The following is a 258,252-nucleotide window of genomic DNA, read 5'->3' on the forward strand; positions in this document are numbered from 1 at the left end:
ACACTTGGCTCTTTCCATTTCAGGACAGAAAAGCCATGCCAGGCTCCCAGGCCCATTCAACTGGCAAAAGCACACACGTGGCTGTGTGAAGCATGAGGTACACAAAGTGCTGCAGTTTGGGCACAGATGATAAGAACAGAGCTGGTCATTGGTAAAAATAAAGCCAAGTTTTAGTGAGGAGCCCTAGCCTTCCCTTTCTGGTATTATTTGGGTTCAAAGCTCAGGCTCTGGAATCAAGACAGCCTTCTCGGAAAATCTGTGCTTCACTCGTCTTAGCTCTGTTATCTTGGGCAGGTCATTTTATCTCCCTGATGCTCAGTTTCCTCATCTGTCACCGGGCAGCTAAAGGATTAAATGAGATATGTACATACAAGAGGTTAGCACAGCCTGTCACAGAGTAGACTACCAGTGAGCGCTGGCTTCCTGCTCTTCGCGTCTCAGCGGCTTCTTCACTGCCCCTGCCTCTTTTGAACTTTGTGAGCCTAGGATCCCTCTGCTCTCTGGCACCTTCCCAGTAGTTTTCAACTACCAGAAAAAGAAAAAGAAAGAAAAAGGCAGAAACACCACACCTTTGCCTTCTAGTGGTGAAAGAAGCCCATTGTAGGTACATAACATAAATTACAGTTTCATCCTTTATTGGTTGATGAATCAGAGGTCAGCTCTAATTTACAAATACATACCTGAGTCATCAGCAATATATCAATGTAACTAGAGTTTACTGCGTACTATTATGTATGATTAAATACTATCCAGCAGAATAATTACAGCATCATTAAATATATCCTATAATTCCTAGGCCCCATCCAAGACCTAGGAGCAGGGACTAAGAATCTAGCCTTTCAGGCTCCTCCCGGATGTGATGCTATTCCTAAGGCTAATTGCCTCTCGCTTGACCAGCAGCAGGGGGACCCAGGTGCTCGGGCCAGGCCAAGTGGCTGTCGCTCTGGGATAAAAGGCTGGCGGAGCAGGAAGTCCCTACACTACCCACTCCACAACCTCAGGCAGAAACGCCAGCTGCAGCCTTGCTGGTCCCGGGGCCCAACGAATTTTACCCAGAGCTGATGGGTGGGCTCTGGCTTTGGGACCCTGAGAGGCCACCCTTTGATTCATGTAGTACAAAAGAACGACACTTGCCTTACATTTTTTTCTTCACTTAAGTTTTCTGTCTTTTTTAAAGGTAAAGGATGAGTCATGCATAGGACCAGGGTTAGTGTCAGACCAAGTAGGTGAGTGGTTTGTTTTTGGCATCACATTCCAACCCCATCCCTCAGGTACCCATTGCCCTCACGTGGCAGTGGACCCCAGAACCCCTCTCTGTGGCACCCTTCCCTGGGAAGTACTGCATTCTCTGGCACCTCTTCCAAGACTTCTGCAAAAACCTAAATATGCAACAAGCAAGGCATTAGGTGTTGATAAAATTATCATAAAGACTGAATAGGAATTTAGGAACTACTTATATAAGAATATGAAATAATATGTATTATTAAGTGTAGAAACTATCAACATTATTAGAGCTATACAAATATGAAAAACAAAACAATATGCAAAAAATAAAACTTGCACCCTGGCCTGTTTCGCTCAGCGGTTAGAGTGTCAGCCATGGACCAACGAGTCGCCCGCTCTATTCTGGTCAAGGGCACTTAACTCCGTTGCAGTTCCTTCCCGGCCTGGTCGGGGTCGTGCAGGGGACAACCAATAGATGTGTCCCTCTCACATCGATGTCTCTCTCTCTCTCTCTCTCTCTCTCTCTCTCTCTCTCTCTCTCCCCCTCAGTCCCTCCCTCCCTCTCACTCTATCTGAAGATAAACAGAAAAATATTCTCGGGTGAGTGTTAAAAAAAGAAGAAACTTGCAAGAGTGGTGACCACCTTTGTTTCCTTAGGACTTTTTAGACTGTGTTGTAGTATTACAATTATTAAAAACCACCTTTCTACTGCCCCTCTTCCTCTCGGAATTACAAGATGATGAGCCATGGTTAGGACTGAGACCTTCAATAACAGCTGAGAAGTCACCAACCTTGAAAGGTCAAAACACATCCCCAGTGAAGTCAGCAATCGATGGGCTGGCAGCTCTGAGAGCAGCCCGTTCTCAGCAACCAGAGCCCCAGCGGCCTGGCTGAGCAGCCTGCTGATGGCCTGAAGCAGAGGCCAGTGAAGATGAGCTGCCCCTAAGCAGCTGCTTGAGAGGCAGGCTGGGTGAACTCTGTGCTACATGGTGTGAAGGGCTCAGAATCTTATATATCAAATAAAATAGAATTTTATTTCTGGTTGAGCTACACTGAGTCAATTCATGCCTCATCTCACGCTCCACTCCACCTCCAGCCTCTGCTGTACGCGGATGGAGGGACAAGTAAGCTGGAAAGTCGTCTTCCTTTCACAGCCTGGGAGGTGAGGGGAGCTGTCTGTGCTAACTGCCTATAAATATATCCCATGGAAATGCCGGGGGTACCCCCTCCGGGTGGAACTGCAGAAACAAGTGGTGGGGTTATGCAAGGAAACACAGTCAGAGAAATAGTCTTCTGAATGTTAAGTTTTCACAGTGAACTCAGTGATTACATCATCTTTCCTTGTGGGGGAGAGAGCAATAGAAGAGAATGCTGGCTCCTGAGATGTTAAAGGGAGATTTGGAGAACATTGTTGGAAAGAGGAAGCCAATGTGGAGTAATGGGGGGAGGGGGGATGGACGCTTGTGAACTGGAAGAGCCTTAGTACCATAGTGATGTTGGGTGTTGTGGGGAAGAGAGTGGAAGAAGATGAAGAAAGCATCTTTGTCAGAGAAAAACAATAGGAGGTACAGTCTCTTTGTGATGATTCCCTTTCAGCCTTTAGCTCTTTCAATTCCCAGGAATCCAAAGAATATAAGTACTTTGTCATTGAGTTAATTTCAGCCATGGGTCTCAAGGATGGTTCTGTAAAATGGAGGCAATTAACTAAACAAAAAGTTGCTGGCTCACAGATAAAACTTGAAACAGCGATGCACTGAAATAAAAAATGCAAATTTCACATGGAGTCTCAAGACTGTAAGGTCTGTTCAAGCTTCTTCCTCCTATGCACAGCATCTGTAATCTGACAGGAGGTATGCCACGGGATCAAGCTTTGGCCCTCTTAGCACCGTGGTAAGACATATCCTGGGCACGAATAGAAAAGAGAGGACTATCTTTACACTTTCTCTATAAACACTATAATTCTTAATTCATGGCTACTGGTTTATTATTCAGTAAATTACCCTTACTCATTTAAAGGCAAGGAACCTATTTTGTACATATTTATCTTCAGAATTTAAGTTACTAATACCTACATAACAAATTCAAGTGAAGCCTTAACATAAAATAGTTTCTAAAGAAAATATAGCACAATATACCAAAACTTATTGGATGCAGCTAATGCAGCGCATAGAGAGCAACTTATAGCTATAAATGCATGGAGGTTCTAGCCAGAAAATTAGACAAGAAAATGAAAGAAAGGGCACCCAGATTGGAAAGGAAAAAGTAAATAAAAATTAATACTGCAAGTATAAGTGTTACGAGTTAAATTGTGTCCCCCAAAAAGTTATGTTGAAGTCTAACCCTCAGACCTAAGAATGTCACCTTATTTGAAATAGGACAATTGTAGATGTAATTAGTTAAGATGAGGTCATACTGGATTAAGATAGGTCCTTAGTTCGATATGGCTATATCCTTAGAAGAAGATAAAACAAAGAAACACAGGGAGAAGGTCATGCGGTAACAGAGGCTGGGAATGGCCTTCTAGGCCAGGCAAGGAATGCCAAGGATTATTAGTGACGGCAGAAACTAAGGGAAAGGCCTGGCATATTTTCCCCTAGAGCCTTGGGAGAGCACGCCCTGCTAAACCTTGATTTCAGACTTCCCTCCTCTAGACCTGTGAAAGAATACATTTCTGTTAAGCTACCCAAATCTGTGGTAATTTGTTACAGTAGCCCTAGGAGACTAATACAATAAGTAAATATCTTCTCCCATTGACCTGAAATAAGGAAACTGCAAGAAAGGTAGGATTCTCCTGATAGGCAGAAAGACATCCGTGTTAGCGGCCACATCCCTACCTGCTTTGGTCAGGAGTAGACCTCTGCTCCTTTGTCTATGGCCAAGGTCTCTAGGCTCAGGGCCGCCCACACTACGCAGCTCAGAAAAGTAACTGGACTCTCACTGACTCTCTGACGTACAACATCATGGCAGACTCTGTTTGGGTGTTTACCCAATGTCTTTCCCCCATTTCTTCCTCAACAAACAGAGCCTCAGTACTGCAGGGGCCTACCTGTTAGAGAAGACAGCCCTGTCTCCGCCTCAGAGATAAGCCCGCTCCGTCTAAGTCAGTCCAGGCACCCCTTCCTCGTGCCAATGACCGCTTCAAGGATGGGCAAGTGAGGGCAACTCTGCTGGAGATCTTTCTGCAAACGGTTTTCTTACACTTAGTAAGAGGTTCCTTCTTCTTCCACTGCACATTGTTATATCTCACCCTGAAGTTGGGACTATACCAGGCTTCGTATGCTCAGGAGGAAGGCCAAGGTCCAAGCTGAAATGCTGAAGATGAACAAGGGTACAAGTAGGAAACCAGTTAGAAGGATTTGTAGGTGAGAGATGATTGTGTCTTGGCCAGAGTGGTGACTGTGGAGGTGGAGAGAAGTCACTGAGTTATGGATATATTTTGAAGAGAGTGTCCAAAGGATATGGAGGCTGGATGTGGAGTTTGAGAGAAAAAGATGAGTTGAGGAAGAGCCAAAAGATTTTAGCTCGAGCACCTGGAAGGATGGTGTTGCCATCTGCTGAGATGGGAAAGACAATAGGAGGAGCAGCCTTTGGGTGGGGGGAGCAGGAATTCAGCTTTGAGATGCGACACCCAAGTGGAGATGCCAAAGAGGCAGTTAGATATGCTTGGAATATGGGACAGAGGTCGAGGCTGGAGAAAGGAATGTGAGTCGCCAGCATACAGAGTATTAAAGACATGGGCCCTGGCGGGTTTGGCTCAGTGGTTGGAGCGTCGGCCTATGGTCCAGAGAGACCCGGGTTTGGTTCCCACTAAGGGCATGGACCTCGGTTGCAGTTTGTCCCCAGCCCTGGTTGGGTCATGCAGGTGGCAGTCACTCAGTGTATCCCTATCGATGTTTCTCTCTCTCTCTCTCTCCCTCCCACTCTATCTGAACAAAACATGGAAAAATGTCCTCGGGTGAGGATTAAAAAAAAAAAGACATAAGACTGAATAAAATCACTAAGCTGAAAAAGCAAGTGGAGAAAAGAGACGAGGCCTGAGGCCTGAGGAAGCATGCAGGCTGAGCAGGGACTACCACGTGGATCAAAGGAGAAACAACTACCAACACAAACACATAAGAAAAAACACAAACACGCAAGGTCAATATTTCATTAACTCAATCACTGTTAATAATAATGATAACTTACTACATGTCAGGCTCTGTACCATGGCCTGTATTATCTAACTTAATCCTAATAAAATTGCATTAGCAATTTAAAAATACCAGTGAAACAACTCCAAGGTGCCATCACACAAACCAAAATAACTAAAAGTGGCTGCTCAGTGGGGCTGTGGGGACATAAATGCCTGAACTGTGGCATTTCAGCAGGAGGAGAATCTGTCAGCAACATGACAAGGACTCCAGACCAGCACCTTCTTACCTGACATGCGGAGGAAACGGAACTTTGTCAATACCTTCCTGGAAATGACCCGAGTCGTCGTGAAACAAGCTGCAACACGTTATGCGAAGGAATGGCCATTGCAGCATTAAAAATGACAAGTATGTGGGATGTGTTGATACAGGTAGAGTGATTTGTCTTAGTGATTGCTTCCTTTTGAGGACAGAATTCCAACTAATTAGCTTAAATAAAGGAAATTTTATTATAAGTTTACAGATGTATTTTCAGGCTACTAAGAGCAACAAATATACCCAGGTCTCTCTCTCTTTTTTCAATCCTCACCTGGGGATATGTTTTCATTGATCTGAGAGAAAAGGGAAGAGAAACACTGATGTGAGAGAGAAACATCTATTGGTTACTTCCCATATGCGCTCCAACCCAAGATCGAAACTGCAACCTGGGTATGTGCCCTAATTGGGAATTGAACCTGCCACTTTTGGTGTACAGGACAACACTCAACCCAACTGAACCACCCAGCCAGGGCTAGACACAGGTCTCTTGAAAGACTAGGACAGAAACCTGGAAAGTCATCAGGGACAAGGCAACGTAGCTGAATGATGACAATTCTTACCAAACTCTAGTCAGGCTCCTCCGAGCTCTTCCTCAACTAGACCTCAACCTTGGCCTAGAAAGACTTGAACAAGTACTGCCCTGACTGGTTTGGCTCAGTGGTTAGAGCGTCAGCCTTCGGACCAAAGGGTCTCGGGTTTAATTCCTGGTCAAGGGCACGTACCTGGGTTGCAGGCTCAATCTCCAGCCTTGGTTGGGGTCGTGTGGGAGGCAACCAATTGATGTGTCTCTCACATCATTGTTTCCCTCTTTCTCTCTCTCTCTCCCTCCCTTCTACTCTATAAAAATCAATGGAAGAATAGTCTCAGGTAACGATATTGTCCTTTATCACACATTGCCAACTTCTGGTTTCCATGGTCCTTTGTGTATGACTCCTATCCACACTATGTCCATGAAGCTCAGTGTGTTATTTTGTTAATGGAGGCACAGGAGGGGCTGGGCATCTGTGAGGTATGGGAGATGCAGGACGGCAGGCTGCTAAGCACTGCATTTTCACATCTTTTCTCTTCTGCCTGGAACATGTGTTCCTTCTTCTCTGTGAAATTCCTGTACATCCTTCACAGCCCAGATCAGATGATATTTCCTGTGTAGAGCCACCTCTAATCTGTTAGTCAGAACTAATCCCTGCCTTGGGTTCCTATGGCACATTTTGAATTTATCTATTGTTTTAATAATTACTAGTGCACACATCTGTCTTTCCTCAAGGTCAGGGAACATGCATAATTATCTTTGGCTCTCTAGTATCAATACAGTGCATGGCAAATACATTGTAGGTGTTCAATAAATGCTTGATGACTAATTCAATGTGTGCATTCATTCATTCATTCATTTATTCCTTACAGATTTAACTGGCCGCTAGGGAATAAATATCAGGACTAGTTCAGTGTAGCCTTCCAGCCCAGTGCAGCCTGTGTCAAATGGGAGCACGGAGAGAGGCAGAGGGCTCCCCTCTGTTTCCTGAGGAGAGACTTAAAAATAAGGCAGGAGGCAGAGCATATGTTAGCAGCTAGAGACAAAAAAGACAGATTCCTGCTCTCTGTGACTTTCCTTCTCTAGGCAACTCTATCATTCTTTCTTGCTTCCCAAATTGAATTCTGCTCTGCAACCAGATAGAAGAGATAGAACCAGAGGGAGAGGGAGTCACACATTTTTCTAGTGTTGGTTCCCTATCGCTGCTGTAACAAACCGCCAAAACTTGGCTTTAAACAGCACAATATTATTTTCTTACAGTTCTAGAGGTCAGATGTCCAAACTGAGTTTTACATCGGGGCTAAGTTCAAGGTCTGCTGGACTCTACCCTCTGGAGGCTCTAGGGGAGAATTCCTTGCCTTTCCAGCTTCTAGAGGCCATTCCATTCCTGGGCCTGGGGCCCACACCACCTTGCCTTTTTTCCTCTGCTTCCATCATTCCATCACCTTCGGTCCATTCCAAGCCCCTGCCTCCCTCTCAGAAAGACTTATGATCACATCGGACCTACCCAGATAAACCCAGTGTCATTTCCCCAGCTCAAGATCCTTAACGTAATCTCACCTGCAAAGTCCCCTTTCCCTTTTGTCATTTAGGTACAATTCACAGGTTCCAAGGATGAGGATTTGACCATCTTGGGGTTGGGAGGGCATTATTTGACCTGTTAAAACATGGTAAAGGTGAGAGTCTCCAGCCACAACAAAAAAACCTGCCTCTCCCAAAAGCTCTTACTCGGTATGTCTAGCTTCTTTAACAATTGCAGCAAATTGATGATACAATTGACTCATTGATTATGTATGTAATTTAACCTTGCTGGGAAAAAATAATATGACCCAAACCAGTGCATCGAAACATAATAGCTTAGCTGAAAAGAGAAATATGTGCATTTAGGGTTTACACTCTACCAGGGAAGAATATCATTTATAATGAGCTTCAGAATATAGAACAATAAATGTAATAGTTCAGGAAATTCTAATGCATTGGGGTAATTTTAGAGATAGGATTAACCCTGTCTGGAATGATCTTATTTGTTTACATGTATGTTTCTTTCCCATCATACCCCCCCCCCCAGGAATGTCACTGCCACAAGAACAGGAACCTTAAGTGTCTTATGTCCCTAGGGTCTGGAACAAAGCTTAGAAAATTAATAAAAATATGAATACATTTTTATTATTTATTTGTGTGTGTGTTAATCTTCATCTGAGGATATTTTTCCATTGATTTTTAGATAGAGTGGAAGAGAGGGAGGGAAAGAGAGAAAGAGGGAGAGAGAAACACCAATGTGAGAGAGACACATCGATCAGTTGCCTCCCACATGACCCTAACAAGGGCTGGGGATCAAACCTGCAACCCAGGTAGATGCCCTTGATTGAGAATTGAACCCTGACCCTACAGTGAGAGGGCTGATGCTCTAACTTCTGAGCCAAACCAGTCAGGACAAAATGTGAATACATTTAAAAAATATATACTAATAGCTTTGCATGCATTAAAAAATAAATGACAGCCCTGGCCAGTGTGGCTCAGTTGGTTGGGCGTCGTCCCATGCACCGAAAGGTTGCCAATTGATTCCCGGTCCGGGCACATGCCTGGGTTTCAGGCTCAATCCCCAGTAGGGGGCATTCAGGAGGCAGCTGATCGATGTCTCTCTCTCACATCAACGTTTCTTTTTCTCTTTCTCTCTCAAGTCAATAAAGACATATTTTAAATAAATAAATAAATGGCAAATTGTAATTTAAAAATTAAAAAATTTTAAATAAATGATAATGAAAGACCTAGCATTTGAGTTCCTCTGTATTGACAGAATTTATTTAATGAAATAAAAAAAAATTTTAATATGTAATGTACAACATGAGCTCACATTATGAAGGGAAGGGATGTAATAGGCACAATAGTTTGTATATCGTATCCCTGCAAAATAGAGAGCAGCTTGGAGTGCAGGTCAATGAGTACAAAGGACGACGTCCTGTCAGGCTGGTGTATCTCCATGGCATTAAACAGCAGCTCTGCCTATGTGGACGGGGAGGTAACATGCCATTGCCCTGCCTGCCACCCTGACCTCTGCACATCAAGTAGGCCTGTTCCTTGACCAGGCAGAAACCAGCACCTTGGTCATGCCTGGGGAGGGGTGAGAGCTGCCCATTTGGACTGTGTTTCTGTTCTACATCCTTTGGTATCTCCCATCTCCCAAAGCAGACCTGGCTCCCTCCCTGCAGTGGGATTCCCAGTCAAGGAAGGTGGAGTCACTGCCCCATGGCTCCTCCCTGAATTAAAGCATTTGGCTTCAACCATCTCTGCTAGAAATAGTCACGTGTTCAGCTTCTCTAACCAGATGGACTCCTGGTCTGTATTGTCTGGCGCCACTCACTGACTCACATCAACAGCCAGACTGGTAATCATACAACTGCCCAAAGGGTAACATTTTTTTTTCAAGAATAAGAGAGCTCTTGGCCTGGCCAGTTTTGCTCAGTGGTTAGAGCATCAGCCTGTGGACCAAAGAGTCTCGGGTTCGATTCCAGTCAAGGGCGCCTACCTCTGTTGCAGTTCGTCCCCAGCCCTGGTAGGGGTTGTGTGGGAGGTAACTAATCGATGTGAGCAATGTGTCTCTCTCACATCGATGTTTCTCTCTCTCTCTCCCTAATCCCCAACTCTAACTGAAAATCAATGGAAAAAGATCCTCGGGTGAGGATTAAAAAAAAAATTAAAACAAAAAAATACATATGTATAAAAACCACTGGCTTACCCCTGTACCCAGCTAGCTTTCTTCCTGGCAAACATTTGTGTACACATGTAATTTAATACTCATGCTCCCCAGCATGGCCGGCTGCCAAACCTCCTGGCTGATCTGATACCAGGCATCCCGCTCAGGCCTCCTCAGGAGGCAATGATCTGCTCATGGTCCCGTCTCCCGCAGGAATGGTGAGCGAGTTCCTGATCTGGGTTCTGCCTCACCTTGTTCAACTCCGAGATAGATGCTGCGTTTTTGCCTCTTCCTGTTCTTCCCAGGCCAGTCCAGTCCTGCCTGCTCTTCACTTGGCATACCTGCTGCACTCCAGCTTGGCATAGCTTAGAGGCTGTTGGCTCCAAACCAGGTGCTGTTCATCTGCCCCTCCCAAGCCTACACAAGAGAGACTATAACACCCGCCCCTGCACGAGCCATTCAGGGAATTGTAACACATGGAACCCAGGAATGGCCAGCCCCAGCTCTCTCTGGAAGAGAAGGTGTGTACTGGTCTGCACTGTCCGTCTGAGTACGGAGACAGCCCAACCTTGCACGGTTCAAATCTTGAGTTACCACAACACAGCTCTGTGACTTCAACAAGTCATGCCACCTCTAAGGGCCTCAGTTTTCTCATTTGTACCATAGAGATGATACAATAAAACTGCAACATAAGGTGATGAATAGGGCAAAAAGAGGTCAGTCTTGTCAAATGCTAGGGCCCCTGTTTGAAAAGTTAATGAAATGACTTGATCTCCAGGGTTCTGGTAATGGGAGCCAAATTCTTTCCAGTCTCAGCTGTGGTTTGCTGCCACCTGGGTATTGTTGACTCTGGTTTAAATATTGACAGGCACAAGTACAAATCCTGGCTATGTGCCTGGCTACGGTTCCCAGGGCAGCAGCAATAATTCCAGGACTCTGCTAGTTACTTGAAACCCATTGTGTCATTTAGATTCAGGGAAACTTGGCTGGGAGAATTCTGAGGACACAAGGACACACTCTGCTCCCCCACTTTCCCAGGGGACCTGCAGCCCTCCCCACTCAGCTCGGTCAGAACTTGAGCTCATCTTTGAGAGCAGCAGCTGGGGAAGGGCAAGAACTAGGAAGCAAATGACAATGATGTGATATCTGAATCTGTGTAATTGATGGCTTTTACTTTAAAGCCTATCCTTAGTGTGGTTGTGAGGATTAGCGTTAATATATGAATATGTTATAGTAGTGCTTGCCATGTAGTATTTGCTCATTAAATGAGGTGCTCATTCCAGTTTATTAAACACCTACTATGTCCTGGGCACTATATTGGGTCCTAAGACTATAACAGTAAATAAAATACATGTTGTTTCTGCCCTGCTTACGATTTAGCAGAAATAACAGCTTGGAACAGTGCCTTGGAAGCTATGAAGGTTAAGCTACATCCTATTTTTCTAAAATACCATCTTTCCTTAAACACTTTAAAACACTTAAGATCTTATATGCATATTTTGGAAAAGAATATTTTATCCTCTTCTCTAAAGAAATGGTTCTCAAAAAAAGTCAGTTTTGCTGCCCTGGGGACGGGGGAGCGTGCTACTGGGACCTAGTGGGTGGAGGTCAGGGATGCTACTAACCATCCTACAACGGCACCGGACAGCCCCATGACACAGACTCTCCTGGCCCAACATTTCAATATGCTAAGGGAGGAAACCATGGTCCAGTGGGGACCTGCTTTGTCCGCAGTCCGTTATTTTGGGCAGCAAAGGGAGAGAAACGTACTTCACCCTTATATGTCTTAGGAAAGCTGGCCCCTCTGTGCTGTGCTCCCCAACACTCACCTGTATTGTAGGAGGGAGAGCTGAGGACACTCTTGGGGCACAGAATTGACCTGGGCATCTATTTTCAGAGTATTGAGCACCATAACTGTGTTTTGTGAGTGTTATATTTGGTCCTCTTACAGAAATGAGTTTTCAAACAAAAGCTCCTGGGAAAGACCGTGTGTATTTTTACCCTTTGAAAACCCTACCAAGATATGTCAAGGCCACCAAAGCCAAGTTTTCAGGACATTTGGTGCTCTTTCTTCCTGTTTAAAGTGTTTTAAAAGTGGCCTGGGCAGCCCAGCCGGTGTGGCTCAGTGGTTGAGCATTGACCCATGCACCAAGGGGTCACTGGTTTGATTTCTGGTCAGGGCACATGCCCAATGGGCTGCATCCCCAGTGGGGAGCATGCAGGAGGCAGCCAATCGATGTTCTCTTTCATTGATGTTTCTGTCTCTCTCTCTCCCTCTCCCTTCCTCTCTCTCTAAAATCAGTAAAGAAAAAAAAAGTGTCTGGGCATAATTAATTCAATTTGTCTTTATGGCAGCCCAGACTTCCACTGCGACTGGTTTTGATCTGATGGTTTTTCTCACACATGTGCTGCAAAGCAATGGCATTTTGGAGAAACCAGAGGATGAAGGAGAGTGGGGCAAAGTAAAATGAAGCCAGAAGGAAACAGAGGCAGGAAGGGAGGGAGAGAGGAAGTGTGTGTGTGTGGTGGTGGTGGGGGGAGTGACAGAGAAAACCAAAGGAAAAGGGGGAGGCTAATAAACACAGAAAGAATGGAAATGGCCAGTTTTAACTTTCTCGGTTTCAGGAGTCCAGGTTCCCAGCCCGAGCTTACCTCCTTGTTGTCCATACCACTTCCCCAAAGCAGCACTGGAATCTAGCCTACTTCTCTCTCCTCCAGCTTCTGGGCAGCTCCTGCCTCCTGGCTGGGCTCTGCACACCTCTCTGAAGGGAAGCTAGGGTGTGTGTGAAATTCAAGACTATTTTTCCATTCCCGTTCACCTTGTCATAGTGGATTATCAGTAAATATGCACTGTTGTTGATAAAGCTTGAATATCCATTAGTTAGTACCAGGCACAGGATGTATGAATCATGTTCCCACTCATGTGAGTTGGATGATGATTCAAGCTATGATGTAAATCCTTTGAACTCTGTATTTCACGTCCCATTGGTTGAACAAGCTACATACCTTTTCTCAGAAATTAGATTTGGTTTTAAAATGTGCAAACATCTGATCAGAAATGTGCAAACCACTTCTTCCAAAGCAGTATTTTACTTGGAACTTGTTGCAGGTGTTAAATGTGCTACTACAGATTCTTTGACATAATGATTTGTCTGAGCCCACCTGTATAAGTTACTCCTCTCTCATAAAGTCATCCTCAACAGAAAAGAACAAATTAATCAGAATCACCTGTGATACTTGTGGTTAACAGAATTTTGTGTTCGCTTAAGCATCATTCTTCATGCTTTTAAAAAATTTGCTACTGGCTGAAGCCAACTGTCCTATGGCACTTCCCTAATGTAAACAAGAATTTCATAAAAGCTTCCTGAGATGATATTTCATTGCTTAAACTTGCCTCTGACATAGTAGCCTTCAATAATGAAACGTCTTTACCCTCAAGGTACCTTTCATTCTCTTGAATTTCTCTGTGTTTTTTCTTTCTGTTTTTAAAAATTGTTGACACTATTACCAATATCCCCCATTTCCCTCACTTTGTCCCCCTCCACCCAGCTCCTGCCCCCCTCTAACTTTGGTTTTGAACTCCTTAGAAGTACAGGGAGAGTTTCTTCTGGTTTCCTTATAGCATATTTAATAATCTCCCCATCGCCATGCACACGGCATGTGCTCAGTGTGTTAGACAAGAGAACAAGCAGGGCTTTGCAGAATGGCTTATCAATCCATTTTGCAACTGTCAGGCTGCAGTATCCACGGAGGACCTCTCCTGTTCTCTCTCATCTGGACATTTCCAGGTCTGAGCGCTCTCTCGCCACATCAGTTTCCCTCCAGGTCTAAACGGGGTCATTGTGCTGGAGATTGAAGCAGTGTCCTCCTCACAGGGGCTTCCTGGGCGGCCCAGCGATTCCTCGGTCAGCCAGCACGTCTGCTCGCTCAGCATTCCCCTCCAAGCCCGCTGGTCAGGCCGATTACACGAAGTCCAATCTAGTGAGAGGAATGGAAATGCTGGGGCCTGAAAATTCTTCACTCTTTGTTCTTCTGATGGGTGACAGGATAATTAATCCAAATGAGATGCCGCCTCACCCAGACTATATTTAGTCTAATTGTAGAGCTTTCTTACCCTGAAGGGGGCTGGGATTCCTCCCGAGTAGATAACACGTGCCAGAGGGGAACAGAGGCCGGCCACAGCCACGCCAGAGCGTGCTCTCCCCTTCTCAGAACCGAGGCAGGGGAGCAGCTTGTGTCCAGGATCCAGGATAATTTCTTAATTATCTACTGTCACCATATATTCGGCCCCCTTTATCCTTTACTACCTCCCCCAACCCCTTTCCTCTGGTAACCACCATACTGTTGTCTGTGACTATGAATTTCAATCTTATATTTCACATATGCATGAAATCATATGGTTCTTAACTTTTTCTGATTTATTTCACTTAGCATGATATTCTCAAGATTCATCCATGTTGTTGCAAATGTCAGTTTCATCTTTTCTTATGACTGAATAGCATTCCTTTGTATATGTACCACATCTTTTTTTTTCTTTACTGATTTTAGAGAGAGAGGGAGAGGGAGAGAGGTAAAAACATTGGTGAGAGAGAACATTGATTGGCTGCCTCCTGCATGCCTCGCACTGGGGATTTGGCCCATAACCTGGACAAGTGCCCTGACCAGGAAACAAAGTGGCGACCTCTTGGTGCATGGGTCAAGGCTCAACCACTGAGCCACATCGGCTGGGTTATACCACATCTTCTGGATCCAGTCATCTATTGAAGGACACTTTGGTTGTTTCCATGTCTTGGCCACTGTAAATAATGCTGCCGTGAACACAGGGGTGCGTATATCTTTGTGAATAAATGTTTTCAATTTTGGGGGATAGATACCCAGGAGAGGGATTTCTGGGTCATATGGTAACTCTATTCTTAAATTTTGAGGAACCTCCATACTGTTTTCCATAGTGGCTGTATTAAGTTTGTATTCCCACCAGAAGTGAATGAGGGTTCATTTTTCTCTCCAACCTTTATAACACTTATTACTTTTCTTGTTGATAATAAACATTCTAACAGGTATGAGGTGGTATCACATTATAGCTTTTTTTTTTTATCCTCACCCAAGGACATTTTTCGATATTTTGTTCAGATAGAGTGGGAGGGAGAGAGAGAGAGAGAGAAACATCCACGTGAAAAGGACACATCGAGTGGTCGCCACCCACACAACCCCACCAGGGCTGGGAACAAAGTGTAATCGAGGTCTCTCCAGACCGCCGGCCGACGCTCTAACAGCTGAGCCAAACCGGCCAGGGCTCACATTGTAGTTTTGATTTACATTCCCCTAATGGCTATTGAAGCAGAGCATCTTTTTTTTTTTATCCTCACCTGAGGACATTTTTCCATTTTTTGTTCAGGTAGAGTGGGAGGGAGAGAGAGGAACAGAGAGAGAGAGAGAAACATCGATGTGAAAGGGACACATTGAGTGGCTGCCACCCGCACGACTGACCAGAGCCGGGGACAAACTGCAACCGAGGTAGCGCCCTTAGCGGGAACCGAACCCAGGCCTCTCAGGACCGCAGGCCGACGCTTTAACCGCTGAGCCAAACCGGCCAGGGCGAAGCAGAGCATCTTTTGCATCTTTTCATACATCTGTTGGCCATTTGTATGTCTTTATGGGAGAAGTGTCTGTTCAGGCCCTCTGCCCATTTTTTAATTGGATTGTTTGTTTGCTTGGTGTTAAATTTTATGAGTTCTTTTTTTTTTTTTTTTTTTTTTTTTAATCCTCACCCGAGGACATTTTTCCATTTTTTGTTCAGGTAGAGTGGGAGGGAGAGAGAGGAACAGAGAGAGAGAGAAACATCGATGTGAAAGGGACACATCGAGTGGCTGCCACCCGCACAACCGACCAGGGCCGGGGACAAACTGCAACCGAGGTACATGCCCTTAGCGGGAACCGAACCCGGGTCTCTCAGGACCACAGGCCGATGCTCTAACCGCTGAGCCAAACTGGCCAGGGCTATGAGTTCTTTATATATTTTGTATATTAACCTCTTGTTGGAGCTGTTTGCAAATATCTCTCCCATTTGGTTGGTTGCCTTTTTGTTTTGTTGGTGGTTTCTTTTGCTGTGCAGAAACTTTTTAGTTTAATATAGTCCCATTCATTTATTTTGGCCTTTGTTTTGCTTGCCTTTGGAATTGAATTAATAAAATCTTCTCTAAGACCAAGTTCCATAGGTTTAGTATTTATGTTTTCTTCTATGTAATTTATTGTTTCAGATCTTATATTTAGGTATTTGATCCATTTTGAATTAATTTTTGTACATGGGAACAAACTGTAGTCTAGTTTCATTCTTTTGCATGTGGCTTTCCAATTGTCCCAGCACCATTTATTGAAGAGGCTCTCTTTTCTCCATTGTATGTTTTTGGCTCCTTTGTCAAAAGTTATTTGCTCATATACATGTAGTTTTATTTCTGGGCTCTCAATTCTGTTCCATTGGTCTGTGTGTGTGTTTTTTCTTCCAATACCATGCTGTTTTGATTATTGTTGCTCTGTAGTATAATTTGAAGCCAGGTAGTATGACACCTCTGGCTTTGTTCTTTTTTCTGAGGATTGCTTTGGTTCTTTGGGGTCTTTTGTGGTTCCATACTAATATAATTTTCTTGTTCTATTTCTTTAAAAAAGTCATTGGGATTTTGATGGGGATGGCATTCAATCTGTATATTGCTTTAGATATATGGACATTTTAACTATATTCATTTTTCCAGTCTATGAACATGAAATATATTTCCGTTTCATTGTGTCCTTTTTAATCTCTCTATAAAAATTTTTTCTCTATTGATTTAAGAGAGAAAGGGAGAAGGTGAGATAGAAACATCAATGAGAGAGAACATTGATTGGCTGCCTCCTGCATGCCCCCCACTGAGGATTTGGCCTACAACCTGGGCATGTGCCCTGAATGGGAATCAAACTGGTGACCTCTTGGTGCTTGGGTTGATGCTCAACCATTGAGCCACAATGGCCAGGCATCTTTTAATAAGGCTTTGTAGTTTTCAGTATATTGAGTCCATCACATCCTTTGTTAAGTTTATTCACAGGTATTTTATTCTTTTTGTTGCAACTGCAAAACAAATTGTGTTGGTTTTTTTTTTCCATTTCTTTTCCTGAAATTTCATTGTTAGTATATAGGAATACCGTGGATATTTGTACATTGATTTTGCATCCTACATCTTTACTGTATTTATTGTTTCTAATAGTGTTCCAGTGCCTTTTAGAGGACTTACCATGGACTAAGCCATAGAATAAGCAGAGATTCCTGCCACACTTGGAGGAGAAACCCTTTCACCAGAGTGGGAAAAAGCTGGAGACAAGAGAGGGCAGGATTTAGACGCAGGTCTCTTGCTTCACCAGAGTGCCAAAACTCTGCAGTAGGGAAACAATGATTTCCCGATTTCCCAGACTGAGTGTGAGAACATTGATTATATCTCTCAAATTTTGGATTTGGATTGGTAGAGTAGCAATGGCTAAGGGAGGTGCCGCCTGGCATCAGCCTCATAAAATACCATATGATCGACAGTGATATAGAACAGGGTTCTCAAACTTTTTGGTCTCTAGAATGCAGACCGAGTAGCTACTAAGCCTATTTCTCTAGGGTGTGTTTTTCAAATTCTTTGGTCTCGAGATTTCTTGAAAACCTATAAAGTATTGAGGACTCCAAAGAGCATAAGTATATATAGCTATAGATATTTACTATATTAGAAATTAAAATCGAGAAATGTTTGATATTTTTAATCACTGATTTTAACAAATATTTTTATGAGAATAACTATTTTCAAAAAGATTTTAAATATACTAAGAATGACATTGCTCTATATATATATTGGCAAATCTCTTTAATGTCAAGCTTAATAGAAAACTGAATTCTTATATTTGATCCTGCATTAAATCTGTTATGAAATATTGTTGTAGTTGAAGAATGTGAAGAAATCCACCCAGAAAGATATGTAGTTGGAAAAGAGAAATGTTTTAATAGACCTCAGATAACTGGATAGCTTTCTTTAATACTAGACCAAAATTCCACAAGTGGTAGTTTTGTAAAGGTTAGTTGCAATGTAAACTTTTTGTTCTCTGTTATACTAAAATCCATTGATATATTTTTCACTTTGAATGAATCTTTTACCCATTTGTCATTTCTGTAACATCATCGTCACTTGGTAAATATTGGTTCACTGAAACAGATCTTCTAAATGTTGATACATTCATTATACAATATCAAATATATCTATGTATCTCTATCTCTATCTTAGTATTTTTTATTTTTCAGAAGTCCTTAAAAATTATGAAGCTCATGATGGCAGATATACCTTTTCCAAAATTCTTCCACTTGAAAGCTCAAGTTTTAATATTGTTAATAAATACTGTCAACTTTTTTTTCTCTGTTCATTTTCAAGATTTCTAAATCTGCTAATTGTACTCTTAAATGATTTTTCTCTTTTATTTAAACTTTTGACCACCTTCATCCATTTGTTAAACATGAAAAAAGCAGCTAGTTCATTCAGTTCATCACTCAAGTAACTGCACAAATGCTTTTCCTCAAAATAACTACTATACTTCTGTATGTAGAAGTATTTTATGTGTAAACTCCCCATTCAGTCATACATACTACAATGACAAGTACTCAAGGGTTAAGATTTAAAGTAAATCATAGGCCTAAATGTAAACACAAAACTATAAAATGCCTATAAAATCACATAGGAGAAAATCTCGATAACTTTGGGTAAGGCAATGAGTTTTTAGAGACAAGACCAAAGGCAAAATCCATGAAAAAAAAATTGACTAGCTGAACTTCATTACAATTAAAAAATAAAATCTGTTCTGCAAAAGAGAGTCAAGAAAATGAGGAGACAAGCCACAAACTGGAGAAAATATTTACAAAAGACATTATCTGATAAAGGATTGTTATCCAAAATATACAAAGAACTCTTAATTCAACATAAGAAAATGAACACCCAATTTTTAAGAAATGGGCAAAGAACTTAATAGGCACCTTATTAAAGAAGATACACAGCCCTGGCTGGTTTGGCTCAGTGGTTAGAGCGTCGGCCTGCGGACCAGAGAGGCCCTGGTTCGGTTCCCGCTAAGAGCACGTACCTCGGTTGTGGTTTGTCCCCAGCCCTGGTTGGGTCGTGTGGGTGGCAACCACTTGATGTGTCTCTGTCACATCGATGTTTCTCTCTCTCTCTTCCTCCCTCTCTCCCTCCCGCTCTATCACAAATGCAGGAATGTCCTCGAGTGAGAACTAAAAAAAAAAAGAAGATACAGTGATACCTCGGTTCTCGAACATAATTCGTTCCAGGAGGACGGTCGAGAACCGAATTGTTCGAGAACCGAAGCAATGAAACCCAATAGGAAAGCGGACTCCACAAAGCGTGACTCTCTCTCTGCACTCACACTGATGACGCAAGCAAGGCGCGCTGGGCCGAATGAACGCCATATTTGGAAGTTCGAGTTCCAAATATTTGTTCGGATTCCGAGACAAAAGTTTCTCGAATCCTGATTTGGTCGAAAACCGAGGCGTTCGAGAACCGAGGTATCACTATACAGATGGCAAATAGAATATAAAAAGATGTTCAACATTATTCATCATTAGGGGAATGCATGAATAATGTTATCATTAAATTCCGATTAGAATGGCCAAAATCCAAAAACACTACCACCACCAAATGCTAGCAAGGATATGGAGCAACCGGAACTCTCATTCATTGCTGGTGGGAATGAAAAGGGTACAGCCACTTTGAAAGACAGTTTAAAAGTTTCTACAAAACTAAACATACCATATAATCCAGCAATCACACTCCTTGCTGTCTACTCAAATGAATTGAAAATTTACGTCTACACAAAAACCTGCACACTGAAGTTCATAGCAGTGTTATTCAGTTTCCAACACTTGGAAGCAACCAAGATATCCTTGCGTATGTGGATGGATAAAATAAATTGTGGTATATTCAGAGGAACATTGTTCAGTGTTAAAAGAAATGAGTTATCAAGCCTTAAAAAGTCACCTAAATGGCCCTGGCTGGTTTGGCTCAGCGGTTAGAGCGTCAGCCTGTGGTCCAGAGAGACCCAGGTTCGGTTCCCACTAAGGGCACGTACTTCGGTTGCAGTTTGTCCCCGGCCCTGGTTGGTTGTGCGGGTGGCAGCCACTCGATGTGTCCCTTTCACGTTGATGTTTCTCTCTCTCTCTCTCTTCCTCTCTCTCCCTCCCACTCTATCTGTACAAAAATTGGAAAAATGTCCTCGGGTGAGGATAAAAAAAAAAAAAAAGTCACCTAAATAAAGGCTACATACTGTATGATTCCAACAACTAGCAGGCACTCTGGAAAAGGCAAAACTATGGAGACAATAAAAAGATCAGTGTTTGCCAGGGGTAAGGGTGGAAAGAGAGGGATGAATACGTGGAGCACAGAGGATTTGTTTTTGTTTTTGTTTTTAGAACAAATCCATTTTATTTCCTTTTCAATAAATTTAAATCCTTGAGGGGTACAGCATTATACGAATTCTGTGTCCAATGGCCTTAGCGGGAAGGTTGTTTCGGAATTTAGCACGAACCATGCCACTATTTCCATGAACACAAGTTACCTTTCCCCAGATTACTCTGGTTTTGTTTGGTTTGCTACCAGGAGTCACTGTGTAGTTCTTTGCTTTGTACACATAAGCACATCTCTTGCCCAGATAGAATTCAGTTTCATCTTGAGCATAAATACCTTCAATTTTAAGAAGAGCTGTGTGCTCCCTCTGGTTCCGGAGACTCCGCTTATAACCGGCAAAAATGGCCTTGGACCACAGCCTTCCAGACATATTTGTCCTTATAGAAGTCCTGTTCCCAGCAGGCCCCCAAAGTTCAGCAGCAGGACTTCCACTTCAAGCACAGAGGATTTTTACAGCAGTGAAACCACCTGTATGATACTATGATGGTGAATACATGTCATTATACATTTATCAAAACTCAAAGAAGGTACAACACTAACGTAAACTATGAACTTTGGGTGATAATGATGTGTCAATGTAGACTCACTGATTTTAACAAATACACTGCTCTGGTATGGGATGTTGAGAGGGGGGAAGGTTGTGAATATGTGGGGGCAGTGGGTTTATGTTAACTCTCTGTACTTTCCCTTCAATTTTGCTGCAAACCTAAAATTGCTCCCAAAAGTCTATTAAAAAAATATACAGCCCTGGCCGGTTTGGCTCAGCGGTTAGAGCGTCGGCCTGCGGTCTGGAGAGACCCGGGTTCGGTTCCCGCTAAGGGCACGTACTTCGGTTGCAGTTTGTCCCCGGCCCTGGTTGGTCGTGCGGGTGGCAGCCACTCGATGTGTCCCTTCACGTCGATGTTTCTCACTCTCTCTCCCTTCCTCTCTCTCCCTCCCACTCTATCTGTACAAAAAAAATGGAAAAATATCCTCGGGTGAGGATACAAAAAAAAAAAATATATATACAAATCATCACATCCTCCCACAACCACATCAAAGTTACAACTAAACTACAGAACAACCATCATTCAAAGCCGTCTGAAATCGACCTGAATGGAAGTCCTACAACTACGGAATTAAAGCAGCAGCCACATCCAGACTGGTAGGAGGAGCAGAGGCGGACGGGCTGGTCCCACACCCACGTGTGGTGGAAAAAAATTAGAAGGACTCTTTGGCTGGGAAGGTCCTCCCTGAGGACTAAGAGGTCCCTGCCCCACACCAGGCATCCAGCTCAGGGTTCCAGTGCCAGGAAAAGAATTCCCATCACTTCTGGCTGGAAAAACCAATGGGAACTGAGGCTGAGGGAGACTGAGGCAGCTTGAGCCCCAGGCAGCTCCTCTTTAAAGGGCCCGTGCACGGGTCAACTCGGATTCTCACCGTCCAGGCTCCAACATGGGGGAGGCAGCTTAAAAGGCACCAGAGACATATGGGGAAGAACTGAGTTGTTTGGCATTGGAGCGAGGGCTGGAGAGGTGGCTTTCTTCTGGACAAACACGCTATCAGAGGCCTTTGTTCCTTTGGTGAGCCCTTCCCTGGGGCAGCAGACAGCCACCATATATGGGACTCCAGCAACCTGGTTCACACTGTTTGCCCTGCCCTGGTGTTCCCTGAGGCCCCGCCCCACCCAACTTTCAGGCCCACCCAAGCTGTTGCCAGTTGCTTGACCATAGGATTGGCCAGGCTTGGATCCTGCTTCAGGTTTTCCTAATTTCTTTCAAACAAGCAGCATCTGGTCTCAGCTAGCCCCATACCTCTCATTAAGTAATACATAGAAACAAACACAGGGAGGCAGCCAAAATGAGGAGACAAAGAAACAGGTCCCAAATGAAAGAACAGAACAAATCTCCAGGAAAAGAACTAAGCAAAATGGAGATAAGCAACCTAACAGATGCAGAGTTCAAAACACTGCTTATAAGGATGCTCAATGAACTTAATGAGAACCTCAATGAACTTAGTGAGGGCCTCAACAGCATAAAAAGGCACCAGTCAGAAATGAAGGAGGCACTAACTGAAATAAAAAATAATTTACATAGACTCAATTGTAGAGTAGGTAAAGCCAAGAAGCAAACCATCGATTTGGAATATAAGGAAGCAAAAAAAACACACAATCAGAACAGAAAAATAAATAAATAAAAAAAGAGGATAGTGTAAGGAGCCCCTGGGACAACTAAAAGAATGAGGATAGTGTAAGGAGCCCCTGGGACAACTTCAAGTGTACCAACATTCGCATCTTGGGGGTACCAGAAGGAGAAGAGAGAGAACAAGAAATCGAAAACCTATTTGAAACAACAATGGCAGAAAAATTCCCTAACTTGGTGAAGAAAACAGACATACAAGTCCAGGAAGCACAGAGTCCCAAACAAGATGAACCCTAAGAGGCTCACACCAAGACACATCATCATCAAAATGCAAAAGGTTCAAGACAAAGAGAGAATCTTAAAAGCAGCAAGAGAAAAGCAGTTAGTTACCTACAAGGGAGTTCCCATAAGACTGTTAGCTGATTTCTCAAAAGAAACTTTGCAAGCCAGAAGGGAGTGGCAAGAGATATTCAAGGTGATGAAAAGCAATGACATACAACCAAGATTATTCTATCCTGCAAAGCTGTCATTTAGAATTGATGGCCATATAAAGAGTTTCTCAGACAAGAAAAAGTTAAAGGAGTTCATTACCACCAAACCATTATTATATGAAATGATGAAGGGTCTTCTTAAAGAAAAAGATAAAAAATATGAACAAACAAAATGGCAATGAATACATATCTATCGACAATTGAATCTACAAACAAAATGAACACTCAGAACAGAAGCATTCTCATAGATACAGAGAACATTTTGTTGGTTGCCAGATGGGAGGGGGGTTGGAGGAATGAGTGAAAAAGGTGAAGGAATTAAGAAGTGCAAATTGGTTGTTAGACTGACAAACCTCAAAGGGAAGGGGGGGGTGGGAAGTGGGAAGAGATAAACCAAAGAACTTATATGCATATGTGCATAACCAATGGACACAGACAACAGTGTGGGAAAAGGCGGGGGGTGGGGGGGGAGTAGGGAGGAGGGGGTCAATGGGGGGAAAATGAGGAGCATCTGTAATACATTCAACAGTAAAGATAAATTAAATATAAGTAAATACACACACACACACAAATCAAAAACAGAATTGCAGGGAAAGAAAAATCTACCATTGTAGTTAAAGATTTCAATATTCCTCTCTCAATAATTAATAGAGCAAGTAGACAAAAAAAAAAAAAATCAGTAAAAATATGGAAGTCACGAACAACTTTATAAACCAACCTGACCTAATTGGTATTTATGGTACACTACCCCAGCAGCTGCAGAATACACATTTTTCTTTTCAGAAGCACAGATTATGGGCCATTAAACAAAGCTGAATATATTTAAAGGGATTCAGTCACACAAAGTTATGTTCTCTGACTACAATGGAATTAAAATAAAATCTATAAGAGAAAGATATCTAAAAAGTCTAAATGTTTGGAAACTAGATAACACACCTCTAAATTACATGACTCAAAGAAAAAAATCAAAATTGAAATTAGAAAGTATTTTGAACGGAAGAGAAATTAGTATCAGAATTGTTAGAATGCTAATAAAGCAGAACTTAAGGGGAAATATATAGTACTAAACTTTTATTAGAAAAGAATAAAGTTATCAAATTAATGGCATCAGCCTCTATATTAAGACATTAGACAAAGAACAACAAATTAAACAAAAGTGAAATAAGCACAATAAGCGAAACATAATAAGCATCAGAGTGGAAATCAATGAAATCGAAAACAGAAATCCAAGAGAGAAAAATCAGTGACTCCAAGGCTGGGTTATACTCTGAAGTCAATCAATGTAATTCATCATATTAACAAACTGAAAAAGAAAACGTATCTAATAGATGCAGAAAAAACATTTGACAAAATCCAACACCCACTCCTCTCAGTGAGTACTTAACCCAATGAAGGGCATCTAGGAAAAACCTTTAGCTCATATCATACTTAATGTGAAATACTAAATGCTTCCTCTACAAGATCAAGATGAAAATGTCCATTCTCACCACTTTTATTCAACGTCGTATTAGAGTTCCAACCAGTGCACGTGAGAAAAAGTTATGCATAATAAAACTTTCTACTTTTAGAGTTAACACTGTCATCTACATAGAAAATCCAACAGAATTGTACAAAGAGGCCACTAAAACTAATAAGTGAGCTTAGCAAAATCAGTATAAAAATATAAATTAAGCCCTGGCCAGTTAGAACATCATCCCAATATGACAGGTTGCGGGTTTGATCCCTGGTCACAGCACATTCAAGAATCAACCAATGAATGCATAATTAGAACAACAAATCAATGTCTCTCTCTCTAAAATCAATAACATAAAAAATTAAAAATATATAAATTGAATGTTTATATCTATCAATTAACACTCAGAAGCAAAGTGAATTTTAATATTTTAAAAAATTGTCACAGTGCCCTGGCCAGTTTGGCTCAGCGGTAGAGCGTCGGCCTGCGGTCCAGAGAGACCTGGGTTCGGTTCCCGCTAAGGGCATGTACCTCGGTTGCAGTTTGTCCCCGGCCCTGGTTGGGTTGTGCGGGTGGCAGCCACTCGATGTGTCCCTTTCACGTCGATGTTTCTCTCTCTCTCTCTCTCCCTCCCCACTCTATCTGAACAAAAAATGGAAAAATGTCCTCGAGTGAGGATAAAAAAAAAAAAAAATTGTCACAGTATTTTTTTAAAAGTTAAATTTTGGTTAAATCTGACAAAAAATGTGAAAGATCTATTCACTGAAACCTACAAGACAATGTTGAAAATTAAAGAATATGTAAATAAATGGAAAGATGGGTCAATGGCAAATACTAAGATCTCAAGTGTCTTCAAATTGATATGTACCTTAAATAATTCCAACATCCTGTTTTCGTAGACTGACCCCTGATGCTATAATCCATATGCAAATCAAAGAATCTAAAATACCCTACTTTTGAAAATAAAAAATAAAATTGGAGAACTACCTTGTTTTAAACATTTATAAATCCACAGTAATTAAGATAATGTGGTATTGATGCAAATATATACAAATATGTACATTTCAATCAGTAATGCACAAGAGTACCAATTTCTCTACATCTTTGCCAACACTTCTATTTTCTTGTGTGGTTTTTTTTTTTTTTTTTATAACATCTATCCTAATGGGTGTGAAGTTGTATCTCATTGTGGTTTTTATTTGAATTTCCCTAGTGATTAGGAATGTTGAACATCTTTTCCTTTGCTTATTGGCCATCTATCTTCTTGTGAGAAATGTCTATTCAAGTTCTTTACTCATTTTTTAATTGGTTTTTCTTTTTGTGGAATTGTAAGGATTCCTCATACATTCTAAATACTGATTTTTTTTGTGTGTGTGTGTGTCTTTTTTTGAGAACAAGGAAGGGAAAGGGGGAGATAGAAACATCAATGAGAGAGAACATCAATTGGCTGCCTCCTGCATGCGCCACACTGGAAATTTGGCCCACAACCTGGGCATGTGCATTGACCAGGAATCAAACCGGTGACCTCTTGGTCCGTGGGTTGATGCTCAACCACTGAGCCACACCAGCCGGGCTAAATATTGATTTATTAAATATATGATCTGGGAACATTTTCCCCCAGTTTGTTTAAGTGTAGATTGCCTTTTCACTGTTGATAATGTCCTTTGATGCACAAGTTTTTAATTTTTAATAAAATCCAATTCATTTTTTCTTCTGTTGCCTTCGCTTTTGGCACCATCTCCAAGAAATCATTGTCAAGTCACACTATGAAGGTCTCCCCCTTTTGTTGAGAGTTTTTATATCTTTAGCTCTTAATGTTAATTTTTGTATATAGTGTAGGGTAAGGGTTCAATTTCATTCTCTTGCATGAGAATATCAAGTTTTCCCAATTCGGTTTATTGAAAAGAAAGACTGTCCTTTCCTCACTGGCTGGTCTTGGCACCCTTGTCAAAAATCATTTCACCATATGCCCGAGGGTTTATTTATGGGCTCTCTATTCTATTCCATTGGTCTGTTTTTCTGTTTATACCATTACCACACTGTTTTGATTTCTTTAGCTTTGCAGTATGGACTTCCTTTCTATTTTTGAAATACACACACTCTCTTTCTGGCTCATGTTGTGCTCTTTTAATCCTCGAGTGTTGACTTGCACTCTCTATGGCATCCAAATTTAGCCAGAACCCAGGGACAATTGTGCCATCAGAAGCAGGGGAAGGTGCAACAAGCAGGTCATTTAGTATGATGTCTGGTTTCTTTGGAAAAGAAATGGCACAATCTCTAGAGTAAAACTGTATGCCTTTATTCAACATAAAATGAGTCATTAAGATAAAATACAGTTTGTCCATGTGCAGAAAAATTATACATTCAATTCTGAAGAAGGTAGTTTTATACAACCAATGAAAGGAACAGTCTAAAAATGGGGGGAGGGAATAAAAACGACAACGAGGAGCTAAAAGGCAGAGTTTTATCTGTCAAAGTGCTAAGGCCTATGTGCACAAAGATTCTAAAGTGAACAAGACCAACATAAGGTCAGTTCTTCCATTCTGATTTTTCTTGGTGCTGGTGAAAGTCTTAAGGTGTGATGCAGTGAGTCACAGAATTAAGATGGGTTTTTAAAAAATAGGTCATAGCACTTATGGCTAAGAAAAAAGGTTTTTAGTTCTAGTTTCATTTGTCATGTGCTCTAGATCTTTCATGGATTCTATTTCACAAAATCTCTTAGAACAAAGTTGCCCTTCGACCAGTAGTTTATCATCAGAGATCAAATGATCCGTTTCTTCCCAGCCCAGAATCTATCTCCTTATGCAACAAAAGAAAAACCAAATTGGAGACTCAGGAAGAGTTCCATTAATTTAAAGCTTGTGCAGTGATTACATAAAGGTTCGGTTGGGGTCACTACTTAAGTCTTCAAATTGCCACTGCCTGAAAATCTAAAATAAAAAGAATGGCTGAATCAGGGTCTAAGTTCAACTCCATCATTTCCAAGCTCTGGGTATCTTAAAAAATTAGACACTGGTTTTTGGGAAAAAAAAAAAAAGACCCAAGAAACATAAAATTGTATGTACCACACTTTCCATAGGAACATAAGCCAGGTGTAAAATGATAGCTCTAAAGTATCTTCAAATCTTTTGATAACATTTAATGCATTGTTTCTTATTGGGCTAATATGAATTTTAAATATTTAAAAAGAGGGCCCATGATTAAAATTAATAAAATTAAGTGTTGACAGAAGTTGGTTTAATAGTATTTATGAGCCAACATCTGTGTCACCTAACAGATACAAGTGTACAACCCTAAATCGTGACCAGTGGCTAAAGCTGCCATTGCAATTCAATAGAAAACCATTACTTAGCCCACAAAATGCCTCCAATCAAATTCCATGTTCCACTCATGGCAATTCAACATTACTGGAACCCCAAACTTTCAAAACAAGAATAATTCAAGGTTAAATCTAGCTTAAATCCAACCTTGGGTTCACCTTTCTTCTTTCCTAGGCATTCTCAAGGTTCACAGTTAGGGTGAAAATCAGATGTTCTTATGTACCCTATAGCGTCTTTTGAGTTTCAAAAACTTAAAAACAAAATAAAGCAAAACAAAAAAACCGAGTTTAAAGTTACTCTTCAGGAGAACCCACTATCTATGCACAGCCCATCTCCACAGCTGATCATCTCTGGCTGTCTTCCACATTCAGTCTGTTCTTTCTGTTAAAAGGAAATCTTTCCAGGAGATTCCCCTCTTAGGTTGAGACTGAAAGCTACATGGAGGTACAGAGATTCCTTAGTTTATAATCTCTATGAAAGAAACCCAATCTTCTGGCTAAGATCACTTAATACTAGGAAAATATTGGGTATCCACCCCTCCTACTTCCTGGACAGAGATGAGACTACATTACATCTAATACCTCTTGAAAAGGTAAATATAGATATTTTTGGCATACAGAATTCAAGTTGCAAATCCAATAACCCAGATTAAAGATAAATGGTAAAGAAAATTAAAGACTAAGCACTGATAAAATACAATGATTTATCCTTTTAAAACTTTCTACCAGAAAGTCCTAAAAATTAGGATCTAGGTCACTAAAATGGGCTAGAGTTCTGCTGACACCTTTTAAACTCAAGTTTTACAACTTAGAGACAGAAGCGGGGGAAAGCCAATTCTACAATATTGGAATAAAGAACACTAACTCTATACATTGACAAAAAAACAGGGATGCAACATCTCTTCAGAGATACAGTTTTTTCTCACCGGACTAACAGATGAAGATCAAGTTATGTTATTTTATTTCCTTTAGCTTCTTTTGGGTTATGTACCCACTTGTTACTTGAAAGAGTTCACTGAACATAAGATAAAGTATCTTTACTGACATACTGATGAGAATCAATTGAAAGGGATTGCTTCCAGCCTGATTCTCTCATCAATTTAGATACTACTAAGAGACTTCTTATAATTTCTATCAACAACTCTAACTCTTCCTATGAAAGTTCTGAAAAAAAGGTAAAATTTTATTAATGTGGTTCCTAACTTCCACATTGTTGTCTCATCTAGGGACAACACCTTTCTCTTCTTCATGGTTTGCCACTGCTATGCCCAGTGTCTCAAACGCTTCTATTTTGTAATTCATTTAAACTTTCAAATGTCTCAGGAAATACATAGCATTTATTACTCCTCGAGCTCTACATTAGACACATGCTGTATGGTTACTATGCTAGCAAAACCTTTCACAATTTACATGGCGGCTTTTGTTTACCCATGCATAACCAGAACCTCAGAAGTGCTTAGCACAAGTAGGTGTTCAATAAATATTTGAATTAGTAAATAACATGAAACGTAATGCAAAATCTTATTTCTGAAGACCACTTGTGGTCAAGTAGTGTCAAAAGCAATGAACACAGGTTTTAAGACTGTGGTATCAATCAAGTTGGGGATTCAAGTTGAAGCTTTGTTCTGGTATATTGCTCTTTCTCTCAATGGCAGACCAACTATACCTTTAGGCTCCTATGTCATTACCTGAATGAAAGTTTTACTTTCAGTGAGGTAGGAGGCCCGTTTAAATAATGATAAATATGTACTAGAAATGGGGTGGGGGAAGTGTCTTTGTAAATGGTCATCATAGACTGGTTCACACACATTTAAATATTTCACGTTCTTCCCTATTATATATGGAAATTATAGGGATGCAGATGTTCCCTGAGACTTAAGAAATTTTCTTTTTAAACAGTATATTTTAGGTAAAGATTCAGAGCTCTTTTTGGATGGCTAAAATATCTTCAATGTCTTTGGGTAACCCCAGTTTAAAATTTCAATGTTTGAAAAATAGTAAAAGGCTATTTTTTAAAAAGCATTCTATGTATCCTTATTAATTTCCAAAATATGCTATTTTTATCAGTAAAAATAACCACAGCTGAGCAATTTGGGGGTAACTAGTGAACTACAATAAAGTCAGTTTCATGGGTCATTAAGATACATTCGTGAAATGATGACCTTATTTTCTTTCAGGTCATCAAATAAATCTATATATTATTCATTTTAAAAGAATGGGCTGCATACCTTTATTTCCAAAGACTATCTAGGTATCACTTTGTTTCATCAAGCATATACTAAAACTAAGTATTTACAACCACAAAATTACTTCTCTTGGACATTAGGATTCCAGATTACCACTAAGTATGGGATTATGGACAACTAATGTCTTCCAACATCTGGCTCAGTCCTTATTTTTATAAATGCCCTTCCTGACACTAGGGAGATCAAAATCCAAGTTCTCCTAGCTCTTCTACTTCTCCAGATCAATCAGGGACATAAAACTGGCTATGAAACTCATTTCTCAGAGAAAAACTGGGAAACAGAAAAAGAGTTCTATTATCTCCATGAGATTGTTTCTTCACACACCCCTAGGCCTGAAAGGTGTTGGCAGTGAATATTAATGAAATATTAACCAGTGTAGAGAAAGGAAAACCTATTTTCCCCTGAGATATTTTCTTACCAATTCTTTGTTTTAGAAGCAAACAATGGGCATATTTTTTAAAATGCACCTGGGGTGTTTTATTATTATTATTGTGGTTGTTTTCCTTTCCCAGTGACATTAGGTGGTAAGGAGACAGATGAGTTTAAGGGTGAAAATAGAAGGACAGGTTAAGATAATTTAATATTTTTACTATAGTTCTGAAATATGTTACCCTGATTTGTTTATCACCAAATTACTCATTTTACTCCCTTCTATACAATCTGGGGTAATCTCCCCATAGCAAGAGAAGGCAACAACTGAGGCCTTTGCCCACACCCCTTTCAGATGTATGTCAGATCTCAAGACTCACCAAAAACTCCAAAGTTTTAATTTTCACTTTAATTATCTTTTACTTAATAAAATGAAAAATAAGAATATATGAATACACACAGTCTATATACATATATTTATTGCAAATACTTAAAATTCTTATGTAAAATGATTTTTCTATATTTGTGAAAAAATATGACTTTTTAAATGGTGTTGACACCAACTTCTCTGTACATACCCTCAATTCCAATGTTAACAATTCCTTTAAAAAGGCAAAAAGACACAAAAGTTTAGCATTTACCAAACCAGTCTGTAAAAACATTATAGCCAGAAGGAAAAAAAAAATAGCTTGTGGCAAATAAGTCATTTTTTCCTTTAAAATAAAAAATAAACTCCAAAACTATCCCCGTTATTGCATTTTTTTGAAATAATCCGAGTGTCTTTAGAGTAACTTCCTTTGAAATCATTTGTGCCTTAACAGTGAGGTTCTACATTAAACATACCATATATGAGAAATTCAAAGTCTTCCACTGTCACTTTTTACATAGATATTAAAATATATATTACTTAAAATATATTACTGGAAAGCTATTTTTAAAATTGATCTTTAATAGTTGTATCAAATGTAAAGCATTAATAAAAATAAAGTAACCAATAATCTATGAAGCTCTTACTTCAACTTTAGGAAATGTTTTACCTATTGTTTTCTCTCAATAGGTATGTAGGTATTGAAACATGGTAGGAAAGATCCCTATCACCATGTTTCTCAGTCTCTTTGGACTATTTTATAAATTGAGCTGAAAACTACCCTTGGCCAAGTTTTTTACTTAGCACATTGCTGTAATGCAACAGAGAGACTTTTCCCTCCTTGTCATGAAGTCAAACCTCTAGATTACAGAGAAAAACAACCCTGGCACTGCTCACTGACAGTGAGTTCTAGAAATAAATAGCAGTGTAATGATCAGAGAAAACCCCCTCATTACAACAAATCATTTCACCCCAAGAGTTTTTATTTAAGGACTCTAAGGCAGAAAATGGCAATTATAAGCAATTAGAATGATGACTATCAGGTCATTAATATGTATGAATTTACACCTTCACCTGGAAGGCAATGAGGTCTTCCTTTGGCTATTTAAATCTGAGATAATTTCCTAAAACAGCTACATCTGTGCACCTTCCCAGCCCATGCAAGTATACTTTCCCTACCCCAAGAAAATTTACACATTTTTCAGACCTTATTCTTTAAAATGCTACATGGGATACCACAGATAGCTTCAGTATCTTGAGCACAGGAGTTAAGCAATAAAAGCAGAGCAAACAACTCCAGGTTATTTGGCTTTATTTTCTATTTAGAAGGATGGAGAATTTTAGTCAAAATTCTTTAAGATTTCAGGGAGCCTTCTTTACTAGATGACTCATAACATTCACAAGAGAGACTGAGATGATACACTGTTAATGCTCCTTTCCCAAGGTGACCTGCCGTGGGAGGGATCTGAAGCACACCCAGAGGCGTAAGCATCAGGCAAAATGCCTGACTAGTCACTCAAAGCAGTGCAACTTAATATCAGAAAATAAATTTAGCACTTACCAGATTGAATTGGATGATAAATTCTGAAAACCTAAACTAAACATTGCTTTAAAGGTACCGGAGTACTTTAATAATTTAATGATTTTCTTGTTCCTTCTGCCTTAGTTTCAAGAGCCAGATCATAATTTTTTCTTCCTGTTCAGCTCATGACTTTCAATCTGAAACCACTGTTTTGAAACAAACTGATAAATGGACTGTATTCAATTTACTACCAACCTAAGAGAACCTAACTATTCTTTAATTTGGTCAATATTGAGGCAGCATACCTAGTTGACAATTTCTGTTTTAGGGGCATTAATAAACGCAGATATTTTATTAGCTGCATATTATAGTACTTCTTAAGAAAATCTGGTGAACAGTAAATCTTAAGACCATTTGCAAGAGCCTGCGTCAAGATGAAGAGGCACAATATGGTTTGCTCTCTAAATGAACTTAAAAATCCCTGATGTCTTTCCTCCTTTCCTGATTAGTCCATCCATCCTCAGATAAAGGAACTATGGAGGAGAAACTTTCTATTTCAGGAATTGTGCAAAGAAGAAAAGCCACTTTAATCAACCCAAACTGGTGTTTAGCATGTGGTCAATTTTAACTCAACTTCCAGCACGCAGACCAACCCTCAGTCTGCCACTAAAGTGGGGAGTGCAGAAGCTGCGCATAGGAAGTTTTAACACCCCTCTCCCAAATTACCCAGGGTACTGAGAATTTGGGAACAGAACCATGGTTTCTGTTTCTTACTGGTTTTTGGCTGGAGAACTTAAACCTTATCCTTGGATCCTTGCAGCTTTCATTTCTCTTAGCTACGTGTGTGCTAGAAGAAAAAGGGAAGTTAGAAGGACACACTGTCTTGGCTGAAACAAGAACGTAGATATGTATTAGTCCTCTACTTGCCTTGGGCCACAAAAAAAAAAAAAAAAAAAGAACAAACAAAAACCCACAGAAAAATAGTGAAGTAATGAGTTTCTTACTAGAAAAAAAAAATTGGGGGGGGGGGGAGGGGTATGTGCCCCTAGTGGAAACCCAACCTGGGACTCTCTGGTCCACAGGCCAACACTCCAATGAGTGAGCCAAGCTGGCCAGGGCAAGTTTGAACATATTTAAAGAGTGTATAACGTTGAGGGGAGGAAAGGGTAGCAAAATGGTGACAAAGCAAAGATTATTACTGCTACTTTCTCCTAATCTGGAATGTGACTTAACAAGTTTACATTGTTCTGCATGTTGCAAATATCACATCCTGAATATTAAGTACAACTACAACTGTAGGTTACAGTAGTATTTTACTTTATACACTTGAAATGAGAAAACTTGAAATCAATATGCAAATGATGCACATTGACAATACCCGATTTTAAAATATGAAATTCTGGTAAATTGCAGGCTTATTTTAATGTTTTTTAACCATGAGCTAAATATATGTACTAGAAAATTGTTTAGTCACTTGATACAGGCTTAAAAACACAAAAAGAATATTAAAAAAAAAACAAGCAAACAACAAAGCTTTGGAGGTAATTTCTTTCCTTTCTAGATGTTCCCTTAGCCACTCACTGAAGCCCCTTTACATTAGAAATTTCTAGTGCATAGACAGCAGTAATCCAAAACAAGGGACATATTTTCTAAAACAGGAAAAGTGTCTGACTTTTATTGTATGTGTGTGTGCATACCTGTCTTCAAAGTAACATAAGCTTACTCCATACTCCTCTGATGACTGGGAGGTCAAATATTGCATTCATGAGCTTTACTACTGCAGCAACAGCTGACTACAGAACATTAGGTAATGAATTGGGAGAGAAGAGGCTACCTTGTTTCTAATTGTAAAATCCTTTCCCCAAGTTCTTTATGTTCAGTTTCCTAATCTTTACTCCCTGTGCCCAACAAAACACATAGTTCAAATCACCCGTCACTAACACTTTACTGTTAATTTTATACTAGTATTTCAAACGTATTTGTAAACTCCTATGACTAAGTTCTTGGATTATTGCTGGAACTGTTGCCTTGCCCAGGCTATGGCAACATAAGGGGCCAGAGAGGCATCCTCATCATGGACCGCAATCACTATTTTAGGGCAGGGGAGTGGGAATAGGGAACAGCAGAGACTCACAAAATGCATGCAAAATGCTTGGCAATATGTGAGCCAAGAATCAAGTCAGACCTTTCAGAGTCTGAAGCACTAGGTGTGAAATTAATACCTTATAAAAAAAAAATCGAACTTAAGAAGGTTCCATCTAAGGTAAAGGAACTGAATAAACCCTGAATCCATATTCTGGAAAGGCTGAATAATCCACATAAAACGTACAGGCAGATGGTCAAGACATAAGCAGTATGAATGGTCATTACTCCAGACCATTTGTTCACTCCTTCCTCTTCTTCCCCTTTTAGGATAGGACAGAAGGGAGACAAGCTTTCTTTCACCATGCATGGTATTAAACTTTTCTCAGAGTCACATAAAGTAGAACATAAATTTGAATTAAAAGTAATACATTATTACCTAAACACTTGGAAAAATAATGTTAAAACAAAATGTGACATATTTACATGATTTTGTAAGTGCAAACTTGTCACAAATTCACGAAGTCTTGCTTGACTTAGACTTACTATACAAGGTGCTCTTTCTCTAAAATGTAAGATCTATACTGTTTTCCTGATTAACATCTGTCTCTTGACAACTAAAATCTACTTATTTCTGTGATTCTAAAAGGACGCAAAAAACACATCTTGTCAACCCTTCCCTTCCTGCCTCCTTTATAGTGTTCTCTTTCTAGTCTTGTTACCGAACAACAAGGCAGGAGACACACAGTTTAGAGGGGCCAATGCAGTCATCGTGGCAGAAAGCTCCACACCCCTTGCACATGATCATGGCTTTCAATCGGCAGTAACATTTCGAAGGTGTGTCCTCTATGCTGTTCTCTTCAGGAAATGCCTGAACAGGAATGGTCTGGCCATGGCTGCTGGGATTCATAGCTTGGCTAGCAGGGATGGTAGTGACAGTCACTGAAAAGGACATGACATCACCTACGTTGCTAGATACCTGGCCACAGTCAGGCAGCATCCCAGGTATAGCAGAGTTATGGTCCATGTCAGATGAGGTGGAGACATTGATCATGCCCCTATAGCTTGGCCCAATCTGTGTGGGGCTTCCATACAGCTTTGGGGTTTGCAGTGGTGGAAGGAGGAGAGGCTGATGGGTGGGACTTTCTGCAGGTGGAGGAAGAGCAGTGGAGTTGAAAATCTCAGGGCTGCTATGCACTGTCTTACCTCTCACTGCATGAGCCATTTGCTTTTGTGCTGCCTGAATAAAATCTCTGGCTAGGGTCTTTTCATCAAATGTTTGGCCTCTAGTGAACAGATAATTCTCCTTACTTAAAGTGGTTTGCTCATGCACTGGTGTCTCTGCCTTCACATTCTTTTTAGCTAAACAATCAGTGGATAGGGTTTCTCTACTGTGGGGTCCTGAACTTGCTTCACACTTGCCAGAACTCTGGGAAGCCTGGGGCTCCTCCTTCACCATGACAGACTCTTGCTCATCACCAGTACTTTCCTCTTCAGTATCTTCTTTGCCGCTATTATCTCCTGTTTCATTTTTACAGTCTGTATATCCCATTTTCAAGGCCTCAGTGGGGCTACTTAGACAAAAACGGTCTTCAGGGTTTACAGAATGGGTCCTCCTAAAGCTCTCTGAACCCCGGCCATAGGTGGAAATGTTAAGTAAGTAGTGACCTGCCATTGCAGGCTTTGAAGTTCTTCTGCCAGCAAAACCCAGCATAAACCGCTGGCTTGTGGAGATATCTTCTAACTGGAAACCTGAGTGAGTAAAATTAAATTGGGAGGGCTGCACAAATGAGAGAACATTATGCCTCTGAATATGAACCCTTTGGATGAGAGTCTGAAGGATCTGATCTTGGGTTGCTTTACTTAATCCTTCTTGGTGTGTGTCAATGCTAGAGTCCCTCAGATCCTTACCTGAAAAGAGCTGAAGGGGTCTGGGAATCTGGTGGAGATGCTTACTTTGCAAGGTTTTACCCAGTTGTGGGATAGCTGAATGAGAAGGCCTCTCATGAACTTCCTCTCTGGTGCTGTTTTCTGTTATGTTGGTGCCTGTGGGTGCTCCTATCCCTATTTCTTCTTTTGCAGTCAGTGGAACAGTTTTCATTTCAACTTTGGTGAGTGGTTTAGGCAGAATTTGCTCCATGGGAACATCTTTGCCCTGGAGCAGCTGAGTGACCAAAGGATTATTAGCAGGGATACTAGAGCTTGGCCGTGAAATGGGTCCATTCATATTTGAAGAAGTTCCTGGAGTTTTAAGGCTAGAAATTGCTGGCAACGTGCTTGAGGATGAAGCTGATATGGTAGATGCTAGAGTTACACTGACCTGGGGTATAGAACGCTTTTCTAAAGTGGCTGCTTTTAATAAAGATGTTAAAGGGGAAGAAGTCATATCCACTGAAACCCTAGAAGTTGTCTCTGCTGAGGCTGAAGCATTTGGTGTATTCTTACTAGAACTCACTTTGGGTTCAACTGTGCCATCACCTGCAAAATGAACAGGTGAGGCACCTGAGATTAGAGCAGGACCTGTTGGAGTAGGAGGTACTTTCTCCTGCCTGCAATGACTGGGCCCTTGCGGATGGCTAAGAGAGGCCACTGTGGCTGTTGTCCTGGTGGCATTCAGTTTCTCAATATTCAATTTCCCGAAAGCTGGTGGGGGTGTGTTAGTGTGAGCTGGTGATGGGACACTTGTGCGTGCTCCACTGATGGCGGGTGTTGGAGGCACTGAGGGGGTTTGCTGTAGTTGTGCTCCAGAAACACTATGAGGCTGTGCCTGGCGTGGGGTCTTGGTCTCAGACTGGGGCTGAATCTCTGAACCACAGGGTAAAAGCTCTCTCGTACCTCCCCTGCTTCCAGTTCCTGCCAGTTCCAGTGTGGGACCCTTTCCAGTTTCTCTGATTCTGCCTGAGTCTGGACTCCCTCCTCTAGCAGTTTTCCTTTCACCATCCTCTCCTGGACCTTGTCCACCCCCTGGGCCAGGTCCTGGAATGGTCCCTCCAACTGAGGCGGCTGCAGCAGCTGCGGCGGCAGCGGCGGCTGCTGCCCTCTGTGCTTTAACCAGCTGGGCTTTTGCTTTGATGTCTGCAAGAGTTCTGGCTCCTGTTCTGTTAGGACTAGTGATGGAGATTGGAAAACGAGCCCTGGGAGAGACCTGCGATGTAGGAAACAGCATGGGGGAGATTCTGGAGACCGGGATCTGAAAGAAGTAGGGGGGAAAAAACCAACAGAGCTTAGTTTTCATTTACAAGAATAATAAAACTTCATTAACACTTACATTTTCAGAGTATGATAAACACTATAACACTTGTGACCAAGATGGGAAGCCTCTGATGAGAGACCAAATCACGCACACAGCAACACAATTTTGCTTCTAGGGTCCTTCCACCTCCTCTCCTGGTGCCAAAGACTCTCCTCCCCCTCAACATCCACTCCTTCAAATCCCAATAGCTCTTTTCAACTCTCTTCTAATGTCACAACTACTAATCATTTTTTTTTAATCCTCACCTGAGGACATCTTTGCATCTATCTTTAGATAGAGCAAGAGGGAGAGAGGGAAGAAGAGAGAGAGAGAGAGAAAAACTGATGTGAGAGAGACACATCGAGTGGTTGCCACTTGCACGACCCCAACTGGGGTCGGGGACAAACCGCAACCGAGGTATCTGCCCTTAGTGGGAACCGAACCTGGGTCTCTCTGGTCCGCGAGCCGACGCTCTAACTGCTGAGGTGAATCGGCCAGGGCATTGGTATCTCCATTTTAAAAAGTGTACATGAGAGGAGAGAGAAACAGAAAGAGAAAAGTAGCATAACACAACTGTCTTGTACTACTTCTTAGCTTTACTACCGAGGTCCAGGAGAAAAGTCTTGCTTCTTCTGTTCTATGTGCATGCATGTGCGTGAACGCATGCATGCACAGTTAATTATTATTATTTTTAAATCTTCACCTGAGGTTATTTTTCCATTTATCTTCAGATATAGTGAGACGAAGGGAGAGGAAAGGAGGGGGGAGAGAGAGTGAGGGGAAGAGGGAGAGAAGTGAAGGGAGGGGGAGAGGAAGAGAAGTAAAGGGAAAGGGAGAGGGAGATAGAGAGAGAGAGAGAGAGAGAGACACAGAGACAGAGACAGAGACAGAGAGAGACAGACATTGACATGAGAGAGACCCATCGATTGGTTGTCTCCTGCACGACCCTGACCAGGGTCGGGGACCAGACGGCAACCAAGGTACGTGCTCTTGACCAGAATTGAACCCGCTACTCTTTGATCTGCAGGCTGACACTAATTGCTGAGCCAAACTGGCCAGGGCTGCATGCATGCACAGTTAAGCATACAGGGTGAATTATTTAAAATTACAGCAGTTTCTAAATTGCACTAGAAGGAAGCGCACCCCACTATGTCCATCCGCATAAGGGAATATATATGTAAGAAATACAATGTTTACCAGTCATTATACTTGTCTGGCATTATACTTAACCGGTGGAGCTTTTGAAAAATATGTATGTTCTGAGCCCTATCCCAAAATTTACAAATAGAACCCCTAGCGGGGAAAAAACTTTTTAAAAAAGCTTCTTGTGAGATTCTGATGCATCATCAAATTTGAAACCAGTGATTTTCATATCATAAAATAGCCTATCTGGGAGGAGAGTGGGGAGACTAAGTGAAAGGGTGAAGGGACTGACAAGTACAGTTTGGTAGTTACAAAATAGTCATGGGGATATAAAGTACAGTATAGGAAACATAGTCAATACTGTAATAACTATGTATGGTGCCAGTCAGGTACTGGAAATATCAGGAAGAAAACTATAAAGTATATGATTGTCTAATTACTATGCTGTACACCTGCAACTAATACAAAATAATACTGAAAGTAAGCTGTAATGGAAAACATTAAAGATTTTTTAAAGAATAAAAAAAGGAAAATACATCTTAAAAACTAAACCTCATAACCCTACAATTGAAATATAATCATTATACAAATAAACTAATTAAAAATTCATTAAGACATAAAAAAATGCTATTATCTGAAAGAAATCTGACTCCTGTTTGAATAATACTTTGAGAGCTATTGGAATTAATTAGAATGTATGAAGATTCAGACCCTACTAGTAGTTAATAGAGTTTAAAGGAGCAAAAAACTCTTACAGATATTATGGGATATTTAACTTAAAAAAAAAAAAAAATTAAGCCCTAGCCAGTGTGACTCAGTTGGCTGGAGCATCATCCCATACACTGAAAGGTCGAAAGTGTGACTCCTGGACAGGGTACATACCCAGGTTGCGGGTTTGATCCCTAGTTGGTGTACACACGAGAGGCAACTGATTGATATTTTCTCTCTCTCTTTCTCTCCTTCAAACTTCTTTCTAAAATCAATAAAAACATATCCTTGGGTGAGGATTAAAAAAAATTAGGCCAGTAAGTTCTAAGAAAATGCATGTCATCTTTCTGGAACTCCTTTAATTAAGAATAAAGTTACTAAAGATTGTTCATTATTTGCAGTACCCATTTCTCAAAAGGTCAGCAGTCCTGAAGAACTGATTTTCTCTGTCATTCAGATGTTAGAGCTGTGAGCTTGTGTAACAGTTGTCAGAAAGTCCATATATTTTACATCATGAGATATACCTAATCTCTCTTAAAGCTGAATCCATTTTACATCTAATTGTCCACATTATTTTAGAAGTTGGCCACAGTAAGAAAAAAGCAACTGGATCACTAATACAGGGGGGAAAAATAGATGAAACTAAAAAATTAAATACAAGAAAGTAAAAGCACAGCTATTTAGGGGAATTGTATACAGGGACAAATAACCTTGCAGTAGAATAATCTTGAGAGTAACAACTTATCTAGCACAATATATGATATCTATCATAATGACTGAAAATCATTAATAGCATGTTGAATAAATAAGGGCAGTCATTAAAAGTGATTAAATAAAAAGTTTCAATACTTATTTTCAGTTATCATGTAAATAATCCTATTACCTGTTTATGTGTAATAAATGAGATATTATACTTTTTTTTAAAAGTACAAAACTATTCCAAGTTGTTAGGTACACTAATTTAACTTTTACAGAGAAGCCCTACCCACCATGGTATAAAACAGGAATTAAGATTTTTTTCTTTTGAAATGTATACTGAATGGGAAAAGAAAAAAAAAAAAAAGTGTGTTGGAGTTCTCTCTCTCTCTATGTGTGTGTTATATATGCACATACACACTTAAAAAAATTTTTTTTCTTTATTGATTTTAGAGAGAGGAAGGGAGAGGGAAAGAGATAGAGACATTGATTGGCTGCCTCCTGCACAGCCCCCCAACGGGATCTGGCCCACAACCTGGGCATGTGCCTTGACCTGGAATTCAACTGGCGAACTCTTGGTACATGGGTTGATGCTCAACCAATGAGCCACACCAGATGGGCATGTTTGTTTGTTTGTTTGTTTGTTTATTTTTCTTTATTGATTTTAGAGAGAGAGGAAGTGAGAGGGAGAGAGAGAGAGAAACATTGACGAGAAAGAACATTGACTGGCCGCCCCCTGCATGCCTCCTACTGGGGACCATGCCCACAACCTGGGCATGTGCCCTGATCTGGAATTGAATGGGCAACCTCTTGGTGCATGGGTCGATGCTCAACCACTGAGCCACACGGTCTGGGTCAAATGGGCATGTTATAAATTAATTTAAGCTTTGTCTAAGAAAGTGGGATTTAAGATACAGTCTAAGGTAAAATTACAGTTACTATGCCCTGGTAGAAAGTCTTTTGGGGGCAGATGAGGAAGAAAAAGAAAGTAAAAGGAAAAAAGTTAAATAGTTTTAACTTGTTCACAGTGTATTTAAGTTTTTTGCATTGAGTCTCTTTCGATTAGCAGACTATAACGTAACTCAGCCTCTTTATAGATGAGGAAATAGAAACAATGGACCTTACCAAGTGTCATTTATATAAAGTAAAATCTAAACTGTAACTCAGCTCTCAGGTCTGGAGATTAGTTCTGCTTGACATTCATTAAAGAAAGGCTTTTAATATTTTTATAAGAATAGTAAAAATAATGATCATATATAAAAATATCTGGCAAAGCATGACAGAATGTTAATGGTAGAAAATTATCAAAAACTAAGGAGAGCTTCCTAACTACTGAAATCATAAATCTTAAAAATAAGAAGCAATGAGGTATGTCATACTATTAGTAATAAGAAGCAAAATCAGAGTAAGGAGTCACATAGAACAAGAAATGAGTCGATTAGTAGCAAAAGAATGTTTCCATAGGTTATTTCCTGACAGAACTAACTTTGATTCACCTAAGTTAAATAAAAAAGGGTGGGTAGCATTAGCCAGTTTGGCTCAGCGGTAACAGCGTTGGGCCGCAGACCAAAGAGTTGCAGGTTCGATTCCATTCAAGGGTGCATACCTGTTTCAGTTCAGTCCTTGGCCTTGGTTGGGTCATGCAGGAGGCAACAAGTCACTGTGGCTCTATCACATCAATGTTTCTCTCTGTCTCTCTCTCCCTTCCTCCCACTCTATCTGATAATAAGTGGAAAAATATCCTCAGGTGAGGAATAAAAATAAATAAGTGATTGAATGAAAGGACTGCAAACTAATATTAAGCACAAACCCGAGTATTAATAAACCTTTAGATCAAAATTAAAATTGTGCTTGTGTTTTCAAAGGTACACTACTGATTGGATGCAGTCTTTATATACTGCGAGATATTACTATAGGAATTTGACAGATCTGACACATAGCAATATAAGGTTAAAATGGAAATTAATGATACATCCTAAGCAGTAGAGCTTAGCAAAACTAGTCCATCTTACCAAAGTCCTTCAAGTAACACCAGTGTTGACTCATGGTAGCTACACACATTTCCTTTAAAAGGATGGAACTAAACTTTGCTTTCCAGACCCACACATAAATCAGTTATGGCAATAAGAAAAAGGCCAAGGTACACTTTAATATCATGGCTCTTGGTACAAATATATTATCTTTTGATCACACCAATGGCCTCATGTTTATCGTACTTCTTATTTTGCCATATGAGACAATAATTTTCTCAATACAATACAAGAGTAGCCAGCAGAGAGATGGGTGGAAGTGATTTACATCAGATATCCAGGTACCTTACTTCGTCAATCAACAGTTACATGTGGTCTTATATGAATATGTACAACTGCTTCTGCATTAAAAAATACCACAAATTACTTGAAATTTGGTAGGTATAACCAAAAACCCCGTGTTCAGGCCACCTCTTGCTTTCAGTTCTTCCCATTCGCTTACCTTGAGAGGTGGTACTTTTCGCACTTGGATCCTGTCCCCTCTATTGAGAAAGGGCTGTGGAGAGACATGAAATGGCTGCTGGTGCTGGCGATTCTCAGTGACACGTGGCCTTTTCTCCCAGCTTGTAGGGGACTCTTCTTGGGTGAGAGAAGATTTCCTCTTGAGGCTTTCTGGGCTGTGATCAACCAAAGCTGATGAAAGCTCTTTCACAGTGGTCTCCTGTGGACCTGTTTCTATTATGGGCTTCATTATTGGTTTCTCCACTCCAGGACTCTTGGGTTTGTTTGGAGACTTAACTAAAACTTCTTGGCTTTCATTTTTATTATAATTAGAAGCTGTAGTGAGATGATTTTCTTTCTCAGACTCCTGTTCAGCAGAGGCAATTGGCTTTTGCCCCAAGACATCTTCATCCTTTGGGCACTTGATGGGAAGAATGCTGCTAAGCTCATTTGTATCTCTAGCGGAGGAAAGCAGAGGCTCTGTAGATTTAGAGTTTGGCTGCACCTTATCTTGGCTTTCATGCTCTTCTTTTCTGACTGGTGATGTTATATGCATTATTTCTTCTTTAGACTCTACCTGGGGAATTATAGGGACTATACTGACAGGAGAGGTGTCTGAAGGAAGCATGGATTTTGGTTGCTCAGCTGGGGTTTTCTTTACTTTGGGATCGCTGGGTGAAACTGTCAATTTCTTTGAATCCTCAAGGCTCAGGCCAGAACTAGATGGTGAAAGAAACAAATATTCTAGTTGAGAAATGGCCCATGTTATTGAAAGCATTATGAAATAATGGCATAACGCAATGACTAGAAGAACCAGACACATAATAGGTATTCTTCATATAATGTCATTACTATTCTTATTATTGAAGGTTCTGGAGCGAGTGACTGGATTTGAATCCTGGCTCTGATACTGACTACGCATGTGATATTAAGTAACTGAGTAGCCTCCTATACCTCATTTTTTCAACTGTGCACTGAGGTTAATCATTTCATAGTGTTGCTATGATCACTGACTAAGTTAATACATGTAAAGTACTTAGAATAGTACCTAGTCCATAATGAAAGTTCAAATAATGTTAATTATTATGATTACTTTTTGTTATAAAGGGGCCATACTGTTTAGAGACATGCATCACAGACTATCCACAAGGGAACTGAAAAGCCAAGACCCATGTACCCTGAGATTGTGGGTTAGACTGTGATAAATTCTGCTCCGCAGTACCCGTAGAATGACTAGCCCAAAAAACCTGAGAAACCCTAAGGAGATACTAGGAGAGTTGGCTATCAATGTTCTCCAGAGGATGAGAATTATAACTCTGAGTTTTTGAAAAGCCTATTTAAATTTTACTTGCTACAGCTGTATACTCCTGATATCCAGTGCCTCTGAACTATCCTGGGAGTGAAGGCCAATGGGGACTTCCATAGTGTGGCCTAAGAGCTAGGCTACTCTGTAGGGGTCACTAGAGAGTCCTTCTAATGTTTTAGAATACTGTTTAATGGGAAGCATTGGTGGTTCAGTGTTAGAATTCTTCCTTCTACTTGGGAGACCTGGGTTCCATTCCCAGCCCACTGGTTCAATTTCTGGTCTATGCATTCTAGAATATTGTTTAACAGGCAAAAAAAAAAAAAAAGGCAGCCCTCTTTGGTGACTTCAAATAATCATTATTGGGCCTCTGAGATGAAATGGCTAAGGACAAAACTTGACAGTAATGAAAAACAGTTCTATAAAAGCTGGCAGAAAGTAAGAGCTAAAAACTGAAGGATCCAAGAATTGCTGTAATGCTCTATCTGGCTAATGAGGAGAGAATGAACAACATTTACTCAATAGCTGATATCTGTAAAAATGGTCTAAACTGTATACAAACCATCACTTTTACAAAAGAACTCAAAGCTCATACCAAGAATATAGAAAAATCAGTACATAAGACTCAATCTCAAAAGGAATCATTTCCTAAATGACCATGAAGGGGGTCAAAAAACACTACTTGGAGATAAGAAAGAAAGCCAATAGTTTTTAAGCTGTGGTTTTGGAGGCTCCTTAAGGGCTGCCATTAGGTATGCAGAAGGAAGGAAGGGAGAGAGATAAACAAATAAGACTCAGGGTGTTCACAATCCTATTTCAAACAATACTGCCCCATTGTCACCTATTTATTTACTTATTTAATTTTTTGTTGTTGATGTTATTAATCCTCACACAAGGATATTTTTCCATTGATATTTTTTTTGAGAGAGAGTGGAAGGGAGAAAGAGAGAAACATCAATGTGTGAAAGACACATCAATTAGCTGCCTCTCACATGACCATGACCAGGGCCAGGGCTGGAACTTGCTACTGAGGTATATGCCCTTGACTGGGAATCAAACCCATGAACCTTTCTGGTCTGTGGGCTGACGCTCTAACCACTGAGCGAAACCAGCCATGGCCATGGTCACCTATTGGATTTTTTTTGTTAGAAAAAAACTGATTAGGACTACAGCCTCTTCAGAAGAAGACATATCTTGCTTCAGCTACATACATCTCCCAGAGTGACTTCAACAGAGGAGAGGCTATTTAATTAAACAATGGATATAACAGTCCTTATTACACAATTCCTAAGTGATTCTGGATAAGTTATCATGTTGTAGGATTTTTAAAAAATCTTTATTGTTAAAAGTGTTACAGATATTATAGGATTTTCTCCCAAATATTGTAGGATTAAAATTAATTACTATAAGAAATATACAGAACTTCAGTATTCTTGTATTTTATAAAACTACTGGAAGAAAAGCCAATCTAGTCAAAGAAAGAGACTCTAATTCCAGATAATTAAAATATTTTTTTTTTTTTTAAAGAAACCATTCTACCCACAATGGTAACATTTTAAGAGTTAAAGATTATGACTAATCCAACTCTGTGCACTTGAGATTCATAAAGAGAAAAAATTTTCTTAGTAAAGAATTGTGAAAAAATAGAAGGAAATTGAGGAGTAGATTTTCTGGGACAGTAATAAAATGAAGTACCACATGACATGTAGGAATGAACAAAATCTATCTTGATATTACCTTTGACCATAGTAGCTTTCAAAGAACTGTTCTTTCCATGGCTCTACTTTTTTCTCCTTCTCAATCTCTTGTCGAATTCTCACTTGCATCTCAGGTGTAAACTCACCTATAATGTTAAAAAAAAAAAAAAAATCAATTGAAAAATGCTGTTTGCCACTTTTAATTATTTGTAAATCATGGAGTCAGAATACCGTTCTGTAAAAGCAAAAAAAAATTTGCCCAAATTCCTCACTGTAAGAGTACCTAAGTGCCACTAGGTGAAATAAAAATACTTACATACCACTCCATGTAGTTTTTAGTATGCACCTCTTCTCTGGTCTTTCCTTGTAGTACTTCTCTCCTGCCCAAACATATTACTCCCTACAGATCTCTTTGAGCACTAATCTTAAATTTGTAATTGCTTTCCACTGGAAAAATACTCATGAGCATTCAGTAAATAATGCCACTGTACATTTTATTATTTTAAAGTTCTGTTTCTCTAAAGCAACTTGTCCTTTTAGGCTTTCTCTAACTGCATAATGAATACCTATGGTCCTGATTAGAGGCATTTGAAGTTACAGTAAAAGGGTAGGAGGTTACTTTGGAGTTGTCAGTTTTCTAACTGTACCAAGGCATGCAAGATGCCAAAGACCAGTGCTCTGAATATGCCACTTATTTGCATACACTACCAACCACCTAAATCTTTCAGCAGAAAACAGTCAATATGCTTGGCAGGCAACCTTCAAACTTGTGGCTGAGAAAGGCTGCTCCCTTTTATATTCTAATACCCAGGACACTAGGAAATAATAGGTAGAAATGGCAGATGACGTTTAAAACCTCCTGGGAATAAGAGGAAAAGAAAATGTTTTAGAGAACACTGAAATTCACAGTCCTGAGCATGTGAGTAGGAAAAGAAGAATTTGGCTGTCAAAATGCAACCCAGACCATGTGCTCTTTTGCTGAGTCTACTGTGCATAACAGAAAAAGGAATAAGAGTATTGAATGTATTGAACTCTGTTCACATGTGTACAGTGTTTAGTTTTTGCTGCTCAAAAAATATAATCACAAGACTGTAGGTATAGCAGTGACTGCTCAGATGAAAAAAAAAAAGTTACACTGATAGTGGTCAAGGTATCATTGTTAACAATACAGTCAGTCGTCCCTCGCCACTTTGCACTTTGACTTTCAAGGCTTCACTCTATCGCGGTTTTTTCAAATATATTCATTAAAAAGTTGATCAAGACAGTGAAAATGATACAGTGTGTACTCGGCTGTCTGAGTCCATTATACACCCCTTATATAACTTTAATTATACAATTAAAATTAAAATTACTTTACATATGGACTGTAGGCCTATGTATTCGAGCACCCCAGGAATCCTTCAACGCCAGGTGCAACTACTAGAGTCTGGAACAAATTAACCATGATAAGCGAGGGATGACTGTACCTACTTTAAAAAAATGGGGGATTGGAACTCACAGATCCTTTACCAAATTACTCTTCAAGAAAGGTACTGGTAATGGGTATGTTTTAAAGTGCTTGTGTGATTTCAATTCTTTCAGAAAAGAAGGGGCCTATGCTTATGGAAATCTTTAAGAATGAGAAAGGACCCAAGTAATCAGCAAGGGATCCCTTCTACACAGAATTTGTTCTAGAAAGAAAAACAGGAAAGGAAAAGTCAACAATTGCAGTGAACAAAATGCAGATGTTAATTAGCTGGTCAATTAATTCTGTCAATGGTCTGACAAAAAGTATACAATAAATAGCATTCCTAATGCTCTCCTGAATACATGTATTTACTTTAAACCTTTTCACACAAGTTTTAACACAATCAGTGTTGTTTTTTTTTTTTATCCTCACCCGAGGACATTTTCCCATTTTTTTGTTCAGGTAGAGTGGGAGGGAGAGAGAGGAACAGAGAGAGAGAGAGAGAAACATCGATGTGAAAGGAACACATCGAGTGGCTGCCACCCACACGACCGACCAGGGCTGGGGACAAACTGCAACCGAGGTTCGTGCCCTTAGCGGGAACCGAACCCGGTCTCTTAGGACCGCAGGTCGACGCTCTAACAGCTGAGCCAAACCGGCCAGGGCCATAATCAGTGGTTTTAATAATGGCTGCATATTAGAATCACTTTGGGTAACTTCAAAAGAGGCAGATGCAAGATGGTGACAGATTAGGTGGAAACTACACTCACCTCTTCCTAGGACCAAACTGGAATTACAACTAAAATATAGAGCAATCAACCTGAATAACCAACTAAAGACTAGCTGAAGGATTTACAGAAGTCACATTGCGAAGGACATAAAGGGCAAAGACACACAAAAAAATGGCCCCATTCCCATGGGCAGTGGATGAGATTCCAGAGGGCTATGTTCAGCTGCAAAGGTTCCCTCTAAGAAGTGTGGGCTCTCAACCCCAAGCCAGGCTCCCCAGTCCAGAGAACCAGAGCCAGGAAGAGGCGCTCACATAACATCTGGCTGTGAAAATCAAGAGGAGATTCTGTCCACAGGAGAGAGACGGTGTCTTCTAGAGACACAGGCGTACTCTTACAGAGTCAAAATCTCATTTGCAGCCAAAACCTTGGGCTCTGAAAGAGGGAGGGTGGAACAGACTAGAGTCGCATGAGGAGAGACTGGGGTTTGTGGCTCTGGGAAGAGAGCTAAAGAGACAGCCACCACAATACCTGTGCTGAGACATAAAGATACTCTATTCAATAAATGGTTATTCGGAAAATTGGACAGATATGTGCAAAAAAACAAAAACGAAACGATACCACCTTCTTACACCATACACATACACAAGAATAAACTCAAAATGGGTTAAAGACTTAAATGTAATAAGACTCAAAACCATAAAAATTCTAGAAAAAAAACATAGGCAGTAAAATTTCAGACATTTTGTATAGCAATATTTTTTCTGATATATCTCCCTGAGCAAGGAAAACAAAAGAAAAAATAAACAAATAGAACTACATCAAACTAAAAAGTTTTTGCACAGCAAAGAAAACCACCAACAAAATGAAAAAAAAAACCCCACTGAACGGAGAACCTATTTGTCAATGACACATCTGATAAATGGTTAATATGCAAAATTTATAAAGAACTTATAGAACTCACACTAAAAAACAAACAATCCAATTTAAAAATAGGCAAATTAGTTTGTGTAGTGAGACAAAGTAGGTGGTGGGATCTCAGTGGGTATCTGACTAGTCCTTTCTGTGCCTTGCTTGTCTGAGTTTCAGCAGAATTCAAAATGGCTGGTGGTGTGGCTTGAAAAGACACCGGAAAGGCCAAGACAAAGATCGTTTCCAGCTCACAGATAGCCAGCTTGCAGTTTCTGGTGATCCAGTATTCCTTGACACCTGAACTCTAGGGCAATCAGTCATGGATCTATGGACAAGACTGCTGCTTTGTACAGTGCAGACATTTTGGAGCACCTCACTGCAGAGGTACCTGAATTGGCACGAAATGCATCAAAAGATTTAAAAGTAAAATGTGCTACCCCTCATCATTTGCAACTTGCTATTCGTAGAGATGAAGAATTGGAATCTCTCATCAAGGCTACAAATTGCTAGTGGTGGTGTCATTCCACACATCCACAAATCTCTGATTGGAAAGAAAGGATAAGAGAAGACTGTCCTAAAGGATGCTGGGACTTCTTATTATCTCAGGACTCTAAATACTCTAACAGCCGTCCAGTGTTGGTGATTTCAGTGAACTGTATCTCTGTGAAAAACACAATTTTGCCTTTTTGTAATTCTATTTGAGCAAGTAGGAAGTTTAATTAGCTTTCCAAGCAACCAAATCTCTGCATTCAAATTTTAACTCTATTTGTTACTGTGGCTTCAAAGAAGGTATTGATTCTGAAGTAGTGGGTTTTGACTGAGTTGACTAGTTTTTAAAATGGTTTGAATATCATTTTTTTTCTTTTTGATCCTCACAAGGACACGTTTTTATTGATTTTAGAGAGAGGGGAAGGGGAAGAAGAGTAATAACATAGACGTGACAAAGAAACATCAAAGGATTGCCTCCCATATGCACTGGACCAGGGATTGAACCCTCAACCTAGGTACGTGCCCTGACCGGGAACTGAACCCAAAACCTTTTGGTGTACCGGACGATGCTCCCACCAAGCCACCTTGCCAGGGTAAACACTGTTTGGATTTTTTTTTTTTCTCTTTATTGATTTTTAGAGAGAGAGGAAAGGAGAGGAAGAGAGAGATAGAAACATTGATGAGAGAGAACATCAACTGGCCGCCTCCTGCATGCCCCCCGGGAATTGGGCTCACAACCTGGGCATGTGCCCTGACCGGGAATTGAACCAGAGGCCTCTTGGTGCATGGGTCGATGTTCAACCACTGAGCCAAACCAGCTGGGCAACACTGTTTGGATTTTAACAGTGATGCAAAAGATATAGTAACAAACATTTGGTTTTTGTACAGACATCATTTCCACTCTGGTGGATAAGCTCAATAAATGCCATAACCCACACACACACGTTAAAAAAAGGGGGCAAATGACCTGAATAGACATTTCTCCAAAGAGGACAAATAGACACCCCAATAAATTCAATAAAAAAATTTTTAAAGCCCTGACTGAGTGGCTCAGTTGGTTGGAGCATCATCCCGTACATCAAAAGGTTGCAGGTTTCATTAACGGTCAGGGCACATATGGGAGGCAACCAACAGATCTATGTTTTATTTCTCTCTCTCTATCCCTTCCTCTGTAAAATTCAAAAAACAAAACAAAAAAACAGCCTGGCTAGTATAGCTCAGTGGATTGAGCATCGTCCCATGGACTGAGAGGTCCCAGTTCCATTCCCGGTCAGGGCACATCCCCAGGTTATGGGCTCGATTCTCAATGGGGGACGTGCAGCTGATTGATGTTTCTATCTCACATTGATGTTTCTATCTCTCTCTCCCTTCCTCTCTAAAAAAAAAAAATTAATAAAAACATATTTAAAAAAACAAAAGGAAGAAACATATCTTTGGGTGAGGATTAATAATAATAATAATAATACAATAAAAAATAAAAAATTTACTAAAACAATTTTTCCAAAAAAAAAGAAAGAAACACTGAAGCTCAAGCACCATCCTACATCAATAAAAACAAACTCACTGAGAGCAGGTCCTAACTGGCAGTAGTTCAAAAAACACCACCGGTGATTACAATGAGCAGCCAGGGTTAAGAACTGCTAGTATGATGGATACTATGTGCTGTCCAAATGCAATCAATCAATCAATCAATTAAACAATCACTCTTTTATATTTTATAATTTCCTCTCAGTAACTTTGTTAGATCAGAATTAGAAGCAAGGCACACACGGCAAACCACTGACCATAGTCAGCAATTCTAAGTCATAACCTATATTTATTAAATCACTCTGACTGCCACTAAATTGTATTACTTCCAATGGGTAAGTTTTCCAGTATGTAAACATTTTTCAATAAAGCAGTTTTGAAAAAAGGTCCTAGTGATTCTTTTTACTGTTAGTTTTATTGAGATTGGACAGTAATAAAGAGGTTATCTCACTGCTTATGAAACCATAATTCATAGTACTATAAAATTATTCTACACTCTACTTTTAGGGAGCTCATTAACATTTTAATTCCTAGGAATTAATCTAGAATTACTGAATCAGAATCTTTAGGAATAGGGCCTAAACATATGTACTTTTTAGTTTCCCAGATGACTTTAAATCCTTAAAAGAAAATATTGTTAAACTCTATCTGGAGCCAAAGTTAGTTACACAAGCTCCAGATAAAAGTCTAGCAATGCATTTCACATAGGATAGCTAGTTCTACCCTATGGAAATACCCTGTCCTTTGCCTTCCAAAAATGTTCAAATACCCATTGAGGCACAGAGGTGCCTATATGCCCTTATAGGGGCTCCAAGTGCATATACACGCTAGGAGACATAAGGTAGAACACTTACCTTCTGAGAGTCTTTCCTTCCAGCCTTGGGCTGCTGAAGTGAAGAACTCATTGTTAAGGGCTGAGCCATTTAACTTCATCAGACCATCTGGACCAACCTGGGTTAAAGAATAAGTCAAAGAAAGCCAAACATCTTATGTGAAATTTGACTTTCTTTTCTTTTTAAAAAAGAATGCATGAACATTTAATTTTATAGAAACGTGACTATATCATACTATGTTGCTTATTATGGACACTTCTCTGTTATAATCTTTTTTTCTAAACAATTTCTTTCCTTTTTACCTCTTTTCCCTTCTTCCTCTCCTTTCAATTCCGTTCCCCACTGATTAATTATACTGAAAAAATAATCTGCAATAAAATAAATATGTAAGAGTTTTTCTTCTGAGAGGTTTATTATTTGTTTTATAAAACTGTGACACACTTACATACACTGCTCTGTAATTTTACTTGGCTCATGTAATACATTGTGGAAGTCTCTCCAATCAACTGGTACAGTTTTCCCACCTTTATAATAATACCTGCATATTAATTGATTGTATAATGTACCTCAATTCATTTACCAATTTCCTATTCATATACACATACATTGTTTCCCATAATAAACAATGCTGCAATAAACATTCTAATAAAGATGCATATACCATTGCTTTTATTTCTATTGGATAGGTTCTGAGAGCAAAGAAATATTTGTGTGTAACTAGATATTATTCTTTAAAAAAGGCTAAAAAATTTCCCATTTCTATTAGAAATATACAAGCATACCTTTTTTTTAAAAATCCTCACCTGAGGATATTTTTCTTATCTTCAGATAGAGTGGGAGGTAGAGAGAGGGAGAGAAAGGGAGAGAAACACATCGATGTGAGAGAGACACATCGATTGGTTGCCTCCCACATGACCCCGACCAGGGCTGGAGAGAACCACAACTGAGGTATATGTCCTTGACCGGAATTGAACCATGACTCATTGGTCTGAGGGCTGATATTCTACCACTGAGCCAAACTGGCCAGGCATGAGCATACCTTTTAACCTGCAAACAATGGATGTTAACATGCAATTTAATTTTTGCCAACCTAATGGGGGTTTGAAATGGTAAAATTTCCCTTCATCCTGTCTACTAGAGCGTTATGCATCTTTACTTTTTTTAAAAAACATTTTTTTCTTTATTGATTTTAGAGAGATAGGAAGGGAGAGGGAGAGGGAGAGGGAGAGGGAGAGGGAGAGGGAGAGGGAGAGGGAGAGGGAGAGGGAGAGGGAGAGAAACATCAATGAGAGAAAAATGGCCGCCTCCTGCATGTCCCCCACTGGGGATTTGGCCCACAACCTGGGCATGTGCCCTGACCGGGAATCGAACCAGCAACCTCTTGGTACACGGGTCGACACTCAACCACTGAGCCACATCAGCTGGGCTTTTTTTTTTTTACTTTTATTGAATATGTTTTATTGTCCATCTTGTAATATGCCAATTCCTATTATTTGCTCATTTTTCTATGGGGCTGCTTATTTTTATTATCAGTTTTTGATCAGTTTACATACTATTCATAGTAAAACTTCACGTCAAAAATATTTCACTCAATCTGTGTCTACTGACTTGATTTGTGATGTCACGGTGTCTTGCAAAAAGGTTTTAAGATTCTTCTTTATATTACAGATTTTGGATTCCTTATCCTTTTTTTTCCTTTATTGATTTTAGAGAAAAAGGAAGGGAGAGGGAGAGATAGAAACATCTATGAGAGAGAACATCAATTGGCTGCCTCTTGCATGTGCCCCACTGGGGATCAGGCCCACAACCCGGGCACATGCCCTGACCGGGAATCAAACCGGCGACCTCTTGGTGCATGGGTTGACGCTCAACCATTGAGCCACACCGCCTGGGCTCTTATCCTACTTTAAAAGCACAGAATCTTATTTAAAGGCATAAAACACAAGATCCGAAAAAACCTGAATGAGAAAACTTATAACTGCCATTCTCCACTAAGTTAATATCTACATTCCTATTAAATCCCTATGCAGATTTTTTAGTTAGTAAAATGACTTTAATAGTTTACATGGAAAAAAATTTTTTTAATTGAGGGGATGGATTGCCTTTTCAATTGCACCTGTAAATGCATACCACATAAAAATATATAGAACATAGTAACACATGGTATTTCAAACTGTAAGAAAGAGATAGTTATATAAATATGTAGTATTGGAACAATTGGTTATTTAGTAGAAAATGAAATTGAACCCCAATTTTGGAGCAATCCCATATAGCCTGTGTTGCAAGTATTTAACTTAGTCACTGTAGCATGAAATTAACTATAGACAATATGGAGACTAATGAGAGTGGCTGTGTGACAATAATACTTTATTTAAAAAAAAATCAGGCCGTAGGCTGAAATTGGACTGAGAGCTACAGTTTATTGTACTCTAGAGGGTTAACAGAGGGGTAACAGGTTTTCCCTTAAGAACAGGTCACCTAACCTTTGTTTAAATATTCCAGTGATGAGCTAGTTACTCCATCACAAGTCAATCCATTCCACAGTTTAACAGCTCCAACTGTTGAAAAATTTATCTCTTTCATATGATAGGCTTCAATATATTTGGAGAAAAGTGTTTTAATCCACTCCTCTCCCTATTCTTTTCTTTGATCCAAATAATATTTCTCTACTGTTCATTGCTGGGCACTCCATACAATGCACTATAGTTTCCAATGTTTCATCCAACTAATAACCAGAACTCTTTTTTTTTTGTTTGCTTTATCCTCACCCGAGGACACTTTTCCATTTTTTGCACAGACAGAGTGGGAGGGAGAGAGAGGAAGAGAGAAACATCGATGTGAAAGGGACACATCGACTGGCCGCCACCCGCACGACCAACCAGGGCCGGGGACAAACCGCAACCAAGGTACATGCCCTTAGCGGGAACCGAACCCGGGTCTCTCGGGACCGCAGGCGGATGCTCTAACCGCTGAGCCAAACCGGCCAGGGCAATAACCAGAACTCTTTATAAACACTCCAAATTTCATCTGATAGTGAAATTATATTTCATTTAATTTGAAATCCATACTCTGCATACATAAGAACAATATTTCTTAGATTACCATGTGCTCCTCCCATAATAACTTAAAGATTTAACAGGTCAAGAGACTCTCTATTAAGAATACCCCACAGAGCTTGGCCTGTGTGGCTCAGTGGTTGAGCGTAGATCCATGCACCAAGAGGTCACCGGTTTGATTCCTGGTCAGGGCACATGGCCAGGTTGTAGGCCAAATCTCCAGTGGCATGCAGGAGTCAGCCAATCGATGCTCTCTCTCATCGATGTTTCCATCTCTCTCGCCCTCTCTCTCTAAAAAAAAATCAATAAAAGGAAAAAAAAAGTACCCAACAGATCCCTGGCTGGTATGGTTCAGTTGGTTGGGCATACTCCCGTGCACCAAAAAGTGGTCAGTTAAATGCCCAAGTTGCGGGCTCCATCCCCGGTAGGGGGCATGCAGGAAACAGCCGTGCAATGTTTCACTCTCACACTGATATTTTTCTCTCTCTCCCTTCCTCTCTAAAAATCAATTTTTAAAATATCTTAAACAGTTTTGCTCAGTGGTTAGAGAATCGACCTGCAGTCCAGAGAGATCTGGGTTTGGATCCTGCTAAGGGCACGAACCTTGGTTGCAGTTTGTCCCTGCTAAGGGCACGTACCTTGGTTGGGTCATAAGAGAGGCAGCCACTCGATGTGTCCCATTCACACTGATGCCCCCGCCCCCACTCTATCTGAACAAAAAATGAAAAAATGTCCTCGGATGAGGATAAAAAAATACCCCACAGAATTACACTCTATGGAAAACTGAATAATAAAGCTACCTTTTTTTAAAAAAATCCTCACCTGAGGATATTTTTCTATCTATCTTCAGATAGAGAAGGAGGGAGGAAGAGAGAGAGAAATATCAATGTGAGAGGGACACATCGACTGGTTGCCTCCCGCACGACTCTGACCAGGGCCAGGGACGAACTGCAACTGAGGTACACACCCCTAACCAGAACTGAAGCCGCGACTCATTGGTCCATGGGCTGACACTCCAGCCACTGAGCCAAACCAGCCAAGGCAAGGTACTTTTTAATTCTAAAATTATATGTGACAATCCTCCTTCTGAGAGATGAAGGCCATTAGTCAAAAGACAGTTCTGAGGAACCTGCACTGTACTTGTACACATAGGTCCTCAGTTAGGTCCTATATTATTATTCTCAACCTAATAACCCAACTTTTTTTTTTTTAATCCTCACCCTAGGATATTTTTTCATTTATCTTCAGATAGAGTGGGAGAGTGAGAGTGAGTGAGAGAGAGAGAGAGAGAGAGAGAGAGAGAGAAACAAAGAAACATATTGACTGGTTGCCTGCTGCAGGGCTGGGGACCAAACTGCAACCAAGGTAGTATCCTTGACCAGAATCAAACCTGAGACGCTGGTCTGCGGACTGACACTCTAACCCCTGAGCCAAACCGGTTAGGGCTAAGCCGAGTCTTTAAAAATGATGAGAGCAATCCCTAACAAGATGTTGTCTAAAAACTCTGCCAAAATATCAGTCACTTAAATTGTTCTAAGCATCGGAAAAGCTATAGTTTCTTTAAGAAGTGATAAGGTAGGGAAAGCAGTAGGGGGAAAGGACCAGTTTACTTCTTTGTCCCTATTGCCAGTAGTGTACCTGACTTATTTGGACTCCCTGGAAATGGAACCTGACCTGCTTTCACATGTGCTGATTCATAGCACTATAAAATTGGTATCAATATGGTCTAGTAGAGAGATTATAGTCAGAATTAGAAAGATTTGGTTTATAGTCAATTGACTATAATGGTTTTGTGTAACTTACTCTCTATTAATCTCTTACTATAAACTAAGGAATATACCTAGGTGCTTACTGTAAATTAGGAAAAACACCTCTCTTTCATCTTGTTTTTATGATTAGAAGGTGGAGACAATTAAATTACTTAGAACATAGTTGGTTCTGGAAAAAATAATGAATAAAAAGTCTTTCAGAACAGAATAAAATTTAGAAAATCATAACGGTCTCATATTCCTTTTACAGAGGAGGAAACAGAAGATTGGAAGGAGAAGTACTTGCTAGTCTCGCTTTCCTTGATGAAAGCCTAAGTTTCAGACCTTTACCTGGTTCTTGACCAAGCAAATCTCTCTGGTTCCTGCCTAGACTGTTCCCAAACCTGTGGTCTTCTAGATACCTTTCAAAAAGATTGTAACTTTTATTGTTTGTTTGTTTTTAAGTTATTTACTATTAAAGCAATAAGTATTTGTTTTAGAAAAATTACCAAGATTGAAAATAATTAACATTCTTAATCACTTCAAAAAATCCATTCAAAGCCCTGGCCAGTTTTGCTCAGTGGTTAGAGCGTCGGCCTGCGGTCCAGAGAGACCCGGGTTCGGTTCCCACTAAGGGCACGTACCTCGGTTGCAGTTTGTCCCCAGCCCTGTTGGGTCGTGTGGGTGGCAACCACTCGATGTGTCTCTTTCACGTCGATGTCTCTCTCTCTCTCTCTCTCTCTCTCCCCCACCCCCTCCCTCCCACTCTATCTGAACAAAACACAAAAAAATGTCCTCGGGTGAGGATAAAAAAAAAAATCCATTCAAAGACCCTTGTTTATTGCCTTACATAAGGCAACTCTTCCTCCTGAACTGTATTCTATAGATGACTACATCCTACTATGATAGCTAGACAAATTTTATTTTATAATTTTGACAAGAGCATTTTTTTCTTCCCTTTATAAGCTTTATAGGACAAACTATTAAGTATACTTACATAAAAATATTCTAATTTTTGTGTAGTACCTTTGATACCACTTCTTTATAGGTATGAATAAAAAACTAATTAAAAAGACAATGATTTCTGGAAGTAGGGCACAGACTGACATCCCTCAGAAGAGGGGATGGGGGGTGGGAGGTGGGAAGAGGTAAACCACAGAACTTATGCATGTATGCATGACCAATGGACATGGACAACTAAGCCGGGGACGGGGCGGAGGTGGGGTGGGGTGGGGGGTGCCAATGGGGTAAAAAGGTAAAATATCTGTAACAAAAAAATAAATAAAAATTCATTAAAAAAAACTAAAAAAAAAAAAAAAAAAAAAAAAAACAATGATTTCTAGCCCTGGCCGGTTTGGCTCAGCGGTTAGAGTGTCGGCCTGCGGTCCTGAGAGGCCCGAGTTCGGTTCCCGCTAAGGGCGTGTACCTCGGTTGCAGTTTATCCCCGGCCCTGGTCGGTTGTGCGTGTGGCAGCCATTCGATGTGTTCCTTTCGCATCGATGTTTCTCTCTCTCTCTCTCTGTTCCTCTCTCTCCCTCCCACTCTACCTGAACAAAAAATGGAAAAATGTCCTTGGGTGAGGATTAAAAAAAAAAAAGACAATGAGTTCTAAAGGGAATGAGTGAAGGAAGTGTCAGAAGCGTTATAAAACTGCTTATGCTTGAAATCACGAACCTGTCGATCCACCTCTGGAAGTAGTAAAAGCAGTCGCTGTTGGCAATCTCCAGGAAGGACTGAAAAAGTGTGCTTGTTGATCAGTGCTCGAAGATTTGTATTAACAAGAATGGAGTCTGGTGTCTCAACATCAATTTCAGCACATTTAGTTCTTTTCATTTGCCCTACAAAAATATGAAAAAGAATCATTTAGGCTTCTTTCAAATTCCTGTTTCTATCTAAACTACAGTTTGCTCTGCAGTGCAAAAAAAGAAATCTGTGGTTTTAAGTACTTTAAATATCACACTGTGAAGAAGGTAACACTTAAGGCTCTTAGAAATTTCTTCTAAGACTAACAAAGCAAGTTTTGTTCATTCATAAAGTTTAAAAGAATATAATTTATCTTGTCTATAAAAATAGAACAAGGTCTATTAAAGTGAACCTTTTGCCATACTAGAAGTGCATTTTATGTTTTAGAATTGATTAGGTCTCAAAAAGAATTGAGGAAGTTTATGACAAATAGCACATATACAAAATTTGACTTAAAAAGTAGAAAAAGTTATGCCAGTAAGGCTAAGTGGTTAGAGCACTGGCCCAAGGACCAAAGCATTGCAGGTTCGACTTGGTCAAGGGCACATACCTCAACTGCAGTTTGGTTTCTGGCACTGGTTGGGGTCAAGGGGGAGGCAACCAGTCGATCTGTCCCTCCCCTTCCAACTCTATCTGAAGATAAATGGAAAAATATCCTCAGGTGAGGATTAAAAAAAAAAAAAGTAGAAAAATTATAATCTATATATAAATTATAATGAGGCCTTTGTTTTCTTCCCATGAGAATTTTTTCAACAATTTGAATTTGCATTACCTAATAATCTTATGATTGAATACCTCAGCAGTTTCAGGAAATCTGTTCACAATCAGAAGGTTACAATCCTTTAAAAGACTAATAGATTTGAGGTACACAAACAAAGATTTAAAATGATAATGACAAAAACATACATAAACAAAGGACTAATTTGAAAAATATATTTGCAAGCCATGACAAAATAGTCTTCAGCCCTGGCTGGTTTGGCTCAGCGGTTAGAGCGTCGGCCCACGGACCAGAGAGTCCCAGGTTTGGTTCCCACTAAGGGCACGTACCTTGGTTGCAGTTTGTCCCCGGCCCCAGTTGGGACCATGTGGGTGGCAACCAGTCGATGTGTCTCTCTTGCATGGATGTTTCTCTCTCTCTCTTCCTCCCTCTCTCCTTCCTACTCTATCTGAAGATAAATACAAACATGTCCTCAGGTAAGGATAAAATAAATAAATAAATAAATAAATAAAATAGTCTTCAGATTAAAAATGAATTTATAAATCAATATGAAAAAGACAACTATCACCAAGAGAAAAATGACCAAAAAAAATTAATAGGCATTCACAGTTGATATTTAAAAATTAAAAGATGTAATTGTGAAGATAATTAGGAATACACACAAAGATTTGAAAAATAAATGAGATTTCTACAAATTAAAATAAAAATTGTGCCCTGACCGCTTTGGCTCAGCGGTTGGAGCGTCGGCCTAGGGACCAGAGAGTCACAGGTTCAGTTCCCGCTAGGGGCACGTACCAAAAAACAACTGTGCCTGGCCAATGTGGCTCAGTGCATTGAGCGTTGGTTCCTTGGACTGAGAGGTGCCAGTTTGATTCCCGGTCAGGGCACATACCCAGGTTGCAAGCTAGATCCCCAGTAGGGAGTGTGCAGGAGGCAATTGATCAATGTTTCTCATATTGATGTGTCTCTCTCTCCCTTCCTCTCTAAGAAAATCAATAAAAACATATTTTTTTTAAAAACTGTTGAACTCAGTATTATCTGAGTCTTTACTGACTACAGTAAAGAGCAGTATAGACGCTGTTAAAGGGGGAATTATAACCTAAAATATACAGCCAAACAATTTACCCAAAATATAAGAAAGACAGGTAAGATTAAATATTTCGAGAGCTTTAGCAGAAACATAAATGATGGAATGAGGTCTAATAAATGCTCGATTGAGCTCTGGTCAGGTTTCTCAGTGGTTAGAGAGTCGGCAAGCAAACCAATGAGTCACGGGTTGAATTCCAGCCAAAGGCACATACCTCAGTTGCAGTTCGTCCCCGGCCCTGGTTGGGTCATGTGGGAGGCAACCATTTGATGTGGCTCTATCACATTGATGTTTCTCTCTGTCTCTTTTTCTCTCCCTCCTTTCCACTCTATCTAATGATAAATAGAAAAATATCCTTGGGTGAGGAATTTAAAAAAAAGTAAATAAATAAGTAAATGCTTGATTGACGACAAGAAGAAAATTAAGAGAATGGAAATAAGGCAATATTTAAAGATTTGCCAGTAGTACATTTCCAGAACTAATGAAAACTACAAACCTAAGGATTTAGAACAACAATTTTCAACCAGTGTGACACAATAAATTTAAAAACATGCAATACCTGATTATTTAGTCAGGGGCACTAACCTCTTTCTCCTTTCCATTGTGAAGTTAAAGAAAAAAGACAACAGTCAACACAAAAATAGCCACCTGATGTGATTGAATCAAAATTATACCTACTTTTTTGTCAGATTAGGAAAAAATGTATTATTTGACGCAGAATTTTAGTAATTAGTTTATTTATGCCATGAAAATGGTTGAAAATCGCTGATCTAGAAGCTTAACATTTAAAGCAGGATAGAAAGAAACCCATGCTTAGACCTAGCTCAGTAAAACTGCTCACGCAAGACCAAGAGAATAGCTTGATAGCATCTATAAGGAAGGGAAAGATTTCATAAAAAGGAAAACAAAGTAACAACAAGGTTCTTAACAACAAAGGAATCCAGAAAAAAGTGTTTAATAACTATAAAATGTTGAGAGAAAATAACCATGAACCCTCTAAAGCAGCAGTTCTCAACGTGTGGGTCCCGACCTCTTTGGGAATCGAACGACCCTTTCACAGGGGTCGCCTAAGACATAACAGTAGCAAAATTACAGTTCTGAAGTAGCAACAAAAATAAATTTATGGTTGGGGGGTCAATACAACACGAGGAACTGTATTAAAGGGTAGCGGCATTAGGAAGGTTGAGAACCACTGTTCTAAAGAAAAATATACCAAACTCTCCTTCAAGAATGAACATCAAACAAAGACATTTATAGAGATTAACAAAAATGCACAACCATTTACTACCAAGAGAATTGCTCTAAATAAAATTCTTTAAAATTTATATTATAGAAAGGATAATCATTATAGAAAAATGGGCTGGACCCAAACAGTGTGGCTCAGTGGCGGAGCGTCAACCCATGCACCAAGAGGTTGCCGGTTCAATTCCTGGTCAGGGCCCATGCCCAGGTTGTAGGCTCAGTCCCCAGAAGGGGCGTATGGAGGGCAGCCGATGGATGGTTCTCTTACATTAATGTTTCTCCCTCTCCCTTCCTCTCTAAAAATCAATAAAAATATTTTTTAAAAGAAAAATGGGCTGGACTATAATGAAGAAAGGTAAACTTTTAGATAAATCTACATCAACATTATTGTATAAACCAATAGTGGTCTAGTGTTTGATTTGTGAGATTAAAGACAAAGAACAGAAATGTCAGGTAATATTAAAGTCCAGATATAAAGTATCAGTGCTAAAATGTTATAAAGCACTTCTGTTTTGGAGAAAAATCAAGATGGTCACTTTTTTGCTAACAAAGTAGATCTTAAATGTTCTCATCACAAGGACAAAATTTGTCTATGTGAGGTTATGGATGTTAGCTAAACTTATTGTGGTGATAATTTCCCAATACATAAATTTATCAAATCATCATGCTGTACACCTAAAACTAATACAATGTTACATGTAAATCATATCTCAATAAAACTTAGAGATAAAAACTTTTTTTTTTTTAACAACAGAAACTCTTTATGCTAATGTGAGGAAAAGGGCTATCACAATGGCTTTGGAGGGTAGGAGGGTATCTAATTAGTATTTACTGAATATCATTTTTTAGGGGACATAGCACATTCAATCCAAATAATAAGTAGTGTCATAACTTAGTTTAAATGTCTTCATTCACCCTTAAAAAAAAATTATTCACAAAAGTACAAGGTACTATCCCTGGCTTGCTACTGAGGTACTACTGTTGCCATCTCTAACCATGAAAGAATAAGTGCAAGAAACTGAGAAGTAGAAATTCTTTTGAGTTTATCCATCATGGAAATGGGATCCTGAGGGAACATGGTATTCCCATTTCTGAAAAGGTTCAATAAGAGAAGTGAAAATCCTCAGGCCAGGATGGCTTCTCCCTTCACCTGCTTCATGAAATCCACCTGCCCTCTGGCAGCAGCCTTCCACGCTGTACTTTTAATGTTCAGTGTCCTGAAACCTGCAGATGGTGTGTTAATTAGGGGTTATTCTGGCAAGCAGTTATCTCGCAGTACTTCCAGCAGACACTGCCCTCATACTCTGCCTCGTAGCATCAGGAGCTCACATCTCCATCTGGATTTCTACAATAGTTATTATGCTCATCCAGGCCCCCTGCTCCCATTGGGGTTTTTCAGAGTGTGGTATGGATGCTAGAAAGTCTCATTCCAGAAAAGACCTGGTTTCCCGCCTTGTAGTACCATCTAGTTCTGCGTTCCCCTATAATCTGCACCACTGGCTATGAAACATTCAGGTCCTGGGCCGAGGCTAGGACACTGGGTGCAGGCTGGGCCACTAACACAAGTGCTGCATCGGACACCAGGGCGAGGTGGGCAACGGGCAGTGTCATGGTCTGTCAGTGCAGGGCCCCTGGGCCCAGCCAAGGGGAAAGAGGGTAGCACAGGGAGCCTGGGGTGGCCATGAGAGCTGGATGCAAGGCTAGAACATGGCCCTGCCCAGTCCACCAGGAATGGTTATTTTTAGGAATAAAACATGCATGGTACCATCTAAATCACCACTAAAAGAACAGAAATATAACGAATACCAAACTCAATAGAGAGAAAAAAGAGACTGTAAGGGAATAAAAATGGACAACGTACCAAAAAGCTCAGTAAAGCCCAAAAAATAATTTTAACTTAAAAAAAAGAAAAATAGAAGCAGGACAAAGATCAACAAATAAACAACACTGTACAAACTAGTCCAAATAGATTAGCAATTACAATAAATGTAAATGAATGAAACTCACTGAATAAATGAGATTGTCATATTGAATTAACAATTTAAAAATTCAGCTACCTATATGGTTTATAAAGAGACATACCTAAAGTACAAGAACATATAAATGAACAAGGTAAAGATTTATCAGAGAAAAACTAACTATAGGAAAGTTGGTGTACCTTTATTAATATCAAACAAAAGACACTTTAAGTTAAAAATGTAATCAGTGATTGATAAGGTTAATAAATATTGATACTGATAAAATGTTCAATCTACCAGGAAGATTTTAAACATGAAAATACCTAATATATGATAGCTTCAAAATATGTGAAATAAAAACTGATAGAATAATAAAGAGAACTGGACAAAGCCACCATTAAGATAGAAGATTTCAATAACTTTCTCTCAATTATTAATAAATCAAGTATATTAAAAGCAGCTCAAAAAAGACGGGGGGGGGGGGGAGTTGAGCTATTTTTCAGATGGACAAGCTTGATCCAATAAACACAGAATTCTGTTTTACAACTAGAATACACTTTTAAAATTCATTACCATGCCCTGGCTGGTTTGGCTCGGCAGTTAGAGTGTCATCTTGCAGTCTGGAGAGACCTAGCTTCGATTCCTAGCTAAGGGCACGTACCTTGGTTGCAGTTTGTCCCAGCCCTGGTTGGTGGCAGCCACTCGATGTGATCCTTTCACGTTGATTTCTCTCTCCCTTTCTCTCTCCCCCCCTCCTGCTCTATCTGAACAAAAAATGGAAAAATGTCCTCGGGTGAGGATAAAATCAATCAATCAATCAATCACTCAATCAATAAAATTAAATAAAAGTCATTACCATTATTTCCAAAAAGGTCTCAGTAATATTTTTTAATCCTCATCAGAGGATATGCTTATTGATTTTAGAGGGGGAGGGATGTGAGAAAGAAAAACATCAATAACTGATTGGTTATCGTCTACCCGTGCCCCAACTGAGGATTGAACCCTGCAACCTAGGCATATGCCCTGACCCAGAACCAAATCCACAACATTTCAGTATACAGCACAATGCTCCAACCAACTGAGTCACGGGGACCAAGGCAGGTCTCAGTAAATTTAAAGTACGTAATATTAGTAATTATAACAACAATGATCAATAACAGCAGCAGTAAACACTTATATAGGGCCTCCTAATCACCAAGCACTCTTTTATTTACTTACTTGTTTTAATATTTTTACTGATTTTAGAGAGAAACATTGATGAGAGAAAAACATAGATCTGCTGCCTCCTGCATGCCCCCTACCAAGGACTGAACCCGCAAGCTAGGCATGTGCCCTGATTGGGAATCGAACTGGCAAACTCTTGGTGCATAGGACGATGCTTAATCCACTGAGCCACAATGACTGGGCACCATGCACTATTTTATTTTATTTTTTTAATGCTCACCCAAGGATATTTTTCCATTTATCTTCAGATAAAGTAGGAGGGAGAGAAAGAGAGAAACATCGATTCGCGAGAGACACATCAATTGGTTGCCTCCCAAACGACCCCAACCAGGGCCAGAGACCGAACCACAATAGAGATACGCGCCGTCGACTAGAATCAAACCCATGACTCTTTGGTCCACAGGCTGGTGCTCTAACCGCTGAATCAAACTGGCCAGGGCTTAATTCAATGATTAATTAATTAATTAAATTTTAAAAAAGTTTTTTCTTTATTGATGTTAGAGACAGAGAGGAAAGCAAAGGGAGAGAGGTATAAACACTGATGGGAGAGAACGACTGGCAGCCTCCTGCATGCCCCGACTGGGGATCAGGGCCACATCGCAGGCATGTGCCCTGACCAAGAATTGAACCACTGAGCCACACTGGCTAGGATTAACACATTTATTTATTTATTTATTTATTTATTTATTTATTTATTTATTTATTTTTATCCTCACCCAAGGATATTTTTCCATATTTTGTTCAGATAGTGGGAGGGAGGGAGAAAGAGAGAGAAACATCGACGTGAAAGGGACACACTGAGTGGTTGCCACCCACACGACCCAACCAGGGCCCGGGGACAAACTACAACCTGGGTCTCTCCAAACCGCAGGCCGATGCTCTAACCGCTGAGCCAAACCGGCCAGGGCCACATTTATTTTTTATACAACCTGATGAAGTAGGAAAGCATTTCAAAGTGAGGCCCAGATATGGCAAGCAACTTGCCCAACATTATACTATTAAGTTACAGTGCAGAAATTTGAACCAAGATGTCTAGCCTTAGAGTCTGTTTGTTTGTTTGTTTGTTTGTTTGTTTATTTAATTTATTTGATCCTCACCTGAGGACATTTTTCAATTTTTTGTTCAGACAGAGTGAAAGGGAGAGAGAGGAAGAGAGAGAGAGAGAGAAATATCGACGTGAAAGGGACACATGGAGTGGCTGCCACCCACATGACCAACCAGGGCTGGGGACAAACTGCAACCGAGGTACGTGCCCTTAGCGGGAACCGAACCCAGGTCTCTCTGGACCGCAGGCCAATGCTCTAATCGTTGAGCCAAACCGGCCAGGGCTTATTTATTTATTTTTTTAGAGAGAGAAACATCGAAGTGAGAGAGAGAGAGACATCGACTGGCTGCCACCCACATGACCCCAATCGGGGCCGGGGACAAACTGCAACCGAGGTACGTGCCCTTAGCGGGAACCGAACCCAGGCCTCTTTGGTCAGTGGGCTGACGTTTTAACCGCTGAGCCAAACTAGCCAGGGCTCAGAGTCTGTTATTTACTACAACACTATATAGGCACAGACAGTGCATGAACTCTGATCACAAGGTATTTAGGTTAAAAGTTTGTATATTTGCAAATTGTTTTTTAAAAACTTCAAAATAACTTATGGGACAAAGAAGAAATCACAATAAAAATTTAAACAGCCCAGCTGGTGTGGCTCAGTGGTTGAGCGTCAACCCATGCACCAAGAGGTTGCCAAGGTTTCTATATTGACATCCAGGCTTCCTACAAAATATGGCATTTTTAATTTAAAGACATGAAATCTAATCATATTTTGTTTTTTCTTTCACTGAGTATCTTGAACATCTTTCCAAACTATTACATACAAACCCACCTTTTTTTGTGAAAAAGTTGCACTATATTCCAATGTATGTATGATTCATTTAACTGAACCTCCACTCATGATCACATAAGTGGTTACCAGTTTTTTGTTTGTATAAACAATGTTACAATGGCTCTATAAAACCCAAAACCAACATTCTAGTTTCCCTTTCCCATATCATTTATAGAACGGGAGTGTCAGCATTCCTTGAATAGTTCTTACTATTTTTGCATTTACAGGTATATGAATCAAACATTAGTTAAATTTTAACTTAAGTGAAACTGAGAAGCAGTTATAAATTATTCTGATCAAACAGTGCCCTGAGGACAATTTTACATGCTTCAAAGGGGCTTATTTCTAGAATTTAAAGTTTAAGCCCTGAATGATTTGGCTCAGTGGTTAAGAGTGACGGCCCGAGGACCGAAAGATCCTGGGTGCAATTCTGGTCAAAGGCAATACCTGGCTTGTAGGTTCGATCCTTGGCTCTGTTATGGGTTTTGCGGGAAGCAACCATTCTCTCCCTCCCTTTATCTCTCTCTAACTCACTTCCACTCTATCTAAAAATCAATAGAAAAATACTGTTGGGTGAGAATTAACAACAACCAAATTTTTTTTTCCAGTTTAAGTTGCCTTATTCTATTATATTATACTTGAAATCTGAGTGGTTTATTATCTTGAATGAGTCTGGGATGCAAAAGTAGGATATAGTATTAATTTTACTGAAGTTAAAAACAAATTATAGCAATGTTAGCTAAAATAATTTCATGTAAATTATCTTATTTAGTTTTATCACTTAAGTTTTACACAAAATGTATAGCTTTTTCCACATGTTTAAAAAAGACTCATTGTGGCCAAATGTAAAAACTCCCATATTATTTCCTTTAATGTTTCCATGAAAGATTAACTCTTTTATTTTTTGGTCATTAGGTTAAACTTAAATACACCATGCCTTCTTTTTTATTTTTTTCAATTTTTTAATATTTTTCTCTATTGATTTTAAAGATAGAGGAAGGGAGAAGGAGAGAGAGGCAGAAACACTAATGAGAGAGAACATCAACTGGCTGCCACCTGCATACCCCCACTGGGGATTTGGTCCACAACCTGGGCATGTGCCTTGACCTGGAATCGAACCTCTTGGTACGTGGTGTCAATGCTCAACCAGTGAGCCACATGGCAGGTCACGCCTCCTTTTTTAAATCTAGTTTCTAGATTTGTATGAATTCTCAGTACATAATTTCTCAATTTTGTACATCCACATTTCTACTTTTATTGATACTAAAATTGTAACTTAAACTGAACTGAAGTTGAATATAGGCCCCAAAAGTGAGAAACTTTGTTCTGTTTATTGCCACATCTCTAGGCCCCTAAAGCTGTGCTTGGCATATTAGTATACCTACTATGAGTACATGTTTAATAAATATTTTAAATCTTTGACAGTGGAATTAATGATCAAAGGGCATATTCAGTTTATGGCAGATAACTATCTCTAAGTTTATACCAATTCATAATTACACCTAGAATCAAACCAGATTTTTACAGAGAAGTTGTCTGAAATACTATTCTCAAACTTACTAGTTTGGAAAGGTCTGGAATATATAAATGAGGGTAGAATAACTTTGCTTTGTAATTTTGTCAGCTTTGCTGCACAATCTTTTAAATTCTAGGTTACTTCTGAGATGTCTGCCATTCAATTCTTGAATATTTATAGATAAGTATTTTTTTGCAAATCATATCCTGGATGTTTTCAGATTTCAAAACAATGTGCCTTGGAATAGTTTTCTTTTTATTCGTGTTTCTTAACACCAATTATGTACTTCCAGGCTTTCAATTGTATGGATTTTTTTTATCTCTCTTATTATTTACCTTCCTTTAAACAATTTGTTTTTTATTTCTGATAGTCCTACTATGTAAGACACTGGACAGCTTAGATCAGTGTTCTAAAATTTTCTTACCTCCTCGCTCCTGTGAAACTCTCCTTAGACATATATTCTGGGAAATTTCTTTACCTTTAACTTTTTCTATTTCTCTTATAATTTTTTATTTCTGCTACCACGTTATTTAATATCCTAGAACTATGTTTATTTTCTAATATTTAATATAGTATTCTGACCCTGGCTGGTATTGCTCAGTGGTTAGAGAGTTAGCCCGGGGACCGGAGAAACCCGGGGTCGGTTCCCGCTAAGGGCATGTATCTCAGTTGCAGTTTGTCCCTGGCCCCAGTTGGGGTCGTGTGGGTGGCAACTAGATGATGTCTCTCTCTCTCTCTCTCTCTTCCTCCCTTTCTCCTTCCCGCTCTATCTGAAGATAAATGCAAAAATGTCCTTGGGTGAGGATAAAAACATATATATATAGTATTCTGTTCTTTCAGGGTGTAATATCATCTTTTAGTTCTTTCTATAGATAATGTGGTTTTAAAGTTACACCTGAAACCTGTATAGTTTTATTAATCAATGTAACCCCAATAAATTAAAAAAAAATTTTTAATTTAAAAATAAAAGTTGTTTTAAATTTCCTCCTTCCTGAATTGCCTGTTTCTTCTGAGTCTATATTTCCTATTCTGTCTCTCATGATGGAGGTTTTCTGCAAAGGTGATCCGTGGCAATCATAATGAAAAGACAGGCATTTAAAAAGACCGACTGAAAATGTTGGGTGCGATGGGTGAGTTTTGTAGACTGAAAAGCACCACAGAATTGTGACCAATATGATCTCTGCTTAGTAGAGAATCTATACATCTGCCTGCAGACTTTTTCCTGAGTTATTCCTTTTTTTTTTTTTTTTTTTTATCCTCACCTGAGGACATTTTCCCATTTTTTGTACAGATAGAGTGGGGTGGGGGGAGAGGAAGAGAGAGAGAAACATCGATGTGAAAGGGACACATCGAGTGGCTGCCACCCACACGACCAACCAGGGCCGGGAACAAACTGCAACCGAGGTACATGCCCTTAGCGGGAACCGAACCCGGGTCTCTCAGGACCGCAGGCCAACGCTCTAACCGCTGAGCCAAACTGGCCAGGGTTATTCCTTTTCTTTAGTTACCAATCCACCAATCTCCTGCTGGAACATAGCTGGGGAGGCCGAAGGAACTAGTGGTAGTAGAAATATGCCTAACTGCTAACATTCTGGAAGCCAAGCAGGAGGATCACTAGTCAGTTTTTGGATTTTACTTAATTTCCCTAATTTCAGTACATTACCTCAGTGTCTGCCCTCCGCTATGCATAGTATCTCTGAATTTGACATCTGTACGACTTAATTTCACTTCAAAATAAATCTCCTCTCTCTTACTAGGCGGTGAGGCATCAAATTACTTCTTACTTTTTAATTAAATTGATTTTTAGAGAGAGAAACACTGATTTGTTATTCCACTTATTTATGCATTTATTGGTTGCTTCTTGTATGTGCCATGATCAGAGATCAAACCAGCAACCTTGGTGTATTGGGATGATGCTCTTAACCAATTAAACTACCCAGCCAGGGCCTTAGAGAAGGTTCTTCTTTTCAAACCTATGCCTCACACTCTCTACTATGAAAAATTCCACCCAGTTTTCATCTTTCAAAATTGTTGACATTGCCAGCCAATCTGTTGTCCCCTTGTTTTCTTCACCGTTACAGATTTAACCTTTTGTATTTTCATATTCTCATTTTTGTGGGATTCACAGGGAGCAGGGAAAAAATGTTCAGTTTGCCATGTTTAATTATAAGCCCTTTCTGTACAGTTAGAAATAAACGTAAATAATGCCAGACAAAGCAACGTATTATCAGAAAAAGAAGTAAACCACAAAATGGCCTGATAATAGATCTTATTCTGAATAAAGTTTAGTAAGGGCAGGATAGAAGGAACATGAAGATGGTCAAGACCTTATATGGGAACAGGAAGTACTAATTAAGCCAGGTAGCTTATGAATTTCAGACACTAGGTTGATAAAAAAAATTAATAATTTACAAAGAAATAAAGTCTTTGTAAACTAACTTACTTGTGTGGAGTCTGTCAGATCTTTGGAATGACTTCTTCCCCAAGCCTAGCAAAGAATTTTCCACTTTAACTGAAGAAGAAAAGCTAGAATTTGAGTTCTGGGAGCTGCTTGACTGTCCATCAGATTGCTTTCCTTCCCATACTGCTAGGGGAAAAATATATAAAAGACTGGTCACATTAAGGTTATAGCTATAAATAAATTAATCAAACAACTAAACCATTCAACACTAACTAAAAGTAGTTACATATGAGGCAATGTGACTTTGCAACTGTGTTCTCAGTCTGAAAATTAAGCCTAGAAAAGAAAAGTAAAATCCTTTCTTTCCTCTCAGCACGTTATTGGCTTCTGGTGGTAAATTTCCTTCTTAACATAAAGGCAAAGTTCTGCAAGACACAGTTTAAATCTGGCAGGTGCATATAATTAGCTGTCATCAAACTGAATTGTGTATTAAAACACAAATTCTAGCCTGGCTGGCGTGGATCAGTGGATCGAGCCATCCCATGGACGGAGGTCCTGATTCGATTCCCAGACAGGGCACATGCCCAGGCTGCAAGCTTGATCGCCAGTGAGGGGTGTGCAGGAAGCAGCCTATCAATGTTTCTATCTCACATTTATGTTTCTATCTCTCTCTCTCTCTCCCTTCCTCTATCTCTAAAAAAAAAAAAAAAAAAAAATTCAATAAAAACATATGAAAAACAACCACAAAGAATATATCCAGATCAATTTATATTAAAAACAAAATAAGTCACAACAAAAAATCTAAAGGCCTGTAGATATGTCCAATAGAAATTCAAAGGTTGCATGTATTCTTAGTAAAACTTTTTATTTTTAAAGGAAATAAATGTGAGTTCAGTTTGAGCATCTTTTGGATAAATTAGCTTTCTAAAGTTACTGACTAGAGGCGTTCAGATATTATTAGGTAAGACATTTTGGAAGTAAGTTAGTCATACATCTCATTCTAACATACAAATCCCACTGATGTATGTTTTTAATAACTGCATAATTATTTTGAATAATTTTCCATTTACCCTGAAAGGACTGAAATCAATGATTTGGCAGTACAAGAATTATGTAAATAAATACAATAATTTTAAAATAAATTATTTAATATACAAATTGGAAAACTAACACGAAATTGCCAGAAAGAAACTTCCATTGATGAAGGGAATAAGCAAAAACAACAAAAACAAAATAAACAAACAAACAAAAAACCCATCATAGACAGAAAATAGTATGGTGATTACCAGAGGGAAAGGAGAGTGGGTAGGGGGAGTTGAAGAGGGTAAAGGAGGGCTAAATGGTGATGAAAGTAGACTTGACTTGGGGTGGTGAACACACAATACAATATACAGATGATGTATTATAAAATTGTACCCCTAAAACCTATATAAATTCATTAACCAATGTCATACCAATAAATTCAGTTAAAAAATAAAGACACTTTTGTAGAAAAGACACCCCCATCTGCCTACCAGGTTTGGCAGTTACAGAGTCACTGGCTGCTTTGACAGTCTTCAGAGAGAGATGCTGACTGGAGGAGATGGACATGCTTGGCCTGCATTGCTGCTGCTGCTTCTTCTGTTGTTGCTGTTTTAGAGCCTATAGAAACAAAAAGTAAATGACTTCTTTTTAAGTGGTAAAGAGCATGCAAGTTTTTGCTACTACAAACTTTAATGCATATATTTTTATGTGTTTATGTATATATATGTACATATTTTTCTAACATTAGTTTCAAATGTTCAATCGCTAAGTTATGGGGTATGTGCATTTAAAATTTTAATAAATATGCACTGGCCAGTGTGGCTCAGTTGGTTGAGTGTCATCCATGCACTGGGTAACAGGTTTGATTCCAGGTCAGGGCACATTCCTGGGTTTTGAGCTCAATTTCCAGTAGGGGGTGTGCCGGAGGCAGATTAATGTTTCTGTCTCTTAATGATGTTTGTCTCTCTCCCTCTCCCTTTCTCTTTCTAATAATCAATAAAAAAAAATTGTTTTTGAAAAAAAAAAAAAAATTTTAATGAATGTTACAAAATCTCTCTCCAAAGTAACTATAATAATTTATATTCTACCAGCAATCTCAAAGACATTTTCCCACACACTTGACAATGCTTGATAATTAAAAATTTGATACCAATCTGAGGATAAAAGTATTCCACTATCTTAATGTTTTCTTAACTACCAGTGAGTTTATATTTACTGGTCATTTGTATTTAAAAAAATCGAAAGCTAGCTTTTTGAAAAGTCCAAAAATAGACAAACCATTGGCAAGTAGCATTGGGGAAATAAGATACTTTATAAATGAATAACAATGAAGAACAAAAAAGAGATATAAAAGAATATTATGTACAACTTTATACAAATGTTTGAAAAAAATCAGGTGAAATAGATCACTTTCTAAGAAAAATAAATTTTCAAATTTGGCCCAACAAGCAGAAAATCTTCTTACCAGCAAACATGCTCCATGGTGCACACCCTAAAACACTTCCCCCCTCCCCTTGACCCTGCTAACCCACCATTCAGGAGGCTATTCTAACACTCTTCTCACCACCACACTCAATGAACAAGTTACCAGTTTGTCCTGCCCTGGCTGGTGTGGCTTCATAGTTAGAACATTGACCCGCAAACCAAAGGGTAATGGGTTTGATTCCTGGTCAAAGGCGCGTACCTGAGTTGTAGGTTCAATCCCCAGCCCCAGTTGGGGTCATGCAGGAGACAACCAGTCAATGTGTCTCTCTCTCTCTCTCACATCGATCTTTCTCTTTCTCTCCCTCCTTTCCACTCTCTCTAAAAAAATCAATGGAACAAATATTCTTGGGTGAGGATTAGGAAACAAATCTAGTCATTGGGGTGGGGCAGGGGTTGAGTGGAAGGTGGCAAAAAGGGAGAAAATGGGAGACATCTGTAATACTATCAACAATAAAATAAAAAAGTAAAAAAAAAAACTAGTGATGAAATTCTGTATGTTACTAGATTTAAAGAAAAAAGCTTTAGAACAGCTTTAAAACAATAATGATGTATCACATCACACCTGTCAGAATGGCTGCTATCAACAAAGCAGCAAACAACAAGTGTTGGCGAGGGTGTGGAGAAAAGGGGACTCTAGTACACTGCTGGTGGGAATGCAGACTGGTGCAGCCACTATGGAAAACAATATGGTGTTGCCTCAAAAAATTAAAAATTGAATTGCCATTTGACCCAGTGATTCCACTTCTAGGAATATACCCTAAAAAGACTGAAACACCAATCAGAAAATATATGTATCCCCATGTTCATAGCAGCACTATTTTCAATAGCTAAGATCTGGAAATAGCCCAAGTGTTCACCAGTACACGGATGGATAAAAAAGCTATGGTACATATACACAATGGAGTACTATGCATGTGTAAGAAAAAAAGATCTCTTATCCTTTGAGACGACATGAAGGGACCTGGAGAGTATTATCCTAAGCGAAACAAGCCAAGCAGAGAAAGACAAATATCAAATGAACTCACTTATTTGTAGAATATAATGAACATAACAGTCTGAGGAAAAGGGTAGACCCAGAGATGTGGAAGTAGGGTACAGACTGACAAACCTCAGAAGGGAGGGGGGAATAAACCGCAGAACTTATATGCATGTACACATAACCGATGGATATGGACAACAAAGCTGGGGACTGGGTGGGGGTGATGGGAAGGAGGGTGGCAATGGGGAAAATAGGGAGTAACATCTGTAACAAAAATAAATTAATAAGAAAAAGAAAAGCCACCTGATTATCTCAATAAATGAAAAAAATAAATCTGAAAAATTCAACACCTATTCATAATTTTAAAAGTGAACACACACACAAACAAAAACCTCTTAGCAAATCAGGAACAATTTAAAGTGTGATAAAGAGTATCTACCACAAAGCTTTGACACAGAGATGTAGAAATTATTAAATCCAAACTGAAGAAACTATAAAATTTCTCCTTAAAAGGACATGATTTTCAATGGCTGCCGAGTCAAACACTTTTAATGTAGGAGATTATACTTCTGATAAATACAGACTAGCATGATTACCTGCTTTAAAGCCTTCTTGCTGTGCTTCTGTGATGGAGATATGACTTTACCTGCTGGTATAGTGGGTGATGGGCAGCCTGACTGGGGAAAGGATGGCTGTGACAGTCTAGATGATACTAGGGGGAAAAATGACAATGAAAAATTTGTTATCAGAGTTGATATCAAGCACCATTCCTTCCCCAATCATATTCTGCTACCTGTATTAAGAACTGTGACCAAACACTTTTGGGAAGGATCTTCTTTTTGGAGTTCTACGGCAAACAGCCTCCCTTTTCAGTTTATTTCCTCAGAAAGCTCTAGTGAAGGATGATAGGATGGGGAAGGGGTGGGTGTTAGTATTCATTACTTTTCATTCTTTTTCATTAGAATTGATTGAAGATGCAGGAAGCAGAATATAAACCATTAGTCATCAAATTAGATAAAACTTAGAAAAGACAGTAGAGCCTGTTGGACAGTATGTATGTTCTTAAGGTAAACCGAACAACTTGATATAGTGGAAGAAATCTGGATTGATAGAAGGGTCCCAGTTTTCCCTATCTTTAAAATAAAGGCAATAAGGCCATTCTACCTCAAAAACTCTACTATAGCTTTAATACTGATATTTCCACATCCTTAAATCAATAGTTTTAGACCTACCAGTGTGAGAGGACTTCAGGGTTTCGCTAATGAAAGGAATGTGGGTAGACAAAATGTAATCATTTTCTACTTCATTACTAGCTATTTTTATTGTTTGTTTTTTAAATATTTTTTCCTTATTGATTTTAGAGAGAGAGCAAGGGAGAGGGAGAGAGAGAGAAACATCGATGAGAAAGAATGCCCCCCACTGTGGATTGGGCCCACAACCTGTGCGTGTGCCCTGACCGGGAATTGAACCGGCGACCTCTTAGTGCATGGGTCGATGCTCAACCACTGAGCCACACCAGCCAGGCATTACTAGCTGTTTTACACCCCAGAGCTTAGCCAAACCTTAGTATTATGTGAATGAGGGTCTTCCCCTTCAAGAGCCTATACCTCTTATAATAAAGAATAATTAATCTTTATGTGTTATAAACTCTGACAGTATATTATTTATGATGAGATAAACTGTTCATTCAGACTCCTTAACAATAAAAATAATAATTACTACTGTTAGTGATGACTTTGAAGGGCACATGTTTACTAATGCCCTCTCCTTTCATTGTAGTATAAAAAAATAATTGTGGTATGGACTAAAGACCTTTAAGATAACATACAAGGTATGTTGGTAGGTAGCTGTCTTAACATGAAAATGCAGAGAAGCATGGTTCATTGGACCACTAAAATCTTGAAATACAGCATCTCAACTGACTCTTAGATATCCTAAGAAACTAATGCACAGTAAATTACACTTAAAAAGGACAAGAGCAGACAATATTAAAACGAATTTATCTACGTAGCTTTGGCTTTGTATCCCAACGCTTATGATATGATTTATATATAGAAAAGAACTGACATACAGTAAGTGTGACATTATAAAAAAATCATTGTAATATATCACACAATATTAAAGTTGGATAATTCTTGAGATGGCTGAGCAACAAGAAACTATATGCTCAGTGCATTTAAATACTAATTTTTTAAAGTAACAGCTTTACTGAGACATAATTTATATATCATACACTTCATATATTTGCAAAGCCGTGCAACCATCACCACAATCAATTTTCATTACCCAATAAACAATCCTGTATGAGTTAGTTGTCACTCCTCTGTCCCTAATCTATGTCCCTAGTACTAGGCAATAACTAATCAACTTCCGGTCTCTATCTATTTTCCTATTCTGGATATTTCAAATAAATAGAATCATATAACATGTGCTCTTTTCTAACTAGCTTTTTACACTTAGCATATTCTGAAGGTTCATCCATGTTAGAGCATCTAGCAATACTTCATCCTGTTTTATCACTTGATACTATTATTGTATGCATATGTCCCATTTTTTATTCATTTGGGTTATTTCCCCTCTATTTATTTATTTATTTATTTATTTATTTATTTATTTATTTTTAATCCTCACCGGAGGACATTTTTCCATTTTTTGTTCAGATATAGTGGGAGGGAGAGAGAGGAAGAGAGAGAGAGAGAGAGAGAAACATCGATGTGAAAGGGACACATCGAGTGGCTGCCACCCGCACAACCCAACCAGGGCTGGGGACAAACTGCAGCCGAGGTCCATGCCCTTAGCGGGAACCGAACCCGGGTCTCTCTGGACCGCAGGCCGACGCTCTAACCGCTGAGCCAAACCGGCCAGGGCTATTTCCCCTTTTTTTAAAAATCCTCACCCAAGGACATTTTTTCCCCCCATTTATCTACAGAGATAGTGGGAGGGAGAAAGGGACAGACAAGGGAGGGAGGGAGGGGGAGGGGGGTAATTGATGTGAGAGACACACATCTACTGATTGCCTCCCACACGACCCCAACCAGGGCCAAGATCAAACTGCAATTGAGGTACGGGCCCTTGACCAGAATCGAACCTGTAACTCTTCAGTCTACGGGCTGATGCTCCAACCACTGAGCTATACCAGCCAGGGCTCGGTTATCTCCACTTTTTGGCCATTATGTATGAACAATGATAAAAAGAGCACTGGTTAGTGGGATTTGTGTTGGACATGTTTTCAGTTCTCCTGGGTTCCTATCTAAGAGTGGAATTGCTGGGACTTACTGTAACTCTATGTTTAACATTTTGAGAAACTGCCAAATTGTTTACCAAAGTGGACACCCCATTTTAACAATTCCACCAGGAATGAAGAATTTTATCTAACTTCTCCACAGCCATGTCAACTTGTTATTGTCTTTTTTATGTGTCCAATGTTTTTAAAGGAACATTATGAAAATAAAGTTTAAAACTATTAATATCTAACCAGGTTTATTTTGTTTTTAATGGTTTGCATAAATCTGAGTATATATACTTCCTCACCTGCCTCAAATACTGCCTAAAAGTAAACAAACCAAAATAACCCCAACAGAAAACATAAGAATTCTACTTTGCAGCCTGGAAAAGAGACAATCAACCTATCTGTAATTATTACCAAGGCAAAATGTTCAGAATACTTCCCCATAAGGCAAAAGCCCTTTCTAACAAATGAAACCACAAACATATCTCAAAGCCAACTGAACCAAATCATAAAGATTCCGGGACCCACCAGTAAAAACCATCTCCCAGAGTTGACTTAATGCCAAATATTGGACTCATAACTTCTACGAAATTTAAACTTTGTTCTAACATTTAAATATTAAAGGCTAAGAGCTACAAACAGCAAACAAGATTTATTTTTTTGATCTGAGGATCAAAATATATTTTTAATTTTTTAGAGAGAGAGTAGGGAGGGAGGAAGAAAAGGAGAGAAAAAGAAAGAGATATAGATTGGACCATGGTTCAACCCTGAAACCTAGGTATGTGCCCTGACCCCAGGAATTGAACCTGCAATCGTTTTTTGGTGTACTGGACAATGCTTCAACCAACTGAGACACTCTGCCGAGGCCAAACAGGAAACAAAATTTAAATACAAAGATTTAAACACATATTGAGAAAACTTATTTCTTGTGATTCCTTTTAGTGTCTACCTGCCTTTAAAACAACACAATTTTATTAATTAGAGCAACCAAGAATTAAATATCTTCTTTGTGTCTAGCAATCTGTGATAGGTTCATTTGAACAGGATTTCAGGAACTCTCATAACTACCCTTTAAGATGGTTAAAAGTTCTTGTTCTACCCCCACCAAATCCTCTAATTCTACTCTCTGAAATAACTAAATATAGTTGGATTGCCATCCTTACTGATATTTTTCTATGCAAATAAAAATATGAAAAGATGTTAAACAATATATATTTATATGTAAATTTTATATACATTCATCTGCATATTGTGATGATACTATCTAAATTTTACAGATCAAGAAATTTAATTAGTTTGCCAAAGAACACAGCTAGCAAGGAGCACAGCCAAGCTTTAAACTTGGTATATTTTCAGAATGAATGGCAACTTGTAGTTGGCTGAATGATGGCCACCAAAAAGGTATGTTCATGTTGTAATCTTGAAAACCAATGAATGTTATTTGGGAAAGAGGTCTTAGTAGATGTAATTAAGTTAAGTAACCTAAAAAGAGAAGATCATCTTGGATTATTCCAGTGGGTCCTAAATCCAATGACAAGTGTCCTTAGACACACAGAGAAGATACAGAGAAGGCAATATGAAAACAAGGTGTCAGTCAGTCAGTAACCACAGAAGCTAGAAAACACAAGGAACAGATTTCTCCCCTTAGAGCCTCTACAGGGAATGTGGCCCTGCTGACACCTCAACTTCAGACTTTTGGCCTCCAAAACTGTGAGAAAATAAAGTTCTGTTGTTTCAAGGCACCTAGTATGTGTTAATTTGTTACATACAGCAGCTAATACTGTACCCTAAACTGATTTCCTTTGTAAAAATATTATCAACTCATAAATGTTTATATACTTGAAATGTTTTAAAAGCCATTACTACAAATTTGGCACTCAAATTGTCCCCTTTGGGGATAGTGGGAGATCCTTCAAGTTGTATACTATCTTTGGAACATGGCTCCAGTAGTATCTAACTGCTTCCTTGCATAAATGTTTGCTCAGAATTTGATCAGCTAACTTCTCCAAGGAGCTGATATGTTTTAACTGGAAATGGTATTAAAATACCATGTGCTGAATGCATACGTGGGGTGCTCCCTGATACTGGGTTACTACTGTTTTTTGTGTTTTTTTTTTTTTATCCTCACCCGAGGACATTTTTCGATATTTTGTTCAGATAGAGTGGGAGGGAGAGAGAGAGAGAGAGAGAAACATCGACGTGAAAGCGACACATCGAGTGGTTGCCACCCACACGACCCAACCAGGGCCGGGGACAAACTGCAACCGAGGTACGCGCCCTTAGCGGGAACCGAACCCGGGTCTCTCCGGACCGCAGGCCGACGCTCTAACCGCTGAGCCAAACCGGTCAGGGCTACTACTGGTTTTAAGACTTTGCAATGGTTGCAACAACAAAAAAACTTTTTAAAAAGAGAAAAATTAATAAACTCATGCACAGAGATACCAAATTCAAATTTAGGATTACAGAATTGGCACTTAACTTTTCTGATTTTATATATATATCACTCCTTCTTTCCTGATAGTCCTGGTTCCTAAAATCATTACTATAATTATTAACGTACTATTATAGACCTAGTTTCAAAAAGCCCATACCAATATAATTGCTGAAAATAAGAGTTCTGAATGCAGTTTACGATTTCTTTGTCCTGAGCTCCCATAGCTATGATATAGCCCACAGTAACTTACCTATGTCGTTATGCAATAAATTTAATGTATACTTGAGGTTGCTTTAAGTTGTTTAATATTTCTAGATAGCATATTTTAAAAATTTGTTTTAATTATGTAAAGCTATGAAACAAGCTACTTTCATATGTCTAGCTCACTCCCTTGTCTACAGCACTTTATTACCTCTCTAACCCCTACAGAAAATCTTTTTTTTTTTTAATCCTCACCCGAGGATATTTTAATTTTACATTCAGATAGAGCTGGAGGAAGAGAGGAAGGAAGAGAGTGAGAAACATCGATGTGAGAGAGACACATTGATTGGTTGCCTCTCACAGGGCCCTGGGGCCGACGATCCAACAAAGGCTGAGGTACATACCTTTGACAGGGAATCAAACCCCAGATTCTTTGGTCAGCAGGTTGATGCTCTGATCACTGAGCCAAACCAACTAGGGCTGTCCACTACCTTTTTATTTATTTTTTTAATCCTCACCTGAGGACATTTTTCCATTTTTTGTTCAGACAGAGTGGGAGGGAGAGAGATGAAGAGAAGGAGAGAATGAAACATCGATGTGAAAGGGACACATTGAGTGATTGCCACCCACACTACCCAACCAGGGCCGGGGACAAAGTGCAACCGAGGTACGTGCCCTTAGCGGGAACTGAACCTGGGTCTCTCTGGACTGCGAGCTGATGCTCTAACTGGTGAGCCAAACTGGCCAGGGCTCTACTACCTTTTTTAACTTAGTTAAGATATCCTGGGGAATATCCTAGAACAGAACAAAAAAGATCTTCCATATTTCTTTTAATAACTGCATAGAATTCCACTATGCAGATGTACCATAATTTGTTCAACTAAACTTTGATAATATCTTAGTTCTTTCTGTTCTTTTGCTCTAAGTGCAATGTCTTAACTAGTGGTTCCTAAGGTGTTGTAGCAAGAACAAAACCATCACTTCCTAAATAAAATCTGTGGGAAATGCAAATTACTGGATCCTAGCCCAGATATACGGAGCAGAAACTCTGAAGGTAAGGCCCAGGAATCTGCATAATAAGCTATGAAGTATGCTCAAGTTGAGAAGCACTGGTCTTAAGCTATGTGATGTTATTTTGTATTTTTGACAGTGTATCTGTGGATGTTTCTTAGAAGAAGGTTTGTTAAGTCAAAGAATAAAAATGTGCTTCCAGCCCTGGTCAGTGTGGCTCAGTTGGTTGAGCATCATCCCATGTATCAAGAGGTCACCAGTTCAATTCCAGGTCAGGGCACATACCCAGTTTTCAGGCTCAATCCCCAGCAGAGAGCATACAGGAGGTAGCCACATGCAAGTTTCTCTCTCCCTCTCTAAAAATCAATAATATCATTATTAAGACAAACAAAACATGCTTACAGAAAAGTTTCCGTTGTTAAAACCTATTCTCAGGCTTCAAAAGGAATTCACACGTTTTCCTTTAGTACTTGGTTTTATGTTTTACACATTTATATCTTTCATTTGTTTGGGATTTATCCTGGAGTATGAAGTGAGAAATAAATCCACTTTTACCTTTTTGATTATTCAGTTGTTCCAACGCTTTTGCACGTATCTTACACAAAGGTCATGCTCAGAGTTTTTATTGGTGTTGATATAGTTATAACTAATGTGATCTTTTTTCACTGATTATCTATATATATGGCAGCTGGTTGCTATATGTTAATTTTACTTATTACATCTGTTAACAAAGGGGAGAGGTCCTCATCTTCCCAGGTTGCTAGTGGGCGTGGATTTCCTGCGATATCCCAAGAAAAATAATTTTCCGAGACTTGCACGGGAGGATGCAATATTGTAGAAAGTTTGATTTCTATGGAATCAAATCCCTGAGTTTCCAAGGTTTCATTTCCCTCAATTCTGCCAAGGAAGAAGTCTCATTTTGCCTTTAACAGGGCTAAAATCAGAGTCAATGTCCAGAATTTCCTTTCCATGTCTGCACAGTCCAACATATCATCAGGCTAGCTTAACTGCATTTCCACCCTGCAGTCCATCAGTCCACTGCATGTTGGGTCCACAGGTCTACACAGCTATGGAAAAAACATGAGCAAATGCAAGAAAGCCAAGAGCAAGCCAAGAGCACAAGAGAGAGAACTCCTTTGTTTTGGAGATTATGTACTGCATTGGCCACACTCATTCTGGCCAATGATCTTTTGTTCACAGGTATAACTGACAGTCAAGTATCTTCCCTCTGTCACCCCAACTTTACTGGGCATGTGTCTGTCTTCCCTTTGTTGGATCCCTTCCCCCAGTGTTTTGCAGGGAATAGGTTGGTGGTTCACTGGGAAGTGCAAAGTTGCAGCTTCTTGGTGAAGCTGCCCAAACAACAGTCTTCTAATTTCTGGCCTTCCCTTTGCTCCTTTCCTATTATTAATAACTAGCTACTTACAACAGTATCACATCCTGCTTCTTTACTAAATTCTGTTCTTTATCAATTTTTATTTCCACTGATATACAATTTTTAAGTTTGTCATATAATCAAATCATCTGCACATAGAGGTAGTTTTCCCTTTTCTTGCTGTTTACTGTTCCAACTGCTTTCTCTTGCTTACTTGTGCTGAGATAAATACCTCTAACATAATGCTATACAGGCATACCTCAGGAATATTGCAGGTTCAGTTTCAGACCACAGCAATAAAGTGAGTTGCACACATTTTTTATTTCCGGGTGTATATAAAAGTATGTTTATAGTATACTGTAGTCTATTAAGTGCACAACATTAGATTTTTTGTTGTTGTTAATCCTTACCCAAGGATACTTTTTTCCACTAATTTCCAGAGAGTGAAAGGGAGGGAGAGTAGGAGAGGGAGTGGGAGACAAACATGGATGACAGAGAGACACATCGACTCCAACTGAAGCTGGGGATCAAACCCACAACCCAGGTACGTATTCTTGACCCGGAATTGAATCCACAACCCTTCAGTCCATGGGCTGATGTGCTAACTGCTGAGAAAAACTGACCAGGGCAACATTAGCGTTTTGAAAAAACAATGTACATACCTTAATTTAAAAATATTTTATTGCTAAAAAATGTTCACCATCATCTGAGTCTTCAGCAAGTTGTAATTTTGTTGTTGGAGAGTCCTGCTTCAGTGTTGATGGTTGCTGACTGATCAGAGTGGTGGTTGCTGAAAAATGAGGTAACTGTGGCCATAATGAAGTTTGCTGTATCAAGTGATTCTTCCCTTCATGAACGATTTCTCTATAGCATACAATATTGTTTGACAGCATTTTACCCACAGAACTTTTCAAAATTGGAGTCAATCCTCCCAAACCCTGCCTCTGCTTTATCAACTAAGTTTATGTAATATTCTAAGTTCTTTGTGGTCATTTCAACAATCTTCATAGCATCTTCATCAGGAGTAGATTCTATCTCAAGAAACTACTTTCTTTGATCATCCACAGAAGCAACTTCTCATCCACTGAAGTTTTATCATGAGGTTGCAGCAGTTCAATCACATCGTCAGGTTTTACTTCTAGTACTAGTTCTCTTGCTATTTGCACCACATCTGCCATTAATTTCTCCACTGAAGACTTGAACCCCTCAAAGTTATACAAGAGGGTTGGAATCAGCTTCTTCCAAACTCCTGGTAATGTTGATATTTTGACCTCTTCCCCTATATCACAAATGTCCTTAACAGCATCTAGAATGGTGAATCCATTTTGGAAGATTTTCCATTTCCTTTGCCCAGAACCATAAGAGAAATCACTATGTTAGCTATAACCTCATGAAAAAAAATATTTCTTAAATAATGAGACTTAAAAGATAGGATGTTGTGTTAGCAGACATGAAAACATTATTCTTGTTGTTCATCTCCATCAGAGTGCTTGGACGATGAGGTAGGGTGTATTATCAATGTGCAGGCATATTTTGAACAAAAACTTTTACTGAGCAGTAGGTCACAACAGTGGGCTTAAAATATTCAATAAACTATGTAAACAGAAGTTCTATCATCAGGCTTTGTTGTTCCATATAGAGAGCATAGGCAGAGTAGATTTAGCATAATTCTTAAGCGCCCTGGAATTTTCAAAATGGTAAATAAGCGCAGGCTTCAACTTAGTCACCAGCTGCATTAGCTCCTAACAAAAGAGTCAACCTGTTCTTTGAAGCCAGCCATTGACTTCTCTCTGGCTATGAAACTCTTAGATGACATCTTCTTTCAATATAAGGCTGTTCTGTCAACACTGAAAATCTGTTGTTTAGTGTAGCCACCTTCATTAATTATCTTACCTAGATCTTCCGGATAATTTGCTATAGCTTCTATATCAGCACTTGCTGTTTTACCTTGCACTTTTATGTTATAGAGACTGCTGCTTTTCTTAAACTTCATAAACAAATGTACTTTTTTCCTGCAGCTTCCTCACTTCTTCCAGATTTCACAGAATTGAAGCAACTTAGGGCCTTGCTCTGAATTGGGCTTTGGCTTAAGAAAATCTTGTGTCTGGTTTGATCTTCCATCCAGACCACTATAACTTTTTCCATATCTGAAATAAGACTGTTCAATTTTATTATCACCCACGTGTTCACTGGAGTAGCACTTTCAATTTCCTTCACAAACTTTACCTTTGCATTCACAAATCTGACTAAATGTTTGGTGCAAGAGACCTAGCTTTTGGCCTATCTCAGCTTTGGACATGCCTTCCTCACTAAGCTTAGTATCGCTACTTTTTGATGTAAAGTGAGGGAAGTGAAACTCCTCCTTTGAACATTTAAAAGGCCACTGCAGGGTTATTAATTGGCCTAATTCCAGTATTATAGTGTTTCAAGGAATAGAGAGGGCTCACGGAGAGAAAGAGAGGAGGAATGGCCAGTTGGTGGAGCTGTCAGAACACACATTGCATTTTTTTTTAAATCCTCACTCAAGGACATTTTTCCATTTTTCGTTCAGATAGAGTGGGGAGGGGGAGAGAGAGAGAGAGAGAGAGAGAGAGAGAGAGAGAGAGAGAGAAACATCGACGTGAAAGGAACACATCGAGTGGCTGACCCAACCAGGGCCAGGGACAAACTGCAACCGAGGTACATGCCCTTAGCAGGAACCAAACCCCAGTCTCTCTGGACCGCAGGCCGATGCTCTACCGCTGAGCTAAACCGGCCAGGGCCACACATAGTATTTATCGGTTAAGTTCACCATCTTACATGGATATAGCTCGTGGTGCCCCAAAACAATTACAATAGCAACATTACAGATTACCATAACAAATATAGTGATAACAAAAAAGTCTGAAATATTGTGAGAATTACCAAAATGTGACACAAAAAGCAAATAAGTGCTTTAAGAAAAATGGCACCGACAGACTTGCTCAATGCAGGGTTGTCAAACATTCAGTTTGTTAAAAAAAAAAACAAAAAAAAACCCAAAACGCTGTATCTGTGAAGGGCAATAAAGTGAAGCACAATAAAACAAGGTATAAGAGAACTGAGAGAGTAGAATGGAAATGAATTCTTTCAACCTATATACCAATGATTAGAAATAAACTGAACTAAAATGATTCTGTTGAGTAGAAAAAAAAAAACAAAGAAGTAGTATATTAACTCAGATATTAACTAGACAAGAGGATGAAATCAATAGATAAAGGTCTATAAATAAAAATCGTGTTCCTTTTGGTATGTGGCTATGAAAATTTGAGTCAGCAGTGTTGCCATTCTCTGATCTATGTTACATATCTTAATTTTTCTAAGAAATTACTTTATGAACACCTATAACCTATAAATAAGTAGAGACTAGCAGTATAGATTAAGAGTCTGATCCCAACATATTTCCTCCTTTTTTTTCCATAAATCCCCTCTTCCAGTCATACTTTTCCTATGGTTTCCTGAAAACATTGTACACACACTTCCACCTTCTTGCCTTTATATATATTTTCCTTCCATGATGTATCTTATCTTCACTAGAAATTATACTCTCAAGGAAAGAACAGTACATTAAACTTTTCTATATCTCATACAATACTTACTAACCCAGGTAAAGTTTATTACTCTCTTCATAATTCTGTCATATATGATAAATATAAACACATGTTACTTATTAAATTATTTGCTAATTATCTGCTTATTTTTCCATACTTCTAGATATGGGTGGAACCCACACCTTATTCAAATTGGTTTCCAAAATACCTGGTAAATGGTACATAATGGGAAAAGATTAAATGTAGCGAATAGTTTAAATAGAGATGTTTCTTTGGCTTTGTAAATCAATAATGGCCTAACAATACTTCTCAATGCAAACTGCTCAACATATTAAAAGCACTCACTTAAAAAACATACTTAGTGCCCTGACTGGTTTGGCCTAGCGGTTAGAGCGTCGACCCGTGGACCAGAGAGTCCTGGGTTTGATTCCCGCTAAGGGCCATGTACTTAGATTGTAGTTTGTCCCTGGCTGGGGTTGGGGTGGTGTGGGTGGCAACCACTCGGTGTTTCTCTCTCACAATGATGTTTCTCCCTCCCTTTTCCTCCCTCTCTCCATCCAGCTCTATCTGAAGATGAATGCAAAAGTGTCCTCGGGTAAGGATTAAAAAAAAAAAAAAATACTTAGTATCTGATTAGAAACAAAAATGTTTGTTTTCATATGAACATATAGACACAACAAAAGATTAACAAATTGTGGTCAAAAGATCACATCAGCAGGTACTTATTTGATTTTTAAAAAAATGTCACATCCCTTACCCCCCCCAAAATACACAAAGAGCAACCTACTGGGAAAAACTTTAAAAATAAGTGTTTTTTCAGAAAAAAACATTTAAAACAAGTTTTAAAACTTGGTGCTCATTAAAGCCAGTTTTGCATAATTTCCTGAAGTAGTTTCAGGTTGTTAGATATTTATATACCACTGAGTATATGTTCAGAAGACACTACTTAATATAATAAAGGATTGAGAATTTCCCATTTCAATGGATGGCAAGTATATTGAACAACATCAATAGGATATGGACTATTTGTACTAGATACATTTGAATTTAAAGCTTCGGTAAATAATCGCTGACAACATTTTCTCCTGATAACATTCAATGGGCCCCAATGAAATATTAGAGACACTATCAGAAATAATGAAGGAGTAATATAAAAATTAAAACTTAGCTTTATATAGCTAAGGGATTAATAGTTGAAAAGATAACAATGGAAGTTTCCAAAATTGTTTTAATCTTCAAAAATAGTAATCCTTCTCTGAAGGGAGAGTTCTTATTTTCACGCTAGTCCTTCTTTAGAGGAATTTCATTTCGAGAAGCAACAGACTGTTTTAGCCCCTTCTTCCCACAGTAAGTGTAGTCTACTCCAAACTAGGCAGACTGGCTTCTGATGGTATTCAAACAATCCCGTAATCAAAGATGGAGAGGCCATACCTGAATACCTTCCCTTGCTTCTGGGTACCTTAACTATTCCAGTCCTAATAGTGTAATCATCTTTTATACATAACAAAGCTAAAACCTCTACCTCAGCCACCAACCACTCCAGAGGAGAAAGACAACATCTTTCCCAAAGGTCTCTCCCCACATAAGTTAACTTTGCCCAAAGGAGTTTTTCTCCCCAGTATACATTTTAAAGGAGATATTTATATACGTAATCATCCCCATTCAGTAACTTAACATATATATAAATGATGCTAGAGGACAGGGAAGTCCTATGGTATGTTAACTAAAAACACAATACATATCAAATTCCTGATTTAAAGTAGTTCTGAATAGGCAGTAAAATTAACATTAGGCCATGCTGCTGGAAAGAATTAGTATAGTAATTCCTTACAGGTGAAAAGATACATTTCACGTAATATTTAACAGCAGACCAAAATTTAACACACTTTTCTCTATTGAAAAATAAAAATAATACTTTGCAGTTACTTTATGCTGCAATATTTATATTTTATTTAGGGAAAAAGGCAAAGGCTTACTTAGCTATGATTCTACCAAAAAAGCAACAGAAAATGTTGATTTTAATCATTTTTCTGGAATCATTCCACCTTACCTTGGCTTGGAATTCCATAAAGCTCTTCTCTGAACATTATTTCCTGTCTGAAAATTACGAACCAAAACTTCAAGCTTCTAAGTTCTTCCACTTTACATGGAAATCAAACTAGTTTTAATATTGGGCTGCATTTCAAAGTTCTGTTCTCTATTCTTATTTGGCTGGAAAGTACAACTATATCAAGAGAGCTTCTATCGATTTTCAACTAGAAGTATCAGTTTTGCTGTCTGAGCTCTTTATTTTTGTACATAAAAGGAAGTGGGTTTTGATACTATCTCAATGTTCTTCCTGTCTTACAATGCATTTGAAATACAGTGATGTCAAACTGAGAGTAAAAGCCCTATATAAGAAGGAATCGGCACAATTAATTTGCTTTACCTTTATTAACTGCAATTGATTTAGTACTGCATGCTGCTTCTATAACTGCTAACTACAAATGTTCTACTTTAATTTGCACTGGGCTACAAAAACATTTATAAATATATAATATATACCTAAAAACGTACATAGCTATGCTGTATGTATGACCCGTGAAAGACTAAATCATTCTTCATTATTGGTATCTCAGCATTAATCCACTGAAGAATATGAGAGCTGCTGGAGTAAACATGAATTCCACATGACATCATGTGCACCTCTCTCCTCCACTTCCAAACACCACACACAGCCCATTCTACTCTCGGTTTAATAGACTACCTAGAATCAGAAAAGATCTTGACAGAACATTTTATTGTAATGTAAACTGAGGATAAATATTCAATACTGTGACAATTTTTAGAAAAAGAATGAATCGTCCAGCCGGTGTGGCTCAGTGGTTGAGCATCGACCCATGCATCAAGAGGTTGCCAGTTTGATTCCTAACCAGGACACATGCCCAGATTGTGGGCCCAACCCCCAGTGGGGGGCATGTGGAGGCAGCCAATCAATGTTATCTCTCATCGATGTTTCATCAATGTTTCTATCTCTCTCTCCCTTTCACTTCCTCTCTCTCTAAAAATCAATAAAGGAAAAAAATTTTTTAAAAAAAGAATGAATCAAATTGTTCAAAACAATTTATCTGAACAACAATTCTAATTTTGCGATTACCTTGCTCTTAGTATCTTCTATTATTATGCTGAGTACTGGGCACGGTTATGCTACTTTAATCTGCCTCATAAGCTACTGAATATTGTTATTTCTTAGATCTTCTATATCATAACACATTTACCTTAAATTCTTAAAGACAGCTTTTAACAACCACATTAACATCAAAACAACTACTGCAATATATGTGGCTACCGAAAAGTCAAGACCTCTAAGACCATGATTTTGTTTCCAGTTTATTAGTCCAGTTTTCTTTAATACTGATTTCCCTGTTTCCAGACACATCTAGTAATTATGAATCTTGCTGTTTCTCTAACCTAATGACTTGGACTAGTTCCTAATCTTAGATCAACAATTTCCAAACTTAAAAGGTTGAAACTGGGGAGGCACAGAGCTTTTATTTTTTATTTTACTTTTTAATCCTCACCCGAGGAAATACTTTTATTTATCTTCAGATAGAGTGGGAGGGAGAGATAGAGAAACATCGATGTGAGAAGGACACATCGACTGGTTGCCTCCCACATGATCCTAACCAGGGCTGGGGACAAATCACAACCAAGGATTGATCCCAGAATTGATCCCGTGACTCACTGGTCCATGGGCTGATGCTCTACCACTGAGCCAAACTGGCCAGGGCAAGAGAAAGAGCATTTTTTGGCTCTCCCCTTCCAAAAAAGGTCCTTATTGCATAAGGAATTTAGGCCTGGACAATACCTCCTTTCACCATTGACAGGGATTGCTTTAAAATACATATATCAGAATAATTCATCACAGGTTCTGGCTTTGTCTTGCCTTTATTCCATTCATTACTAGCATTCGAGGTCTTGCTCACCAAGTGGTTATAATCTTAAAGCTAAAATCCTCACAATCAAAAATCTGCCTAAATTGCACATGTTACATATAGCTTTACCAGAGAACCCAGATGATACCACCAATTTTCTCAATTTTCTCCAGGAGTAGCACACACATTAATACAGGGATGCTAGTAAATAAGACTATTTTTCTGATCTAGTTCTACACCAATAGTCCTAAAAGCACTTAAAATTAACGAGCCAAGAATTCCAAAAAATATAACTCTAGTTTCTATATCCAAAGACAGCTCACCTAAAACACAAATCTAAGAGGATATCCAGGCTAAGAAAACTCTTGGATGTCCATTTTGCTCTGGAAAATCAGTCCAGAGTAAAAATAAATCCTTATATTAGTCCTTATAAAGGAATCATCATGAGTTGGCTTAAAATCTACCCTGCCACATACAGCTAAATTTATTAATAGTTTCGTGAAAAAAACAATTTGCCGTCTTCAAGACTCTGACAAGAAGCTACAGATAATTAGCAAGCGTAGGTAATAAAATGTATCCTTAAGTGGAAATATCCCAGGGAAGCTGTGGCAACAAAGACACTATTCCTTAAAGTTTTTGAGTAAGCTATGAAGCAGACACCAAGTAGGGGATGAGAGAAAAGACCAGAAGACTAAATTTACTCTTTGCTAAGAGAAATGAAAAGCATTCTCTTCCTACTAAGAAGGGAGTTGTTAAAGTAGTAAGTGCTCACATTTTAGGAGAGAAATAAAGGGGCAAATAAAATCAGAGCATCCTAAAAAAAAGCTATAAATGACCAAGAGCTGAAAATAAACCCAGGTAAAACTTAGAGCCATGTTGTCCAATGTGGTAACCACTAGCTATAAGTGGTTAAAATTTAAGTTAAAATAAAATGTAAAATTCCGTTCCTTGGTCACACTTGCCATATTTCAAATGCTCAATAGACATATGCAACTAATGGCTACTTTGTTGAGCTGGACAGCATAGATACAGAACACTTCCGCGACAGCAGGAAATTCTATTGGACAGCACTGATCTAAAGGGTAAGGGAAGGAGACTAACTAACCTGGCGTCTGAAAAAAGAGGAACTAGTAACAACGGCATTTGTCCTATAGTGTTCAGTACTTTAGTGAGGGATCAGGTGGATTTACCTTTCCTTTTCCACCTGTTCTTTTTTCCCTCCTTGTTGCTGCCACCATCACTGCTGCTGCTGCTGTTCTCAGAACTCTGGGAATCTGACTGACCATCACTGCTTTCTTCTGAACCTTCTGATAGCTCTTTCACCCCATCCGGCACATCTTTCTGAAAATGTAGGCATCCAATTAGGATTAATCATTTCCATTTCAGCAAATAGGAATTAAGTCTCTGATATGTATTGCTGTAATTTAACTGTGCTGATTAATTTTTAGTATTATAGTATTCAACAGAACCAACAAAATTTTCTGAATCCCTGTTGACTCTCTTCTTTGGGTCAAATTAGCTAATGTTTCTATCTATACCCAAAGGTAAAAAATTTACATGCAATCGTATACAGGCAACAACAGAGACTTAAATTAGATGAGAACTTGGTATATATAAGTCAGGTCAATAAATGATTATATGCTCAGGATTTTAAAAAGAAATACATAATAAAAATTTTGTAAAGCATGTGTACACCCATCATCCTTGTAATATATATTATATATATATTTGTGTGTATATTAGTACCATTATGTATTGTGACTTCAATCGAGAGCCTGGGTAGCCAAAGATAATCCATTATTTGGATCTAACTGGTTCCTAATATTGGTTAGTAATTGGCAAGAATCAAATACAAATTAATCTTTTTTTTTTAAATCACATGAATCTGATTTCTGCACTGGATCATGAGAATGTTAGAAAAGATACCTGTGTCAGCACAGTATGTGAGAGATATAATAGGATAATTGTAAGGTCAACAACTAGGAAATTAAGACTTTCTGGGTTTTGCCCTGGCCAGTTTGGCTCAGTGGTTAAGTGTCGGCCTACGGACCTGAGAGTCCTGGGTTCGGTTCCTGCTAGGGGCATGTACCACACACACACACCAAAAAAATACACTTTCTGGGTTTCAATTCGGGCTTTATCATCTCCTAATTGTGTAGCCTTCATCAAAGTCTTAACCTCTCATGCCTCCATTTCCCTGTCTATAAGATAGGTATAAAAGTACCTACCTTAAAAGACCATTCTGAAATTATATGAGTTAATAAATGAAAAATAGTGGCTGGCATATGATAGAAGCTCAATAAATATTAGCTACTATTAATTTATGTACTACATAAAAATATACACATATAAATAATGTTACTTTTAAGTTATAAAAGTATGAATTATTTTTCCTCTCAATAAATTTTTTATTTTCCCACATAATTTATTTTTCTTTTCTTTTTGTTAATCCTCTCCCAAGGATATCTTTTTCATTGATTTCCAGAGAAAGTGGGGAGGAGGGGGCATCAACATGAGACTGGTTGCCTCCCACCCAACACCCCAAATGAGGCCAGGGATCAAACCTGCAACCCAGGTACGTGTCCTTGACCAGGAATTGAGCCTCTAAGCCTTCATGTTGGGCTGATGCTCTAACCACTGAATCACTGGCCAAGACATAATTTATTTTTCTAATCAGATAAAAATAATCCTGACAAGTGACCCTCTTACCTACAACCAGCACTTATAAACTCTGATCTAGTTAACTGTTCTTTTACACTTATGTTTATATCCTAATGATATTTCTTACGTTACACACTTTATTAAAAACACATACCCCATATTTTTCTATTCTTTCCTTCAAAATGCAGGATCAACAAGTATTTTACATACAAATATAACTAACTTCTTTTCTTAAACTTATGGTCCCTCCTAGTTCAACTATTCATGCCCCAAATCTTAGAATCATTTCACCCCTTCTTTTTTTTTAAATCCTCACCTCAGGATACTTTTTTCCATTTTTATTTTTCAGATAGAGTAGGTGAGAGAAAGAGAAAGATCAATGTGAGAGAAACACATCAATTGGCCTCCCACATGACCCCAACCAGAGCTGGGGACTGAACCGCAACCAAGGTATGTGCCCTTGACTGTAATCGAACCCGAGACTCTCTGGTCCACGGGCCAAAGCTCTACTGCCGAGCCAAATTGGTCAGGGCTCATCCCTTCTTTTACTCACTCCATATAGTGTATATTTTTATTTCTCTAATGTCTTTTGCCTCCATCTCTTTTACAACTTTTGTACTTCAGGCCAATTATCTCTTTCAAATAAACATAACCATATTTTTGACAAGTTTTCCTGTTTTACCCTTACACATATCCTACTTATCTTCCTAAATATAGATTTGATCATGCTATTCTCCTGAATAACCTCTGCCATCTCCTCAATTCAAATACAGTCTCTCTCTTCTTTCTCCTCTCCTATCTTCCCATTCTCCTTCTTCTCCTCCTTCTCTTCCTTATCCTCCTCCTCCTCCCTCTCTCTCTCAAACTGCTCAATCAGGTTTTCAAAAGCCTCAAAGTTTGATCATTACCTTGACTCCTTATCACACTAGCCCACACACAGATTATGGTCTAATCACTCCAATTTATTCTACTTTCAAGTCCATCCTAAATCCTTCTAGCTATGCCTTTCCTTAAACTATTCCCATGTCCTTGAAAACCCTCTTCACATTGCTTATCTGCCAAAGCTCAACTCAAATCTTACAAGTTTAAAAAACAAAAACAAACAAATACACAAAAATTTTCTAGATCCCTTTATTTAAAATTAATCTTTCTCTATACCATAACAGTACTTTATATCACAGTTACGTTTTGTCAATGTACAATTATTTCAATAACTATGTGAGTTTCAAGAGCTCAAGGGTCACAAGTTAATCCTTCTTTATTGCATCTACAATATCCAGCATGGAGTATGCATTTAATAAAAGTTATCAACAATACAGAAAGTCTAGAACGCTAAAACCTAAAAGAAATGCAGAAAACTCCATGTGGTACTACAGCCTTGTAACCCCAAGAAGTTCAACAAAGTGTATAAAAAGGAGGTATTATAGGTAAATTAGATCTTTTTCATGTTAGTGGGTTACATACAACCACTGAGCATAGTGATAACTGCAGTTCTAAGCTAAAAAGTTAACAGGGACAGAGTCCCACGAAAACATGGACAGTCATCACATGCTAAGGATTAATTCTCCTGCTAATAAATTCCCTTTGGGAAACAACCCCTCTTTTGAATTCATCTGACATGAGCGGGCTTAACCTCACCCTCACATCAAGGGTAATCATGAACCTAAGAGTGGTCAATAAGATCAACACAGTTGACAACAGCGATCAATTCAGGAATACATGAGCCAAGTAAAACTAGTTAAGCCAAAACAAAGCTAACTGAAGGTTCCTGCTTTAGTTCCTGAGATTCTCGCCTCTCCAGACTTACAGCTTGCAGAGCAGGGGTTGGGAGTAAAGTCATGTACAATGAGGAGAGAGCCTGCCTGAGAATGAAGAAAGTGGAGAGACCTGATAACATCCCTATTATCACTTGCTACAAATCCCTAATAACATCATTTGAACTCCTGGATCAGGGTTGAGTTTCTCTAGAATTTTTAGTTATCTAAACTAATAAATTCTGTTTTACTCAAGATCATTTGAGTTGGTCTTCATATTTGTAACTGAAAGGACACTGACAGGTCAAGGTCTCTTCTCAGTGTACAGATTAAAAAGCACTAAGCCCACTATGGTAAAAAGAACATGGGCTTGGGAATTCAATCGGATCTGGGTTCTGATTCTGATACTTTTTGGCCAGTAACAAAATCCAATCTTCTGAACTTCAGCTTTCTCCATTACAAAAAAAGAATAATAACTACAACTCTAAACTGTAATGGAGAATTAAATAAGAAGATACTATAAAGCATCAAGGCTATACGCTCCACAGTAACACTCATTATTATTCATATATGAGGCCCTTGAAAAAGTTAGTCGAAGCCATTTTCATTTCATCCTTTCAAGACAATATTATCATATACAATGAAAAATAAACTGACTTCTCTGATCAACCTACAGATGGTTACAGATTAGTAAAAAAAAAAAAAAGAATATATATATATATATACATATATAAATAAAAATACAGGGTCGAAAATATTACCTTTTCCTAAAAATAAGCTCTTCAAAACAGAATTCTGTCCTCTATGACACAAATATTATTAATATGTAGTCACTTAATGATTTACTTTTTAAATGACTCCAAAAATATTTACCTTCAAAGTATATACTCCCATTCTACCTGGAACCTTATAGAAGATGCCCTCTTCACCTCGGGAGTTTGTATGCAACATTGCGTTCAAGCATGCAAGAGGGGAAGTCCCACTGCAAAAAACAAAACACAAAAAATCCACAATATTAGTTTCTGTCTCCAAGTATCTAATGTAACACTGACTTAAGATAAATTTAACTGATCAACATTCATTTGGCATAAATACATTTTATAAGCTATAATAAGTCTATCAATCTACAGAGAGGCTGGCACAAAGAAAATGGATGTAGAAATCATTTTCACATATCTAAACAAAAGATAATTCCTTAATTTTCTTAATTCTCATCCAATATCTAACATTTAAGCCAAGAAAAACTTATCTCACGAAAGTATCACAAATATAATATGTAAAGATTCTATTTCACTTAAAATTTTGTCAATTATACCTCACTAACGCCGAGTTTGTTCTTTTTAAAGACTCTAATTTCATTAAGCACGAGCTTTAAATATCCACAAGTCAAATAAAGGGGAAAAGAACACAAACAGATTCAAATGAAAGATATTAATCTCCTTGTTCACTGCTGCAGCAGACTAAATCTGAGTTGTAAAATAAACACATTTTATTTTTATTTTTTGCAATATAACTGACATATAGTTTCAGGTGTACAACATGAATCTCTATTTGTATATATTTTGCTGATCTCTTGTATTTAGACCTATTATGAGATCACTTAAAAGTAGGCTTTGGAATAGTTCTTGATCTTCTATGTAAAAGCCTGGTTAAGCCCTGGCTGGATGGCTCAATTGGTTAGAGCAATGTCCTGTACACCAAAAGGCTGCTGGTTTGATTCCCAGTTAGGACACAAGCCCTGGCTTCTGGCTCAATTCCCAGTAGAGGGTGTGCAGGAGGCAGCTGATGGAAGTTCCACTCTGGCATCTATGTTTATCCGTCTCTCTCCCTCTCCTTTCCTCTCTCTTGGAAAATCAATAAAACTATTTTTTAAAATAATAATAACCCTGCCCAGCTGGTATGGCTCAGTGTTTGAGTATCAACCCATGTGCCAAGAGGTCACTGGTTTGATACCACTTCAGGACACATGCCCAGGCTGTGGGTCCAATCCCCAGTGGGGGGGCAGGCACGCAGGAGGTGGCCAATCGATGTTCTCTTTCATCGATGTTTCTCTCTCTCTCTCCCTTCCTCTCTCTCTAGAAATCAATAAAGAAAAAAAATTTTTTTAATAAATAAAATAATAACCCAGTAATGGAGAAAATAGTTTAAATGAGAAAAAAGTAAACAGTTGCAATTATGGTAATATAAGAGAAATGTAAATTTTTTTTATATTTTTTCAACTTTGTTTAAAAATGACAACACACCTTCAGAATTTTAAAATTTTCTTTTTTTTCCAACTTTGGATATTAATATACTTCAGTGAAAAAACTGAAGTACAGCCCTGTCAGTTTGGCTCTCTCTCCCTTCCTCCTTTCTACTCTCTCTAAAAATCAATGGAAAAGTATCCTCAGGTGAGGAGTAACAAGAACAACAATAACAACAAAAGACTCAAGAAAGAAAAACACAAAAAAACTGAAGTATAGTAATTTTCTTAGTTTCTTCAATTAAATGTAATAAACAATGGTTATTCTTGTTTAGTGAATTTCAGGTGTTTTCTTTTTCATTATTAGCTTTTATTTTAGTTACCAGGTATCACAAAAACATTAGAGTAAATAGTCTAAAAATACATAAATTATTATAGCAGTGTAACTTCTGAAAAAGAGTAGGGCTCTTTTACAATATCACTTCCTTTGTCATAGGGCACACTATTGAAAACAAAACAAAAACTAGAACAGCAGGCAAGAGGGGTAAACTATACACAGATTGAAGTGAAAGATTTCCAGTCAAAGAGAAAACACATATTGAATAACAAGGTGTTTGTTGACCAAGTCCAACAGACATACTCAAAAAAAAAAAAAATCAGTCACAGATGACCACAAGTATAAAGAAAGGGGATGCCTATAAATAACATTCAAAGATCAGGAGACAAGCCAAGATGAAGAAAGTGGGAAGATTTAGTGGTTTTAGAATGAGTATGAAGATCATATCACCAACATTTTTATCATTTCAATTATATGATAAGGATCTTTGGGGGGAAATTAGCTTTTCACTTAGAATATCAACATAAAAACAATCATGACATTTTGATGATAACTTCAAAGTTTGCTATATCGAAGTATACTTTCAAATAGAATTATAAAGGCTTTTACAAACATATAAGAGAGTAACAAACATATAAGGTGACGGAGACTCACTACATCCTCAAGCATTTCCAATTACTCATAAATTCTTCCTTATACTAAGCCAAATATGTCTTCCTATAACTCCATTTATTACTCCTGATTTCATGTTAGAAATCGGTGGTTATCATGGTAGAAAAATCTAGGAGGATCCTTTCCTTCCTCTTTGTGATTTTCTGTACTGTTTTAATTTTCCAAAATGACCTTGCAATAAATTATCTTTGTAAATGGGGGGAAAAAGTTTAACATTATTTTTTCATTATTCCATATGATAGCCCTTCAAGCAATTTAAGACTCTTCATGAAACCCTGAAGTCTACTACTTTTCAAATTTCTAGTTCTCCTCACTGGCATCCCTTCCTGCAACCAATTTAAAGAAATTTAGTATAAGGAACTTTTATAATGCACCTTCAAAATTCACCAGTGTTCTCCAGTAATTATTACCCCATTTCAAGCCTTTGATAAGAGCTTTAAGGGACTTCATCAGTCTAATTTATTTAATCCTAGAGATGGTTCACCTTGCAATAGTAGATTACCCTGCCAAATCTCTAATCCCGCTCTCTTCTTCATTTTCCTGTATTCTCTCCAACAGAATAGCCTTGTCAAAACTAGGCCTTAATCAGCTTCCCTATCTCTGACTGAATTGTATTATATACACTCTATATTTACCCTTCAAAGCTCAAGCCCTTGAATTTCAATATGATTAAATAAAAGACTCAGACTTTCAAAGTTAAAAGAAAAGTAGTCATCTAGCTCCCTTAACAAATGCTTTAATGCCCTATTTCAGGGCAACTTTAAATGTAAAAAAGATAATGAACTTACAAGACTTTCATTCACCTGATACACTTATACATATACCTACACACACACACACACCTTCCTATAATTATTATCCACATACAAACTAAAAATTCAGCACCAAATAACTTTAAAAGCAAGAACTGATATTTATGACACGTTTACCTGACAGCACACAGAACAAAATTTAACTCAACAGCATCCTTATGTTGGAAAATAGTGAGCTTAGGAATCACTAAATTAATAAATAAACTTGGTAGGTTTTTAATTCACTGGAAATTCTTTGTATTTATAATAGACCATTATAAACTCTTTCGTTAAAACTTTTTCTTGCTTTCCACTGTAGTTAAATCATTCATCAGTATCTTTATGAATACAGTTTGGGAAGCTGGCCTTGGAGCTAAAAATCATATTAAATGGTTCATTTATTTTTAGTTCTGTAAGGGAATTGGAGTGACACAAGTAAAATATTCAGGAAGTTGTCTATGTTTTAAAGAGAGAAAACCTCCAGATTGCAAGCACTAAAATAAATGTTAAGATTTATCACACACACAAAAAATACTACCTGCAATTCTTCTAAGAAGTCCATTTGGGTTTACAATTAATCTACTTTTTAAAAAGAAATAACATAAATGTAGACTTTAAATATAAAAAATAGCATCTGACTCATCCAAATTTTTTTAATATGGTTCTACTGATTTTTTTTTAATAGAGAGAGGAAGGGAGAAAGATAGAAACATCGATGAGAAACATCAACATCAATCAGCTGCCTCCTGCACAAACCCACTGGGGATCAAGCTGGAAACCCAGGCATGTGTCCCAACCAGAATCAAACCAGCAACCTCTTGGTGCATGGATCAATGCTCAACCACTGAGCAACACCAGCTAGGCATGACTCATCCATACTTTAGTGAATTCGTTTCTTCAAAATGTTTTCATTCATAAATATACCATAAAACAAAAGAGAGTAAAACCACTGGAGAGAGGAAAAAGGGTATGAAGGGAAATTTTTAAACAGGCATTTTTGGAGATGCCCAACTGGAACCACAAAATGAGAGGTCTGTATTAATAGACCATTGAAACAAAACAAATAAGACAGCAACCTAGGAAAAGCCTGGAGAGGGAGGTCGTAAAGACAAACACAGTTTCTTTGTAAAATTTGCTTATAAATTCTCTCTGTCCTCTTAATACTTCACTTCACTATAAATCTTCATTTTATCGTATTATTATCCTTTCTCCACTATTATTTTTTAAAAAGCATAATTTGTCTGCTACCATTAAGATGTCAGCAAAAATGTTTGGAAGGGAGGGAGGAAAAAAGAATCCAGTGATTATGTTTTATTTTAAAGTAAGTATATAGAACAAGCCCTGGCCAGTGTTGCTCAATGGTTAGAGCACTGGCATGCACACCAAAGGAGTGCAAGTTCGATTCCTGGTCAAGAGCAGATACCTGGGTTGCAAGATTGATCCCTGGCCCCAGTTGGGGTGCATGCAGGGGGCAAACAATCAATGTGTCGCTCTCACACTGATGTTTCTCTCTCTCTCCAGCCCTCTCTTCCAACTCTCTCAAAAATCAATGGGAAAAATATCCTCAGGTGAGGATTAAAATATGTATGTATATACACACACACCCAGCTGGTATGGCTCAGTGGTTGAGCGTCGATCCATGCACCAGGAGGTCACTGGTTCGATTACCGGTCAGGACACATGCCCAGGTTGTGGGCCAAATCCCCGGTGAGGGGCATGCAGGAGGCAGCCAATTGATGTTCTCTTTCTTATCAATGTTTCTATCTCTCTCTCCCTTACTCTCTCTCTAAAATCAATAAGAGGGAAAATATATACATATATATAAAATAAGATTCCATTTTATTTAGATTAGATCATCACATTCTTGGTATAGAAGGACCTTAGAGAACACTGTAACTTTTTACCTGAAGTGAACTATGAAACAGTTCATTGAGAGCCCTACTCAGCCCTGGCAGTTTGACTCAGTGGTAGAGCATCGGCCCGCGAACCAAATAGTTGCAAGTCCGATTCCAGTTAAGGGCACGTACCTCAGTTGAGGTTTGGTCCCTAGCACTGTTCGGGGACCTGCGGGAGGTGGCCAATCGATGTCTCTTTCACATCAATGTTTCTCTCTCTCTCCCCCCACCACCCACTCTATCTGAAGATAAAAATGGAAAAAAGTATCCTCGAGTGAGAATTAAAAAAAAAAAGAGCCTTACCCAATATCCTGATCTTACTCAAAAGTGAGGCAACATAAAGAGTACTTGTGTTTTTGAGTCAGACAGATGTGAGTTCAAGTTTTATCTCTATTTCATCGTTTTTGTCTATGAAATAAAGACGTCAGAGGGTTTGCTCATGATTAAATAGATCATATGCTTAAAGTACCTGAATCCTATCTTAAAACATGGCCATTTCCACAACTGGTTCACTAAGAGCATCTCTCATTTCAATCTTATAAGAATAAGTCATAAATATAAAAAATTGACTTTAAGAGAAATATAATGCTCCTAAAAGGTCACCCAGTAACTACTGCATATAAAGAAATATCAAGTGCCTTTACTTCAGCTGAAAAGTATGCAAAGATTTCTTAACTGGCTGAACCAAGTTCCTAAAAATTATGTGCCTCTGAACTAAAGAGATATAGATGGTTGTATATGAGGACATACTATTTGGAGCCAAGAAGTACTGGTGTGGAAACAGAAAATAAAAATAAACTATTTGTCGATATAAGCTATGGACATAGTTCTGAAACAAAGAGCTAGCGAGAGAATAAAATTTAACAGATTTAAATACATCAAAAATTAAGAATTTGATGTGATTTTATATCTTTGTCCTATTTGGTATTTTTGTTCATTTGGCAATACAGTTCATACATCTAAACAGTAAAGAAATTTATTATTCCAATTATAGTCTGCTTCTCAACAATAGCTGTCAGTCTTGACATAGCCACTTATGTCACGATTCTGAGTTTTTAAAGAGTCAACTGATTCTTTAACTTTACCAATTACTGGCATTTTCCAACTCATAGAAGTAACTTCGAGTTATAGTAAAGCTTATATAATTAAATGGCTTTGACTGAGCAAGTTCTCTTACCTCAAGCAGCAAAAATAAAGACTAAAATAGGAGATGCAAGGAGGCACCAGCAAGTGGGATCAGACCATAAGAAGCAGCCCAGCTCAGGAAGCCTCTTTGTCCTTGTGGAATTGAGACCACAGCCCCCTCCCCTGAAATGCTGAGCAACCCAGTGCACAAGGAGGGGTCCTGTCACAAGAACCTGACTCAAGAAGCCTCTCTGTTCCCATACACTAGAGATTCCCTTTTTCCCACATCTAAAAGGATTAGGCAGCCAACTCTTTTCACTTCCCTCAGAAAGCAGCAGCAAAGATCTTTGGGAACCTCTGTGTCACCAGATAAAACAAGAACACAGTCTACCATAAGAGTCCAAGACTCACATGGTAAACCCGCACAATGTGAATGCCTGCTTAAATGAAAGACTTAAATTTAATAAGATCCAACATCTCCTAACATGATAGCTAAAATATCCAAGATTCAATAGAAAAATCACCCACCATACCAAGAACCAGGAAAATCACAACCTAAATGAGAAAAGACAATCAACTGATATCAACAACGAGACAGATGTTGAAATTATAAAGATAAGAATTTTATTTTATTTTAATTAAAAAGAAAAATTTTTTTCTTTACTGATTTTTGAGAGAAAGGAAAGGAAGAGGAAGAAAGAAATAGAAACATCGCCCTGGCCGGTTTGGCTCAGCAGTTGGAGTCGGCCTGCGGTCCAGAGAGACCCGGGTTCGGTTCCCGCTAAGGGCACGTACCTCGGTTGCAGTTTGTCCCCGGCCCTGGTTGGTTGTGCGGGTGGCAGCCACTCGATGTGTCCCTTCACGTCGATGTTTCTCTCTCTCTCTTCCTCTCTCTCCCTCCAGCTCTCTCTGAACAAAAAATGGAAAAATGTCCTCGGGTGAGGATAAAAAAAAAAAAAAAGAAATAGAAACATCAATGACAGAGAACATCAATTGGTCGCCTTCTATGTGCCCCTCACTGGGGACTTGGCCCACAACCTGAGCATGAGCCCTGACCAGGAACTGAACCTGCGACCTCTTGGTGCATGGGTCAATGCCCAACCACTGAGCCACACTGGTCGGTCTAAGACAAGAATTTTAAAGTAGCTGTCATAATAATGTTTCAATAAGCAGTTATATATCCTCTTAAAATAAATGAAAAATACAGCAAATACAAGCAAAGAAATAGAAGCTATAACAAAAAAACAGAAATTATAGAACTGATAAGTATAAGAAGAAATGTAAAAACTTGCTGGATTTAAAAAACAAAAAACAAAAAACTTGCTGGCTGGGCTCAATAGTAGAATGGAGATAACAAAATAGAATCAATGACCTTGAGGACAGAACAATAAAATTTACCCAGTGTGAACAACAGAGAAAGTAACACTGAAAAGAATTAACAGAAACTCAGGAAGTTGTGGGATAATAACAAAAAATGCAAAGTTTATATCATCAGAGTCCAAGAAGGAAAGGAGGAAAAGGATTTAAAGAATTAATGGTTGAGCCCTGGCCGGTTTGGTTCAGCAGTTAGAGCACTGGCCCCGCGGACCGATGAGTCGCAGGTTCGATTCTGGTCAAGGGCACAAACCTCGGTTGCAGTCAGTCCCCAGACCCAGCTGGGTTCGAGTGGGAGGTGACCAGTCGATGCGACCCTCTCACATCAATGTTTCTCTCTCTCTTCATTTCTCTCCCTCTCTCTTTCTCCCACTCTACCTGAAGATAAATGGGAAAATATCCTCAGGTGAAGAGTAAAAAAAGAATTAATGGTTGAAAATTTCTTTTATTTAGTGAGAAATAAACCTACATATTCAAGAAACTCAGGGAATTGAAAAAGGAACACTCAGAGAAGTCCACACACCAAGACACAGCATAATTAAATTACTAAACACTAAATTAAAAAAAAATATTTAAAGCCCAAAAGTAGAGAGAAACAATTCATTACCTACAGGAAAACACTAATTCAATGACAGCAGATTTCTCATCTGAAATCACAGAGACCAGAAGGAAGTGGCATAGCATTTTATAAGTGCTGAACAAAAGCAAATGTTACCTCACATATTTCCAATCTCATAAATATTTCATTATTAATCTACAGGATACTGGGTATCCCAATGCTAGAAGTCAAATGATAATTTTAATAAAATTAAATGTAGACTGAGTTTCTAAAATTATGACAAAATAACGCTTACAAACAGCAAGAACAAAAAAATGCATATAATAAAACATATACATAGTAATATCACTCTAGAATAATTAGACTATATTATTTCATAAAGTAAAAATCATGCATCCAAAGGTAAGTTCAATTAAATTTGTAAAAGAGAACTTTATAAATGTATAATACTTCTTTAGAACAAAATAATACTTCTTACCTTCTGGAGTTGGAATGCACCCCAAGAAAATGAAAAAAGGGAAAAAAAGAGCTTTTAATTTTTCTTTACAAAGCACAACAAAGCCAAAAAAATAAACTCTCCCTTCCCCTCCCAGCATGTCCATATTCTTCAAATCAGCCCCCTCCCCTTCCCACTTTGCTACATAAAACATTGATATCTTCTTCAGAATTTACAAGTTAGCCCAAAATATCACTGTGTCTAACAACACAATTAAATTCAGCTGAACAGTCTACACAGTTGCAGTAGCCTATTTATGTGGCTGAGTAAAACTATTACAGTAGTGTATGCTTAAATGTGGATACAATGAATATTCCCCATTCTTTAATATTCTTCCCATGCATTTCAATTTCAAGAAGCCATCATAAAGCCAACAGCTATGGACTCTAAGGTTTAGTAGCTTCCCTTTGATCCATAATGGAACTCACTGTGAAGCTTAATTAACAATGGATAGGAATGTTTTCTGCCAACATCCAAGCATTTTGGTTTTGTTGTTGTTTATCAGTCCTTTTTGACACCCTGACAAGGTTTGTGGGCTTTATCTGCAACTAGCAGATAAAGAAAATGCAGGCCAAACTCAAAAGTATCACCTAACCTTATGAAAATAAGATAGCCAATTTCATAATGTTCTTCATTCTTAAATTGAGCTCTTATTAATGAAATCACCTCAAGGCAATTCAGCTTAGCAAATAGTCAAATGATCTACTCTGTGGAAATAATGATTTCTGCTGTAAATAGAGAATGCTGACTTTTCCCGTGCTGTCAACAATTTATATAATTTTACATAAGAAGAGGTGGGGGGAATTAGGTGATGGGATTCGTTTTTTTGGTGTGAGTTGAGCACACACTTTAATACTATGTAAGAGAGATTATTTTGTTCACAAGTAAACATACTAATACTAATCAGGTGCAACAGAGCCGCCTCCAAAGAGGTCAATTTCAATCTGGCGAATGTTTATTGAGCATGGTCTTTGCTATATGGTTCCCTGAGTTGTTTACAATTCCAACTCCAAAGGAGCTTGCTTGGCATACAGACTGAAACATTTAAGAAAAATTCCTTGCTAGGTAACAATTTTGAGCTGTGCATAACAACAATGTAAGTATTTACGAGGGTAAATTCATAAAAAATGTACTGCCTGTTTCAGAAGCCAAGTTATTAGTAAAATGGCTGCAGTTTTATTTTCAAATTCTTCCAGAAAGTAATTCACAGTTAGAAACCAACTAACCTGATATTGTTATGTGTCAGCACATGATATAAGTTTGATTTGAAAAATGATAGAGCACATATGCTAATCAGAACGGTAGGAAGAACTACGGATGTAGAGCTGGTATGATATACTGAAAAGAGCAAAACCAGAAGAAGCAGTAAGCCTCAGTTTCTAGTTTCACTGGGGTGGCTATATGACCCTAGCCAAGTCTCAATCTCCATGGGCCTTAATTCTTCAATAATAAAGTGAGATGTAACTATATACTCTAATTATCTTTTCCAGCTATAACATTATAAGATTGAATAATGTGACTCATTTGAACAAGGGGTTGGGGAGGGAGGAGAGGATGAAGAATGCAAAAGAGATTACCCACTTGGGGGGTATTGTTAATCAGGAGCATCCCACTGTACAGCAACTAACTCAATTTCATTTGCAAGAAATGTATGTCCAAATCATCTGCTTGTTCCCAAATTTGTCAGTACTACCAAATAAATAGCACTGTCTTCCTTTCCAGGTTTTTTTCCCCATAAAGAACAAATGCTTTGCCCAGCCGGTGTGGCTCCGTGGTTAAGCGTCAACCCACGCACCAGGAGGTCACTGGTTAGATTCCTGGTCAAGGTACATGCCCAGGTTGTGGGCCAGATCCCCAGTGGGGGGCATGCAGGAGGCGGCCAATCGATGTTCTCTCTCATTGATGTTTCTCTCTCCCACTCCTTTCCTCTCCCAAAAATCAATAAAGAAAAAAAATTTTTTTAAAAAAGGAACTATCTTTGGTATCTAACTTAAAAATGTAAGACTGTAACATAAGTCAAAGTATATTATCACAAAATAAAAGGGATTTTTAGATTTTATAATGTACCAGGAAATATTTACTCATCAAAATCCAAACTAGAGGTTAGACATTAATCTCTGAAAATAAATAAATACTACTCTACAGCTCCAGATCACTGCTACCTTTTAATTGCTGTCTTGATATTTATAACAAAACCATTCCCCACTCTTGAATACCTCCTGACCCCTTATGAGGTTCAAACCTTTTTTTTAATCCACAATCTATGCCCAATGATTCCTTTATTAAGTAACCCCCTAATCTGATCAGTTTATTTCTCAGTTCTTCCTCTCTACAGTGAATGGCAGCATTTCAATCAGGAAGCCTAGAAATCATTTTTTATTTCTTCCTACTTTTCACTTCCCAATCCATCAGCTAGTCCTGATACATGTTATCTCAAATATGTCTATTCTCCCCAGCTCTACTTACTTTCATCCTAATACAAATCACAACCATATTCTGTCTAATCTACTATAACAGTCTCTTTATTAGTCTCCTTAATCCCTTCAAACTCTCAACTGTTGCAGTCCATTTTCATAACTTATATTTACCTAAAACATAAATAAGACAACCTATCATCTGGTAATTATCAAAGGCAAATGTTTGAGGAATGTGTATTAATTCCCTTTGAAAACTGACACACATTTGGACAGATCAATGCTTAAACATTTATTTCACTATGCCAATGGATTCACACTGTTTGCTGCATTCTATTTGATTCATTCACTTATATGGTAAGAAAATCAGGCTCTAATTATGCAACCAGTCAACACTGAGATTCCAACACCTAGTCATAAAACACTTGTGTTAGATGGTCTACACCAGACTATTTCTGATAATAGTCCCCCTTATTGCAATTTAGAATGCACTGGAAAATAAAGGCTACACCAAAATCTAGAATACTATTCTAAGCCAAAAAAACACAATGGTTCTGACTTTAAATCTGTGGATTAATCAAGAAAGGTTCCATGAAATTTAAAGTTCAATCCAATCTTCATCATTTAAAATTGACTAGGACTTCTGGTGTTAGTGAAGACAGAGCAGGCTCAAAACAGCCAGTATGTCTCTGTCTCTGTCTGTGTGTATGTCTGTGTCTGTGTGTGTGTGTCTCCCCCCCACCCCCGACTAATTACAACTAAAAACTGTAGACAAAAATATAAAAACCACCTTCCCACACAAAAATCTGTATATAAATATTTATATTAGCACTGTTCACAACCGCCAAAAAGTGGAAACAACCCAAATGTCCACCAATAGATAAATAAACAAAATGTGTCACATGCACATAATGGAATATTACTCAGCAATAAAGGAATGAAGTACTGATAAATGCTACAACATAAATGAACCTACAAATCATTATGCTATGAGAAAGAAGCCGTTCACATATTATATAATTCCGATCCAAAATTGAAATATCCATGGATAGAAAGGTTAGTGGTTGCCTAGGACTGGGGCATAGGGGAAGAGGCCAACAAGGGGACTGACCAGCTAATGAATACAAGGTTTCTTTTGGTGGTGATGAAAATGTTTTGGGTAAATGTACTAAATAAAACCACTGAACTGTATGCTTTAAAATGGTGACTTTCATGACATTTGAATTATATGTCAATTTTTAAAAAGCAACTACCTAAAACACTGAAAATTAAGAATGCTAGCACACTGAAAAATCAAAGCCTGATTCATACAGAGGAATGTAGTAAAGAATTACCCTTACCTAAAGACAGGTCTGGACTTTGCCACTGACTTCCATGAGATAATCACTAGCCCCAATGAGGGCCTGAGGCCAACCAGATAGTAATATTATAATTTAGCCCTGGCCAGTTTGGCTCAGCGGTTAGAGCGTCGGCCTGCAGTCCGGAGAGACCCGGGTTCGGTTCCCGCTAAGGGCACGTACTTCGGTTGCAGTTTGTCCCCGGCCCTGGTTGGTCGTGCGGGTGGCAGCCACTTGATGTGTCCCTTCACGTCAATGTTTCTCTCTCTCTCTCCCTTCCTCTCTCTCCCTCCCACTCTGTCTGTACAAAAAATGGAAAAATATCCTCAGGTGAGGATAAAAAAATAAATAAATAAATAAATAAATAAATAAATAAATAATAATTTAGAGTGGGGGCTTTGAGCCATACCAGCAATGTGATTTAGGGTAGAGGCTTGGGTCACATGGTATCAGTTGACTTCTAGAGGGGCTAGTCATGTGGGTAATGAATCATCCTACATGATGGACTCCCCCCCACCCCCAAAAACTCTGGACACCAAGGCTCAAGTGAGCTTCCTTGGCTGGCAACACTCCATGCACATTATCATATATTGATGTTGATAATTATCATTGTCCTAAGTCATGGGAAAAAGATGACTAGAAGGTCTGTGTTTGGTATTTTACCTTGATTCTGCCCTATATGTCTCTCCTCCCTTGGCTAATCTTAATCTATATCCTTTCTCTGTAACCTTTCCATAACCATGAGTATAACAATTTATTTTCATTGAGTTATACAAGTACTTCTAGTAAATTATTGAGCCTTGACATTAGCCTTGGGGACCACCAAAATATGCAGTTGGTCAAATTAAGTTAGGGTGGTCATGAGAATTGTTCCCTCTAACTTCATAGTTGTTTAAACTCTCGCAGGGTGAGATTTCTGGGTTTTTCTCTTACCACATTATCTAAAGAGCAGGCCCTAGTTGAGGAGATGTACAACTGCAGGGTATAGATAAAATTCTGAGAAAAGATGTAACATTCTGGTCAGAGAGAGGAAAAGGACACTGCAGACCTGAGTGGGAGAGGCGGGAGAAGGACTGAGGGGGATTCCAGAGAGAAGAGAGCTTTAGAGAAGAAAACCTTTTAAGTCCCATGCAAGGCCTGGGTTTATCCCTAAGCAGTGCATACTTGGGACACTCCCAACCAATATAGCAAAGGCTTTGAGAACTGAACCACTGCTTACATCTCAGACTAACCCTAAGTGGCACATGCATGAAACAGCTCCAAAACAGAACAGAGGCTTTGAAAACTGAACTGATTGTTGATCCAGTACCTACAGAGGTAAGCCAGACCATGTAGACTGCGAAAAACTGGGTTGATTGCCTATTTTTAAAATAAGAAAGAAATCACCATTCTCCACAGATTTTTAACAGAAAGCCAGAGCCAAAACAACATAATACTCAAAATGTCTAGAATACAACCTTAAATTTATCCATAAACAAAGATCCAGAAAAATGTGACAAATTCTCAAAGGAAAAGATAATCAATAGTTGCCAACACCAAAATTACTCAAATGATGGACTTATCAGACAAAAACTTTAAAGTGTTCATTATTACTATACGTCATGTGGTAAAGATAAATGAAATTGAAGTTAATGAAAAGACAGAAGTTTTCAGAAGAAAAATAAAAACTATACAAAAGAAACAAAACAGGAATTTTGGAAATAAAAGATATAACATCAATATTAAAAAATCTCACTGGACAGGCTCAATAGCTGTGGAAGGCAGAAAAGAGAGTCAAGGAATATAATGACAGAGCAATAGAAATGATCCATTCTGAATTACGAACAGAAAAAGATTGGAAAAAATTAGCAGAGATTTAGGGAACTTTGATAAAATGCTTGGAGATAATTATGTCATTGGAAAAGAGAAAGAACATGGTGAAGAATAAAATATTTGAAAAATGGCTGAACATTTGCCATATTTGGTAATAGACAAAGCTACAGATTCAAGAAACTCAATGAACGCTAAACAGATTGAACGCAAGGAAATCCACATCTAACCCTAGTCAGTGTAGCTCAGATGGTTGGGTATCATCCCGTGCATCAAAGGGTTGCCTGTTTGATTCCTGGTCAGGGCACATGCCCAGATTGCAAGCTTGATCCCCGGCAGGAGGCAGCCAATTGATGTTTCACTCCCACATCAATGTGTCTCTCCCTCTCTCTCTAAAACTTAATGTAATTTTAAAAAAGAGAAATCCACACCTAGACACATTAAAAATCAAACTGCTGAAAACTAAACAAAGAAATTATCTTGAAAGTAACCAGAGAAAACAAAGTATTACTTATATGAAAACAATAACTTAAACAACCATGGATTTCTCATCAAAAAATCATAAAGGCGCCCTGGTCAGTTTAGCTCAGCAGTTGGAGCGTTGGCCTGTGGACCAGAGAGTCCCGGATTCAGTTTCCGCAAGGGGCACATACCAAAAAAAAAAAAATCATAAAGGCCAAATGGCAGTGGAGCAGCATTATTTAAATAGTGAAGGAAAAAAAAATGTCAACATAGAATTTAATATCCAGCAAAAAAAATTCTTCAAAATGAAGGAAAAACAAACAAAAGATATTCTCAGATGAAAAAAAACTAAGCGAATTAAGTATCAGCAGACCTGCTCTAAAAGAAATACTGAAAGGAAAGTTCTTCAGGCGGAAAGAAAATGATACTAGAGGAAAATGTGGAACTTAAGAGAAGGAAGAGCAAAAGAAATGGTCAACATGTGGGTAAACATAATCTCTCAACCATTTCACTGAAAAGTAAAATTAGTAGCAATGTCTAGTGGGGAATTCCATGTATGGGATGTAACACATACGACAACCATAACATAAAGGGGGATGGGTAAAGGAAACAAAATGATTATAAGGACCATACATTTTATTATTGTGTTTTAAATATGTTTTTATTGTTTTTTTAGAGAGAAAGGAAGGGAAAGAGAGATAGAAACATTGATGTGAGAGAGAAACATCGATCAGCTGCCTCCCGCAACCCAGGAATGTGCCTTGACCGGGAACTGAACTGACCTCTTAGTCCATGGAATGATGCTCAATCCACTGAACCACACCAGCTGAGCTCTACATTTTATTTAAGGTGGTAAAATATTAACTGTAAGAAGTCAATGAAAGGTTTGGGTATATATTATAATCTCTAAAGCAACCACTTAAAAAACAAACAGATACAGCCAAAAAGTCAAAAAAATAAAGATAATATACTGCAGCCCAGCGAGAGTGGCTCAGTGGTTAAATGTCGACCCATAGACTAATAGGTTGCCGGTTTGATTCCTGGTCAGGGCACATGCCCAAGTTGTGGGCTCTATCCCCAGCTGGGGGCATACAGGAGGTAGCCAAACAATGTTGATGTTTATCTCTCATGAAAGTTTCTCTCCCTCTCCCCCCACTCCCATCCTCTCTTTCTAAAAATCAATAAAAACATATATACATATGTTGCAAAATGATTCAAAAGAAGGCAATAGAGGGGACAGTGAAATAAAAAGAAGAAAAAATAGAAAATAAATAATAAAATGAAACTAAATCTAATTATGACAATGGTTATCAAATTATATTTTAAAAAACTATATGCTATTTATAAAAACCCAATATCAATATAAAAAGACATATATAAAATATTGCTCAATGTCGCCCTGGCCGGTTTGGCTCAGCGGTTAGAGCGTCAGCCTGCGGTCAAGAGAGACCCGGGTTTGGTTCCCGCTAAGGGCACGTACCTCGGTTGCAGTGTGTCCCCGGCCCTGGTTGGTCGTGCGGGTGGCAGCCACTCGATATGTCCCTTTCACTTCGATGTTTCTCTCTCTCTCTCTCTCTCTCTCTCTCTCTCTCTCTCTCTCTTCCTCTCCCTCCCTCCCACTCTATCTTAACAGAAAATGGAAAAATGTCCTCAGGTGAGGATAAAAAAAATATATATAATGTCTATTTACAGGGAACAGCATTCTATCAGTTTAGGTGGGATCCAGATTGAAAGAAAGTAATCAAAAGTGGTATGTAGGTTCAGTGGTCTGTTAATCTGTGGAAAACCTATTGAAGGCTTCTGTGCCAGTTATTAATTTATATACTTTTAGCTCTAAATCCAACTTCCTTTACCCTTCTCTGTGATAGCAGAGCTGGACCCTATAAACATTTCTCCTTTGCCAAATGGCTCAATGTTAACTTTTGTCAGAGTGCTGAAGGAACACTGCAGAAAGAAGGGATGTTTTTCTTTCTGGTTTTCATGTGCTCTTGCCTGCTTGTTCTTGTGGCATGCAGCACTCAGCAACATGAGGGACACTCAGTAGCACTCACTCTTCAGCGAGATTCAGCAGAATGACTGTAGTTAGTTAGCTTCCCAGAAGATTCTGCTGGTGCCTCAGCTGGCACCACAGTGGGCTGGACAGGTGTCCAGCAGGAGGTTTTCCAGAAAGTTCTTCTGGTACCCAGTAGGCGGTTTCATGTGTTCCCAGGCTACAGCACCAGTGAACCTTAGACCAGAGCCTAACCTTCTCCATGGACATCTAGGGACATGGAGGGGCCTCCTTGAATGTTACTCTTTCCTGGAGCAAACTGCCTCAGCCCTAGAGGTACTCGTTGCTCTCTGTACCTGCTCTTACTGTATTCTTTTGTGTACTCTTTACATTTTAATCGTTAATTCCTGGTTACCAGTTAATAACTTAACCAGTTAACTAAATAACTTCTCTGTTCAAACTACCATGTAGCTTCTGTCTTTTGACTGGACCCTGAGAACTATAGAACTATATAGCTCAGACTCCGGAGAACATCTTTAAAAAAAGAAAAAGCCCCCAAAGCCCAGAAACAACTATGTGGGAGTAGCTGTGGGAGTGATTTGGGTGGCTGGGGTTTGAATTGCCCCTAAAACTTCATGACCAATGGCAGCATAGTTTGTAATCACAAGAAGTATGGACTCTAGTCAGAAGAAAATAAGAACAAAATGGGACACTGAGTTAGTCTTCCTACTAACTATAAAATATATATTCTCAGACAAAAAGGAAATACCTTAAGTTTTTCAAAGGGTATTTTAAATATTGATGGCTAATAACAGCCATTTGCCATTAATATTACAGTGACGTGACATAAAATAAAATTTATTTTAGAAACAAGTATATAAACAAAATGCACTGAATTTACACATCTGTCTCTTTGAATCCTTGGTTTCATTTCTAGTGGGTTTTTTTTCCCCCTAATTCTCACCAAGGACATGTTTTTATTGATTTTAGAGAAAGAGGAAGGGAGAGGGAAAGAGAGAGAGAGAAACATCGATGAGAAAGAACACTGACTGGCTGCCTTCTGCACGCCCACCACTGGGGATTTAGCCCACAACCTGGGCATGTGCCCTGACCAGCAATTGAACTGGCGACCTCTTGGTGCATGGATCAATGTTCAACCACTGTGCTACACCAGCCAGGCTCATTTTTATTTTTTTATTTATTATTATATTTTGTTAACCCTCACCTGAGGATATTTTTCCATTTATTTTTAAAGAGAGTAGAAGGGGATGGAAAAACATCGATGTGAGAGAGACACAATTGGTTGCCTCCTGTACAACCCAGACCAGGGCCGGGGATTGAACCTGTAACCCAGGTATGTGTCCTTGTCCAGAAATCGACCCCACAACCCTTCAGTCGGTGGGCCGACACTCTAACCGCTGAGCCAAACCAGGTAGGGCCATTCTTAATATTTTTTTTGTTAGATGGCTCTGGCAAAATATACATAGCATACACGTTACCATTTTAGCCATTTTTAAGTGTACAATTCAGTGTTATTAACTATAACCACAATGTTGTGCAACCATTACCACTACCTATCTCCATGATTTCCATCATCCCCCCAAAAACTCTGTACCAATTGAACAGTAACTCCCTATTCTCCTCTACTCTCAACCCCTGGCAACCTCTATCACACTTTCCGCTTCTATAAATTTGCCCAGTCTGGGTATCACATATAAGTGAAATTGTACAATATTTGTCCTGTGTGTCTGTCTTATTTCACTTAAAATGTTTTTAAGGTTCATCCATGTAGCATGTATCAGAATTTCATTCATTCTTAAGGCTCAATAACATTCCACTGAATGTATATACCACCTTTTATATATTCACTCATCTGTTAATAGACATTTGGACTACTTCCACTTTAATGTATTTTAAAATAAAACAATATAGTATGGAATAATAAAAATTAAGCAAGAGTCTTCAAAATGTGTGAACAGACAAAAAAGTACAAAGGGAGGGATGAGGAGGTGGGTGTCAATAGGGGGAAAAAGGAGAAACATCTGTAACAATAATAATAATAATAATAATAAAAAGAAACAAAAGAAGAAAAAAAAAAGAAACGACAAAGGGAGAGTTGAAAGCCATGTAGTGAGGACTGAGAAGTAAAACTGCAAAAAACAGTACATTTTCAATAATCACAGTATCCATTCCATTCTATAACCTCTCTAAAAACTTTATTATTTTTTATCCTCACCAGAGGACATTTTTGCATTTATCTTCAAATAGAACAGGAAGGAGAGAGGGAGAGAGAGAGAGAGAGAAAGAGAGAGAGAGAGAGAGAGAAACATCGATGTAAAAGAGACACATCGAATGGTTGCCACCCACACGACCCCAACTGGGGATGAGGACGAACTGCCACCGAGATACATGCCCTTAGCTGGAACTGAACCTGGTACTCTCTAACCGCGGCCGACACTCTAACCACCGAGCCAAACAGGCCAGGGCTTCTCTAAACACTTTAAACATTAAAGGCCTACCATTTGACATATTACAGCACTAAGAAAATAAATGATAACTACACCGATAGTTCACATATTCATTAATAAGTAAGTTTTCACTACCTGTATGTGCCAAACATTATGGGGGCAGAAGGAAGGGGAAGAGCAGACAATGTCACTGCCCTAGTGAAGCTGTGCTGTTTCTTACAGTTTTGTTTTTATTTCTCAGTCCTCAATTCATGGCTTTCAATTCTTTTTCCCTTTGTAGTTTTTTATCTATTCACCCATTCTGAAGAATCTTGCTTAATATTTATTATTCTATACTACATTGTTTTATTTTAAAATATATTAAAGTGAAAGCAGTCCAAATGTCCATTAACAGATGGATAAATAAAAGGTGGTATATACACTCAATGGAATGTTACTGAGCCTTAAGAATGAATGAAATTCTGATGCATGCTACATACATGAACCTTAAAAACATGTTAAGTGAAATAAGACAGACACAAAAGGACAAATATTGTACAATTTCACTTATATATGATACCCAGACTGGGCAAATTTATAGACAGAAAGTGTAATAGAGGTTGCCAGGGGCTGAGAGTAGAGGAGAATAGGGAGTTATTGTTCATTTGGTACAGAGTGTTTTGGGGGAATAATGGAAAAGTTCTGGAGATAGGTAGTGGTAATGGTTGCACAACATTGTGGTTATAGTTAATAACACTGAATTGTACACTTAAAAATGGCTAAAATGGTAACTTGTATGCTATGTATATTTTGCAAAAATATTTAATTTTAAAACCTTAAGTATAATGAAGCATCAACACAGAACACTGTAACAAACTAAAAAAGGAAAATGTCATTTAGACCAGAGAGTCAGTCAAAGTTTTCTGAAAAAGACATATTCAAAATGACATCTGAAAAGTACGTAAGAGTTAAGTGAAGGAAAGCACATTCCTTGCTAACAGGTCAGCATGTACAAAAACTGGTGGGAAGCAGATTCCCTACATATTTGGGAACTGACAAGTCCAAAATGATATATAAAGCTATGAGAATGGACAAAAGTGCACTTAAGTTGAAGAGAAGGTAATGAGCCAAAAATAAAAAAATAATAATAACAAAAGAGAGAAGAAAAGCTTAGGAAGGAAGGAAAGCAGGAATGTTTATGATTACTTCAAGTAACAAAACAGTTTCAAGAAGAAAGCAATAATCAGCTGTGATAAATAATGCTAAAGAGAGGTGAGAACTAACAGTACCATGAAGTTGGGAAAATATAAGTTATGAATGACTTAGAACTGCAGTGTGATCACGTAGATGCATCACAAGTTCTTCCCTTTCTTCCCACTGTTTTTTTGTTGTTGTTGTTGTTGTTTTTTAATTTACTATCCTTTATTTATTTACTGTTCTTACCTACTCCCTAGAAATGAAAATGACAAGTTTAAAGTCACACAGCCAGCCCTGGCCAGTCTGGCTCAGCGGTTAGAGCTTTGGCCCGCAGACCAGAGAGACCTGGGTTCAGTTCCCGCTAAGGGCATGTACCTCAGTTGCAGTTTGTAACCGGCCCAGTTAGGGTCATGTGGGTTGTGACCAGTCGATGTGTCTCTCTCTTCCTCCCTCTTTCCCTCCCACTCTATCTGAAGATAAATGCAAAAATGTCCTCAGGTGAGGATAAAAAAATAAAAATAAATAAATAAATAAAGTCACAGAGCCTTACTATGTTAAGGCTGGATGACCCTGCAATTGGCATTTTGACCTAAAAGATTGGTGGAGTCCTGATCTCTATATACCAGATTTCCTGACCTATTTTCCCAGTGTGTATCAAGTCTAATTTTATGAAGAGAAATAAAATCTCTAGTTCATTCCTATTCTATAAGACCCAATAGTGTTACAAACGGATATTAGACTACCTTAGCAGAATTCATTCCTCAGAGTCACAATAATCACTTACCCTCTTCTCCTATAACCTTACACAAATTGATATGTGATTAAATGAGTATTGTGCTTTAATTTAATTCTACTTATTTATTCATTTTTATTGTTGAAAGTATTAGAGATGTCCCCTTTTCTCCCCCATATGCTTTAATTTTAATCTCATGAATCTAATATAAATAACTTAAATATACATCATTTATAAATTTTTAAATAATTTACAAAGAATATGTTTAAAAGCTAATCCTTCAAATGCATTTTAATGTTTTAATTTACAAATGCTTAATTTTTCAGGGACATGCGTTATATAAAGCGGGATATACTAATTTATACTTCATTGTTTTATACTAATAAAGCAAACCTAATTCCAAGACTACTCACATTTGGCCACAAATCAAAACAAAAATTTTAACTGCATTAGCAAAGAAAGGCCAATAAAAAAATCTCAAATTGAATCTCATATTAAAGAAAATGAAAATCTAAAACACGCAATACCTATTTATCTAAAAATATTTTATTTACAAATATATCAGCATAATTCACTATTTCTCAATAGGAATACTGAACAACTCTTTAATGTGAAAGGTTGTCCAACACAATGGAAGACATTTAGCATCTCTGTTACCTGCCCATTAAATGCCACAGTGCTCCCTCCTTTCTAGTCACTGTGACCATTAAAAAATAGCTCCCACCCTGGCGGCTTACCTCAGCTATTAGAGCATTAGCCTGAGGATCAAAGAATCTTGGGTTCGATTCCGGTCAAGGGCATGTACCTCGGTTGCAGTTTGTCCCCAGCCCTGCTTGGGGCTGTACAGAAAGCAACCAGTCGATGTGTCCATTTCACATCGATGATTCTCTCTCTCTCCCTCTCTTTCCCTCCCTCCCTCACACTCTATCTGAAGATAAATGGAAAAGTATCCTCAGGTGAGGATTAAAAAAAAAAAAATAGCTCCCCAAAATTCTAAACACTTTCCCTAAGGGTGTTACACAGTACCACCCCTAGTTGAGAACAAGCAGCAGTTTTAAAGCACCACAACTTTTTCTGTCTTAATGAAAATATCTCTAATGTAGACTCCCAGATTTCTGCCTTAATCTACAAATTATTATGAACATAATTATAACATTTCTTGATGACAAAGGGGCTTGATTGTGAACAGTAATGATTACGTGCTATTGTAATATAAGGTTTTTAGAAATTGAAGTATGTTTACCTTTGATCCTATATTAATTGACCTCAGGCTGTTTTATTTGAACATAAGAGTATCATCTGAAATATATACTCTTTATGTATCTTTTCTATTGCATTCTCAGTGGCCAAGGTTATTTCTTCCTATACTGACTACCTCTAGCAATCTCCTTATACTAGAGTACTTTTTATCTAATGACTGAGCTTATTAAATCAAAGGCCTGAATTGATAGATGAAGGCTTGAAGATGGCTCTAGGCCTTCCTAAGAATTAAAGTGCATGGGTGTGGAGATAGTTCCATTCTAAGAATTTATTTTAAAACTTATTTTTGGTTTTATAACTGTGCTATAACTGAAAACACCAAAGATCTGACAACTGAAAAAATTAGAAATTAACAATGCAGTTATCACTAAATAATCTTGAGGACTAAAGTACACTGCTATATACTATAAAATACTCTAATCATGTATTGTAATTATTACTAATAATATTTAAATAACTCACCTGATTTCTTTTAGTCCTTCTCTCTGGATAACTTGAAGAATTTCTTTATGACTCATGGGTGTATTGGGGTATTTTTCTAAGACCTGAGAAACAAGTATATAATAATAAATTATTTATTTTAAGTTCTTATTATAATTATATATTTAAGTATATCCCTTATTTAGAAACTATGTATTAATTTTATCCAGCACATACATATCCAGAGACTTTTCATCCCTTATATTTTGGAACAAAAAAAGTGGAAAATTAATGGAATATAAATAGGATCTTCTCTCCTTTAGTCACAAACAAGTCAAACCTGAAGCAGAAAGAGATCAAAAGGATATGATTAATAACTCAGTCATTATTAATGCATAATATGAAACCATGTTTACCTTCTGCCTCCACCCCTACCATCACATGCCTACTTGTGGACCTCCTATAAGCACCTTAAAGATTACCCAACTTCACATTTCCATCAAAGCCTACTACAGCATGGATGTTCAAAAATTCTTAACAAATTAACAACACAGTTATAATGAAATTAAAATGGTATGTGTTCTGGTTCTGATAAAAATGAAGTAAGCACAATTTATCCTGTCTCTACCACTGAATATATACAACTAAAAACCTCAACAGAATACATGGAACAGCTGAGGACTCTGAAAATGGTAGCAGTTGAGGGAGGAAACAACAACTGAAGTACTACCTCAGTAGTGAATTTCCTGGTTTTATTTCCTCTGGGACTACTCAGCTTGGACTCAATGGCAGTCCAAACTCAGAACTGCACTCTGTAAGTGCAGACAGAAATGGTTCCAAGAGAAGTCTTTTCTTTTTTTGGTCTAAGAAGCATTCCAACCTAATTGTTTTAGTAGCTACTAAGGATCTCTACCTATACTCATTTTATTTAGATGCTGAAAATAGTTATAGTCTCCTTCATTTATAGCTAGATTCCTTCTAAAAAGAAATGTCTTCCTCCATGTACTATTTCGTTACCTGAAGTATACACAGTTCATATAGAAAAGAGCAAGATAAGTACTTGATTCTGATCTTCTATTTATTAATATTCAGATTAGCTGGTTTCACTAGCATGCTCCAAAGGCACAGCTGTTTTTGTTGTTATGTGAAGTACCATTAGGAATATTATGACTATCATTTTATAGAATACCATTTAAAATTTTAATATAGTTTTTGCTTTAATTACTGTATTTCCTCACTTGTAAACTGGTTATTAATGACATTGTGCAATAATTTATATACCATTCCATTGTTGATACTATTACAGATGTCCCCCACTCCCCCCCCCGGCCCTTGCCCACCTCCACCCTGGCCCTGCCCCACCCACCTATGGCCCTCACCACACTATTGTCTAAGTCCATAGGCTATACATAAATGTTCTTTAGCTAATCCCCTTACCTTCCTTTATCCAGTCACCACCACCACCACCACCACCACCACCTCCTCTTCCCGCTCCCCCGACTTCTGTCCGTCTGTTCTACGCATCCACGCTTCTGATTCTATTTTGTTTCTCAGTTTAGGTTGTTCATCGAATTCCACATATTAGTGAGATCATATGGTATTTGTCTTTCTCTGACTGGCTTATTATGCTTAGCATAATAACTTCCAGGTCCATCCACACTGCCTCAAAGGGTACAGAGTTGCTTTTTTTTATCCTCACCCGAGGACATTTTTCCATTTTTTTGTTCAGATAGAGTAGGAGGGAGAGAGAAGAAGAGAGAGAGAGAGAGAAAAACATCAACGGGAAAGGAACACATCGAGTGGCTGCCACCCACACAACCCAATCAGGGCTAGGGACAAACTGCATCCGAGGTACGTGCCCCTAGTGGGAACCAAACCCGGGTCTCTCTGGACCGCAGGCTGATGCTCCAACCGCTGAGCCAAACCGGCCAGGACCAGAGTTCCTTTTTAACAGCTGCAAAGTAGTCCACTGTGTAAACGTACTGCTGCTTTTATATCCACTCACCTACTGATGGGCACTTGGGCTGTTTCTAGATCTTGGCTATTGTAAATAATGCTGCAGTAAACATAGGGATGCATATATTCTTTCTGATTGGTATTTTAGGATTCTTAGGCTATATACCCAGAAGTGGGATCATTGGGTCAAAAGGCAGTTCCATTTGATGCAACTCCATACTGTTTTCCACAGCAGCTGCACCAATCTGCATTCCCACCAACTGTACTAGGGTTCCCTTTTCTCCACATTCTTGCCAGGACGTACTGTTTGTTGAGTTATTGATAGTAGCCACTCTGACAGGTGTAAGGTGATACCTCATTGTTCTTTTGTGTGTGCGCTTTACTTAATCTTCACCTGCGGACATGCTTAGAGAAGGGGGGGGGGCATGCATGGGCTGGGGAGCAAACCCACAACCCACTTTTGTGCCCTGACCAGAAACTGAACCAGTAACACTTTAGTGCACAGGATGACGCTCAACAAACTGTGCCACTTTGGCTGGGCCTCATTATAGTTTTAATTTGCATCTCTCTGATGATTAGTGACCGAGTATTTTTTCATCTGTCTATTGGCAATTGTATGTCCTCTTCAGAGAAGTGTCTATTCAGGTCCTTTGTCCATTTTTTTTTTTTTAAGTCTTCATTGTTGAATGTAGAATGTATTACAGATGTTCCACATTTTTTCCCCCATTGACTCCCTCCTCCCCACTCCCGCCTCCCTCCCGCCTGTTCCCACACTATTGTCTGTGTCCATTGGTTATGCATATAAGTTCTTTGGTTTATTTCTTCCCACCCCCCAGCCCCCTTCCCTTTGAGGTTTGTCAGTTTAGCAACCAATTTATACTTCTTAATACCTTCACCTTTTTCACCCATTCCCCCAAAACCCCTCCCATCTGGCAACCAACAAAATGTTCTCTGTATCTATGAGAATGTTTCTGTTCTATCTGTTCATTTTGTTTGTAGATTCCATTGTTGATAGATATGTATTCACTGCCATTTTCTTTGTTCATATATTTTATCTTTTTCTTCAAAAAGACCCTTCATCATTTCATATAATAACGGTTTGGTGGTGATGAACTCCTTTAACTTTTTCTTGTCTGGGAAAGTTTTTATATGGCCATCGATTCTAAATGACAGCTTTGCAGGATAGAGTAATCTTGGTTGTAGGTTCTTGCTTTTCATCACTCTGAATATTTCTGGCCACTCCCTTCTGGCCTGCAAAGTTTCTTTTGAGAAATCAGCTGACAGTCTTATGGGAACTCCCTTGTAGGTAACTAGCTGCCTTTCTCTTGCTGCTTTTAAGATTCTCTCTTTGTCTTGAACCTTTTGCATTTTGATGATGATGTGTCTTGGTGTGGGCCTCTTGGAGTTCATCTCGTTTGGGACTCTCTGTGCTTCCTGGACTTGTATGTCTGTTTCCTTCACCAAGTTAGGAAAGTTTTCTGCCATTATTGTTTCAAACAGGTTTTCGATTTCTTGTTCTCGCTCTTCTTCCGGCACCCCCAAGATGCGAATGTTGGCACGCTTGAGGTTGTCCCAGAGGCTCCTTACACTATCCTCATTTTTTTTTATTCTTTTTTCTTTTTGCTGTTCTGATTGGGCGTTTTTTGCTTCCTTATATTCCAAATCGATGGTTTGCTCCTTGGATTTACGTACTCTATTATTGAAGCTGTATAAATTATTCTTTATTTCAGTTAGTGCCTCCTTCATTTCTGACTGTGCATCGATCATTTCTCACTGGTCCTTTTTTATGCTCTTGAGGCCCTGACTAAGTTCACTGAGGTTCTCACTAAGTTCATTGAGCATCCTTATAAGCAGTATTTTGAACTCAGCATCTGTTAGGTTGCTTATCTCCATTTCGCTTAGTTCTTTTATTGGGGTTTTGTTCTGTTCTTTCATTTGGGACCTGTTTCTTTGTCTCCTCATTTTGGCTGCCTCCCTGTGTTTGTTTCTGTGTATTACTTAACAAGAGGTATGGGGCTACCTGAGACCAGATGCTGCTCGTTTGAAAGAATTTAGGAAAACCTGAAGCAGGATCTAAGACAGGCCAATCCTATGGTTAAGCAAGTGCCAACAGCTTGGGTGGGCCTGAAAGTTGGGCGAGGCGGGGCCTCAGGGAGTCAGTAGGGCGGGGCAACCAGTGTGAGCCAGGTTGCTGGAGTCCCAGATATGGGGACTATCTGCCACCCCAGGGAAGGGCTCACCAAAGGAACAAAGGCCTCTGACAGCACGTTTGTCCCGGAGAAAGCCCCCTCTCCAGTGCCAAACAGCTCTTCCCTGTATGTCTCTGGCGTCCCTCGAACTGCCTCCCCTCCAAGCTTAGAGGGAGAGAGTCCGATAAGTCTGTGCGCGGGCCCTTTAAGGAGCTGCCTGGGGCTCCAGTCGCGTCAGCTTCCCTGAGCCTCAGTTCCTGCTGGTTTTTCCAGCCAGAATTTATGGGAACTTCTCTTCCTGGCACTGGAACCCTGAGCAGGGCACCTGGTGTGGGACGGGGACCCCTCAGTCCTCAGGAAGGACCTTCCCAGCCAAGGTATCCTCCTGATTTTTATCCGCCACACGTGGGTGTGGGACCAGCCCATCACGCCACCGCCCCTCCTACCAGTCTCGATGCAGCTAATTCCGTAGTTGTAGGACTTCCATTCAGCTTGACTTCAGGCGGTTTTGAATGGCGGCTGTTCTGTAGTTTTGTTGTAACTTGGATGTGGTTGTGGGAGGACGCAATACTGCGTTTACCTACCCGCCATCTTGACCGGAAGTCCTAGCTTTTGTCCATTTTTTTAATTGGGTTATCTTTCTGGTGTTGAGTTGTATAAGTTCTTTATATATTTTGGAGATTAACCCCTTATCAGATGAATCATTGATGTATATATTCTTCTACATGGTGGGTTCTCTTTTCGTTTTGTCAGTGGTTTCTTTTTGCTGTGCAGAATCTTTTTTGTTTGATGTACTCCCATTTGTTTATTTTTTCCTGTGTTTCCCTTGCCATCGGAGACATATTGGCAAAAATACTGCTCAAAGAATTGCCTGAGATTTTACTGCCTATGTTACCTTCTAGGATTTTTATGGTTGTGTGACTTCCATTTAAGTCTTTTTATTCTTATGTATAGTGTAAGTTAGTGGTATAGTTGCATTTTTTTACATGTACCTGTCCAATTTTCCCAGCACCATTTACTGAAGAGACTGTTTCTAGTCTACTATATGCTGTTGTTGTATCCTTTGTCAATGAATTCTATTTTCATATTAAATATATTAAAACTTATACTATCATATTTACTGAAAATACTTTTCCAGTTTTTTTTTTCATCTTTTCATTTCTGTTGTTTTTCCAGAGGTTTTTATTAATTTAAGGTATTATAACTGGTCTTTTCTTTTAAGATGTCTACATTTAAGTGTAGCTCCCCTCCCTTAAATAGCTTAACATTTTTCCTATTTTCGTTTGACTTCTCTTTTCTTTTTGTTTTGTTAATCCCCACACAAGGATATTTTTCCATTAATTTTTAGAGTGGAAGGGAGGGAAGGGGGGAGCGAGAGAGAGAGAGAGAGAGAGAGAGAGAGAGAGAGAGAGAGAATCATCAATGTGAGAGACACATCGACTGGTTCCCTCCCGCATGACCCCACTTGGGGCCAGAGATCGAACCTGCAACCAAGGTACATATCCTTGACCAGAATCGAACCCACGACCCTTCAGTCTACGGGCCAACGCTCTAACCACTGAGCCAAACCGACCAGAGCACATCCTTTGACTCTTTTAAACAAAATGGGTACATATATTTCTCAGCAAAAATACAGTATTCCATTCCATTACTATTACAATATTATCATTGTATTGCAATACTACTACTTTTTCTTTTTCCACAGTTTTCATATAAATGGAAATACTCATTTTATAAAAACATTTAACTTGCCCTGGACGATTTGGCTCGGCGGTTAGAGCATCAGCCCTCAAACCAGAGTCACAGTTCGATTCTGGTCAAGGGTGCGTACCTTAATTGGGGTTCGTTCCTCAGCCCTGGTTGGGGTCATGCAGGAGGCAACCAATTGATGTGTCTCTCACATCAATGTTTCTTTCTCTCTCCCTCCCTCCTTCCCTCATACTCTATCTGAAGATGAATGGAAAAATATGTCTGGTAAGGATTTTAAAGACACACACATTTAGCTTAGTTTAACCACAGGAGGGCACTGTTTATCAAACAAAAGATTCCATTGGAACTGTTTATAGAACTACATTACACAATTTTTAGAAATCACTTTATGATAATCTGAATAACTGCTCAGAAGAATTAAAATCACTAACCAGAATTAAAGCATGATAAAATAAATTGTTTTTTAAAGCATGTTTAATGTATCTTTACTTCTAGATTCTCACATCCAGCTAATAAGAAAAATATAAAAATTATACTGAGTAAAGAATAATCTAGATAGCTCCTAAGACTTGAGTTTGGCTCTAGCCTAAATGACAGCAGTATTTCAATTATTGATTAACTTATTTGTTCATTTCGGATATGCACAGATATATAGAGCCTGCATTTTGTGTAATCTAGATAATTTCACTTTACATTTAAAATGTACAGATAAAACATGGAAATCTTTATAGATTTACTTCAGTTTTATATGACTTATTTGCTGTCAAAAGTTTTACTTAGGTTAACCAGTGTCACAGTAATGAGTGAGGTCACCCAGGAAATATGCAGAATGAAAAGTGATTAGAGACTATGCTACAGAAACAATATATCAATGTCAGAAAAGGAAAACTAGCAAAGAAACTAAGGAGTGGCCAAAGAAACTGGCAGAAAACCAGAAGAACATGGTGGCTCAAAAAAGACAAAAGTATTCTAAGGATGAAGTGGTTAACAATATCAAAAACTGCCTAGAAGTTGAGATAACAACTTCAAAATACACTGAATTGAGCAATAAGGAGCTCTTTAACTAGCTTTACAAGTTCAGATTCCACTTAATCAGGAGGGAAGAAATCAAACTTGAGGGGGTTTAGCACTGAATGGGAGGTCCAGAGGTGGCAACAGGAAGTTAAAACAATTCCTAGAACAGTAAAGGAAACAGGAATTTGCAGAATTTTGTCAAATGGATTTGAATGAGTTTCACTGGACAAGAATAAAAGGAGAGAGAAGTAGCCCTAGCTATCCCAACATTCCCCACCCAAAAGAAGAGGCAAATAGATTCAGACACAAATGAGGGACAAACCCCTTATTATCCGAACTTGTGCTAATTTGACACTCAGAAACAAAATTCAGGGGATGCAGTCAGTATCCCACACCTACCAAACTCACTATACAAATCCTCACTGTGTGAGTTCAGGAGCTGAACAGATAATAAGAGGACTACATAGAATTTAGACAGAAGAAATAACTTATAGAGCCTATTTGAAAAGGACCTTACCTGGCTGCTTAGCAGTATCACTTGATCACTACCTCTGTCCTGAGATGCACTTCTCTGTTCAGCTTCTGTGACACTAGACTCTCCCTGTTTCCCTTCTACCTCTCCACCAACAACTTTTCATTCTCCACAATCTTTTAATGTTGATCTTTCTCAGGATTCTCTTGTCTCAATTTCTGCTCTCCTTGGGCATTTCATACACCCACAGTTTCAAAATAATTATGCTCCTACAGAGCAGCATTCTATATACCCCCAGTAGTGCTTATCACAATGTATTTATTATAATTGCATTTTTAAATCATCTGTCCTGCCCACTGGTACATAAGCTCCAGGAGGCCTGGGACAATCTGTCTTGTTCATCTAGTATCCCTAGTGCCTATCTATGGTAGGTCTAAAACATGTGATGGTTGACTGATAGAATTAGGAACACAGGCTTTAGACAAAAGTAAAAGTATCTCTTAAAACACACACACACACACACACACACACACACACACACACACACAAACACAAAGAAAGATGAAAGGTAAATGCAAATAAATTAGCAGATTCAGGGGCAGAAACTTGAATATAGGAAGTGGCCGAGCCCTGACTGGTGTGGCACAGTGGTTAAAGCTTTGGCTTGCACACTGAAGAATCACAGGTTCAATTCCCAGTCAAGGGCAAGTACCTGGGTTGCAGTTTCAATCCCAGCCACAGTCAGGGCATGTGAGGGAGGCAACCAATCAAAGTCTCACATGGATGTTTCACTCGCTTTCCTTATCCCACCTTCCACTCTCTCTAAAAATCAATGAAAAAAATATCTTCCAGTGAGGATTAACAACAACAAAAGAAGTGCCTGAGAATATTTAAAATACCAATCTACACAGAGAGGCAGTTTAGGAAAACTAGAGATTACATAGGCTAGCTTCATAAACCCAGGGGTAGATTTACATCCATTCTTAATAGCTCTATCAAGTCATTCTGACATAGTTCATTCCTAGCTTAGATTTTTCTCTGATTACCCAAGAAGTCCAGATATTATGTGTACTTCCTATTTCAAGCACCATCAAAAAAGTTCTCAAAACCAAATTTCTCAAAACTGAAGATTAATAAAAACACTATTTCTCTAGCATTTAAGTGTCAGGTACCTTTCTAAGTGCTTTACATATATTAGCTTTCTTAATCTTTACAATAAACCTATGAGGCAGGTATTATTATGGCATTTTTTCAGATGTGAAAACAGGCACAGAGAAAATAACTCACTTGACCACAGCCACATCAGCTAATGCATTATGGAGAATGAGATTCTTTGCTCTTAAGCCTTATGTTACATGTACTCCCTTCTCAATCATTTACACATCCACACTACCCCTAAAATTAACTCTTACTTCAATGGACATTTACTAAGTAGTTCTTAAGCGTCAAAAATTAGAGATAGCCTGGCTGGTGTGGTTCAGTGGATTCAGCGTTGTTCCATGGACTGAAAGGTCCCAGTTTGATTCCTACTCAGGAAACATGCCCAGGTTTTGAGCTCAGTCCCCAGTAGGGGGCATACAGGAGGCAGCTGACGGATGTTTCTCTCTCACATCGATGTTTCTGTCTCTCCCTTCCTCTCTCTCTAAAAAAAACATCAATAAAAACATTTTTTTAACCATCATCAAGGACCTTTTTACATTCATCTTCAGATAGAGCAGGAGGGAGAGAGAAAGAAAGAGAGAGAAATATTGATGTGAGAGAGACATACCGACTGGTTGTCACCCACATGACCCCAACCGGAGTCGAGGACAAACTGCAATCGAGGTATGTGCCCTTAGCGGGAACTGAACCCGGAACTCTCCAGTCCGAGAGCCGACGCTCTAACATCTGAGCCAAACCGGCCAGGGCAATAAAACATACTTTAAAAAAAAAAACTAGGGCCCTGGCCGGTTTGGCTTGGTGGTTAGAACAACGGCCTGGGGTCCAGAGAAACCTGGGTTCGGTTCCCGCTGAGGGCACGTACCTCGGTTGCAGTTTGTCCCCAGCCGTGGTTGGGTCATGCGAGTGGCAGCCACTTGATGTGTCCCTTTCATGTTGATGTTTCTCTCTCTCTCTCTCCCTCCCACTCTATCTGAACAAAAAATGGAAAAATGTCCTCGGGTGAGGATTAAAAAAAAAAGGAAATGAAACTAGGGATACAAAGATGAATAGGAAACAAGCCCTGCAGTTCACAACTAAGGTAGAGAGAAAGCGAGGAAGAGAGACACAGACAACTATAATATGAGAAGAAATACTAAAAAAGATACAAAGAACTACAGAAACAAAGGTAAAGAACCTTTCATTCTTCCTATAAAAAGTATGCAAGCCTGGCTGGTGGCTCAGTGGTTGAGTGTCGATCCATGCACCAAGAGGTTGCTGGTTTGATTCCCGGTCAGGACACATGCCCAGGTTGTGGGCTCAATCTCTAGTGAGGGGCATGCAGGAGGTGGCCAATCGATGTTCTCTCTCACTGATATTTCTATCTCTCTCTCCCTCTCACTCTAAAATCAATAAAGAAAAAAAAAATTAATAATAAGTGCTGCATTGTCATTTTAAAAAACTATGCAATATTTCAAATACAAAGGAAACTACAAAATAAATTTAAAAAACCACTTCTGTACCAACTTATGTAACAAGCTTTGTCAAATCTGCAAAGAAAAACAACTTTCTGAAAAGAGACTTGACTTGGGATGGTGAACATACAATACAATATACAGATGATGTATTATAGAACTGTGCACCTAAAACCTATATAATTTTATTAACCAATGTCAAGTCAATAAATTCGATTTTAAAAAATAAGATAAAAATGGCCCTGGCCGGTTTGGCTCAGCGGTTGGAGCGTCAACCTGGGTTCAGTTGCCGCTGGGGGCACGTACCTCAGTTGCAGTTTGTCCCCGCCCCACTGTGGTCGTGTGGGTGGCAACCAGTCAATGTATCTCTCTCTCTCTTCCTCCCTCCCTCCCTCCCACTCTATCTGAAGACAAATGCAAAAATGTCCTCAGCTGAGGATAAAAAAAAAAAAAAAGATAAAAATGTTTTATACTTTGACTAGAGTGGTAGTTATCACAAGTGCATACATTTGTCAAAACAAATTCGGCTGTACACTTAAAATGTATGCATTAGCCCTGGCCGGTTTGGCTCAGCGGTTAGAGAGTCAGCCTGCGGTCCAGAGAGACCCGGGTTCGGTTCCCACTAAGGGCACGTACCTCGGTTGCAGTTTGTCCCAGGCCCTGGTTGGTCGTGGAGGTGGCAGCCACTCGATGTGTCCCTTTCACGTCGATGTTTCTCTCTCCCTCTCTTCCTCTCTCTCCCTCCCACTCTATCTGAACAAAAGAATGGAAAAATGTCCTCGGAGGATAAAAAAAAAAAAATGTATGCATTATAATATATGAACAATATACTTCAATAATCTGCCATTAATTCAATAAGGTGACGTTTAAAGAAATTAAAGCAAAATGAAAAAATACACCACACTCCCTGAAATTCAAAAGAAAGAACAAATCAAGGCAAAAAAATCTGAAAATAGGTCAGGATGGAAATTATTATTTGTATTAAACTTATTCAAAACAGAGACTGTGAAGTGAGGTCCAAAATAAAGTGTTGGGGGTTAGAAGTATGTGAGGAGCAGAAACAACAGTTCCCTACTTGCAAATAAATAAATAAATCCTTAGGAAAAAAAGATATTGCATCCACTGTACCAATCAAACAAAAATAAAAATAGAATGCTAAGAAATGATGGACAATATATAGCAGGTCCCTGCTTTTTAGAAAGTTAGCAGCAATTCTAATGGGAGAAAAAGACTAAATAAATATGTAAGCAAAAAAATTTTTTCAGATAGTGGTTTAAATTCAATAAACAAAATAAAACAGGATGATAAGGTTTACAGTGAACGAAAAGAGAGATCATTCTGAGTTAGGCCTCAATGATTACCCAACATTTAAGCTGAGTATGCATGACACAATGCCAGGCATGGTAACAAGAGTGGGCTTAAATATAGAACGCTAACTACATAAGGAATAAGTTGTAATAGAGTCTTAGTATCCTGCCACACACTCACACTGTCAACATCCCAACACCCTACCTTTACTCATGCAATTTCCTATAGCTGACCAGAAAGTCTATCTGTCACCTAACAAAACAGCAAAAATTTTCAAAAGTGGAAATATTCAATCCTTCAAGGGCAGTGGTTCTCAACCTTCCTAATACCGCAACCCTTTAATACAGTTCCTCATGTTGTGGTGACCCCCAACCACAAAATTATTTTTGTTGCTACTTCATAACTGTAATTTTGCTACTGTTACATCATAGGCAACCCTTGTGAAAGGGTCATTCAACCCCCAAAGGGGTCGCAACGCACAGGTTGAGAACCGCTGTTCAAGGGTTCAGTAAGACGGACATATACACATCACACAGCTGGGACAGTAAAGTGATGTACCTTTCAGAAAACGGTTTGGTAACATGTCTTTAAAGGTCTTTCAGCCCTGGCCGGTTTGGCTCAGCGGTTAGAGCGTCGGCCTGCGGTCCTGAGAGACCCGGGTTCGGTTCCGCTAAGGGCGCGTACCTCGGTTGCAGTTTGTCCCCGGCCCTGGTCGGTTGTGCGGGTGGCAGCCACTCGATGTGTTACTCTCACATCGATGTTTCTCTCTCTCTCTCTCTGTTCCTCTCTCTCCCTCCCACTCTACCTGAACAAAAAAATGGAAAAAATGTCCTCTGGTGAGGATAAAAAAATAAATAAATAAAATAAAGGTCTTTCAAAAATTAACATCCTCCTACTCATCAACTTTTCTTCCAGAAATTTTTAAAAGCAAAATAACAGAAATACATACAAGATCTAGGCACAAAGGTGTTCACTACAGTTATTATTTGTTATAGTTATAAAAATAAACTATCAACTTCTGGTCAAGATGGTGGCATAGATATACCTGGTATCGCCTCCACCCACAACCACATCAAAATTACAACTACAAAACAATCATCATTCAGAACTGCCTGACATGGAGCTGAATGGAAGTCCTACAACTAGGAAATTAAAGAAGAAGCCACATCAAGACTGGTAGGAGGGGCAGAGTCACGGATGGGCTGGTCCCACACCCACGCGTGGTGGATAAAAATCAGGGGGAAACCTCGGCTGGGAAGGTCCTCTCTGAGGAGCAATGGGTCGCATCCCACACCAGGCTCACAGTTCAGGGTTCCAGTGCCAAGAAGAGAAGTCCCCATCACTTCTGGCTGTAAAAACTAGTGGGAACTGAGGCTGAGGGAGGCTGAGGCTACTGAAGCCCCAAGCCCTCTTAAAGGGCACTCAAACAGACTTATTTAGACTCATTCCCTACGAGCTCCAGCGCAGAGGGGAGGCAGTTTGAAAGGCACCACAGATATATGGGGAAGAACTGAATTGTTCGGCATTGGGGTAAGAGCTGGAGGCGCAGCTTTCTCCTGGACGGACTTCCTGTGGGAGGCCCTTGTTCCTTTGGTGAGCCCTTCCCTGGGGCAGCAGACGGCAGCCATATCTGAGACTCCAGCAACCTGGCTCAACTGTTCAACCCACCCTGGTGATTCCCTGATGCCCTGCCCCCACCCAACCTTCAGGCCCACCCAAGCTGTTTACAGTGGCTTTACCATAGAATTGGCCTGTCTTGAATCCTGCTTCAGAGTTTCCTAAAATCTCTCAAACAAGCAGCATCTGGTCTCAGCGAGCCCCATGTCTCTCATTAAGCAGCCCTAGGCCTGGCACTAGAAGCAGCCAGCCTTGATTCACAGCTGGGCTTTGCCTGGACGCCTCCAAGCCTGCCACAAGAAGCAGCCATTGGCAGATCACTCTGTAGCTTATGCCTGGCGGCTCGGGGTAGAACACAGGCAGAGGCTGACCTTGCCCCAGAGGCAACACACCCAGTGGACAGCTTCAGACCACATCGAAGCACCTCCATAAGTGACACACTCAATGAGTGGACTCAGTGGGTACCAGAACCCTGCTGAAGTAAGTCTTGCTCTGTCTAATAGGCCCCTACACTACTGATCCTCCAAGGGAGTCAGAGACCAGTGGTCAGTGGGCACAGCCAGTCCTTGCAGCTGATCAGCCTGAGTAAATCCCTCCCACTGACGTGCCAACAGCAATAACGACTCAATTACAACAGAAGGGTGTACAGTCTACACTAGGGGTGCACCTCAAGGGCCCAGCTGGAGTGATCAGGGAGGCTGTGCCACTGGATACTACAGGACACCTACAATAAGAGGCCACCCTATGAAGCCTAGGAGACGTAGCAACTCAACCTTACACATAGAAACAAACACAGGGAAGCAGCCAAAATGAGGAGACAATGAAACATGTCCCAAGTGAAAGAACAGAACAAAATTCCAGGAAAAGAACTAAATAAAATGAAGATAAGCAATCACAATCAATCAGATGCGGAGTTCAAAACACTGGTTATAAGGATGCTCAAGGAGCCCAGCCACTGTGGCTCAGTGGTTGAGCATCGACCTGTGCACCAAAAGGTCACTGGTTCGATTCCCAGTCAGGGCCACATGCCCAGGTTGTGGGCCAAATCCCCAGTGGGGAGCATGCAGGAGAAGGCCAATTGATGTTCTCTCTCATCAATGTTTCTATCTCTCTCTCCCTCTCCCTTCCTTTCTCTCTAAAAATCAATACAGGAAAAAAAATTTTTAACAAAAAAGGATGCTCAAGGAACTTAGTGAGAACACCAACAACATGAAAAAGGACCAGGCAAAAATGAAGGATGCACTAACTGAAATAAAGAATAATTTACAGGGAATCAATATAGAGTAGGTGAAGACAAGAAGCAAACCATCGAATGGAAATATAAGAAAGCAAAAAACACCCAATCAGAACAGCAAAAAGAAAAAATGAAGACAGTGTTAAGGAGTCTCTGGGACAACTTCGAGCATACCAACATTCGCATCATGGGAGTGTCAGAAGGAGAAGAGAGAGAGAGAACAAGAAATTGAAAACCTATTTGTAAAAATAATGACAGCAAAATTCCCTAACTTGGTGAAGGAAACAGACATACAAGTCCAGGAAGCACACAGAGTCCCAAACAAGTTGAACCCAAAGAGGTCCACACCAAGGCACATCATTATTAAAATGTCAAAGATTAAAGACAAAGAGAGAATCTTAAAAGCAGCAAGAGAAAAGCAGTTGGTTACCTACAAAGGAGTTCCTATAAGACTGTCAGCTGATTTCCCAAAAGAAACTTTGCAGGCCAGAAGGGAGTGGCAAGAGATATTCAAAATGATGAAAAGCAAAGACCTACAACCAAGATTATTCTATCCTGCAAAGATATCATTTAGAATTGATGGACATATAAAGAGTTTCCTAGACAAAAAAAAGCTAAAGGAGTTTATCACCACCAAACCAGTATTTGAATTGTTGACTGGTCTTCTTAAAGAAGAAAAAGATAAAAAAAATATGAACAATGAAATGGCAATAAATACATATCTATCAACAATTGAACCTACAATCAAAATGAGCAAGCTGAACAGAAACAGACTCATAGATACAGAGAACTTTTTGTTGCTTGCCAAATGAGAGGGGGCTGAGGGATGGGTGAAAAAGAGGAAGGAATTAAGAAATACAAATTGGTTGTTAGACTGATGAATATCAAAGGGAAGGGGGAGGGAGAGTGGGAAGAGATAAACCAAATAACTTCTATGCATATATGCATAACCAATGGACACAAACAATAGTATGGAGAAGGCAAGAGGGGGGCAGGTTTGGGGAGAAGGGGGTCAATGGGGGGAAAAAGGGAGGACATCTGTACTACATTCAACAATAAAGATAAGTTTTAAAAAAACTATCAAAATCCCCAATATTAAGATAATAAATCAATTTAACTCCCCTCACAAAGAGATCTTTTTTTTTTTTACTTCCTCACCCAAGGATATTTTTCCATTTCTCTTCAGAGAGAGTGAGAGGGAGGGACAGAGAGAGACACATCGATTGGTTGCCTCCCACAGGACCCCGACCAGGGCTGGTGATGAACTACAACCGAGGTACATGCCCTTCACGATCATGGAACCTGCGACTCATTGTTTTTTGACCCACAGCTGTTGGTAAACCGCAGTTAGGAATGTGAAAAGTTTCAATCTATGGTTGGTTGAATCCACTAATGTGAAATCTGCAGATATCTGCAGATACAAGGGCTGATTGTATTGCTGAAAAACATCCACATATAAGTGGACACGTGCAGTTCAAACCTATGTTGTTCAAGGTCAATTGTATTCTGAATCCATAAACATGGGTTCATAACAGTAAAGCCAGTTATGGTGAATAGAATGGTAATAATTAGGGCCTACTTAGTCACAACAAGCTTTTAACCATACTAAGGATGAAAAGTCGCCACGATTTTTTTATTTAAGCTCTTTAAATTACAGAACTGTATAACAAAGATATTCCCAGACAAAGCAATGCCTTGAAGCTACCAAGACAAGGCAATTGTGTTAGACTGCACAGCTTCCCAGATAGCAAAGAGAATCTGGACTTCTACATCCTTGCTTAAAAGAGCCACGCTCAGAGAAAATCTCACCTCCTCCAAGAAGTCAGCTTGCATTCTCAATAATAGTCTTCTTTCTCAACTATCTTAAAATGAGCGATTTCAGCATTTAATTATATATTACTTTTTACCATTCCTAGTTATTTTAGCCCCTTGCTCTTGTCTCCACATAGTGAAATGCACTTATTAGCTGAGACAAAATAATTCAGTTTTAATCAAAAGAGAACTAAAAGGAAACCTTCTCAAGAGGATAGATAACCAGGTAATCCCAAGGTAGATTTCCTAGATTTCACCTCTCTTTTAGGAGAAAATTCAGAGTTTTCTCACTGTATTAATGCTGCCACCACAACAGCTCACCAGAGGTACAATTTCTATTTAAAGCTCCAGTTCAAAGGTGGATTAAAATACCCCTGCCCTTGCATAGTTTAAAAGAAAGAAAAACTGCACAGTAAAAAGAGAACTTGAGCCCTGGCCGGTTTGGCTCAGCGGTTAGAGCGTCCGCCTGCGGTCCGGTTCCCGCTAAGGGCATGTACCTCGGTTGCAGTTTGTCCCCGGCCCTGGTTGGTCGTGCGGGTGGCAGCCACTCGATGTGTCCCTTTCACATCGATGTTTCCCTCTCTCTCTCTTCCTCTCTCTCCCTCCCACTCTGTCTGTACAAAAAATGGAAAAATGGCCCTGGCCAGTTTGGCTCAGCGTTAGAGCGTCGGCCTGCGGTCCGGAGAGACCCGGGTTCGGTTCCCGCTAAGGGCACGTACTTCGGTTGCAGTTTGTCCCCGGCCCTGGTTGGTCGTGCGGGTGGCAGCCACTCGATGTGTCCCTTCACGTCTATGTTTCTCTCTCTCTCTCCCTTCCTCTCTCTCCCTCCCATTCTATCTGTACAAAAAATGGAAAAATATCCTCGGGTGAGGATAAAAAAAAAAAAAATGGAAAAATGTCCTCAAATGAGGATAAAAAAAAAAGAGAGAGAACTTGACCTCAGAGGATTGGGGGTGGGAGGTGGGAAAAGATAAACCAAAGAACTCATATGCATATATGCACAACTAACAGACATTAGGTTGGGGAGAGAAGGGGGTGGGAGCAGAAAGAAGGGGGTCAATAGGAGGAAAAAAAGGAGATATCTGTGATATTTTCAACAATTAAAAAAAGAGAGAGAGAGAAAGAACTTGACTAAATAGTGAGGGAAAGTTGCACAACAGAAGGGAGGAAAACAAAATACAACTTGGCCATCACAGATTTCTGAATCTCATCATGATGATCTTCTAATACTAATAATCCCTGCTTTAGCTTCTGCCCTTCCTAACTCCTTACTGGCTGACAGGAGGTTTAGTGAACTGCACTAGAGCTCACACAAAAAGAGGCATCCATTCTGCCACAATCAGTAAGTACACTGTTATCCTCAAGGTCAGTGACCATGTTACATACAAATCACTCTCCACAAACTAAGTGGGCTAAGTAGGGAAAAAGAAAGTGTGCTGAAATATCAATGGTAATTGCCAATGGGTGGTAGGACTGTGGGTGATATTTTTCCTTTTTAGCCTCCCTACACTTTGATCATGTATAAGTATTATTAAGACCCAAAAAAGTTTTTTCATGCATATATACTCAAATCTTGTCCTTTTTGGATTCTGCATTTGTCAAATATGCTTTCCAAAGAATGACACAATACCCAGAGCAACATGAGAAAAAATATTACCAAATGTGACTACATAAAAATGAAAAACTTGGTACTACATGTATGCACATGCACACCCATGAACAAAACCTAAAGAAAAACTAGGGGGTAATTTGGAAAACATATCACACACAGAGTAAGTTGTTATAAATGAATGAAAAAAACACCAACAACTCAAAATGAAGAATTGACAAAGGACATAAAGAGAAATAGAAATACAAATGGTCAGTAAACATCTAAAAAGATATTCAACCATACTCATATAGAATCAAAATCAAAACCAGTTTTTTCTTTTTCATCTACTGAATTGGCAAAGGTGAAAATGACTGAAAGTCAAGTATTTGACAGGGTTTGGGGAGCAGGTACTGTTATCCACTGCTGTAAAAACCCTTTTTGAAGCACTATTTGGCTTAGGATATGTCTCTGACCCAGCAATTCCAATATAAAAATTCTATGACTATATTCTAACAAGGACACAAATAAATATGTACAACAATATTTACTGAAGCCATGTTTGTAACTGACAATAGCCTATATTCCAACCAAGTGTCCACTGACAAATGAAAAAACAAAATGTGGTATGTACATGTACACACACACATACACACACACAGAGGAATATTATTCAGCCTTAAAAAGGAAATTCTGGCCCAGGCCAGTTTGGCTCAGCAGTAGGAGAGTCAAAGAGTCTCTGGTTCAATTCAACTCAAGGGCAAGTACCTCTGTTGCAATTTGATCCCCGGCCCTGGTTGAGGTTGTGTGGGAGGTAACCAACTGATGTCTCTCTCTCACATTGATGTTTCTCTCTCTCCCCCCTCTCAGGCCCTCCCTCCCACTCTGTCTGAAAATCAATGAAAATGATCCTCGGGTGAGGATTAAAAAAAAAAGGAAATTCTGACACATGCTACAATATGTTGGAACCTTGAGGACATTATGCTAAGTAAAATAAGTAATCATGAAATGACAAACATTGTAGGATTTCACTTATATGAGAAACTAAAGGAATCCAAACTCACAGAAATGGAAAGTAGAATGGTGGTTACCTAGGACTATTAGGAGAGAGGGGGAAATGAATAACTAATGTCTACAGTGTCAGTTCTTTTTTTTATCCTCACCCGAGGACACTTTTGCATTTATCTTCAAATAGACCAGGAAGGAGAGAGGGAGGAAGAGAGAAAGAGAGAGAAACACCAACATGAGAGAGACACATCGACTGGTTGCCACCCAACTGGGGCCAGGAACAAACTGCAACCATGGTACATGCCCTTAGCAGGAACCAAACTAGGGACTCTCTGGGCTGATAGGCCAACGCTCTAACCACTGAGCAAAACCAGCCAGGGCTACAGTGTCAGTTCTATAAGATGAAAAAGATCTAGAGATCTAGTGTATAGTTCAGTAGTGTTAAGCACAATAAAATTACTATGAAAGTAAAGTTTTATTTTATATGTATTTTATTACAATTTTGTAAAAAGAGCAATGCGAATAGATGGATAGAGACTGTTTCCCGGCCGGCATGGCTCAGTGGTTGAGCATTGAATCACGCACCAAGAAGTTGTTGGTTCAATTCTCGGTCAGGGCACATGTACAGGTTGTGGGCCCAATCCCCAGTTGGGGGTATAAAGGAGGCAGCCAATAGATGTTCTCTCTCATCGATGTTTCCATCTCTCTCTACCTCTCTCTCTAAAATCAATAAAGAAAAAAAAATTTTTTAAAGAGAGTAATTATTACGTGCTCTCTCTCAAGCATGCCCACACCTTTCCCCCTCTCCTTCCTTCTGGCATGCTCTCTTCACCTTTCTTTCTCCTAAGCTCTAAGGGCCCTTCTTTCACCTCTGTAACTTGTTTCCTGAGTCCAAGCAGCCCAGCTGTCTCCATTCTACGGCTCACTTCTTCTACCTCTGTGACTTTTTAAATAAACTTTCTCTGTACTTGAGTCTTGGCTCTGAATTCTTTCTTAGCCAGAACGCAAGGACTGAGGTCTAACAATCTGGTGCTGGTTCATGGTTAACATAAGGACCTGGATTACTGACAGCACAAAATAAATAAGTAAATAAAATAAAGAGAGTAACTGTTAATGGCAGAATCTAGGTGATGGATATATGGGTATTCTCTGCAAAATTCAAATTTTTGTTTTAAATTTTTCATAATATTATGAGGAAAAAGAACAATGTAGTGCTATATGTGCAGACATGCAAAGACAATCAAATGTTATTAAATGAAAAATTCAAGTTGCAGAATTATACATAAAATTTAACTCACTATCCATTTAAAAGGGGGCACGGAGAGTTATATATATGCCAACAAAATTCCTAGTGGTGTACCTTAAAAACCATTATCGGTGTTTACCTCGGGAAAGAGAGTTAGAGGTGTAAAAGTCTTTACATTCTTAAACACTTAGGAATTTTGCCATTAGCATCTACTATTTGAATTGTAAACATATACATTTATATAGCCCTACACCTACCGTACCCTCATTCATAAAGCAAATATTCACCTTATTAACATCCAGTTCTGCCCTGGCCGGTTTGGCTCAACGGTTAGAGCGTCGGCCTGTGGTCCAGAGAGACCCGGGTTCGGTTCCCGCTAAGGGTACATACCTCGGTTGCCGTTTGTCCCCGGCCCTGGTTGGGGTTGTGCGGGAGGCAGCCACTTGATGTGTACCTTTCACATCGATGTTTCTCTCTCTCTCTCTATTCCTCTCTCTCCCTCCTACTCTATCTGAACAAAAATGGAAAAATATCCTCGGGTGAGGATAAAAAAAACACCAGTCTCAAAACGTTATACATTATATGACCCCATTTATATTACATTTTCAGAAAGGCAATAAAATACAGTAATAAAAAACTTATCAGTGGTTGCCAAGGGTTAGGGCCAGTGGAGGGTGACTATATAGCTGGATGGCATTAGAATTTTTTGCTTTGTCCCTGACTCCTGTAAAATGGTGGTTATAGATGTGTTAAATTCACAAAACTGGGTAACAAAAATTTTAACTGCATGTTAATCTTTTTCTTTTTTAATCCTCACCTGAGGATATGCTTAGAAAGAGGAAGGGAAAAGAGAGAGGGAAACACTGACCGGTTGCCTTCCGTACATGCCCTGACCAGGGATCAAACCCAAAATCCAGGCATGTGCCCAGACTGGGAATTGAACCAGCAACTACACAGCGCACAGGACGATGCTCAATCAACTGAGCCACCCAGTCTGAGCTGCATATTAATCTTTAAAATAAAAAAAATTTAAATCCAAAATATTGGAATGATTGATCAGGTGTGTATGTAAATATGGAAAAGAAAAGACAGCCCCTATAGCAATAAAACGTTCATTTTAAGTTCTTATATTCTTAATACTATTGGGCATTTATGATACACTGCATAATGGAGTATCGTTCAGCCATTCTAAGAGTTATTGGCAAAATCAGAAAATACTTTTTAATATATAAAAAAGCAGATTAGAAACAGAAAAATAGAGACTGATTACAACTACAAAGAAAACTGTATCAAAGACTAGAAGAAAATTCCAAAAATGTTAAGCTATATTGTGTTAAATGAGTGATTTTTTTCTCTATTTTCCAAGTTAATTTAATTTCTATAATTTAAATAATTCAATAGATGTTAGTGATTTTTTTTCTCTATTTTCCAAGTTAATTTAATTTCTATAATTTAAATAATTCAATAGATGTTTGTGAAATGGAGGAAATCTGTTACATATTAAACTAAATTTATTTTAAATTCAAGATTAATAAAAAGAAAATAACACACCAATCCTAAACTAGAACCAAAATTCACAAACACTAAAGTGAAGTAAATCTATAAAAGGTAAAGCCTCATCTAGGTTATTAATAAGAAAGAGAATTGAAAAATGTTTGATTAGAGATTACGAAAATATCTTAAAATGATACAAAGCAGACTGAAGTCATTCACAAATTTCAGTGTTTTAAAACAGGTAAATTCAAATCACAAATGTACTCATACAACTTTTAGATTAGCATTAGAGCATAAAATATCTTCAAAGACAACTTAAAACCCCTTGAATTAATATACAAATTCTTGGTAGACGGTCCACAAGAAATCTAGTTTGAGAATCATTTTAATTAAGCCTTTGTCATTTGCTACCTTTTATCTGCTAGAAAATAGATCTGGGAAATACATATGAAGCAAATCCAATGTTAAATGAAAGACTGGAAAAGTTGTCCTTCTTGTCCCCCACATCTGCTCAAGGTATGAGTTTTATATCACAAATCTGTAACAAAAAGGTTTTCTACTGGAAAAATGTCCTTAATTTTCATCAATATTTAATGGTGTTTTTACAAAAAGCATCATAGAACCCAGAGCCACTATGGTACACAACTCCAGGGAGCAATATTCACATAAAATATAGTATGAATTGTTTCCCTTAGAGTTGTACAACGCACAGCCCTGACTGATTGTACCACCTGAACAAACTCAAAGAGCAACAGAGGACAGTGGTATGGAAAGAACCAGTGGTACAGGAATATAGAAAAAAGGAAAAAATAAAATAAAAATCAACATGAACCAGAATAACTAGGGAAAGAGTTTGTTTTCTTTTTTCCTTTCAAGAATGATAGAATTTCATTTTGATGAGTTTGTGAAAACTTCAGAAGACTGGCAATACTTAGTAAATAATTCTGTTTGGAGAGCTGAGATAGCTATAGTTATAATAGGTAAGAAATGAGAAAAATTTGAATGACATGAAAAAAAATACATACCCTCTCCCACGCTTTTTCTTTTGGTACTTTTTAAAAAATCCTCACCTGAGGACATATTGTTTTATTGATTTTAGAGAGAAAGGAAGGGAGAGGGTGTGAGAGAGAGAGAGAGAGACAGAGAGAGAGAGACAGAGAGATCAGTTGCCTCCCGTACAAGGGGATCAAACCTGCACCCTGGGTATGTGCCCTACTGGAAATCGAACCTGCAACCCCCTTTAGTACACAGGGCAATGCTCCAACCGAGCCACACCAGCCAGGGCCTACACTTTTAATTCAGAGTCCTCCTCTAACCCTCATAACCCCTCTACAGCTAGATTCTTCAGCCCTCTACAATAAATCCCACAAATGGCCCAGTCAGATTGAAATACAGCTGTTATCTCCTACATAAAACCTATGACCCCTAGAATAAAAATACTTGTCAGCCCAACTTCTATAACTCTCCACATTTTTACCCCAACCCACTGTTTTTAGCCTTATTTTTTTTCTTTCTTTATTGAGTTTCAGAGGGAGAGGGAGATATAGAAACATCAATAAGAGAGAACATGGACTGGCCACCTCCTGCATGCCCCCCCCCCCACCAGGGATTTGGCCCACAACCGGGGCATGTGCCCTGACTAGGAATCAAACTGGCGACCTTTTGGTGCATGGGTCAACGCTCAACTATTGAGCCACACCAGCCAGGCTCTGGTCTTATTTTTCACTAGACTTCACAATACTCAAAGGTAAATTAGCCATACATCAAACATACCCTGCATTTTTCAGCCTTCCTTCTTTTCAGTTCTTGCCTCTTCCTGGAATGACCTTGCCCATACTCACCTTTAATTTTGTTGTTGTTGTTAATCCTCCCAAAAGGATATTTTCCATTGATTTTTATTTATTTTTTAATTCTCAACTGAGCATATTTTTTTCCCATTTATCTTCAGACAGAGAGGGAAGAAGAGAAGAAGAGAGGGCGGAGGAAGGAGAGGGAAAGAGAGGGAGAGAGGGAGAGAGGGGGAGAGGTGGAGGGAGAGAAACATCAAAGCAAGAGAGACACACCAACCGGTTGCCTCCTGCACAACCCTGATCAGGGCCAGGGACCAAACCACAACCGAGGTACGTGCCCTTGACCAGAATCGAACCCTCAACTCTTTGGTCTGTGGGCCAATGTGCCAACTGCTGAGCCAAACCGGCTAGGACTCCATTGATTTTTAGATGGTGTGGGAGGGGGTGGAGAGAGAGAGAGAAACATCAATGTGAGAGAGACACATCGATTGTTTGCCTCCTGCACAACCCTCACCAGGCCAGGTATTAAACTTGCCACACACTTGAACTACGGAACAAACCTGGCCAGGACTCACCTGTAAATGTTTTATTCATCATCCCTGACCACTCATATCAAACCTCTAAGACCAACCCAGATGCAGTCCTCCTCCACCAAATTTTAGTATTACTACTAGTTTGCTATTACAGCCCCAAACACAAATTTACCCTTGATTACGTTTTATTATAAAACTTAGGTGAAAACAACACAAATTTATCTCACAGTTTGTGTGTGTAAGGATTCTGTACATGGGTTAACTGGGTCTTCTGCTTAGGGTTCTGACTAGACTCAAATCAAACTGTCAGCTGGGAATGTGAAATCATCTGACGTTTGGGGTTCCTTTCCCAGCTTACTACCAAGCTTACTTGTTTCTAGGTTTCAGTCCCTTTCTGTTTTACTGACTCTTGGCCAGGAGTCACTCAGCTCCTAGAGGTAGCCTACCATTCCTTGCCACATGGCCTTCTCAGAGGCAGTTTCCAAAGTGTATATTGAGAGTGGGATTTGGTACAGAATTTCCCAAAGCAGGAAATGAATGGGTCCCCCAACTTGTTTACAGCTAGTATAAGTCTCTGTGTGATTACACACTGACCTTCAGAAACAAGTGGCAAATGGTATCCCTAAGGATAAAAGGCTTCGTTAGTACTATCTCAAACCTCTACAATTCTTTGCTAAGAAATAACGTATTTAGCCCTGGCCGGTGTGGCTCAGCGGTTGGAGCGTCGGCCTTCGGTACAGAAAGACCCAGGTTTGGTTCCCGCTAAGGGCACGTACCTCGGTTGCAGTTTGTCCCCGGCCCTGGTTGGTCGTGCGGGTGGCAGCCACTCGATGTGTCCCTTCACATCGATGTTTCTCTCTCTCTCTTTTCCTCTCTCTCCCTCCCACTCTATCTGAACAAAAAATGGAAAAATGTCCTCGGGTGAGGGGAAAAAAAAAAAAAGAAAGAACGTATTTACAATATATAGTTTTCCCATTCACAAACATGAAATGATCTATATTTATTAATTTCCCAGTAATATTAACAGCATTCACAGCATACTAGTCATTGTATAAAGAAATTTTCATACATTCTCACCTAATCACCGAATATCCCAAATGGTAAGTTCTACTATTATCTCTATTTTAAAGTTGGGGAAACTGAGAAAGCTTAGTATAAATCCCTACAACTCACAAAGTGGTCCTTAGACCAAAGCACCAGAATTACCTGGGAACTTATTAGAAATGCAGAATTTCGCCCTGGCCAGTTTGGCTCAGTGGTTAGAGAGTCAGCCCGTGGACCAATGACTCATGGGTTCAATTCTGGTCAAGGGCACGTACCATACTTGCAGTTCATCCCTGGCCCTGGTCAGAATCATGCGGGAGGTGACCAGTCAATGCGTCCCTCTCACATCAATGTTTCTCTCTCTCTTTCCTCCCACTCTATCTGAAAATAAATGGAAAAATGTCCTTGGGTGAGGACTGATAAAAAACAGAAAAAGAAATGCAGAATTTCTAGCTATACTGCAGACCTACTGAACAAATATCTGCATTATAACAGCTCTCCAGATTATTCTTATGCACATTAATGTTTGTGCACTGGTTTAAATAACCTGTCCAAGATGATATACTAAATTAGAACCAAGATCAAATCCAGATTAAGGTCATTCCCAAACTACTATTAAAAATAGTTTTACAGCCTGGCAGGTGTGGCTCAGTGGACTGAGCGTTATCTCATAGACTGAGAGGTCCCAGTTCAATTTTACCAGGTAAGGGCACATGCCGGGGTTGCAGGCTTGATCCCCCAAGTAGGAGGTGTGCGGGAGGCAGCTAGTCGTTGTTTCTCCCTCACTGATCTTTCTATCTCTCTCTCCCAAAAAATAAAAAGTAAAAAATAAAAATCAATAAAAACAGCCTTGGCCAGTTTGGCTCAGCAGTAGAGCGTCAGCCCAAGGACCAAAGAGACTCAGGTCATGCTGGAGGCAAACAAGAAATTGATGTGTCTCTCTCACATGAATGTTCCTCCCCTCCCACCACTCTATCTGAAGCTAAAAATGAAAAAAAGTATCCTCAGGTGAAGATTAAAAAAAAAAAAAAAAAAAATCAAGCCTGGCAGGTGTGGCTCAGTGGCTGAGCGTTGACCCATGCACCAAGAGGTCTCTGGTTCGATTACTGGTCAGGGAACATGCCCAGGTTGTGGGCCCATTCCCATCTGGGGCATATAGGAGGCAGCCAATCAATTTTCTCTCTCATCGAATATTTCTAGCGCGCTCTCTCTCTCTTCCTCTCTCTCTAAAAATCAACAAAGAAAAATAATTTGTGTTAAAAATCAATAAAAACATTTAAAAAAAAGTTTTATATTCCCCATTATGTCTTTCATGGGTACTTAATATATATCAAACTTTTTTCCTATTATCTTTTTCTTGTAATCCATTTTTTTACATCTATACACACACACACCAACCACAAAATAAAAGAGAAAACCTTTCCTAACATATTAATATAGTTCATGGTACCATCTGCTTAAACTTACAAAATTTGTCAGAACCACTCAAATCATAGAGAAAACTCATCACTATAAATCAATAGCAATATATTTAAATATTTACATTACTATTTAGAAATAAGTCGCTAACATCATTAAGCACTTTATTTGAAACTGAATATGGCTAAAGCAGCTATTAAATAATTCAGATATCAGTGGATTAAAGATTCAGGATGATTCAGGCCATCTCAAACTGTGAACTCCAATGAAAGTCTATTCTAAATGTAGTATCAACTGCTAAACATCAGTAAACTAAAGAATTTTCAAATGAAAAGTCTTTCACAATGTAATTTTTTATGAAAAGATGGATCAAGTTACTCAGAAGACACTATAATAAGGTTTATAGTGTCTCCTGATGCTCAGGACCAAGTACATCTGTAGTAACCATTAACCAATTTTAGTTTTCTCAAGCAAGATCAGAAATAAGAATTACAAGAAATGAATTACAAGAAATTTCCCATCGTCCAAATGTAACATAAAAGGGTCTTTGGAGGCAAATACTCAGGTGTGACTTGAGATAATTTTCTTTCACAAACAAGACAGACACTTAACCTTTTTCCTGGCAAACAACACTTAATATAGTTGACTAATTTTATTCAAATTGCATTCTCTTGAAAGTGAGAACAATGTCTTCTTTTACCTCCAATTGAAAATGATTAAGCCCTGGCCAGTGTGGCTCAGTGGGTTGAGCATTGCTCTGTGCCCTAAAAAAGGTCACTGGTTTGATTCCCAGTCAGGGTGTGTGCGGGAGGCAAGAAATCAATGTTTCTCTCCCACATCTATGTTTCTCTCTCTCTCTCCCTGAAAAATCAATAGAAATATATCTTCTAAAATTTTTAAATGGTTAAAAAAGAAAAAGATTTAGCAACTCATGTGCAAGAAAATGAGTTAAGCTCTGCATCTAGAACATTAAAAAGAAAATTTTCTGCTTTTAAGGAGCATAGTTTTACTGATACATATATAAATTGAATTTCCTCTTACCTATCCCCAATAAAATACATACTTTATTTAGGGAAGATATACCTTCAGGGCTAAATATTTTTTAAAAACGTTCAAATTATGATCTTCAAGTGGGGAAAGCTTTTCTTAAGAGGATTCAAAACCTAGAAAAGCACAAAAGGCAAAGATTTATAAATTTTTTTACATTAAGAATGTCTGGGAAGCAAAAAAATATGTACAAATTAAGTCAAAAACAAAAATGGGAACAGATCTACAACACATATGACAAAAAGCTAGTTTCCTTAATCTACAAAGCACTCTTAGTAATTAGTATAAACCCTGGCTGGATAGCTCAGATGATTAAAGCATAATCCCGATACACTAAGGTTTCAAGTTTGATCCTCCATCAGGGCACATACAAGAATCAACCAGTGAGTGTGTAAATAAGTGCAACAACAAATCAATGTCTGTCTGTCTGTCTGTCTCTATCTCTCTCTCTCTCTCTCCCCCTTCCTCTCTAAATTTAAAAAAAAAAATTTAACTTAAAAAAAAAAGTATAAAAAAGACCTGGAAGCAAAAAGAAAAAGAAAAACCTGAATGGACAAGTGAAAAATATATAAATAGTCAGTAAGTATGGAAAGTTACTTTACACCTGCACTATCCAATATGGTAGCCACAAGACAAATGTGGCTATTTAAACTTTAAAATTCGTAAACCAGTTCCTTAGTCACTTTAGCCACATTTCAAGTGCTCAATTTCTAAATGTGACTAGTTTTGGACAGTACAGATATAGAACATTCCCATCAAGTTCTACTGAACAAAACAACAAAAGAAATGCTTTGTTAATATATCAAAATGACAAAGTGTAAAGAGACTGATATATTCTTTGGGTTACAAAAAAAGTGGGGGAAAAACAGAAACTCCCAAATTTTTGGAGGGGAATATAAACTGGCACAAATTCAAGTTTACAAACTATCTTAACTCTTCCATTCACACAAGTGCACATATACACACACAATGTATATGTATACATATATGCCAATGCATATTCTGAATTTTTGTTACAAAGGGAAAACTATAAATGACCTATAACATCAAATAATCAAGGGCTGATTTTTTATATGGTAATGTATACAAAATCAATGGATTATTAAGAAACCATTTAAAAGAATGAGGCAAATAAATAAATAATGGCATTAAAAAGACATCTATGCCCTGGCCAGTTTGGCTCAGTTGGCTGAGTGTCATTCTGTGTACTGTTTACAAAGAGGGCAAAGGTTCAATTCCTGGTCAGGGCACATGCCTGGGTTTTGGGTTCGATCTCTAGTGGGGGATATGCAGGAGGTAGCCAATTGATGTTTCTCTCTTTCTCCCTTCCTCTCTCTCTAAAATCAATAAAAACATATTAAAAAAAAAAAAAAAAAAGACATCCATGATATTCATAAAGCAAGTAAGTTATGTCTGGCCAGTGTGGCTCACTGGTTAAATGTCGACCTATGCACCAAGAGGTTGTCGGTTCGAGTCCCGGTCAGGGCACATGCCCAGATTGTGGGCCTGATCCCCAGTGGGGGGGCATGCAGGAGGCGGCCAATGGATGTTCTCTCTCATCGATGTTTCTAACTCTCTATCCTTCTCCCTTCCCCTCGCTCTCTAAAATCAATAAAGAAAAAAAAATTAAAAAGAAAAAAGCAAGTTGTAGCCCTGGCCAGTTCAGCTCAGTGGTTAGTGTCAGACCATGGACTGAAGGGTCTAGGGTTCAATTCCCAGTCAAGGGCACGTACCTGGGTTGCAGGTTGGATCTCTGGCCCCAATCATGGTTGTACAGGAGGCAGCCAATCAATGTCTCTCTCTCTCTCTCTCTTTTTTTATCCTCACCCGAAGACATTTTTCCATTTTTTATTCAGATAGAGTGCGGGGTGCGGGGGGAGAGGGAGAGAGAGAGAGAAACATGAAAGTGAAAGGGACACATCGAGTGGCTGCCACCCGCACGACCAACCAGGGCTGGGGACAAACTGCAACTGAGGTACATGCCCTTAGCGGGAACCGAACCCGGGTCTCTCTGGACCACAGGCCTCTCTGGACCACAGGCCTACGCTCTAACCGCTGAGCCAAACCGGTCAGGGCTCAATTTGTCTCTATTTTTTTTAATCCTCACCTGAGAATATTTTTTCCTTGATTTTTTTTTGATAGAGTGATGGGAGAGAAAGAGAGACACATCGAAATGAGACACATCGATTGATTACCTCCTGCACAACCCCAACAGGGACCAGGGATCAAACCTGCAAACAAGGTACATGCTGTTGACAGGGCATAGAACCCATGATCATTCAGTGCACTCTATCCACTGGACCAAACTAGCCAGGGCTGATGTGTCTCTCTCACATCGGGGGGTGGGATGGGGATGGGATGTGTGTGTTGGGGGGGAGGGTGTCCCTCTCTTCCACTCTAAAAATCAATGGTAAAATGTCTTTATGTAAGATTAACAACAATAAAAAAAAGTTCCAGAACTGTATATAAAATATGTATAGGTGTACGTGTTTACGCATATTCCCATAAACAGAGTTAAAAGTCCAGAAAATTACAGTCAAACAATCAACTACAGTTAATTTCAGAATGGTAACTCTTAAGTATTCTCAATATTTCAGTATTCGAACTTTCACATCATCCTTTTTCAGTACAGTTACTTAACTCTTTATATACTTTGTGTTCTACATGTTTTTTTTAAAATAATGAGCCTACAGTCCAGCTGGTGTGGCTCAGTGGTTGAGCATCGATCCATGCACCAAAAGGTCGCTGGTTCGATTCCAGGTCAGGACACATTCCCAGGATGTAGGCCAAATCCCCAGTGGGGAGCATGCAGGAGGTAGCCAATCGATGTTCTCTCTCATTGATGTTTCTATCTCTCCTCCTTCTCACTTTCTCTCTCTTTAAAATCAATAAAGAAAAAAAAACTTTAAATATAGTAATAATAAAATAATAAGCCTATATAACTTTATTTATTTATTTAATTTTTAATCCTTACCCGAGGATACTTTTGCATTTATCTTCAGATAGCAAGGGAGAGAGAAACATCGATGTAAGAGAGACACACGGACTGGTTGCCTCCTGCACGACCCTGGCCAGGGCCAGGGAAGAACTGAAACCAAGGTACGTGCCCTTGACCAGAACCGAACCTGTGACTCATTGGTCCATGGGTCAATGCTCTAATCACTGAGCTAAACTGGCCTGGGTGAGCCTATATAACTTTAATAGAAACTCAAAGTTTAAAGCAAGTAATACCATTGTATTTAAGTCATATTTAAAGAGTTCAAAAACTGCACCTACATTCACCTTTGTATTTTTAATTCAAAACTTTCTAAATAAAGATTATTTTCCTTTACAAAAATAAGAGTTCGGCCCAGCCAGTGTGGCTCAGTTAGTTGAACACCATCTCATGGACCAAGAGGTCAACAGTTCGATTTGTGGTCAGGTCACATGCCCGGGTTCAGGTTGGGTCCCCGGCAGGAGCCAGCCGATCAATGTTTCTCTGTCATGGATGTCTCTCTCTCTCTTTCTCTCCCTCTAAAAAAAAAACAAAAACAAAAACAAAAAACACAAAACACAAAACCAAATCAATAAAAAATAATAATAATAGGAGTTGAAAAACTTAATATATTCAATTACCATTTAAAACATTAAAAAACAGCACCGACCAGGTGGTTCAGTTGGTTGGAGCATCACCTAGCACACCAAAAGGTTGAATGTTCAATTCTCAGTCAGAGCACATACCTGGGTTGCGGGTTCAGTCCACAGAGCACACACAGGAGGCAATCAATTGATGTTTCTTTTCTCTGGCTCCCTTCCACTCTCTAAAACCAATTTTAAAAATCTAAAAAAAAAACTTACTCATGGTAAAGACTGATGTTTCTCTCTCTCTCCTGTTCCCTGACCTCTCTCTCTAAAAAGCAATAAAAAATATCCTATATCCTCAGGTGATAAACACACTAAAAACATGATAAATCAAACTGTACTAAAAATACTAAATTGCATAATACTATAAACCATGAGGATAAGCTCTATGAGATATGGGGGGGAAAATACAGAACCAGAGGGGCATTCAGAGTTTCTTTGTAAATAGAACAAAAATAGGTTTAAGCAAACCCTACTGGTCAGTTTCCTATAATTATATCTTCCACATACTGGACCCTTTCCAGACAGTTTTTGTAGTAAAAACATAATGCCCTTTCAACGACAGCAAAAGTGCACAGCCTTTTAAGGGTGGATAGATTCTGTGGATGATGAAACAGCAAGGACTTCTGCAAATCTGACCTTATTTCTCAGCTCCTGTCAGAACTCTAGGAGATGCAGCAGCAGTACCTTTCACAGAAAAGTTTAACTTGTGTTCAGAAAAAGATTTTGATATTTTTTTTCCTTTACCCAGTTAGAAGCATTGTAGAACATACAAACATGACAGAAGGAAGGATGAACTGAAAACAATAATACAAAATTCAAGAAGCAAAACACAGGGAAGCTCTACCTCGTTATTATGGCAAGAAGTAAGATCACTCAAGAAAGTGTTACACTGAATCACGTAACACAAAATAGACTTACAGATACAACTTCATAAATATACAAAATCTTATAATTTTATGTCAATTATACCTCAATAAAATTAAAAACATGCAGTTATTGTTGTAAAAATTATGGATCAAAGCAGTGTCTTAATTTTTAACCCATGCCTCTTACAAAGCTTTCTCACTACATTTTTTATGTAATCCAAAAACCAAGATTTTGTCCAGTTTACTATCTATAGCCTATTATTACAAAAACAATAGATTTGTTTAATATGTTTTTCCAAGATTCACAGTCTCTACTAGAGATTCTAACACAACTACAAATTCAACACAAAGACAGGATTCTGGTCTAGTCAATATATATCCAACAGACCATAACCAGGCCTGGTCATGCTCCTAGTATTTATTTATTTATTTATTTATTTATTTATTTATTTATTTATTTATTTATTTAAAGGGAGAAACGTTGACTTGTTTCACTGCATGTTGTTCAATGCAGTCAATATTACTTTATTAAAATGTTTTTACTGATTTTTTTTAGAGAAGGAGGAAGGGAGAGAGAAATAGAAACATTAATGAGAGAGAGAAATATCCATCAGCTACCTCCTGCACGAAGGAGGAAGGGAGAGAGAAATAGAAACATTAATGAGAGAGAGAAATATCCATCAGCTACCTCCTGCACGTCCCCTACCGGGGATCAAGCTCGAAACATGGGCATGTGCCTTGACCAGGAATCGAACCAGGACCTCTCAGTACATGGGATGCTCAATTCACTGAGCCACTCTGGCTGGGCCATGCAGTCACTACTTGATCCCTTACGTGTCCTGACCAGGGACCAAACCCTCGACAGTAGTGCATCAGGACAATGTTCCACCCAAGCTACCCAGCCAGGGTGTACTATCCTTATTTTTTTAAGAAAAAAGAGCCCTGGCCGGTTTGGCTCAGCGGTTACAGCATCAGTCTGCGGTCCAGAGACCTGGGTTCAGTTCCTGATAAGGGCACATACCTCGGTGCAGTTTGTCCCCGGCCCTGGTTGGGTGGTGCAAGTGGCAACCACTCAATATGTCCCTTTCACGTCAATGCTTCTCTCACTCTCCCCCTCCCACTCTATCTGAACAAAAAATGGAAAAATGTCCTTGGGTGAAGATAAAAAAATAACTAAATAAATTTTTTTTAAAAGTTACTGGTATGGCTGATGTGGCTCCGTTGGTTAGAGCGTCCTCCCATACATTGTAAATGGCGGGTTTGATTTCCTGCCTGGGGACATACCTAGGTGATGGATTCCATTCCCGTTCGGGAGGTAACACATGGATCAATGTTTCTCTCTCACACTGATGTTTCTCTCTCACTCTCTCTCAAATCAATTTTTAAAAAAGGAAAAATGGCCATGGCCGGTTTGGCTCAGCGACTGGGGCCGTCGGCCTGTGGTCCAGAGAGACCCGGGTTCAATTCCCACTGGGGGCACGTGCCTTGGTTGCAGTTTGTCCCCGGTCCTGGTTGGTCGTGCGGGTGGTGGCCACTCGATGTGTCCCTTTCACGTTGATGTTTCCCTCTCCCTCTGTTCCTCTCTCTGCCTCCCACTCTACCTAAACAAAAAATGGAAGAGTGTCCTCCGGTGAGGATAAAAAAATAAATAAATAAAAAAGGAAAAATGTTACTGGTGATAAAGATTAAGAGAACTGAAAATTTCTAATACATCTTTTTTGTAATGTGTATTTGTTACAACATTTTTCTAATCAATGTATATTTTAATTATACTTTTAAGTAATTATTTTCCATTTTATAGACTTTCTACATAAAAGTAATTAGCTTGTGTCTTACTCTTTCAATAAGTATTTTCTTCTTTTTTTTTTAATCCTCACCCAAGTATATTTTTCTCTCTTTTTTTAAAAATAATTTTTCTTCATTGATTTTAGAGAGGAAGGGAGAGAGAGACATCAATGAGAGAGAACATCGACTGGGCGCCTCCTACATGTTCCACACTGGGATCAGGCCCACAACCTGGGCATGTGCCCTGACTGAGAATCAAACTGGTGACCACTTGGTACATGGGTTGACACTCAACCACTTAGCCATACCAGCCAGGCGATATTTTTCTCTTTATCCTCAATAGAGTGGGAAGGAGATAGGGAGAGAAAGGGAGAGAGAGAAACACACCGATATGAGAGGGACACATCGATTGGTTGCCTCCCATGCGACCGTGACCAGGGCTGGGGACAAATTGCAACTGAGATATGTACCCTTGGCCAGAATCAAACCCGCAACTCATTGGTCCATGGGCTGACACTCTACCACTGAGCCAAACCGGCCAGGGCTCAGTAGATATTTTCTATCTTCCATCTTATTCCCCAAAGTTAAATAACTTTAGGTAAGTGACAAAATATAAAACTATATATTCAAAATAATATTAACAGGTATATGAAGTCTATATAAATACCATCCAAAAAAACAAACCACTTTTTCTTCAGTCTAGAAACCATATACTAAAGATCTACACTACAGACTACTGTGCTCAACTCTCACACCCATACTGCACTTCTCATACTTTGACCACTCTACTCCCAAAAGGCACCTCTAGTGTACAATCTCTAGGGTAACTCTAGTGTACAATCTCTAAGGTCTGTAACTCTGTCCCTTCCACTTATAATCACAACAAACCTGTCCTCTTAGGTTATTTTTCTCTTTCAATGCTTTGCTAGTTGTGGTGGGTGATAAAAGTAAAGAAACAGGATCAACAAGATTATAATATTTTGAAAGCTCTGCTTAGCAAAAAACTGCTAAATTCCTCAAGGATGTCATCAAATATATAAATGATACAATGTCTTTTCTTTTTTATTTTTAAATAAGCATAACTTTGAACATTAGAGTCAAGTTTAATGGTTCTCAACATCTCTGGCTTACTAGAAATTTTTCTATTTAAATTGCACCAAACACTATTCTACAGATCTCTCATCCAAATAATTTCATCACAATCATCACTGCCAGCCTTAAAATTTACAATGTGAGACTGCTGCCCTGGCCAGTTTGGCTCAAAGGTTAGCAAGTTGGCCTGCAGACTGAAGAGTCACTGGTTTGATTCCCAGTCAAGGGCACGTACCTGGATTGCAGGTCCATAACCTGGCTAAGTTGGGGTTTTGCAGGAGGCAACCAGTGGATGTGTCTCTCACATCAATGTTTCTTTCTCTCTCTCCTTCTCCCTCCCTTCCACTCTGTCTAAAAATCAATGGAAAAATATCCTCGGATAAGGATGAACAACAATCAAAAAATGTGAGACTGCTAACTAAATACCTGAATGATGCATTTTATAACTGGTGTATTTGTACAAGGCAAATATAAATAATTTCAGCAGGTAGGCTCCATTATCCTTCTGTCTGGTGTCCTTAGTTATTGGAACCAGTCTATACATTTAATCAGCCTTTTGGCATAATGGCATGATTTTACTATTATATAATAGTTACGAGCCCAGTGTTGCTCAATGGATTGAGCATTGTCCCATGGACTGAGAAGTCCCAGTTTGATTCCCAGTCAGGGCACATGCCAGGGTTGCGGGCTCGATCCCCAGTAAGGGGTGTGCAGGACACAGCTGATCGATTGCTCTCTGTCACATTGATGTTTCTCTCTCTCTCTCTCTCTCTCTCTTTTTCTCTCTCTCTCCCTTCTTCTCTATAAAATCAATAAAAATATATTTAAAAAAGTTATGGCCCTGGCCGGTTTGGCTCAGCAGTTAGAACGTCGGCCTGCGGACCAGAGAGTCCCAGGTTTGGTTCCTGCTAAGGGCACGTATCTTGATTGTGGTTTGTCCCCGGCCTGGGGTGGGGTTGTGTGGGTGGCAGTCAATGTGTCTCTCTCACATTGATGTTTCTCTCTCTGTTCCTCCCTCTCTCTCCCGCTCTATCTGAAGATAAATGCAAAAATAAAAATAAATAGTTATGACTCTTATTTTACTTTTCAGATTCTTCACAGCAACCTTACATCATTCCATGTAGCTCTCTCATACACCCACACACACAACCATATCATATGTATATATACATATATAATTGAATAATTTTATTTATCTTTTGCTCCATTATTGGTCAGAAATACAACCCCATTTTTTAAAATGTTTTTATTGATTTCAGAGAGAGGGAGAGAGATAGAAATATTAATGAAAGAGAAACATCCATCAGCTGCTTCCTGCATGCCCCTCACTGGGGATCAAGCCTTCAACCTGGGCATTTCCCCTGACTGGGAATCGAACCAGTGACTTTTTGCTCCATGGGATGATGCTCAACCAACTAAGCCAAACCAGCCAGGCTACAACCCCATTCTAACAGTACTCCCTAAAATAGGACAGCTTGACAATGCAGGTACCAAGAACACAATAAAATAAGAAGCGCAGCCCTGGCCAATTTGGTTCAGTGGTTACAGCATCAGGCTGCAGACCAAAGGGTCACAGGTTCGATTCCTGGTCAAGGGCACATACTTGGGTTGCAGGTTCAATCCCTGGCCCCAGTTAGGGTCATGCAGGAGGCAACCAGTAGATGCATCTCTCACATCGATGTTTCTCTCTCTCTCTCTCTCTCTCTCTCACACTTCTACTCTCTCTAAAAAACAATGGGAAAATATCCTTGGGAGAGGATTAACCAAAATAATAACAACAATAATAATAAAATAATAAAAGAAAAAAGCAGAGCCCTGGCCAGTTTGGCTCAGTGGTTAGAGTGTCAGTCCGCAGACCAAAGAGTCTCTGGTTCGATTTCAGTCAAGGAATTTGGTTGCAGGTTCAATCCCCTGCTGGGTTGGGTTCATGTGGCAAGCAACCAATGTGTCCCTCTCTCACACTGATGTCTCTCTTTCTCTCCTCCACCCCCATCTAAGAATCAATGGAAAAATATCCTTAAAAAATCAATTTAAAACTCTCTTTAAAAATAAATAAGCAGCCCTGGCCGGTTTGGCTCAGCGGTTAGAGCGTCGGCCTGCGGTCCTGAGAGACCCGGGTTCGGTTCCCGCTAAAGGAGCGTACCTCAGTTGCAGTTTGTCCCTGGCCCTGGTTGGTTGTGCGGGTGGCAGCCACTCGATATGTTCCTTTCACATCAATGTTTCTCTCTCTCTCTCTGTTCCTCTCTCTCCCTCCCACTCTACCTGAACAAAAAAAAAAAAAAAAAAAAAAAGGAAAAATGTCCTCGGGTGAGGATAAAAAAATAAATAAATAAGCATATATTGTCTGTATTCATAAATAATTTTACTAGTTCCTTGCTGAAACCATTCCCAGAACATTTGACCTTAATATTATGAAATAAGTTTAAAAGTTATTTAACTTATTTAAACAAGGGATTGAACCTGCAACTAAATTCCTTGACTGGAATCAAACCAGAGACTCTTTGGTCTGTGGGCTGGCGCTCTAACCACTGAGCAAAACTGGCCAGGGCTCTGCTTCTTTCTTTTTTTATTGTATTATTTTTTAAAACTTACTTCTCCTGCCCAGCCAAAGAGGCTCAGTTGGTTGAGCATCATCCTGCGCACAGAAAGGTTGCCAGGTTCAATTCCCATTCAGGGCACATACCTAAATTGTGGGTTCCATCCCCAGTCGGGGCATGTAAAAAAGGCAGCAATCAATGTTTCTCTCTCTCAAAGCATATTGTCAGATGAGAATTGGAAAAAAAAAAAAAAGCCCAGCCAGTGTGGTTCAGTGGTTGAGTCAACCCATGCTACAACCCATGCCAGTTTAATTCCTGGTCAGGGCACATGCCCAGGTTGTAGGCCAGATCCCCAGTGGGGAGCATGCAAGAGGTAGCCAATCGATGTTCTCTCTCATGAATGTTTCTCTCTCTCTCTCTCTCTTTCTTGCTCTATCCTTTCCTCTCTCTCAAAAATCAAGAAAGAAAAAATATTTTTAAAAAAACATCTGCCCCTGGCCGGTTTGGCTCAGCGGTTAGAGCATTAGCGGACTAGAGAGTCCGGGTTCAGTTACCGCTAAGGGCACATACCCCGGTTGCAATTTGTCCCCGGCCCCGGCCCCGGTTGGGGTCATGTGGGTGGCAACCAGTCGATGTGTCTCTCTCACATCGATGTTCCTCTCTCGCCCTCCTGCTCTGTCTGAAGATGAATGCAAAAATGTCCTCGGGTGAGGATTAAAAATAAAACAACTTCCCTCCGGCCGATGTGGCTCAGTGGTTGAGCACTGACCCGTGCACTAAGAGGTCGCCGGTTAAATTCCAGGTCAAGACACATGCCCAGGTTGTGGGCCTGATCCCCAGTGAGAGTTATGCAGAAGATAGCCAATCAATGTTCTCTCTCATCGATGTTTCTCTCTCTCTCTCTCTCCCTCCACTTCCTCTCTCTCAACAAAGGAAAAAAATTTTTTAAACTTCTAGTCTTCTTGATATTATAAATATATGCATTTCTTTTTTTCCTTTTACCAGTGATCTCAGAGAGAAAGAGGAAGGGAGGAAGAAAAACATTGATTTGCCCTGGCCAGTTTGGCTTGGCGGTTAGAGCATCAGCCGGCCCATGGACCGGAGAGGCCTGGATTCGGTTCCTGTTAAGGGCGCTTACCTCAGTTGCAGTTTGCACCTGGCCTTGGTTGGGGTCGTGTGGGTGGTAACCATTTGATGTGTCTCTCTCACATCGATGTTTCTCTCTTTTCCTCCCTTTCTCCCTCTCACTCTATCTGAAGATAAATGCAAAAATGTCCTCAGGTGAGGATAAAAAAAAAAATCTATTTGTTGCTCCACTTACTTATGCATTCACTGGTTGCTTCTTGTATGTGCCCTAACCAAGGATGATCCAACTCTAAACCTTCATGTATTTAGGACGATCCTCTAACCAACTGAGCTACTAAGCCAGGGAACCATTTTGTTGTTGTTGTTAACCCTCATTTTTTTTCCCATTGATTTTTTTGGAGAGAATTGAAGAGTGGGGAGGGGAGAGAAACATCGATGTGAGAGAGACACGTTTACTGGTTGCCTCCTCACCCACTGGGGATTAAAACCCCAGGTATGTGCTCTTGATGGGGAATTGAACCTATGATGCTTGGTCCTTGGGCCAACATTCTAGCCAAACCAGCCAGGGCCCAGAAGACCATTTCTTAATTTAGGTCAAAGTTTCTTCCATTTGTCAAATCATCAATTCTCTGATTTCATTCTACAATCTGAAATATTAAAGATTTACTTTTGTTTATTCCTCTTACATTTACTTCTATAATTCTATTCCTCCTACTAGCAAAAACCTTTTGAACAGAGGTTTAGTTTAATTCCTCACTTTATAGATGATAAAACAAACCAACAAGGGCATGGTATTTTCTAGATTTTGGTTACTAGAAAAAAGAAAAAAGTCCTAGTGTCACCATTCTTTTTTTTTTTTGGTATGTGCCCCTTGCGGGAACCGAACTCAGGACTCTCTGGTTCATAGGCCGACACTCCAACTGCTAAGCCAAACTGGCCAGAGCACCATTCTTGTTCTACAATTCATTTTTACATAACCTGAGGCCTCATACATTTGCTGGAAGCAAATAAAACCACCAAGCCACTAATATACTCATCCCTCCTGGAACTCACTTAGAACTCTATTAATTAAACTAGTCTTTCCAGCTTTTTTTTTTTTTAATTTTTTTTCTTTACTGATTTTAGAGAGAGAGGAAGGGAGAGGGAGGGAGAGAGAGAAACATCGATGAGAGAGAACATCGACTGGCTGCCTCCTACATGCCCCCACTGGGGACCAAGCCCACAACCTGGGCATGTGCTCTGACCAGGAATCCAACTAGAGACCTCTTGGTGCATGCGTCCGATGCTCAACCACTGAGCAACACCTGCAGGGCAGTCTTTCCAGCTTTAAAATACTATTTTTCACATAGCTAGCTAGGGCATGAAAGAATTATTATAAATTAGCAAATATATTAATTCATTACAGGAAAATATAAACAGATGCAGACAAAATTTTCCTATTTGTCACAATCTCCCAAGAATTAGATTTTTTTCTTTTTTTATCCTCACCCAAGGACATATTTTTTCCATTTTTTGTTCAGATAGAGTGGGAGGGAGAGAGAGGAAGAGAGAGAGAGAGAGAGAGAGAGAAACATCGAGTGGCTGCCCCCCGCACGACCCAACCGGGGCCAGGGACCAACTGCAACCGCAGTACATGCCCTTAGCAGGAACCGAACCCAGATCTCTCTGGACCGCAGGCCGATGCTCTAACCACTGAGCCAAACCGGCCAGGGCCCAAGGATTAGATTTTTTTTATCCAAAGAGATCAAAATGCAAAAAATACTAAGATTCTAGAAACAAAATTAATTTACATAATTAAGGTTGGGGTCGGCTTACCGATAATTAAAATTTATCATCCTTCTTTTAATAAAAGAGGTCTTCGATATTCATCAAGTAGAAAAAAAGTAAAATAGTCTTCTGTGAAAGGCAAATTTCCCAAGCACCAAAAAAATTATTTCTATAGGTTTTTTAAAAATCTTTTAAAGGGAAACTACCTGCAGTCACAATTATGAGGACATAATGTAAATGAAAACATTCAATATATAAAATGTGTTTTTATTTACTTTTTCACATTTCCAACTAAAACAGAAATACATGTTTAAGACTCATCCACCCCTAACATATACCAAAATATAAACAGATATAGCTGAGGGGTGAAATATGTTATTTTTTATTTCCTTTTTTATACATTTCTATAATGTTCCAAATTTTCCCACAATGAACTTTTATTACTTTTATATTCAGAAACATCTCATTTAAAAAGAAACCAAACATTATATAATAAAGGTTCATTTAGAAAGGTTCTCCATGCTATACAAGTATTACTGACATGATTCACCTTTACAGATAATGCCTCCACACTTTCTCACTTCCCAAACACTACTAAAATGCTGCTGTTTCAGGTCCTGTTACTTTTCTGCTGCACTCTCATTTCTACATATAGACACGTTTTTAATACTTTTCACAAAGCATAAAGCTCTCATTAATCCTAAATAGTCCTATATTTAAACCCTACCTCTAAATTTCGTTAGAGAAAAATCAGAAAGAATTTTTTTTAAAAGATGGTTTAACACACTAAGTACAGCTTCGCCGAGGCCACATCACTTTACGGAAAAGTCAAGGCCGGCTAAACTACACGTCCCGCCATGCATTGCTGCCTTGTTCAGAGTAGGTCTCTACGGAAACAGAAAAAAAAAAAAAATTCTACAAGTCCCACCTGTTACTTGGTTTCTAAACACCTCCTGCACTTTCAGCTCCAACAGCAAACAAAAACAAGAGACTCGTGACCTCACGTTGGAACTGGGAGCCCTAACGAGCAGGGGGCCCGAGGTCAGGCGACCTGTCTGCTCTAGCGGGTAAATTCTACCAAGCTCCGGCGCTCCCCTCTCCTTTCCGGGGCTGGGTGCACACACAAGCCTTCTCCTATCTGCACCCAATGGGGGATCTTCAGCCGCACAAGGGAGAAGAACCGGTTACTGTGCAAGCACAACAGACTTCCCCATGCCGGGGCGGGGGCTACCACAGAATGGGGGTGAGAGCGACGTGACCCCGAGAGGCAGCTTCAAAACACGTAGAGGACTCGTCGCAATCGCAGGGAGAAGCCACAGCGCCGCGACGACCCTCTTCCGCTGGGCGCCTCCATTCCCACAGAGATCACAACTCGACACCAACCGCCGCCTCTCCGCGCGGTTTTGTGCCCCCTCAGCCGGGTCGCTGGGCCAATGACCTCCCTTCCCCTGCGACCGGAGGTCGGCGAGAGAACCAAACCTCCCGGCCTTCCCCTTCGCTCCCTTCTTCTTACCGTCTTGGCGGCCTCCGCCCAGGTCCTGCCCTTCTTCCTACGGCCCTTTTCCCTCATGTCGGGTCTTGAACTGACTGGGAGGTTCCCGTGTCCGGGCTCCGGCCGATCCTCCCTGCCTGCTCTGCCCTGCGCTGTTTTTCCCGCGGTGTCGGGAAAAGTGGGAGAAAGGGGAAGTCAGGCTTGAGGAGCACCCAAGCTGAGGAGGCGGCGGGGGCGGTGCGCAGGGGGGGTCTATGGGGCGGCCGGTCCTCCTGCTGCCGTTGCCACTGCTACCGCCGCTGCCATATTGGGTCCTTACTGTACAGGCAGCCCTACGGTCATGTGACCGCTCCCGCGCGGCCGTCACTACTGTACGCAGCCGGCAGCGCGAACGAGCGCGCGCGCGCTCCCGCCCACCGCGCGCGGCTGCAGGAGAGCGAGCCGGCGGTCCGCGGCGCGGCGCCACGCCCCCGCTCCTCCGCTCTCCGCCTCTCCTCCAGAGCATGCGCGTGAGGACAGTACCGCGCTAGCCTGTGTGGGGCCTTCGACTCTCACGCCTACCCCGAAAATCGGCGTGCGGAAGCGGAACTTGATTCATTCCGGAAGACTTATTGACATGGATTGCGACCGCATGCGAGGCGCTGGGCTGGCGGTAGAGACTTGGAATAGACAGCCTCTTCCCTCAAGGGGCGACCCTCCCAACTATTACCTTAAGTAAACCTTGTATTTGAGTTTTTTTATTTGTCCATGTTTATCTTTACAATGGTTATCTTTTCGATGATTTGCAACATTTCTCCTCTACTTATTGGGTGAAGCAATTTGAAATTGAGTTATTTACCAAGCCCACAAGTCTAGGATGTAGAGAAAACAAAAATCTGATCGCATGCCCAGAGCGCTTCCATCTCCCCGGAATGCCAGTCAAATTTGGTGAGCTCAGTTCCTGCACAGTGCCTGTACATATCAGGCGCCCAGTAAATATTTGATGAATGATTCAGCTACGTCTGGTCAGAAACCATTATTTGTAGTGTCCATAAGAGCCTCCTGAAAGATCAGGAATGTGACATCTTCCATCACATTATCCACGCCTTTATTCTTTGCAAAGTAAAAAAGAATGTGTAATAATATATATAGCCTACTGATCTCCCAAATACACCTGCTTTTAGAAGCAGTGTCCAGTCTACTAAACTTACTGTATTCTAAAATAGCCTATTTTAAAGTTGGGCTGCTTCTTGGGTAGAAAGACAGGTGAGAACAATTCTTGGCATCCATGGATGGGTTTCAGAAGTTCATGGACTCCCTAAAATTATGGAGAATATTTTGTGTGTGTTAATGGTTAATTTTTTGAAAAAGTGATAACTTTTTTTTTTTTTAAAGAATAACTTTTCATCAATTTTTCTAAAGGAATCTGTTATACTAAAAAAAGCCTTGCTGGGGAATTTGAGAGACCATCTAGATATATTTCTCATTAAGTCATTGATCAAACAGCCATTGATATGGATATATTTTCACAAATTCCTTTAATAACTCATAGCACTATCCATAACACTAAGATATGTACCATCTCTCTCTAAAACTTAGGTCTATAGTCAGTTCAAGAAACCCCTCTCTATCCCCAACTGTTGAGTGGGGCTTGCCATACAGCCCTGTTCCCTGGGCAATCTATCTCATCTTGTTTTCAGACCCTACTCGGCCAGTTACTCCCACTGTCTTTACAGCCATTCACCATCCAATGATATTTCAGTCATTGCCTGGCCATATATATGACAGTGGTCCCATAAAATTGTAGCAAAGCTGAAAAATTCATTCTTATGGCCTTCTGACATGGTAGCTTTCATAATGTCGTAGTACAACGCGTTACTCAGTGTTTATGGTGATGCTGGTGTAAACAAACCTACTGCACTGCCAGTCTTATAAAGTATAACATACAATTATGTATAATACATGATACTTGATAATGATAATAAACGACTATTGCCCTGGCCAGTTTGGCTCAGCGGTAGAGCGTTGGCCTGTGGTCCAGAGAGACCCAGGTTCAGTTCCTGCTAAGGGCACGTACCTCAGTTGCGGTTTGTTCCCGGCCCTGGTTGGGTTGTGCAGGTGGCAGCCACTCGATGTGTCCCTTTTGTGTCGATTTTCTCTCTCCCTCCCTCCCCACTCTATCTGAACAAAAAAGAAAAAAGAAAAAACAAAACAAAAAACGACTATTACTGGTTTATGTATTAATTATACTATACTTTTTTGTTTTACTTTATTTTTATTATACTATATTTTTATCATTATTTTAGAGTGTACTGTTTATTAAAAAAAAAAAAAAAAAAAGATTGACCATAAAACAGTATCCCTTGTTATGCTGGCAGCAGCCTCATACATTTGTGATTACTGTCTCTTTATTGCATCATTTTATCTTGTGCTTGATTTAATCTCATGTAGTTTTGTACAGTATCATGTTGTACAGGCTTGTAGCCTGGGAGCAATAGGCTGTACCATATAGCCTAGTTGTGTAGTAGGCTATACCATCTGGGTTTGTGTAAGTGCACTCTATTATGTTCACAAAACAATGAAATCACCTAACTGATGCATGTCTCAAAATGAATCCCTGTCCTTAAGTGGTGAATCACTATCACTTTGCATTGCTGGAGCTCTAGCACCAGATTTTCATTTCAGGGGTAGAGACTGTGGTATTGCAGGTCCTAGTTTTTTGTTTGTTTGTTTGTTTTACTCCTCACCTGAGGATATTTTTCCATTTATCTTCAGATAGAGAGGGAAGGAGGGAGAGAGAGAGAGAGAAACAGCAATGTGAGAGGGAAACATCAACCGGTTGCTTCCTACATGACCCCAACCAGGGCCGGGACTAACTGCAGTCAAGGTACATGCCCTTGAATTGAACCTGAGACTCTGGTCCTCGGGCTGATGCTCTTAACTGCTGAGCCAAACTAACCAGGGCAACAGTTCCTAGTTTTTAAATTTCCATAGATCCAGATAGTTTATTATTAAATTATAACTCCCCAGAGAGTATTTTTGTCCCAATGTTTATTAATTCAATTTGTTATGCCTATTTGCGTTTCTTGCATCATTTCCACTATAGTTTTGGATTTCCCTAAATGTTCTGTCTCTACACCCCCCTACTTGAGCTCATCCTTCAGAGTATGCCAGATCTTCTTAAAATTCCACTCCCCCTCTGTCACTATGACACACTTCATAGTTGCTGATTAAGTCAAAATTTCTTAGCCCTACTTCTACTTTGTGTGTTCATTTGGCTAATAACACTGATTCATACATTATATAACAATTAATGGCCACCAGATACAGTCTTACCTTGCCTTCCTGCAGCCCTAAATTTACCTATAAACTTGCGAATTCTAACCTCCTCCTTACCGTAGGCCAATCCCCCTTGAGTTCACTGTATACCATACTGTATACAAGACCCCATCCCTTCTTACCTTTTTTGAAATGTTGCTCCATAAACTATTCCTATTTTTCCATTACTTTCTGGTTCTGACTTCCCTCTACAACTTTCTATAAGCATACTCAAGATCCTTCCAGCTTAAATTGAAAAGTGTCTTTACCTTACTACCCTACCCTACCAAATTATCTTTCTCCTTTCTTTGCCCATAAATATCTCAAAATTCTAGCCTATACTCACTGTCTCCACTTCCACAGTGTTCACCCACTCTCTGCCCTTCGAAGTATAACAATACTTTCCTCTGCATAAGAAATAGCAGATACTCAGTCAAGTGTGGCTCAGTGGTTGAGCATTGACCCATGCATGCATTGAGAGATTGCCAGTTTGATTCCGGTCAGGACACATGCACAAGTTTTGGGCTTGATCCCCAATAGGGGGTACACAGGATGTTTCTCTCCTTCTCTCTCCCTTCCTCTCCTTCTAAAAATCAACAAGAACATTTATTTATTTATTTATTTATTTATTTATTTTTATTTTATTTTTTTTTTTTAAAGAAAGAAATGGCAGATGCACTAACTGAGGATGAAGGGAATCTGTGTTTGGATAGCAGAAGCGGGAGACAATGTGTCTAGTTGGCACCTCAGATCAGTTGCAGTGGTGGGAGTCTGTATTTCGTCCCACTCTCCTTATAAGTTTCCCTGAGGAAAAGAAGCCCACCAGAACCTGGAAGACCTGTACCCAGCACTTACACAAATATGCGATGCCAAGGGGTAAAAAAGTGGGCTGTAGCCCTGGCCGGTTTGGCTCAGCGGTTGGAGCGTCGGCCTGCGGTACAGAGAGACCCGGGTTCGGTTCCCGCTAAGGGCATGTACCTCGGTTGCAGTTTGTCCCCGGCCCTGGTTGGTCGTGTGGGTGGCAGCCACTCGATGTGTCCCTTTCATGTCGATGTTTCTCTCTCTCTCTCTTCCTCTCTCTCCCTCCCTCTCTACCTGAACAAAAAATAGAAAAATGTCCTCGGGTGAGGATAAAAAAAAAAAAAAAAAAAAAGTGGGCTGTAGAGGGCTCTGCAATTCACTTCCCATATTTCCCTCAGGACCGAAGGACTCAATCTGTTGGGAGTTTTCTCTGAGAAGTTCCTCGGCTGAAGAGAGCCATTTTATCCAAGATCACCTCTCAGGGCAGCTTGCATCCAATGACTGGGTATAAAGGCCTGCCCACCTCACCTCAACTCAGGACAATCCAGCTTCAGAGCTCCCGTGGAACTGGCTGAAGCATTTGTGGAAACTGCATCAGAGCCCAACTTCTCCCTCTGCCCAATTCTGCTTCCTTGGCTTCCTCACAGGTGTTGATCCTGAGGACACCCTAATAAACTTCCTGCACACTAACCTCCATCTCACAGCCCACTTCCTGGGAGCCCCACTCTGCAACAATGCTGGTGAAAACATATTACATTTCTGGGAGGATACACAAGAAGTTACTCAGAGTAATTATCTCAGAGTAGTACTGGTGTTTGGGGATTATGGGGAAAAGATTTTGTTTATATTTTAATAAGAAATATTAATTGTGATTATTAGTGACAGCTAACTAACAGTTTTTAAAAAGAGAGGAGGGCCCTGGCCAGTTTGGCTCAGTGGTTGAGCATCGGCTTTTGGACCAGAGAGTCCTGGGTTCGGTTCCCGCTTGGGGATAGAATGGGGAGTTATTATTTAATGGATGCAAGTTTTCAGTTTGGAATGATGTACTTAATGCCACTGAATTGTACTCTTAAAATAGCATATGCTCACCCTGGCCAGTGTGGCTCAGTTGGTTGTCATCCCATGTACCAAAAGGTTGCTGGTTTGAGGCAGCCGATCAGTGTTTCTCTCTCACATTGAAGTTTCTCTCTTTCTCACCCTCTCCCTTCTTCTCTTTCTCTAAAATCAATAAAAACATATATATATACATATATATATGTATATATATATGTATATATATATATGTATATATACATATATATATACACACACACACATACACACTTTTTTATCCTCACCGAAAGATATTTTTGCATTCATCTTCAGATAGAGGAAGAGGGAGAGAGGCAGGAAGAGAGAGAGAGAAACATCAATGTGAGAGAGACACATCGACTAGCCACCACCCACACAACCCCAACTGGGTCCAGGGACAAACTGCAACTGAGATACATGCCCTTAGTGGGAACCAATCCCAGGTTTCTCTGGACCGCAGGCCAATGCTCTAACTACTGAGCCAAACTGGCCAAGGCAAAACATTTTTTTTTTAAGATATTTTGATTTATCATTGATTTCTTTGTCCCATTGGTTGTTCAGGAGCACATTGTTTAATCTCACATATTTGTAAATTGACCACTTTTCTTCTTATAATCGATTTCTACTTTCATATCATTATAACTAAAAAAGATGATTGAGCCCTGGTGGGTTTGGCTCAGCGGTTGGAGCATCAGCCTGCGGACCAGAGTCCCGGGTTCGGTTCCCACTAGGGGCACGTACCAAATTTTTTAAATTTTAAAAAAGATGATTGATAGGATTTCAGAATTCTTAAATTTATTAAGGTTTGTTTTGTACCTAACATATGATCTATCTATCCTGGAGAATGTTCCATATGTGCTTGAGAGAATGTGTATTTTGCTGTCGTTGGATGAAATGTTCTATAAATGTCTATTAAGTCCATCTGGCCTAACTTATCATTTAAATTCAATGTTTCTTTATTGATTTTCTGCCTGGGTGATCTATCCATTGTTGAAAGCGGGATAATGAAGTCCCCTATTATTATTGTATTGCTGCCTATTTCTCCTTTCACATCTGTTAAGATTTGCTTCATATATTTAGTTGCTCCTATGTTGAGTGCATAAATATTTACAAGTATTATATTCTCTTGATGAATCGATCCCTTTATCATTATATAATGACTTTCTTTGTCTCTTGTTACAGTCTTTGGCTTAAAGTCTATTTTGTGTGACATAAGTATAGCTTCACCTGCTTTCTTTTGGTTTCCATTTGCATGGAATATCTTTTTCCATCCCTTCACTTTGAGTCTATGTGTGCCCTTAAAGCTGAAGTGAGTCTCTTGTAGGCAGCATATTTTTAAAAAATCCATTCAGCTCCTCTATATCTTTTGATTGGAGAAGGAAAAAACAAACATTTTTTTAAGTTACTTCTGTCAGTATGTTAATAAGATGCTCAAGTACTCTTCATATTTCTGTTATGTTTCAGTTTGGGCCTAAATTAGGTAAATAATGCATGTGGTAATCAGAATGCATTACCATTAACTTAAATACTCCAGTTTAATTAGATTAATTTATTATTTTTCAGCCAAGAGCCAAATACTGAATACCAGAAAGGATGCACAACTACAAAGCAATGAGGTCAGAGACTATATCTGTGATGTTCATTATTATATTTGCAGTGCCCAGAATAGCACCTTGAAAGAGGAAGTGCTCAATACATTTTTATTAAATAAATAAATTGATGAATGAATAAACAAGACACAGTCCCAGCTCCCAGATAGCTCATTTTTTTTTTTTTTATCATCACCGAGGACATTGTTGCATTTTTATCTTTAGATAGAGCGGGAGAGAGAGAAGGAGGAAGAGAGTGTGAGAGAAATTGATGTGAGAGAGCAACAAGAGTGGTTGCCACCCACACGACCCAACTGGGGCCGGGGACAAACTGCAACTGAGATACATGCCCCCAGCAGAAACCGAACCTAGACCTCTTTGGTCCGTGGGCCAATGCTCTAACCGCTGAGCCAAACCAGCTAGGGCAATAGCTCATTTTTCTTTATTGACTTTTTTTTTTTTAGAGAGAGAGTAAGGGAGAGAAACAAAGAGACATCAATTTTGTTGTTCCACTTATTCATACATTCACTGTTTGCCTCTTTTATGTGCCCTGAGTACGAACCCACTACCTTGACTTATTGGGATAATCCTCTAACCAACTGAGCTACTGGGCCAGGACCCCAAATAATTCATATTAAAGTAAGAAAAACCTATTAACAAATTAAATACCATGCAACCATAAATGTACATGCAAGATTCTAAAGTGAGCCCTGGCTGGTATGGCTCAGGTGGTTGAGCATCATTCCATGCACCAAAAGGTTGCCTGTTTGATTCCTGGTCAGGGCACATGCCCTGGTTGCTGGCTTGATTCCCAGTAGGAATTGTGCAGGAGGCAGCTGATCAGTGTTTCTCTCCCTTTCTCTCTCTATAAAATCAATAAAAACATATATATTTTTTTAATGTTAAAAATAAAGCCCGGCCATTGTGGCTCAGTGGTTGAGCATCGACCCATGCACCAGAAGGTCACTGGTTCGGTTCCCGGTCAGGGCACATGCCCAAGCTGTGGGCCCAATCCCCAGTAGGGGCAGTGCAGGAGGCGGCCAGTCAATGTTCTCTCTCATCGATGTTTCTCTCTCTCTCTCCCTCTCCCTTCCTCTCTGTCTCTAAAAAATCAATAAAGAAAAAAAATTAAAACAGGCTTAAATCATTAAAATAAATAAATTAATAAAATAAAAAGATCCTAACGTGACATAGAGGAAAAGTGATAAACCCTATGGGGATTAGGGCTGGAGAGGGTACATGACAAGGCTCCAAGGAGGAGCCTTTTTAGATTATGATTTAGAATGACAGCCAGTGAAGAGAGTAGTCTGGGCAGGAAGAATAAGTGAGATTCAAAGCAGGGAGACCAGTTAGGAAGTCTTTGCAGCACTGTAGGGGGAATTATGTCCTCAGGTTCTAGATCAGGGTTCCTAACCTTGAGTTCAGAGGAGGGTTCCATTAGCTTCAGCAAAATGACATTTTTATTTTCACTAACTTTATTTAAACTGATTTGTCACTAATGGAAATCACAAATTTTTAAAAAAATTTTTTTTCTTTATTGATTTTATTTTATTTTTTTGGTACATGCCCCTAGCAGGAACCAAACCCGGGACTCTGGTCCGCAGGCCGATGTTCCAGTTGCTGAGCTAAACCAGTCAGGGCTCTTTATTAATTTTAGAAAGAGAGAAAGGGAGAGGCAGAGACAGATAGAAACATTGATGAGAGAGAACATTGATTGGCCGCCTCCTGTATGCCCTTCACTGGGGATCAGGCCCACAACCTGGACATGTGCCTTGACCAGGAATCGAACTGGCGACCTCTTGGTGCATGGGTCAACGCTCAACCAATGAGCCACACCAGCCAAGCAACAGATATTTTTATATTATATCACAGTTAATATATCTAGAAATAGTCTTACATTTATCACAACTTCGCAATTGCAATATTTTAGACCTGTCACTAGATCTTGTTTTTTGATGCATTTAAAATAAAGCACATATAGCCCTGGCCAGTTTGGCTCAGCGGTTGAGTGTTAGCCTGTGGACCAGAGAGTCATGGGTTTGGTTCCCGCTAGGGGCACGTCCCACACAAAATAGTAATAATAATTAATAAATAAAATAAAATAAAGCACATATATCACACATTTGCTTTTCTAACAAGCTGATCACTATATGTCAATATAAATGTCTTTGTAATCTTATGCCTTTTATTTGCACACTGAAAGAGATTCTGAGAAGGGGTCCATAGGCTTCAATAAACTGCCAAAGTAATTCATAGCAAAAGCAAACAAACAAACACAAAACAGATGGCAGGGTGATTAAGCACCCTACTCCAGAGTCAGATCAAGAGGATGAAATCCTGGTTTCACCACATAAGCATGTGACTTCCGACAAAGTTTTAAAAATATTTTTCTTGCCCTGGCCAGTTTTGCTCAGCAGTTAGAGCGTCGGCCCATGGACCAGAGAGGCCCGGGTTCGGTTCCCACTAGGGGCTCATACCAAAAAAAAAGAAGAAAATATCCTATTCCAGGTTCTCTAAAGCATGAATCTTGATGCTATTGACAGGTATGAACTAGCTCACTTCATGGCCATGAAGGGAAAACCAGAGTCAACTTAAACTGTACTGGACTGCAGGTGGTCAGAGACACAGAGATGTAGGAAACAGGAAGGAAAGGGGAGGAATTGGAGGCCAGCCAGGAGCAAGCTGGGAATAGCCAGACTGTGCTGCTCCTTAGTTACCACTGGCTTTGTCCAGCCAGATGTCCTCAGCATCTCCTTGGTTTTCTGCCCAAGAAATTTGACTATTCATTCTGAAGTTGTCTTAAATGCTGTCCACAGTCACAAATACTCCCCAGAAGCCAAAACCATTTTAAAATGTTCATCCTAGCAAGAGATATTTTACATAGATGGGGATACAGCCTGGATGTAAAATTATTTAGGTTCAAGTCCCAATTTTGTTATTTACTACTTGGATGAACTGAAACAATTTATTTAGATTGTCTAATCTTCAGTTTCCTTATCTGCCAAAAATTGAGAAAACTTACTCATTGAAAATTCATTTTGAGCCTATTATGTGACAGGCTCAGATTTGGGTGTTAAAAATACAGAAGCAAATCAGATGGGTAAAGTAGGTAAAGCCCTGCTGTCATGGAGCTTTATGCAAGTGGAAATAGGAGAGAAATAAATAGACAAGACAATATTAGATGTTGATAAATGCTTGAAAGACAATAAAGCAAGTTGTTGTGCAAGAGTGACCCAGTGGGGGATTCTTTAGATGGCAAGGAAGGCTGCTCGGAGAATTTGACATTTGAGCTGAAACAGAAGACAAGAAAGACAAGAAGGAACTAGCCCTGTGAAGACCTGGATGTGGAGCATTACAGTTAGAGGGAAGGGGTTATTTCAAAGGCCCTAAGGCCGAGGACAGAGTTTGGTAAGTCAGTGGGCTATAAGATCTAGCCTGGAGTGAGGTGGAGAGGGATCTAGGAAGAGGTGGGCAGGACTGAGGAAGTGAAGGAGGATATAGGAGGTTTGAGGAGAGCACAGAATGAGTGAAGTAATTGTTCTGGAAAACAGGGAGAGAACATACTGAGGAAGTGTAGTAGGTTGCTTGGCAGCGTTGAGAGACTCCTTTTGAGATGTGTGGTCATGAATTTAAACTAGAACTAGTTGGCATAGTGGATGTTGTTCTGAGGATTAGATAAAATGAATGACAGTTTTTGATACAAGGTAGATAATCAAAAAAGTTAAATAGCTAACATAAGAGAAAAAAAAAAAAGAAGACAGAGGGTGTGGAGTGGGAGAGATAAACCACAGAACTTATATGCATGTATGCATGAACAATGGACACAGACAACAAAGCTGGGGACAGGGCGGGGAGGGAGTGGGAGGGGGAATCAGTGGGGGGAAAAGGAGAAACATCTGTAACAAAAATAAATTAATTAATTAAAAAAAAAGACAAGGAAAACCAAAAACTCATTTATCTTTGCCACCATTTGCCATTCACAGGAGAAGTAAATAAAACACTCTGTATTCTGATCTTTGATTTAAAACTAAAGTTTTCTTCTAAATTGAGTTTTTTGTGCATCTGGATATTTTAAACCTGAGTGTTTTGCATGTCTAATACAAAATGCTGTGATATTTGCTCTTGTGGTCTTAATAAACTAGAAGTAAACTTCTTTGGTCAGTCCCTTGTAGAACCACTTCCTTATACTCCAAATACAGGAGGAACACAGCTCATCTTGGTATATACATAACATTTGCTTCTCTCTCTTTTTTTTTTTATCCTCACTCGAGGACATTTTTCCATTTTTTGTTCAGATAGAGTGGGAGGGAGAGAGAGAGAGAAACATCAACATGGAAGGGACCCATCGAGTGGCTGCCACCCACACGACCAACCAGGGCTGAGGACAAACTGCAACCGAGGTACATGCCCTTAGCAGGAACCAAACCTGGGTCTCTCTGGATCGCAGGCCGATGCTCTAATCGCTGAGCCAAACTGGCCAGGGCAACATTTGCTTCTCTTTATTTTTTTGAGTGTTTAGACAAAAGAAAGATTTCTCCTGGTAACCTTCCCTATCTTGAAATGTTAATTACCAACATTTGGTACCTGGGAACAACTCTGCAGCCTAGAATATCACATCTATTGCAACTTTAAAAATAATCTCCCACCCTGGCCGGTTTGGCCCAGCGGTTAGAGCGTTGGTCTGCGGTCTGGAGAGACCCGGGTTCGGTTCCCGCTAAGGGCACATGTCTCGGTTGCAGTTTGTCCCCAGCTCTGTTTGGGTCGTGTGTGTGACAACCACTCGATGTGTCCCTTTCACATTGATGTCTCTCTCTCTCTCTCTCTCCCTCCCTCCCACTCTATCTGAACAAAATATCAAAAAAATAAAATAAATAATCTCCCTGCAACGCTGAAATGGAGATAATCACACCTGTGATTTCCTGTAATTTCATCTCACCAATGAGATCTTTTGGTTTCATCTCTTTTATTTTACTTTTTTTAATTTATTGATTTTTAGAGAGAGAAAGAGAGGAAGGGAGAAAGAGAGAGAAATATTGATTTGTTGTTCCACTTATTTATGCTTTCATTGGTTGTTTCCTGTATGTGCCCTGACCAGAGATCAAACCCGCAACCATGCCTTACGGGGATAACACTCTATCCACCTGAGCTTTCCCGGCCAGGGCCCAATGAGATCTTTTTTTCACAAACCCCTTTTTTCAGACTTCTTAAGGTTTAGAAGTCCTGATATGTGAAAAACACTGATAAATAATATGGGATATAGCAGAAACAATGAATGAACTAAATTTGAACTAGAGAGGGTCTGGAGTTGACGGGGCCCTCAGGGGCAGTGGCTGGGAGGCCCGTTGGTGCTGAGAGGTGAGAATGACCCCACCAAGGAATAATAAGTGAGCTTGCCCGACAGGAGGCAGAGAGTAATGGAGAGGAATCTGCAGCAAGCGAAGTGTGGGATTCTGCGCATGCAGTCTGACAGTAGGCTGTGAGAACTCCAGCTCTTACACAGCCAGAGAAGTTGAAAATAACAAAGTAGGCCCTCAATCTCAGTCTTTGAGAGCCCCAACTCAATGTTCTAAAAATTTTTCCTTTAGCTAGTGGGGTCTCCCAGAGGCACCATCCACTCTAATATCTTTGGTTCCTCAAAGAAGCCTCCTCCTACCCACCTCCCACCCCCATTCCACATGTGTTTACAAGTTGGAGAAAAACAGGTTCTGAGGTTGCAGCAAATGTGGCTGGTTCCCGACACATCCGCTCAGCACTCAGTGTTCCTGTATACGCTGACAGCTCCTTCCTGCAAGCATCTGGGACTCTGCCTGAGAGTTTTCCCTGATCACTGAAGCAGGTTTAACTCATGAGCAGGGCAGACCAGAAAAGCCAGGGTCTTAACGCCCCTAGGAGCAACTGTCAAACAATGATTGACTGGAGTTTGTATAGAAATACATATTTCAGTTACTTATTGCTCTGTAACAAACTACCCCTAAACCAGTAGCTTAAAACAACAGTGATTTGTTATTTTTCATGATTCTGTGGGTAGACAGGGTGGTTCCTCTTCTGGTTTTGCCTGGGCTCACTTATGTACCTGTATTCGACTGCAACGTTAGCTGGACTGAAAGGTCCAAGCTGGCATTACTTACTTACATTTCTTGCAATTGACCTTGGCTGCTGGCTTGGGACGCTTTGGTGTTCTTCCATATTGGCTTTCTTTCATTTACTGGGCTAGACCAGCTCCCTTGCCCAGTGGAGATATCAGCATATCAAGAGGCCAAAAGCAGAAGCTGCAAGGAGTCTCAAGGTCTAGTCTCTGAAACTGGCACAATATCACTTTTGCCTTTTTTTTTTTTATCCTCACCCGATGACATTTTTCCACTTTTTGTTCAAATAGAGTGGGAGGGAGAGAGAGGAAGAGAGAGAGAGAGAGAGAGAGAGAAACATCGACGTGAAAGGGACACATCGAGTGGCTGCCAACCGCACAACCAGCCAGGGCCGGGGACAAACTGCAACTGAGGTACGTGCCCTTAGCGGGAACCGAACCCGGATTTCTCTGGACCGTAGGCTGACACTCTAACCGCTGAGCCAAACTGGCCAGGGCACTTTTGCCATTTTTATTGGTCAAAGCAAGTCATAAGATCATCCCAGATTCAAGGGGCAATGGCTCTAGACTATGGTGCTCCTAGTAACAAGATAGATAGGTAGACAATACAGTTCTTACTTAACTTATATACTCAAAACAAGATCAAGAATGAATGTGGCAGACACACAGACATACTCTAGGGTGAGCTCCTTCCCCCATGAGTCAAAAACTTACATAATTCTCTCTCCTGGAGAAACCATGCTTTGCATCTCGACAACAGAGTATGGCAAAGGTGATCAGATAGTCACTTCCTTAATCAAGTTATGTCATTAAAAAAACTCCATCTTATATCAAGTAACCTTGCCTATCCCCAATTTCTGCTCCCTAGATACAACCACCTCCAACAATTTAATGTTTCCGCCAAGTTAATCTCCATATTTTCACCTAACATGTTTCTGCTGTGATTTCTTGATTTATCAGTTTTAGACATTACCTATTGACTTCGTACTCTGAAAAATTTGGATGTAGTCCTGGCTGGTGTGGCTCAGTTGGTTGAAAGTCATCCCGTGCACCAAAAGTCACCAGTTCAATTCCTGGTCAGGGCACATGCCCAGGCTGTGGGCCCAATCCCCTGTGGGGGGCATGCAGAAGGCAGCCGATTAATGTTTCTCTCCCTCTCCCTCTCCCTCTCCCTTCCTCTTTCTAAAATCAAGTGTTTTTTGTTTTTTTTTTAATAAGAAAAACTTTTAATGAGGATTTAACTCTAAAAAAAACACTCTATCTTAGTCAATTGAACTGAGAGATCCTCCTGCTGGCCGTGAACAGGCAAACTGCTAAAAGTAAACTTTCTATAAGAGAGAAGACCATGTCCCTTTGTCCTACAACTGTAAGAAACTGAATTTGACCAATAACCATGTCAACTTGGAAGAGTACTTCAAACTCCAGAAAGAAGCTCCATCCAGAAAGAAACACAGCCCATCTGACACCTTGATTACAACCTTGTGGAACAAGTGGAGGACCTAGCTAAGCCATGCCTGAACTTCTGACCCATGGAAAATGTAAGATAAAACAGATTTTTTTAAGCTGCTAAGTTTGTGGTAATTTGTTATGTAGCAATGCACCACGAATAGAGTGAATAGAAAGCTGAGGTCACATGCACCAAGAGGTTGCCGGTTTAATTCCCAGTCAGGGCACATGCCCAGGTTGTGGGCCTGATCCCCAGTGGGGACCATGCAGGAGGTGGCCAATCAGTATTCTCTCTCATTGATGTTTCTATCTCTCTCCCCCCTCCCTTCCTCTCTCTCTAAAATCAATAAAAGAAAAAGGAAGGAAGGAAGGAAGGAAGGAAGGAAGGAAGGAAGGAAGGAAGGAAGGAAGGAAGGAAGGAAGGAAGGAAGGAAGGAAGGAAGAAAGAAAGGAAGGAAGGAAGAAAGAAAGAAAGAAAGAAAGAAAACAAGCAGAGATCAGCCACTATGATGTAAAATCACAGTCCCTCACCCAGTTTCCAGACTGAGCCAGTTCTCACACCTAGAGTCCATCAATTGAAGGAGATGATGACTGCCCTTGAGGAATGACTCTAAATTGGGACAATAAGTATATACAGTAGTGACTCTCTTAATAAATCCACAAAAGGACTTATGGCCATTTACTGGAATAACTTAACAATGGGGTAAGGGACTATCCAGGTTTTTTGAGATCTCTGAGTTGGCAGTGAAACCAAGTGACTGACAACACCAGCCTGACTCCCTATTAGAAGATCCACTGGATTGGAGCACTGGTGAAGGCTCAGTAACCTCAAGGATGGAGGTCTGATACTCCTCAAAGATGGAGACAAGCAACCAAGACCAGAAAAAAGGTTAGCTGAGGGTGAGGAGGATCCAGAATGAGTGGTTGAAGAGGGAGATGCTAAATATCAGTATAGCCAGGAATGAGTAATCAGTAACAGGATTGAGACTGGTTTTACTAAGGCATCTCAATTAATTTTAGTTTTAGATATTGTCTCTGGCTACCACCTTGAAGAGTCAGTGACAAAATGGATGTCATGTGGGATACAAATAGATCGGAGTGGAACAAAGTGCATTGGCACCCTGTACCTATTCCCTTGGCATAGACCTCTCCTCACTCTGCTGGCTTTTTCCTGCCAATACCTGCAACCCTGTGCCTGCCGGTTTTCTCTGGCCCTAGGTGCATATTTAGCTCACACTTGGGGCCAACTGTGATCGCCAGGTTGTTAATGTACTCAGCTCTCAAGCAGTGACTGAAAGGAGTTGGTGTATAAATACCCAGCCTCTTTGCTTCTCTGGGAACAGCTCTGAAACATGTTCTGCACAGTCTCCCTGAAGTCCCCCTGGGACTGAGCCCTATACTCATTAACTCCTCTGCTCAGCCTTCTTTTTTCTGTTTCCTTCCTCATTCCCTGAAACTGAAATGTTCAGGAAAGAGCTTTATTCTGGGAGGTAAAAAGTTTGAATTCAAGTGTCGGTAGCTATAAGTTCTGGGGGGAAATAAAAAAAATATTACATTCGCCCTGACCAGTTTGGCTCAACAGTTGAGCATCGACCTGAGGACCAGAGAGTCCCAGGTTCGGTTCCTGCTAGGGGCACGTACCACAAAAAAGAATATTACATTCTAATGTAGTGGTCCCTCATGAAAATTGGATGAGATCAGGCAAGTAAAAATGTCTTGTTGCCCTGGCTGGTGTGGCTTAGTTGGTTGGAGCATTGTCCCATGCACTGAAGGGTTGTGGGTTCAATTCCAAGTCAGGGCACATACCTACGTTGCAGACGGGATCCCTGGTTGGGGTGCATGCAGGAGGCAACCAGTCGATGTTTCTCTCTCACATCTCACATTGATGTTTCTCTCTCTTTCCCTCTCCCTTCAGCTCTCTCTAAAATCAATAAAAATATAGTTCAAAAAATAGTTCAGCCATGTTTGAGTATTTCCATTTTCATGGAGACCTCTTTCGGAGAGAAGCCCTTGGTACGTCGTAGGCCCAAGAGCCAGGGATAAGGAGCTTCACTGAAGTTCCTTGAGGAGCTTTTCCTCACTTAGGGACTGTGTCCTAGCTACACCCATGTACAGAAGATTCCCTAGGGAGCTTGTCTGCCTGCCTGAGCTCAGTCCTTGTGAAAAAGAAAGGCAGACCCTGAGAAGGCTGACCTTTCTGCCCTTCTGAGCCTAGGCGCTGGAGCTTAAGCAGAGCCCTTATCAAGTATGTCTCATCTTCAGGTTGGCTTTCAGCAGGATTCCCTGGAAATAAACCTGCATACTCTTTGGAGACCAACAGCAACCCCTGAGTATAACCATAAGGAAGGGCAACTTTTTTTAAAAATTGATTTTTAGAGAGATAAACATCGATGTGAGAAACATTGATCTGTTGCCTCCCACATGCACCCCAATCAGGGATTGAACCAGTAACCTAAGTGTGTGCCCTGATTGGGAATTGAACCCTTCACTCTTTGGTGCACAGGTCGATGTTCCAAACAACTGAGCCACACCGGCCATGGCTTGGCCAGCTATTTTCAATCTGAAAGCTTTTAGAAACCACTGGAGGCAGGATTTTATTTTTCCTTTTTGATTTTAGAGAGAGAGGAAAGGAGGAGAGAAGATAGAAACATCAATGAGAGGGAGAACATCGATAGGCCACCTCCTGCATGCCCCCCCACTGGGGATTTGGCCGACAACCTGGGCATGTGCCCTGACCGGGAATAGAACTCAAAACCTCTTTGTACATGGGTCAAGGCTCAACCACTGAGTCACACCAGCCGGGCAGGATTATTTTTTTAAGATTCCAATATTGATATACAGTAATCCCCCTCTATCTGCAGGGGATACATTCCAAGACCTCAGTGGATACCTGAAACTGAGAATAACGCTGAACCCTATGTGAACTATGTGTTTTCCTTTTTTTAAAAAAATTATTTTTATTTATTTATTTTAGAGAGAGAGAAAGGGAGAGGTATATATATATACCTCTATATATGTGTGTGTGTGTGTGTGTATATATATATATATATATATATATATATAGAGAGAGAGAGAGAGAGAGAGAGAGAGAGAGATTGATTTGTTGTCCCACCTATCCACACATTCATTGGTTGATTCTTGCATGTGCCCTGACAGGGAATCAAAACTGCAACCCTGGCTCATTGGGACTATACTGTAACCAACTGAGCTACCCAGCCAGGGCACTATGTTTTCTTCCTGTACACACATACATATTTAAGGAAACCACTTTATGGCTACTCTGGTATATCCAAATTGCTAGCATCACTACTCCTGTGTTTTGGGGCCATTATTAAATAAAATAAGGGTTTCCTGTGTTACTGGAAAGGGGACCTGGCCCAGAAACAGTCTGCCTAGGGTAGTGTATGGGTTTTTGACTTCGTGCAGGAAATATTTCACAACGAGTCCAAGTTTATTAAAGCTGGGGACAATGAAACAAGAAAAAGCTGAGGAGCCCTGGTCAGGGTTCTCAGTGTTCAAAGCATCAGACTGCACACCAGTGGGTCGAGGGTATGATTCCTGGCCAAGGGCACATGCTTGGTTTGCAGGTTTGATCCCTGGCCCCGGTTGGGGTTGTTTGGAGGCAACTGATCAATGTGTCTCTCTCACACCAATGTTTCTCTCTCTCTCTCTCTCTCTCTCTCTCTCTCTCTATCTCTCTATCTCTCTTCCTCTCCCTCTTCCTCTCTTCCACTTTATCTAAAAATCAATGGAAAAATATCCTCAGATGAGGGTTAACAAACAAACAAACAAAAAGAAGTCAGAGAAAAGAGGTATCGGGGACAGGTTCAGGGGGTTTGCCTGGGATGAACTGCCACTGCCCATTGCTGCCCTGGTTGCAAGCCTTGTGGTCCCTTAGAGTTTAGGAGATGACGCCAGTGGGGGAAGTAGGGGGTGGGGGAGTAGGGGATAGTGGGATAGGGGGTGAGAGTGTCCTCCTGGGAAGGAGGGATTGCACTGTGTCCTTTGTCTTCAGGCTTTTATCTTGCTCTTACAGGCAGGAATCTTAGGGGAGGTCTCAGGGGAAGGTTTCAACAGAATATTCATCAGTTTTTTAGGTGAGCTCCTTCAAGGTTGTGACCTTCACTAATTGGTCAGTGTCAGAGCAGGGGTCGTTAGTCATTTCAGGCTGGTCCTGGTGTCACCCATCTGGTTTTGTTGCTTTTCTGGGTCTGGAGCTGAAATACAACGGGCCTAGATGTTATTTCTAGGGAGGTGACCTTCTGTATCTGCTATAAATTGCTCTCAGTTTGTTCAGCTATCTGTCTCAGTTTCCCTATTCCACTTGTCCTAGCTTATTGGCCTGTCTCACCTGAACACAAGCACTGTGATACTGTGACAGTCAATCAGATAATGGAGATGCTACTAAGTGATTAACAGAGATGCTGTTCTGGACAAAGGGATGATTCATATCTCGGGCAGGACTGCAGGAGATTCCGTCACACTACTCAGAACGGCACGTATTTTAAAACTTATGAATTGCTTATTTCTAGAATTTCTATTTAATATTTTGAGTCCATGGTTGACTGTGGGTCACTGAAACCACAGAAAGTAAAACCATGGATAAGGGGGACTATGTAAAGCAGAAAGATTGAGGGAAGAGAAAGCCACTTTGTCAATCAGCAGCCTGCTCTGGGATTAATGTGGTAAAAGCTGTACAGAATCTAAAAGAAAAGGATATTGTACTTGCCCTCTAATTGGATACAATCTAAAACCTTGTTCTCTGTGAAGGCCCTTGGAACACTCTCACAGTTTCCAAACTGTAATTAATCACAGTTTGAACCATGGTTTTCAAGCATTTCTTTAACCTCAGGACTCCTTCAGGTTTATCTAGCCTGCAACACCTTACACATATAATAGCTCTTGAGGAAAGGTGGTGAGCAGACCCCTGGGGCCCAGTTCTATTGGGCTCTCTGCTAGCTCTTGCCCACGTGGCCCCTGTGACACAGAACGCAGGGCACCAGATGAATCTATCAATATTCAAAAACTATTTGTTGAGTGCCTGCTGTGTGTCTGGTGTTCACAGCACTGTGCTGAACAAGATAGGTGGACTTCCATTTCCTTGGAATTACCATCTAGAAGGACAAGGGTGACGAGCAATAGTCATTGCAAGCCACCTGGAAGGTTTGTTAAATTACAGATCTCTATTGCCCTGTCCAGTTTGGCTCAGCGGTTAGAGCATTGGCCTGTGGACCAGGGAATCCTGGGTTCGGTTTCCGCTAAGGGCATGTACCTTGTCCCCGGCCCCTGATGGGGATGTATGGGTGGCAACCACTCGATGTGTCTCTCTCACATCAATATTTCTCTCTCTCTCTTCCTCCCTCCTTTCCTCCCACTCTATCTGAAGATAAATGCAAAAATGTCCTCCGGTGAAGAAAAAAAAAATACAGATCTCTATCTTTTGTCCCTGCCCCAGTGTCTGATTCAGTAGGTCCAGAGGGCCTGAGAATATAGTTTTAAATATGGCCCCAGGTGATGCTAAAACTGCTGGTCCCAGGACCACTGAGAACTACTAACAGCAACAATCAAATACCTTCAGATAATGGCAAGTGCTATGCTCTTAGAAAATAAAAGGTAATGGAGTAGAAATTTCCTGGTTGAGCAGCCACTTTAGACTGGGTGGCCTGGAAAAGTCTATCTGAGAAAGTGACATTTGATTTGAGACCTGAATGATAAAAAAGAGCCTGTCATTTACAATTCTGGGGGAAGGACATTAAAAAAAAAGGACTTAGTGATTGCAAAGGCCCTGAGCAGGGAAGGAGCATAGCATATTAAGAAACAAAATAAGCCCTGGCCGATTTGGCTCAGTGGTTAAAGCGTCAGCCTGCGGTCCAGAGAGACCCAGGTTCGGTTCCCGCTAAGGGCATGTACCTCGGTTGCAGTTTGTCCCCGGCCCTGGTTGGTCGTGCGGGTGGCAGCCACTCGATGTGTCCCTTTCACGTCGATGTTTCTCTCTCTCTCTCTCTCTCTCCCTCCCACTCTATCTGAATAAAAAAAGAAACAAAATAAGACATTAAAAGTGCCAGTGTAGCCCGGCTGGTGTGGCTCAGTGGTTGAGCATTGACCCATGCACCAAGAGGTCGCCAGTTCAATTTCTGGCCAGGGCACATGCCCAGGTAATGGGCCCAACCCCCAGTGGGGAGCATGCAGAAGGTGACCAATTGATGTTCTCTCTCATTGATGTTTCTTTCTTTCTTTTTTTTTTTTAAACATTTTTTTCCCTTTATTGATTTTAGAGAGAGAGGAAGTGAGAGGGAGAGGGAGATAGAAACATCGATAAGACAGAACATCAATTGGCCGCCTCCTGCATGCCCCACACTGGGGATTGGGCCCACAACCTGGGCATATGTCCTGACCGGGAATGGAACTGGCGACCTCTTAGTGCATGGGTCAATGCTCAACCACTAAGCCACACCAGCCGGACTCATCGATGTTTCTATCTCTCTCCCTCCCTCTCCCTCTAAAATTAATAAAGAAAAAAATTTTTTTAAGTGCCAATGTAGCTGAAAAGTATTTTGAAGGGGAAAAAGTGATACAAGATTGTCATAAAAACAGACAGGAATCAGATCATGTAGGACCCTGTGGGCCATTAAAAAAAAGTCCTGTTTTTTGTTTAAATATTTTTTCTTTATTGATTTTTAGAGAGAGAGAGAGAGAGAGCTAGAGGATGAGAGAGAACATGGATTGGCTGCTTCCTGCATGCCCCTCACTGGTGATTGGGCCCACAACCTGGGCATGTACCCTGACAGGGAATTGAACTGGTGACCTCTTGGTGCGTGGGTCAACGCACAACCACTGAGCCACACTGGCCGGGTTAAAAAAAGTCCAGTTTTTAAAGTACAATGTAAAGCCATTGGAGGGTTTTAAGTAGGGGACTCGTGTAATCTTATTTTAATACGTTTTGAATATAATTTCTTTGTTGCAAAATATCTCTTTGGCTATTGTGTGGAGAATGTACCATGAAGTGCAGGAGGGAAGGTGAAGGAAAAGGCAGAAGCTGAGAGACCATTTGGGAGGTTCTTGCAGCATACTGGGCCAGATTGATGGGGAGGGAAGGAGCAGTGAAAATGGTGATAATGGTGAGCTATGCAGAGGTGAGGACTTCTTGATGGGAGGGACACTTAGCATCATGCCTTGCTCCTTGAAGGTCTTCAGCAAGTAGTCAATAAATAAATGAATGAATAAAACTTCCTTCCTTCCTGAAGTTCCACAATTATAATCCTCACTTCAGTGATGTAATGAAGAACACTATAAATGGTCATTCCAAAACTGGATTTCATTTTTTAGTTGGTAACAAGGGTTTTGTATAGGTTTGTGAGTTTAATTCTAGCTCTCTTTTTAAATATTTCATTGCTACTCTCCCCCCTTTTTCAAATAGAATTATTTTCCGTTTGTAAAGCAAACTGAGTGGAGACAAGCTGGGAGCTCTGCAATTTCCCTGGGAGGTGTAGGAGGGTCTCAGGGGCCATCATTGCTGGGAGAGGCTGGGGATGAGTGACTTTTCCTTACTGCGCTGAGGGCAAAAATCAATGTATTCCTTTCAGTTTTCACCAAACTTTTATTATCCTTTCTACTGCATCCCATCCTACTAGAACAAAATGCAATCAAAACATGGATTTAATTTGACAAGGGGAGAGGGCCACAAACACTGTAACTTGTCATTACTGTGACATATGACAGCCCTGATCTCTGCAAGAACAAAGATTAGTCAAGCTGCTTTTGCAGATCAAAGAGAGCGGCAATCCTGCTCCACTGACACTGCTTGTTCGGTCTGGAAGAGAATGTCTGAAACACAAGTCACTCCTCAAATGCTAGCCAACTCTCCAGAATTCCCTGGTACTCCGTTGTTTTAGCATCAAGATTCAAATGTGAAATACACAACCATAAAAGCAGAAAACCTGTTTTTCTTTGCAGAGGTAACATTAGTAACATTGAAATTCTTGCACCAGTCAAAAGGATTCCAAGGTCAGCTTTAAGTTCCTTTAGCTCCCAGAACCCAGGAGGGCCAGACAGCAGTGCTTGAGCACAAAGTGCTTCCTGCCGAGTTCCTGCCAGCCTCCCACCACGCACTGCTGTTTGCGTATTGTGTTTCTGAATGGTGCTGTGTTTTCCAGATGACACCCCTGGATAGCTCGCTCACATATTTATCTCTTTTTGCAAACCCATTTCCTCTCTCTCTCTAATTCGTATTTTTAACCAACCAAATATAAACCCATCCCAACTACAGAACTGAAGTCAGTTGTTGGTATGTTTGAGTATTATTTTATATTCCTCAGTCTTCATTTAAAATGTAGATAAGTAAAATATATTATCATATTACTCAAAAATAAAAATATCCTGTTGTTGCCCTGGCTGGTTTGGCTCAGCGGTTAGAGCGTTGGCCTGCAGTCCAGAGAGACCCGGGTTCGGTTCCCGCTAAGGGCATGTACCTCGGTTGCAGCTTGTCCCTGGCCCTGGTTGGGTCATCTGGGAGGCAGCCACTTGGTGTGTCCCTTTCACGTCGATGTTTGTCTCTCTCTCTCTTCCTCTCTCTCCTTCCCACTCTATCTGAACAAAAAAATGGAAAAAAAAAAATTCTGTTGTTGTTTTTTTAAATCATGACTTCTCATCCTGTGGGCCTCTGGCCCCGGAAGAAAGAGACAGAGGTGGGAAGCAAAGAAGGAAGGAAGGAAGGAAGGGAACATGCACTTGAATTTCCTTCAGTGAGAGCAGCTTAATTGCTTCATCAGACTTTATACCTATTTTTATGTCTTTCTTTATTTTTTTATCCTCACCCAAGGACATTTTTCCATTTTTTGTTCAGATAGAGTGGGAGGGAGAGAGAGAGAGAAACGTCAACATGAAAGGGACACATCGAGTGGCTGCCACCCGCACAATCAACCAGGGCCGGGGACAAACTGCAACCGAGGTACGTGCCCTTAGCGGGAACTGAACCCAGGAGTCTCCAGACCGCAGGCTGACGCTCTAACCGCTGAGCCAAACCGGCCAGGGCTATACCTATTTTTAAATAAAGATTTTTTTTATGAGCTATATTCCGGGGTTGGTACTAGCTCGGGAAAGGGAAGGTCACAGACTGAACCTCAAATATGACCACTTGATACAATTGTTTTTTATATTCTCACTCGAGGACATTTTTCCATTTTTTGTTTAGATAGACAGAGAGAGAGAAACATCAATGTGAAAAGGTCACATCGAGTGGCTGCCACCTGCATGACCAACCAGGGTTGGGGACAAACTGCAACCAAGGTACATGCCCTTATCAGGAACCGAACCCGGGTCTCTCTGGACTGCAGGCTAACGCTCTAACCGCTGTGCCAAACCGGCCAGGGTTTGATACAATTTTTAAAAAATGACTGAGCCCTGGCCAGGTAGCTCAGTTTTTAGAGCTTCGTCCTGATACCCCAAGGTTGTGGGTTTGATCCCCAGTCAGGGCGCATGCAAGAATCAATCAATGGCTGGCCCTGGCCAGTTTGGCTCAGTGGTAGAGTGCCGGCCCTGGGACTAATAAGTCTCAGGTTCGATTCTGGTCAAGGGCATGTACCTAGGTTGCTGTTGGTGTCCGGCCCTAATTGGGGTCTTGTGGGAGGCAACCAATTAGTGTGTCTCTCTCACACTGATGTTTCTCTCTCTCTCTCTGTCTCTGTCTCTCTCTCTCCCTCCCACTCTATCTGAAGATAAATAGAAAAATATACTTGGGTGAGGATTTAAAAAAAAAAATCAATCAATGAATGCATGGATAAGTGGAACAACAAATTCATGTTTCTCTCTCCCTTTCTCCCTCTCTAAAATCAATCAATACATTTTTTAAAAGTTTAAATAAAATGACTGTTTGTATGACTATGTGGGATGTGGGACTCGAGAAACTGGTCATCTTCTCTTCTGTAGAGACCAAAGGCATGGCTATGTGAGGATGTGTGTGTTCAGAAAGTGTCTTTGAGCCCTGGCCAGTTTGGTTCAGCGGTTAGAGCATTGGCCTGCAGTCCAGAGAGTCCTGGGTTCGGTTCCTGCTAAGGGCACATACCTCGGTTGCAGTTTGTTCCCAACCCCTGTTGTGGTCATGTGGATGACAACCACTCAATGTGTCTCTCTCACATTGATGTTTCTCTCTCTCTCTCTTCTTCTCTCTCCCTACCATTCTATCTGAACAAAAAATGGAAAAATGTGCTCAGGTGAGGATAAAAAAAAAAAAGCATCTTTGAAAGAGACGAGTGCCAGCCAAATAGGACACATTCTACATAGTACCTGATGTGTAGTACAGGTGTATATACTTGTGTGTGTGCACATATGAGTGCATGCACATGTGTGTGTATGCACACACACATACCACATGCTAAGCAGCAACGCTCTGCAGAAGCTCAGCCTTCCATGAATGCTGCCTGTGAACAGGGACCGGGCAGAGTACCAAAGTGGGTTGGGCAGCTCTTAGCTATTCATTCTTAGTAAGTCCTCAAAATATTTAAATTATTTATATAGCTATTGTTTAATTTTCTGCATGTGTGTACATATATTTATTTCAAAATTTCAGACTTGGTATGTATTAATCTTATAAATAAAAAATAGTATTACATTATAAATGTTTCTATGGTAATGATACAGTTATAATTAATCTGGTTATTATTTAACAGGAAAGGAGTAAAGGGGAAACTCGATAATATAGCCATGCCATTTATACTGCTTTGCCAGAAAGCTGCAATTTAACACTCTCGAGGTCTGTTCCCTGCAGATCACTGAGAAAAGAGACTGGATGAAGGCAGTTTAGATACATGCCCAGTAAGGTGATATGGGCAAATACTTACCTGTTAACCACACCTAGAAACAGGTAATTGACCAGAATAGGCATGGCGACTGCAAAAGTACTAACTCTGAAATACATAAACTCCTAAACAAAGAAAGTACCCTCTCTTGCTCTCTTGGCTCTTGGACCTCTTGTGCTCATGACTCTCCTGTAGCAGGGGGAGCATACACGGCATTCACCTACATGGTCCACAGTCATGTAGGCTCCACACAATGGACTGATAGACTCAATCTAGTCTGATATTGCCCAGGTGGTGTGGCTCAGTGGTTGAGCGTCGACCCATGCACCAAGAGGTCGCAGGTTCGATTCCCAGTCAGGGCACATGCCCAGGTTGTGGGCCTGATCCCTGGTAGGGGACATGCACGAGGTGGCCAATCGATGTTCTCTCTCATCGATGTTTCTATCTCTTTCTTCCTCTCCCTTCCTCTCTCTCTAAAAAATCAACAAAGAAAAACAATTTTTAAAAAATCTAGTCTGATGCCTGATACTATGTTGGACCTAGCTCCACCACGGAACAAAAATTCTGGACACTGGTCCTGCTTCTAGCTCATAACCTTTAACATGTATAGAGCTCTTTATCCTTTGTAAAATTATGCAGTGTTTCTTATCTTGAGTAACTCTTGGTAAGGGGGTAGGGTGGAAAAGTTTATCACTTTGACCTTTTCTATGAGGAACCTGAGGCCAGGGATTTAAATGTCTTGTCTAGGGGCAACTGGAGAGGGTCCCTGTGAGGACAAGTGCCAGGTGGAAGCCAGATGTGTGCACAGTGAGCAGCGTAGGTGATGGGCACGCTGGGTTTTCGCTTTTAGCATTCAGAAAGAACACTCTGACTCTGATTTGTAAGCCCCTAGAGTAGGGACAGTTCACATCCTTTCTTTTTTCATCCTCTTATACTTTTTTAAACTTGCTGCAGTACACAGAAAGGAATATAAAATAGGGGAGGGTTCTTGTTTCTAACATAATGTGTCTCTCCCTTTCTTAGTAATTCAGTCAAAAGCCATCAGTCATGGCCATGCAGAGCAGGGGCCTGGCAGAGGTCAATGCCCATGTGAGAAGGGCAACTAAGCAGGGTGGCAGCCCTATGTAGGTCTAGAAATTGGCTATGTACTAGGGAAATGGGCAAACAAGTAAATACACTGAAAATGAGAGCCGGGTTTCTCAACTGTCAGAGAAAGGAGTTATAAACATGAAAACAGGGACACTGGAATAAACCCTGAGTTATTAGGTTGGAACTGGAGGAAGCAGTATGAACTCATGGTTAGATTGGTAGAGGTAAAGTAAATATAATTATAAAGTGTGTGTGAGTGAGCAAGTGTGTGTATCCTGTACATATTTATCCCAAGCTGTGTCCACTGAGAGACCTGGGAGGAGCCAGCCATTAGCTATAAGCACATGATTCACCACTAAAAGGAATCAGGACTCCTTGGATGAGTCTGTAACATTTTTCCCCCCTTTATTGATTTTATTTTTATTAAAAAAATTTTTTTTTCTTTATTGATTTTTAGAGAGGAAGGGAGAGGGAGACAGAGATAGAGACATCGATGAGAGAGAATATAGATTGGCTGCCTCTTGAATGCCCCCCACTGGGGATTAGACCCACAACTTGGGCATGTGCCCTGACCAGGAATCAAACTGGTGACCTCTTGGTGCATGGGTCCACCCTCAACCACTGAGCCACACTGACCAGGCTATAACATCTTTTTGTGCCATAAAGTAAAGAAGTACTCAGAGAATAATGGGAACATTTCAGAACGACACAGAAGCCAGCTTGAAGGCACACCTGCCAACTAAATCTGGGAGAATTTGAATACCAAAACTAGTAATAATAATAATGATGATGATGATGATAATAAAAAATTATAACCCATTGACTAAAATAGGAATACATGAATCCACATTGATATAAACATACAAACAAATAAGGAGAAGAGAAAGCAGTGTCTCACAAGTTAATGTCAACTAATAAATGTAGAAGAAATAATAAAATTAAAGCCACCATTTAGCAGCAATATAGCAATAATTCAAGCAGGAAACATCAATGAATGTTCAAACTATTGGATGAAATTTAGAGGAGGAGTAGGATAGTTGCATAGTTTCAGAGTATCTCCTCACCAAATGAAACCTGGCAGACACCACCTTAATAAATAATCAAAGTTAACATGATCAGTAACTGCATAAAGCAATTTCATCATGTTCCACCTGACAGGACACAGGGAGAAGACCACAGAGCTGCTTCTGTGCAACACATGAATCTAACTATGAGGAGACATCAGACTACCTGAATTGAGGGACAGTCCACAAATTAACTGGCCTGTAATATTAATGAATATTAAGGGTACGATGTCAAGAACAGACTGAGGAATTCTTCTAGATAGGAAACTAAAGAGACATGACAACATGACATTTAACACAGGATCCTGGGTTAGATGCTTTTGCTATAAAGGTCATTCTTGGGACAGTTGACAAAACTTGAACAGAATTTCTGGGCATGTGGGAGTTCTCAGTATGATTATTGCAACTATTCTGTGAGTTTAAGTTTTAAATTATTTCAAAAATAAAAATTAACAAGATGGCAGCATAGGTAAATGCGATATCGCCTCCTTCCATAACCACATCAAAATTACAACGAAACTACAACACAACTATTATTCAGAACCACCTGAAATGGAGCTGAAGAAGTCCTACAACTATGAAATTAAAGCAACACTGGTAGGAGGGCGGAGGCACTGATGGGCTGGTCCCACATCCATGTGTGACAGACAAAAATCAGGAGGGACAACTGGGCTGGAAAGGTCCTCCCTGAGGCATGAGGGGTCTCCATCCGACACCAGGCACCCAGCTCAGGGTCCCAGTGCCAGAAAGAGAATCCTCATCACTTCTGGCTGTAAAAACCAGCAGGAACTGAGGCTGAGGGAGGCTGAGGTGGCTGGAGCCCCAGGCAGCTCCTCTTAAAGGGCCCACACACAGACTTACTGGGACTTGCTCCCTCTGAGCTCAGAGGGGAGGAAGCTTGAGGGGCACCAGAGACATGTGGGGAAGAACTGAGTTGTCTGGCCTTGGGAGGAGGGCTGGAGGGGCAGCTTTCTCTTGGACAGATGTGCTGGCAGAGGCTGTTGTTCCTTTGGTGAGCCCTTCCCCCACAGGCAGGCAGACTGCCGCCTATCCGGGACTCCAGCAACCTGGCTCACACTGGTAGCCCCGCCCTGGTGATTCCCTGAGGCCCCACCCCACCCAACTCTCAGGCCCACCCAAGCTGTTTTCAATGGCTTTACCATAGGATTGGTCTGTCTTGGATTCTGCTTCAGAGTGTCCTAAAATCTCTCAAACAAGCAGCACCTGGTCTCAGCAAGTCCCATATTTCTCGTTAAGTGGCCCCAGGCCTGGTACTAGAAGCAGCCAGCCTTGGTTCACAACTTGGCTTTTCCTGGACACCTCCAAGCCCAGCACAAGAAGCAGCCACCTGCAGATCACTTTGTAGCTTATGCCTGGTGGCCCTGGATAGAGCACTGGCAGTGGCTGACCTTGCCCCAGAGGCAGCACACCCAGTGGATGGCTTCAGACCACATTGAAACACCACCATCCAACCACCTCCACAAGTGACACACTCAATGAGTGGACTCAGTACCAGAGCCCTGCTGAAGTAAGTCTTGCTCTGTGTAGTGGGCCCCTGCACAGCTGATCCTCCAAGGTAGTCAGAGGCCAGTGGTCAGTGGGCACAGCCAGTCTTTGCAGCTGATCAGCCTGAGTAAATCCCTCCCATTGATGTGTAACAGCAATCAAGACTCAAATACAACAGAAGGGTGTTCAGTACACACTAGGGGTGCCCCTTGTGGGCCCAGCTGGGGTGATTCTACAGTATACCTTCAACTACCACTGGATCCTACAGGATACCTACAACAATGGGCCATCCTACAAAGCCTAGGAGACATAGCAACTCTGCCTAATACATAGAAACAATCACAAGGAAGCAGCCAAAATGAGGAGACAAAGAAACGTGTCGCAAATGAAAGAACAGAACAAAACTCCAGGAAAAGAACTAAACAAAATGGAGATAAGCAATCTAACAGATGTAAAGTTCAAAACACAGGTTATAAGGTTGCTCAAGGAACTTGGTGAGACATTCAAGGGACTTAAGGAGACCTCCGAGGAACTTAGAGAGAACATCAACAACATAAAAAAAGGCCAGTCAGAAATGAAGGATGCACTAACTGAAATAAAGAATAATTTACAGGGAATTAATAGTAGAGTAGGTAAAGCCAAGAAGCAAACCATTGATTTGGAATATAAGGAAGTAGAAAACACCCACCAGAACAGCAAAAAGAAAAAAGAATTCAAAAATATGAGGATAGTATAGGGAGACTCTGGGACAACTTCAAGAGTGCCAATAGTCGCATCAGAGGGGTGTCTGAGGGGAAAAGAGAGCAAGAAATTGAAAACCTATTTGAAACAATAATGACAGAAAAGTTTCCTAACTTGGTGAAGGAAACAGACATACAAGTCCAGGAAGCACAGAGAGTCCCAAACAAGTTGAACCCAAAGAGGTCCACACCAAGACACATCATCATCAAAATGCCAAAGGTTAAATACAAAGAGAGAATCTTAAAAGCAGCAAGAGAAAAGCAGCGAGAGAAAAGCAGCGAGAGAAAAGCAGCGAGAGAAAAGCAGCGAGAGAAAAGCAGTTCGTTACCTACAAAGGAGCTCCCATAAGACTGTCAGCTGATTTCTCAAAAGAAACTTTGCAGGCCAGCCCTGGCCAGTTTGGTTCAGCGGTTAGAACGTTGGCCTGTGGTACAGAGAGACCCGGGTTCGGTTCCCGCTAAGGGCACGAACCTTGGTTGCAGTTTGTCCCCGGCCCTGGTTGGGTCGTGAGGGAGGCAGCCACTCGATGTGTCCCTTTCACGTCGATGTTTCTCTCTCTCTCTCTCTCTCTCTCTCTCTCTCACTCCCTCCCACTCTATCGGAACAAAAAATGGAAAAATGTTCTCGGCTGAGGATAAAAAAAAAATTAAAAAAAAAGAAACATTGCAGGCCAGAAAGAAGTGGCAAGAGATATTCAAGATGATGAAAAACAATGACCTACAACCAAGATTACTCTATCATGCAAAGCTATCATTTAGAATCGATCGACATAAAGATCTTCCTAGACAAGAAAAAGTTAAAGGAGTTCATCACCACCAAACCAGTATTATACGAAATGTTGAAGGGTCTTCTTGAAGGAGAAGAAGAACAAAAATATGAACAATAGCCCTGGCTGGTTTGGCTCAGCAGTTAGAACACTGGTCCGTGGACCAGTGAGTCCCAGGTTTGGTTCCCACTAAGGGCATGTACCTCAGTTGCAGTTTGTCCCCGGTCCTGGTTGGGGTTGTGTGGGTGGCAGCCAGTCGATGTGTCTCTCTTGCATTGATGTTTCTCTCTCTCTCTCTTCCTCCCTGTCTCCCTCCTGCTCTATCTGAAGATGAATGCAAAAAAACAAAAAAAAACAATAAAATGGCAATTAATACATATCTATCAATGGAATCTACAAACAAAATGAGCAAGCAGAACAGAAACAGACTCATAGATACAGAGAACTTTTTGTTGCTTGCCAGATGGGCGGGGGCTGGGGGGATGGGTGAAAAAGATGAATAAATTAAGATATACAAATTGGTTGTTAGACTGATGAATCTCAAAGGGAAGGGGGGAGGGAGGGTGGGATGAGATAAACCAAAGAACTTCTATGCATATATGCATAACCAATGGACACCAACAATAATGTAGGGAAGGCAGGAGGGGGGCGGGATTGGGGAGGAGGGGGTCAATGGGGATAAAAGGGAGAAACATTTGTAATACATTCAACAATAAAGATGAGTTAAAAAAATAAAATAAATAAAAATAAACACACAGCCCAGCTGATATGGCTCAGTGGTTGAGTGTCGACCCATGCACCAAGAGGTCACTGGTTTGATTCCTGGTCAGAGCACATGCCCAGGATGTGGGCTGTTTCCCAGTGGGAGGCAGGCAGGAGGCAGCTAATCCATGTTCTGTCTCATTGATGTCTTTATCTCTCTCCCTCTTCCTTCCTCTCTTGCTAAGATCAATAAAGAAAAATTATTATTATTATTTTTTTAAATCTTTATTGTTGGATGTAAAATGTATTACAGATGTTCCACATTTTTCCCCCATTGACCCTCTCCTCCCCACTCCTGCCCCCCTCCCACCTTTTCCCACACTATTGTCTGTGTCCATTGGTTATGCACATAAATTCTTTGATTTATTTCTTCCCACCCCCACCCCCCCATAACCCCTTTCCCTTTGAGGTTTGTCAGTCTAGCAATGAATTTGTACTTCTTAATCCCTTCACCTTTTTCACCCATTCCCCCAAACCCCCTCCCAACTGGCAACCAACAAAATGTTCTCTATATCTATGAGAATGTTTCTGTTCTACCTGTTCATTTTGTTTGTAGATTCCATTGTTGATAGATATGTATTCATTGCCATTTTGTTTGTTCATATATTTTATCTTTTTCTTCAAAAAGACCCTTCATCATTTCATATAATAACGGTTTGGTGGTGATGAACTCCTTTAACTTTTTCTTGTCTGGGAAAGTTTTTATATGGCCATCGATTCTAAATGACAGCTTTGCAGGATAGAGTAATCTTGGTTGTAGGTTCTTGCTTTTCATCACTCTGAATATTTCTTGCCACTCACTTCTGGCTTGCAAAGTTTCTTTTGAGAAATCAGCTGACAGCCTAATGGGAACTTCCTTGTAGGTAACTAGCTGCCTTTCTCTTGCTGCTTTCAAGATTCTCTCTTTGTCTTGAACCTTTTGCATTTTGATGATGTGTCTTGGTGTGGGCCTCTTGGGGTTCATCTTGTTTGGGACTCTCTGTGCTTCCTGGACTTGTATGTCCAAGTTAGGAAAGTTTTCTGCCATTATTGTTTCAAACAGGTTTTCGATTTCTTGTTCTCGCTCTTCTCCTTCTGGCACCCCCAAGATGTGAATGTTGGCACGCTTGAAGTTGTCCCAGAGGCTCCTTACACTATCCTCATGTTTTTGGATTCTTTTTTCTTTTTGCTGTTCTGATGGGGCATTTTTTGCTTCCTTATATTCCAAATCGACGGTTTGCTCCTTGGATTTACATACTCTATTATTGAAGCTGTGTAAATTATTCTTTATTTCAGTTAATGCCTCCTTCAATTCTAACTGTGTATTCATGATTTCTGACTGGTCCTTTTTTATGCTCTTGAGGCCCTCCCTAAGTTCACTGAGGTTCTCACTAAGTTCATTGAGCATCCTTATAAGCAGTATTTTGTTTTTTTTGTTTTGTTTTTTTTTAATCCTCACCCGAGGACATTTTTCCATTTTTTTTACAGATAGAGTGGGAGGGAGAGAGAGGAAGAGAGAGAGAGAGAGAGAAACATCGACGTGAAAGGGACACATCGAGTGGCTGCCACCCGCATGACCAACCAGGGCCGGGGACAAACTGCAACCGAAGTACGTGCCCTTAGCGGGAACCGAACCCGGGTCTCTCCCGACCGCAGGCTGACACTCTAACCGCTGAGCCAAACCGGCCAGGGCATAAGCAGTATTTTGAACTCAGTATCTGTTAGGTTGCTTATCTCCATTTCACTTAGTTCTTTTATTGGGGTTTTGTTCTGTTCTTTCATTTGGGACTTGTTTCTTTGTCTCCTCATTTTGGCTGCCTCCCTGTGTTTGTTTCAGTGTATTACTTAACGAGAGGTATGGGGCTATCTGAGACCAGATGCTGCTCGTTTGAAAGAATTTAGGAAAACCCTGAAGCAGGATCCAGGGCTTGAAAGTTGGGTGGGGTGGGGTGGGGCGGGGCCTCAGGGAGTCACCAGGGCGGGGCTACCAGTGTGAGCCAGGTTGCTGGAGTCCCAGATATGGCGACTGTCTGCTGCCCCAGGGAATGGCTCACCAAAGGAACAAAGGCCTCTGACAGCACGTTTGTTTCGGAGAAAGCCCCCTCTCCAGCCCGCGCTCTAGTGCCAAACAGCTCAGTTCTTCCCTGTATGACTCTGGTGCCCCTCGAGCTGCCTCCCCTCCAAGCTTAGAGGGAGTGAGTCCGATAAGTTTGTGGGCCCTTTAAGAGGAGCTGCCTGGGGCTCCAGCCGCTTCAGCCTCCCTGAGCCTCAGTTCCCGCTGGTTTTTCCAGCCAGAAGTTATGGGGACTTCTCTTCCTGACACTGGAACCCTGAGCGGGGCACCTGGTGTGGGACGGGGACCCCTCAGTCCTCAGGAAGGACCTTCCCAGCTGAGGTGTCCTCCTGATTTTTATCCGCCACACGTGGGTGTGGGAGCAGCCCGTCCGCCACCGCCCCTCCTACCAGTCTGGATGTGGTTGCTGCTTTAATTTCGTAGTTGTAGGACTTCCATTCAGTTTGATTTCAGGCGGTTTTGAATGATGGTTTTTCTGTAGTTTAGTTGTAACTTTGATGTGGTTGTGGGAGGACGCGATACCACGTTTACCTACGCCGCCATCTTGACCGGAAGTCTCAAGAAAAATTATTTAAAAAATAAACACACAACAAAAAACATAAACAGTATGTCTGACCAGTAAGTCCTTATGCCTTCCAGGCCCATGTCACCTGATAACCATTTGTGTGACTTTGGGCAGACACTCTCCTTTTCTGGGTCTTCTTTTAGTTATTGAAAATGGGAGCTTTGGATGTGAACAAATAATCACATTGGGTTTCTAGTTCAAAGAAGTGAGCACCCTGTTCCCTCTCCCCATCAGTTATGGAGAAGATGTGGTTGAGCACAGGGGCCCCAGGGGCTCTGTGCCCTCAGTGGCTTTGTGCCCTCTGCCTCTACCATCTTTGAACACAGTCATGGTGCCTACACAGGCACGTGGCCCTGGTGCTGGCGCTTGTTGAAGGGCAGGCCCACTGTGAGCATGACTCAGAATCACAAGTGGCTACAACTGAGATGCTCAGTCTTTAGAGAGAGGTTCATGGGAATCACCTGGAGGTGCTCATTTCAAATGCAGATTCCTGGCAACTCCTCCTAACATTGGCTTAAAGGGGTCTGTCTGGCACCATTATAAGTCCATAAGTGGACAGACCCAGGCTGGCACAGAAACACAAATCCCATCAGGAAATTGGGTCTCCGTGTGTGTCTATCCCATCAACCTTTACATGCAGTGCTTGTTGCCTCAGGGTTGCAGTATGGCTTCTGCTCCTTGAACAAGCCTGACCCAATCTTGTCCACAAAGTTTGCATTTGTTTTCTCTCTTCCGGAATCCTCTTCCTCCAGATATCTGCAGAGTCCACTTCCTTCAGGAATTTACTTAGATGTCACCTTCTTCGTATGGGCCTTAAAACCGCAATCCCCTCCCCTTCGTACCTGGAACTCCCTATCTCCCTTCTTTGCTTTGTTTTCCTTGAGCACACTTATCACCATCTGATACGTAATATGCTCTTCTTTCACCCTACCCTAGAATGAAAGCACTGTGAGAATAGGGACTTCTGTCTGTTCTGTTCACTGCTACATCTCTAGCACTTAGAACAATACTTGGAGTATATGGCTAACAGGTGCTAACTGATTTTTTGTTCAATGAAAGAATATACTTTCAGAAGGTGCATTTGAGTTCTAGGCAGGAAGAAGAAAGGGGAAGAGGAGAGACAGGCAATGTCTAAATCAAGAAAACAAAATAATTTCCCAGAAATCCCTAGCCACCTTTCATTTACATCCCCTAGGCCAAAACCATGTCACATGGCCACCCACTGCTCCAAGGGAGTCTAGAAATATGAGTATTTCCAATTGTGTTCACTGCCCTCCTTATACAAAATTATTTTGTAAATAAGGCAGAAGGGAAGAATGGATATTGGAAAGGCAACCTATGGTGTCCACCACATGGATCTATCCTGGACCTAATGAAGCAGAATCTTGGACGGTAATAATTTTGGGGGGGGGGGGCGGGTACGTGCCCCTAGCAGGAACCAAACCCAGGACTCTCTGGTCCGCAGGCCGATGCTCCAACTGCTGAGCCAAACTGGCCAGGGCTTGGGGGGTAATAATTTTGATGAGGTGAACTGTTAGAAGAAAAATGGCCAGAATAAGAGAATGAGCCATTCTGAGTGATGGACACATTGGTCATGGACATCTGTTTGTTTGACTGCCAGAGCACACTCTACCCCCCACCACACCCCCGCTACCCTCATCATCTTTTTTGAGAAACATCTTTATTTGCACCCCTGCCCGCATATACATGGTTACAGCAGTAGGACTCTTGCAGGTCTTATTCATATATCATGTTCCCAACCACCTGATCCAAACCACTGAATCAGAATCACATTACCATGAACTTGGCACTGGGACTGAGATTCTAAGTCTCTCTGGATGACTGGATCATGTAAACAGAGAACTACTGGCAGACATATCTTCTACGTCATCAACTGGAGCAGCTGAGGAAAGAGCATGAACCCCACACAGAAAGAAGTATGGTGGGCTAGGGAGGGTCTTTGTGGCGTCTGAGGCCTGGTTCTGTTCTCGTCCTTGGGGTCCACTTCATGCCTCTGTGTCCTCGTTTTGTTCAGGCCAGCTTAAGCAAATCTTTAGTCATGGCTAAGAATTCTAACACACACACCCCGGCCCTACGCATCTGAAACACAAGGAAATGACTCTGGAGATCAGGTGCTTAGTCTTGGAGGAAGGAGTGAAACACAGCAGTTTCTCTGTGGAGCTCTAGAAAACCACCCTTGTCAGCCACACAAGTGAGCTGCTGCCAATGGCTCGAGGAAGGAATGCTTTTAATGAGTGCTCTAGGTTAGGGTCTGGAGCTTTGGTTTTATTTCCAACCACTCTGCCCTTCTGTCCCTGGCTTCCACTCCTTGTAAAGCATGCAGGGTGCCTGTCAGTTTTCCTGAGGCACAGAGGGGCTAGACAGGTAGCATGGCACAGAAGAAAAAAATATAGGCTCTAGAGTCTGGAAGTCCAGTTTCATTACTGTTAGCCAAGGCACAGGTGTACCTCGTTTTATTGTGATTCCTAGGTGTTGTGTTTTTGTTTGTTTGTTTTTTACAAATTAAAGGAAAGACCCTCCATGAGCAAAAAGATTATAACTTGCTTTATTATGGTAATCTGGAAATGAACCCACAGTATCTCTGAAGAATTTCCCCAAATCTCATCTATACACCAATGGCAATAATTCCTGCCTGGGAGGATAAGATGAGCCTGAATGTGCTTTACACCTGACACACACCTGGCACATCTCTCTCACACAGCAAAGCCAATCCAGCCTGGGAATCTGTTAGAAGGCAGGGCTGGAGCCTGGCATGAAGGCAGGGATTCCCCCCACCCCAGGAAAATCATCAGTGCCAAAACAGTGGTTCACTGCTGTGCTTCATGCACCAAGCTAACCTCTGGGGCTTTGTGTTTGCTTTTTAGCAGCAACCAGCTTTCATTTCCTACAAGACCTCGGTGCTATAGGGAGCCAATCGCTAGAAACCAGAAGGGAGGGAAAGAGGCCCTGGGAACAGATGAAAAGGGGAAGAAAGTCTTTAAGTTATTTTAATCCAACAACTACCATGTGCTAGGCACGTCTATGTGCTTCACACACGTTATTGGCTGTTTTAGCCTCTCTTGGCTAATAAACGGAGGCATAGACAAGGCATAGCTGTCAAATGCTATTGACAGCTTATCTGGGCAGCATCTAGGCAGTTCTAAAATCTGCTGACATCTCAGAATTAACTGGGTGGGGACCGCTACTAGAACATGAACAGCTGCTACCATAGCTCTGGCACAGACTTCAGACAAGAGCCTGGGACCTGCCCCTCAGCCCTACAGACGGGTCCCCTTTTATTAAGCAGCCAAGGTGCTGGTAACTGCAGCTGGGCTCCCAATACTGTTGAACCCACATTAGAAAAACAAGGGAGAGAGAGAGAAGGTAGAAAATGAAAAAGGGAGTAAAAGTAGGAAGAAATAAAGGAAAGAGAAGGCAGGCAACCAACTCTGTAACGATACTCATTCCTTTATTATCGACTGTTAATTTGAACAGGGCTGGGGCCTGCGGGCTGCTGGCAGCACCGAGATGCAGGTGCATTTCAGCCTAACAGAGAGGCCTCATCCTAAGCCACGGAGACAGAGGGCAATGTTTTATATATATATATTTATATATTACATATGTAATATATGGGCCACTGCATTGTTAGTTGTTGTCCTAAATAAAGACCATAGCAACAGACATGGAAATTTGGTCCTAAGCAAGGCCCTCACTTTGTCAATCAAATGTCTGATACATCGAAAGGAAAAGAAGAGAGAAAAACAGAGAGACTGAGATCCAACCACCCCAGTGGCCCTGTTCCCAGCATATCTTACACTGAGGGAAGAATGTCCCCTGTGGAGTTAAACACACACACAAACACGCACATACATACACACATACACAAAACCGCAGGCAGGAGCTCCTCCTCTGACCATACCTCGGGCCCAGCCATCAGTCCAGGGGTGGTGAAGTTGGGTAGATTGTGCTATAAGACTGTGAAGGTCAAGTGACCAGGCAATGCAGACTCAATGTGTCCAAGTGTTGAATGGGGGTGACATGTGCTGATTCATCCACAAATGAGGAGAAAGAGGTTTCTGGGAGAGGCTGCTCAATGCAGGCTGGGAGGTCCCCCTGTGCCCAGGCCACCTGGGGAATTTCTACACATAACTCCTGTCCCAGCTTCAACCAAATCAATGATCTGAATTCTGAGTCTCAAATGATCTCTTGGGCTTTGATGAAAAATGTTATCTCCTTGATGGACAGGAGCAAATGGCAGTTGAGTTGCCCAACCATCTAGTCCGACAATTACAGCAGAAATGACAGAATCATTGATTTAAAACAAACCATAGCTTGGTCCTTAGAGCAGAACCTGAAAAGTGTAAAAAGGGTCAATTTCCTTATGGAAAGAGAATAACCAGCTAATCAGCCCCCACCACCACCTCCCACACATCAAATGCAGGCAAATCAGTCAGTTTTATGCTTTTATATAATGACTACATTCATATTCAAGGAACTGCAGACTCCCACTACTAGGGCATTTTAGAATCTTAAGTCACTGGTTTTCTCTCATGATTACCTCTTCACCTTTTCACCAAAATACACAGTTAAAAAGCAACTCAATAAAAATAAATTTAAAAAATAAATTAAAAAACAAATAAAAAAATTTAAAAAGTCAATGAAAATTAATCTCTTCTCTCTCTCTCTTTTTTTTTGGTAGAAATTTACTTATCTCTTGAGATACCTAGAGACATCTTGGGATGTCACAAAGGGAGATGAAGAGCACTTCCCTAGGGACCAATTTGCACAATGCTGAAGACAGGGTCAGATTTCAACAAAATAGTGTCCAACACATGTGATTCAGAAACAGGGGTTAACAGGCAAAATGGCAGAGTGTGCCTGGGTCTGTCTCCTGTGCTACATCAAGGGGGAGCAACAGGTTCCAATAGCTTTGTTTAGCCAGAGGGATAATGACATCGTTTCCTCCCACTATGAACTGGGATCCAGGCAGCTGCAGGGAAGACAATCGAAGCAGGAAGGAGCAGCATCTCAAAAACAGGGAGTTGGCTTGACCACTTGTTGACCAGTTACTTCTCGAAGGGAGACAGAAACAAAGGACATCGGAGGAGGGACTTCCCTTGATGACTGTCCATGATGTCTCCATTACTGTTCCATTTCCTGCAGGTCCTGAGGAGACAGCAACTGGTTGGTTCACAATTCCTACTCAAGGCTTGGGAAGGAAGGCAGGAAGCAGAGTTTGGGAAGCCATGGATTCTTGGCAAAGCTGAAGAGCATGAGCCATGTGGGTGAGGTCTTTTAAGTCTTTGAAAAGGAGCCCGAGAAGCTGAACAAGGTTTTCTGAGTCCCAGAAAGGGCTGGGAGCACTGTCAGGGCAGCTCTTGTCCTCATGGAACACCCCACATTTTTCTAGCCTGAGAAAGTGCTTAGGAGTTGCTCACCATCAGCCTAGGAAGAGATGAAATTTTGGAGACAGGTAGAAAAACTCCTTTCTTCTCAGGCACTGGCCACCTTCCCTTCTGGGGATAGCTGACAGGGAGAAGCTTGAGGTCTGACTGGGGGGTCTACAGTCAGCAGAAAAGGAGGCTATGCAGTGACCATGGCAGGCTCAGGCGAGGACCTCTCCCCCACACTATCTGAGCTCCACGAATAAATAACATGAATTAAATAAAGGAGGCTAAGAAGAGCAGGCAGAGACATGGTCTGCTAGATTCTTACCCCCTCACACATACGAACACACACATGCGCACACACACCCACACCAAGCGGCAGATGAGATGATCCAGGGTTGGCTGCTCCATCCCAGAAGTCTGCCAGATGGGCAGCCTAACTGAAGGTTGTCACTCATGGTCTAGCACTGTCGCAGGGCGCAGAGCAGTGGAGGCCAGTGAGGCATGTGTGGTGGAGGGTGGAGGTCGGTGAGGACTCTGGCACCTGCAGGGAGTGGGGACAAGTAGGTGAAAGGAAAGATTGGGAAATTACAGGAAAGAGAATAGTGAGAACCGTCCATTCCCTTAACCTACTGCTGTAGAAACTCCCCACCACACACACAGCCGGTCGTCACCCTCCCTTTACACCCTCTTGGTACACCCATGCAGTCTCCCTGCCTCCTCTCCGAAGTCCACTGCCCACTCCAGTCACAGTGGTACTGACCAGGATCTGGATTTTCGAACTTTCGATGTAGAGGGTCTTTCCAGAAAGCTGTCCAACCGCATGAGCCTCTCCATGTGTAGTGCACGGGGATCTTGCTCTTGGTCATGAGAGAATTCCATCTCGAAGACAGCTGGAGGGGATACATCCAACTCCAAAAACATGATGTTTTCAGCCTGTGGTAGGATCATACCAGACATGAGCTGCAGCCTGATGACTGTACTTTCTAGGTACTCGTAAATATTGGGTGTAGCAATGGTGACGAGGTAGGTGGAGGAAGCAGAGGCTGTGAGCATTGCCTCCCTTGGGCTCTCTTCCCCCTCCCCCATCCCCCCTTCTACTTTGAAGCTTCTTACCCTGTATCTAGGGTGGGACCCCATTGCCATGGCAACGCGAGCATACTGGCTGATAGGCCTCTTGTAGCCCACTGCAGATGTTGGCCGCTTTTTCATTTGGCTGTTATTGCTGTAGGGAAGAGGCTATATTAGAATGGATTTCCTTCAAACACAAAGGCAGATGATATTCTGAGGAAGTAAGTATCATTCAAGGAGACAGCCCTGCACACTGCAGGTTCTGGAATTTTCTTCTCTTTCCTCTAATAATATAGCCTGACAACTAAAACTAGTATAACACAAGGAGGCACATGTTTCTTCACTCTTTTTTTTTTCCTAAAGATTTTTAATTGATTTTTAGAGAGAGAGGAAGGGAGAGGAGGAGAGAAAGAGAAACATCAATCGGCTGCCTCCTGCATACCCCCCTACCTGGGATGGAGTCCACACCCCAGGCATGTGCCCTAGACTGGGAATGGAACCAGCAACCTTTCCCGTGACAATGCCCAACCAACTGAGCCACACTGGCCAGGGCCATTTCTTCGACGCCTGTTGCTTCAGTTATTTTCTGCAGTAAAAAGGGTTGACAGAGAACTAGAATGTAAAAAGCAAATTTAATTTATTTTAGCTTTCAGATTCATATACTAATTTCACATACTACACAAAACCACTGATTAGTGATTCTGCTTTTCCTTTTGCTTCATAGAAGGTAGCAAAAAAAACAAAAACAAAAAACTAAAAACTCAGGCTGGAAATGCTAGGGTTCCAAAATCGCAAAAACAATCTTGAAAAAGAACAGGGGGGCCCTGGCTGGTTTGGCTCAGCAGTTAGAGCGTCGGCCCGCGGACCCTTGAGTCGCGGGTTCGATTCCGGCCAAGGGCACACATGTCGGTTGCAGTTCGTCCCCGGCCCTGGTCGGGTCCTGCAGGAGGCAGCCAGTCAATGTGGCTCGACCACATCGATGTTTCTCTATGTCTCTCTCTCTCCCTCCCTTCCTCCCACTCTATCTGATAATAAGAAAAATTTCCTCAGATGAGGAATAAAAAGAGAAAGAAAAAGAACAGGGGGCATGCAGAAGGCAGCAGATTAATGTTTTTTTTCTCTCTCTCGCTCCATACCCTTTCCTGTCTCTCTCTAAAAATCAATAAAAATATAAATAAATATATAAATAGTACATATTCTTTGCCCTGAATTCCCACTCCTGGGAATTTCCCTAAGAAAATAATCATCTATGAGGATAAATTTACATGTCGGGATGTTTGCTGCAACATTACTTACAATTGCAAAAAATTAGAAACAACCCAAATCTGCTCAGGAGGGACTATTATTCAGCCATGGGAAGGAAAAATATGTAGTCATTAAAATCACTTTGTGGCCTGGCTAGTGTGGCTCAGTGGACTGAGTGTCATCTCATGGACTGAGAGGTCCTGGTTCAATTCCCAGTCAGGGCACATGTCCAGATTGCAGGCTCGATCCCCAGTGGGGGCCTTGCAGGAGGCAGCCCATTGATGTTTCTCTCTCACGTCAATGTTTCTATCCCTCTCTCCCTTCTTCTCTCTCTAAAACATCAATAAAAATATATTTAAAAAAAAATCATTGTATGGCTCTATGTATCCATGAAAAGATTTCCACAGTATATTAAATAAAAAAGCAAGCCTGGCCAGTGTGACTCAGTGGTTGAGCATCGACCCATGCACCAGGTCGCCAGTTCGATTCCTGGTCAGGAAATCCCCAGTGGGGGACAGGCAGGAGGTGGCCAACTGATGTTCTCTCTCATCGATGTCTCTATGTCTCTCTCCCTCTCCCTTCCTCTCTCTCTGAAACCAATAAAGAAAAAAAAATAAAAAATAAATAAATAAAAAAGCAAATAAAAAGATGACATTTTTTGTTTTGTTTTTAAAGACATGTATGTGGCTTGCATCTCGGCCACTGACATGCCATCCAGATAGAGGAAGACCCGGAAACTGGGGCCACAGAGCCACGGCCACGGCCACGGGGCAAGCACAGGAAGCACCCGGGAGGCCGAGGAATGCTGGTGGCTGGCATCACCACAGGATCAGCATCAACAAATATCACCCAGGTTACTTTGAGAAAGATGGTATGAGGCATTACCACTTAAAGAGGAACCAGAGCTTCTGCCCAACTGTCAACCTTGAGAAATTGTGGACCTTGGCCAGTGAACAGACATGGGTAAATGCTGCCAAAAACAAGACTAGAGCTGCTCCTGTCATTGATGTGGTGCGATCGGGCTACTACAAAGTTCTGGGGAAGGGAAAGCTCCCAAAGCAGCCTGTCATTGTGAAGGCCAAATTCTTCAGAAGAGCTGAAAGAAGGTTAAGGGTGTTGGTGCGGCTTGTGTCCTGGTAGCTTGAAGCCACATGGAGGGAAGTTCCCAGAAGCAGTTTGTAAATTCTCCAGCAGAAGAGCCGAGGGGAGGGTACAGCAAGGCTGAAGAGCTGGGAAGATCGATGGTGTTGGAGTCACATGGAGGGGAGCTCATTAAAATGTCCACAAGTGCAAAAAACAAAACAAAATAAAAACAAACGAAAAAAGAAATGTGTGTCTGTACTTAGAAAAAAAGTGTGGATATTAAACAAAATGTTAACCGTTATTATCTTTGCATGGTGTGACTATGGATTTTTAAAATTATCTTTAGGGTTTTCTATAATTGTTTTTACTATGACTATGTATAACTTTATATCTAATGAGTTATTTCAAACATTCAGAAAAATATAGAGAATAATATATATCTGTATGCATATCATCCAGCTTTGTCAAATCTTAACATTTTGTTATACTTACACAAAATCTTATTTTAAGAAATTAAATGTAGATATAGTATTTTTTTCTTTATTGACTTGAGAGAGAGAGAGAGAGAAATATCGATGAGAGAGACATATCAATTGGTTGCCTCCTGCATGACCCTGACCGAGGCCAGAGATTGAACCTGCAACCCAGGTATGTGCCCTTGACTGGAGTCGGCCCTTCGGTCTGAGGTCTGAGATTCTAACCATTGAGCCAAACCAGCCAGAGCTATATTCTCTTGTTGATGGATATCTAGGTTGATTCCTTCACTTACCCTCCTCCTCATTAAAAAGAACGTTGCTGTGAACATTTCTATACAGGTATCTTCAAGTACATATTCAACAGTTTCCTTGGGGCATATATCCAGGAATGGAATGGTTGCATTGTAGGGTATGTGCATTTCAACTTTACTAGATATTGCCAAGTTGCTCTTTGAAGTGCTTATACCTATAAAAGTTTCCATTGCCCTGCATCCTAGCCAGTTCATGGTATGTCAGACTTTACTTTCTGCAATTTGATAAGTGTGATGTATTACTTTATTTATTTTATTTTATTTTTTTATCCTCACCCGAGGACATTCGTCCATTTTTTTGTTCAGATAGAGTGGGAGGGAGAGAGAGGAAGCGAGAGAAACATCAATGTGAAAGGGACACATTGAGTGGTCGCCTTCTGCAAGACCCAAGCAGGGCCGGGGACAAACTGCAACCGAGGTACGTGCCCTTAACGGGAACTGAACTCGGGTCTCTCTGGACTGCAGGCCGACGCTCCAACTGCTGAGCCAAACCAGCCAGGGCTATATTAGTTTATTATTCAAAACAAATTTAAAAAGATAGGAAAGAATACAAGGAAGTTATTTCCATTAAAAAATATAACAGGTTTTGGAGAAAGACAGACCTAGGTTTGAATGCTGGCTCTCAAAGTTCTGTGTCCTTGGGAAATGGCTTCATCTCTCTGAGCCTCAGCTATCTCAGCTCTGTCCTCCAGAATGGCTCAGATGAAACAAGATAAACACTGAGCACAGGACACAGCAAGGACTCTGCACTTGGCCCCGGTGATGATGATTTATTCTCAATGCCACTTGCTCATTTCAGGCAGGGATACAAATGAGCAATGAAAGAAGCCAAAAGGCAGACAGAAAACAGAAGAGGAGACAAAACAGGTGAGTAATTCACAGATAGGATGCTCTGTCCTTGAATAGAACAAGCCATACAGGAGCCCAGAATAATGCCTGCCTTCTACAACGAGAGTAGTAAGAACATTCTTTTTTTAAAAAAAATTTTTTTCTTTATTGATTTTAGAGAAATAGGAAGGGAGGGGGAGAGAGATAGAAACATTGATGACAGAGAACATCGATTAGCTACCTCCTGCATGCCTCCCACTGGGGATTTGGCCCACAACCTGGGCATGTGCCCTGACCCGGGAATCGAACCAGCGACCTCTTGGTGCATGGGTCGATGCTCAGCCAGTGAGCCACACCAGCTGGGCGTAAGAACATTCTTGTGGTTCACTTTATGAAATGTAAAAAAAGAATGCTGGACCCCACTTGGGGTCCCTGCTGATTCTATAAAGATATGGATGAAGCCCTGGCTGGTTTGCTCAGTGGTTAGGGCATCAGCCCACAGGCCGAAGAGTCGCGAGTTCAATTCCTGGTCAAGGGCACATACCTACCTGGGTTGCAGGTTTGATCCCTGGCCCTGGTCAGGGTCATGCCGGGGGCAACCAATCGATGTTTCTCTCGCTCTCTCTCTCTCTCCCCCTTTCTCCCTCCCTCCCTTCTACTTGTCTAAAAATCAATGGAACAATATCCTTGGGTGAGGATTGACACACACAAAAAAATGATATAGATGAAAACAAGAAAGGCTGAGGCTGTAGAAGCCCCACTTTGCTGGCTCTGCTGCGGTGGAGCCCCAGAGGCTGTGCACATGGACAGGGCAGCGTTGGTGACAGCTCTGAGGGTGGTGGGAAAATGAGTAAAACAATAACTTATCATGTATAAAGTGAGCTTACATATCCCATTTGAATTTGACAACAACCTCCTGAGGTGTAGACAAGGGCAGACATCATGCTGCCTTTTGTGTCCAAGGTCATCCAATTAGGAAGAGACTTGGAATTGAACCTCCCCGGACACTTTTCATGATGCTATACTGTCTCTGAGGTGTACATGAGAACCAGTCTGGAGCTGAGATGCACCTTGAAGGCTGCAGGCTCTGGGAACAGGGCAGGACACAGCTGGGTGAGCAGAGCAGTGGACTGGTGTGAATTGGCAGCCTGACCCAATAGGGATGCCAGGGCTATTCTGGGTGGCATGTGGGAAGAAGGGGCTGGGGGAGGGGAGTTTGGTAATTGGGACACCAAACTCCCCATCTGCTCCCTCTTCTGCCCCAGGCCTACTTTCCACGATTGATCCCTCTGACAGCCCAGAGAAGAGGCCTGGCTCTGCATGTATCCCCTGCACCCCAACAGAGCATGTGCTGAGTAAGAGTTCTCCTAGGATCCTCCCTCCATATGACTGTTTTTCTCCTTAATATTAAAAAGTCGCTCTTGGCTCCATCTCAGGAGCTGACCCCATTCTCATTTCAGCTGTCTGTCCTGAAAACAGGCATCCAAAATCGCAGGGTGTGTTTTTCTCCGAGGTCTTTCAAATGCAACTGTCGGCACTTCAGACTTTTCTCCATGATCTGGTCTTGCTGTCCCCACAGGCTGTCACCTCGCAGCACTCTGCTCCCCCTGTGTCTGAGCTCTCCCTCTTCTCATTTCCCTTGGCAACACTGCCCCGCCCCCGCCTGGGAAGGCTGCTCTGTCTCCCTGCTTCAGATTCTCTCCACTCCTCACTGGCCTGTGAATCAATCTAGGGGCCCAACTCAGAGCTAAGAAGGTGCTTACTGAGATAAACTTTGCCTCTGTAATGAAACCATTTTAACTTTCTATCCCGATTCTATTTAGAGCAGGGAATGCTCTCTCTGTAAACTTGGAGGTATCCTGAACAAAAAACTGAAAAGTAAAACAAAACAACAAACCAAACTGCTCTACTATGGCACTTGTAAGGATGAAGGTTGAATGGTTTTTCTGGCGTCCCTATGATTGTAATATTATTGGCTTATTGGTATGATTGTGACCATTTACTGATCACCTCTTCTGTGCCAGGTACTGACCTAGAGCCTCACACACACTATCTCACGTCAACCTCAACAATCTTGCAGGACACATTTGTTATTCCAACTCTACAGATGAAGAAACAGGTTCAGGGGTTAAAAAAACCCTCCTCAAGCCCTGGCCAGTTTGGCTCAGTGCTTAGTGTCGGCCTGCAGACCAAAGTGTCTCAGGTTGGATTCCAGTCAAGGGCACATACCTCAGTTGCGGTTTGTCCCTGGCCCTCATCAGGGTCGTGTGAGAGGCAACCAACTGATGAGTCTCTCTCACATCCATGTTTCTCTCTCTCTCTGTCCTACTCTATCTGAAGATAAATGGAAAAATATCCTCAGGTGAGGATTAAAAAAACAAAACTCCTCAAGCCCACCAATAAGTGGCAGAGCAGGGACTAGAATTCAGAATGTTTGAACTCCCAAGTCCAGTCTCTTTCTACTGCACCCTGTTGCCTTTGAAAAGAATCTAGGGTGGCTGGGGATGCAAAGGCCAAAGGGTTAAAGTTACAAATAAAATTTTATAAACTGTAAACCATGGGCTACAGACACTGCCAAATAGTCAACCCTTAGAAGATCATTTTGTATAAATACAATTAAAAATAAAGTCTAGCCCTGGCCGGTTTGGCTCAGCGGTTAGAGCATCGGCCTGAAGGGACACATCGAGTGGCTGCCACCCGCACAACCAACCAGGGCCGGGGACAAACTGCAGCCGAGGTACGTGCCCTTAGCGGGAACCGAACCCGGGTCTCTCAGGACCGCAGGCCGACGCTCTAACCGCTGAGCCAAACCGGCCAGGCTAGACTTACTTTATTTATTTATTTATTTTATCATCCTCACCCGAGGACATTTTTCCATTCTTTGTACAGATAGAGTGGGAGGGAGAGAGAGGAACAGAGAGAGAGAGAAACATCGATGTGAAAGGGACACATCGAGTGGTACATGCCCTTAGCGGGAACCAAACCCGGGTCTCTCCGGACCGCAGGCCAACGCTCTAACCGCTGAGCCAAACCGGCCAGGGCTAAAGTGTGCTATTTAAAACCAACTATTTTAATTTAAAAAATCTATGACTGGTTTTTCCTCACCCAAGGACATTTTTCCATTTTTTGTTCAGATAGAGCGGGAGGGAGAGAGAGAGAGAGAGAAACATCGATGTGAAGGGACACATCGAGTGGCTGCCACCCACAAGACCAACCAGGGCCGAGGACAAACTGCAACCGAGGTAGGTGCCCCTAGCGGGAACCGAACCCGGGTCTCTCTGGACCGCAGGCCAACGCTCTAACCGCTGAGCCAAACCGGCCAGGGCTAAAGTGTGCTATTTAAAACCAACTATTTTAATTTAAAAAATCTATGACTGGTTTTTCAGTATATGCAAACCCTTATTATTTTTTATTTTTTTATATTTATTTATTTTTATTTGTTCCCCCATCGACCCCCCCCCCCCCCGCCTTTTCCCACACTGTTGTCTGTCTGTGTCCATTGGTTACGCATATAAGTTCTTTGGTTTATTTCTTCCCACCCCCCTTCTCTTTGAGGTTTGTCAGTCTAGCAACCAATTTGTCCTTTTTTTTTTATCCTGACCTGAGGACATTTTTCCATTTTTTGTTCAGATAGAATGGGAGGGAGAGAGAGAGAGAAAGAGAGAAACACTGATGTGAAAGGGACACATCGAGTGGCTGCCACCCGCACGACCCAACCAGGGCCAGGGACAAACTGCAACCGAGGTACGTGCCCTTAGCAGGAATCGAACCCAGGTCTCTCTGGACAGCAGGTTGACATTCTAACCACTGAGCCAAACAGGTCAGGGCCAATTTGTTCTTCTTAATCCCTTCACCTTTTTCACCCATTCCCCCAACCCCTCTCCCATCTGGTAACGAACAACATGTTCTCTGTATCTATGAGAATGTTTCTGTTCTGCCTGTTCATTTTGTTTGTAGATTCCATTGTCGACAGATATGTATTCATTGCCATTTTGTTTGTTCATATATATATATTTTTTTTCTTCAAAAAGACCTTTCAACAGTTCATATAATAATGGTTTGGTGGTGATGAACTCCTTTAACTTTTTCTTGTCTGGGAAACTCTTTTATATGGCCATCGATTCTAAATGACAACTTTGTAGGATAGAGTAATCTTGGTTGTAGGTTCTTGCTTTTCATCACTCTGAATATTTCTGGCCACTCCCTTCTGGCCTGCAAAGTTTCTTTTGAGAAATCAGCTGACAGTCTTATGGGAACTCCTTTGTAGGTAACTATCTGCTTTTCTTTTGCTGCTTTTAAGATTTTCTCTTTGTCTTGAACCTTTTGCATTTTGATGATGATGTGTCTTGGTGTGGGCCTCTTGGGGTTCATCTTGTTTGGGACTCTCTGTGCTTCCTGGACTTGTATGTCTGTTTCCTTCACCAAGTTAGGAAAGTTTTCTGCCATTATTGTTTCAAATAGGTTTTCGATTTTTTGCTCACTATCTTCTGCTTCTGGCACCCCCCCAAGATGCGAATGTTGGCACGCTTGAAGTTGTCCCAGAGGCTCCTTACACTATCCTCATTTTTTTGGATTTTTTTTTTCTTTTTGCTGTTTGGATTGGGTGTTTTTTGCTTCCTTATATTCCAAATCGATGGTTTGCTTCTTGGTTTTACCTACTCTAATAAATTATTCTTTATTTCAGTTAGTGCCTCCTTCATTTCTGACTCTGCATCCTTCATTTCTGACTGGTCCTTTTTTATGCTCTTGAGGCCCTCACTAAGTTCACTGAGGTTCTCACTAAGTTCATTGAGTAAGCAGTATTTTGAACTCAGTATCTGTTAGGTTGCTTATTTCCATTTCGCTTTAGTTCTTTTCCTGGAGTTTTGTTCTGTTCTTTCATTTGGGACCTGTTTCTTTGTCTTCTCATTTTGGCTGCCTCCCTGAGTTTGTTTCTACGTATTACTTAATGAGAGGTATGGGGCTAGCTGAGACCAGATGCTGCTTGTTTGAAAGAATCTAGGAAAACCTGAAGCAGGATTCAAGACAGGCCAATCCTATGGTTAAGCAATTGGCAACAGCTTGGGTGGGCCTGAAAGTTGGGTGGGGCAGGGCCTCGGGGAATAACCAGGGTGGGGCTACCAGTGTGAGCTAGGTTGCTGGAGTCCCAGATATAGCTGTGTCTGCTGCCCCAGGAAAAGGCTCACCAAAGGAACAAAGGCCTCTGACAGCAAGTTTGTCCCAGAGAAAGCCCCCTCTCCAGCCCTCGCTCCAGTGCCAAATAGCTCAGTTCTTCCCTATATGTCTCTGGCGCCCCTCGAGCTGCCTCCCCTCCGAGCTTAGAGGGAGAGAGTCCGATAAGTCCGTGCGCGGGCCCTTTAAGAGGAGCTGCCTGGGGCTCCAGCTGCCTCAGCCTCCCTGAGCCTCAGTTCCCGCTGGTTTTTCCAGCCAGAAGTTATGGGGATTCTCTTCCTGGCACTGGAACCCTGAGCGGGGCGCCTGGTGTGGGACGGGGACCCCTCAGTCCTCAGGGAGGACCTTCCCAGTTGAGGTGTCCTGATTTTTATTTGCCACATGTGGGTGTGGGACCAGCTCGTCCGCCTCCGCCCCTCCTACCAGTCTCGATGTGGCTGCTTCTTTAATTCCGCAGTGTAGGACTTCTGTTCAGCTTGATTTCAGGTGGTTTTGAATGATGGTTGTTCTGTAATTTAGTTGTAACTTTGATGTGGTTGTGGGAGGACGCGATACCGCGTTTACCTACCCACCATCTTGACCGAAAGTCCCCCTTATCTTTTTTAAAAAGGGAAGTTATTTAGAAGGTTATTCAACTTAAAAATTATCTTAGTTATTTAAAAGAAAGTAAACGAACAAACAAAAGAAATAAAGAATGGAAGTTTATAATCATTAAGCAGAAAGCTCAGCTTCAGAAAAAGTACCCATCATGTTTTCAAATCTGGACTGTGTGCTTGAAGTCAAAATTGCTGGGACAATGTTTTGAGAAGCCAATAAACTCTGAAGCATGACACTACAAAACTCAAATCAAGATCCCTTATCAGTTCCAGATTAGAGATTAAAGAAGCATGACAAATGCAATGCACCATCTCAGGTGGGTGGCTGAGGGGTGTGAGTGGGGGCGGGGCACTTCCATAAAGGACATTATTCATAGTACTGGCTAAAATGGAATATTGCCTGTATAATAGTATTGTGTCAATATAAAATTTCCTCAATTTGATCACTGTATTGTGGTTATGTAAGATAATATCCTCATTCTTAGGGAATACAAGTAAAGGGCCAGGATGTCTGCAACTGAATCTCAAATGGTTAGGGTTGGGGAGGTGGGGAATTAATAAAGCAAGAGGTGGCAAAATATTAATTGGTGAATTTTCATGAAGGGTATATGGGACTTCTTTGTATTATTCTTACAATTTCTATTTTTTCTTAATTGATTTTTAGAGGAAGAGGGAAAGAGAGAAACATCGATGAGAGAGAACATTGATTGGCCGTCTCCTGCATGTCCCCCACTGAGGTTCAGGCCCACAACCTGGGCATATGCCCTGATGGGGAATTGAACTGGTGACCTCTTGGTACATGTGTCAACACTCAACCACTGAGCCACACCGGCCAGGTTATTCTTGTAATTCTTATTTTTCAAAATAAGAAGTTGAGAAAACACATGCTTTCTCAGACTCTCGCTCATTCCATATCTACCCAACATAAAGAAATTCCTCCACTTTTCTAAGCACAAAATAACCCTACAGAGCAGAAGCCTCACTAGTGTTTTCTTCCAGCAGAGGGCACTAGAGCAGTAGTTTTTGAGCCTGGCTTTGAAAATAAATTAGTCCTGGGATCCAGTCAGGATCCTTTAAATCAGACTCTCTGGAGCCCAACTTACAGGTGATTCTAGCTTCAGCCAGGTTGGAGAATCTCTGCATTAGTTGCTGTACTACTGTGGGTCTCTACCTAGATTGGAAAGATAGATTTTAAGTCCAAAGTGACACCATTGAAAAGTCTTATACTCATGAACTTGCCACTTACAGACTTGAATAGTGTCACCTTGGGTAGGCTCAGCCTTTCAGAAGGTAGTCAGATGAAGCAGGCACCTGATGCTCCAGTGAGAAGGTAAGACCTATATAGCTAGCTTCCCAAACCAGCTGTGGGGATTCCTGCCCTATCTTAGCATTAGTACTTCCAGAATACAGAGAGCAAGAAATATGAGGAGCAGTGTACTGGTATTTGGTCTCCTAAATACCCCTATATGCAGATTTTCAATTAAGGGACAGTGTTTCAGTTGAATGAGGCAGTCATTCTGTTGGGTTTGAATATCTGGCCTTGTTCTTCATGGCCACCAGCAGGGGGAGCTGCACACCCAGCCAATAGACACAAACCATACCTAAGGGCTAGGATGTGGAAACAGGTGGAAATGCTGAATCATGGAGCTGAATGACTATAAAGGCTATAAAGACTGGATCACACCCCTATTATTTCCCGATCTAGTTACTTCTCTGTACTCCCCACTGCACTTAAGTGCTGACCGTGTCTGATTTACCTTCTGCTGCAGAGTCTCCCAAAGTACCCAACATACAGTAAGGCAAATATTAACTATTGTTGCTGCTGTTGACACCAGACAAGTGAAGATTCATCCGGCTGGCCAAATGTTAGCATTCACTGGGATTGCCAAGGCTGAGATGCTCTTCCTCCCCTCTTCAGGCCCCTCGTGGGGGATTTTCTGCATCCCAGGCCAATGAGACACTTTGTTTTTTCAGAACACCCTTCCTTCATGGAGCCCGCTATATCAGGTCCCGAGAAATCCATTCTCCAACGTTTTCCTCCCCAACCCTCCCCACAGGCCCCTGGTCATCTCCACCTTGGAGATGGGCTTGCAAGGCCCCAGGCCCAGATGACTGGGCGAGAGACTCACACTCCGGCTGGCACGAGTGGCTGGAACTTCCACTGTTCCTCCTCACAGTCCAGGAAAAGCCGGTTCATGATCTTGTTCTTCTCCTCAGGGGGGATGAAGTTCTCGATAATTAGGTATCTGGAGCAGAAATGAGGTAGAGATGGCGAATTGGGGAGAGAGACCCCACACATATATGTGAAGTTGAAGGATCTGAAGTAAGCAGCAAAGAGGCAGAGGGAACACAGGTAGAGAAACCAAAAAGTTGGGGGATGGGATCCCAATAGAAATAATAGATCTTGAAAATCACTTCTTCTAATATAAAGAGTGTAGGCTCAGGGCCAAAGGGGTTCCTTTTGGCCAACACCCAGCATGCACTTTGGGGGGTTTCATCAAATGCAGGCTGAGGGGGGAAGGAGAAGGAAACAGAGGAGGTAGAAGAAATTCCAGAACCTGGGCCTCTCCCTCATCCTTCAGACATGTTATTCCTAAGACACACGGACTCAAGGTGACTGCTGAAATGAGGCCTTCAGGAAGGAGGAGATCCTGTCAGGGAGAAGCCTGGGGCCTGAGGAATGGCTGTGAGAACCAGGAATGGGAAGAGGAGGGAGCCTACTTGAGCTTGAGTTCCCGGGTCTGCTCATTCTGAGCCTCCTCCAGGTCCTGCCGTACACGAATGTACTCGTCATGCTGGTCCTGGATCTCCGCCTTCACCGCCTGCAGCTTGGCGTAGAGCTGGGTGGGGACAGGTGCAGCTCAGAGGCCACCCAGCCTGAGCCCTGATGGCTGCAGGCTCGAGATCCACCAGCACAGCACAGGATGGGGCCAGGGCGTGGTCTGAATCTCCCTCCTGCAGCCCCACCATGAGTCAGAACAGGTTATTGAAAGGCTGCCCTGTCCCTCCTACACTGTGGCCTGTTACTTGCTTTCTCTCTCAGTTGCTGTCAGCAGCATGGACTATTCAAACTGGAAGGGACCCTGGGGATCTTTTGGTTCAACACCCTTTTTTTACAGGTGAGGAAACTCAGGCACAGACTTGCTCAAGGTCACACAACTAGTTAATAGAAGAGCCAGAATCAGGGCCCAAGTCCAGAGCTTAGGGAGAGGAGGGGGCCTAAGCCAGTGTGGAAGGTGAACCATCTCATTCCTACCTCTCCAGGGGCTCTCAAAAGTGGAATGTGGAGGGCAGCACTGACCCTGCTGTCCCACTCCTAACCCACTAGGGTGTCCCTGGGAACTGCCACTGTGACTGGGCCTCTGCCTGGCCTGTTCTGGGGCAGCCACATTGGCAACACTAAGAACTCTCCAGCTACTTTCCAGAATCCAGGCCAAAACTTGCTGCTTCCTACCCTTGACCCTCAATTCATATACACACCTTTCACCAGCCATTGACTTTGCAGGGTTCTGGTGGTGAGATATTCTTATCCCTTCACATGCCCTTAAGGGCTCTGTGTTTCCTTCCTGGAGCTCCCCAGGCTCAGGTCTCAAACTCCCTCACCACTCCCCTGGCCCTGCTCCAGGTCCGGCTATACAAATTGTGACTCACTGGCAACACTGTAAAGGGGGAGGTCACCCAGGACTATAAGGACAGTAACCCTGGAGACCAGAAGTGCCGGTGTTGCCGCCTATCAGACCTAGCCTGGCCCAGAAGAAAGGCTGTATTCCACCCAACACCAACCCCTGCCTTCCCCGTTCCTCGCGCCAGCAGCCCGGGCAATGTAACTGGTGGTCAGCAGTTCAAACAAAGTGGGGAAGAGGTCGTAAAAGACACACCCCTTGGGCATGTGACTGTGGCTGCCGGGCCCTCACGCACCTTGATCCTGTCCTGCTGTGGCATCTTACCTTTTTGAGTTTCTTGGTTTTGACCTCCACCTCCTGCTGCAGGGACGTGTAGGTGCCCCGGAGCTCCATGGTCTCCTCGTCTCGGAGCAGCATCTCCTGCTGCATCTCCCGCTCCCGGCGTTTCTAGGCCAGTGCAGGGCACAGGGGCTCAGAGCAGCGGTACATTCCAGGGAGGGCCGAGGGAGCTCGGGGACAGGCTCACTCTGCCTCTCATGGGACCTGGCTTCACTATGGCCACATCCATCGCTCCCACCCCATCCTCAGTGGTGCCTCTGAACCTTCTTCTCAGCTCCTGTAGCCATGCCTTTACCAGGCACCGTTCATGTGGATGAAGACCCCAGCCTAATCACTGGCACATGCCATAGGAGTCAACCACTTATACAGATGTTCATCATATGGGCTTCCAGCTGCCTCATCATCTCCCCATGTGGTATTACAGTTGACTGGTAAGACCAACAAACTGTGGTTCATGATGATTCAAGTTAGAGTCATACAGTTGGCAAAGAACTCACGCCCTGTGGAAGGCCCAGGAATTCATACCAGCTGCTGTGGAGGCAGACGTCATGGGGAGCTTCCACTTTCTCTCACCCACCAGCTAGCAGTGCCCCTGCCTGAGACAGGCCCTGGGCTGGTGGACCCATGGGATCCAGGGCAGCATGTCTTAGGTTCTCAGCTCTGTTCCAAGGACCCTCAGTCTATGATGGCTTACTGCCCAGTGCTCCTCAGACATAACCTCAAGGCCATGTGCCCCCAGGAGCCCCAACCCTACCTGCTCGGCAATCTCCTGCCTCTTCAGTTCCAGCATCTTTTGCTGCTCATTAGTGTGATCCATGATGTTCCTGCCCCCGATGAGCAGCTTGCTCTCCATGGCCTGGGGACACAGAGGGGTTCAGAAAGCCACAGGATCCCCAGATTCAGAGGTTTTGCTTCCCTACTCTCTGTGGTGCTCCCAGGATGGGACACAGATGTGTCCCAGATGGAGCCTTGTGGCCCTCAATAAGAAGGAAGTTTTTTCCTCCAGACTCTTGGGCCCCACCACAAGGCTCCTATTGTCAGCAGGACCTTTAAGTGAGAAGAAGAGAAGGAATCCCGCAGGGAATGTAAGGCACCTGATCTGTTTGCTTTGGATCAAGGTGGAAGGTGGTTCACCATGCCTGGGAGCAGGTGCAGATGGCAACCTAATCCTGGCAATCAGCACCCAGCTGGTGTTTAGGAGGGGGAGACAGAAGACAGTCACTGGGAAGCCAGCCTTGAGGGTATCTCCTGACTCAGGAAGAGACCTCTCAACACAGGCAAGAGAAAAGAGTCTAGTTGTAGGCTGACGTGGAAAGCAGAAGAAAAGCCAGACTCTGTATGTAATACTAGGGGGCAGCTGGGTCCCAAAGGCACATGAACTTTGGAGCTGGCCAGACAGACCTGGGTTCTACCCACTAACAGCAAAGCCTCGGCCAAGTTACCCACTTCGGTTCTCACATCTAATATCGGAACCGACTATGATCCAGGATGGCCAGCAAACATTTTCTGAGTGCTATTTGTTAGGGACTGATAGTCCCTTAACAGACATTATCCCTCTCCTCACCCTAAGAGAGATATACTATTACTCTCCCTCTTTAAAAAACTTTTTTCTTTAATTGACTTTAGAGAGATAGGAAGGAAGGGGGACAGAGACAGAAACATTGATTGGCTATGTCCTGCATGCCCCTCTTGGGGATCGACCAGGCATGTGTCCTGACAGGGAATCAAACCGGTGGCCTTTGGGTGCATGGGATGAACCACGCTGGCCAGGGCTACTCTCCCTCTTTAACAAAGGAAGAAATTGAGAGGAACTAGCTTAAGGTCATGCAGGTAGTTAATAAACCCACCCCCAGTTTCACTGTGGAAGCCCCTAGCCCAGTGCTTGGCAGACATTCCCTAGGTGCCTGCTGAATCTGAAACTTAAATGATAACATTTTTGTGTAGTCGTGTAAAGTGTGACTACATGAGATGCATTTTCACTATTGCTAATCAGAGGGTGTTGCCCCAGGGCACCCCAACTGTCCTCTGACTTCATCCCAGGCCTCCTGGAAGGTTGAAATCACCTTGAGCCTCCAGGAGAAATTAGCTGCCTCCCCACTGGAATTTTCCCCAGTAGAACCAGCTGAGCTGCCTGAGGGCTCTCAAAGCAGGAGTGCTGTCCGAAGGGGACCCCAGGCCACCTGCGAGAGCCCCATCACTGGGGACAGAGCAAAACAGGGGTTAAAGGTGCCTTTGGGAGGTCAGAGGTTGGACTATGTGTAGGTGCCAGAGGACACTGAACAAAGCTGGGTCAGTTAGAGTAGCCCCACCAGCCTGGGGAGAGAGCCACTGCAGAGAAAGGCGCCCTCAAGTGGCTGCCTGTCCTCACTGCCACACCACAGCCACCTGCTGAAGTTGAACCCCCCGTAGGCCTTACTGAGGGTTGTCTCGCCACTCACCCCCACCGCAGATTACAGACCTGAACTCATCCTAGACTTCCTTTTCACTAATGGTGAGTGAGCAGCTCCTTACATTTTGTATCCTAGGCACCTACCTCCTACCTCACTGTGGTGCCAGTCCTGTATCTCATACACATCCCAACATCCGGCCAGTCATTAAATCCCATCAAGTCTGTGTTCTTGGTGTGGCTCACACCATTCTATTCTTTTCATCCTCATGATGCCTGCTGGCTTCCCTGCGATCCTCGGTATTCACCCAGATCACTGAATGAGCTGGTCACTGCCTCAGTTTCCCCTTCCATGACATCTCCACATGACACTCTGAGGATCCACCAAATCCACCAGTCTGAGTATGCCTCTCCTCTGCTGCAACTGTTATCCACTCCTTACAGGATGAACCCCCAAGTGTGCAGCAGTCACAGGCCCATGGGCGGCCCTAGCTTCCCAATCTCCTCTTACTGCTACTCCCCTCTCCCCACTGTGTGCTCTGCACTCCAGCTCTGCCAAAAGAATCCCAGCTCCCTGAATGTGCTGTGTCTTTTCATAACACCAGCTTTCTCACCTGGAAAACCACTACTTCTCCTGCAAGACACGGCCTGAGCATCCTGGGACCTTTTCTCTGATTCCCTCCAAAATGGGTATCATTTCCCCCTTTGGCCTCCTCAATAACCAGGACACACTCCTAGTATTTTGCCATAACAGTCCATTATTTGTTTACATCCTGTCTCCCCTAGGGCTATTTCAGGACAGGAATCATGTCTTACTCAGATCTCAGTGACAGGACTTAGCACAGTGCTAAGCACATAGTAAGTGCTCAATCAATGTTTGATGAACTGAAAGGAATCCTTGGGGTTGCCCCAGAGGGGGTTTCTCTGGGCTTTCTCATCCCAGTTTCTTCTCCTTCAATTGACCAACTCACACTCACTGTTGCAGGGCAAAAGGGCAGAGCAGTAGGGTCTGGGCACCTGGGACATCTGATAGGAGAGGGGCTGGGTGTGAAGAGAGAGAAGGAGAGAAAGCACGAGGAAGCCACGTGCTGTGGGCCATGGATGACAGGTCCCTCTAACTACTGGGGAATGGAGTCTTTTCTTTTTAATCCTCACCCGAGGGTATTTTTCCATTTATCATCAGACAGAACGGGAGGGAGGAAGAGAGAGAGGGAGAAACATTGATGCGAGAGAGACACATCGACTGGCTGCCTCCTTCATGGCCCGACCAGAGTCTGGGATGAACTGAAACTGAGGTATGTGCCCTTGACCGGAATCGAACTCGTGACTCATTGGGCCATGGGCCAACGTTCCAACCGCTGAGCCAAACGGGCCAGGACAGGGAATGGAGTCTTGTGGGACCGTCACATTCTGGGACACACTTGTCCACTCCAGCCCTGAGCCCTTGCACTTCCCTTGGCATTTCATGTAACTTCAGTGTTCTTCACTCTTTGCTGTCTAATGAAAAGACACTAGTTCTCAAACTTGGATACATATTAGAATCACTGGGGAGCTTTTAAGACTCCCAGTGCCAGGCCCATTGCATTATCTTGATCCCTGCCACTCGTGATTGTGAGAACTCCTAGGCCAGGTGCCCTAGGGAAGCTCCAAGTAAGGAAGGCACAGGCAACAACAGTAGATGCCCTGTTGTTTCCTGCCTGATTTAAAGACTGGGGACTAGAGTGCAGCGAGAAGCACAGGACAAAAAACCAAGAGCAAGAAAACCATTTTTTTCTTTGTACCTACTACATGCCAGGTTTATCACATCTAATCCTCCTTAGTAACCCTGAAACCAGTGGGTCTCAAACTTCCATGTATGTCAGCATCATCTTTTAAAAGGCCCACCCCACTGCCAGTTAAATTGAAATGGGGAAGAGGGTAGGTGGTGAGGTCCAAGCACTGGTGTTTTTGAAAGGTTCGTTGTGCAGTCAAATTTGAGAATCACTGCTTTTTGAGGTCTCCTGAATCAGCATTACTTGGGAGCTTGTTAAAATGCGAATCTCAGGTCCTACCAGACCTGGTGAATCAGAAGCTGCATTGTAACGAGATCCCAGGTGACTTTAAGGGGCATATTATTAGCACCATCATTTTTCCAATGAAAGCTCAGAGAGGTTAAGTAATCCATCCAAGGTCACATCAGGACCATTAAATATAAATGGAGAATCCAGACCCAGGCTGGCCTGGCTCCAAAGCCCATGCGCTTTCTACTGCAGACATTGTGTTGAATGCTTCAGGAAGCAGAACCTACTAAAAGAAAAGCAACATGTTTCCAGCAAGAGAAAATCATATCTGACTAATCTCCAAGGTCATTACCGTACATGGGAAAGCCAGTGGCCAGAATTTTAGAGGTTAAAATGCTCCTGGCAAGGTTCTTCATCAGAGGTTATTCAAAATTACATGGTGGGTGAGGAGATGGAGAAAGGGAAGTATTTTCTCAGAACAGAAAGGTGAGTTAGCAAAAGGAAACAGAAGTAAACAGGCATCCCTCAAGATGGAAAAAAGTTCAAGTGTTAACTGTTGGGACTGATCTCTGTTGGAAAGTATGCACTGGTGAAATACCCCGTTTCACAGATGCTCTCAAACCCTTCCTCTTGGTAAAGCACAAGAGAATTTCTGGGCTGTGTGAGCTGACAAAAAATGGCAGATGAGCTTCAATTATAGTTTTACATTTTGGGAAAAAGTAATCCTAGCTCTACTCATTAAATGATAGCTATGAGCAATCAGTTATAAGCCAGAAGGGGGGCAGGTGAAGAGAAAGTCGATCTCTATTGTTCCCAGAAGACACTGGCTTAATATGCTGCCACAGCTGAAAAAGCTAATAGCATCTGGCCAGCCACCATCATGAAGGCTTTTTAGAAACAAAACAAAAATTGTTCTATCCTAATATAAAACCATGATGCAACTGAATCTGAAGTACTGTGCACAGTTCCCTTCCTGCATCTCTGGGGACACAAAGGAGAGAGGAGATCCTGAGAAAGGCGGCAAAAACCATTCAGAAAAGAGCTATTCTAAAGGCTTTAAAAAACAGGTCTTGACTCTGCAAAGACAAAGGACGGTTAAGAGGACAGGCCTGGAAGCTATACAATCAAAACAGGTGTGAGGCCCTGGCCAGTTTGGCTCAGTGGTTAGAGTGTGGGCTGGTGGACCTAAGGGTGTCAGGTTCGATTCCTGGTCAAGGGCATGTACCTGGGTTGCAGGTTTAATCCGTGGCCCTGGTCAGGGTCATGTGGGAGGCAACCAACTGGTGTGTCTCTCTCACATCGATGTATCTCTCTCCCTCCCTCCCTTCTACTCTTTCTAAAAATCAATGGAGAAATATCCTCAGATAAGGATTGAAAAAACAAAAACAAGTGTGAAAAGCAAAGATCTAGACTTTTTCAATCAATCCTGGTACATAGAGTAAGAGCTTATAGCTTGAGGGTTTTTTTTAAATCCTCACCGGAGGACATTTTTCCATTTTTTGTTCAGGTAGAGTGGGAGGGAGAGAGAGAGAGAGAAACATCGACATGAAAGGAACACATTGAGTGGCTGCCACCCACACAACCCAACCAGAGCCGGGGAAAAACTGCAACCGAGGTACATACCCTTAGCGGGAACTGAACCCGGGTCTCTCTGGACCGCAGGCCAATGCTCTAACCGCTGAGCCAAACCGGCCAGGGCATACCTTGAGTTTTTAAGATAAATAAAAGGAAGTTCTATTTACAGAAGGTAATAAATTTATGAAATCTGATATCTCAGGAGCATGAAATTAAATACTTAACAGTTTATTAAGAAATTCTGGCCTGGCTGGTGTGGCTCAGTGGTTGAGTGTCGACCTATGCACCAAGAGGTCACTGGTTTGATTCCTGGTCAGGGCACATGCCTGGGTTTCAAGTTCAATCCTCAGTAGGGGGCATGCAGGAGGCAGCTGATAGATGTTGATGGTTCTCAGATGTTTTTATCTCTCTCTCCCTCTCCCTTCCTCTCTCTAAAAAATCAATAAAATATTAAAATAAAAATTAAAAAAAAGGAATCCTGGGGACCTATTTTTAATGTTTTATTGTCTTCTTCTCCTTTCAGGAAAAAAAAAGCACTAACATAAAAATAACCACAGAAATAATATGAGAAAGGACTTCACATTTTTCTCACCACAGCTTATCAGCTTCTGTTATTTTCCCTGTTTTTGTGGGGTTTTTTCCCCCAGATTTTCCATATGAACACATCATTTTTTTTCACATCTTTAGACCTGGTATAAATACAACCTTATGTCCAGCTATTTCCACTTTATCAAATATCTCAAGCATTATCTGTTACTTCCATAATGTTTATAATTATAAGTTTAATGATTAATATTTAGAGTGGATAATTTATAATGTATTTAATTAACCCCCATTATAAGATTATTATTGGTTGTTTACAATGTTTTCAATAAACACCCTTGTACATATAATTTTTTTGCTTTTTTAGATGACTCTTAGAAGGAAATTTCAGTAGTGGATAAAGGTTATAAACATTTTGAGTATCTAATGGTTTATATTTCTTAAACTACTGCCAGCAAGAATAATAGGGCCAAGAATAAAATAGTCTTTTATTAGACTATTATATGCATTGAGTATTATCATTATTTTTTAAATCACCTATAATAACATATAAAGTTGAGCCTTCCCATTTATTGTATATTCCCTATACCTTTGAGGTCGTCTTGTAGAGGTTTGATCTCCCCTTTCACAATACACTTTTTTGATTTTTAAGTGAAGCAGGAGAACTCTGATTCAGAACAATTGTTTATTCAACCTTCACCTTCTGTAGCTACCCACACCTAGTCCCATGCTCGCCTCGCTCAAAATTCTGTCTGACAACATCCAAATTGGTTCAAGAACTGGGTAACCAACACATTTATACATTATGAAGCAGAATCTGAGCTGCTAATCAGGCCTGAAATTTGATGCATCAGCCAAGACTACCAGGCCCCCAAGTTCCAACTCTCTTTCACCCATCCCCAGGACTGGGATCTGTGTTGGTTCTTGCTAATCCACCTTCATTATGGACCTCTTCCTTGGACCTAGAACTCTGGTTCAGGAGCTCTCCTTCTGGCTGAGCCCTGGGCTCCATGGAAATTCCTGGATGGTGCCTGACTGCCCATTAATGTCCCATTGTCTTTGTCCACTGCCCCTGCGCTTCTCTGCCTGCCCCGCCAGAACCCAGCACAGACGTGGTCTGAATGACAACTCAATCTGCCTTATCGGTTACTGGCCAAGTCTTGCCCACTTGCCCAGCCCACACTATCAGCCAAGCCTGCCTGACAGAACCTGTATTGTGCTAGATGAGGGGGCTGGCCCTGGTACAAAATCTGTGGGTGGGCCTCAGTCCAGGTGCAAGGTCTTAGCTCCTCCTTCTCACCAGTCTCAACTCATGATTTCTGCTCCCCCCCACGCTCTGAAATATGTCATGCACGAGTTTCAATTCTTTGCTTAGAAACAGGCTTCTTTTGCTTTCGTTTGTTTTCTTCCCCATTTCTGAGGATACCAGTGGCCATCACCTCCTTTTCCTCAGATCCCTGTCCTTAACTATCACCTATGGAGAGCAGGGAGGGACAGGAATGCCTCAAGTGCCTAGGCCCACTGCAGGATGGGGGGTACTAAGCAGAAGTGCTGGGAATATGGGCTTCCTAGTCCCCAGGAAAGGTTCCCTGGAGCTCTGGGCTGCCTGAGTTACTACTGCCCTTGTGATCTTGCAGACAAAGGTATACAGGTAGGTGAAGCTTGTGGACAGAACTGGGTTTGGTCCTGCTGGTTCTAAATAAGTCCAGTGTAACTAAAAGGCCAGCAGAGGATGTGGGGGGCAGAAGAGACAGGTTGGGAGCTCCAGGGCACCATGGTCTGACTCTGGAGAGAGGGATACAAATCACAGGCTAACTGAACGGACCTTAGGGAATCATCAACCCCAAACCTGAGGCCCAGAGATGAAGTACTCCAAACCTGGAGTTCATAATCAAGGAATCTTTAGGTGTATTTGCTCCTATACTAGACTATGCACTTTCCAGATAATTTCCCAATTTGATCAGATCTTGATTCCAGGTATTAGAGGCAGGTCAGCTGCTATGACAACAGCCAAGATCATCATAGGGACCATGTTCGCTTACAGACATAGCTTGGGATATTCAGAGGCTCACCTTTTCCTATTCCAGAAGTAACTGGAGTACAGAACCAGAAGGCGAAGAAAGGAGGCCCCAGTTCTCATTAAGTGCTGATCTGGAAAGCCAGAATGGAGACAGCCAGGCTCAGCCAGCCACTCTTCTGAGAAGATACCATCAAGTATAATTTTACAAGGACAGAGAAGCCAAACGTTCTCTGCCCTGCCATGCCAGCTAAGCTATGACATTTTGCAGGAGACAGGGATCTCAGATGCAACTTGCCATGTGTCTGCAGCTGGACTAGGTCTCTTTTACATTAATCTTCCTATTTAATCATCACAAGAACCATATGAGATAACGAGCATGATCCCCATTTGACATAAAAGAAAGCTCAGCCTCAGACAGGTCAAGTGACTTGCTTAAGGTTATGGTGTCAGTAAATGGCAAAAGTGATATTTGAACACCAGCCACCTAATTCTTTTTTTTAAAAAAATACTTTTATTGATTTTTAGAGAGAGAGGAAGGGAGAGGGAGAAAACAAAACATTGATCAACTGCCTTCTGCATGCCCCCTATTGGGGATTGAACCCATAACCTAGGCATGTGCCCTGACCAGGATTCAAACCAGCAACCTTTGGTGCATGGAATGATGCCCAACTAACTGAGCCACACCGGCCAGGGCAGCCTCCTAATTCTAAGTCCAGCCTCCTTTTCCCTCTTCCACAGCTTTCTCCCAGGTTCAGAATGGAAGGCGCCATGGAGAGGAACGTTTGGTATTTGCACCTTTGTAAACTCAGGAACCATCAGAAAAGCTCAGAGCACCTTTTCTTTCTCTTCCAGGCAGGCCTACTGAGAATGCTTCTGCCTGTGTGAGGCTCTTATGGGAGTCTCTGAGATGAGTGGGTTAGAGCTTTTAATCACGTGCTTGCGGCGAGGCTGTCAGTATCATAAGCATCCCTAAGAGAAGCTAAAACCTGGAATGCTCATGGGAAGAGTCACCTCACAAGTTCTATGGTGAAAAGACAAAAAGAATGCTGGGCTAGACGGCCTGAGTCCAGGTCACACTCTGCCACCTGTTTGCTACAAAATCTAAGGCATCAACCTCTGGACTTCAGTTTCCTCATCTGTTATACGGAGAGAATCCCCACTACCTTGCAGGCTTTGGGTGAGAATGGTGTGTTGGGTAATAGTTGTGGAATTATTTGGTAAATGATAAAGTAACCAAACATCAGTGGTTACTTGCTGTTTCAGTAGCTGATTGACATTTACCCATCACTTATCACAAAGAACAAAACAAAACAATTAGCACAACAGTCTCTTAGGAAATGTAGCTACTCCTACTGTCACAGAACTATTTCTCCTTTGGTGGCTGCCTGGTTGTAGATCTTGAGAAGCCACCAATAAGAAAAGAAGAAATGAAAGAGACAATGATGAAGGGAAGAAGAGTGCTATTTTCAGTGATTTTCTGCCCTGGAATTGGACACAAATCAGGAGACTACGTCTGAGTTTCCTGTCTTGAGCTTCCTTGGATGGCTCAAAAGACAACATCAATGATTGGTCTTTCAAATGCTAGGAATTCTCTCATCAAGAAGAGAGAACAATTAGAGATCAGGAAACATATGGGCTGGAGAGTGAGGTGAACTAGACTCCACTCCAGCCTCATACTGAACAAGCAAGGTATGGATGCCCAGAGTGCTTCATTTCACCTTGGAGAAAAGCAGGGAGAAAAAAGTCAGCCCATCTACTTTAGTAAGAAAACCATAAGGACCTCCGATCTGATCCTGACCTTCATCTTTCTCCCCTAATTCCCTTGCTTAGTTGTGGTAGTCTAGAGGGTTTCTCTTCTGCACCAGGGATGCAAACCCGGCCAGATGACAGAATGCTGGATGACACTAAAGGATGCATAAAGTGCAGACCCAGCAATGTGCAGGATCCAGAGGGCTTAGGTGGGTAGTCCTGGGTCACACAGCCTCCAGCTGCCAGGCAATGCCCAGTCATTCCTTCAGCCCTCACTGTTCCTCACTCAGGCAGATCTCTACTCCTGGGCTCCTGACCCATTGCTTCCAAGGTGAATCAGCAAATGATGCAAAACACAAGGAAACATCTACTGATTATTTTTTACAGTTCCTGGGAGGGGCACTGAGTTGTCAAAGGGCACAGTATTACCAATGATTGGGTATCATTGAGTATTACTGTCAACCCTGGATTTCCCTCAATTATTCATTACCTTTAAGCCAATCTTCCAGTTAGCTATGAACACATTTGTCTTTATAAGTTTTCTCCCTTAAAGTTTTTAGATTAGTTTTGTTTAATTAACAAAGCAATATATGCTTGCCATAAAAAAAAAAAGAAGAAAAAAAGGATAAAAGTAAATTATAAAAATATCCCTCCCTATTGAAATCCTTAGACACAACCACTATTAGTGAGGTCTCGTGATTCCTTCTAGAAACTTTAATTTAAAAACAAAGTTAACTAGTCCGGCTGGTGTGGCTCAGTGGCTGAACGCTGACCCACACACCGAGAGGTCACCAGTTCGATTCTGGGTCAGGGCACATGCCCAGGTTGCAGGCTTGATCCCCAGTAAGGGGTGTGCAGGAGGCAGCTGATCAGTGGTTCTCTCATTGATGCTTCTATCTCTCTCTCTCTCTCCCTTCCTCTCTCTAAAAAAATGAAATAAAAACATTAAAACAACAACAAAAAAAACAAAGTTAACTATATCTACTGATTTATGTTCTTGGCCATGGGTACTCCAAAAGATTTGTTATTGTAGGAATGAGTGGCACTCAGCTGAGGTCAGAGGCTGGGGGCTTGCATCATATAGAAGGACAGATGATGTAGGCATCTCAGCAGACAAGAGCTCCCATTGGGGCCTATTAGCCAGGGATCTGGCATCAGTCCTTCCTTTCTGAGTTAGTAGTACAATGTGCAAGTTAAGATCATGAGCTTTGCACATAGGCTCATATTCTGGTCCTAACACTTCCTAGGCAGTGACTGTAGGTTGCTCCATCCTTAATGTGTCTCAGTATCCTTATTTATCACATGGAGATTAAAATAGTACTACTTCATGGTACTACTGTGAGGATAGAAGAAAACAGTGCACATAATAGAGCAGAGTGCTTGGCATTAAACATGCACTAAAGAAATGACAGATGCTATTATTATTTCTATTGTTGTTGTTGTTATTATTATTCTGCTTTCCCACCTTGAGGAGAAAGCCTGAATTACCTAGTGCTATTGAAACAATTCAACTCAGGGCCTGGTACTCCTTCTGTGGACTACATCTGGGAGAAAAGGGAGACAACTAGAAAGTAACTCTTTAGTTGACCAAGAGTTAATGCCCAGAAATGTCTCTGAATATTAAAAATTCTAGATACACCAAACCACAAGTGCAATGCCCTATAAGCTATGAGCACAGGGGACTGTCTTGCACAGCCCACAGGGCTGAAGGATCTGTGGGAAGAAGAATCATTCTCTTATCCACTCAGACAGGCCACCTGGTTCAGCAGCTCTCAAAAGTGCCCCAGACTGGCCAGGCGCAGCAGGCTGGCAGGGGTGTCCTTCTTTAGCTGAATTCCAGGCCCTTCCTCCTAGTTCTCAATGCACAATGAACACATTATTATAGCCACTTCATCCAATCTTGCACTATCCTGGGGCTGAAAATGACTAAGGGCAATATGATAATACACTTCTCCAGCCAACACACATCAACAGAAACCCAGCACTCGACCAATAGCCCTGCTGAGCCTTGACATAACTTGAAGCCCAGAGCCTCTATGGAAATGTACTAGTTTTTTGCCCTGGCTGGTTTGGCTTAGTGATTAGAGCATTGGCCCACAGACTGAAGGATCTCAGGTTTGATTCTCGGTCAAGGGCAAAGTACCTGGGTTGCAGGTTCAATCCCCAGCCCCAGTCAGGGTCATGCAGGAGGCAGCCAATCGATGTGTCTCTCTCACATTGATGTTTCTCTCTCTCTCTCTCTCTCTCTCTCTCTCTCTCTCTCTCTCTCTCTCCCTCCCTCCCTCCCTCCTTCCCTCCCTCCCTCCTTCCCACTGTATCTAAAAATCAATGAAAAAGTATCCTTGGGTGAGGATTTAAAAAAAAAAAAAAAAAGAAATGTGTTAGTTTTGTATACCTCCTGCTGGTCAAATCTCTACAATATGCCCTCAGTTTATGACAATCCTGTTAACCGATCACACCACCAGGAATAGGATGGAGTATAAGTCACTGCTTCCATGAATGCCAAGAGGTCACGGACTCTGACCTACATGCCAGACCTAACTTGGAGCACTGGTCACTTATTTTAATGAGGCTTCTCTCAAGGATCATGAATGACTCCAGTGGGGTTGGGGTGTGCACAATCCCTGATCACCCAGGCCCATAAACCTCACAGTGTCTGGCATGGGCCTAGTGTCCTTGGGGACATGCAGATGGAACCGGACCAGCTTTGGGAAATTAGATGCTCCCTATATTATTGGGGAGTCTCTGGAAACTAGGTACAGCCCTATTTGGAGACTAACATCAAAATCAGAGCAATGGAATGACATGGACTATTTAACTCTCTCCTCTACAGTATGTTCTCTCCCAATTGGGGCCCCTTCTCCCCAGAAACCCTGCTGTGTACCCCTTTTATTCCCTCTCCTTTCTCCCTGACTCTATGACTCCATTTCTCTTTCCCCTCTTCTCTGCCCCTCTCTATTTCTTTCCTGTTTTTTTCCTCTCATTTTCTTCTCTTCTTTGCATTGTCCTTCTCTAATTGGCCATGACAGAAAGCTGAAAAAATATCTTTTATTATTGGTTGAATTCATACATTAAAATTTAAACCTTCTAATTTTAATTTTCGAAAAGATAAAATCTTTTATATTTTACTCTAGAAAATGTTATCTTCACATGGAAGGACTTTTAAGAGGAGGGAACTCTGATGATCATCCAGTTCAATGGCTTTTCTGATACACGAATGAATCCCTGTAGAGCACCTTTGACATTCAGTTTCTCCTTGAACACTTCCAGAGGTGGGAGCCCATTGCCTCTTGAAACAGCACAATTCTAACTATTAAAAAGTTTTTCTTGCCCTGGCAGGTTTGGTTCAGCGGTTAGAGCATCGACCTGTGGTCTAGAGAGACCTGGGTTCGGTTTCCGCTAGGGGCATATGCCTCGGATGCAGTTTGTCCCTCCCTGACCCTGGTTGGGTCATGCGGAAGGCAGCCACTCGATATGTCCCTTTCATGTTGATGTTTCTCTCTCTCTCTATTCCTCTCTCTCCCTCCCACTCTATCTGAACAAAAAAAATGGAAAAATGTCCTCGGGTGAGGATTAAACAAAAAAAAGTTCTTTATATTGAGCTGAATCTACTCTCATAATTCCCTGGTTACCAAGGATATAAAAACATTGCACTCAGCAGAAGAGCAATGAGGCACATGTTAGGGTCAAAGAATAGGGGTAGACCAGCTGGCTGTGAGGTTCTCCTATTGGAGCAGCTTGTTTGGGCAGGAAGACTGAAGAGATATATTACAGTCAGACTCTGACGGGCCTTGAATGCCAGACTAAAATGTGATGTGTTTGACATTGAGGAAGGTGGCCAAATGAAAAAATCCATTAGGCAGTTGGAGATAACACTAATAAATAGATATTACTTACTGAACACTTACATGCCAGGAACTATGCAAAGTGCTTTAATGCCAATTATCTCATTTAATGTTCTCAACAGCACTATGACACAGGTACTTGTATTTTCCCATTATACAGACGAAGAAACTGAGGTTTCAGAAATAGTAAGTCACTAACCCCAGGCCTGCCTGACTCTGATGTCTGTGATCTGAATACAACACTCTATAAAACAGGGTCAGCAGAGAGAACAGGACAGGAGACCTCAATTTGGGAGAGAATGTCAAGAACAGAGGGCCATAGGTCTCTTTGAGCCCTCTACTTCTAAAGATGAGCCCCTATTCTCCATTTCCAGTCTTGTGTTTGCTCCTATACTGCACTGATAAATCATCAGTTGCCCACTGGATTTGTCACCTCAAATTCAACACATCTGCACCAGCTCCTGTCATTTTTCACCACCTTCCCAGCCACCAGTTAATACCCCTCATTCTTTAAGCATAAAAGAGGATCAAATTTTGTGTCAAACCAACGTGGGCTCAACTAGAAGTGCCCTATACAAACCTTGAGGCCTTGGGCAAGTTACTGAACCTTAATGGGTCTCAGTTTTCTCATCTATGAAATGGAATAGTCACAAAACCTTTCTTAGAAGGTGCTTGTGGGGATTGAGACAATTTATATATAATATATAGTTCTCGGCACCTAGCAAATGTTAGGTAAATGGGATTATTATTGCTATTACTGTTGTTTCTCAGGTTTTGTTTTTTTTATCCTCACCCGAGGACATTTTTCCTTTTTTTGTTCAGATAGAGCGGGAGGGAGAGAGAGGAAGAGAGAAACATCGATGTGAAGGGACACATCGAGTGGCTGCCACCCGCACAACCAACCAGGGCCGGGGGACAAACTGCAACCAAGGTACGCGCCCTTAGCGGGAACCGAACCCGGGTCTCTCTGTACCGCAGGCCGACGCTCCAACCGCTGAGCCAAACTGGCCAGGGCTGTTTCTCAGGTTTAAACCTCGCTCTTACATACCCATTTATGGTTAATTCTGATGCTGAGAGGTGGGAGGAAGAAGAGGGGCCCACAAAGGAGATAATAAAAAGTCAGTGCAGTTTGTGCTCCCTGCAGTGACCTCATCCCTCTGACTTCTAGGATGCAGGGTCTCTCTTTTCCACACCCACCACAGAGAAAGTTGGGCTGTAGCCAAGACCCCCTGCTCTTTTCCCTGCAGACCTCCTTGTTGGGGATCAACAAGCAGTGTTGCTGTGTCCACCTCTTCCACTCTCTTCAGTTCGAGCCTGCACCTGGTGTCATCTGTAGCCCTTGCCTCCCCCAAACACCCACTTTCCCTTGAAGTATCTAGAATCAAAGTTTTAAACATCATCTAGTCCAATCCCTCAAAAACTGAAGTTTAAAATTAAAAGTCATTTAAAAAAATGTTCTTGCACAGTTAAATGTGAGTAAAGTAGGCCTTCTCCCTACCAACCTGCGTGCATTCACCAGTCGTCATTGCAGGATGTGCATTGTGTGCAAACATGTGAGTTTTCACTGTGCAGAGCCAACCCCAGTGTGGGTCTGTCTGGGACTTTAGCTACTCCCCTCCCTCACAGGCCTAGTTGGCTATCCAGCCCCCCAGGCAACAGACATAAGTATGGATGGCTAATGTGGGCGGTAAACAGGGCACTGATCACAATCACAAACCCTCACACGTGCATACCTTAACATCCCCTGAGGCCCATGGTAAATATGAAAGGAGAGGTAAAAAGAGGCTGTAAGGAGACAGGCATGCTGTTTGTACACAGTGAGGGAAGAACAAAGGGAATGCGAAGCCTAGAGGTGGCAGGCAGGAAAAGCAGGCGAAGCAGACAGATGAGTCAAAGAGAATGAATGAGGGCACTGGGTCGCAACAGCTACTGCTTAGCTGCCCCCAGAGGGCAGTGTGAACTGGAAGAAGGGAATGGGGAGAGGCGAGAAGGGGAGTTGATGCCATCACTCAGAATGGGGGAACCAGGCCATACCACCCTGAAGGCGCCCACCCGATCTCGGAAGCTAAGCAGGGTTGGGCCTGGTTAGTACTTGAATGGGAGAAAGGGGGAACCAGCTTAGATCATCCCAGGAGGGACCCACGTTCTCCCTGTCTGATCTGGTCTCACCTCTGGTCTCCTCAATCTTTCTAGCCTGGCTTTGCTCCCAGGGCTTCAGGGTTATGGCAAGGCAGCTGGGACGGCAGAGGAAGGAAGGAGTTAAGCTAACAACAAAGATGTCAGTCCTGGAGATCATTGGACCCCTGCTTGGCAGACAGAAGCCACCCATAGCTGCTAATGTCCTTCATTTATTTGGTGCTTTCAACATATTTTAAATGCCCTCACACTAATGATCTCATTTAGTCTTCAGCACAACCCCGTGTAATAGGCAGGCTGGGATTATCTCTAACATGTTCCTTCTCTCTTTACCCTATGGATCCCTCAAGAGCCCTCAAATTGTTTCTTCCACAGAAACACCCAACAGAGGGGCTATAAAGAAGTCCTCTGTCTAGGCTCCATGCCAGGCTTGCTTGTTGCTGTCTGTCCTGGGCTGGGTCTGACGAGAAGTCACAGGATATGGAATCATTCCCCTCCTGGAATTTCCCAGGCACCCCTCCAGCTTTGCTTACATCTGAAAGCTGGCCACACAATGACCATTTCACCCACTCCCCAGAGAGCTATGTCAGACTTCTCATTAGGGGAATGGAAACCTGAGGCCTAGAGAGGCAAAGGCCTTTGCCCTGAGTCACACAGTGAGCAAACATGGAGGACTCTGTGATGACTTAGAAAGAACACAGGACAGGGAAAAATCAGAAAACCTGGGTACCAGTCCTGGCTCTGCCCCTTGTCAGCCGGAGTCACCGAACAGTCACTCAACCTCCCTAGCCTTGTTTTCCATTAACTATCAGATGGAAATAATGCTCATCTCTTGGGGTTGCTGGGGGGGTTATAAGAGATTAAGATGTCAATATATTATAGAAAAATGAACTATTCTGATTATCAAGTAGCATAGGTAACATCAGGATTATGGAAAGAAGCTGAGCCAAATACAGAGTTTTGTTTTGTTCTTTAAATCCTTACCCGAGGATATTTTTCCATTTTTGTTCAGATAGAGTGGAAGGGAGGGAGAGAGAGGGAGAGAGGCCAAGAGAACCATCAAAGTGAGAGGGACACATGGACTGGTTGCCTCCTGCACGACCCCAACTAGGGCGGGGAACGAACCGCAATGGAGGTACATGCCCTTGACCAGAATCAAACTTGTGACTCATTGGTCCTCAGGCTGACGATCTAACCACTGAGTCAATCTGGCCAGGGCCAAATACAGAGTTTGAGCTCTCCTTAATTTACCTATGTTGCCCTTGGCAAGTCCTGGCCTTGGTTTTCCAAGACCCCTGCCTGCTCTCAGATGGGTTCTGAGGGTTATAACTCTGGTGCAAGAATTCTGGCATCAACCACCCCGATCTCTTTGACTGTCCTATTATCTGTGCCCCACATTGCCTTAGATTCGAGAATCTTATTGAGGGAGCCAGTCAGTCGCCAACAGTGGGAGATCCCTTTGGAGTCTTTGCTCTATCCCCTCCACCTATTTCCTCAGGGCTGAAGTGTACTGCACTCTCTTAGCCTCAGTTGCCTCTCGGCTTTAAGGACAGAAGGGGATGGGGAGGAAAGAGAACAAGGGGCATGGCAGGTGGGGGCACTCTTAGTAGTGAAACCAATGACAGATTGCCTATGTAAGATTTCCCAGTGGAAAGCACCACACTGCCTGGATTCTCTTCCTCCTAGGGAGAGCTGAATCTAACTGTCCTGCCTTTAACATCCTGCTTCTCCCAGGATGGCCCCAAACGTACCAGGCCCCTGATCCTTTCTTTGAGGAAACAGCTCAGCATGACCCTCGCTGAGCTCACAGAGGTGAATTAAATATTAAATGTGCAAGGCTAGAGCCCCTAGTGCAGCAGCACATCCCCATAACACAGACAATGGCATTAGCTCATCTGTCACCCTTCCAGAGGCTACAACTCTCCCTTTTCAGGCTGGGCTTCCCTGCTCCCAGCCCACACTCCTAAGAAGAAATAAGAAATAACAATGTTTTGCTTTCCCCAGCAAGTGATCAGTTCATGTCCCTCCTCCAATCCCCAGTGTTGAGTGCTCCAGGAACCTAAAAATGTCAGGAACACTGACAGCATCTGCAGCACTAAATTTTAGCAGGTCTGTGGCTGGTGGGGCAGGGGCCTCTGCAGCTTAGCCTAGCCCCAGCCTAAGACCTGGAGGCTCCCATGGGAAGAGAATAGCTCAGGAAGGACACTGAGGCTTGATATCTCCCAGGGCAATGAGAATTGGCTCTTATTGGAATGAGGCCTTGGTCTGAGGGCCAGTTGATTTGTTTCTCAGATTATGACAGGTCAAAGAATTATCAGGTTGGAAGAGCCTCAGAAATCACCCAAGCTAACCCTCTATTTTACAAAAAGAGAAATGGGGGCTGGAAGAAAAGAGGAAGCACTTACACAAGGTCTCTCAATGAGCTGTAGAATAGCTAGGCCTAGATTCCAGGTCTCCAGTGTAGAGCCCTGTGCTCTTTCCACCCTCTGCGCAATCTCCCAAATCTCCTTCTTAATGATCCCATGTAATGGGGCCTGCCCCTCATGGGCCCAGTGGACCTCATTCTCAGGGAGCAGAATGCATTCACAGTCCTGCCTTGCCATCCAAGAACTGAAAGAGCATGAGGCCCAAGAGTTCTTGCTCAGCTCTGCCACTTTGTAGGATGGCACCCTGGCCATGTCCCTTCTTTGAGCCTTAGCTTCTCACCTTTAAAACTATTATTTAAGAACCAGTTCCCCAGATGGCTACTGTAAGGATCAAATTAGATCACGTATGTGGGCCATTCTGTAAACTGTGAAGTGTTATCCAAATGTCAGATATTATTAAAATGGTGTGAGGTTTGAAGGTGCGGCAGAGGAAGGAGGTCACAGGTGAGGAGGCTATGCAAGAGTGAGACCCCACAACTAAATGAGGCTGAGGGCCTGCCTGGCCATCTCAAGGACCTGACTGATATTAGGGACCACCAGCAAAGACTGGCATGCAGCAGGTCAGACCAGCCCAAGCTCATTGGCTTGAGAGACTGCCCGCCTGCTTTGCCGTGTGTGTGTGTGTGTGTGTGTGTGTGTGTGTGTGTGTGTGTGTCCCCGTCCTCCTAGGTGCTCCTGGGAGGCTGGCCTGGAATTTGCCTGGCTTTTCCAGGGGAGCATTTGGCAGGAGGGCAGTATATGTTGCTGAGAAAGGACACCTTGCTTCAGGTCAGCTCACAGACCCACAGAGAAAAGCCTGCCAGCCCAGATCCCTCTGAGGACCTCTGGATGCCCCTGTTTCCTCTGGGGCCCTTACCTTGTACTTGGCTGCAAGCAGCTCTGTGGCCTGCTGCTCACGCCGCAGGTCTTCCAGCATTTTCTCCTTCTCCTCTAGCAGCTTCTGCTTTTCCTCACTCATCAGACTGCGGTCATCCTGGATGGCTGCCTTCTCCTCCTCCAGTTGTTCCTTCTGCTCCTGCAGGTAATTCTCCATGTTCTTGTCCAAGGCTGACTCCAGGATAGGCTGGGGTGGGCGGTGGTTGTTGTTGTTGTCATCTTCCTCTTCAGCCACCCAGGCCTCTATCACTGGACCCGCAGGGTACCCGGCTGGGGCTGACACGGCCTTCTTCCTGCGGCTGCTCTTTCTCCGGAGACGCTTCCCCAGCATGCCCTTCTTCTCCAGCTGGGCCTTCAGGCGGGCGATCTCTTCCTGGAATTCCCTCAGCAGTGTGTCCTTAGGGTCCTCATTCACCCGGGGCTTGTTCTTGATGTTTTTGGCCCGGTTGGCAAAGCGCAGAGTAGAAAGGCTCTCATCGTAGCTGTGAGAAGCTGGCCCCAGCGTGGCCACCATAATGGTCTTAGCATTCCCCCCAAGAGAGTCCTGGAGCAGCCGGGTCAGCTTGGAGTCCCGGTAGGGGATATGAGTGCTCCTGTTGCCCGCTAGAGCAGCGATCACATTGCCCAGGGCAGACAGTGAGAGGTTGATTTTGGAGGCTTCCTTAGGCCTTTCTCCACCACCCCCACCCCCTCCACTGCTGCCACTACCTGTGGACTGTGTGGTGGCCCCTCCAGCTGTGTTGGGGCCCACCTTATTCTGCCTCTCACTACCAGCCAGGTCCACCAGGTTGAGCTTGCCCACACGGATGTGGTCCTGGCCATCAGAGCCACGCTCACTGCACTCCACGGTGATGACAAAGATGGCATGGGAACGGGAGCTGACCTCATTCATGTGCGTGCTGCCCACTGCCCTGGTCTGGTTCCCCAGGTTCATCACATGCTCGATCTCCTTGACATTCTTGGTGACAAAAGAGGAGAGGTCCTTGATGTAGACACCTGTCTCTGGATTTTCCTTCAGCTCCAGCCTCTTGCCGGGCTCCTTGGAGAGCAGGTCTCGAATCTCCTCCTGATAGATCTCCAGGTAGGAGGCCCGGACCAGGTACTGCTGGTTCTGGGAGCGCGAGATGTGGGTGAAGATGTGCTCAAAGGCATTAGGGATGACCCCACGCAGCTCGGGCTCCACCCATGTCCCCTGCATGGTGTAGGTCTTGCCAGTGCCTGTCTGGCCATAGGCAAACACTGTGCCATTGAAGCCTTGAAGCACCGAGTCTACCAGGGGCCTCACGGTTTCATCATACAAGTCTGCCTGCTTGGAGCTGGCATCATACACGGCGTCAAAGGTGAAGGTCTTGGGCAGCTCTCCCAGGGCCGCACGGGGGTTCCGCAGGGTAACCTGGCCCAGTTTCACGTCCATGCTCAGGATTTGCTCGTGACCAGCAGCCTCCTCCTTCCGGCTGAGAGGGCGGCACCGGGCCACCACCTTCAGGGCCTCGCTGGCCTTGGTTTTACTGGCCATCTTGCTACTGTCCTTCCTGCCCCACGGCCCCCTCCGTTGCCTAGGCGGTCGTGTGGTCCTCCCTAGCTAGGTATCAGCGGGGCCGGCCCAGCCCCCAAGCGCCGCTCTTCAGTGCTCTTCAATCCGCATGCAGCCTCCTAGGGTGGAAATGCTGGGAGGTGGCCCCACCGCTGCTGCAGTCCGGGCCTCCTCCGTCTCTGGTCCTCGCTGCACCGGCTGCACGGGGAGAATTAGGCAGAATCCCTGGGCAGCCGCGGGAGCCGTGCCGGCCGAACGGCAATGCCCGGAGCCTGCCCCATGCTGGGGCAGAAGAGCCCTGCCGTAAACAGCTACCGCAACAATGAGATAAAGGAAGAGGAAAATGGGATGGGGGTGGGCGGCAGAACTGTCTTCTCCGCCTCCGCCTCCGCCTCTAGGGATCCATGGCCGGTGCTGCAGGTCCTGGGCAGCGGGGGTCTCGGCCCTCTTAAGGGCAGAGGCTCACCTGGAGTCCTCCTCCCCAGCTGGGGGATCATTCATTGCAGCCAGCGCTGCTGCTGCTGCCTCTGCCTCCGCCTTCCCCGCCGCCACCGGAGAATGAGAGAAAAACAGAAGGGGATGGGGCGGAGCAGCGGCGGCGAGAGTGATGTTGCCGCTGCGCTGCGGCCCCAGCTAAGCTGCCCGGCTGGGGTGGGGCAAGGGGCGGGGCCGCGGGGCGGGAGACGCGAGCCCAGGGCAGCCAGAGCGCCCGGGACTGGGGTGCATGCCGACCAGCACCCCGCAGACCCCTCCGGAATGACAGACTCCGGTGCCGACTTAGGTCCTGCGCCCACCAGGCGGGTGGCAGCGCAGCCACCGCCCGCCGTCACCCCTCTAAGCCCGAGCATGCTGGGAGTTGTAGTCCCGCCTTTGTTAACCCGGATCTGGCAGGTTGCTGCTGCCTTCTCCAGTTGGGGGGGTGGGGAGGGTGGACCCTCCCTCTCTGGCATGCAACCCCCAGAGTAACTGCTGAGGTTTCAGCCTACCTGGTGGGGTGCATGGGGGTGACCCACTATCCACCCTTGTTCCCTCCAGTGCTCCAGCCTTTCTGTCTGCAGACAGGTATATGTTATTCCTCCCCTTCAGGGTGTCTCCAGGTACCCTAATTCCTAATCCTTTCTCCTTTCCTCTCCCTATCCTGGTTTACTTTTGCCTTCTTCTTTTCTCTCCTGGAACCACCTTCCAGCTGATTTTCTCCTCACCTCCTCTCCGCACATGCACCCCTCCTCCTCCACCAGCTTTCCATATTGTATAAAAGGCTCTCTCTCTTCTGACTCCTGCCTAACTTCCCAGCCTCTCCTGCCCCCTACTCTCCTATGGAGAGTAAGTGTTCCAGACATTTATTCCTTCAAACGGCGCTTGCTAAACTCCAAGCCCCATTGGAGGAGTTGGACCTTCTTGTCCTCACGGAGCTCATATTCTAGGAACCACCTTTTGTTTCATTAACTGGCTCTGCTGTGTTGCATCTTTGTGCCTTTGCCCAGAGGACTCTGTCACCCTTCTGTACTTGGTGCCCTGCCACTTGGGTAGTTCAAGCACTTCCTCTGTGAAGCTTTCCCTTATTAATGTCTTTTCCATAGCAGAAAAAGACACATACTTTTCTTTCTTTCTTTCTTTCTTTTTCTTTCTTTCTTCTTTCTTTCTTTCTTTCTTTCTTCTTTCTTCTTTCTTTCTTTCTTTCTTTCTTTCTTTCTTTCTTCTTTCTTCTTCTTTCTTTCTTTCTTTCTTTCTTTCTTTCTTCTTTCTTCTTTCTTGGAAGAGAGAGAGAGAGAAACAGCTATGCAAGAGAGATACATCAATCGGCTGCCTTCTGCATGCCCCCTAGCATGTACCCTGACAGGTTATCTAACCGGGACCTCTCAGTCCATGGGATAACCCTCAATCCACTGAGCCACACCGCTGTGCAAGACACATATTTCATAAAACAAAGCTCGGATTCCAGTTCCAGTTCTGATCTTCATCCAACTGTGTGACTCTGGGCAGTCACTTACCTTGCCCCAGCCTTGCCTTAGTTTCCTTGTGTGTTTAAAAAAATTGGAAAGAGGGCAAGAAATACTTGTCTACTTTTGGGAGTGAATGTGAGGCTCAAATAAAACAACGAATCATAAAGTACTGCACTAATGAGAAGACTTATTTTAAGCCAGCCTTTAATAATGCACGTGACCTTAGATTGCTTAATATTTCCTGCTTCCTTGAGCATCCTGGATAGGCCAGGTTTATACTTGGTGTTCCTCTCTGGGGTCTTCATATTTTTTTCCTCTAGGATACAAAGCAAGTATAATTACTCAAGTCCAAGGACCAAGCCAGTATCCTACCTATGTGCCACTCTGCAGAAGGAAGCTGAATCTGTGGACTGGACCCCAGTTGTCTTTACCCTCCATATGAGATCCAGATAGAGGAGGTATTGTTATTTGAAACTTGAAGGCCATTCATAGAGGCACCAGAAGAATCTGTCCATACATTTTCAATCATGTTATTCTCTAGTGGGCCTAATCGTTTAGTTCTTCCTCTCTACAGAACCTATCTCCTTACTTCTTCCCCATCTTCAAGTCCCTAGGACCTGAATGCCAACTCCACTGGAAGCTTGAGGCTTAGATGGTGGCTGGCCTACTTCTGTCATTTCTTGGCCTTCCTCAGCCCTCTCTTTCTTTGATGAAACTCAGCTGCTTGTGATTAACTTGGCTTTTGGACCAATCACTGGGTGGGGTTTTGGCTTTGTAGACTAAGCTCTGGCAACCTGACTTCTGGATGGACAGTTTGGCTCTTTAACAATTTTCTTTTTGCATATAGCTTTGGTTTTGGCACTACCCTTTCTCTGCTTTGGCTAACCCGCCTGACTCTACAGTGCTGGATTAAAAAGGATCCTGGTGCCCTGGCCAATTTGGCTTAGCGGTTGAGTGTCAGCCTGTGGGCCAGAGAGTCCCGGGTTCTGTTCCTGCTAGGGGCACGTACCACAAAAATAATAATACTAATTAAAAAAAATCCTGGCCCCATTCTCACCACCGTGTCACCACTTGGCAGGGCACTTGCCCAAATCCTCCCATGTGGGAGGGACACTGGATACCCATTGTTTACAAGATGTGTGACCCTGAGTAAATTATTAAATTTCTGAATAGCTATCTTCTCAGTGGGAAAAGTGAGGATAAGAATGCTTGCCAGCCCTGGCCAGTTTGGCTCAGCGGTTAGAGCGTCGGCCTGCGGTCCGGAGAGACCTGGGTTCGGTTCCCGCTAAGGGCACGTACCTCGGTTGTAGTTTGTCCCCGGCCCTGGTTGGTCGTGCGGGTGGCAGCCACTCGATGTGTCCCTTCACGTCGATGTTTCTCTCTCTCTCTCTCCCTTCCTCTCTCTCCCTCCCACTCTATCTGTACAAAAAATGGAAAAATATCCTTGGGTGAGGATTTAAAAAAATAAAAAATAAAAAAGAATGCTTGCCAGACTCACGGGATTTACCTGAGGATTAAGTGAGATAAGGTATGTAAAAACTCCTGGGGCATTGAAGATATTCAAGAAATTGTAGGTTTTCTTCCTTTTGTCTTTTGCATTCAGGTTGTTCACATTCTTTGTCTCCCTTTTCAGTATTGCCTTCAGCCATCCTTCCTCCCCACACCCTCTTACACACTCAAGTCTCCAGCCATTCTGGTTTGCTTATGATCCTCCAAACCAATTGTAGTTTTCCGTGTCTCCATACCATTGCTCATGCTGCTCCTTGGCCGGAAATGTCCCTGTTTTAACTTTGTCCCTGTCTACAGAGGCTCACCTTCTATTAATTTCACAATTCTATCTTATATGGCTTCTACTTCTATGGCTCATAGAGATTTCCCTTACCAAGGATATCCATAAACTCCTTGGCCAATTCTAGTGGGCCCGTTTCAATAGGAGCATTTCATATAATCCCCTTCGCTCTTTATCAAAATCTCACTGCCCACCGCTTCCATGACCCTGCACTCTTCTGGTTTTCTTCCTACAGCTCCTAGGAGTTCTGGTTGCTCAATTTCGTCTCTTTAACTGGTTGATCTTACTCAACCGTAACACTGAATGTTTGAGTTCACTAAAGCTAGGTCCTAAGCTCTCTTTTTCTTTCAATGCCCTCTCTGGTGATCACTACAGCTTATGGCTTCAGTTATTATCTAAATAATTCCTAAATTTGTATCTCCAGTCCAGATTTCTCCTCTGAGCTCCAAATTATATATCCAGTTCTCTAATGGACATAGCCACTTGGATAGCTCCCATACATATGAAATTCTACTTGTTCAACTGACTTTGTCATCCTCCCATCCAACCCTTGTCCTCTAGGAATGGTCCTTAGCTCTGTAAACAACTCTTTTCCCACTCTCAATATATACATTCAAACACAAAATCCTATCAACTTAACTTCCTAAATATTTCTCAGATCTATCAACTGCTTCTCCACTTCCACAGCCAGTATCATGACCCAACCCCTTATCTTCTCTGGCTTGACCTCCCACAACAGCCTCTAATCTGGTCTTCCAAGGTGTGCTCTTGTGTCTACCCACCCATTCTCTATAATCTTTTTGAAAAATCATCACCGGCCCTGGCTGGTTTTTCTCAGTGGTTAGAGCATCAGCCTGTGGTCCAGAGATACCCGAGTTTGGTTCCTGCTAGGGGCACATACCTTGGTTGCAGTTTGTCCCTGGCCCTGGTTGGGTCATGTGAGAGGTAGCCACTCGATGTGTCCCTTTTGCATGGATGTTTCTCTCTCTCTCTCCTCCTCTCTCTCTCTCCCACTCTATCTGAACAAAAATTGGAAAAATGTCCTCGAGTAAGGATAAAAAAAAATCATCACCGGAGGATATTCTTCCATTTATCTTCAGATAGAGGTGGGAGTAGGGGCGTGGGGAGAAACATTGATGTGAGAAAGACACATTGACTCATTGTTTCCTGCAGGACTTCGACCAGGGCCAGGGATGAACCACAACCGAAGTACATGCCCTTGACCGGAATTGAACCAGAGACTCTTTGGTCCAAGGGCTGATGCTCTAACTGCTGAGCCAAACTGATCAGGGCTGTATAAAATAATCTTTTAATAACACATAACTGATCACATACTCCATGCTTAAAAGTTTTCAATGTACCCAGCCAGTGTGGCTCAGTGGACTGAGTGTCATCCCATGGACTGAGAAGTCCTGGTTCGATTCCTGGTCAGGGCACATGCAGGATGCAGCTGATCCATGTATCTCTCTTACAGTGATGTTTTTATCTTTCTCTCCCTTCCTCTTTCTCTAAAAAGCATTAAAACCTATTTAAAAAAACAAAAAACAAAAAACCTTTCAATGCTTCTCACTGCTCTTAAGGTAAAGTTCAACTCATTAAGGCAGCCCCCAATTCTCTACATGATCTGGTATCTGCCCTTATCTCCTGTTACATCTCATGTCACTCTCCACCTTGCTCTCTGGGCTCTCATTACAATGACTTTCTTCAACTCCCTTCCAACTTCCTAACACAGGGCCCTTACCCATCCTGCTTCTGCGGCATAGAACATTTATCTCACCATCTTTGCCTAGATAACCTACTCTTCATCCTTCAGTTCTCAGCTTGAATGTCACTTCCTAAGGGCATCTTTCTTGACTTTCCCATCTAGTTATGTTCCTTGGTAATATATTCTCATTGTTCCCTGCATTTCTTACATAGAAGTTAGCATAAATATAATTAAATGGTTATTCACCCACCTCCTCTGTTGTTCTTTGAAGACATAATATGTCTGCTTCGTTTGGTTTTGTATCTACAATGACTAGTCTAGCTCCTAGCACATAATATGTGCTCAATAATAATTCTTATAAATAAAAGCCCCGTATGAATATCACTTCTTCTAGGAATCCTTCTTTGATTCCCGAGTCTACTTTTTAACTAATCTATTTTCTTCATGATCCTATTGCTCATTGTTTAACTAGTCTTATAGTACTCATCATAGTTTGACTTACACTATGGTTAACTGCTTATGTCTCCCTCACCATAATGTATATCCCCTAAAGACAGGAGCTGTGAGTTTTGTTATTGTGCCTCATTTCTTCATACCTAGCACAGTACCAAATATACTTTAGACAATCAATATTAGTTGCCAAACAAATGAATGTTCCAAGATCTTCAGGGCAAAAAAATGAGAAGGCAAAATAAAGAAGTAACAGTAATAAACTCTTAGATTTGTAGAATGGTTTACAGTTACTAGGGTATTATCACATATATTACTCACTTGATCCTCACATCAACCCCAGGAAAGGGGGAAATATTAATATTCCCTTATTGTAAAGAGTATTCCAAGCTTCAGGTTAAATGACCATGGAAGGAAAGCCAGCCACCAAGTGGCTTAGTCCATCTTCAGACTCCAAACCTGCAACCCTGGGGGCTGGGGTAAGGGTGTCTTTCCCCTATGTCATGGGGAGAACTTACCAAGGAGATGGCAGAACAGTTGTTTCTCAGTCCTGGTTTGAATGACAGTTTCAATGGAGTCCAGACCCATCTTTGTCTTGGTAGAAGGAAGAAGCTTCCTTCACTGTTTTTCCTTAGACAATGACAGTTCTTTTTTTCCAGGGGATTTCCACTCCAGCCTCTTCTTCCCGTATGAGCTCAGTAATATCAAGGTGAGATTATACTAAGAAGGCAGAGTTAGCTTTATAGTAATCCTGGGGCCTGCAAATTTTCAGATGCAAGTAATTCAGGATTTGAGTTTACCTTGTAAAACCAAGTTTTGCCAGCAGAGGGAAACATGAGTACGTGACAGAAACACTGGATGAGATCCAAGCTTCTGGGCTCTCAATCACTGTGACATTGTCTAATTCAAGAGACCCCCAGTTGTGTCAAGTATAGATTACTAATAGTTCCTCTTTTCCCAACAGCTTATTTCCCCCTTTCTCTGCTGTAATTTCTGGTGAATGGGATTTGAGTAAACTTCCCTTCCCCTCCCCTAAGAGAATAGAAAAATCTGATAATTAAAAATGCACTGTCCAGCCTGGCCAGTGTGGCTCAGTAAATTGAGCTTTGTCCCATGGACTGAAAGGTCCTGGTTTGATTCCCAGTCGGGGCACATACCTAGGTTGCAGGTTTGATCCCCAGTAGGGGGCATGCAGGAGGCAGCTGAATGATGTTTCTATCTCTCTCTCTTTCTCCCTTCCTTTCTCTCTAAAAAAAGTCAATAAAAATGTTTTTTAAAAAGTAATTGAGCCCTGGCCAGTTTGGCTCAGCTGTTAGAGCGTCAGTCTGTGGTCCAGAGAGACCCGGGTTCTGTTCCTACTAAGGGCATGGACCTCGCTTGCAGTTTGTCCCCGGCCCTGGTTGGGTCGTGAGGGTGGCAACCACTCAATATGTCCCCTTCACGTCAATGTTTCTCTCTCTCTTCCTCTCTCTCCTCTCTTCCTCTCTCTCTCTCCCACTCTATCTGAATAACAATAAAAAAAAGAAAAAGAAAAAATGTCCTCAGTGAGGATAAAAAAAAAAAAGTAATTGAAGAACATGTTTTTTGTTTTTGTTTTATCCTCATCCGAGGACATTTTTCCATTTTTTGTACAGACAGAGTGGGAGGAAGAGAGAGAGAGGGAAACATCGATGTGAAAGGGACACATCGAGTGGCTGCCACCCGCACGACCAACCAGGGCCGGGGACAAACTGCAACCGAGGTACGTGCCTTTAGCGGGAACCAAACCCGGGTCTCTGCGGACCGCAGGTGGACGCTCTAACCGCTGAGCCAAACCGGCCAGGGCTGAAGAACATGTTTTGAAGAGCTTTCACTATACTGGGTATCCTAATTTTTGTTGTTGTTAATCCTCACCCAAGGACATTTTCCCATTGACTTTTAGATAGAATGGAAGGGGGGTGGGGGGAGAAACATCAATGACCAGTTGCCTCCTGCACAACCCCAGGGATGGAACCTGTAACCCAGTTATGTGCCCTCGACCAGTAATCAAACTTTCGACCCTTTGGTCCGAAGGTCGATGCTCTAACCGCTGAGCCAAACCAGCCAGAGCCTAATCGTTTTAATCCTCACCTGAGGATATGTTTTATTTTTATTTTAATTGATTTTACAGAGAGAGGAAGGGAGAGAGAGACACAGAGAGAGAGGGGGAGAGAGAAACACCAATGTGAGAAACATTGATCTGTTGCTTCCTGTACGTGCCCCAACTGGAATAGAACCTGCAACCGAGGTATGTGCCCTGACCAGCAATGCAACCCGCAACCTTTTGGTTCATGGGATAACACTCCAACCATCCTAATTTTAAAAAATATTATACACATGCCCAGCTGGTTTGGCTCAGCAGTACAGCATCAGCTCACGGACCAATGAGTCGCAGGTTCAATTCTGGCCAAGGGCATGTACCTTGGTGTCCGCTTGGCCCTGGCCCTGGTCAGGGTTGTGCAGGAGGCAACCAGTTGATGTGTCCCTCTCACGTCGATGTTTCTCTCTCTCTCCCTCCCACTCTATCTGAAGATAAATAGAAAAATATCCTCAGGTGAGGATTAAAAATAAATAAATAAATAAAATAAATAAACAAAATATTATACACATTATCAAGTTCACTTCCTCTTACTCTACATGCAGTCCATCAACAAATCCTATCTTGATTCTGCCTACAAAAATCTATCAATCCTGACTCCAAAACACTGTGTGCCACCACCACTTCACCCAGTCCATGCCACCGTCACCTCCTGCCTGGATACCATGGTAGCATTTTAACAGGAATCCCTGCTTCTGCCACCCTATTCTCCCTCCTCCCCAGAATAATCAGTTTCCTTCTAAACTATAAATCAGATCATACCACTTCTTGCTCTCAAACTTCCAATACCTCTCATCACCCTCAGAATAAAATCCAGTCCCTCACCAGGGCACATAGGCCTTCCGAGATCAGGTCCCTGGTTACTTCTCCCATTTCACGTCTTCATGGTCTCCTCTCCCTTTCTCTGATGCAGTAACACTGGCCTTCCTGTTCTCCCGTCCTGCCAGGCACATTCCAGTCGCAGGGCCTGTGCGCTGCTCTTTCCGCTGCCTGCAGGCTTCTCCCAGGGCTGCTCATGGTTTCTCTGCCTCACTTCATTCAGCTGTGTTTTCAAATGTCATTTCTTCAAAGAAGTCTTTTGACCATGTTTCCTAAAGTATCTCTTCATCACGTACTATCCTTACTCTGCTTTATTCATAGCACTTGCCACACAATACGACATCCTGGAGGTTTCTACCTTTGTTTATGGGTTATTTTTCCATTAGAATGCAAGCACCATGACAGAATTTTAGTCTGTATTCCAGTGCCTGGAAATATGACCAGTTCATCATAAACCCCAGGAAACATTTATTTAATGAATACATGAGTGAATAAAGTCATTAGTAGCCTTCACAATCATTTTGAATGGCTGCCTAACTTAATGTAAATTATTTTTATTGTGAAATATTAGGTTGAACCACATAAAATCACTTTTTGTAGGTTAAAAATGGTTGAATATTATCAATTCCACATAGTTCAGAAGAATAAAAGACACTCAAGAAGTTGCATTACACAAATATACCACTTGAAAAATAATCATAGCCTGGCTGGTGTGGCTCATTTGTTGAGCATTGACCCATGCACCAAGAGGCCGCTGGTTTAATTCCTGGTCAGGGCACATGCCCAGGTTGTGGGCCCAATCCCCAGTGGAGGGCATGTAGGAGGTGGCCAATCAATGTTCTCTCTCATTGATGTTTCTGTCTCTCTCCCTCTCTCTTCTTCTCTCTCTAAAACCAATAAAGAAAAAAAAAAAAGAATTATAAAACAACATCCCTGTATCGACCACCTAGGCCAAAAAAAAGATATTACCAGGATCCCTGAAGTCCGTCTATAGTCACAATTCCCTCCTTCCTCTCTAAGGTAGCCACTCTCCTTGCTTTTAAGATAATCACTCACTTGCTTTTCTATGTTCTTTTACCATCTCTAAAGAATATGGTTTTGTTTTGCCCATTTTTGAGCTTTACATAGACTTGTCCAGTGTGCAGTTTTTTTTGTATCTGGCTTTTTTTTTTTTTCTGGTTTCTTTTATTTGAAAGATTCATCCATGTTGTTGTGTCTGTTGTGTGCAGTGTAGGAAGTGTCATCTACTCTTGATGGACATTTGGGTTGTTTCTAGTTTGAGGTTATTACAAGTTATGCTGCTATGAGCATGCTTGCTCATGTCTCCTATATACATCGAACACACTTCTGTTGCACATACACCCTGGGGTGGAATTGCTGGGTCATAGGAAATATATATCTTCAACTTCAGGTAAGGACATCAAACTGTTTTCCAAAGTGGATTAACACTGCACTCCCAGCAGTATGAGAATTCCGTTGCTTCACATCAGAGCCAAACTGGCATTCTTAGTTTTAGATATTTGGTATCTCATTGTGGTTTTAATTTGGATTTCTCTGATGACAAATAAAGTTGGTCACCTTATTGGCATTTCAATGTCTGTCTTTTGAGAACTGCCCCTTCAAGTCCCTTGCTCATCTTTCTATTGAGTTGCCTGCCTTCTTTTTTATTTTTAAATTCTTTTTCTTTATTGATTTGAGAGAGAGAGAAAAGGAGAGGGAGAGAGATTGAGACATCAAGGAGAACATGGATTGGCTGCCTTCTGCATGCCCCCCATTGGGGATTTGGTCGCCCTAACAGTAATCAAACCGGCGACATCTTGGTGCATGGGTCCGCTCAACCACTGAGCCACATCAGCTGGGTGTCTGCCTTTTTCTTAGGGTTTTATGAGTTGTTTTATATTTTGGCTTTGAGCCTCTTGTTGCTTATATGTGTTACAAGCCTCTTCTCTGTGGCTTGACATTTCATTCTTTTTTTTTTTATCCTCACCAGAGGACATTTTTCCATTTTTTGTTCAGATAGAGTGGGAGGGAGAGAGAGGGAGAGGGAGAGGGAGAGGGAGAGAGAAACATCAATGTGAAAGGGACACATCGAGTGGCTGCCACCCACCTGCACGACCAACCAGGGCTGGGGACAAACTGCAACCTAGGTACGCACCCTAGCAGGAACCAAACCCGGGTCTCTCTGGACAGCAGGCCGACGCTCTAACCGCTGAGCCAAACCGGCCATGGTGACATTTCATTCTTTTCATGGTGCCTTTTTATACTCAGGATTCCTTAATTTTAATGTAGATACATTTATCAATCTTTGTATTTGATTGGCAATTTTTGTGTTTTGCTTAAAAATTCTTCCTCTACCCCAAAGCCACAAATATATTCTATATTATTTTCTAAAAATTTTGTTGTTTTGAATGGCTACTTAACTTTATAATGTATTTCAAATCATAATTTATTTCAGATCATTCTCCCTATTGTTGTACATTTGGTTGTCTCTTTTTAAATTTTTTTTTTTTTTCCCTCACCCGAGGACATTTTTCCATTTTTTGTATAGATAGAGTGGGAGGGAGAGAGAGGAAGGGAGAGAGAGAGAGAGAAACATCGACGTGAAGGGACACATCGAGTGGCTGCCACCCACACAACCAACCAGGGCCAGGGACAAACTACAACCGAGGCACGTGCCCCTAGCGGGAACCGAACCTGGGTCTCTCCGCACTGCAGGCGGACGCTCCAACCGCTGAGCCAAACCGGCCAGGGCCTCTTTTTAAATTTTTATTTATTTATTTATTTTTACACTTATCTTCAGACAGAGTGGGAGAGGGTGAGAGAGAAAGAGAACATCTATATGAGAGAGACACATGGATTGGTTGCCACCCACATGACCCTAACAGGGGTAGGGGACTAACTGCAACGGAGGTACGTGCCCTTGGCTGGAATTGAACCCAGAACTCCTCGGTCCACAGGCCGATGCTCTAACTGCTGAGCCAAACCAGCCAGGATGGGCTATCTCTTGTTTTAAAAAATCTATTAAAAATGTTGTGGGAACAACTCCAATTACTGTTCTCAGTTTCATCCAACCCCTCTGGGACTTGGAAAAGGAAGTGGAGGTGGTAATTTCCAACCTGGCCCACTAACATTCTAGATTTGCTCTTTCTTGAATTTCAGATGGTGTTCCCAACTGCCTGCCCAATCTCCCCTTTGGAATGCCTGCCATTATCACCTACTTGAGGAGAGGCTTCTACTGCCAAGTCAAGACACTGGGGCTGAGGCCAAACTCTGGCCACCCAGGAATTTGATAACTTTGACAGGAAGCCCTTCTGAGTCTCTCTGTCTCATCTGGCTGGTGTGTAGATCAAGACAAAGAGTCCAGCATCTCCAGACTGCCTGTCTGGTGTCCTTACCCTGACACACCACGACCAATCAGCTATCAGACCAAGGTCCTGGCTTCTGCATCCTGGAATGTTGCAGGGGCGGTTTCCTGGTGTGATTCACCAACAGCAAGAATGTTTCAGTCTGACACAGAGACTGACTTGGGAAAGGGGACTCTGTGTCTTCAGCCAGGAAGCTCCCTCAGAGCCTCCAAGTCCCCAGAGATCTCTGCCTTTCTAGGCTCACAGTCTCTTTCACCCCAGAGTCACTGTGTCCACCCCCACCTCCCAAGAAGGCTCTTACTTCATCCTCTTTGCTGTTATCTTCCCATGTGGTGCTGTTTTTCCAGCTGTGAGCAGCTGCAGGTCAATGACATACATGAATTCCTCTGTCATGCCCTAACCCAGTGGCTGGACATGGATAACACTCAGAAGCTGTAAGAGTGAGCCAGCAGATGAGGTTTTTGGAGTGCTTAGGCATTAACACTTTGTGCTTAGAATCCCACCTGGAGGAAAGATTCCAAAATAATCCAAAATCTGCACCTCTGGTCTATTGACTGACTACTGTCACAGGGGAGTGACAAAGGAGCCTGGGTAAACTCCCATGGCCTTGGCAAGTAGATTTTCAAAAACTAAGGCCTGTCTCACTGGCAAAGGCTTAAGTATCCTCTGAAATAGCTCCATCCAAAAGTCATGCTAACTGACGGGGAAGTTAATCTCCTAAGAAGATCCTGCCTATATCTTTTGAAGGTTTAGAATTGAAACAGATCAGCAGCTGGTACATACTGGGAGCAGAGCTGCTCCAGGAGCTGGGAGGAGGCCCCAAGCTGTAGTCGGGAAACCTGAGCTCAGGCTTGGCTCTGCCACAGTGTGCCCCGTGACACTGGGCCTCCTGGTGACTTCATCCTCTGAGCCTGTGCCCTTATATGACCAGCAAGGGGCAGTCCTGTCCAGGCGCTGCATAGAGATGGTGTCAGAAGAAATGACACATTATATATAAAAGTACTTTAAAAAGTTTAAGATGTTATGATGACATGAAGTTTATTAGAAAGAAGAGTGCTGAGAGATGCAAGGGGCAGGCCTCTGACACCCCAGTATGATATACTGTGTAGTAGAAACAATCCCTTACTTGTTCAGTGCTTGATAATTCACAAAGGACTTCTCTCGGTTCTTTTTCTCACTTGAGCCCCACACTTACCAAGTGAGGCAGGTAGGGTGGGGATTATTTTCCTTGACCACTGATTAGATGAAGAAAAGGAGGCATAGAGACCATGATTTTCCCATGGTCCTATGTCATGGACCTAGGACTAACCCCCTGCCCATTTAGTTCTCTATATTCCTTATGATGGGCCCATTTTGGTGCTTTTTCTGTTTCAGTTGCTGTAACCCCATGAGGCAATTTCCCATAGGCCTGTATGAACACATCCTAGCAGGCCTCAGAACCCCAATGTGACTGGAAGGGGTGGGGCAGGAAGGGGAGAAGAGTGAAAATGGGGTGTGGTTATCTCATGAGCAATCAGAAGTTATATACTATGATCAGGGCTGTATATATTTAAAAATACTTTCCTTCTCTACTTCTTCCTTCTATTCTTAGTCCTTCCTTTTTCTTTCTCCTTTTTATTTTTCATTTACTTTATATAATGCCCTAGGAAGAGAAAGAAAAGAAAATGTTGGGACCTTCCATCATGAGAACCCTTGGGTGTCCAGCTAGCTGGAGCCCTAACTGGCTGGCTCCTTGCATTTCTAAGATGTCAGGGTCCTACCCAGAACTCAGGGATCTGCTCAGAGACCCCCCTGAGGGGACAGTTTTTAGAGGCTTCATGCTCCAGGAGCAAGGCCAGGATTCAGTAAAGGAGAACAAGATAGCAGTCATAAGCCCTGGACTGCTTGCCTCCCAAAAGGCTGGAACCAGACCCCTGGGTCCCTCTTTGGCCCCCTGGGGAGAGCCTTGCCTCAAGCACTGCCTGACATTGCCCAGAATCTGGGATTCTAGCGTGTGCCCTTCTCCACTGGGTACCTGCCATTCAGAGTGGCCAGGTGATTGATGTGCACATCCTGGGGTGCTCCCTCTGGGCCATCTGACCCTCTTCCTTACCCTACTGACCTCACTTCCTTCCCATTTGTCTGTGTCCCACTAAGATTGAATGCCTGGCAACTGGGTTCCAAGTCAGAGGCTTTGGAGAGGATGTAAACAGAAAAGGTAGCACATGAGCCTGTGTGCGCGTGTGTCCACGTGTGCATGTGTGTGTCCATGTGTGCATGTGTGTGCATATATGCATGTGTGTGTGTGCACCCATGCAGGAGTGTGTGGCATCCTGGGAGGAAAAATATACACTGTCTCCATTGAAATCCTCTGCCTAATTGATGTTGCTCAATATCATATCCCCAGTACCAGGCAAGTACTTGGCACTTAACAAATATTGTTTGAATAAATGAATGCATGAACAAGAAATGAATGAAACAAGTCTAGAATTGGAGGGTATCTGTTGCCTGGATATAGCAACCAGAAAGCCCTTGGAGACCTTACTAGCACCTTTCAAAGGAATGCCAGCAGGGTAGGCCTGGTGCTGATGGTGGAGGAGTGCAGAGTTGGTGAACAAGGGAGCATATGCAGCTCTTAAGAAGTTTGGAGTGAAGAAAGGAAGCCACAGGGCAATGGGAGGGGTGGGGAAAGTGGTGGGGATGGGAAAACCTGTGTGAACTGAAAGGAGGAGTCCTGTAGAGAATGTCGCTGGCCACAAGGCCTTCCTGCGCCCTCATTCACATCAACGTTGCCTGTCTCAGAACTTGTCCTTGCTGCTTCCCCTTCCCAGACTAAAATCAGTCTCTCTTTTCACTTGCTTTCCTTACAGCTTGCCCACACCAGGATCACTAAGTTGGTCAGTTCCAGACATTTTTTGACAGACTTTGCAGCTGGTGCTCCTCTTGATTGCTTTAACAGTGGCCTTGCTTCCCTGTGGGGTTTCCAGAGCACTTCAGCTTCTGCCAGCTGTGCCCTCCCTCCAAGGAAGCAGAAGACCCTGGTCTACAAGTGCTGCCTGCACCCCAGAGACACAGATGCCAGAGCCTTATCTTTGATATTCAAGTTCCTCACTTGAGCTAGCTCCAGAAGGCTTCCAACCAAATGATACTACAGACCCGCAGCTTGAACATTACTGCCTGAACAAATTAAAAATGTAACCACACACACCCTTTATGACCCCTAGCCAAGTCCTTCTCTCTCAACTACACTGTCTCTGTCATTATTACAAGTACTTGGAATTATATTGTTGTGATGCCCTCATTCACCCAGGATATACCTCTTACCTCTCCATCCCCCTCTATTCCCATTCTTCGCTCTACTCCAAATTTTCCTATCCTGTCTCTATCTCTGCATCAGCTTCCTGCCCCTCTGATTGCAGAGTCTCTCTTCTCCGTTCCATTCTGCAGACCTCCACATTGTTTTCTTTTTCATTTTTCTTAGTTATGCATTATATCAGGTATTTATTCAGAAGAACATACAAAACACATATGCATAATTTAGAGGGAATGTATGTGGGGACTATAACCATTCCCCATGTTAAAAAACAGAATACTGCCTTGGCCATTTTGGCTCAGCGGTTAGAGCATCGGCCTGCGATCCCAAGAGACTGGGGTTCGGTTCCCACTAAGGGCATGTACCTTGGTTGCAGTTTGTCCCCCACCCTGGTTGGTCATGCGGGTGGCAGCCACTCGATGTGTCCCTTTCATGTCGATGTTTCTCTCTCTCTCTCTTCCTCTCTCTCCCTCCCACTCTATCTGAACAAAAAATGGAAAGATGTCCTCGGGTGAGGATTAAAAAAAACCCCAAAAAATAGAATACTGCCAGACCCATTATTTTCCTTAAAAAATATTTTTTTTCTTTATTGATTTTAGAAAAGAAGGAAGAGGGAGAGAGAGAGAGAAACATTGATGAGAGAGAACATCGATTGGCTGCCTCTTGCACACCCTACACTGGGGATTTGCCCTACAACCTGGGCATGTGCCCTGACCAGGAATGGAACCGGTAACCTCTTGGTGCGTGGATTGACGCTCAACCACTGAGCCACACCAGCTGGGTCCCATTATTTTCTTTATTATTATTTTTAATTTAGATTTTTCTTTTTAATTTATTGATTTGAGAGACATTGATTTGTTGTTCCACTTATTTGTGCATTCATTGGTTGATTCTTGTATGTGCCCTGACTGGGGATCGAACCCGCAACCTTGGCATATCAGGACAACATTCTAACCAACTGAGCTACCTGGCCAGGGCCCCCATTATTTTCTTTAAATGTCTCTTTTAGGTTGGTTAAAAACCTTCAGAGGCTCCCTATCCCTAATTTCCACAGCATGTCTTTGAGGCCGGCCCCATCAGGCTGGCCCCACCATGCTTAGTGATCCTCTCCCATAGCCTTCACTCTAGTCATTGCGCTTAGTCTAAGAGCACCAGATCAAAAACATAAATCTAATTCTGGTCCCCTCTCTGTCATTGATTAGCTGTCTGAATTTAAATGTACTGTCTAGCTTTCTGATTAGTCAGGATTCTTTCAGTAGCAAGTAACAGAAACCAAATGAAAACTAGCTTAAATCAAGAAGGAAATGTAATGGCTCACCTCTCTGAAAAATACTAGGAAAAAATCTGGCTTCAGGCACAGTCTGAAGACCCGAACAAGGTCTCTTGACTCTTCTTTCCTCTGTGTTGGCTTTATTCTCTTCCACAATTGTTCCAGCAAAGGTTCTGGATGTCTCATTCACTGGCTTGGATCACATGCACACCTCTCAACTACTGTGGCTAGTGGTGGGCTAGGCCTGGTATGCTCGCCTTGGGCTCAAGGGTGGAGCCAGAACCTGATTGGTCTGAGAGTAGAGAGAAATGCTTTCCCAAGAAAAACTAGGGTTCTATTTGCTGAAGATGGGTGAGAGGCCTGCTGAGCAAACAAAATCAATTGATACTCTCCAGTTCTCACTTTCCTTATGAGTGAAAATCTGTTCTGTTAAATGCTCAAGGATTCTAGGGGAAAGAAAATCAGGGCTATGAAGGTTGTTTTTTTTTTTTTTTTGATCTTCACCAAAGGATATTTTTCAATTGGTTTTCAGATAGAGTAGGAGGGAGACAGAGAGAGAGTAATATCGATGTGAGTAGACACATTGATTGGTTGCCTCCCGCAGGACCCCAAGCAGGGCCGGGAACCAAACCACAACTGAGGTACGTGCCATTGACCGGAATTGAACCCATGACTCTTTGGTCCACAGGCTGATGCTCTAACTGCTGAACTAAAACGTCCAGGGCTGAAGGTTTTTTGGGAAAACTTTAAAAATACAGTGGAAATGGGAGTGACTTTGAAGATGATGGTTTCTTTGCCTTTTCCTCACACTGTTTACCTGTTCAGAATACCCTTTGATTATTTTATCCAAAGCCTACTCTTTATTCCCCAGTCCAGTAAGAACTAGACCTTTTCTGGCACCTGGAGCCTCTTGAGTACCTTGTGGATTGCCTCAGTATTCTGTTGTCCCACATCACTTAGCAATGAATTAGATACGGTCTTTCATTGTCTTGTTTATTTGTTGTTTAGGAATATTACAGTGTATCTAACAGTTCTCTACTCCTTATAAGGCACCAGCTACAGTGAACACATTTTGAGTGGGTAGTATATTCCTTTTGATTGATTTAAAAGTTGACCTAGCTAGGTTGGAAAAGTTTCTACTCATATTAGTTAACTTAGTCCCAGAGCCCACAAATCTCCAGTTGACATTTGGTCTCATGATATATATTTAGTTCCAAAGTTCTGGTGAAACTATGGGCACCTTTCCCAGGTTCCTTGTCCTGACTTTTGTCTCTTCTTTGGGGAGGTGCCAACTTACCACTTATTTCTTTAGAGCTGCTCCCTTTGTAACCAGAGCCAACAGAGCTTCTCACTCTGCCATTCCCTGGAACTCTTCCACCAGCCCCCAATACATTTTTCTTTTGGTCCAAGTAACTGGAAGGAAGGCAGAACTTGAACATGAACCTCATGTTCCAGAAGAGGCTCTCCTCCCTCTCTGATAGACAGTGGGTAGTTCCTTGTAGCCCAATAGGAGGGCCTCACCTCAACCATTTAATGCCCTTAACAAGTACACAAGACACATATACATGCAAAGTGTAATGAGGACTTAGAGCAAAGGGCATCAACCCAAAGAGTCTCCTTTTATCAGAGAGATACCCTTCACTCTGGCAGGCCATGGGGAAGATATGTAGGGAGGGCTCTTAGGATTTTCCTTTAATTTTCTAGTGTCTTCAGAAGTCGCCCCTAGTGGCTCAGTTTATTTTATTTTATTTATTTTATTTTAGAAAGAGAGGAAGGGAGAGAGATAGAAACATCGACATGAGAGAGAAACATCGATCGGCTGCTTCCTGCATGGCCCACTCTGGGCATTGAGCCTGCAATCGAGCATGTGCCCTGACCGGGAATCGAACCAGGACGGTACGACGCTCAATCTGGCCGGGCCCTAGTGGCTCAGTTTAAATAGATGGGGCACGGTTTTCCATCTAGGATTAGTCAGTTTTCCTAGGTAGAGCAATGTGCTGAGGCTGCAGGCAAGAGAGGAAGCCCAAGACAGAGGAAGGACAGGGTGTTTCTTTCTCAATTTGTTGAGACCAAAGTTGTGTAGCAAGACAAGCTGGAGCATGCTCAGCATTTCTCCTTCCTGACTTGGGTTTCACTTCGGCCCCAGTTCAATGGCAGCCCTCTTGGCTCAGAGGGCTCAGGGAAGAGGAGGAAGCTTGTATAATTCCTCATCTAGTAAGGTTGGGGGTGGGGTGGAGTTTTAAAGTAAGCTTCTAACAAAGGCTGAATCAGTTATATTGCCCCAACTCTGGATTGGACTTCTCTGTTTCTCCACCCTACCCACCTTATCCTCTAATCACACCAAATTTCTAATCATCCCTGACCATGACAAGCATGACTGTTGTATACAGATTCATAGGTAGTATATCACACAATTCCCATAGACAAAGGGGTGAACAGTGACTCCAAGAATTGTGCACAATTGCCCTGGACAGTTTGACTCAGCGGTTAGAGCAGACCAGAGAGTCCTGGGTTTGGTTCCTGCTAAGGGCACGTACCTCAGTTGCACTTTGTCCCTGGCCCTGGTTGGGGTCGTGTGGGTGACAACCAGTCAATGTGTCTCTCTCATGTCGATGTTTCTCTCTCTCTCTCTCTCTCTTCCCCCCTCTCCCTCCTGCTCTATCTGAAGATAAATGCAAAAAAATGTCTTCGGTTGAGGATAAGAAAAAAAGAATCATGCACAATTGTACCAGGCAGCCCTGAGCCAAGACCTTTTATGACTCTTCCTTTCTATATATTGCACCCTCTGCCAAGAATGCCCTTGTTTGCCTTTCTTCCTACCATTTCTTCACCTGGTAAACCGTCTAACATTTAGCTTTCAAATTCTGCTCAAATAATGTTGATGAACACATATGTAACAACACAATGCTTCTGGAAAAGCTCAAAGCCATTGGAAAGAAACACCTTAATACAAGAGTCTCAAACTGGCACACTGTTAGCTCCTTCTACCTGGTAGTTTTATTATGTATGTAGGGTTTTACAAAAGGCAATGTAAGTAAAATTCATCAAATGGCTAAAATGAAGAAGACACAATAGCAAATGTTGGTGAGGATATGAAACAGCTGCAACACTAACACAATGCTACTGGGAATGTAAATTAAGGTAAGGACTTTGGAAAACTATTTGGTGACATCTACTAAAGTAGAAGAGATGCCTAGCCTATGATTCAGCAGTTCTATTCCTAGAAATACAAACATATAACACACACAAAAATGAGCAAACATAATCATAGCAACACTATTCATAATAGCCCCAAACTGGAAACAACTCAAATGCCATCAACAGCAGAATAGATGAATAATGTGGTATATTCATAAAATGGAATGTTACACAGCAATAAAAATAAATGAATTATTGCTTTACAACAATATGGATAAACCTGACAAACATAATGCTGAGTGAAAGAAGTCAGACATCAAGGAATACACACTACATAATTTTATTTATATAAAGTTCAAAAACAGGCACTACAGTGTTAAAAATTAGAATAGCCCTGGCCAGTGTGTTTCGGTTGGTTGGAGCATTGTACTGTACACCAAAAGGTGGTGGGTTTCATTCCCAGTCAGGGCATATGCCCAGGTCTCAGGTTCAATCCCAGTCGGGGCGTGTGCAGGAGACAACCAATTGATGGTTCTTTCTCACATCGATGTTTCTCTCTCTTTCTCAAGTTAATAAAAATTATTTTTTTAAAAAATTAGAATAGTGGTTACCCTGGGAGGACAGGTAATGATTGGAAAGAAACATGAAATTTCAGGGGTGCCAGTGATATTCTATTTATTAATATGGCAGGTGTTATACATGTGTGTTTATTTTGTGAAAGTTTATTGAGACATATATGTGGGTTTGTACACTTTTATATATGTATGTTATGCTTCAATAATAAAGATTAGTTAAAAGAATAAAAGCAATGTCTACTTCTGGCCACAATAAAGTAACAGGATCTAGATTTATCCTCTGCCTTAATCATCTTGAACAAAATATATGAAACGATAGTCTTAAGACATTGCATAACAGGCGACTCAGGACAGTGATCCCTGAGGGAAGGGAAACAAATAAGATGAATCCTGCAAGTGTCCCAGTTCACTGCCTGGAGAGAGTTTCTAGGCTACAGCACAGAGAAGGAGAGAGAGAGTTCCTGGAGATCTGCCAAGGAGTCTCCTTGAATTTTTGCCTGGGTACCAATCAGTACAGATGTGTTCAGAAACAAATGATGTTGGGGAAAGAAGCACTGTATAGGAGGAGGAAATGGAACAATCAGCAAAGATGACACAAAGCTGTGAAGGATTAGTGTTTCCACCAGCCAGAGCAGAAAGACCTCCCAACAAACACCCTGGTATAGAATCCTCAAAAGGAAATCGCCTCAATAGCCAGACCAACCTAGCCCAAGTCTAGAGTTGTTCTGGACCCACCTAACAAAGCTTAAGAGTAAGACTTGAAAGGATCGAAATGTTTTTAAAGTGACTTAACTGCATCCCTTAATATCTCCAAATATTTAAAAGTATAGAAAAAAAATTCTAGTGCACAATAACATAAAATCCAAATATATGGCATTCATTTAAAAACTATGTGATTTATCTTCTTCTTTGAATGACAATCAATAGGGACAGATGCAGAAATTATACAGCTAATAGTAGGCAAGGTCATTAAAACAGCTATTATAAATATATTCCATATGTTCAATAAGGTAGAGAAGAGAATGAGCATTATAAAAGTGAAATAGAAGACATAAAAGAGACCTAAATAAAAATTCTAGAGATGAAAAATACACTGGATGGAATTAGACACTAAATAAGAACAGATTATTGGCTGTGAAAACAGTAATAGAAACAATCCAAAATAAAACACAGATAGAAAATCAGATTTAAAAAATGAACAAGCGCCCGGCTGGTGTGGCTCAGTAGTTGAGCATTGACCCAACCAAGAGGTTGCCAGTTGGATTCCTAGTCAGGACACATGCCCAGGTTGAAGGCCAAATCCCCAGTGAAGGGCATTTAGGAGGCGGCCAATTGATGTTCTCTCTCATCCATATTTCTCTCTCTCCCTCTCCTTTCCTCTCTCTCTAAAATCAATAAAGAAAGAACAAATTTTTAAGAAAATGAACAGGCCCTGGCTGGGTGGCTCAGTTGGTTGGAGCATTGTCCTATACACCAAAAGGTGGTGGGTTCGATTCCTGGTTGGGGCACATACCTAGGTTGCAGGTTCAATCCCCAGTTAGGGAGCGTATGGGAGGCAACCAATTGATGTGTATCTCTCACACTGATGTTTCTCTCTCTCTCTTTCTTTCTCCCTTCCTCTCTTTCTAACAAACAAACAAACAAATCAATAGAACAGAACATCAATCAGCTGCTATAACCTAAGCCTTACATACATACATATACCTGAAGTCCCAGAAAGGGGGTGGGGTGAAGGAGAGGCCAGAAAAGATATGTGAAAAAATAATAGCTGAAAAATTCCCAAATTTGATAAAAACTATAAACCCACAAATCAAAGAATCTCAATAAAACCCCAGCAGAACAACATAAAAGAAAACCACACCAAGGCACCTCATAGTTAAATTGCTAAAAAACCAATGATTAAGAGAAAATGTTAAAAGTAGCCAGAAGGAAAAAAAACAACAACCCAGATTATGTGTAGAGTAACAAAGATAAGGATGCTAGCATCTTGTTGGACACAATGCAAAGCAGAAAATAGTGGAGAAACATCTTTAGAACACTAAAAGAAAAACTGCCAGCCAAGAACAAAATATATTTAAAAAATGAGGTGAAATAGAGTTTTTCAGAATAGAAATGTGGAACTCTGCTTCTGGGTGTGACAGATTAAGAGTATAGGAAATCTTAATAAAGCATAGAAAGAAAAAAAAGATTCTATTGCGTGACTCTTACCTGCAGAAAACAATGATAAAACCTGGGGGTTTAAGACAATAGGAACTACCTAAAGATACTAAAAAAAGAACAGAATCAGACAGTCTACCCGCCTCTCTGTTTGTCCTCACTGAATGGATAAATGATCTGTGGTATGCCCATACAATAGAATACTACTGGGCAATAAAAGGAAACAGACTACTGATACATACACAATATGTATGAAACAGACTACTGATACATACACAATATGTATGAATCTTACAGGCATTATGCTTGGAGAAAGAAGCCATACACAAGACTCTGTAATATATAGTTCCATTTATGTAAACTTTTGGAAATGGAAAAGCAACAGTGATAGAAAGTAGATCAGTAGTTGTCAGGGGCCAGAAGTCAGAGGGAAAAGATTGACTGCTAAGGGAAAAAAAATTTTGATGTAATATAAAAATTTTATATCATGATTGTGGGGGGTGGCTGCATTTGTCAAACTCATTGAATTGTATACTTAGAGTTGGTAAATTTTATTGTGTATAAATTACACCTCAATAAAGCTGACCACAAAATAAAATAAAATGCTCACTTTATACATATAGATGAACTGCTTGCCTCCTCTCTGCTTCCAGCACATGTGAGTTTACAATCCCTGACTAGTATTTTATGTTTTCAAAGCTTTTCATAGTCTTTATTTAATGTGTTGTGCTAGCTGAGGTTTGGAAACATGAGAATTTGTTTTTCAGAATTTGTCTTCTTGAACCCCGAGAAGGCAGAAGTTATACAACCTGTTGAGGTGTAAAAAGAGGAGTGGGGGCATGTACTACAAGGCCAGGGCTGCCACTAGCTTCTGCAAATTGGGAAAAGTGTTCCCTTCCTCAAGTAAAAAACATTATTAGTATATTTTTTTGCACAACCTGTACAGCGGCATATGCTGGCTTAAGTCCTTGGCTTGACTCAGAAAGCCTTCTAGGGTCCTAGCATGGAACATCTGTGGTTGGACTCAGGCATACTCATACCCTTGCTCTCTCACACCCAGCCCATTGCCACTTCACCCTTCCCCCAGCCGCCTAGGTGAACTATGTGTTAAGTTTAGAGTTGGGGGAGGGGGAGTGTTAGAAGTTGGGCCTCTGAGAGGAACAGGTGGTGAGAGAAGAGACCTCAAATACACCACAGTGCATTTGAGACAGGCATGGCTGTGCATTGGCTGTGAGTGTGTGCAAGCATTTGCTCTCAAGTCTGTGCATGGTTATGTATGCAAGTAGGGGTTTACATAGATGGGTGCTGCTCCAGCCAGGAGGCCTAGAATGTCTATAATTGCTTACCTATTCTCATTCAAGTTGGTATATGTCTGGTCATGTATGTTGCCTCCTTCAATGTACCTGCTGGCCCTGGGTAAGGATCCCTAAAACTCTCTTCTTCCTAAGGATAAATTCCTATCAGTCACCTGACAAGAAGCAAGAGGTGGAGGTGTCAAATCTCCTTTTTTTCCACACCTTCCCAAATGCCAGTTATATCAGGAATGACTAATGGTCTCCAAGACAACTTCTCCATACAGTACCAGAAGGACCTGGGAGCAGGGAGGGCAGGCCACATCAGACAGCAGGTGGGGCCTTCTTTGTCCCTCATACCTGACCCAGAAGTCTCCTTCCCTCTGACATCTTCTCTCCCAGATTAGCACAGATGTCAGTCTTTGTAGTTCACACTGGTGCTAATAAATGACAAGAGAACCTGGTCTAATATGGCCCCCTCCTAGGACACTCTCTTTTCAATCTTGCAGATGCTGGGCCTCAAAAAGGAATTGCACTCTTAAAGCTTGGGTATTCAAAGGTTCATCTTTCCATTACGTCTTGTTCCTTTTTTTCTTTTTAACAAATACATGTTGAGCAACTACTGTCTGCCATGTACTAGCTACGTGCCATTGATATTTCAGTCATCAACAACAACATATATATAGTTGTGCCTTTATCTATTGTCAAGGTAAATCTTTGCTCTTCAAATCTAAGCTCAAATAGCAAAGAGACTAGAAGATACACACCACCAAATTGTTATCAATGGTGCCTTTATGGTGGCTTTCTTTGTTTTTTTATCCTCACCTGAGGACATTTTTCCATTTTTTGTTCAGATCGAGTAGGAAGGAGAGAGAGAAACATCGACATGAAAGGGACACATCGAGTGGCTGCCACCCGCATGACCCAAC

At 41.5% G+C, this 258,252-nt stretch overlaps 3 protein-coding genes, 1 long non-coding RNA gene and 2 pseudogenes across 10 annotated transcripts; 2 read left to right on the plus strand and 4 right to left on the minus strand.

The window, feature by feature from the left end:
* Positions 1-5,689: 5,689 nt before the first annotated feature.
* LOC118630787 lies at positions 5,690-10,213 on the minus strand. The gene is made up of 3 exons (XR_004959689.1): positions 10,147-10,213; positions 7,762-7,858; positions 5,690-5,843 (listed from the first exon to the last, which is right to left on the minus strand). It is a non-coding gene; the product is annotated as an uncharacterized LOC118630787 (long non-coding RNA).
* Positions 10,214-20,398: 10,185 nt separating this feature from the next.
* Positions 20,399-20,824, minus strand: LOC118630786 (60S ribosomal protein L35a-like). Its single transcript, XM_036262920.1, has one exon. The coding sequence runs from the start codon at positions 20,729-20,731 to the stop codon at positions 20,399-20,401; it is 333 nt and encodes a 110-aa protein (XP_036118813.1). The 5' UTR covers positions 20,732-20,824.
* A 12,510-nt stretch (positions 20,825-33,334) lies between these two features.
* ASXL2 (ASXL transcriptional regulator 2) lies at positions 33,335-158,936 on the minus strand. Of its 6 annotated transcripts, none has more exons than XM_036262910.1 (13): positions 158,585-158,936; positions 117,264-117,346; positions 111,420-111,422; positions 94,595-94,703; positions 90,497-90,647; positions 74,170-74,285; positions 71,601-71,727; positions 70,129-70,272; positions 57,995-58,158; positions 51,538-51,634; positions 45,621-45,726; positions 42,582-43,299; positions 33,627-37,520 (listed from the first exon to the last, which is right to left on the minus strand). In XM_036262910.1, the coding sequence occupies exons 1-13, from the start codon at positions 158,639-158,641 to the stop codon at positions 35,049-35,051; spliced, it is 4,347 nt and encodes a 1,448-aa protein (XP_036118803.1). In that variant the 5' UTR covers positions 158,642-158,936; the 3' UTR covers positions 33,627-35,048. The 6 variants fall into 6 exon arrangements, with proteins under 6 accessions (XP_036118807.1, XP_036118808.1, XP_036118803.1 ...); XM_036262911.1 differs by having other exon boundaries at positions 34,864-37,520; positions 70,129-70,269; positions 158,585-158,786; XM_036262913.1 differs by lacking the exon at positions 158,585-158,936 and adding an exon at positions 117,459-117,559 and having other exon boundaries at positions 34,864-37,520.
* Positions 48,856-49,310, plus strand: LOC118631068 (annotated as a pseudogene).
* Positions 158,937-196,886: 37,950 nt separating the features above from the next.
* Positions 196,887-233,953, minus strand: KIF3C (kinesin family member 3C). 2 transcript variants are annotated; one of them, XR_004959719.1, is made up of 9 exons: positions 231,859-233,953; positions 213,077-213,178; positions 212,308-212,430; positions 211,082-211,200; positions 210,490-210,606; positions 198,695-198,803; positions 198,342-198,514; positions 197,945-198,122; positions 196,920-197,357 (listed from the first exon to the last, which is right to left on the minus strand). XR_004959719.1 is itself a non-coding variant. In XM_036263320.1 (8 exons), exons 1-8 carry the CDS (start codon positions 233,392-233,394, stop codon positions 198,029-198,031), a joined length of 2,373 nt encoding a protein of 790 aa, XP_036119213.1. In that variant the 5' UTR covers positions 233,395-233,953; the 3' UTR covers positions 196,887-198,028. The 2 variants fall into 2 exon arrangements, 1 of the variants encoding a protein (XP_036119213.1); XM_036263320.1 differs by having other exon boundaries at positions 196,887-198,122.
* On the plus strand, positions 200,602-201,039 carry LOC118631017 (annotated as a pseudogene).
* Positions 233,954-258,252: the final 24,299 nt, after the last annotated feature.

The sequence above is a fragment of the Molossus molossus genome, unplaced genomic scaffold (genome assembly GCF_014108415.1).
Source record: "Molossus molossus isolate mMolMol1 unplaced genomic scaffold, mMolMol1.p scaffold_m16_p_15, whole genome shotgun sequence".
Classification (NCBI taxonomy): domain Eukaryota; kingdom Metazoa; phylum Chordata; class Mammalia; order Chiroptera; family Molossidae; genus Molossus; species Molossus molossus.

What these genes read in the sequence shown, in the direction of transcription:
- LOC118630786 (XM_036262920.1), bottom strand. Translation starts at nt 20,731, where the DNA reads ATGTCTGGAAGGCTGTGGTCCAAGGCCATTTTTGCCGGTTATAAGCGG.
- ASXL2 (XM_036262910.1), bottom strand. Translation starts at nt 158,641, where the DNA reads ATGAGGGAAAAGGGCCGTAGGAAGAAGGGCAGGACCTGGGCGGAGGCC. An exon ending in ATCTGACAGACTCCACACAA is followed by an intron (nt 58,159 to 70,128) that starts GTAAGTTAGTTT and finishes ATATTTTTGTAG; the next exon opens with GGCAAATGAAAAGAACTAAA. An exon ending in GAAGGAAAGACTCTCAGAAG is followed by an intron (nt 45,727 to 51,537) that starts GTAAGTGTTCTA and finishes TTAACATTATAG; the next exon opens with GTGAGTTTACACCTGAGATG.
- KIF3C (XM_036263320.1), bottom strand. Translation starts at nt 233,394, where the DNA reads ATGGCCAGTAAAACCAAGGCCAGCGAGGCCCTGAAGGTGGTGGCCCGG. An exon ending in TGCTTGCAGCCAAGTACAAG is followed by an intron (nt 213,179 to 231,858) that starts GTAAGGGCCCCA and finishes CTGTGTCCCCAG; the next exon opens with GCCATGGAGAGCAAGCTGCT. An exon ending in GGTCCCACCCTAGATACAGG is followed by an intron (nt 198,515 to 198,694) that starts GTAAGAAGCTTC and finishes ATCCTACCACAG; the next exon opens with GCTGAAAACATCATGTTTTT.